At 35.2% G+C, this 238,923-nt stretch overlaps 1 protein-coding gene and 1 pseudogene across 4 annotated transcripts; both read left to right on the top strand.

The window, feature by feature from the left end:
* Positions 1–42,038: 42,038 nt before the first annotated feature.
* LOC148946872 (TOX high mobility group box family member 4-like) lies at positions 42,039–182,365 on the top strand. Of its 4 annotated transcripts, none has more exons than XM_089096684.1 (10): positions 42,039–42,147; positions 140,854–140,951; positions 145,214–145,481; positions 158,514–158,638; positions 168,103–168,238; positions 170,375–170,455; positions 171,414–171,884; positions 173,723–173,782; positions 177,947–178,155; positions 180,276–182,365. In XM_089096684.1, exons 2-10 carry the CDS (start codon positions 140,905–140,907, stop codon positions 180,346–180,348), a joined length of 1,470 nt encoding a protein of 489 aa, XP_088952810.1. In that variant the 5' UTR covers positions 42,039–42,147; positions 140,854–140,904; the 3' UTR covers positions 180,349–182,365. The 4 variants fall into 4 exon arrangements, with proteins under 4 accessions (XP_088952810.1, XP_088952808.1, XP_088952809.1 ...); XM_089096682.1 differs by lacking the exon at positions 42,039–42,147 and adding an exon at positions 77,014–77,139; XM_089096683.1 differs by lacking the exon at positions 42,039–42,147 and adding an exon at positions 133,675–133,753.
* LOC148946873 (protein CFDP2 pseudogene) lies at positions 57,659–58,012 on the top strand (annotated as a pseudogene).
* Positions 182,366–238,923: the final 56,558 nt, after the last annotated feature.

Below are 238,923 nucleotides of genomic sequence, written 5' to 3'. Positions count from 1 at the left end.
TTTATATCACGCGTATCGGCGTTAGTGTATTGTTATTGGGCTTATTCGTATTGCATGTGTGTAGACAGATGTTTAATAGCTCAATAAAATATATTGCTCGTATCTACGTGAGTGGCGTAATTTCAACAAAATCCTACGGTGGGGGGGGGACAAATTTGGATACAAACTTTCCAAATCAAGATAAAATGATGTTGAAAAAGAAAATATGAGCCCTATATTACCTTAGAGGCAAAGGTATACTAAATAAAACTGACCTGTTTTTCTGGATGCTTGAACTATGAAGGCTTATCTTAGTTTTTTTTCAGAAACTAAATTTCAGCCAGAGGGGAAAAGGAGGTCTGGGGGAGGGCAAACCTGGGTGTGAAGTGGGCAGTTGCCTCCCCCTGCCCCTTTTAAAATTATGCCCTTTCTGCGCCCTTCTTATGAATTCCTCTGTTAGCAATTAACTTAAAAACACAGAAAATCGGTAGCATTATTCTACATCTTCTTGGAAAAAAAATTACTGGGTATTTGTGTATTATGCAAACCCACTCAATTAGGGCTATTCGGCTAATTATAACGAAAAATTCCATAAAATTATGAAAATATAATACTTCAGTTTATGTGATAATAAAATCTGAGGTAAATACTTGTACCTTAAGGGGGGGGGGGGTAAACCAAATATCATAAAATGTCTAAAATCTTATATAACTACCCTGTACCCCTACCCACCTAAGTTGTCATGATATATCTATACTTACAAGATTCGAATGTATTCCGTCACCCGCTATTTATCGTTGCCGCTCTGAACCAGTTTTTCTCATATCGAAAACTCAGCAACCTTCTCCACTGTTTGGTATTCTGGTTGCAGTGGCAGCTGCAAGCTAGTGAAGAGAGAATCATGTCCCATTGTAACCAAAAGGTGAAATACTTTAAAATAGTCTTTTTTCTTCTTTTTTTCCAGGCCAAACGCGTTTCTAAAATATTATAGAGATATTTTTAAGAGTGCAATTAAAATCTATTTTTCATGTATGCGTGGCTTATATAAAGTTCACCATGTGCAAGTGCCGTATGATACGAAACAAGGGATTTTCAACCATTTCTCAAGGGTCAGGGCTAGCGGGACACCCGAGGATCGCAGTGAGATTTGCAATGTATCATATAAAAAATATTGCTCATATCTACATTCTTCTTGTAATATCCACTATTTACAAGTTTCAAATGGTACTAAAAATGGCACTTTTTGTGCCGTGTTTGGAGTAGAAAAGCTGGGGCTAGTGGCTACCATAACGTCTTAGAGTGATGTGTAATGGCTCATTTGAAAATTTTTACTCCTATCTATGTGTTTTTATTAATTCTACAATTTATAAGTGAGATATAGCACTGAAAACCAAATTTTTCGTGTCACATCTTAAGTTAAAAATCTCGGAAGTATAAAACGATATAGGCCTAACTGTACTAATTACGGTCCAAAACCTTTTAATCGACGTTTGCGAAAATGCCTTCCGTTTTTTCCTCCTCCAGGCCCCCTTAATAAGCTACGCAATTAAATTCCTATAAACACCAATATATTAGATTAGATTATTAGGGGCGTTGCTCTGTTGGTACAGTATTAGAGTTTAAAGTAGATTACGGTACGGTCGACTCCTGCTTGAATTTTTTTTTTCAATCATGGTTTGTCCCTTCTTATCATTGCTATTTAGATAATCTACCATTTTTGCAAAATTGATGCACTCATTTTTCAAAGCATACCTTAAGAAGACTAATATCAAATCTATTACTCGTATTTATATGCTTCTTACCAGGTCTACTATCCATAGGTACCATATGCCAGTAAAAATGGCACTTTTGCTGCAAGTTCTTGAACGGAAGAGTTTGGAAATATAAAACAGTATCATTGCAATAGTTAAGGTTCAAAGCCTTTAACTGCATGCTTATAAGAAACCTTCACATATACTCTCCTTTCAGACCCCCTGTGTTTGATTAAGAAACTGTCTGCTAATCTCTTAATTGCACGATCATTACAAAAACAAATTTTCCACAACTAAAAACTAGTCAAGTAAAAATCTGTCGAAAGTTAAGCTGGAAATATCAATAGTTTTGAAATGAGCCGTCGGAATTCATTCTGCCATCAAGTCTGTGAGCTGGTTTTTAAGATAGCGATTAAGGGAGAGAGACTTCCTTGCTCCCTAAGTGTCTGTTCAGGCTTAGGTTTCGAGAAGCACCTTTTTTTGGTTCATTCATTGTGAAAGGTACTTTTTTCTATTGAAAAAAAAGGTGCATAAACGGAAAGTGAACTTTGTAGGAATGTTCACTTTATCAAGTCAAATTTATAAAAGTGACTAGGCACAAATATAAGGTTCTAAATGTGCCCTTAAACAGCTTCATAAGTTTTTAACTGAAACTAAGGAATGACATTAAAACTTAAAACGAACAAAAAGATAATATAGGAGTTTCGGTACAGTAAAAGTAAACCAATTAAGGATACTTTTTACAGAATAAAAATATTATCAATCCCTTTTAAGATAAAGCAACAATCCATTTTAGGATTGCTGCTTTATTTTTTTACGTTTAATTTGGTATCACTTCTGCACAATGGCTCAGTTCAATGAAGACTCTCGTTTTGGTTCTGAAAAGGACATATCTCAATAGGGGCCATTCTACTTATAGCCCCCCTCTGATTTTAGGAGGATCCCCAAATCCACAGTCACAATTCATATTGATGATCTTAAGTGTGAAAAAATTGTGTTTTCAATTAAAACAAATCCGTTTCTAATAGAGCTTCACAACAATCTATTGTGAGTTTCATTCCCAAGAACATTTATTTATTATTCCTATTTCATGACACATTCATATTGTCTTGTTGTAAAAGCCACGATGCCTGACTTCCATTACAATAGAACAAAGCGACCCAGGATCTGTAACAAAATTATAAATGTCGGTTAAGTGATTCTGGGGCAGTGATCCCTTTTATATATACGTAATATGTACTCTTTATTTCCTTGAGTATGTTCTTGAATCTGTTCTGAATTGTATTTAATTGTCTTGAAATTTAGCTTTTTGAATTTTGACAAAATCAAGTGAGAATGTCAGACCAGAAATTTTTTTATGATGTCAGGAAAGATAAGAAAAATTATATTATATAAAAGGACAATTCAAAGAATCGATACAAATCTTGAAGGACAGTAATCTTACATACCCAAGATTATAACAAAATGAAAATATGGAAAAAGCACAAGATTTGTTAATAGGGCAGTTTAAAAGAAATTGTACCACCAATCAAAGACCAATATTTTTACTCCACATTTGAAAGGCCTTATCAATGGGGGGGGAGGACTTGACTTGAACCAACTTATAAAAAAGGCAAGAAAAACATGAAAAAAATAAAACAAATAAGAGACCTACCAATTGGTGTCAATTCGAAAATTTTTTGGATGTGGGGGGGGGGTGAATTTACTGTTTTTAATCCAGAAGGGAGGGGGGCAAATTTGTTGTTTTTTCAATTTTTCTGTCAAAATGTCAAGCCAGTGTCATGAGCAGCCACATTCAGGTATGCAAGCTGGTGTTAAAGCAGTTGCACCGCATGCAATTTACATTCACCGCCGTGCTCATAGAATCAACCTTGTGTTGGGTGCTTGTATTTAGAACTTGAGAGGAAAGGCATCTTTCTCCTCCATTCTTCAAGAGCTGTATTTTATTGCGATTAGAAATTTACACTACTAACTGTTTGTTAATGCTCAGAAAGCCGCTGGAATTCCTCAGTTTTAGAAATCATCTGCTACAAGATTGGTATACTAATATATATATTGGTGAACAAAGTACTGAATAGATACAACTGTACCTTGACTGTTTCATCAATTACCAATGATCTTGTGAGAAGATATATTGACTCTTTAGGCAATAGGCCAAAAGATCTCTTAGAACTTCACAATTTTTTGAAGGTGATTATACAAATTTTCATTACTCTGCCTATCACAACGGCTTGTAATGAGAATCTTTTCTAATTTAAGCCTGATTAAAACCTATTTAAGATCAACAATGGGTGACAATAAGCTAAGTGGTCTGATGTTGGTGTTTAGTGAAAAAGCAATTTGTGAAATCATTGGATTTCGAGGCTATGGTTGGTATTTTTGGAAAATATGACATTATTGGTTTCCATTTTGGTTTCCAATTGGTTTCCATTGGTTTCCAATAAACAGTGAATTACTTTCCCACTTAAGTTCTCTGTATTTATTAAAAACTTTTAAATTGCTTCTTGTCTTTGGGCTGAAAAACCTCTTCCTAGCTGATTTATCTACTATGGGCTGCCTCCCCGTAGTAGCGCAATATTTGCTACTTGTCCCAGATAGAAATATGATGTTTTTACTAGGAGATTTTAACGCCAAGGTCGGTAGAAATAGGGATAGATGGTATCCTAGCCTGGGTAAATTTGGTGTAGGAAAAGAAAACAGTAATGGATACAGACTTTTGCAATTTTGTAGGTATAACAATCTAGTTATAACCAGCACGGTGTTTGGTCGTAAAACGGCTCATAAATTAACATGGTATTCACGTGATGGTAAGACAGCAAACCTTATTGATTATGTTATAGTAAACCGAAGACAGGCAGGATCAATACAGAATACAAGGGTATATAGGAGTGCCGTTATTGATTTTAAAAGTAAAGATCACCATCTGGTTGTGTCAAGGGTTAGTTTAAAGCTCAAATTTCGGAAAGGTAGCTACCTTCAGGGAAGTTATGACGTTGGTACACTCCAGGATGAGAATTTGAGAAAAACGTTTCAAGAACAGTTGAACACTAAACTAGAGAGTTTAAAATTTGATAATGTGGAAGATGGTTGGACTAATTTTGGAAAAATAATTTGTGAAGTTGCTGAAGGTGTTGTAGGGAAGAAAGCTAGGACTGCAGCTAAGAATATTAGCGAAAAAGCTTTATGTTTAATAGAAAGGAGAAAGGACTTGTACAAGGATTATCTGAGTGATAGATCATACGAAAACAAAAGGAATGTAAAGAGAGTGGAGAAAGCATTAAAATATGAACTAAGGAGGTGTGAAGTGGAGGCCATGGATAAAATTGCCGAGGATCTGGAAGATGCAGCTAGACGGCATAATAGTAAAATATTGTACTGGCATGTCAATAAATTGAGAGGGAGTAGTCAATCTGGACTTGGTCCAGTTAAAGATAGAAATGGGGCCACAATTAGCGATAAGGAAAGAATTAAAGAGAGTTGGGCAGAACATTTTGAGAATTTGCTAAGCCAAGATTGAGTTGCAGGTAAAGATATAGAGGAAAATGAAAAAGTTTGTGATACCTTAGATGTGAGGGAATTTTTGCGAGGAAGAATTAACGACAGTACTAAAAGGATTAAAAAATAATAAAGCTCCAGGTGCTGATAGGAAAGTAAATTTCTTAAATATGGTGGCTCTGAGGTTAGAAACAAGTTACTGAACATTATAAATATGATTTTTGAAAAAGGGGAAGTACCAAATGATATTAAGAAAACCTTAATTAAGCCACTTTATAAGAAAGGTGATAAGAGTGAGTGTGGTAATTATCAAGGCATTAGTCTGGTCTCTGTAGGTAGCAAATTACTTAGTAATATGATACTTTTTAGACTGAGAGATGCTGTAGACAAAGTTTTAAGAGAAGAACAGTGCGGTTTTAGAAAAGGTAGAGGATGCGTCGATCAAATTTTACCTCTTAGGTTAATAATTGAGAAGTGCCTGACTTGTCAAACACCTTTGGTCCTTAGTTTTATAGATTATGAGCAAGCGTTCGATTCTGTTGATAGAAGAGCTATAGCAAAGATTTTATCCTTGTATGGTATACCAGACAAATACATTAAAGTGATTAGTGCTATGTACGAGAATAACACGGCTGCAGTTAAGGTAGGAAATGAGGTTAGCAGCTGGTTTTGTATTAAATCAGGAGTTAGGAAGGGCTGTGTTCTATCTCCTTTATATGGATTATTTTGATGGATTTTGTATTAAGGAGCACAGGAAAGGCAATGGGAGACAACGGAATCAAATGGGAGAGGAGAAAGTCTCCTGGATTTAGATTATGTTGATGATTTAAGCATCCTAGTGGAAAGTGTGAGCAAAATGAATGAACTTTTGGAGGTTTTGCGAGTTCAGGGTGCTAGAATAGGTTTGAAAATTAATGTTAAGAAGACTAAGTCACTAAGGCTAGGAATAAGTGAAGATGAAAAGGTGACGTTGGGTGATGAAAAGATTGATCAAGTGGGCAGCTTCACTTACCTTGGTAGTATTATTAGTAAAGATGTGGGAACAGTGAAGATGTTGAAAGTAGAATAGCCAAGGCTCAGGGTGTTTTTTCACAATTAAAAAAAGTTTGGAAGAATAGGAAGATAAGTCTGCAAACCAAGAATAGAATATTAGAAGCTAAAGTGATGACAATAGTCAAATATGGCTCTGAAGCATGGGGGCTTCGAAAACCGGATTAAGATTAGCTAGATGTAATCCAGAGAAATTGCTTAAGGATTGTTCTGGGTACCCGGATGACTGACCGTATTTCCAACAATAGGCTGTACGAAAAATGTGGTTCAATACCGCTCTCTAGGGCTATAAAGAAAAAAAGGTTGAGATGGCTAGGGCACGTTGTGCAGATGAAGGATGACAGATTGCCGAAGATTGTTCTTTTCGACCAACCGTCTAGGGCTAAACGGAAAGCAAGTCGTCCTCGTCGGGATGGGAGGATGTCATCAAGAAAGATTTAAAGCAAATGGGAACTTTGTGGGAGGGTGTGAAAAGGGAGGCTGTGAATAGATTGAGATGGAGGAGGAGCGTGCGTAGCTGTGTTGGCCTCAGGCAGCTTGGTGTTGCGGTGAGTTGTTAGTAGTAGTAGTAGTACTATTATTAGCTGATTTTGGGACAGGCCTGTGCCAACCACTCTGAAGGAACGTTGCTCTTAAGCAACTGTGAGCCGGCCACTTTGGGGGCCCACAGAAGTTACTTAACCCCTCCCCCCTCTCTTAGTTCAGAATGATATGACGCCGCTGTCTGGTCTCTTTTGGTTAAGTTTTATAAGGATATTGTCCGCCGTCATCTTATGGAATTACTAATAACATTTCAATCAACTCTATAAAACCCATACAGGCCGAGCGAAACAAAAACGTTCTTGGACAGCAGAGATTGAAAACAAAAATTGCATTTCATATGGTTAATTGGTTATGAAGGAACAACATCAAACAACTATTTGGCTTTACAGGCAATAAAATGAATCGTGAGAAAAATAATTTCTATTGCTTCTTCTCCCTCATTCAGAAACCGGTTTTGCAAGTTGTGAGATTTTAATTCCAAAATTAAAACGTAACCCCTGGGGCCAAGCGGTCATCGGCAATATTAGAGGTAACAAAATTAATTGTCCATTCTTTTTTCCGCCATTGTCTGAATTCTTCCATGATTTAATGCGTTTATTTTGGCCTTCTCAGAACAATGGCTTGAGTCCATGCAATTTGTTGAGAATCAACGTGGTCGGCATTCAAAAGAAAAAAGAAGTAATAAGTACCAAATATCTGAGTAACCATTTTTGGCTACTTACCAAGAAAATTGCAATCAGTAGCACGGATCTGCCACATATTGGATCTTGCCTTAAAAACGTCCCACCAAATTTATAATAAGCGCATCATTTACATTTGCCCCATGAATTAGGTTTTGAATTGTTGTTCTTGTGTCATTACCAAGCATTTCTCTGTTATTCACATGACTAATCATTCCTAAAAAATACCTGACCAATAATACTAAAACAGTGACAATAACAATAATATGTTTGAACATTTTTAATGTGTATTTAATTAACAATTATAGAATTTTGTTTTCGCATGAAAGTAAAGAGTGACATTAAAACTCAAACAGACAGGAATTGTGTTGTATTGGACAGATGCTGTCACCCCTCAGACCCCTCTTCCATGGGCGCCCATATGGGGGGGCAGGGGGCTCCCGCCCCCCTGGCTGAATGATGCTGCGTTATTTTTATATTTTTGTTCTGAGATTTCTATTATATAGCATTAAAAGTGCCAATTAGATGAGGTTTGCCCCCCCCCCTTGGAATTCAGCTTATGGGCGCCCATGCCCTCTTCCCTCTTTATGCTAAAGTTTGGTGTAAGTAAAAAGAGGTATATTTATAAAGTAATGGAAACTCTAAAAAACGAAACTTTGATAGCAATAAGTATCATTATTTTTTAAGGTGATTCCAAATATATGAACTTTGTTAAATTTAAATTAATCATAAGAAGTTAGGAGCCTGAAAAAATGTCTATAATTTAGGAAAAAGGGAGAAGCACCGCTGAAAATGGTCAGTAAAAGGACTGGCTATATTTATTGCACTTTAAAATACTTTCTGTTACCTCACTTTAGACCTTAGTTTCTCCAGTGCTTTCAGAGGCACACAGGGCGTCAGTAAATAACGTTCAATCTTCATTCAAAGGGGGTCGCTGCATAGATTACTCACTCTGAGATGGCACTCGTCTAAAGGGCTTGTTAGGGGCTTAATTTGCTATGGGGCTGGGAAAATCTGCCCCTAGACCCCAGTTTACCCCCCCCCCTATATGAAATTTATAGTATTCAGAAACCGTCATAAATAAGAGAGGTCTATGTAATTCAAGCGTCGACAGAAACAGATTAATTTTTTTAGTATACCTTTGTCTTTATGATACCATATGGCTCATTTTTCATTTTTCACTGTCATTTTCACTTGACTTGGGAAAATTGGCTACAACTTTACCCCTCCCCCCTGGATTTTGACGAAATTAAACCCTTTTGGCTCTTCTATTGCGCTCGTACATCCTACGGTGCGTATTTGCAGGTCCCCCTCGTTGACAGGTGACCTCCGGTTTCCAGTGCAGGACCATTTTTGGAAGTGTCTGATCTGCAATAGGCTACGAAGGATTTCCAAGGTGTCGCCATCTTCGTTGTCCCACAACGGAGACCATGTCTGGTTAGCCTGTGCAGGTACGAATCTTTTCGCTGCTGACACTCTCTCTCCAGCTTATCTTTAGAATCCAGCGAGGACAATTAGCAGAACTCTTTCCCATACCATCCCCGGCCTTTAAGTTGTAGTTTAACTTTTGCATTAAGAATATTACTATTGAAAAAGGTAACACCTTAAGATTTTTTAAGGGGGTGTCTGAAAAACCAAACTGATTTTTCAGGGAAAAAAAACATTGGAAGAACAATCCTCTGATGAGGAATGCCCCTTTCCATCCAACTTTTTGCTTGTAAGAATATAATATAATACGAGAAAAATCTCGTATGAAAAAAAAAGAAAAAAAAACAACTTTTAAATGAATATCTTATCAATGCATATAGACTTACATAAATCTACCCTATAATGTACTATGATTTCCGACATACTCAATGCTTGACTTAAGGAGTCTCTCTAGCTGTTAAATAGTATTAAGGTCTTGTGTTCTCTCAACAAGTTTGGGTTGTGTTAGTTTTCTGTATTCCCATGGTTTTAGCATTTCAACTTAAGACGATAATTTTTCTTTCCTTCAACAGCTTAAATTAATTTTTATCCATCTACCAAATTTGCCTCGAATTTTCTGTTAGATTGAAAAACATATTGGGAAGTTTCCAAAATATAGAACATAATAGATTTTTTTCCGTTTTTCAAGGAAGTTCAGATCATTCTCTAAGAAAACGCCTAAACAATATCATAATTATCGCTCATGGAATGGATAGATTTTAGACTAATGAGTCTATTGATATAGTTATATTGCCCTATCGACGCAACTTACAGCTGTAGGCTTGTCGCAAAATCGCATGCTTCAAAAGAAAAACCTTACCTTAAGTGAAAATCTTTTATTTCACGCTAAAAATCTTTTCGCAATAATCAAGAAACTGTTCTACCCTTAGGGTAGATTACCAAAAACAAAACACATTTAAAAGTTTTCTCTTTAATAATGCTGAAAAATCCAAAAATTGCTTAGACTTTCAGGAATACTACTACTACTACTACTAACAACTCACCGCAGCACCAAGCCGCCTGAGGCCAACTCAGCTACGCACGCTCCTCCTCCATCCCAATCTCTTCAAAGCATCCCTCTTTACACCCGCCCAGGAAGTTCCCATTTCCTTTAAATCTTTCTTTATGACATCCTCACATCCCAGACGAGGACGACCTGCTTTCCGTTTATTCCTAGACGGTTGACCGAAAAGAACAATCTTCGTCAATCTGTCATCCTTCATCCGCACAACGTGCCCTAGCCACCTCAACCTTTCTTTCATTATAGCCCTCGAGTTCATTCCTAGAGGAATGAACTTTTAGGAATGATTATTAATATATATTAAATTGTCAGTCCACGTTCGTTTGTTCTTATCAGTAATCTTGGTTATTATCGTGTTTTTGTATGTTAAGACCAAAGTATAATCACCTACGGAACAAGTACTGACAAAACTCTCCAAAAGTGACCCCGCGTACGTCAGCGCCTCTAGACGCAAAATGTTGTACTACTTAATCGCTCCGAGCCAAAGTACTTTGCTCCGGCCAATAATTATGCTAGAGCGTAATTCAGACGACGAGTGACCGGGATGAATTGTGTAACTACGGTTTTTAGTTCTTGATTTAGTTGCCAGGTTCGCATAGGTATACAAAGGGTCGCTTTTTTTGTGTGGAGAGGATAGGTTTTGTCAGTACTTATTCCGTAGGTGATTATACTTTGGTTAAGAGAAATAAAATATGTAGTTCGAATTCCATGGGCGAATTTCTGATCAGAGATGAAGAATGAAAGCCCCAAAATTTCCAAGTTTTATATTCAAACTATTTGTAAGCAAAACCTCTTTCAATTTTAAACGCTGATCTTATACGAAGTAATAATGTCTCAGTAATTGATAACCTTAGGTTAAAAATAAGAAAAGGTGGACTGGAAATGTTCCCAAATCTTTGCAATACATTACTTAATAGTTAAAGGGGATTGTGAAGCCTTTGACAATTGCAGGCACGAAAGCTTAAAATGATTTACCCCTTTGCATGTCATCCGAAATGACGAAACATTTTAATCCGCACGAGTTGCACCTGGCCCTTTCAAAGCAATAAAATATAGTCTTGTTAAAGAGCTCTTCTTTGTCGCAGGTAGCAGCCTCAAGGGCTTCCTAATTACCTCAATTGCCACCCAAATTCGCGCACGCGACAGATGGCTTGGGTAGGGGACCAGGGGGCGGAAAACTCATCCTAATCGGACTTTAAACGCCAGAGGTTCGAATTGATGGGTTAATATTTAATAAAAGTATAAAGTCCTTCTAGCATAGAGCTTTAATCAATAATAAATATAAATTTCGAATTATACTACATTGTATTTTCATAGTTAAAAAGTATATTACTATTCATTGATAATACGGCTGGTAAGACCAATGAATTGCTTTATAAGTAGGTCTGTCATTTTTGTAGGGTTTTAGTGACTTTTCAATTGCGAGAATAAAACTTCTCTGTTTTTCTGATTGACTTTGAACGGACGATTTAAGTTGTATGTTGGAAAATACCGATAGAGTGACAGGTTTTAAAATTATCGTAAGGCTCACGAATCAGTCTTTTATTTTCTGCAGGCTACTTAAAGATTTTTCTGCTCCTAATACAACATGCTGTTTTATCTTGCTTGTGTTTTGTGTTTTTCAATTAAGCATTAGTTTTTCAAAATTCTTTTTCAAAGGAAGTTTTCCAAATAAACTATTGTTAGTTTATTTGAGCAACTCTTACAGGTAAATTAAATAAAAATACAAGTTACTTCAACTGGAAGTAAGGAGCAACATGGAAACTTAAAACGAAAAGAAGTTATTTCTTATATGAGGGGGGTTGCTCCCTGCTCAGTGCCTTGCTCTTCACTCTAAACTTTCATAGTAATTTTAAAAAAGCTTCTGATTCTTCTTATTAAACGGCCATTGTGTTTTAGGGGTCATTCTTTAAAAAACCGGGAAAACTTCAGCGTTACGCTGAAGTTAAACTTCAGTGCAAAAAATGAAGTATTGAGTAGGGGGCAATCTGCCTCATATACGTAGTAATTTCTGTTCGTTTTAGTTTTAATCTTATTTCTTACTTTCAGTTGAATTTTTTTTTTCAATTTAATTTTCAATTGTTTTTTTTAAATAATGCCGGAGAATCCGGCTCCCCTCCATAGAAAATGTCCTCCCTTCCCGGAAAAATCCATCCGTTGAACGTTCCCTCCACATGCAACCCCTCCCCGCCAGAAAAATTCCCCTGGACAATTCCATTCTAGCTGAAAATATCCCCTGTAAATTTCTTGCGGATGATTCTGCCTGAAAAATTCTTCATAGCACACATATATTTAAAAAAAAACTTGATTTTCTGACTATTTTTTAGATCATACCGGAATCCCCCTGGACATTTCCCTCAGAGTCCCCCCTCCCCTTCAAGTGAAAAGCTGCCCCCTTAGAAAATCCCCGTGGAGAATTTCTCCTGCGAAAAATTTTCCCATGGGAAATTTTTCCCGTAGAAAATCCTCCCCAACGGAAAGATCCTCCAGATATTTCCAACCCAGCAAAAGTTTCCATCAGACAATTCCCATTAACATTTCCACTTGTAAAATTGAGTCAGCAAAAAGAAAGCAACACGAATAATAAGAATCCAGGAGAGCTCATCCCCCCCCCCTCATCCCAAAACTTCCCTCCCAACAGAAAATTCTCCCTGTGGAAAATCTCCCTAATCAGAAATCCCCCCTCCCCCGAAAAATGTCTGTATGCTTCCCAATAACAAATACTGCACGTAAACAATGAGTGAATTCCATAACTTATAGACCTTTCACCAGGGGCTGGGGAGGGGGGAGGGGGTATTTTATCCCCAAAGGTATAGTTACTGGACCTTTCAACTATGTTGAACAAAATGACTATCTCAAAATTGTGATTTGATGAGTTTGGGGAAACAATAGGCATGAGAGAGGGCTAGTTCCCCTCCAATCATTTTGATGACTTAAAAAGGGCACTAGAACTTTTGCTTTCCGTTTGAATAAGCCCTATTCCGATATTCTAAGACCACTGATGCAATACTTTCACCCCTGGGAAAAAACAAAAACAAAAAACAAACAGACAAAACAAAATAAATAAACATAAATCCGTTATCTTTCTTCTGAAAAAAAAAATGCAAAATACCCTCATTTTCGCAGATGAGAGCGTGAAATCTCTACATTATGGTTCTCTATTACGCTAAATCTGATGGCGTGATTCTCATTAAGATTCCTTGACTCTCCCTATCTTGAAAATCAGACAAATTTTCTAAGGCTAGTAGCTTTTGATGGGTAAGCTTAATCAGCGCAATAAGCCTATTCTCTTGACGTACCTGTTGATGTCAAAATTCCGTTTTTTTAGAGATTGGGTTAGTATTGAGCCGAATCGCTCCTTACTTACAGTTTGATGTCGCATATGCTACGAAGAAGTAATTTATGTTCTTTTTATGTTTCATCTCCCTATTCACTTCCATCAGAGGAACGCTGTTATTTTATTTAAATCTAACATTTGCTCCTTTTTTTTAATATAGAAAATGAAAGTTAAGCATGTTAAAAAAAATTACTTTTCAGTTGAATAGAAATTATAATTTACCGGTAAAGTTCGATAAAAAATGTTTTTCACAAGACAGTTTTTCTATAAACCTGCTTTTTTTATAGAGGCTACTGTTCCCGGGACGGGAGAAAACAATGGTGGATATCCTGATACTAGCAAGAAGGCTCTTCTATAAAGAGAAGAGAAAAAAATAGGCACGTCCAATTTAAAACTCTGGTTTTTGTTATGTTTGTTCAGTTTTTGAAGCATTTGTTTTTGCAAAGATGGACAATCACGACACTTGTTCTATCGTTCTATTGTTATTGTTCTTTTTTAAGAAAAAAGGTCACTAGAATTACAGTGTGTTGACACTTCCACGCCACGATAAAGTAACAAGGCGATTTCTTTCTTATGTCACTCTTGAATAAAGTTGTTGAAACGACATTCACTTTTGGCAAGCAATGATGCCTGAAAAGGTGAAGCCGTTTTTCTCAGACTGTTCTAATTCAATTAAGTGTTTAAATCTGGTAAGATTCATCGTCGGGTCGGGTTTTACTAGATATTGACTTACAATAGTACTCACATTTGACAGAGGGACATATATCATATCTGGACGTAAACAACCACAACGTGCGTCAATAATTTCAGGTTGCAGGTTTGGTACTTGTGACCTGTGCATTGTACTTAAGGTGGACATTACTTTTTTGTGTAAGAAACTTGCTTTAACGCTTCAAAGCTTACGGTTTCTTGGGCGACTCCAAACAGAAGTTCCTGTCCGTCAAATTTGATAGGATAGTACCTATTCCACCAACGGACAGCTATTTGAAGCCACTTACATAACTCATGAATTCAAATTTGATAGGATAGTACCTATTCCTTCAACTGGTAGCTATTTGAAGCCACTTACATAACCCATGAATTCATTGACAAGACTTTTATCAACAAAAATAATACTTTGGAGCATTACGTGTTCATCAAATGAAAGCATCAGGTTCATCAGAGAGCCCGCTGTTCTTCTGTTGTTTTAGGGAAAAATTCCCATGTTCCTTGTTTCTTCTTGGTGAATCCGTTTGTCTTTGACATCTGAATGCAGTCAATCAACTGCAAAAAGTGAAATGCAATCTGAGCTATGCAGTGGCGGATCCAGGGGGGGGAGGGGGCACGCGCACCCCTAACGAAGTCTAAAGTAGTCAAATTTACTTAATTGACGCAAGTTTGCGTTAGATTAACTTGCTCCTAACGCAAGTTTATAGGATCAACCTATTTTGCACCCCCCTAAAAAAATCCTGGATCCGCCACTGGGGCTAGGTTTTCAAAGATGAGACTAGTTACCGATCATACGACCTTCATTAACTAGCACCAGAATGGCAGGAGTCTTTCTCTCTTTGGCTAAATTTATGTAGAAATCTACACTTTCGTCAGTTGTACCTCTGCAAGCTCCAGCCTTTCTCTTGTTGACACTATTCAGATTTCCACCTCCACAAAAACCAAGTCAAATTTTAGTAAGATTATCTGAATAAATCATATAGAGTTCTCTCTCATATTTGTCATTAGTTCATCATATCCTAATACTTTCCATTGGTTGAATAGGCCCATTCATCTAATTCTATTTTAGAATGCATGACGTTTCAGAGGTACGCATGAAGAAGATACCAGTCAGAATTGAAGAAAATCTCCAAAGAACAGGTTGTCAGAATTACCCCTTGACAAATCAACCGACATAATTTCAGTCAGCTTCAAGTATGAATTTTTCAAATGAAGTCACGAAAGCATACTTAATTAATAACAGCAAGTCGAGTCCTCCCAAGTGTCTTCCTCGAAGTAAGAAGCTGTTCAGTGGAAAGAGGTGTGGGCTTTGCTGTTGTTTTCTTGCCAACGCAGAATTTTCTTTAATTCTTTGGCACTTTTTTCTTAGGCAACAAATTCCTCATGGGAAGCTATCTAGAGGACTTAAACTTCTGGCGCAGTTTATTACGTAGTTGCTCATTCCACAAACTAATAAAAATTTAGCTTAGAGTCTTAGCTTAGAGTTTTAGTTAGAGCTCTAGTTTAGTTTACTTTTAGTTAAGAGTTTCAGCTTAGAATTTTATTCTAGAGTCTTATCTTAGAGTTTTAGTTAGAGTTGAAGTTTAGTTTAGTTATAGTTCAGAGTTTAGAGTTTTAGCTTAGAGTCATAGCTTAGAGTTTTAGTTAGAGTTTTAGTTTAGTTTAGTTTTAGTTAAGAGTTTTAGCTTAGAGTCTTAGGTTAGAGTTTTAGTTAGAGTTGAAGTATAGTTTAGTTTTAGTTAAGATTTTAGAGTTTTATATTAGAGTGATAGATTAGTGTTTTAGTTAGATTTCAAGTTTATTTTTGGTTAGGAGTTAATATTTTTACATTAGAGTCATAGCTTAGATTTTTAGTTAGATTTAAGTATAGTCTAGTTTTAGTTAGGAATTTATAGTTTTGGCCTATAGTCTTAGCTTAGAGTTTTAGTTAGAGTTCTAGTTTAGTTTAGTTTCAGTTAAGAGTTTTAGCTTGGAGTTTTAGCCTAGAGTCTTAGCTTAGAGTTTTAGTTAGAGCTGAAGTTTAGTTTGGTTATAGTTAGGAGTTTAAAGTTTTAGCTTAGAGTCTTAGTTTAGAGTTTTAGTTATAGTTCTAGTTTAGTTTAGATTTAGTTAAGAGTTTTAGCTTAGAGTTGTAGCCTAGAGTCTTATCTTAGAATCTAACCTAACCTAACCTAACCTATGGTTTTGGTATTTCTATGTAATAATGTGGAATTTGTGGTTATGTTAGTTTAGTATTGTCATCAATATCTATTGTCTCCCTCCTCGACTCTAGGCTAAAATTCTAAGCTGAAACTAAACTAAACTAGAACTCTAACTAAAACTCTAAGCTAAAACTCTAAACTCTCAACTATAACTAAACAAAACTTCAACTCTAACAAAAACAATATACTAAGGCTCTAGTCTGAAAATATAAGCTAAAATTTTTAAATAAAATAACCTAAAATTCAACCCAAACTAAAACTCTAAGTTAAGACTATAAAGCTAAAACATTAAAATATTAAAACTGTAACTAAAATAAACTTCAACTCTAACTAAAACTCTAAGCTAGGACTCTACGCTAAAACTCTAAGCTAACTAAACTAAACTAGAACTCTAACTAAAACTCTAAGCTAAGACTCTAAGCTAAAACTCTAAACTATTAACTATAATTAAATTAAACTTCAACTCTAACTAAAACTCTAAGCTAGGGCTCTAGGCTAAAACTCTAATCTAAAACTCTTAACTAAAACTAAACTATAACTCTAAGTAAAACTCTAAGCTAAGACTCTAAGATAAAACTCTAAACTCTTAACTATAACTAAACTAAACTTCAACTCTAACTAGAACTCTAAGCTAAGACTCTAGGCTAAAACCTAAGCTAAAACTCTTAACTAAAAATAAACAAAACTAGAACCCTAAAAAAAACTCTAAGCTAAAAATCTACGATGAAGCTCTTATACATTCTTGACTATTGCTAAACAAAACTTCAAATCTAACTAAAATTTTAAGCTAAGAAACTAGGCAGAGAATTTAAGTTATATCAAATAACCAGGACTAAACAAAAATATAACTCAAATTAAAACCCTAAGCTAAGACTCTAAGCTAAAACTCTAAACTCTTAACTATAACTAAACTAAACTTCAACTCTAACTAAAACTCTAAGCTAAGACTCTAGGCTAAAACTCTAAGCTAAAACTCTAACTCTAAACTCGTAACTATAACTAAACTAGAACTAAAACTAAAACTCTAAGCTAAGACTCCAAGCTAAAACTCTAAACTCTTAACTATAACTAAACTAAACTTCAACTCTAACTAAAACTCTAAGCTAACACTCTAAGATAAAACTCTAAAATCTTAAATATAACTAAAAAAAAATTCAGCTCTAACTAAAAATCTAAGTTAAGACTCTAGGCTAAAACTCTAAGCTAAAACTCTAACTCTAAACTCTTAACTATAACTAAACTAAACTTCAACTCTAACTAAAACTCTAAGCTATGACTCTAGGCTAAAAATCTAACTCTAAACTCTTAACTATAACTAAACTTCAACTCTAACTAAAACTCTAAGCTAAGACTCTAAGCTAAAACTCTAAACTCTTAACTATAACCAAACTAAGCTAAGACTCTAAGCTAAAACTCTAAACCCATAACTATAACTAAACTAAACTTCAACTCTAACTAAAACTCTAACCTAAAACTCTAAAATCTTAACTATAACTAAACTAAACTTCAACTCTAAGCTAACACTCTAGGCTAAAACTCTAAGCTATAGCTCTTAAATAAAACTAAACTAAACTAGAACTCTAACTAAAACTCTAAGCTAAAACTCTACTCTCTTAGCTATAACCAAACTAAACTTCAACTCTAACTAAAACTCTAAGCTAAGACTCTAAGCTAAAACTCTTAACTAAAACTAAACTAAACTAGAACTCTAACTAAAACTCTAAGCTAAGACTCTAAGCTAAAACTCTCAACTCTTAACTAAAATTAAACTAAACTTTAACTCTAACTAAAACTCGAAGCTAAGACTCTAAGCTAAGACTCTAAACTCATAATTATAACTAAACTAAAATAGAATTTTAACTAAAACTCTAAGTTATGACTCTAAGCTAAAACTCTAAACTCTTAACTTTATCTAAACTAAACTTCAACTCTTAGTTAAAACTCTAAGCTAAAACTCTAAGCTAAAACTCTAAACTAAATCTAAACTAAACTATAACTGCAACAAAAACTCTAAGCTATGACTCTAAGCCAAAAGTTTAGACTCTTAACTATAACTAAAGTTCAACTCTAACTAAAACTCTAAGCTAAGACTCTAGAATAAAACTCTAACATAGAAATCTTAACTAAAACTACTCTAAACTAGAACTCTAACTAAAACTCTAAGCTAAGACTCTAAGCTGAAACTCTAAACTCTTATCTATAACTAAAGTAAAATTCAACTCTAACTAAAACTCTAAGCTATTACTCTAAGCTAAAACTCTAAAATCTTAACTATAAATAAACTAAACTTCAACTCTAAATAAAACTATAATATAAGACTCTAGGCTAAAAATCTAAACGCTTAAATAAAGCTAAACTAAACTTCAACTATAACCAAAACTATAAGATAAGAATATAAGCTAAAAATCTAAAATATTAACTAAACTAAACTACAACTCTAACTAAAACTCTAAGCTAAGACTAAAAAATAAAACTCTAAACTCTTATCGATAACTAAACTAAACTTCAACTCTAGCGAAAACTCAAAGCTAAGACTCTAAGCTAAAACTCTAAACTCTTAACTAAAACTAAACTAAACTAGAACTCTAACTAAAACTCTAAGCTAAGACTCTAGGCTAAAACTCTAAGCTCTTAACTATAACTAACTAAACTTCAACTCTAACTAAAAGTTTAAGCTAAGACTCTAGGCTAAAACTGTAAGCTAAAACTCTTAACTAAAACTAAACTTCAACTCTAACTAAAACTCTAAGCTAAGACTCTACGGTAAAACTCTAAAATCTTAACTAAAACTAAACTAAACTAGAACTCTAACTAAAACTTTAAGCTAAGACTCTAAGCTATAAACTCTAAACTCTTAACTAAAACTAAACTAAACTAGAACTCTAACTAAAACTCCAAGCTAAGAGTCTAACTAAACTAAACTTCAACTCTAACTAAAACTCTAAGCTAAGACTCTAGGCTAAAACTCTGAGCCAATAGCTTAAAGAAAAAAATGGAAAAAAAGTTGGATAATTTCTAAGTCTAAAAAAATTCAGTAAAATGTTTTTTCGTTAAAAGTATAAAAAGGAGGGGGGGGGGGCAAAAGCTGAAGGGGCGGGGGGCACTTGGTGTTTTGGGTAGTGGATCTTACAACACTGTCCAAATGGAACTTGTGTATTATAATGACCACAGACTTTCACCCCAAATCATCCTCTAAAATGTCTCAAACTGTTTCACCCAAAAAATCCCTAAAATGTCTCAAACTGTTGGTAAAAATATGAAGGGTGAATATAATCATCAAACAACCATCCAATAACCAAATGTCGACATCCAATTTGTTGTTGAACTTATGTTGACATCCAAAGAAAACAATAAACAAATTGACCAACACACATAACCATCAAACAACCATCCAATAACCAGATGTCTACATCCAAGTTGTTGTTGAACTTATGTTGACATCCAAAGAAAACAACAAACAAATTGACCAACACACATAACCATCAAACAACCATCCAATAACCAGCTATCTACATCCAAGTTGTTGTTGAACTTATGTTGACATCCAAGAAACATCCAGCAATTTTTGTTGACATCCCAGAAACATCCATCAACAGTGATAAAAACCATGAAAAACATCCACAGTGAGATAAACCATGTCTCTAACTGTTGGAACAAATATGAAGGGTGAAAATAATCATCAAGCAACCATCTAATAACCAGATGTCTAAATCCAATTTGTTGTTGAACTTATGTTGACATCCAAAGAAAACAAATTGACCAACACACATAACCATCAAACAACCATCCAATAACCAGATGTCTACATCCAAGTTGTTGTTGAACTTATGTTGACATCCAAAGAAAACAACAAACAAATTGACCAACACACATAACCATCAAACAACCATCCAATCACCAGATGTCTACATCCAAGTTGCTGTTGAACTTATGTTGACATCCAAGAAAACAACAAACAAATTGACCAACACTCATAACCATCAAACAAACATCCAATGACCAGAACAGATGTCTACATCATATAACCATCAAACAGAACAAAACCATGAAAAACATCAACAGTGAGAAAAACCATGAAAAAGTATCCTCAGTGAGAAAAACCATAAAAACATGTATAAATTATGTACGTTCCAGAATAGTGACCCTCTCCCTACTATTGTCTGCGTCTAGAAGACAAGCGACAGTAAGAATCAACATATGGGCCTGCAGCGTGCCCCATACATTTGTTAAGAAAACAAAGGTTCGGCGATACGTATTTCATAATGACGAAAGATAAGCGGAGGCGTAACGAACCAAACAAATTAAAAATGATAGCAATGATGATGGGGTTTTGAATTTTGACACTGATAATGTCTAAAGGAAGACCCCAAAAACGGAAAATTTGGAGTTACAGTTAATGATGATTCTCTGGAACCAACACCTAAACTATCAAACCTGATAAGATGTGAAAATCGACAACCTGGACCATCAGTTGCGACGAAAATCATACGGAAAGCTAAAGAAAAGGCCATTGCTAAAGTATCTGAAGTAATCAAATCCAAAAACGTGTCAAAAATGAAAATGAACAACAAAGACACGCGCGGTTAGAAGATAAACAAAAATGAGAATTAGAGCGTATGAAAAATAAAAATGTACAGCAAACACACACGCGGTTAGAAGATAAACGAGAAATAGAGCGTATGAAAAATTAACCGCAAAGATACGGTTTCACAGTCGAAAATGATAGTGATGATGATTGGGTTTGGGATTTTGACATGGATAAGGTCATCAATACCTACCTTACCTCTTGAAATGAAAATTATGGACTGGATAAATTGTTGGCAGAAAAAGAAGTTTTTGTCCTGCCACCTAAACAATTAAAAGAAACAAAGGTTCGGTGATATGCCTTTCATAATGACAAAAGACAAGCCGAGGCAAAAGTTAAAGGTTCAATAAAACAAAAAAATGTAATATTACAAAGCCACCACTTGCCACCATGGATAAGGTCATCAATACCTACCATACCTCTTAAAATCAAAAATATGGACTGGATAAATCGTTGGAAGAAAAAGAAGTTTTTGTCCCACAACCTGAACAATTACAAAAAACAAAGGTTTAGCGATAAGTCTTTCATAATGTCAAAGGACAAGCCAAGGAACAGTTAAAGGTTCAATAAAAAAAAAATATGATTTCTAAACATCTATCAAAACTTTCTGAATCTTTCACCCTACCTCCCTCCCTCCTTAATGCCTAGATATAGGCCTATGCTATATTCAAAAGTCTGTTTGTTTTTCTGTGTTGCCTTCTTTATGCTTATTTCGCTGTCCTTAGTATTTATCAGAGATAACACTATAGCGTTGCCTATAGTAAAAGCCATAAGGCTTCAACGTTTTATTTTTTTCCCTAGAGGCACTTCGTATTGGAAGGGATGGGCGTATAAAATTCGGAAGAGGCTACATCGATTAGAAATACGAAGTTCTAGTGCCCTTTTTAAGAGTCAAAAGTGATCGGAGAGCAACTAGGCCCTCCTTTACCCTCTTTTTCTCAAATGCATCCGATCAAACTTTTGAGATAGCCGTTTTGTTCAAAGTAGTCCAAAAATCAGATAACAAAACCTCCAGGGTCGACACACCCCCCGAGAGTAGGAACCTATCAGGAGGTCCGATCAGTACATAATTTATGCATGTTTTTATGGTTTTTCTCGCTGAGAATGTTTTTTCATGGTTTTTCTCATTGAGGATAATTTATTCATGGTTTATTGGTCCACGAAGGGGAGAGAATTTCTGAGAAAATGATTTGCATAATCGAGGGGAACTAGATTTCTGAGAAATTGATTACATAATCGGCGGGGAATTATTGATCAACGAAGGGGAATTAAGAAACAATATGTTGTTTCTAAGCGTATTGATCGAGTCTAACGGGACAAGATCACGTGTCTCTTTCTAAGCTAATCAGGGAGTTGCGTAAGGTTTCTCATTACATCACAAATCGCCCTTGAGATTTTGTATATAACGGACATGCGTTGATGTTAAATTATTTTATAGTCTCAAGCCACCATGGATAGAGCATTGAATATTGATGAGTTGGAAACTTTGGCTACATCGATTTATAATGTGAGGTCTGTTTAGTAAATTTTCTTAGTTTATTTCCAAATAAAATCATTTTACATAGTCCCCCTCCAGTATATTCAAATTCAGTGTATACCCCCTTCTCCCTCCCCCAATACAAACTCCACTATGCGTTGTTTATAGTCAATAGAAACGTAAAATACGCTCTTTTTACCATGTAAACCCCCCCGTTAACGATTTTAATTCTTTCATTGGAAATAATTATCTTTTTCGATAAAATCATGCTTTCTATATCCTAGCTAAAAGTGTCAACCGACTTTTGTCAACCCTTAGCTATTAATATGCCGATTCCATTTAAGCCGTCAACCTAACTTTTATCAGTTCTGCAAAGATTTAAATAGGGGTAATTATCGCATCCTGTCAACGGTCATCCGGTATCTACGAAACCAGGGAATTAAGCATTGCGATGGTTTCACAGGAAGACACTTTTTCCAGTTGAATTAGTGATACAGTAAATCTTATAAATTGCAATGGGGAGAGGTGACAGTTACGATAAATATTTTAATATGGAAAATTTATCTTCCATTTTGAGTACTCAGTGTTTATATGGGGGGAGGGCAATGCCTCGGTTCTAACAGATTCGTTGTAAGGTGAAAACAAACTGTCCCCCCCCCCGTGAATTGCAAAGAGATGGATTCATTGTGCAAACATGTACCCCCTTTTGACAAGAAAACTAGTGTATCATTTCCTATATATATATATATATATATATATATATATATATATATATATATATATATATATATATATATATATATATATATATATATATATATATATATATAACCCTGTATTTTAGTGTTTGGTTAGCTCTTAATTATACCATATTTATGGGTCGCTATTTTGAGATCTAGATTTTAAATCATTGGCCTGGATTTGATGCAGCTTTTGGCCTTAAAGAATAATGATAGTTTTTTTTATTTTGTTCTAAATTGTAAAAATAGGATTTCTATGCTTTTCGGGTTAATTTCTCACAAGTTGTGTATTTAATTTTTTCTCTAAATGGTAAAAATAGGAGCATTTCCAACAGTCGAGAATTTTAATTTTTGCTTTGCTGAAAAGGGGGGTACTAATATCTTTTCTTCCGTAACAGGGAGTCATTATTCTATACTAAATTTTCTCTTATTTTTAAGGACAATTTTGAAAAATGCGCGCCTCCCCCTGAAAAGAGAGCTGAGGGTAATGGCGCTACTCCAATGCAACAACTGGAGATAGCTGGCCCATCCAGAGCCACCCACATCCATTCCGGACCAGCGCTGCCTGCTCAAGTTTCATCTGCACAGGCACCAATACAGCCTGGCCAAAAACTAAAATGAGAGTGGATGACTGCTTTCAATGCCACAGCCCCACCTACGCAAGAAACGGACGTCACCGTCCCATCTATCCGCCATCATGCTTTGCAAGGACCATCCGGCACTCAACTGCAGCCAGAATTTGGAAATATAAGCATTTTTTACCTCTAGTTTCTACCTTGTTATAGAAATATTTACCTATTTCTTCTAACTTTTTTAGGCCTTTCTTTTCGCCATTTTTCAACATTGTAAAAGTATGTCAGAGATATTAAAAGACATTTTCTCCCAAAGGAAATATAATGTTCTCCCTTTGAATCATGTCAAGTGCGTGCATTCACCCTGCTAAATTAGGTTAGTGAAGCCGAAAAAGGCACTATATTCTGGTCATACTAGGGTTATGTAATTTCTATTGCGATATAAACGAAAGGTTAATCTTGCCTCTACAAATTTCTTAAAAAACAACTTTCTATTGGAACGATTTGTGTATCATGGCAGGAGATGGCTATCCATCTTAAATCTTGTTTTTTTTTTCAAAGCAGATAAAGAGTATTAATATGAAAATATTTTCAGGGGGATTGTTTGAACAATATCAAAACCTACCATGTCATGTTTTAGATTGTAAATATCTTATATTAAGGTGGAACTTTCAGGATATATATATAGTAGTGAATTAACTAAATGCTACTAAGCAAATGTAAATAATAATCCAATTTTAAAAATAGGGTGATTTAGACACTTTGAAAATAAGCTATTTTCTTTTATAGATTACATTGGTTCCAAATTCCTTGTCGCCGTCCTCATCATTTAGAAAAGAAGAAGATGCATCTATGGAGTTCCTCAACAATTCACCAATTAGTGAATGGATTGGTGTCGTTAATGAAACACCTGACAATATCGATGATTTTTTAAGTAATTATTTTAATGTAGATAGTAGCACAGTTGAGCAGGGGGACTTGCCTTTGCTAAGTCCGAACACTATGCAACTTTTATAGGATTTTACACGGGTCTTAACGGGGAACCCTTCCCCCACTGATTACACGAACATAGTTCGAACAAATTAAATGAATTTATATAGCCCTATTTTTGAACAAAGTGGGGGAGGGGTGGTGATAATATACAAGGGGGTAACAATAAACAACTTATGACATTTCCCGACTTTCAGCTGTCAAATTCAATATTAAATACAATAGTCGTCTACACTGTGAGTTTTGGGGATCCATTTAATTCGCTTATGGGGGGGAATTTTATATTTGACCCTATAGAAATTGTCCATATGTATTTAGATAAAATTCGTGCACTCCTAGAAAACGAAATTCAGTTGTGGGGGGGGAGGTAGGGAGGCTATTAAGGTTTCAATTGTTTTAAAGGTATTTTATTTAAATGAGGGTAAAAGTGAGGTTTATTTTCATTATGTACATACCGAGATGCTAGTGGTCTACTCGCATTTGAAAAATTACGAAACAGTTTTTATGGAATGGGTAGACCAAATTATTACGCATCTCGAAAATTATAACGAGAATGGGGGTGGATCAGTGGTTCTTTTTGTTGAAAATTTAAGCGTAAATATTTGTAAATTTAAAAAATATTTTATTTTAAGAGGGGGGAGTGGGCCGAGTGGTGTTGAATTAAAATATAATCCATATTTAGAGGGTTGTCAAGTCGTTCAGCGAATCTGTTTTGAAACAGGTCAAAAATGTTTCATATATGCTGTCCTCATATCAGCTTTCGAGCCTCTAGCACGTGACGCTTCAAAGACAAATTTAGAATACTGGGCTGTACATGGGAAGGTGGAATCTGATTTTCCCCCTGTAGATTTCACTTATTTAGAGGGAAAATACCCAGTAACGCTAAGATCCATTGATATTTTCTAACGGGCCAATGACCTTTTAAATATCGGCGTTACTCTGGATCAGTATGAAACTGAATTTGAGGATGGGGTTCTTTCTAATAAAAAGGGAGTTTTGTTCCCCGAAAGGGGCCCGTCAATTGAATTGGTGAAGCACTGGGTTTGGTTGTTGTAAACACCACCTAGTGAAACCAATGCAATTTGCCATTTCAACCCAATTACAGACATCAGTAGACTTTTGGGGGAGGGCAATAATAAGGGGACACGTTTCTGCTCTCCGACATGCCTGTCTAGATTTTGTACTGAATTAACAAAATCATATGAAGCACTGTAGACGGCATGGCTATCAGTCAGTGGAAACAGTTTCAGGTGATAGGGCCATTTTACGTTTTACAAATTTCCAAAATACCCTCCTCCAAAGCAATAAAATCTCTTTGGATTGTGAAGCAAAGCTAGTTGAAGTGAACGATCCTCGATTTCCGAATCGAATCAAAGAACATAAAGTCATTGCAGTCTCTTACGCCCACGCACTAAGAGACAATTCTAACACTATGCAGTTGTTAGAAATAGTCGAAAGGTTGGATGAGGATGAGTGAATGATCAAGTCACTGACCAAATTAACTGGCACTGCAAATGGCGCTATTTCTCGTTTGAGAAACACCCATTACCCAGTGTTGTTGTCTGCAGAGGATCGTCTCGCGATTAAAAATCAAAAAATTTGCGGGGTTTGTAAGGGGTAATTTGAAGTGGGGTCTACGGGGAAAGGGACTAGGGGGAAAAGCGGGGGGAAGGGGAAAGTCAGAGATCATAATCACTTCTGGCAGGAAATATTATCAGGCGGTAGTAATTTAAGAGGGGTAGCACATCAATCGTGCAATGTGAATGTAAGCCAGCAGCTTTTTATACCGGGTTTCATTCACAACACAAATTATGATTTAAAATTTATTTTACCAGCTTTGGCACGTATGCACAGGGAGGGAGGGGGAGTAGTTAATCCATGGGTAAACAATTCATTTACCTATAATATTATCCCCAAATCAGCCGAGAAGTTGGTGCTTCTCGAGTTGAAACGGCAGGTAGTGAATAACGGACATACGTGTTGAAAAAAAATCAAGTTTCTAGATTCATTTTGTTTTTTCCCCAAGGCATTGAGTCAATTGATTCAAGTGTACAAAAGTAAAAATTTTGATAGTTTTCTTCTGCTTAAACAGCACTTTCAAGACAGTGAAATGTATGACCTTTTGACCTGTAAAGGTGTATATGCATACAACTATTACTGTTCCGGCGCTCGGTTAGGCGAGAAGAAACTACCTCCAATTGGAGCTTTCTATAATTCACTCACCAACAGTGAATGCACTGCCGAGGAATACGAGTTTGCCAAGAGGGTCTGGGCTAAGGGTAATTGTAAAAATGGGTGGGATTACTGTAGACTGTACTTGGCCAGTGACGTTTTAACTCTGTTAGATATTGTCTTTAAAAGCAAAGACCAGATTTGTTAAAAGTTTGGATTAGATTTGGGTTATTATTTTTCTACTTAACATTTGGCGATGTACTTTATTTTAAAAATTAGCAGGGAGGAAATTGGGTTAATCGCTTAATTAGATTAAAACCTTTTTGTAGAAAGATCAATGAAGGTGGGGTATATTTTTCATGGAGATCGCGTTTTGACAACAAATCCAAGTGGGCAAGACACTGGTGTAAAGTCAAATGCAGTTTTCCTTGAAATGAACTTGTTATACCCCTTGGCAATGTCTCATTACTCTTTGCCGTGTGGAAACTATAAATGGTTTATGAATCCTTGTGAGATCCCCGACATTCACACAGTCGAGGACAATGAGCAACAAGGATGGTTCTTTGAAATTGACGGTCACATTCCATTGGCGCTTCATGATTCTGTCAAAGATTTTGTTTTCCTCTGTATCAATCGACCAGCAACAAAGGACTCACTGTGCCCATACAATCGATCATTGGTTGATGATGTGGGGATGCACTGGACCCCCTTCAAGCAGAAACTGATTGCAGATTTAGACCCTAAACAGAATATCATTGTTCACCATGTGCTTTTGCGCTGGATGGTGAACAATGGTTTCAAGATCACCAAAATACATAGGGTCCTGCAATTCAGTCAAAAACCTTATTTGAAGACGTTTATCGATACCTTTGTCGATAAACGCTCTCGGGCAAAAAGTAAAGTAGAAAAGGAAATGTACAAGCTCATTTTAAATTGAGCGTTTGGCAAAATGTGTGAAAGCGTACGGAACAGATCTCGTTGTGACGTCGTGACTGACCCCCAAGAATGTGCACGAATTATTGCAGACCCCAATTTTACATCGTTCACAATTTTGCATGGTTCTTCTACACAGGAAAAAGAGAAATGTGGGAACAAGAATATAGCAGGAGGTAGTTCAGTACTTGAAATTTCCAAAAGGCTCACGTTGTCCTTTTTTTACAATGTGTGCAAGGTACAATGGCCAAGGGAAAGGGAGGTTCAAGTTTATTATGGGGATACAGATTCTCTGCTGTTATGAGAAAAAACCGGGGATTTATTGGGAGATTTAGAAAATGGGGAAAACATCAGCTCGCGGATGGATTTCACTAACTGGAATGCATCCCTCTACCCCGAGTTGGTGAAACGTCAGGCCCCCAATCAGCTAATCATTTTAAAATCAGAGACGGGGAGTGATTTAATATCTAATGGGGTGTTCCCCGGTCCTAAAACTTACTGCGTAGAAACTCACAACAAAGATGTAAAACAGGCGTGTAAAGGGGTGCCTACACATTTTGTAAAAAACAATTTCAACATGAGTGTCTACAGAAACTGTGTAGAGAGTAGCCTAGTGCCGAGAGCACAAGTGCTTGCAATTCGCTCTCTGCAGTATAAAAATTATACTGTTAGAGTTGAAAAGAATGTAATATCCGACAAATCTTTGTGCTCGATAATGATGTAAGTGTACTCCCCTACGGCCACTATCGAATTTCAGACCGGGTTGAATGGTAGACTATCGCAACCAACTTGGTCTGGATAAATTAAATTAAACCCAACCCAACCTAACCTCACCTGATAAATTAAATTAAATGCTCAAACCTAACCTAACCTGATAAATTAAATTAACCCAACCTAACCTAACCTCACCTGATAAATTAAATTAACCTAACCCAGCCTAACCTAACCTGATAAATTAACTTAAATGCTCTAACCTAACCTACAGCAGCGGTGGCGGCGACTATTGTATACAGTTTTTCCACAGCGACCCCTGGGGGTCGCGCCCGTGGCCGGCCTTCGGTCCGCGGGTCCCCCCCGCGGCCGGCCTTTGCCCCGTGGCTCCCCGGAGGGTGGGCGGCCCTGAGGACGGAGGGGGGGGGGTGTATCTTTTAAATTCATAGTGTTAAACTGTGCTATTGTTTGTGTTTTTGTTGTTGTATGTCAATATGTTTTTGTACAAAAAAAAATGTGTGTGTGTACAAATAGTGTTGTTCTTGCTGGACAAAAAGTGTTTATTATGACAATAAATGTTGTTGTACAAATAGTGTTGTTCTTTTGGAACAAAAAAAAAGTGTTTTTGATAATAAATATTGTTGTTGTTGTTAATAAATATTGTTGTTCTTGTTGAACAAAAAAAGTGAAAAAATTTTGTTGTACAAATAGATTTGTTGTTCTTGCTGTACAAAAAAGTGTTTATGATAATAAATGTTGTTGTTCTTGTTGAACAAAAAAGTGTTTATGATAATAAATGGTGTTCTTTTTTAACAGAAAAGTGTTTTTTATGTTAATAAATGAATGAAATGTCGTTTTTGTTGTTCTTGTTAACATAGATAGATCTATGGGAAAATTATTATTGCTTATTCATTGGACAATTATGATTTACAGTTAGTTGTAGTCCGACTGTTGGCAACAGCAGCAGTATTTATAACTTTAAAACACCATTCAGGTCGTTTCTGTGTGGCCCATGAATGTCTGGGAAAACGACACTTTTAGCTAAAATATTGCAATATTTTAATAAATTGTTTTTGGAAAAACCAAAGAAGATTTACTATTTCTATATTGTTTGGCAGGAGTCCTAGGATCGAATAAAAGCTATTGCCACATCCATGCCAATACAATTCATAAGGGAACTTGATGTTTTCAATAGTATTGAGCCAAAATCGTGGCTGATTATTGATGATTTGGCTGAATCAATTGAATAGTTCTCTCAGGAAATGCTACAGCTGTTTACCGTTCGCTCTCATCATGAACACATTTCCATAACCCTAGTTCTACACAATCCGTTTCATCAGAGCAAATGTATGAGAACCCTTCCTTTGAATTGCACCATCTATATTATCTACCGAGTTGTTCGTGATTCTAGCTCGCTAATAACTCTCAATAAGCAAATATATCTGGGTGCCCCCAAATTTCTGCTGTCAGCGTACACTCAGGCGACAAATAAGCCCTACGGGTACATTTTTCTAGATCTTAGTCAGACCACACCCGAGGACCTTCGTGTAGTCACAGATATTTTCGACAAAGAAATTACTATATATCTTCCGGTGAACAGTAGAAAAGGCTATTAGTTGCCATCATGACACTGAAGAAACTACACGAACAACGGCATTTATTTTCCATTTTAGGCACTTCAAAACCTCCACTCAGGAAGGCCATACTCAAACATGGTGTTGACAATGATTTCATTAATCTAATATTTGAACTTTGTTTAAATTTAACTGAGGGCAATGTACACTTGTCAGAAGGTGTTAGACAACAGACAAAGCAAAATCGTTCCACTGTACGTGCCTTGGCTTGCAAAAGCAAAGGAAAAATTTTTAAAAGAAAACGTCTCCAGCGGGCGGTTGCTTTTTTACACTTTTACTGCCAATAATTGCAGGACTTGTAAACAGTTTTCTCTAGATGGCTAAACAATATAAATTGACGCCATTCGAACTTGTCCTCTCGCCCGTGGAACATTTTGAAGACAATCTAATCAAATTCGTTAATGATGAGAATATTGCCAAGGATAAGAAGCTAGTTTTACTTCAAGATACATTGCGACGTGTGGACAAACATAGACCTTATCGTGAGACACCCGCCGTTATCACAGATCCCCCTAAACAGGAAACATCTCCTCAAGATTCTGCACAATCAAAGGAGAAGGAATTGAATTCCATAGTGACAACAATTGGAAACCTATTGCCAGTGATCTATCGAGAACAGAGTAAAAGAGTATTAACATATCTCATGTTGGAAACTGGTGGTGATCATCAGGTCGATAGCACAGGGAAACGAATTATAATTCAGGAAAAAAGTTATTATCTAGTTGATTGAATTTGTGATATGGTGACGAATCGTAAAGGACTTTTATCATTTTACAATAATCTTTACACCTTTCTAAGTGTATCAAACTTCCCCAAAAGTCTTATTGGCAATAAGCAAATTCTAAAGAAACGAAGAGAATATAGTCTTCCAACAACACCAACACCCCCATTTAAAAAAGAAGAAGATTCAATCTTGTAAAATACTAGCATCAGCAGCAGCAGCAGCAGCAATGATTTTACAACACCAGTGACCAGACAAAAAAGAAGACGGATTGATTCACCCTCCAGTGTGCAAAAGGGGAGTGAACATTACACTACGTGTTTGTGTTCAAAATGGATGAAGTTTTAAAACATGTCTATGAAAATATTGGTGAAGCGGGTAGTCTAAGTTCCCCCACAACGCTTTCTAAAGTTGCCTCTGACATAGATGGTAGCACATTAAAAAAAGCAAAAGAATATCTAGAAAATGAACCGAATTACACACTGCATCGGAATCGCAGGCTTCGTGGTAAACAATATCGACAAACTAAGGCCTTTTTCCCTCTGCCTATAATGCCAACTGATCTTTTAACTTTAGACGCGATTCAACGACGTCACAATACACCCTACAAATATATTCTAGTGGCAATCAGTGTCTTTAGTCGCCATGCCTATGCCATTCCATTGCAATCAAAGAGAAGTGTTGAAGTTGCTCATGCTTTAGAAAGTATTCTTGAAAAGGATTGCCATAGATAAATTCAATCGGATCGCGGTAGCGAATTTGTTAATCCTCATGTGCGAAAGGTTCTATTGAAATATAATACAACACTTTATCATAGTCACAGCCCGATAAAGGCTGCATTGGCTGAACGATTGATAAGAAAGATTCGTCTATTAATTTCAAGATATTGTACACTGAAAAATACTGCTGCTTTTATTCATGATTTAGATAAAATCATGCAAATATACAACCATTAACCACATCGATCCCTGTCCAATTCAAGCCCTTGGGAATTTCATTGCAGCGAAAATACATTTGATGCTTTTTTAAAGCAATATTCCAGTGAAAAAAAAATGTGAAGAAGAAATCCAATGTTGGTGATACTGTTCGAATTAATCGAGCCACCAATATTTTTGGAAGAGGGGAATTATTTATGGAGCACTGAACTTTTTAAAGTGTCCAAAATCCTAGACACTACACCCACAACATATCGACTGCGAGACACCAAAGATGATGAGATTCTCGGTGGTTTTTATGAATACGAACTACAAAAAGTTGAAACACTAGTGAAATTTATCAAATTGAAAAGATATTAAAGAGTCGTACTCGCAGGGGCAAGAGACAGTTGCTTGTTCGCTGGCCAGGATACAACTCTGATTTTGATTCTTGGGTCAGTGTTGAAGATATTGACAATGCCCAATGATTTCTATGTGACTTACATGTCCAATGTTTCTGATTCTCTCTACAATGACTTGAATAGAACAAGTGATTTTTGGACGAAACTCTCTCCCACCATCAAATTCGACGGCGCGTATGAATTGGCTCTTGTCGACGGTATCTCAAAAATACATATGATATCCTGAGAAAGGATCGCAAATATGATATAAAAATTAGACCTTATGATTGGCCGCCACCCTCAGGTGATCAAGAACAAATTCAAAAGATCAATTGGATGAAATATCCATATATTGAATTAACATACAAAAAACTCACCTGTATGAATGATCTATGTCTTTTTGTCAATAAAAGAATTTTCGCTCGTAAAAAAGGAGCCTTTCACTTCAACTATTCAAAGGAGGAGGGCAAGAACTACATTAATTCACCCATTGCCAATGAAAAGGTTATTCTCAATGATAATCTAAAGGATGTTCTTGGCTTTAAGCTCAATATAATCTATGGTAAAAGTGCTGGAAGCACTAATTTTATTTTTGCTGACTATCCGCCTGCCTTTTCCACGGAAACTTGTGTATTTCTCTACAGTTCATTTGTTGAAACATCCCGGGTCAGCAATAGCAATGTTCCCCTCCTACGAGTTCTTGAACGAAAATCCAATCAAGAACATATTCACCACTACAATATAAATTATCTTCAGTATATCCCCGTAAACACTTCGTATTTGGAACTCTGTCAGTTAACACTAAGAACTGAATTAGGTGATCCTCTAGCAATATCAAAAGGTTTGGCTGTGATTACGTGCCATTTTCGACCCATCGTTCAACAACAAGATGTCTAATAGAAAATTGGTATTCATTTGTCCTGATATTGACTGCTATGTTAATACTCTTGGCCCAAGACAATAGGGCGATGGAATTGACTATTACAAAGGTCGCTCGTCGATGTCTGGCTATGGTCCTGGCAGTTGGTTTGCTAAGCTGTTTCGCTCTGCACTACCTCTGGCTAGAAAATATAGTGTACCGGCTGCAACAGATTTTGCGTCCTCTACACTATACGATCGGGGCTCTTGCAAGGATTTTAAAAAAAGTGCTTCGGAAAATCTTAGGTCCAGTGTACGAACCCTTGGTGAGAGATTAAAACAAAATGGAAAAGGTTTAAAAAGGTCGAGAAACAATGCATTACTCATCAGTGTCTACTTAGGTCAGAAACGTAAGACATTACCCCCGTCAAAGAAAAGAAGGAAAAAGCCGACACGTGTAGTAAATAGAAGAAGAAGCCCCAAGAAGTGAATTGTTATATCGAAACTAGATTTCTTTTCCTAAGATGTCATATCTACCGCATAAGGATTCCCAACATTCAATCACCTCCTGATTGAATCTATTCAATGCAGAAAATGTTGATGTGAGTGTAAAACATGGATACTATCAACAATTGTATCCAAAACAACCCCTGTCCGATAATATCCGCTTTCAAATTTATTCCAATGAAGACTACTTTATGGACATGTCTTTGACATTTATAGATTTACGAATGAAAGTCCGGCAATCCGATAATACATTGCCAATTCTTTCCGATGGAATATCCTATGAAAATTCTATATTACATAATTTATTTCGTCAAAGTAGTATCTACATAAATGGCACACTGGTGAGTACAAGCAGTAATCTCGCAAATTATAGAATGAATCTACAATGCAAATTAATGACACCCAAGTCATATAAAGAATTGGAAGGCACTTGCAACTGATATGAATATATCACTAATACTTATAGTACAGATGCGATTAAAAATACTACAACTATTGAATTACTTCTAGTTGGAAAAATATATTCTAAAATATTTCATAGACCTCAATGGCTACCACCCAATATTAAAGTGGATATAAAATTGACGCTTGCACCATCCAATTTCATTTTACGAAAAGAACTTGCTGTCAATCCAGATGTAACTCTCTCCCTCACCTCGGCAATACTTCATGTACGCAAACAATAGGTTATGAGTTCTGTTGCTTTGGCAGTGGATAAAACTTAGAGCCAGTGGAAATAATATTAAACTACTTGTTCCTCATACAATCACCAATCAGCGTCATCCTATAGGACATTTTCTGAGTTGACCATGCAAACCCTAAATTATGATTCACAACTATTTGAAAATGGTATAATCGATCAAATCTTTGCTAAAACACATGGTATCATTGTATTAGATTTGTCTGGCACCCAGGATATGAGTATAGTACGAACGGTGAGTGTGCGTTTAGAATGTACATTTACCGATACGTTAGCTGAGAGTATCGCACTAATCTCACTAAATCAATGTGAAACCTATTGGGAAACCACTCCCGAAGGCAGTGTTCTATTTGACTTGGCGCCTTGAACACCAGACAAATAATCCATCTATTTAATATGGACCCATATATGTCCCAATATAAATCCTACTGTCTTCCCTCAGATTATCTTAGAAAAATTCAAAGTGTAAATAATACCCTAAATATTGTTAATAACAGTCCATCGACTGTGCAGACGGGTCATTGGTTGTGCATCTTTCAAACAATGAAGACGATTGAACTTTTTGATCCTCTTGGCCTATCCTATATATTCTATACACCACACATCAGCAACTATATTGAGAGGAGCGGAAAAACTATTATTCAAAATCGGAAGAGAGTGCAGGATCTGAAGACTAAAAGCTGTGGTTTCCATGCGCTACTATATTTTGTGTTCAGATGTCGCAGCTATACTTACAAGCAGTTTTTCAACATTTATGTAGATAATCCACGTCTGAACAACTTTATGGTTGAAAACATCCTCTCTGACCTGTATAATATTAATTTTAGTTCCCTACGAGTAAAGTGCTTAAAAAATGTATGTGAATTTGTTTATTAATAAAATGTATATACACAATAACAATGTCTTTGTCCTTCACTTTAGATTTCTTCTTCTTCGATGTATAGGCAACTGTCGTGAACCACTAATGTCGGTAAATCATTTGAAATCACTGAATATTGATCTTGATTGGCTGCAAAGTCAGGGTCACATTTTCTACAGTATAATGTAACTTCACTCTTGTCATATCTCTTTGTATAATCAATGATACTATTTGCATTCATATTATGAAACTCACGAGTTTCAATCTGTCTATTTGAAGCAATATCACATACAGTGTTTTCAAGTAGTGAATCACATTCGGTAACTGCCAAATAAAAATCACAAGGTTTACAGTCATAATAGGCAGTGTCGTCACAGTGATGATGTAGAAACCAAATTGTCTTGTTACCTCAACAGTTGAATCTTAGACCTTATTATTCCTTCTAAAATAATTTAAATCCATGACGATACCAACCTCGTAGAAATAAACTAAAATCACGTTTCTGGTTCTTTCCAATCATACCGGGCTAAGTATTCTCCCACTGATCACATTTGTCATAGTGACAATTGGAGCACAGATGTCCTCTAGGGTGAGAGTCACAAATCTCTTCAAGACAAGAATTACAGCCTTTAATTTGTACTGCATATCATCTATGTAATTTACAAGGATTGCATAATTTGCACTTTTCATAATAGTCATCAATAATTGTACAATTCTCACATGATGACCAGCTGCCAAGAGTGTATATGCATAGTGGACATGTATACAACATTTTTGGTTTCCGATGTCTACTCTCTCACAGCTAAAACGAAACTGATCCTAGTTCGATAAATTCAGAGGGAGGAATGGTGAGAGAAGTAACTCTGTGACGTTACCTGTTTCGAAAGGGTATAGAACATTTTTGGTTTCCGATGTCAACTCTCTCACAGCTAAAACGAAACTGATCCTCGTTCGATAAATTCAGAGGGAGGAATGGTGGGAGAAGTAACTCTGTGGCGTTACCTCTTTCGAAGGGGTAGCCATCTACATTGAATCTATGGCAATGTTTTCAAAAGTATATCCACGATATGAGTTATGAGATATGAGATATGAGATATACATTTATTAAAAAAGAAAACAAACACTATTCGCCTTTCGCCTGCCAAGAAAGGCAATAAGCCTGAAAGGGCAAGCGAGGTTATCACTCTCAGCTAATTAAAATAACATTCATACCTTGCTACTCAACACACAAGAAAATTATCTGATGAAGGAATAAAGGAAAAAAGAGAGAAAGAGGAAAAGACAAGAAGTAGATAGAAAAAAAAAAGAAAAAAGAAAAAAAGCAAGATAAATCGGGGAAATACCTTAAATAGAATGACAACCTGGAGTGGGCATAACACCAAATTCACTCACTAGATAAAAGAAACTTCTTTGCCCGTGACTTGAAAGCCGGAAGACTAGGCGCATTTTTCACACACTCGGGCAATATATTCCAAACATGGGGACCATAATGGCGAATCACAAAAGATACCCGAGTGGTGCTCCTAAACTCATGAGTTAAGTCATCAGCTTTTCTTGCATTATGATCATGAAGGTCTATATTAAAATTAAAAATATTTTCAAAAGCAGGGGTGAGCAGCTGATTCAAATATTTATACGAGAAAATCGCGACTTGGTAATCTCGAATTTGGGATACATCCATTAACTTATTCTTTTTAAAATGCTCATAATCAGGAACCTCCTCAGAATCATCAAATTCAGATAATAATTTTACAGCTCTCTTCTGAAGTTTTTGTACTCTTTTTAAACATGTAACAAAATTTCTTGCCCATATAGAGCATCCGTAGCTAATATATGGGTAAAATATAGAAAAATAAATCATTTTCAGGATATTTTTTGGGACTAGATTTTTAATTCTTCGCATCACCCCACGGCCTCTGCTTAATTTTTCAGCTATTGCACTTGAATGGTTTTTCCACGACAGGTTTTCATCAATTAAAAACCCCAAATACTTCGTTGTTGCTACTCTCTTTATCACATTTTCTTGAACCGTGATATTGTCATTTCCAGCACTAGACGAAAGTCTAGAAAATATCATGAAAAAGGTTTTAGAAAAATTTTAGGGTTAACATATTTTGCTGAGAAAAAGTTAGAAATTCAGAAACTGCATTATGAATTTTATTATATAAAACATCAAGTGAAGGCGCTGCCAGAAAGAGCAAAGTGTCATCTGCAAACAGGATGACACCAGCCTCTGACAGGTAATGTTTCACTCGATCAATGAAAATAATGAAAAGTAGAGGTCCCAAGATTGACCCTTGTGGGACCCCACACTCTACTTTCTTTTTTGAAGATAAAGAGGACCCATTCTGAACTATCTGATACCGATTGTGTAGATACGATGAAAACCACTCCAGACTTGAACCCTTCACCCCAATCGAGTCAAGAGCTTGAATAAGCTCTGAGTGGTCCACCGTATCGAACGCTTTTTTCATATCCGAAAACACAGCTGCAGGTATGAGACCATCTTCAAATGCATCCCTAATCCAATCAACCAATTTCAGAACTGCTATATCCGTAGATAGCCCTTTTCTGAACCCAAATTGATTTTCCATTAGAATTTTATTCTTTTCAATATATTAACTTAACTGGGCATGTACCACTTTCTCATATAACTTAGAGAAAAATGGGAGAATAGATATAGGTCTTCGATTCGATGGGTCATCTTTTTTCCCTCCTTTATGAAGAGGAATCACTCTTGTAATCTTTAGTGCTTGCGGGAAGACTCCAAGATCTCAAGAAAGGTTGATGAGGTGCGTCATTACAGGTAAGACACTCGTTTTTGCGGCCTTTATGAGTTTCAGGGAAAACTCGTCCATCCCGCTAGAGCTTGACTTCATCGTACCCAAGAATCGTGCCACTTCCCGTTCCGAATACCTTACAAACTCAAAGGAATTCTGACTTACAGGCTGTCTTTTAACGACAGATCCAAAACTCGCAGATGTGTGTAGTTTAGCCCGCGCTTGATCGCAAAGTCTTTTTCCTTCATTTGCAAAATAACCGCACAGAAATTCAGATATGTCTTGAGAATCAGTAAGACGACCTCCTGTTGTCTCCATGACTCTCACCTCCTCCTTACTCTGAAATTTACCCAAAAGTTTATTTATTGTTTTCCATGTATTTTTCATATCCCTTTGATTTTCATGAAATTCATTTTGGAAATAAAGTTTCTGAGCATTCCGTTTTACTGAATTTAAAATATTCCGAAATCTTTTGAATTTTATAAGAACTATCATCTAAATGATCCTTTAAATAATTCACATAAAGTTTGTTTTTCTGCTTTATTGAAACTAAAATAGCTTTTGATCTCCATGGTTTCTTAGGAAAATTTCTATTAGGGTTTATTCTTCGCAACGGACATGTTTCATTCATTATACTCGTCACTATCTCACTGAATAGGTTCTATGCAGTATTTGAACACTTTTCCTTTATTACACGCGAGAAAATTGTTTCATCCATCATATTTGCAAAACTCTTACGGTTTTTATTATTCATTTCACGGTAAAACGAAGTCCTTTCATTTCGTTTATTTTCCTTTGACTGATTTACCTTTATTTTACTTATTAAAAGAAGGTGATCCGAGCCGTCGGACACGACCACATCTGCTTGGGATCTTTCAAGCAATCCACCAGTAACGAAAAAATTATCAATTAAAGATGCCGAGAGATGCGAAATCCGAGTTGGAATAGTAACAAGAGGAAAACTATCCTGTGACACCTTCATATTAACAAAATCTGAGCTAATCTCTCTTTTTAGTACATCTATATTACAATTTTCAATCATAGATTTGTTTTTATTTTCATTATTAATTTTATCTAACAATGGTTCAAATTCATCAAAAAAAAAACTAATATCACATATTATTCTGCTTTGTTCCAGTTAATATATCAATAAATTGAGTATAAGCATTTGAGTCACATTGTAAAAGTTTCATACAATAGTCCAATGGGGAAGAATCAGTTTTTATTATATTGTCAAGTGTTCCCTGTGAGAATATCTTTCTTTGAAGGGATAACTCGAGAAAATCATCATCCAAAATCATATGTTTTTCCATAATCATCAGATTCGATCTAAATCTCTCTTTCTCAAATTTATTCATTTTTTAATCCTATCACTCTGACTGCTGACTCTAGACTGACCATGATTCGTTCTACTTAATCTAACAAAAAGAAAGGGAACATTTTCGATTTCGAATCAATTTTATTGTATAACTACAACAATAATACTACACATGTACAATTAGTGATATAGCTTATTATCTTCGATATGCTTCACTAATGCCTTTAAAGCACTTTGAAGTCTATTCACATGTGCTATATCAACTTTTGCAGCGAAGCATAATTGATCCTCCAGTTTAAATTTGCTCAAAGATATCAATTATCTTGCATATACTTCATCCCATTCCAGACAAAGCCGTGATCCTCTCGTGATTTCCACTGCAATGTTTGGCGCTCTTGTATCATTGATACCAACTCGACTATCAACTTCTAATAGTGTAAACTATTCCACTCATTATTACAAATATATCCTAATGAGTAAAGTCAAACTGTTCTCACTCCTTGAATCTATTAACACACTAATAACAAGTATAGCAAAAATCCTTTCCTTATATTCACTGCAATCCTGTCCCGTTAATATTTCCGATTCCCTGATTGGCTTCGAAAGAGACACGTGATCTTGTCCTGTTAGACTCGATCAATACGCTTAGAAACAACATATTGTTTCTTAATTCCCCTTTGTTGATCAATAATTCCCCGCCGATTATGTAAATCAATTTCTCAGAAATCTAGTTCCCCTCGATTATGAAAATCAATTTCTCAGAAATTCTCTCCCCTTCGTGGATCAATAAACCATGAATAAATTATCCTCAGTGAGAAAAACCATGAAAAAACATTCTCAGTGAGAAAAACCATAAAAACATGCATAAATTATGTACTGATCGGACCTCCTGTTGGTTCCTACTCCCGAGCCTGGGGGCAAGTGTTTTAAGTTAATAACTTACAACACTCCAGCCTCTATAACCAACCTCCCCCCACGCCTTTTTTTTCCCAAATGCTTCCGATTAAAATTTTGATATATTCATTGTGGCAGAAATAATCAAGTGTAAAATAATGGTTTTGGGTTTGATAACACCCCAGCCCTAGGGGCAAGGGCTATAAGTTATGCTATTTGCCCATTGGTAACATATATGGTTTTTGATGGAAGGGGTGGTCGTATAAACTTGGGAGGGAGCTCATTTAATTATAAATCGAAAGATCTAGCTCCCTTTTTAAGAGTCAAAAGCGGCCTGGGGTAACCAGCCCCCTCCCCTCGCCCCCTTTTACCTAAATGCATCGGATCAAAATGTTAAAATAGCTATTTTGTTCAAAACAATACAAAAGTCAAATAACTGTAAGTCAGAAATTGAAAATCCCCCACAGCCCCCGAGGCAAGGGCTGTAACTTAGGCAAGTTGCTCATTGTCGACATATAAGTTTTTTTTTGGAAAGGTTGGTTCTATTAACTTTGGAGGGCTCAGTCGACTGGAAATTAAAAGCTGTAGTTCCTTTTTTAAGAGTCAAAAGTCATTAAAAGGAGAACAACCTCAACCCCCCTTTATCTCAATTGCATCCAGTAACAATTTTGAGATAGCCATTTTGTTCAAAATAGTCCAAAGGCCAAAGGCCTGTGCTTCTGGGGGTTGAAACCCAGCCCCCAGGGCAAGGGCTGTAAATTATGCAAGTTGCTTACTATTACTTGATACTTCGTTTACGTTTATACTTTGATTTACTGAATTACGGGGCAAGGGCTATAATTAAAAAAAAAATAATTAAAAAAAAAACTACGAAAAAGAAGTTTTTCAAGATGAGTAAAGGTCCTACTAAACCTAAGGTCAGCAGAAATAAACTCCAAGAATAATTCAAACTTAAAACAACCAGAAATTAAAACAATATATTAAAGAATAAATGAAACCCAAAAGGAACAGAAATTAAATAAGCAATCACAGCAAACAGACATACAACGGTTATAAATACAACGAATATAAATGAATAAATAAATCTTGAAACGAGTAAAAATTAAATTGAATATGCAAATCAAGTTTAAAACGAACCAAGCTTAAATAGTAATTTTTGGTCGTTTTGAGTTTGAATTATCCTAGGAATTTATTTCTGCTGATCTTAAGTTTAGTGTGGCTTTTAATTTTTTTTTAAAAACTTCTTTTTCGGAACGTTTTTTTAATTAATTCTTACAAATAACAGTTTAATAGAGTTTATCTGCTGGTGACGGCCCCATTATATGACCCAAATATTCAGAGATTATTTTGTTGTGGTTCACCGTCTAATAAAGGGATTTTCCCTGTTGAACTGCTATTTATACTTTATGGAAAGGCAGTGCGGTCTTCGAGAATACCTACGTATTTATTCTTGTTTATACCAATTTTTCCTCGATAGTTGATCCACAGTTCAAATTAAAATAAAAACAAAACAGCCAATTTTGATATAGCCTACGGGTATATCCCAACACTTGGGGGAGAGGGCTGCTGGGATGTAGTTGAATTGGGAGTGACTCTAAAAATCTAATTAATGCAAATTTTCTGAATGGGATGAAGTATATTTTTTTTGTCATAGTGTTAAGTTCAAAGTAAGCCATAAACTATTTTCTTACCCGTATTACATATGCGAAGTTTCCGTATTGAACTTATAGAAATTTAACATAAATCATAGATAAATAAATAACCAGAAAGTTATTATTAGTTTTTCTTTATTTATAATGATGGTCTAGATTATTATACTTATAGTTGAAAATTTCATCCCAACCCCTTAATCAAAACTGGAACTTCCCTTGTCAAAGTTTGGGTATAATGGCTCCAAATTAAAACCCTTTTTTCTTCTTTTTTTAATAATCATCAAGCGGATTTCATCCTCATGCCCATTCTACCGACCTTTAGGCCAAAGGTTTCCATGAAGTAAACAGGTATTTTGTAAAAGCTGGTTGTAACTTTTCAGTATTTACCCCGAGGTCTACCCTCTACGTTAAGGTGGTTCGTGTGAATGTTTGATAAGAATTATTCGATTGTTCTAATAAAATTTTAAAACCTGGATATACCCAAATATAGGAATAAGGTATGTCAAGTCATTGTGTTTGACCGTGTTAAATTGCTGGTCATTTCTTATATTGAATTCTGCACCTTTTTTATTTTCTGAAAAGTTAAGTCTAGTATCTTCATGTTTTGAGGACTGTAAACTTGCGTAGATTTGATATATAGGCCTACTTAGTTAAATAAAGGAAGACCAACTCGGTCACTTACGTAGGTGGTAGGGCCTCGTGGAATTTGGGTCCCATCTCCCATAATCTGAATTATTTTCTGGAAACCACAAGCGCGACACAAGGTAGTAGACGTAGTAGTGGTGCGAGATTCCCCATCCAGAGTTTCCAGACTAACAAAAATTACAATAATTCCGGTAAATTTTCTGATACTTGGACTCGTCAGCTAAAAGACAAACACATCATTCGATGCGCCTTTTAATGCTCTCCATATACACTAATCACCTTCGCAAATTCCATTTTAGTCCTAGAAGGAGTTTCAAATTGTGATGTGACACATAGTTCCTTGTGTGTTTTATAAGGAGAACTTAGAAAAAAAGAAGAAATCTATCATTCAGTTACTATTTCCCAATTCAGGGTAAAGTTCTACCAAATCATATTATTGAGTTAGGAATAAAGTGAATACATCATTCGATGCCTTTTTTATGCTGATTACGAATATAGTAATCATTTCTATCGGAAAGGAATTTCAGCCCCCCCCTATATATGCCAATTCAGGGTTAGGTTGGGTTAGGTTATAGAAATATATACCCTGAATTGGCATATAGGGGGGGGGGGTGAAATTCATTTTCGATAGAAATGATTATTATATTCATAATCAGCATGAAAAAAGGCATCGAGTGGTATATTCACTTTATGCGTAAGTCAATAATATGATTTGGTAGAACTTTACCCAATTCAGTATTCTTTGCAAATATAATAATCACTTTCGTCACAATTGCACTCCAGTCCCCCTAATGGGACTAGGCTTAGCCCAGGGCTGTATACTCAATTTAACTGATTTTATTGGTTTGTATTATTTTGTGTTGTTATTTCTCATCAACAGTTGCTTCATAATACCAAATAAAGCCAATTAAAAAAAAAGAACAAAAAAAAAAGAAAAAACAGCAGATTAAGGTAAAGGTAAATTATCAGATAGGAAACCAGAAAGAAAATAGAAATCCAATGAGAAAAAAGAAATACAGAATTAAATTCATAAATTAACAGACGGAAACCCTCAAGCTTTTCTGCATAGCCTAGCGCTATATCTTCAACCCTTTACTGGGCTATATCACGCCCCATTAAGGGGGAGGGGGGAGGGGGAGGTGTAATTTCAATTGTGGTAATTATTACATTTGAAAAGAGCCTTGAGTCTCGCTCTCGCCTTCTATGCGGATTTGAAACAGTGCATTTTTTCTTTCAAACATCTTTGATCTTTTGGCAAAAATAAGAACAATATGTTATTTAAGGGCCCCTTTAAGGGTTCTAAATGGAATTTGTAACGATATCAATTTGTATAGTTTGGGACAGCGTTAAAAAGTGTATCGAGTGGTATGTCCGTCTTGCCAACGAATTAATCCAAACATCGAAAATTTGCCTAGATTCTTTCGTAATTCCCATCAGATGAACTATATTTAATTGATTTTTGTGATTGCTTTCGGTTATTTGCACCCACCCCGTCTAGTTTCTGGATGTAGCCGTAATCTGTTTGCTGATTTTTTTTTTTTTTTTTTTTTTTTTTTTTTTTTTTTTTTTTTGTATTCTTCTACCTACTTATTTCTTGTCAATAGTCGGTTCATATTGTCAATTCAAAAAAAGTAAATCATGAAAACTTTTGGATATGGCCTAGGGTGGCATCCAGGCACTAGGGGGGGGGGGAATTAGGATTGTACTGGTTGTTGTATTTGCAAAAAAAAAAACACTGAATGAGGAATTGAGTGGTACAATTATTTTTTTTTCGGATTTTATATGACAAGAGAGCGTTACCACAAACTTTACTTCTTGGTAGTAAAGGACCGGAATATGTTATTTTAAATCATATGAGAAATTTAATTCGAAATACTGACCATTGATCGTAGGTGGCCACCGGTCTGTGATTCCTAGACCAGGCCATTGATAACCCAGCCATCTTCGTATTTTCCGCTGTTAGAAGCAAAGCAGAAAACTTGTCGCTTTGATCAAACAGTTCGTGGTAACAAACTTGGCTTGTCATGCTGATTCCAAACATATAAGATTCTTTAAGTGTAGTGTTATCCATCAAAAGCTACGAGCCTGAGAAAATTTGATTGATTTTCGAAAAAGGGTGGAAACCCTCCCTAAAATTCAGGAAATTTCAATGAAAATCATACCTTCAGATTCAGCGTATCTGAGAACCCTCTTGTAAAAGTTACAAGCTGCCATCTACAAAAATGTGAAATTTTGTAATTTTTGCCAAAAGAAAGATCACGGATGCATTATTATTATTATTTTTTTTTCTCCCTATGGTGATCTCACAGAACCAACAGTCCTAGAATATCGGTTAAAAGCTCATTCGAACGGACAATTGGAAGTTCTACTGGCCTTTTTAAGCAACCAAGAAAATATTGGAAGGCAACTAGCCCCCCCTCCCCCCTTTTCTCCTCAAAATCGTTCCCCCACATCCCCTGGAGAAAGGTCTGTAAGTCATGCCCATTGTTTACGTATGATCCTAGTATTTGTTATTGGAAAGTATGCAGACATTCTTCGGGGGGAGGGGGATAAATTTTCTGCTGTGGGGAATAATTTTCTATGGGATGAACTTTCCAAGAGAAATTTTACGCTCCAGGAATTTGCCAGAATTCCTATACGAAATTCTTTTTGTTTGTCTTACTTTCTCTTTGCCGAATCAATTTTATATGTTGAATATGTTGAAAATGTTTTATATGTTGAAGGGGAATTGTCCGGGGGGAATTTTTAATGTGTTGGAATTGTCTAGAGTATCTGGGGGGGGGGATTGCTCACGGGAGAAAGTCCCCATGGGAGACCTTTCCACGGGATAAATTCTCCGGAGGGATTTTTTGGCCGGAGCAACTTTCTACTAGGGGTTTAGGGGTAGGGGGTACTTGCGGAAAGAATTTTCCACGGAGGGGGAGGTTTCCAGTATGATTTTTAAAACAATTAGAAATTAAAGTCTTTTTCAAATGAAAGTGTGCTAAGAAAAAAAATTCTGCAAGACATTTTCCGTGGGAATTTTCCTGATGGGGTGGGGGGTTAGTTTAAGTGGGAAGAACTTTCCATGGAGATATCCGTGGGGGGAGGGATTGTCCATGGAGCAAAAGCTGGATTTTCCGGCATTATTTAAAAACTATCAAAACATTTAAAAACTAAAAAAACAAGTTTTTTCAACTGAAAGTAAGGAGCAATATAAAATTGAAAACGAACAAAAACTATTACGTACATGAGGGGGTTGCCCTCTCCTAAACACCTTGCTCTTTACGCTAAAGTTTCTTTCAGATATTTTTGGAAATGCATTATTCTAATTAGACGGCCCTGGCGTTTCAGGAGTCGTTCTTACAGAATTGGGACAACAATTGAAACGTTACCGTATACATCGAGGTATTGAGGAGGGGGCAACCCCCATCATGTACGTAATAATTTCGTTGTAACGAACTGTAAGTAAGGAGTGACCCGGCTCAATAGTAACCAAAACCCTAAAAAACGGAATTTTGATACCAATAGATACATCAAAAGAATCGGATATTTATGCTGATTTCAAATATATAAGTTTCATCCAGTTCATTTCTACCCATCAAAAGTTACGTGCCTGAGAAAATTTGCCTGATTTTCGAAAAAAGTGGGAAACACCCCCTAAAAGTCAAGTGATCTTAATGAAAACCACACCATAAGATTCAGCGTATCAGAGAACCCTATTGTAGTGGTTTCAAGCTCCTATCTGCAAAAATGTGGAATTTTATTTTTTTTGCAAGAAGAAAGATCACGGATGCGTGTTTATTTATTTTTTTTTTTTTCTTTTCCCCACGGATGATCGTATCGACCCAGGGGTCCTAGACTATCTTTTGAGGGCTCATTCGAACGGAAATTAAAAGTTATAGTGCCCTTTTTAAGTGACCAAAAAAATGGAGGGCAACTAGGCCCCCTCCCACGCTCATTTTTTTCCCAAAGTCAACCGATCAAAATTTTTAGATAGCCATTTTGTTCAACATGTTCGAAAAATATAATAACTATGTCTTTGAGGATGACTTAAACCCCAAAGTCCCCGAAGGAAGGGCTTGAAGTTATGAACTTTGGCCAATGTTTTACATATAGTATTTGTTATTGGGAAGCATACATACGTTTTCAGGGGGAATTTTGCTGGTATTCGGGGGGGGGGGGTCGGGGGTTACGTGGGGGATCTTTCCATGGAGGGATTTTTCATGGGGGAAGGGACATTGCTATGAAGGGGGCGCATGATATCCCAGCATTATTTTTAAAAACGATCAGAAATTAAATTTAAAACAAAGCAAGTTTTTCAACTGATAGTAAGGAGCAACATCAAAACTTCAAACGAATAGAAATTATTGCGTATATGTTTGGGTTCGGCACCTAGTCAATACCTCACTCTTTACGCAAATTTTTTTTAGTACATTCATAAGAGCTATTTATCATGCGTTGCCTATGATTGTTATTAAATTTTTTTTCCCAGAAGCACTTCATATGGAAGGGGATGTCGTAGAAACTTCAAAGGGGGCTCATTCGATTGGAAATTGAGAGTTCTAATGCCCCTTTTAAGGGTCAAAAGTGATTGGAAGGCAACTAAAACCCCTTCCACGCCCACCAGTTCACAAAACACATCCAATCAAAATTTTGAGATAGGCATTTTGTTCAGCGTAAGTGATTTCCACACAGAAATTATGTTTTTGAGGAGGACACTCCCCCACAGTTCTCAGGACAAGGGTTGTAAGTTATGCCCTGGGTGTATATAAGGTTTTTATAGACAGCTTTGTCGTAGAAACTTAAAAAAGACAAATTCAATTGGAAATTCAAAGGGCTAGTGCCCTTTTTAATAGTCGAAAGTGATTGGACAGCAACTAGCACCCCTCTCACGCCCACCTTTTCCCCAAACACATCCAATCAAAATTTTGAGATAGCAATTTTGTTCAACGTATTTGAAAATTCAGGAAATTAGGTCTATGAGGATAACAGCCCCCCCCCCCACAGCCCTCATGGCAAGGGTTTTAAGTTATACCCTGGGGGCATGTCTTCGATCCTCCTAATCGTTTTTTGCATAAATCCCTATGGGAATTATAATTTATTCAAGCCTAAATAGTGAAGTAAAAAAACAAACAATAAAACAAACACTTTAATAGTGCCAGGCTATCAAAAAAGTGTTGTTGAAACGGTTCTATGCGAATACCCCCCCCCCCCGGCGAATACCCCCGAAAAGTACCCCCTGGAAAATACCCCCTAGAAAATACCCTCCCGTGGAAAATACCCCCCAGAAAATACCCCCCAGGAAATACACCCCACCCCGCGGAAAATACCCCCGCGGACCCCCCCCCCCCACGGAAAATACCCTCGGGAAAATACCCCCCCCCCCGCGGAAAATACCCCCATGGAAAATACCCCCCCCCCCCGCGGAAAATACTCCCTTGCGGAAAATACCCTCCCCCCCAAAAAAAATACCCCCCCGTGGAAAATAAGGCTTTCCAAATTAACCCGCCGAAAAATGCCCTCCCCATGAAAAATAGCCCTCCCCCTCCTTCGGAAAGTAACCCCGGCGGAAAATACCCCCTCCTTGGAAAATACCCTCGTTGAAGTCAGGGTTGCCACCGGACCAAAAACTTTCGTAACGTCCAGACTCTTAAAAACGTAACTTTTCCGTAACTTTTGATAGGAAAGTCTCTTTTCAAGGCAGGGTGCCTTAATTCCGCTATCAAGATCGGTACTTAAAGAGAGGAGGGGACATTTGTTGCCTATATAATTTGAAAAATATATTTTTACGTAATCTCATTGAAAACCTTCCCTCGAACTTTTAAAAGGTACCTAAAAAATATACAATAATAACAATTCATGCTTCTTTACCTATAGGAAATTCCTATTTATTCAACCGTAAGTACTTCTTCCGGTTTTCCTGCACAACAGAAAGTCACCCCCCCCTCGATGCGTGTATATAACCCCAGTCTAATATTTTGCTTATTTTATTGTTGCTATTTTTAATTGTCATTTTTGGTGTTTTGAACCAAAATTTGATGAGTAATACATACAAAATAAAAGGCAAATCAATAAACATAGGACAATTTAGAGTTTTTCAGAAAAGAAGATAACCAACTAGATTTTTTCTATTGTTAAATTTCAATAAAAACGATCTTAATAAATCCAGCTTCTTAAAAAAAAAATCATCTTAAATCAGCTTCTTAAAAAAATGATCAATCATTTGATCATTTTTTTTTAATAAAAAAAAATCATTAAAAATCAATCAAAAAAAATATTATACGATAAAAATCGTACAATATTTTAGATTGGCCTCCTCCAGCTTCAAATTTGCATCGCTCCAACATGAAGATTGGAGCAATTCCGAGTGACAGAGTTTTTGTTTTGTTTTTATTGTATCGAACAAAAAATATTTCAATCGTTGTCTTCAGTTTCCATAGGAAACAACAGTTATTTTAAATAAAATGCCTTTTTCTGTTTGTAATTTGAATCGTAGCTCCCAACCAAAAGAAAGCAAGAAATAAAAAAGATTTCACACAATTCAACCACAAGAATGTTAGCCTAAAACTGTTTTGATGGGTCTCACAAATCCAGGCACATACAAAGAATTTTTGGTTCTAGGCGAATACCCCCTCGGCAAATGCCCCCCCGAAAAATATCCCCCGCGGAAAATACCCCCCCCCCGAAAAATACCACCCCGCGGAAAATACACCCCCCCCCGAAAAATACCACCCCGCGGAAAATACCCACTCGTGGAAAATACCCCCCCCCCCGGAAAATACCCCCCGCGGAAAATACCCCCCGAAAATACCCCCCCCCTGCGGAAAATACCCCCCCCGCGGGAAAATACCATCCGGGAAATACCCCCTGCGAAAATACCCCCCGAAAAATACCATCCGCGTAAAATAACCCCCCTCCCCTCCAAAAAAAAAAAAACGTGGAAAATAAGAATTTCCAAATTTGAGTTATTTTGCTTGAGTTTTATTTGTTTAATTTCCGTAGGGGGATGGAATTTCGGTACTTGTGTATTATGCACCACTCACTCAAGTTTACGCTGTGTAAAATTCGAGAATACCGTTAGTTTCTTCGTTACTTTAGAAATAAGTTTGCGCTATAGATTTGCACATTAGGGAGGGGGGTAAGCATAGCGGGTCTGCATGCAAAATGTGTTTGGTCCAATTATTCTGCATATTAGATAGATAGACAAATAAGTGTATTTTAAAGCCAAATATACGGCCATGAACACAGTAAAATAACATATATAAATACAGTGAATGGGGGGGGGGGGGTGTTTAACCTCCCGAAAACTGCCCTCCCCACGAAAAATAGCCCCCCCCCCTCATTCGGGAAGTAACCCCCGAGGAAAATACCCTCTAATTGGAAAATACTCCCTTGGATAATACCCTCCCCCCCTGTGGAAAATAAGGTTTCTAAATTTGAAACTTTTATTTGAGTTTTTTAGATTTGTTGAAAAGTGCTAAGTAACGGGAAAAAGAGGAATTTGCACACCAAAAGTGTCTTAAAAACTTCGGAAAAAAAACACAAATTCATTTGTGTTGAAAAGGCTTCCATATGATTTTGTGCAATTTTTGGCAGTAGCGGGTGCCAAATTAAAAAAAAATTGAAGAAGAAAAACAATTTAGGCAAACAATCAAATAAGTGTATTTTAAAGCCAAATATGCGGCCATGAACACAGTAAAATAACATAAATGAATATAGGTAATGGGGGGGGGGTGTTTAACCCCCTAAAAATTCCCTCCCCCGCGAAAAATAGCCCCCCTCCCCCTTCAGAAAGTAACCTCCGCGGAAAATCACCCCTCTTGGGGAAAAACACACACGGAAAATACCCTCCCTCTCTGTAGTAAGTTAATTTTCTAAATTTTACGATAGTATCTCTGTTTTTTATAGTTTCGTTGGTAAGTACCAAGTGAAGGGAAAAAAAGAAAGTTACACATCGGAAAGTATGTTACAAACTAAGAAAAAAAACACAAATCCATTTTTGCTAAAAGGGCTCCCATATTACTCTTTGCCGTTTTTGGCAGTAGCGTGTGCCAAATTAAAAAAAAAACAATTTAGGCAAACAATCATCAAAATTAAGCTAAAACATATGGCACCAAAGAGTTTAAGAAGGTCTGGCTATCCTATGAAAAGATAGTTGGCTTTGAGAAGCAACACATTCTAAATCGTTTAAGTTTTTACAGACAAAAGCGTTGTCAAATTCTACGAGTTTGTTTTTCTTATCTTCCAAGTGTAAAATTACCACAAATCACCATTAACAAATAAATGAAACCCAAAGCTAACAGAAATTACAATAGATAGCCTAGTCAAACTCAAAACGAGCAAAAAGTAAAAGGAGTATGGCTGACAACACCTATGTCTTTTTCAGACCAGAAAATAATTTGCACTTTACTTAAAAAAAAAACAAAAAAACGTGTATTGTCAGTTTGATATACATATTCTGATATCTATTCCTTATAATCTTAATACTTCTTTATTTGTTGAAGTCAAAAAAGTGAAAACATTTAAAATGTATTTGTTTTCAGTAAAGTGCAAATTACTTTCTGGTCTTGAGGAGGTGTGGGGGTTGTCAGCCCTACTCATGCTAATTGTTGCTATTTTGAGTTTGAATAGGTTATTTATTGTTATTTATGTTCGTTTTGGGTTCAATTCATTTATTGAATTTGATTTGTGGTAGTTTTACGCTTGAAACTTATTTGAATTAATTTTTACTCATTTTTGGCTTAACGAGGCCATGGGACCGACAAGGGGGGGCAGGGGGGGGGGGACATGAACCTCACCTGGAAATTTGGGACTATATAGTAATTATAAGGAAACCAAAGGAAAAAAGCAGAATAGGGAAAAACCATGGAAAAAATGTTTGTTGTCCCATTGTTGGCTGCCTACCAAAAGATTTCGACCCACCTCCTCAAGACCAGAAAGTAATTTGCACTTTACTGGAAACAAAATACATTTTAAATCTTTTAACTTTTTTTTGAATTCAACAAATAAATAAGTATTAAGATTATGGGTAATAGATATCAGAATATGTATATCAAACTGACAATACATGTTTTTTTTGTTTTTTTTTCAGTAAAGTGCAATCTATTTTCTGGTATGAATAAGACATGGGTGTTGTCAGCCATACTCCTTTTACTTTTAGCTCGTTTTGAGTTTGACTAGGCTATCTATTGTAATTTCTGTTTGCTTTGGGTTTCATTTATTTGTTAATGGTTATTTGTGGTAATTTTACACTTGGAAGATCAGAAAAACAAACTCGTAGAATTTGACAACGCTTTTGTATGTAAAAACTTAAACAATATAGAATGTATTGGTTCCCAAGGCCAACTATCCTTTCAAAGGATAGCCAAACCTTCTTAAACTTTTTGGTGCCATATGTTTTAGCTTAATTTTGATGATTGTTTGCCTAAATTTTTTTTCTTCTTCATTTGTTTTTAATTTGGCACCCATTACTGCTTGGGTATTTTCCAAGGAGGGGGTATTTTCCGCGGGGGGTACTTTCCGAAGGAGGGGGGGGATTTTTCGGGGGATTAAACATCCCCCATTCACTATATTCATTTATGTTTTTTTACTGTGTTCATGGCCGTATATTTGGCTTTAAAATACACTTATTTGTCTATCTATCTAATATGCAGAATAATTGTACCAAGCATATTTTGCATGCACACCCGTTATGCTTACTCCCTCCCCCCTAATGTTCAAATCTATAGCGCAAATTTAATTCTAAAGTAACGAAGAAACTAACAAAAAAAATGCTGTGTTCTCGAATTTTACACAGCTTAAACTTGAGTGAGTGGCGCATAATACACAAGTACCAAAATTCCATCCCCCTGCGGAAATTAAAAAAAATAAACTCAAATAAAATTCTCAAATTTGTAAAGCCTTATTTTTCACGTTTTTTTTGGGATGGGGTATTTTCCGCGGGGGGGTATTTTCCGGAGGGGGGGTATTTTCTGCAGGGGGTATTTTCCGCGGGGTGTTATTTTCCTGGGGGTATTTTCCGCGGTGGTATTTTCCGGGGGTATTTTTCGCGGGGAGGTATTTTCCGGGGGGTAAACGCCGGCCACCCGTTGAAACATCTCGAGAATGGCTAGTGGAATCAAGTTGAACGTTTTTCTAAGTTATTATATGACTTTATCTTTGCTTGTCTTTGGTTTAATATGGCTCTCTACTTTTCTTTGAAAACTTTTTTTTGAAAAATGTTTTCTTAATTAATACTAAAAAAAATCCCTCCTTGCACTGACGAAGCAAATAAAATATTTTATTTTATTTATCAGCCTGTGTATTAGCTTTTTCAACTCAGGCTCAGAATCAAGCGAATTAGTCGCTTCATCTTTTGACTCGATTTTTTATGACCCTTGTTTTGCAAAAAAAGCAATTATTCACTTTGTGTTGAAGTTACTAACCGGAAATTCTAGTTTCTATTGGACATGATTTAAGCTTACACCTTTGAAACTAGCATGTCCTGCTGATTTTTTCTCTCTCTTCAATTATTGGAAGGAAGGGTGCATTTTTCTCAATATGTTTCAAGGGATTGATTTTGGTACAAAAATGTGTTGTTGAAGGGTTTCATTTTTTTAAGACCTAAAAAAAGCCGGAGGAGAAGAAAAAAAAATGAGAATTTATGTTAAAAGAATTTCCCACAAAACCTTCTGAAATGCCCTATTATACTTGACTTAATTCTCCTGCCGACTTGGCGCCAGCGTTAAGAGAGCAGACACAATCCTCCTCCAGGACTCCTCCAGCTGCCGCGGGTGTATATTCAAATCTAATTAATGCCTTACTCAGAAACCGATGTACACTACCGGATCATTTTCCTCTTGGACAAAAATGTAGTCAATTCCACCCACCGGCCACGGTAATGAAATCATAGGTGATGCAATATATAGTACAATCTTTCCTATTCTCGGCTGTTTCATTTGGTGAGGGGGACCCGTTGGGAGCAACTACGGGGCCAACTGAAGTGCGGTCCTTGAAGGTAACATCATAGAGATGTTTGCACACTGACCCAATAACGCTTTTACCAGTGGCATCTTCCAGCTCCTTGACCTTGTCTTGGACGAATTTTTTCCTTGCACGACGGATGAGTTTATTTCTCATGCCGTTCAGCTTGCGGTATGCTGGCATATTGCCACTGAGGCGAGCTTGACGATATTGTTCAATGACTTTCATAGTTTCAGTGTTTCATCTGACAGCTGACAGCTAATGGTCTTTGTGTGCCTGCCTTCGACGTCGGCCAACAGAGGACTCGTCTGCTTTCAAGACGCTATACTTGAATTTTTCCCATGCTCCCTCAGATTCATATAATACGCCCGCAATATAATAATGATTACAGCTACCGCCTTAACCTAGTAAAGAGAGGACCTCGTTCCATAGAAACCGAAATTTAAAAATGTTTTTTGAACAAAAAAACTGTCTAGTGACTGAAAATGTCTTTTGAAGTAGAGTCAGGAATGTAACTATTACATCGACGAATCTTAATAGTGAAAGTTTATTCCAAAAACAAATTTATGAGAATTTTGAAAAATAGTCTTAAACTCCTCCAAAATGGTTTCGGATTGAAATAAAAAGGGCACCACTGATTCTCCAGGGTTGAAAACCCTTTACAGTAGAATTTCAGTCCCCCATCTTGAACAACGAAGAAAATCGCTTAAGATTTAAGTTTTTCCCCCAGGGGTGATAGCATTGAACCTGTGGTCCTAGAACGTATGGAGGAGGCTTATTTGAACAGAGATTCAAAATACAGTGCCCTTTTAAGTAAAAAAAGATCATACCATAGCAAAGTGGCGTTTCCTGCCATGTTGTTTCACGTAACATTAATTTTTGCCAATAAAGGGTTAAAATGAGGGGAAATGTAAATTCTAAGATTGCCAGGCGAATAGTCACGGACTAAAATCCGTAACTGGAGGTTTTGAGCCCCCATATTGAAAAACGAAGAAAATTTTGCTATTAGCTTACATTGATAACATCCTCTCACTATTTATTTTGAATTACCACAAGATCGCAGATAGATGTTAAATGATTCATTTGGAAGCTAACACATCTTTTTACATGCCTCTTTAAATTTGTATCAATAACCCCTCCGTAGATTGCCATATGACACCGACAATTACACTTTTTGGTAATATTTTGGTGTAAAAAAAAACTTGGAAGGAGATAAGCATACCATTATAACTTCCATGGCGAAAAACTTTAACCAGATATTTGCAAACCCCCCCCCCCCCCCCAACCCCACTCTTATATAATTCCCTCCCAGCTCCCTTGGTAAGTGAAAAATAAAAAATAATGTTTGTGAAAAATGCCAAATAAAGAAATGGCATATATTCATTTTCATTTAAGTTAAAATAAATGTTTTTTTTTAATATCCGAATTCTCAAAGAGGTACTTGTCGGTTATTGGAAACACATTCAAGAATTACGCTTAGGTTACATCTCAGAAAACTGGTTTTATAGTTACAAAAACAAGTGATGGAGGATACAAAGCATTGGACTTAGACAGAATGCATTGAGCTTGAATAATTTGGGCTATATATTTGCACATTTGGGCAGGGGGTGCGGGTTAGGCTAAGTTACGTTACACTGGGTTGGGTTAGGTTTCCATAATTTTATTTCAAAATAATTATTTTATCATCATGTTTTGTTGTTTTCCATTAGGATTAACCTAACTTCACTTTTTGGGTGTGTTTTCATTAACCGATAAGTGCCCTTATAGATTGTGTGACAACATACCCTCAGACTCTTCAGTTATTTGATGAAGTTGCACATCTCTTGGGAAAATTTAACGGAGATAAAAATTAAAACCTATGTTAATGTCCTATTTTAAAACCAAAATTGATAAAAACCAAGCAAACAATTAAATTAAAAAAAAAAGTTCTAACAGAAGTAAGAGTGAAGTTGAAACTTAACAAAAACTATTGCTTCGCAGATTACCTCACCATGGTTTATATATATATATATATATATATATATATATATATATATATATATATATATATATATATATATATATATATATATATATATATATATATATATATATATATATATATATATATATATATATATATATATATATATATATATATATATATATATATATATATATATATATATATATATATATATATATATATATATATAATATATACATAAGATATACTGTATCTACAAAACTAGCTCCAATAAACTGTCTTGTGCTATTTTCCAATAACTTACTTGTAGAATTATAAAGCTAGTAATTCACTGAAAACTCATCTTGCTTGAATTTTTTTTTAGAGAACTATCATTGTAAATTAAAATTTATCATGATCAGAATAAGGCCTTATAAATTAGTCTTTTTTTTCTGCCGGCTACTTATAGAATTTTCTGTCCAAAGAGAGCTTCCTGTTTTTAAGGGTCGGTTTGGTGTTTAGATAAGCGCTAGTTTTCAAGATTACAGGTATTGGGGTATATCACGAAACGGTTTATTTGAGCTAATTTTGTAGTTTCATCTTGCATAATATGTGAAGCAACAGTTTAGTTCGTTTAAGTTTCAACTTCGGTCCTTACTTCCGTTAGGAAAACCTTGATTTTTAAAATTAAGAGAGCAATAGAAGCCCACAATCTTTCGTTGACGACAGAACGTCATCTATTCTTTCTCGATTACGAAAAATCCTGCATTTTAATCCGTATGCCTAGGGCAGTTGTTCTCAAACTCTAGTAAGCGTACCCCTTGGGCATACGCAAGAATTTTTAGGAGGTACGCCGCCGGCCATCAAAAGAATAAAACAACCCTTTAACTCTAGGACTGGCAATTTTATTTATATTTTAGCTATAGTTTACTTAGTAGGTAAGTAAACTACCCGTATTTGAGAATGGGTATCTGAAATGTTTTGTGGGTAAAAAGGGGTACATTGTCTAAATAAGTTTGAGAATCACTGGCGTAGGGTATAGAAATCACGAACTGCTTGGCGAAAGTAGGATTAAAAATAGCCCAAAATTTTTTTTCCCTTTAGAGTAGGATTAGGAGTGAACCCAAAATCGCAACTATTCTCCAGTCTCTAAAAGACTGTAGAAGTGGAAACAGCTTTTTTCTAGTGTTTAGATTTGACGCCTATACTGTAAAACCGAAGAAGATACTTCACCCCATTTGGTCAATTGTATTTAGACAGGAATAATTTCGAGTTGGCAACTCTGCTTTGATTGCTCTGATCTTGAACGAACATCCCATTTTCATTGTTTAGCATTTTTATTTCCAACATTTTCATTTCCAAACAGAGAAAGCATGGGCAATTTACGTCAATGTAGTTTTTGATAAGCCTGATTTAGTACTTGGAAGAACCCTCCTCCATTGATTTTATTCCATGCGCATGTTTAATAAATAGGGCTAGAGCGATTAAATACAAACTTTCAAGAGAGAAATGAAAACAGGCCATTCGTCAACACTAATCAGACGGGTCCCGCTAGGGAAAAGGATCCAAAATGAATGTCCTTTCAGAAAAGATTTTTGAACTTAATTACGAAGAAATCGATGCGACTTGTAAAACAGAAAAAAAAGAAGCTTTTAAACTTAAAACTTCACTTTAAACTGAATAATTAATCAAACAACACACTTTAAACACAAGAAGAAGGCTTTTTGTTTCATTTCCTTCCTGTAATTTAAAGAGTATTGTTTTTTATTTCGAAAGAAGTTTCTATATTAGACGTAATTATGGAGTGATTTAACCATTATTAAAGAATGTAGATCTCTTAATCATATAGTTCCTCGTGAAATTCAAATTTTATGCGTTTTATTTAATTTAACTCAATTTTTTTTTCCGTTGATAAAGGCTTCCTGGCGTGGAGTCAAAATATTCAGATTTTTAATTATTTAAAAATTGTTGCGTGTTATGTTTTTGTTCCAATGTTTTATCTAAATTATACCCGTTTTTCTCTCTCTTAAATTCTGTAAATTTGAAATCATTGAGCATCTGTTTCGTGTGAAATTCTCAAAAGTTATGTCTAGTACATCTCCTCAAAAATATGTTACTTGATTATTTGTAAATGTTTTAATAAAATACTTATATAAGATATTTATAGATATTTGTATAAAACTTTTATATTATAATTTTTTTTTTACAAATTTTCGTTATTTGGAAAACATTAAAAAAAAATATGAAAAGAGATCTAAAAGTTTCAAGTCGATCGGAAGAAAGCGTTTTGACCAAATCAGGACACTCATGGTCCCATCTAAAATATTTTTCACATTCGGTTCCCTTGCCCCAGAAACTTACAAACATGAGTTTAACACCAATGATGGGAAACATCGACATGGTGAACGTTTCCTACTGTCTAATAAGCCAGAAAATCCTTAATCTCCTTAACCCTCCTCACGGAACGGATCATCATGATCCGCCTGAAAGGTTCATCCACCAACCTCACAATTATCCAAGTATACGCTCCAGATTCCAGCAGAGACGACGAAGAGTCTGAAAACTTCTATCTCCAGCTTCAAAATCTGGTTGATTCTATCTCTAAAAAGGACATCATCTTTGGCATTGGTGACTTCAACGCCATCGTTGGAAACAACCACACAGGACACGAAGATGTAATGGGTAAATTTGGACATGGAAAAATGAACAGAAGAGGAGAACACCTTATCGAATTCTGCAGAGACAGCGATTTAATCATTACAAACACACTGTTCAAGCACAGACCCCGCCGTAAGACATCCTGGACCTCACCGGATGGAAAAACTTAAAACTTAATGCACTACATTCTCCTAAACAAAACGTTCCTCCTAAACAGAGTCACGCTTGCTGGTGGCCACTTTGACAGCGACCACACACTAGTCATGTCTAGGTTCAAAATATGACTTAAAACAGCATCAAAGTTGTTTCAGAAAACCCCCAAATTTCGAGTAGATCTCCTGAAAGACGAGAACACACGTATGACCTATATCACCATTCTATCCGAAAAAATTTCGGAGCTCACGTCGGGCTCTTCACCTATCCTGTCTAAGGAAGATATTGACAACCTGGTGACTAGCAGCACAAATATCATATATGATGTCGCTCATTCCACACTGGGTACCCAAAAAAACATTTAGAAACCTTGGATAAGAGACGAAATCATCTCCCTCTGCGACGAAAAGCGCCAACTCACGAACAAGCAAGATAATGAAAGTAGGGACCGATACAAGCAACTCAAACGAGCTGTTGAGAAAACCATCAGAAATGCTCATCGTGCTTTTATTAAAGAAACGTGTGATCAATGTGAATCGGCCTTCAAGAAAGGAGAACCCCACTACCTGTATAGAAGAGTGCGGGAATTGGCCAAAAAGAAGGACATCAAAGCGTGTTCCCTTCTCGACGAACATGGAAACCAAATACAATCCACAGACGGAATCCGCTCTCGATGGAAAAACCATTTTAAAAATAAACTGAATCTGGACATCCACCCAGACCCAACAATTCTCGACGCTTTCCCCATAACCTCTAAAGATCCAAGTCCTCCCCTCTTCACTCTGAAATAGAAGCAGCTATCAGAGACTTGAGAACAAACAAAGCTGCCCGCCCCGATGGAATCCAGCCCGAACTACTGAAAGTAAACTGCAAACCACTCCTTGACCTTTACCACAAAATTGCCACAGCTGCTTGGGAAAAATGTCACTTCCCCTCACCCTGGTGTGAAGCCACGATAATCCCCTTGCATAAGAAAGGCTCTAAAGCTGTCTGTGACAACTACCGCCCAATAAGTCTTACCAGCCAAGCAGCAAAAATCCTCACAAGAGTCATGCTCGGGCGTATACGAGCCATTTCCTCAACGGTCATTCCGGAATACCAAGCCGGCTTCCGACCTAATAGATCAACAATTGATCAGATATTCACTGTTCTGCAGATCATGGAAAAGTATAGCGAACTTGGCCGCAGCATCTACCACCTTTTCATAGACTTTAAACAAGCTTTCGATCGGATATGGAGAGAAGGTCTATGGCACATCCTTCTTCACTTTTGCATCCCATCCAACCTGATCTCGCTGTCGAAAGACATGTATAAGAAGTTCAGAAGCCGAGTCATGACTGGAGAAGGACACATTGAGAGCTTCAAAACCTCTACTGGAGTGCTTCAAGGTTTCCTAATATCCCTATACCTTTTCAATCCCGTACTATCTGCAGCCCTTTCACTCACCGGCAACTAACCTAATATCTGGGGTAGAAGAATGGGGATAGAAAAAGTGGCTTATGTCGAAGGCCCAATCCTAATAGCCAAGGCTCTTCTAGATCTACAGTCCCAGGCTAACACTGTTTATTCGTCTACCAACTTCTTTAGAACGACGAGCAACACCTCAAAAACGAAAGCCATGCTTTGCTCACGCAAGTTCGATTCACAGGTAAATCTCAGCCTTCAGCTTGGTAAAGATAGCATTGAGTGGGTGGAAGGCTTCACCTACCTTGGGAGCCTACTTACTTCTGATAACAACCAACTCAAAGACATCAAGAGACGCCTGACACTTGCGAACTCCAGTTTTAAAGCTCTGATGCCCATCTGGAGGAATAAGAACTTAACAACAACTCTCAAAACGAGACTCTTCCACTCCCTCATTATTCTGATCGCCATCTATGCCTGTGAATCCTGGATGCTTAAAACAGACGATCAATGCCGCCTAGCTGCCTTTGAAACCAAATCCCTACGACTACGACGCATCGCTGGTATCACCTACCACGACAGAATGTCCAACTCCAAGTGTCTCATAATTTGAAAGTCAAATTTGCAATACTAGACAAAATATAACTAAAAAAAGTGAAATGGCTTGGACATACCCAACGCATGGCTAGCACTCGTCTCCCGAAGATAACCTTCGATGGAAGAGTACACGGTTCTCGCCCCAGAGGTCGCCCTCCGAAGAGATGGAAAGAGAACTTCTCACCCTACAACCTGACACAACTCTGCCGCCTGGCCGACAACAGAAGCACCTACAGGAGGCATATTAATGAACTGGTTAAAGAAGAGGCCCCAAAACGACCTTCAAGGACGGATGGGACATAAGTCAAGTAAGTCAAGAAAAATAATATTATTTTGCCCCTTTTTACACAGTATCTATAGACGAACCATTATTGTTCTGATTTCTTTGTTTTGTTTTTGTTTTTCTTGTGGGCACATCTTATTTCTTTGACTTGTTATTTCCAAAAAAAAAACTTCTCATTATCAAACTGTCAATTTTTTTATTATTGTAACACTTGCATACATATACACGAAAATTACAATATTTACAAATAACGAAAATTTGTAAGAATATTTATAATATAAAAGCTTTATAAAAATATCTATAAATATCTTATATGAATATTTTATTAAAATATTTACAAAAATCAACATAACAATAATTGAAACTTACGGCGAATCGAAATTGCTATCGGTGAATAAATGACAACCAAAATGAGTAGTAATTGAAAAGAATAATCGCATCAAATGTAAAAAAATTTTAGATACTGCTTTTGATAAATCCTAAAACGAACAGAAATTAAATGATTAATCAAGTCAAAAGTAAAATGAACAGAAATTGACACAAATAGGAGTAGTGATACCCCCCCCCCCCAAAAAAAAGCCTCCTAGAGGCCAGAGCGTTATTTGTGCTTTACGGGAAACGATTCGTGTTTCAGATTGTGTGTTTTGTTATTTGTCATAACACCAATAACAGAACAACAAAAAATAAACACCACAAGGCTAATCAAGGTCTGAAATAGGAGTGGTGCAACACCCTTATTCCCTCTTGAACCCTCTAAAACCCTCTAAACCTCTTGAACCCCTCGAGCGTCATTTGCGTTTTGTTGAAAACAATGTGTTTTTTGAACACTACGGTTTTATAAGTAAAGAGCAAAGATGAAATTTAAAATAAACAAAAACCGTTTTTTCGCAGCATTTACAACATAAGTCTATAATACTAGCTTAAATAACCCAACTCACAATATTTCCACATATTTCTAGAAACTCCGCTCTCTCATTCCATCAGTAAAACTTTTTTTTAACATAGCCATAATATAGGGCCGGATAAATGGCGATTGAAGCGATTGGGTCCAGTCGGACCCCTCATTTATAAGGCCCCCACATTAGCTTCAAAATGAACAAAAAAAGGCTTTGAAATTTAAGGCAAATTGTTTTATTAATGTGGTTATTATTATATAATATATATTTTATAATATAGAAAATAGATACCCGTAAAAGTTCATGTGTAAATTATTGAGTTTAATTGGGATTGTCCTATATTAGAGACATTTTGCACTACGTACGCGTACTACTATGCAGGTATATTTTATTTAAATATTTGATATATAGAAAGGGGCCCGCCAAAAAAAAATCCAATCGAGCCCCGAACCTATTCAATCCGGTCCGGGCCAGAAAAGAAGCCAAAACATCCTCCTCGTTTTACCTGGTGTTGCAATATCGAGTTCTGAGCCAATTAAAAGAGCATACCTTGATGCGTTCTTCTGCGCAAGATTTTAAGCTAGAAATGACAAAAAGTTTTTGAGTCTTGACGTTTTTTACAAGTAAACTCTCTGATGCTCTGTGGTTACATCCTTACACCCAAAAGGTTTACATTCCGACTGAATAAGAGAATACAAGTAATTTTGTACTTAGTACATATAGGCTATTGCAATCATTTTGTGCATTCAAAATATTAGAAGAAATAAATAGAATCTTCCTCTTTGATTTTTGTTGGCTTAAAACTAGGAATCACACAAATCATTTTCCTGTGAAATGGATTTCTCAAATTGCTTTAGTTCAAAGTTTAAAGCTTTAATCAGTTTACAAAGCAAATTTTCAATATTCTTAGAAGTCTCCTCTTCAAACAAGGCTAAATTTCTAAGAGGATCAAGGAATGAGAAACGAAATTCTCTAGATACGCCCGTAATTAGAGAAATCGATTTCTAAAACTTGATTCACTGGAGAGAACAATAACGAAATGAATTGAATATCTATGTTATTGTTATTAAGGATTTCCATATTTTTGTCTCGCAATACTAATTTCAATTTTGACAACTTAAAATCAAAACGTATTAAATGCATTAATAAAGGCACCTGGGGTGGCTTTATGGTTGTGGGGGGGGGATTAATCTACCTGCTTTTTAAAAGTTGTTATTGACCTTTAGTTTCCTGAAGACTGCAGATTAATTTCAAGGCTTCAGCATCCAAATTTTCTTGATAATAATGGACGAAAATATTTGAGCCTCTTTGCCTATAGAGTGACATAAGCTGCGAGTTTTTTTTTTTTTTTTTTTTTTTTTTTTTTTTTTTTTTTTAGATATGTGTTACTGGATCTCTTGGTTTGCTGGGATATCTTGGTTTGCTCTTTGTGGACGAATAACTTCACTAAAGTAGCCATTGCTGTCGAACTCCTGCGTATCTAATCCTTATGTCACTCTTGCAGCAGTAGCTGCAATCGGTACTATCCCATTATGCGGGCCTCTCTAAAAAGTCAAGTTTGGTTAATGCTAATGAAATAAAATAAAATTGGATGAATATATAATAGTTTAGAAACAAATTTGGGCTATATATTTGCATATTAGGGGGGGGGGTGGTAAAGCATTGTATACATTAAATACGTAACCTAACCTAGGTACCTCCCCCCCAAACCCCCAAAAAACCACATTTTAATATCGTATACGCAATGAAAACCTTGCTATAATTGCCTGCTCTATAACAGTTAGGACGTCAAAAACGGGTTTTATCATTGCCTAGTCTATAGTGATTAACCCGAGAGGCCCGCATAATGGGATAGTACCCTGCAACCCAGTAAAGAACGATCCTAGGCCCATAGTAACCACGATTTAAAAACAGTTTTTAAAAATTAGCTCTAAAAAATACATGACTAAAAGAAATCCAGGAGTGATAACTGTTATTCACTTTTAGCTCAAAATTAGTTTGTAATGTTAAAAATTTTATTCTAGAGTTGAAAAAAAAGGCTGAAATCCCTCGAAAATGGCGTCAGATAGAAAGTACACCACTGGAATCGCCATGTCCAAAAACACGTTATTAGAGGTTTATAGCCCCCGCTTCCAAATGCTCCTTGTTAAAGCATCATACAGCACAAAAAATGGCACTTTTTAGTGCCACCTCTGGAAACGAGGGAAGCTATGATGTCGGGTTAACCCTCTTTACAGAGGTTTCCTTAAGAGGATTCTATGGTATAAATATCAATTTGATATCAATCACTTAGAAGGGTGCCACATGCAGCTGATAGATTGGCTCGTGTCCATCATATTAGTATTGAAACCGATATCATTTGAAACCGGTTATTTAATCAGATTTCTAGGTAGGCACGTACGCGAGAAGATTTTCTGGGAGGAGCAAACAACAATTTTTTTTATATTTTGATGAGAAGTGTCCTGAAGTTCCGTGAAATTAAGGATTTCGGGGTTTTGAGACTTAACCCCCCCCCCTTGCATACGTCCCTGTACCTTAGTCATCCCTGTAATTTTTCATACAGTACCCGTATAATGACAAATTTTTGGACAGCTATGGGAAGGAAAATTCCAACAATTTATCTACATCCCAAATAAGGTAATGTAACCAGGGGCGTAATTTGCTACAGGGCAGGGGGGCCACTTTGCCCTCCCCCCCCCCCCCAGCTGAAGTTTTTTTCTTCAAAAAGCTTGTCAAAACTAAGATAAGGCTGCAAGGCCGTATCCAGGGGGGCGGGGGATTACCCGGTTTGACCCCCCCCCCCGAAATTTTTGACCGAGTCGAAAATTAGTCGAAAATTAGTAAAACCTTAGTAAAAATTAGTAAAATTAGTCGAAAACCGAGTCGAAATTAGTAACCCCCCCTCCCGAACAAAAATCCTGGATCCGCTCTTGTAAGGCTGCATAATTCAGGCATCCAGAGACATGGGGCAGTTTTCTTTAGTATATCTTTGCCTTTGTGGTACTGTATAACCCATTTTTCGGTTTTCACTGTCATTTTCTAGCTTAAAAAAAATCTCACGAAAAAGTTTTTAAAGGAAAGTAAAGAGCTGCATTAAACGAAAGACGAGCAAAAATAAAGTTAAGTAACTATTCACGCTTTAAAAGAACATAAATTACTATCAATAAATAATCGAAACCAAAACAAACAGAATTTATCACAACGAAACCAAACAAAAAAAGAGAACCTAGAATTTCTCACAACATAAACAAATAGACTGAAAATCACCACAATAACCAAGATTACTGAAAAGTACTAATGAATGCAGACGAACAGTTTGATTGAGAATAGTATTCACTTTTCAAAGTCTCAGCAATTTTTAATTAATGAACATTATAAGGATAGAACGTTTAAAATATATTGTGTTTTGCGAAGATTTTAAATGCAATGATTTTAATTCTACCATTGATTTAAATTTGACTTTTTAAGCTCTCTTTACAATTAGAATCATCAGGGGTATTTCTTTTGTCTTCCACTGCGATTTGATTAAAACCGTAGTACCTTACGAATTCGTGTATAACACAGCGAACATGCTTTCTTTGCCCCACATTATTGCTTGTTGTTTGGCACCAAACCATGACTATTGACGACTGCGATTATTTGTGACTGCAAGTACAGTCATCAGTTACTGCTATTGTGACTACTTAGGACTGCAACTACTCGCGACTGCCACTATTTCCCTTTCCAACATCTTATGACTGCGACTACTTGCTGTGCCCATGTTGTTTTTCTGGTCCTGCATTCGGAGTTTTTCATATATTCTGAAGTAGGTTAATTCTATCTTTATTTTACCGTTTGCGCATATATTTCATGTAAGTGACAATATGGACTCGTAGTAGATATATTTAGAGTGGACGGAATGGACTCGTTGGTAGATAGACTTCGAATGTGTCGTGAAAGTATTGTGAATTTTCCGCTTATCGCGTAGTCTAAGTAGTTGAGTCGTGTGGCATCTTTATGAATGTTCCTTTTATAAGTGTTTCCACTTTTCTATTTTTCCTTTGTTTTTACCTGTTGTACTCCTCTTGGTATATTTAATTTTGTACAGAAGGTTGGAATAGATCATTATTGTATGCAAATTTATACTGGCTCATTTTATTCTTAGAAACTGTCAGCCATTTTAGCTTATAATTTTCTCATCCAATTAAGACCGACTTAAAATGCTAATAAGAAAGTCTACTCAATCCATAATAATGTCCATATTGAAACAACCAACATGAGTAATGTGACAAATCCAATCTTTGTATTTTAGCTTTATCTTTGCATTACTTGCTGAAACTAGCCAAAAATGGGTTTACAAATGTTAGGATCAGACCACCATTTTATGTTGATTATTTAAATAGTAAAGTATCTTGATCAAAACATTTTTCATTTACCCCTTAAATCCTAATTTTTGCAAATCCTTATTTGTTTTTTCGGATTTGTTGACCTGTTAAGAGCAACATATTAGTTTTGTAAACAATGATACATTCAAAAAATTTTACAGACCCTTTTTTTGTCTTTACCAAAGAAAATATCATTCTTGTTTCATTGTATTAAGAGATTTTATTCAGATAAGAATATAAGTTTTATTAGAAATAAAAATGTGATAAATACATAAATTACGTAGCACCTGACTACATGTTCGTTATAGAAATGTCTTTTTATGTTGGGGGTCATCTTGAAATTAGATTTCGGGATTGCAAATCCTTGTCAGTTTATACCAGAACAACTAGCTAGTTCTGTGTTTCCGAGAAGCATTTTCTGTTCTCACCTAATGTAATTAAATACAAAAAAACAAGTTTTTTCAACTGAAAGTGAGGAGCAACATTAAAACTTAAAACGAACAGAAATTATTCTCATTGCAAAAAGAAAGGGTCAATTCAAATTTTTAAGTGTATCTTGTTTACAAAACAAGTAAGTTGATCTTTATGGGTCAACAAAGTGGGTTTACGAATATTAGGATCAGACTGCCATTAAACTCAATTATTCGAATGGTAAAAAATCTTGATCACACTATTTTTATTCATGTCTTTAATCCCAGATTTGGGAATCTTCGTCAGTTTATCAGATTTGTTAACTCACAAAAGGTAGCTTACAAGTTTTTTTTTAATTCAGATAAATTCTATAGCTGAAATTTAAATGATATTCCTTTTAGATTATGATTATGTTAAATGATAGATTAGGTTGGTTTCATTACATCAGGTGAGAACAGAAAATATTTTCCACAAACAGAGAAAACGTTCACTTCTGTTAGAAGTTTTTTTCTTAACTAAATTGCTTTTTTAAAAAAGAAGAAGTTTTTCAAAGAATAGTGAAGAGCCATATCAGACAGCTTGTGGTAACGAACTGTAAGTAAGAACTGTCGGGGGTTAATAGTAATCGAAACTCTGAAAAAAAAGAAAATTGATTACAACATACACATAAAAAATCCCTTAATTTGGATTAAGTCTTAAAATAGGTATTCCGGGGTGATGGCTTTGTTCTTATTGCAGAAAATACTTTCTTTGTAACATAAAGATTACATTCATATTCTTACCGACACAAAAGGTGGAGAGGTGGGGGGCATCTTGAGCGTCGCCAGGAAATTCCTCAGGAGGGGGAGGGTAGCGTTTCCTGGTGGAGAGATGGGGGGCATCTTGAGCGTCGTCAGGGAGTTTCTTCGGAGGGGGGAGGGTTCCAGAATAAACCAAAGGGAACTTCTTATTATCCTTGCATAGGGAACATGACCACCTTTACTATTAATTAATTTAAAAAAGATTCAAAAAAGAAGGTTTCAAAGAAAAGTAAAGAGCTACATTATGCCAAAGATGAGAAGAAATAAAATAAATAATTTTTTTAAGCGTAAAACAACCATAAATAAACATCAATAAATGAATGAAACCCAAAACGAACAGAAATTACAATGAATAACCGAGTCAAACTAAAAGCAAGCAGACAGTAAGAAAAGTAGGTCTGATGTCTCCCGTGCCCTCCAAAGACAAGAACATCAATTGCACTTTTATAAAAGCAATACTTATTTTAAGCTATTTATTTGAATTTTTTATGATATCGAAAACAAAAGAAAAAAACATTGCCATCATAACCAAGATTATTGAAAAAAAAAAAAAAAATATGAACGCGGATTGACAATTTAATATTTATATTAATATTCATTACTGAAAGTCTTAATAATTGTGAATTTTTTAAAGTTAAAAAACAGAAAACATTTAAATTTATTCTGTTTTCAGTAGAGTGCAAATTATGTTCTGGTCTTTAGAATTTACGGGGGGGGGGGAGTCCTATTCCTATTAGTTTTTTCTTGTTTTTTTTACTCAGTTACATATTTTTATTTTCTGTTCCTTTTGGCTCTTGTTTTGTTAATTGATGGTAATTTATGGTGGTTTCACGCTTGAAAAATACTTAAATTTATTTATAATTATCTTTGGTTTAATGTAGCTCTTTAATCTTCTTTTAAAACTTCCTGTGGGGAACAGTTTTTTTTATTAATTTCTACCTTTTTTTAATAGGCAGAATATTTGTCATTGTTAAGAAATGAATGTTTTAAATCTTTTCGGTTTTTCTCTGTAGGAATCCAGAGTTCGGCTTGTTATTTATGTGTCGGAGCAGAATTTTCAGCAATAGTCTATACGCCCTTTTGACAACCAGAACACACATAGTATATTTTTATTTAGTTTTACACCTCCTCAACTTTCCCTGCAAAATAGAACTTAACACCCCTTTTCTGGTCCTAAGACATTGTATTCGTGCTATTTTGACAACCTGGATGTACTTGCAATCCCTTAAATTTAGTTTAATAGTAAGAGCAGAAGAAGTAATAGAAGTTGCCCTGAAAAATTTGGCTTAATAATTTCAGTCGGTCTTGAGATATTGCTGAGAGATCTTACTGACAACCGGTATGGAAAGTTTCTACTTTATACCCTATTCCAGTGTTAAGATGTCTCGCCTGGATATCGTGACAACCTGGTTTATTACGGCAACCTGGATGTACTAAACTATTTTGATTTATTTTAATAGTAGTAATAATAGCCCCTACCCCTCTCCAAATGTCTGTTTGACTCTTAAAAGTGTAACAAAAGTGCATGTAAAAAAATTGGCAGTTTCTTAAAGTTTTTTTTTGTAAAGCATGAAAAAAAAAATTCACCGAACAAAATCCTGAACACGGCCCTTATCCCCCTCAACAGTCCCTGTTGACATTCCATATTAAAACCATTAACCATGGTAATAGTAGTACTAATAGAAGTACCAGTAGGTAGTACTACTACTATTGGTAGTAGTAGTATGAATATAATGCCTTTTGTTAGTTCAACATACCCCTGAACATGTCCCAAAAGTTTCAACTTAATACCCTTTTCTTCAGTAGTACTACTTGCACCAGTCGTAGCAGCAGTAGTAGTAGTAGTATTAGTAGCAGTCGTGGTAGTAGATGTAGCAGCAGTAGCAGTAATAGTAGCAGCATGCGCATAATGCCTCTTGGTTAGTTCAACACCCCCTTTAACATGCCCTGAAATTTTCAACTTAATAGCCAAGAGCCTTCCTGGGATATTACTGATACGCCCCTTCGACTGCACAGACTGCAAAGAGTGTTTTGATTTAGTTAAAAATCCCCGTAAACACTCCCTGAGAGATTGATCTTCATACCCCTAGTCTCCGTAGTAGTCGTAGTTGCAGCAGTAGTAGTAGCAGCAGTAGTGATAACAGAAGTGTGCACAGAGTGACTTTTGGCGAGTTCAACATCCCCGTAAACACTCTCTGAAAGTTTCTATATAATTCTCTTAGCCGTTCCTGAAAAATTCCTCGTATATCTTTTTGACAACCTGAATGCACATAGGGAGTTGTGATTTTGCTCAACATCCCGCTAAATGTTCCCTGAAAGCTTCAGCTTAATACCTTTACTCTCAGTAGAAGTAGTAGTCGTAACAGTAGAAATAGTAGCAATAGTGCTAACATACACATAGTACCTTTTTGTTAGTTCAACATCCCCCTCATCATTCCCCGAAAGTTTCAACTTAATATCCTAAGTCATTCCTGTGGCCCGCCCTTTGTACAACCCACATGCACACAGTGTGTTTTGGTTGAGTTCAACGGTTGCATTCCCAGTGGCAGAGCTATTGGGCCTTTCAACTGTGATGAACAAGATTGTTAAGTCAAATTTTGATCGGATGGCTTTCAGTAAAATAAAACGTGCGTGACAGGGAGGATACTTGCCCTCCAATCGCATTCGACTCTTAAAAAGGGCAATTGAACATTTAACTTCATCAATCGAATGAGCCCCTTCCGAAGTTTCTACGACAACTTCCTCCATACAAAGTGCCTTGGTGAAAAGAAAAAAAATAATACATTGTACACACTTCACTGTTTACTTAGGCAGCGCTGTTGCGCTGCCTATTAAACCTATCTATAGACAATGGGTAACTAACCATTTTAGGTCCCTGTTCCTGGGGCTGTGGGGTCGTCGTGGGCCCAAGAGCCATTCTAATTAGATTTTTTGACGTTTCTGAACAAATGACAAACTCCGAATTTTCAAACAGTATCATAGAGTTTCGGAGGGACCATATAGCAGAAAGGGGCTCGGGAGAGAGACTAATTGAGGTCCAATTACTTTCGGCCCTTAAAAAGAGCATTAGAACCTTCAATTTCTAATCAAATGAACCCCCTCCCAAGCTGCTATGATTACCCTTCCACGAGAAAGGGCCAGAATTTAGCTGATTTAGGGGAAATCATTTCACCTTCCCCCCTGCATTGGAACCCCGTTTTCCTAAGTACTTAAGGATGTAATTTTCGAGCCAAAGAGCCGTTTGTTGTGCCCAGTCTTTTTTTTTGGGGGGGGGGGGGTTGGACCCTGGAATTTTTTTTTATAGGCTCGATTTCTCTTGGACCAAGCCAAAATTTTTCTGGCCCATATCATGGCCAATAGGCCCCCCCCCCAAAAAAAAATTGATCCTTCAGCCCCAAAGAATGATTTTTGACAGTTTTCGGCCAATCACATATCCTGCGTTAAAGAAGCCCCCCTTTTCAATTGTAAAACCTCCGAAAACAATTGAGAATTTGCACCATTTGCGGCCTTTGTCGCAATTTTTTTTTTATAATTATTGAGAAGTGCAAAGTTGAAACTAAAACCAAACAAAGATGATTGTTTCGCAGTTTATGCATCTGTATCAGGGAAATTGGTTCAAATAAACTGACTTGTGACATTTCCCTATATTTGAAGAACTGCCAAAAGATTCGCCTATACTGCTAACCACTAATGACACGTTTCTGTAATTTCCAAGTGGCTTACTAACTAGATATGTGTCGGGTCACCATTAAGAATAGACCCCGGCGCTGCGCCATAGAGGGAATACCGGCGGCGGCGGGGCTAAAAACGCGCGCCGCCGCCACGCCGCCGGTAAGATGTCGCCGGCGCGATCAATGTTGACCGCAAACATTAATGTTTTCATCAGTCTTTCTCAAATCACAGCTTAAATTTACAACAGATTCGAGCCTATTCATGAGTTTAAAACTTCACAAGTCGCTGGCTGGAAACTGGTCTTCTACGTTATTTATCAGGAGAAGTAGAAATCTGGTAGAAACGAAATGGCTGTGGCGTTTCAGAACCCTTGCATAAGCTATGTATTATTAACATAAATAATTATCAAAATGAGTAGTTTTTTTTCATCGAGCATTACTGCATATAAAACTTCAAATACCGTATCTCAAAATTCGTCAGTTATCTGGGTAAAAACTTGGAATATAGTTTGAACTTAAAACCTTAATTTTTTCATAATGCCCTTTGCCTATATTTGTTTTGTCACCTTTAAAACGGTTGAAATAGGTGACTTTGATATTTATTGTTTTTTTTTGGCTATTTTGGATTCCTAAAAATCATTCTTGGATTAAAAACCGTTTTTTAATAACAATTTAAAAAAAATACATTTAAAAGTTTTTTTTTGGCTTCTTTATAGAATATATGTCATGTAGGCTAAGGCTGAACTGCTGCTTTTTTGTTGCTTTTGGCTGCTCTTTTGGATATTATTCATTTTTCTATTGGGGATTCATTCCAAATTATAAACTCATAAATACCTAATATCAGCTAAATAATAAACTGCATCTAAAAGTAGTAAATTTATCAAATTGAAAAATACATGATGAACACTTTACATGAGAACACTTCAATTACATTCTAAAGGTAATGAAAAGCTCATCCGTTTTAAATGTAATTAAATGAAATAATATGCAAACTGAAGTAGCTCCAGGAAGATGTTGAGATTTTCATCCTAGTTCGCCACTTTTAATCCTAGCAAAATGTTAGGACACTTAGTATCAGTTATTGAGTTTAAGCTTTGATTTCCAAATGCTCACAAAAATAACAAAATTTAAGAATGTCGCAACAATAATTCACCTGTGGTCAAAATATTCAAAAGCTCCTCTTTGATCCCCACCCAGGCTCAAAGCTTCTGCTATGTTCATATCCATGGAAATCTCCAAAGAGTTTCTTTTTAAAATTAATTAAAAACTGCCACAAATCAGCATCGATAAATAAATTAAACCCAAAACGAACAGAAATTACAATAAATAACCGAGTCAAACTCAAAACGAGCAGATATTAACATAAGTTGGGCGCAAAACCCCTATGCCTTCCCAAGGCCAGAACAAAATTTGTACTTTACTGAAAAAATACAAATGAATGTGCATTGTCAGTTTAATCTACTATACTGATATTTAGCAGTCAAAATGTTAATATTATTTGATTTAATAAATTTACAAAAGTAAAAATATTTATATTTTTTTCAGCAAAGTGCAAATTTTGTTCTGGCCTTGGGAAGGCATAGGGGTTTTGCGCCCAACTTATGTTAATTTCTGCTCGTTTTGAGTTTGACTCGGTTATTTATTGTAATTTCTGTTCGTTTTGGATTTCATTTATTTATCGATGCTGATTTGTGATAGTTTCACGCTTGGCCGATTATTTGATTTTATTTTTGCTCATTTTTCGTTTAATGGAGTTCTTTACTTTTCTTTGAAAAAATTATTTTGTGGAAAAAGTTTTTTTAATTGATTTCTGTTCGTTTTATATTGACATAGTCTATTCAGAGAAAAAGAAAATATCACATTAAATATTTTTGTTTTTTAAGGCTCTATGATTCGGCCTGTTATTTGTATGCTGGAGAAAATGTTGCAGGTGAATGTAACACAACACGCACCTTTATAAATCTGGACACAAAAAGTGTTGTTTAATTTAGCTTCATACCTCCTCTAGTTAACTTGAAATGTAAAACATGATATCATTTGCAAAAAAATATCTATACTTTCTTTGATAGCTTGGATACACTTACGCTATTTTGATTTGGTTAAATTTTAAGAGCAGAAGTAGCCCCGAAAGTTTGAACATAATACCCTCAGTCGTTCTTGGGGTACTGCTGAGATGCCTTATTGAAAATTAGCATTATCACAGTGCATTTTGATTTAATCTTAAGGGAACATTTAATTTTTAAACATAATGGGCAAATGGGTGGGTGGGCGTGGAAGGGGAATTAGCTTCCCTCGAATCACATTTGACTATTGAGAACGGCATCAGTCCTTTCTATTTTCAATCGAATGAGCCCTTTTCGAAGTTCCCACGACAACTCCCTCGATACAAAGTGCCCTGGTCAAAACAACAACAACAACAAAAAAATATCACTAATCACTTTCGACTATTAAAAAGGGTAATAGCCCTTTACATTTCAAATCGAATGAGCCCTTTTTCAAGTTTCTACGACAAAAATTTCAATAAAAACTGTATATTCCCCCAGGGCATAACTTACAACACTTGTCCTGAGGGTTGTGGGGGAGTTTCCTCCTCAAAAACATATTTTCTATCTGGAAATCAACTACGCTGAACAAAATGGCTGTCCCAAAATTTTTATTGGATGTGTTTGGGGGAATGATGGGCGTGAGAGGGGAGTTTGCTGCCCTGAAATCACTTTCGACTATTAAAAAGGGCACTAGTCCTTTGATTTTCAAATCGAATTAGCTTTTTTTGAAGTCTCTACGACAAAGATTTCAATAAAAACCTTATATGCCCCCAGGGCAAAACTTAAAATCCTTGCCCTGAGGGATGTGGGGGAGTATCCTCCTCAAAAACATATTTTCTATCTAGAAATCAACTACGTTGAACAAAATGGCTGTCCCAAAATTTTTATTGAATGTGTTTGGGGGAATGATGGGCGTGGGAGGGAGGGGGGCTATTTGCCCTCCAATCACTTTAGACTATTAAAAAGGCCATTAGCCCTTTAAATTTCCAATCGAATTAGCTTTTTTTGAAGTTTCTACGACAGCGTCTCCTTTTTAAACCTTAGATTACACCAGGGCATAACTTAAAACCCTTGCCCCTAGGGATTTGGGGTAGTGTACTCCTCTAAAACATATTTTCTATCTGGAAATCAACTACGCTGAACAAAATGGCTATCTCAATATTTTGATTGGATGTATTTGGGGGAATGAAGGCTAGTTACCCTCCAATCACTTTTGACTATTAAAATGGGTACTAGCCCTTTGAATTTCCAATCGAATGAGCCTGTTTTGAAGTTTCTACGAAAACGCCTTCTAATAAAAACCTTATTTGCCCCCAGGGCATAACTGAAAACCATTGCCCTGAGGGTTGTGGGGAAGTGTCCTCCTCAAAAACATATTTTATATTTTGAAATCAACTAGGCTGAACAAAATGGCTATCTCAAAATTTTTATTGGATGCATGTTGGAGGAATGCTGGGCGGGGGGGGGGGGCTAGTTGCCATCCAATTACTTTCGACTGTTAAAAAGGGCACTAGCCCTTTGAATTTCCAATCGAATGAGCCTGTTTTGAAGTTTCTACGACAACGCCTTCTATAAAAACCCTTATAGGCCCCCAGGGCATAACTTAAAACCATTGTCCTAAGGGTTGTGAGGGAGTGTCCTCCTCAAAAATATATTTTCTATCTTAAAACAACTACGCTGAACCCAATGGCCCTCTTAAATTTTTGATTGAATGTGTGGTGAGGAAGGAAAGGCATGGGGGGGGGGGGCTAGCTTCCCTTTAATCACTTTCGAATATTAAAAATGGTCCTAGTCACTCCCATTACAAATCGAATGAGCCTTTTTCGAAGTTTCTACAACAACTCCTTCGATACGAAGTGCCTGGGTATGGAGAACCAAAAACAACACATTGTGCCCACATCGTTCTAAGCTTTTATTATGACCTGGCCTTTTAATGTAACTTGGGCACTGGACCAAGGGCGCCATTGTCACTCGAGTGCAACGTTAGGTGGGGATGTCGATATCGCTTTCGTCACACTTAGACCACACTGCTTTTCCATTTACGAACCAGTTCGTTTTAGTGTGAATCTGCCTGGTACTTATGAATGAATGTTTTCAAAGTAAACTCGTTTTATCAATAAGACAAAAAAACGGGTTGGACGCATATGTCCCTTTCCCTTTGGACGATAAAACTATACAAGTGCTGTATCAAGTATAACTCACGAAAATCTTGTGAATTTTTGTCAACTTTTCAACTTTTTGGCATCCCTGCTTCCAATAAAAAAAATCAAGGTACTATCACTTAAATATAATAACTCCCTATGCCCCCCCCCCTCTGGATATCATCCTGATAGGCTACCGTCTCTGCTTTAAATATAAAACAAAAATTAACTTAGTGGCATTCCTGCTTTTAAAAAAATAAAAAATCGAGGTATTATCATTTAAATATGATAGCTCCCTAACCCCCCCTCTGGATACCACCTTTATAGGATGCCATCTCTGCTTTCAATTAAAAAAAAATTATATTTTTGGTATCCCTGCTTCCGATAAAAAATTTCGAGATATTAACGTTTAAATGTAATACCTCTCTACCTCCTCCCCCCTCTGGATACCACCTTGATAGGATATTGTCTGAGCTTTACATTAAAAAAATAATTTACTTAATAATTAACTAGGTCAATATATGGTTCAAACAAACACGCCAAATAACATTAAACAGCTTATTTTTCATTGAAAAAAAATTAAGGGCATGAGTAAAGGGGTACAAAGACAACAACAAAAATTTCGAAATTATTCAGATATACCTCAAATTATTGGAAAAATGAGTCATAGATTTGCCCTGGCATTCAATAAGATCCAAATCTAATTAAAAGGGAGCACACAAAAAAGCCAAATTAGGCCAGTAGCCTATGAGAAATCGCAAAATACCCAAGACAATGAACAAGTCCCAATGGAAGACCCTGGGTATATCAAAATATTTCAATGGTTTCCCGGAGAATTTGATATTATTTTTTTCCGTCTCCACATTAAATGAAAAAAAAACATATCTCTTTGGTATACCTGCTTTCAATAAAAAAAATTGAGGGATTATCATTTAAAAATGATATGCCCCCTATCCCCCCCCCCTATAGGCAATAATCTACAATTTTCTTATGAATCATATTTTTGTGTTAACTTCCGTTTCAATCTTTAATTCCCCAACCTTGTACATAGCTTAGTCTATAGCTAATTTTTTTTCAAAAGAAGACTGTATTTTCTTTAATCTATCAGGCGTTCCAAAATTGAGTATTAAACATTAAGAAAATCTTATCTAAAAACAGCAAAAGAAAAAAAAAACATTCTGCAAACTTACAATTCAGCTGTATAGTAGTGAATGCGTTCTATAATTCTATTCAACTTGAAAATAAAATTCTTGACTACGAATGATGTAAGAAATAGCAATTGGGAAACTGCATTCGAGATTGTTTAAACTCATTTCATAAAGACGATACTTTTTTGTCAACATATGAAGAACTGTGTAGATTGCAATATTTGCAATTTCATATTGCATCTGTCTGGTTTTTATGCAAAGTAACAAAAGAGACAAAAATTAACGAACAAGAGAGTAGTGAAGAATTATGGTATGCAAATTAATATTTGGAAAGAAAAGTCACTGGTGATAAATCGCTAGGGGTGGCACCGTGATTGCGTGATTTTCGGGGATTCGGGGAACCAAATTTTTTTTTCGGGGTGATGCATAGATTTTTGGGGGAATACCCGAAAATTCGGGGATAGTGCAAGCCCTGCTTGATTTCTAATCAGGAAAATCGAAATACTAAACCACACGAGAAAGAAAAGCTCCGACTTTGCGGTTGACGCAATAAACAATTGCCGCAAAATTAATTTAAAGTCAGCCGAACACCGGTGCCTCTGCCAGCGGCGGCGCGCCGGCGGTGCGCTGGCGGCGTAGTGACACTTCGACGGCGGTCGCCTGGCCCCTCATCAGCGGCGTTCGTTCGATCCACCGGCGCGGCGCCAGGGTCAAATTAAGGAAGGGTCTTACTCTCCAAGGCTTGGAGTCCGTAATATGTGCCAAGAGGAAAACATTTCTGGGAAAGTGGTGAAAAAACAGAGACTCTCTGGAATGCTGCCCCTCACTCTAAACTTTTTTTTAGCTCTTTCCACCAGTAATAAAGCTTGAATTGAGTCTCTAAATTGGAGGAATAAAAAGACCGTAATGAAATGCAGCCAAACACTTGAACTTATTTACTCCTATTTATCTTTGAATGACTATTTTATTTATTAAATTATTTCTGACGTTCGAAAATGATAACATAATTCTTTTAACAAGGAGCTCTCTCGTTCTTTTCTATTCAATTTTCCCTGTTCTTAGAGGTAATTGACTTGTATTTATTTTGACATTTCTATTGGTGATATTGCCTACATAAGCTTTCTAATTCCCGAGGAAACAACATTACTATTGCGATACTCTGTCATATCGATAATAACTGCAAATCGATGCATTCTTAGAGCAAGTTAGTGTTCTCGGCGCACGGTTTTGCTTAGAAAATAGACGGAGAAATTTTTTGGATTATGAATATTAGAAACGTTTTGGACGGATTGATGTGAAATACTTAGGCCTATTATGGTGACTAAAAAATATGGATGGTTTTTGTGCTGCATCTTCTGAGGAGTTAAGACAAGGTTATGATAAGGTAAGACTTCCAGACATGGTTTCTGGGTGTAATAATTGGATTTAGAAAACTGGAAGCGTCTCAGATTTAAGAGTACAAGGGCTTTTACTGGATGCAAGAAGCTAGATGGAGCTAGTTAGTGCGTTAAATGTCGTGGAAAGTAAACTTCAGATTGAAGTAGGATGGAAAGAAATCGTTTCTTCAAACGGACCTTTCCAAAATTATCCGTGGTTTCGAACGGAACGTATCCAGTGGAAGTAATTTCATCTTAGATTCGAAAAATACTTCAAGTTCGATTCAGAGTCTCCTCCTCTTGAATAAGAATGATCGGAATCAAAGAACATCGGAATGATTTCGGAATCAAAGAACAGAGCTAAGGTTTAAAGATATAATAAACATAAATCATTCTATGTGTAAGAGGGGATGTCGCCCTTTCATACACAAAATAAAGTTTGGATTATCAAAAGTTTGACTTGTGTTTTCCTGAAAGTATTTTAAAATGCAACTAATTTAGCCGGTTGGTCATTCCTGGCTGTTTTTCTACGGCCTTCCAGGACTTTGAACAGCAAATTTAATTGTTTATTACAAATCAATGACCCCATCTATTCCCGAAGCACTAGCATAAATTAAACTTTTACTCGCATTGTTCTTGTGATAGAGCGATTCTCCAAGTATTAGGATGGAAACATTACGTAAAGAGTGGGTTGAGGGGGATGACGACCCCCCTCATTTAAAAAATAATTTATATGTGTGTTATGTTCGAAGGTCACTTTTTGACTTCATTCGAAAAAAAAAGTTTATATATTTTGACCACAGGGTTACATTAATCATATATAATATATATATATATATATATATATATATATATATATATATATATATATATATATATATATATATATATATATATATATATATATATTCATCCCTGAAAAAAAAAAAAAAAAAAAAAGCAACCGTGACCAGTCTTCTTGGGAAAATAGAAAGTTCTGTTTTGTACATATTCTAAGCCTCGTGTCTATGTCTGTTCACCTTCAATATCATCTTGAGAATAATACTAAGTATGAGGGGCAGGGGGGGGGGCATGGCACTTCAAGCATTTTTTTTTTCAAGACTGCATTATGAATAATTACTAAGTTAGGTCTGAATGCCTTACGTAGTAAAATAGGAATATCCTAAATAATATGAGGTTTTTGCCCCAACTAAATTCCCTCTCTTTAATCTCAAGTTCAAATTTTATCACAATCCTCAAAATTAAAATAAAATGAACACTTCCTGTTACATTGAGAGGGGTTTCACACCCCTCCCCTGCAAAACTATATGGCACGCTTAGTCCGAAGGTATTCCCATAAATGAAGAGGGTCAGGATTAAATTCTTTCATTCTCCAATATGGTGTGAAGTATATCTCGTGGAAAGTTTGAAAATATGTACCTAAGCATGTACAAATGCTCTTTTTAAGAGTTTTACCTCTCTCTCCCCTCCCTAAATAAAAAGATCCACCCAAAATACCTAATGCACAACTATGCATTAGTGTGTATGACAGGGGGACAATGGCGGTTCGGGCCTCTCTAGCACCTGGTGCAAAATCTTGACTAGTACGCCCCCCTCCGTGTCTCCCGAATTTCATTCCAATTTTAACAAAACTTGAAATAGAATAATGAAATTTTTAATTTATTTAAATCTAAGTTTTCTTACTTTAGCCTCAGCATAATTATCAATTATCTCGTCCCAATTGATTGCTTCCTAGCCCATATTTGATCTGACCTTTCTTACTGATTGCCGTAAGTGCTGACCCCCCCCCCTCACCCGCAGCACCAAAGAAGTGATGACAGCTGTGCAAAAGTGGAAAAATGACGTGTATCAAAAGATTTTATGGAAGATTTTGAACTATTATGGATTACCTGATAAACTAGTCGAAATGAAATCGCACTCTATGAGGATAGGGAATGTTGTGTGGCCACGGAAAATTTGGATACCCCTTTCCTCAAAATAATGTCCGGTGTCAAAAAGGGATATGCCCTCTCCCCATTCGTGTTAGTTATTGTTATGTACTACATTATAACGCATCCTTCAGACTCTGGATTGAAGTTTTGCAGCCGTTAGATCTCTGACCTGTACTTCGCTGACGACGTTGTTCTTCTCGAAGAAGTCAAACAGCGATCGCAGCTGCTTTGCGGTGCCATAGATGAAAAGGTTCAAAAGTTGGGGCTAACAGTGAATGTCAGTAAGACAAAAAGCATGGCTACATCTGACTCTCTGTTGACGCTGAAATTCAAAGATAAAGCCATTGAACAGGTCAATGAATTTAAATACCACAGGCATTTGAATGATATAATGGTGAAATAACCAGCGAAATCAAAAAGAGGATAGGACAAGCTACATCGACTTTTAATATGTTGAAGCCAATCTGGTTACTATGTTCTTGAAGCACCGCCTCATGAATGGCAATGTGATATGCATTACCCTCTATGCAAGTAAATGCTGGGATCTGAATGTTCAACTGGAGAAACGCGTCCTAGCTTTTAAAAACATCTGCCTAAAAGGAATACTAAATACATCGTGGCAGGAAAATATCACGAACAGACGAGTTTGCCAGAAAAGTAGTCAACCGTTAGTTACTGACCTTTTGAATCGTAGGAGATGGACGTACCTTTGCCACGTCCTTTGTCTGCCAGAGGATCGACTCATATGTTCATTTTATGAGGGGTGCCCTGAAGGGAGGTGCAAAAGAGGTTGTCCAAGACACACCTTGTGAAGGCAGTATGAACAGAATCTGAGTCAGGGCTGCAGCTCTGCTCCGTGATGTGTGGTGAGGTTTCGTAGACGCCCTATGTGCCATTCCTGGCTCTGGAGGGTCTACGGTCTAAGGTACACGACCTCTTATTTCTGACCATAGACAGTGCAATCGCTAATAATATTTGATAGACAGCTCTTACGTTTCCGAAGACACCTTCATCTCCGTATTGCACAATTAATTCTAACACATACGTAGGTTTCTTTAAGAAAATGTGTCGGTGTTGACTTATTTTCTTCATGTCTTGGAGTTCGTGGAACAATTGTAAGGGATGTAAATCATCGCAATAATTTACTTTTATTGCTATTTACTTTTATTTTCAAGGAATAATGATGAAGATATAGGAAAAATGAAAATGTTGGATTGAATTTGCTTATACTTACTGCCAACTGCGCCCTCGTATTTTAATAAAAATAAAATTTCAAAAATAAGAAAATTTTTATAGCCATTAGATTATATATTTGACATTTTCCGCCCCTATAATTTCTATACCCGGGGAAAGTGCCCCCTTGTCCCTCCTCCTAATTCTCCACTGCAGGGGGACCTCAGTGAATACGAAAAACTATTGAAATAGTTTGTTATATTCATTCGTGACGCCCAAATGAACCATTTTTTTTAATCTGCATGAAACTTTCAGGGTAAGAAGGTTCGACAATGAGGGGCTTAATAATGACAACAACACCTGGAAGAAAAATTTGGTTGTATTGATTTGTAGCGCTTAAAAATTTCAGATACGCTTAAAAATTTCAGGGTGTTTATTCAGGGCTAAGGCAACCTCTGTTAAAGTGACGAATCTGGTTACATAGATTCATGACCTCCGATTGTTAAAGACAAGTCAACAGAACTCTTTTTATTAATGACCTTGACATGGCCGTTACAAGGCTTAGGGGCGTAATAGTCTCGTTTGAGGTAAATTCCGTACGTTTCAAGCATGAATATTATGTGACTTCATTTCTACTTGTTTTAGATTTTAATATGGATTGTTACCTTTCTCTGAAAATTTATTCTAAATATGGTTGATAGTAATGGTAATGTCTAATAACCTTAAAGTGGAAGCTTGACGCCTGTTATCGAGAAATGTAGCAAAGGATGTGTGCTTTTTGTAGAGGGGACCCTAAACTTTCGATTGTAGGTCACCGTGATATGTTCATTCAAACGTAAATTTCAAGTTTTAGTGGCGTTTTTCAGGAGCAAAAGACCTCACATTGTAGTAAATTACCTATTTCCCCAATTTTATACCTAAAAAATTACTGTTGGATCGAATAGAGCCAAAATAGTATAAAAAAATAACCAATCGTCGATTGGTTGTCTCAGAAAACCAATCGTCGATTGGTTGTCTCAGAAAACCAATCGTCTAAAAACTAACAAAAGCTAATTACAATGCGGACAAAAGACCTAACATTGTAGTAAATTGCCTATTTCCCCCATTTTATACCTCAAAAATTGCTGTTGGCTCGAATAGAGCCAAAATAGTATAAAAAAATAACCAATCGTCGATTGGTTGTCTCAGAAAACCAATCGTCTAAAAACTAACAAAAGCTAATTACAATGCGGACAAAAGACCTAACATTGTAGTAAATTGCCTATTTCACCCATTTTATACCTCAAAAATTACTGTTGGCTCGAATAGAGCCAAAATAGTATAAAAAAAATAACCAATAGTTGATTGGTTGTCTCAGAAAACCAATCGTCTAAAAACTAACAAAAGCTAATTACAATGCGGACAAAAGACCTAACATTGTAGTAAATTGCCTATTTCTCCCATTTTATACCTAAAAAATTACTGTTGGCTCGACTAGAGCCAAAATAGTATAAAAAATAACCAATCGTCGATTGGTTGTCTCAGAAAACCAATCGTCTAAAAACTAACAAAAGCTAATTACAATGCGGACAAAAGACCTAACATTGCAGTAAATTGCCTATTTCCCCCATTTTGTACCTAAAAAATTACTGTTGGCTCGAATAGAGCCAAAATATTATAAAAAAATAACCAATCGTCGATTGGTTGTCTCAGAAAACCAATCGTCTAAAAACTAACAACAGCTAATTACAATGCGGACAAAAGACCTAACATTGTAGTAAATTGCCTATTTCCCCCATTTTATACCTCAAAAATTACTGTTGGCTCGAATAGAGCCAAAATAGTATAAAAAAATAACCAATCGTCGATTGGTTGTCTCAGAAAACCAATCGTCTAAAAACTAACAAAAGCTATTTACAATGCGGACAAAAGACCTAACATTGTAGTAAATTGCCTATTTCCCCCATTTTATACCTCAAAAATTACTGTTGGCTCGAATAGAGCCAAAATAGTATAAAAAAATAACCAATCGTCGATTGGTTGTCTCAGAAAACCAATCGTCTAAAAACTAACAAAAGCTAATTACAATGCGGACAAAAGACCTAACATTGTAGTAAATTGCCTATTTCCCCCATTTTATATTTCAAAAATTACTGTTGGCTCGAATAGAGCCAAAATAGTATAAAAAAATAACCAATCGTCGATTGGTTGTCTCAGAAAACCAATCGTCTAAAAACTAACAAAAGCTAATTACAATGCTTACAAAAGACCTAACATTGCAGTAAATTGCCTATTTCCCCCATTTTATACCTCAAAAATTACTGTTGGCTCGAATAGAGCCAAAATAGTATAAAAAAATAACCAATCGTCGATTGGTTGTCTCAGAAAACCAATCGTCTAAAAACTAACAAAAGCTAATTACAATGCGGACAAAAGACCTAACAGTGTAGTAAATTGCCTATTTCCCCCATTTTATACCTAAAAAATTACTGTTGGCTCGAATAGAGCCAAAATAGTATAAAAAAATAACCAATCGTCGATTGGTTGTCTCAGAAAACCAATCGTCTAAAAACTAACAAAAGCTAATTACAATGCGGACAAAAGACCTAACATTGTAGTAAATTTCCTATTTTCCCCATTTTATACCTCAAAAATTGCTGTTGGCTTGAATAGAGCCAAAATAGTATAAAAAAATAACCAATCGTCGATTGGTTGTCTCAGAAAACCAATCGTCTAAAAACTAACAAAAGCTAATTACAATGCGGACAAAAGACCTAACATTGTAGTAAATTGCCTATTTCCCCCATTTTATACCTCAAAAATTACTGTTGGCTCGAATAGAGCCAAAATAGTATAAAAAAAATAACCAATTGTTGATTGGTTGTCTCAGAAAACCAATCGTCTAAAAACTAACAAAAGCTAATTACAATGCGGACAAAAGACCTAATATTGTATTAAATTGCCTATTTCCCCCATTTTATACCTCAAAAATTACTGTTGGCTCGAATAGAGCCAAAATAGTATAAAAAATAACCAATCGTCGATTGGTTGTCTCAGAAAACCAATCGTCTAAAAACTAACAAAAGCTAATTACAATGCGGACAAAAGACCTAACATTGTAGTAAATTGCCTATTTCCCCCATTTTATACCTCAAAAATTACTGTTGGCTCGAATAGAGCCAAAATAGGATAACAAAATAACCAATCGTCGATTGGTTGTCTCAGAAAACCAATCGTCTAAAAACTAACAAAAGCTAATTACAATGCGGACAAAAGACCTAACATTGTAGTAAATTGCCTATTTCCCCCATTTTATACCTCAAAAATTACTGTTGGCTTGAATAGGGCCAAAATAGTATTAAAAATAACCAATCGTCGATTGGTTGTCTCCGAAAACCAATCGTCTAAAAACTAACAAAAGTTTTACAAAGCGGACAAAAGACATCGCATAGTAGTAAATCGTCTATTTCCGCCATTTTGAGCCAAAAATTACCTGTTTTGACTCGAATAGGGCCAAAATAGGATGAAGAGAAATTTCTGAGAGAGCATGATGTCTAAGAATTACCAAAAAACTATTTACAAAGCCTCCCATCTTCAGAGACCATTCGGCCAAACGGAGTCTTTATCGATAAACATGCAGTCCATACAAAAAAGAGTAAAAACGGTTAAAGGGTATAGGCCAATAGTAGGCCAAAAGCGGACAAAAGACATCGCATAGTAGTAAATCGTCTATTTCCGCCATTTTGAGCCAAAAATTACCTCTTTTGACTCGAATAGGGCCAAAATAGGATGAAGAGAAATTTCTGAGAGAGCATGATGTCTAAGAATTACCAAACAACTATTTACAAAGCCTCCCATCTTCAGAGACCATTCGGCCAAACGGAGTCTTTATCGATAAACATGCAGTCCATACAAAAAAGAGTAAAAACGGTTAAAGGGTATAGGCCAATAGTACTGACGGTTATGTCCTGTCCTGTAAGTTTAAGCCAATCATAGAAAACAGAATTTGTGGACCTAGTTTCAGGTGTCACAGGTCGATGCAGCCAAACTTTCAAATTTGAGTTCTGTCTGGCCCTATCTACATGGCGTTCAAATTTGAAAAGAAAAACAAAATTAGGCCCATTTTCGGGCATCACGTACGGATCCAACCGATTTCAAATTTTTGTCTAACGTCCGATAATAAATGGCCCTGCTTTGTGATCTTTCAACACTATGCCTTAAGAAGTAGGAAGCTAAATTAATGTTCAGAACTAATCAAATCCTGAATAGCACAATTAGAAATATTAACATTTTCTAATACACCTTAGGAATGACTTTCTGATTTTCAGCTTCCTTTATTACCGTTTTATAAAACTTCCTTTGGAAAATTTCGCTTCTTTGCTTTATTGATCGCCTCTTTCAATGCGTTTTAACATCATTTTTCATTTAAATTCTGTCAAGGTTTTATTTACATGAGAGAGTGAAATCTAATTATTCCAAAGTTGAGTTCATTTCATATAGACTTTTTCCAGCGATATTGATTTTCACATAACTATTGCACAAAAGGAAAATCTCATAAATTATAATTTCTATAGGAGAGAAAGTAACAATAGAATGTGTTATGATAGGGACATAAATATTGGCAGATTAAATGTCTAGATTTTTTGTCCCGTATTTTTACAAAGCATTTATGAGAGACTAAATATCTGACTTATGAGACAAGAAATCTGTTTTTAAATAAAATTTTATCTTTTTTATCAAAAAACATGATTGCCATTTACAACTTCCAGTGATTTTATTTTTTATGAGACTACCCATCTCATGTTGGATTTTTGGTCAGAGAGCTTAAGATCGCAATTGAAATTTCCTCTCCTCCCATTTAGGTATAATCCCAATCCTACTTCTAGCCTCAGTAGAAAAGAAAATCAAATAACTTTTTTTTCGGCTCTGCTCTGGTCTTTTCTACCTGATAAAAGCTTTTCGATTGCAAACATATCAAAAATCCAGCTTGACAAAATATACTTTAATATTAAACGCCTATATTTTTCTTCTCGTCTTTTATGAAGCATTTATGAAAAAATACGAAAAGACTAGAATGTAATATTATAATAACATAATCTTAATTAAAATTTTGTATAATTTCAGTCTCCTAGGGAAAAAGCTATAGCCTCTTGCTTTACGGGCAAGAGTCCTCGGGTCTATATTTTTCTTCTCGTCTTTTCGTGAAGCATTTATGAAAAAAATATGAAAAGGATTGAAATTAATATTACATTAACATAATCATAATTAAATTATGTATAATTTCGGTCTCCAAGGGGGAAAGCTATATTCTCTTGCCTTACGGCCAAGAGCCCTAGAGAAGAATATTTGTTTCGGTTGTAAAACAAAGCCAAACCAAATAACATCTTATGCAAGTAGCTAAATAAAGCCCTAAATTCCATATCTTGTTTTGAAAATAGTGATGATGCGTTTAAACGTTTAAACGGATTAAACGTTTGCCGAAATATTGAAAAGTTGAAGTCTATATAAAGAGCAACGGTCGTTTTAATTGGCAGCAACGTTGTCAGAACATCATTGATAGTAATATTGCTAATGTCAGAACTACTTAAGTGATACAGGGTATCTGAAGAGCCCAAACAATGTGACCAAATGATAAAATCAGTAACGTTTTGCTCATTTGATATTATCACTTGAAGGGATTTGACAAATTCTAGTATACGCTTTTGAGACAGTTTTTACAAATACTTAATTTCGCGTCTTTTACACCTTATTTAGGCCTGCTTTATTTTATAATTAATTAAATCTAAAATATTTTCGAAAAATAAGTTTTTCAAAGAAGGGTAAAGAGCCCTATGGAAACTTTAGAGGCGCAGCAATAAATTCCTATTGTAATTCAACCTTAAAACGACCAGAAACTATTATCTACGAATACACAAAACCCCAAACGAACAGAAATTGAAATAAATAATACACATCAAATGTAAATATAACAAATGCTGATATACGTAGATGGATACACAAATCCTAAATGGAATAAAATTTAGAATAAATAGTCAAACATAAATGAACAGAAAGTCCTACAAACAGAAGTAGGGCTGTTGCCCCTCCGCCCTAAGCCTTCTAAAGGATATTGCGTCATTTGAGTTTTATTGAGAACTACATATATTTTGAACGTCGTCGTTTAACTTGTCAAAATATCGACGAAAAATAAATTCTAAAATGAAATCATCATAATAATCAAGATGATTGGATAAACTGACTGTTTAATAAATATTGATAATAATTCCTGGACATCTTATAAATTCAAGATTTAAGTTTTTTTAAATAGAAGGTTTTGATTTTACAAGTATTCCTTAACGGTACTTGATTGTTGTAATTAAAAAAGAGAATTTTGGGGGACTTTGGGGAATGATGAAAGGGATGATCCACTGACCAAAAGGCAATATGTACACGCTAATACTAGTAGAAGGCTATCTTATACTCGTGACAGCACACCATATATGGGCATAGCCTCCCTAGGGAGAACACGTGGTTAATGGGGTCAATGACCTAAATTTCCAAGGTCGATGTTGTTGTTGTTGTTGTTTTGGCCATGTGCAGAGAGTCATTAGGGAGACCACGTGGTTAATTAAAATAGATTGGGAATTTGGAACACCTATGTTGTCAGTCATTAATCAAAATTATTTCCGGCCAACATTTAATAATGTCTGACATGTACTGTCAATCACAAATCAAATAGTTTCCAGGCGAAGTTTAATAATGTCTGACAGGTAATGTCAAGGTTGATTGATCTGTCAAGAAATGGGAATTAATTTATTGTTTCTAAGGGGAATTATTGATTCAAGAAATGGGGAATTAATTTGTTGTTTCTAAGGGGAAATATTGATTCACGAAAGGGGAATTAATTTAATGTTTCGAAGGGGAAAGTGGGGAAGATATATGGATTGCGTAATCGAAGGGAGAGAATTCCCGAGAAATGGATTACATAATCGGTAGAACCCTATCAGGAGCTCGTGACCGGAATCCATTTATAGGCATAGAATGACGTAATCAACTATGACAAAAGGATTTCTGAGAAATTTATCACATTATCGATAGAACCATATCAGAAGGTCATGACGGGGATCCATTTATGTGCCTAGAATGACGTAATCAACTAGGACCAATGGATCTCTTAGAAATTGATTACATAATCGGTAGAACCATATCAGAAGATCATGACGGGAATTCATTTATGGGCATAGAATGACGTAATTGACTAAGACAAGCAAGTTAATTTCTTAATGTTCATCCTAAACCCATTTTCTATCTTGAAGTACTTATCTTTTTAACTCGAAACGATACTTTACAGCTTTTAGGATACATCAACACCAAGAAATACTTTTCAAAGACCGTGTCATAGCAAGTTACGTTCTTAATGTTCCTCCTAAACCCATTTTGCAATTTGAAGTACTTATCTTTTTCACCCACAACTATACTTTACAGCTTTTTGGGTGTCCCAACACCAAGCAATACTTTTCAAAGACCATTTCAGAACCAGTTCCTCTCTTAATGTCCCTCCTAAACTCATTTTACAAGTTGAAGTTCCCATCCTTTTCACCCGCAACTTTACTTTACAGCTTTTTGAATGCCCCAACTCCAAGCAATACTTTTCAAAAGGCATTTAAGAACAAATTATTTTCTTAATGTCCTTTCTAAACCTATTTTCCAACTTGAAGTACCCATCTTTCTCACCCACAACTTTAATTTACAGCTTCTGAATGCCCCAACAACAAGAAATACTTTTCAAAAGGCATTTCAGAACAAGTTCTTTTCTTAATATCCCTCCCAAACCCATTTTACAAGTTGAAATACCCATACTTTTCAACCACAACTTTACTTTACAGCTTTTGAATGCTTCAACACCAAGCGATAATTTTCAAATGGCATTTCAGAACAAGTTATTTTCTTAATGTCCATTCTAAACCTATTTTACAAGTTGAAGTTCCCATCCTTCTTACACACAATTTTACTTTACAGCTTTTTGAATGCCCCAACTCCAAGCAATACTTTTCAAAAGGCATTTCAGGACAAGTTATTTTCTTAATGTCCCTTCTAAACCTATTTTCTAACTTGAAGTACCCATCTTTTTCACCCATAACTGTACTTTACAGCATTTGAATGCCCCAACACCAAGGAATACTTTTCCAAAGGCATTTCAGAACCAGTTCCTTTCTTAAAGTCCCTCCCAAACCCAATTTACAAGTTGAACTACCCATACTTTTATCCTAGAGTTTTAGTTTGGTTTAGTTTTAGTTAAAAGTTTAGAGTTTTTAGCTTAGAGTCTTAGCTTAGAGTTTTTGTTAGAGCTTTAGTTTAGTTTAGTTTTAATTAAGAGTTTAGAGTTTTTAGCTTAGAGTATTATCTTAGATTTTTATTTAGAGTTATAGTTTAGTTTAGTTTATTTACAGTTAGGAATTTAGAGTTTTAGCTTATAGTCTTATATTATAATCTTACTTAAAGTTATAGTTTGGTTAAGTTTTAGTTAAGAGTTTAGTGTTTTAGCTTAGAGTCTTAGCTTAGAGTTTTTGTTAGAGTTCTAGTTTATTTTAGTTTTAGTTAAGAGTTTAGAGTTTTTAGCTTAGAGTCTTAGCGTAGAGTTTTAGTTAGAGTTGAAGTTTGAGCTAAGAGTTTCGAGTTTTAGCTTAGAGTCATACCTTAGAGTTTGACTTAAAGTTTTAGTTTGGCTAAGTTTTAGTTAAGAGTTTCGCGTTTTAGCTTAGAGTCTTAACTTAGACTTTTTTTGTTAGAATTCTAGTTTAGTTTAATTTTAGTTAAGAGTTTAGAGTGTTTTAGCTTAGAGTCTTAGCTTAGAGTTTCAGTTAGAGTTCTAGTTTAGTTTAGTTTGTTAAGAGTTTAGAATTTTAGCTTAGAGTCTTAGCTTAGAGTTTTTGTTTGGTTTTAGCTAGTAGTTTAAATTTTAGCTTAGAGTCTTATCTTTGAGTTTTTTCTAGAGTTCTTGTTTATTTTATTTTTAGTTAAGAGTTTAGGGTTTTAGCTTAGAATTTTAGCTTAGAGTTTTTGATAGAGTTATATTATAGTTTAGTTATAGCTAAGAGTTTTGTGTTTCACATTGGAGTTTTAGCTTAGAGTTTTACTTAGAGTTCTGGTTTAGTTTAGTTTTAGTTAAGAGTTTATAATTTTAGCTCATAGTCTTAGCTTAGAGTTTTTTTTAGAGTTCTATTTTATTTTAGTTTTATTTAAGAGTTTAGAGTTTTTATCTTAGAGTCTTATCTTAGAGTTTTTGTTAAAGTTCTAGTTTATTTTAGTCTTAACTTAGAGTTTTTTTTATAGAGGTCTAGTTTAGTTTAATTTTAGTTAAGAGTTTGGTGTTTTACCTTAGAGTTTTAGCTTAGAGTTTTAGTTATAGTTCTAGCTTAGTTTAGTTTTAGGTAAGAGTTAAGAGTTTTAACATAGAGTCTTAGCTTAGAGTTTTTGTTAGATCTCTATTTTATTCTATTTTTATTTCATAGTTTATAATTTTTAGTCCTAGTTTAGTTTAGTTTTAGTTAAGAGTTTGACGTTTTACCTTAGATTAATATTTTAGACTTTTTGTTATAGTTATGGTTTATTTTATTTTTAGTTAATTTTTTCGTGTGTTGGCTTAGTTTTTTATAATATTGTTTTTGTTAGATCTGTGGTTTATCTCACTTATTATTAAGAGTTTAGAGTTTTTAGCTTAGATTAATATCTATGAGTTTTTGTTTAAGTTATAGTGTATTTAAGTTTTGATTAAGATTTAAAGATTTTTATATTAGAGTCTTTGTTGAAGCTCTAGTTTAGTTTAGTTTAGTCTTAACTTAGAGTTTTTGATAGAGTTCTAGTTTACTTTAATTTTATTTAAGAGTTTGGTGTTTTACCTTAGAGTCTTAGCTTAGAGTTTTTGTTAGAGTTCAAGTTTATTTTAGTTTTAGTTAAGAGTTTAGAATCTTATCTTAGAGTTTTTTTTAGATTTTAGTTTTATTTTATTTTTATTTAATATTTAAGATTTTTTAGATCATAGTCTTATCTTAGAGTTTTTGTTAGAGTTCTAGCTTATTTTAGTTTTAGTTGAGAGTTAAGAATTTTATAATAGAGTCTTAGCTTAAAGTTTTTTTTAGAGCTCTAGTTTAGTATAGTGTTATTTAAGTGTGTGGAATTTTTATCTTAGAGTAATAGCTTAGATTTTTTGTTGAAGATCTAGTTCATTTTAGTTATCTTTAAAAGTATAGAGCTCTTAGCTTAGAGTTTTAGCTTATAGTTTTTGTTAGAGTTCTAGTTTAGTCTTAATTTATAATTAATTGATATAGTTATAGTTTAGTTTAATTTTAGTTAATACTCTTATGTTTTAACTTTGAGTTTAAGTTAGAGTTCTAGTTTAGTTTAGTTTTAGTTAAGAGTTTGGTGTTTTAACTTATAGTCTTAGCTTATAGTTTAAGTTAGAGTTCTAGTTTAGTTTAGTTTTAGTTAAGAGTTTAGAATTTTAGCTTAGGGTCTTAACTTATAGTTTTTGTTAGAGTTCTAGTTTATTTTAGTTTTAGTTAAGAGTTTAGAGTTTTTAGCTTAGAGTCTTAGCTTAGAGTTTTTGTTGAAATTCTACTTTAGTTCTAGTTAAAAGTTTAGAGTTTCTAGCTTAGAGTCTTAGCTTAGAGTTTTTGTTAGAGATGAAGTTTAGTTAAGCAATAGTTAAGATTTTAGAGTTTTAGCTTAGAGTCATAGAGTATAGTTTTACTTAAAGTTGTAGTTTAGTTAAGTTTTAGTTAAGAGTTTTGAGTTTTAGCTTAGAGACTTAGCTTAGAGTTATAGTTTCCTTTAGTTTTAGTTAAGAGTTTAGAGTTTTTTAGCTTAGAGTCTTAGCTTAGAGTTTTTGTTAGTGTTCTAGTTTAGTTTAGTTATAGTTAAGAATTTAGAGTTTTAGCTTAGAGTCGAAGCTTAGAGTTTTAGTTAAAGCTATAGTTTAGTAAAGTTATAGTTTAGAACTTAGAGTTTTAGATTAGTATCATGGCGTAGAGTTTTTGTTAGAGTTCTAATTCAGTTTACTTAAAGTTAAGAGTTTCGAGTTTTAGTTTAGAGTCTTAGCTTCGAGTTTTTGTTGGAACTCTAGTTTAGTTTAGTTTTAGTTAATAGTTTTAGCTGATACTTATAGTTTAAATTATAGTTCTAGTTTGGTTTATTTACAGCTATAAACTTATAGTTTTAGATTATTTTCATATCTTAGATTTTTACTTCCAGTTATAGTTTGGTTAAGTTTTAGTTAAGATTTTCGAGTTTTAGCTGAGTCTTAGCTTAGAGTTTTTGTTAGAGTTCTAGTTATGAGAACTAGAATAATAGAGTTATATTATAGATAAATATTATTATATAGAGTTATAGTTATATTAATGATATATAGAATAGAGTTATATTATGATAAAACTCTAAACTCTTAACTAAACTAAACTACAACTAAAACAAAAACTCTAAACTAAGACTCTAAGATAAAACTCTAAATTCTTAATTATAACTAAACTAAAATTAAAATCTAACAAAAACTCTAATCTAAGACTCTAAGGTAAAACTCTAAAATCTTAACTAAAACTAAACTAAACTAGAACTCTAACAAAAACTCTAAGCTAAGACTCAGCTAAAACTCTAAACACTTAACGAAAACATAATCAAACTAAAACTTTTATTAAAAATCTAAGATATGACCCTAAACTAAAACTCTAAATTCTTAACTTAAAATAAACTAAACTTTAACTCTAACTATAACTCTAAGCTAAAATTCTAAACTCTTAACTATTACTAAACTAAACTTCAACTCTAACAAAAACTCTAAACTAAGATTCTAAGCAAAAAACTCTAAACTCTTAACTATTACTAAACTAAACTTCAACTCTAACAAAAACTCTAAGCTAAGACTCTAAACTATTAACTAAAACTAAACTAAAGCTAAACTAAACTAAACTAGAACTTCAACAAAACTCTAAGCTAAGAATCTAAGCTAAAAACTCTAAACTCTTAACTAAAACTAAAATAAACTAGAACTCTAACAAAAACTCTAAGCTAAGACTCTAGGATAAAAATCTAAACTATTAACTAAAACCACACTAGACTAGAAATCTAACTAAAATTCTAAGCTAACAATCTAGTATAAAAAGCTAAACTCTTAAATAAAATTAAACTAAACTAGGACTCTAACTGAAGATCAAATGTAATATATAAAATTATTAAATAAAATTCAACAAAACTAGAACTCTAACTAAAACTATAATCAATTGTACTAAGTAAAAACTATAAGCTCGTAAATAAAACTAAACTAAAGTATAACTCTAACTAAAACTCTAAGCTATGACTCTAATGTAAAACACTAAACACTTAAATAAACGTAAACTAAACTAGGACTATAAATGAAAATCAGATGTAAAACATAAAATTCTAAACCAACATTAAACTAAACTAGAACTCTAACAAAAACTATAAGCTAAGACTCTAAGGTAAAACTCTAAACTCTTAACTAAAAATAAACTAGAAATATAAAAAAAAATCTAAGCTAAGACTCTAAGCTAAAACTCTAAACTTTTAACTAAAACTTAACCAAACTATAAATTTAAGTAAAAATCTAAGCTATGACTATAATCTAAAAATCTAAATTCTTAACTGTAAATAAAGTAAATTTTTAACTCTAACTAAAACTCTAAGCTAAGACTTTATGGTAAAACTATAAACTCTTAACTAAAACTAAACTAAACTAGAACTCTAAATAAAACTAAGCTAAGACTCTAAGCTAAAAACTCTAAACTCTTAAATAAAACTAAACTAAACTAGAACTCTAACAAAAACTCTAAGCTAAGACTCAGCTAAAATTCTAAACTCTTACCTAAAACTAAACTAAACTAGAACTCTAACTAAAACTCTAAGCTAAGACTCTAAGCTAAAAATCTAAATTCTTAACTGTAACTAAAGTAAACTTTTAACTCTAACTAAAACTCTAAGCTAAGACTCTATGGTAAAACTCTAAACTCTTAACTAAAACTAAATTAAACTAGAACTCTAAATAAGACTAAGCTAAGACTCTAAGCTAAAAACTCTAAACTCTTAACTAAAACTAAACCAAACTAGAACTTTAATCTAAACTCTAAGTCTTAGCTAAAACTCTAAACTAAAACTAAACTAAACTAGAACTTCAACAAAAACTCTAAACTAAGACTCTAAGCTAAAACTCTAAACTCTTAACTAAAACTAAACTAAACTAGAACTCTAACAAAAACTCTATCCTATGACTCGGCTAAAACTCTAAACTCTTAAATAAAAATTAACCAAACTAGAAATATAATTAAAAAATCTAATATATGAAACTAATCTAAAACTTTAAATTCATAGAAGCAACTAAACCAAACTATAACTCTAATTGAAACTCTAAGTCTAAGCTAAAACTCTAAACTAAAACTAAACTAAACTAGAACTCTAACAAAAACTCTAAGCTAAGACTCAGCTAAAACTCGAAACTCTTAACTTAAACTAAACTGAATTAGAACTCTAACAAAAACTCTAAGATATTACACTAATTTAAAACTCAAAACTCTTAACTATAACTTTACTAAACTATAACTTTAACTAAAACTCTAAGCTATGACTCTAAGCTAAAACTCTAAATTCTTAACTATAACTAAACTAAACTAGAACACTAACAAAAACTCTAAGCTAAGACTCTAAGCTAAAAAAAACTCTAAACTCTTAACTAAAACTAAACTAAACTATAACTCTAAGTCTCTAAGCTAAAACTCGAAACACTTAACTAAAACTTAACTAAACTACAACTTTAAGTAAAACTCTAAACTCTTAACTATTACTAAACTAAACTTCAAGTCTAACAAAAACTCTAAGCTAAGGCTCTAAGCTAAAACTCTAAACTATTAACTAAAACTAAACTAAACTAGAACTTCAACAAAAACTGTAAGCTAAGACTCTAAACTAAAAACTCCAAACTCTTAACTAAAACTAAAATAAACTAGAACTCTAACAAAAACTCTAAGCTATGACTCTAAGCTAAAACTCTAAACTCTTAACTAAAACTAAACTAAACTAGAAGTCTAACTAAAACTCTAAGCTAAGACTCTAGGTTAAATCATAAAACTCTTAAATAAAACTAAACTAAACTATAAGTCTAACTGAAACTCAAAGGTGAAACATCAAACTCTTAAATAAAATTAAACTCGAACTCAATAAAATCAACTCTAAATTAAGACTAAACTAAAGTAGAACTCTAACAAAAACTCTAAACTATGACTCTAAGATAAAAACTCTACACTCTTAACTAAACTAAACTAGAACTTCAACAAAAACTCTAAACTAAGAATATAATCTAAAAACTCCAAACATTTAAATAAAACTATACTAAAATAGAGCTCTAACAAAAACTCTAAGATAATACTATATGATAAATTTATTAAAGCTTACTTAATACTAACCTAAAATATAACTATAACAAAAAATCAAAACTAAAACGCTAAGCTAAAGACTTTAAACTCTTAACTAAAACTAAACTTAACCTGAACTACAAATAAAACAATAAGCTAAGACGATAAGATAAAACTAAAAGATCTTAAAGAAAACTAAACTTCACTAGAACTATACAAAAGACCCTAAGCAAATACTCTAATGTACAAATCTAAGATAAGAAATACAACTAAAATAAACTAGAACTCTCTAAAAAAACTCTAAGTTAATACTAAACTAAGCTAGACCTTTAAAAAAAACTCTATGCTAAGACTCTAAGCTAAAAACTCTAAACTTTTAACTAAAACTAAACTAAACTAGAACTTTAACAAAAACTCTAAGCTAAGACTCTAAGCTAAAAACTCTAAACTCTTAACTAAAACTAAAATAAACTAGAACTCTAACAAAAACTCTAAGATAAGACTCTAAGCTAAAACTCTATACTCTTAACTAAAACTAAACTAAACTAGAACTCTAACTAAAACTCTAAGCTATGACTCTAAGGTAAAACATAAAACTCTTAACTAAAACTAAACTAAACTAGAACTCTATCATAAACTCTAATCTAAGACTCTAAGCTAGAAACTCTAAACTCTTAACTAAAACTAAAATAAACTATAACTCTAACAAAAACTCTAAGCTATGACTCTAAGGTAAAATTCCAAACTCTTAACTAAAACTAAACTAAACTAGAACTCTAACTAAAACTCTAAGATATGACTCTAAGGTAAAACATCGAAGTCTTAACTAAAACTGAATTATACTAGGGCTAAAAATTCTAAACTCTTAACTAAAACTAAAATAAACTAGAGCTCTAACAAAAAGTCTAATCTAAGACTATATTATAAAATTCTTAACTCTCAAATAAAACTAATCTAAACTATAACTCTAACAAAAACTCTAAGCTAAGACTATGAGATAAAAACTCTTAACTATTAACTAAAAATAAACTAAAACTTAAAGCTAACAAAAACTCTAAGCTAAAACACTAATCCAAAATTCTAAACTCTTAACTAAAACTAAACCTAACTAGAACTCTAACAAAAACTCTAAACTAAGACTCTAAGCTAAAACACCAAACTCTTAACTAAAATTAAACTAAACTAGAACTCTATCAAAAAAACTCTAAGTTAAGACTAAACTAAACTAGAACTCTAACAAAAACTCTAAGCTAAAAACTCTAAACTTTTAACTAAAACTAAACTAAACTAGAACTTTAACAAAAACTCTAAGCTAAGAATCTAAGCTAAAAACTCTAAACTCTTAACTAAAACTAAAATAAACTAGAAATCTAAAAAAAACTCTAAGTTAAGACTCTAAGCTAAAATTCGAAACTCTTAACTAAAACTAAACTAAACTAGAACTCTAAGTAAAAATCCAAGCTATGACTCTAAGGTGAAACATCAAACTCTTAACTAGAACTAAACTAAACTAGAACTCTATCAAAAACTCTAAGCTAAGACTCTAAGCTAAAAACTCTAAAAACTTAACTAAAACTAAAATAAACTATAAATATAAAATAAACTCTAAGCTATTACTCTAATGTAAAACATCTAAACTCTTAACTAAAACTAAACTAAAATATAACTCTAACTAAAACTCTAAGCTATGACTCTAAGTTAAAACATCGAACTCTTATCTAAAAATAAACTAAACTAGAACTCTAACACAAACTCTAAGCTAAGACTCTAAGCTTAAAAACTCTAAGATCTTAACTAAAACTAAACTAAAACTATAACTCTAAGCTAAGTCTCTAAGCTAAAACTCTAAACTATTAACTAAAACTAAACTAAACTATAACTTCAACAAAAACTCTAAGCTAAGACTCTAATCTAAAAACTCTAAAATATTAACTAAAACTAAAATAAAATATAAATCTAAAAAAAACTCTATGCTAAGACTCTAAGCTAAAACACAAAACTCTTAACTAAACTAAACTAGAACTCTAACTGAAACTCAAAGGTAAAACATCAAACTCTTAACTAAAATTAAACTAAACTAGAATTCTAACAAAAAAAGTCTAAGTTAAGACTCTAAGCTAAAATTCGAAACTCTTAACTAAAACTTAGTCAAACTAAAACTTTAATTAAAACTCTAAGGTATGACTCCAAGCTAAAACTCGAAAGTCTTAGATGTAACCAATCTAAATTTCAACTCAGACTTAAACTCTAAGCTAAGACTCTAAGCTAAAAACTCTAAACTCTTAACTAAAACTAAACTAAACTAGAACTCTAAAAAAAACTCTAAGCTAAGACTCTAAGCTAAAACTATAAACTCTTGACTAAAACTTAACCAAAATACAACTTTAAGTAAAATTCTAAGCTAAGACTCTAAGCTAAAACTCTAAGCTAAGACTCTAGGCTAAAAACTCTAAACTCGTAATTAAAACTAAAATAAACTAGAACTCTAACTAAAACTCTAAGCTAAGACTCTAAGCTAAAAACTCTAAGGTAAAACACCAAACTCTTAACTAAAACTAAAATAAACTAGAACTCTAACAAAAACTCTAAGTTATGACTCTAAGCTAAAATTCTAAACTCTTAACTAAAACTAAAATAAACTAGAACCCTAACAAAAACTATAAGCTAAGACTCTAATCTAAAATTTTAAAATCTTAACTAAAACTAAACTAAACTAAAACTCTAACTAAAACTCTAAGCTATGACGCTAAGGTAAAACATCGAACTCTTAGCTAAAACTAAACTAAACTAGGGCTAAAAATTCTAAACTCTTAACTAAAACTAAAATAAACTAGAACTCTAAAAAAAAGTCTAATATAAGACTATATTATAAAATTCTTAACTATTAACTAAAAATAAACTAAACTAGAGCTCTGAAAAAAACTCTAAGCTAATACACTGATATAAAAACTCTTAACTCTCAACTAAAAATAAAATAAACCTTAAAGCCAACAAAAACTCTAAGCTAAAACTCTAATATAAAATTATAGAATCTTAACTAAAACTAAACTAAACTAGAACTCTAACTAAAACTCTAAGCAAAGACTCTAAGGTAAAACACCAAACTCTTAACTACAATTTAACTAAACTAGAACTCTATCAAAAAACTCTAAGTTAAGACTAAAATAAACTAGAACTCTAACAAAAACTCTAAGCTAAGACTCTAAGCTAAAACCTCTAAACTCTTAACTAAAACTAAACTAAACTAGAACTTCAACAAAAACTCTGAAATAAGAATCTAATATAAAAAATCTAAACTCTTAAATAAAACTACAATAAACTCGAACTCTAACAAAAACTCTAAGTTAATACTCTAAGCTAAAACTCTAAACTCTTAACTAAAACTAAACTAAACTAGAACTCTCACTAAAACTCTAAGCTAAGACTCTAAGGTAAAACATCAAACTCTTAACTAAAACTAAACTAAACTAGAACTCTAACAAAAACTCTAAGCTAAGACTCTAAGCTAAAAAATCTAAACTCTTAAATAAAACTAAAAAAAACTAGAACTCTAACAAAAACTCTAATCTAAGACTCTAAGCTAAAATTCTAAACTCTTAACTAAAACTAAACTAAACTAGAGCTCTAACTAAAACTCTAAGCTATGACTCTAAGGTAAAACTTCGAACTCTTAGCTAAAAGTAAAATAAAATAGAACTCTAACGAAAACTCTAATATGATAATCTAATATAAAAAACTCTAAGCTCTTAAATAAAACTAAACTAAAACTCTAAATATAAGCTAAGTCTCTAAGATAAAACTCTAAACTATTAACTAAAACTAAACTAAATTAGAACTTTAACATAAACTCTACGCTAAGACTCTAAGCTAAAAACTCTAAACTCTTAACTAAAATAAACTAGAACTCTAACAAAAACTCTATGCTAAGACTCTATTATAAAACACCAACTCTTAACTAAACTAAACTAGAACTCTAACTGAAACTTAAAGGTAAAACATCAAACTCTTAACTAAAATTAAACTAAACTAGAATTCTAACAAAAAAAAGTCTAAGTTAAGACTCTAAGCTAAAACTCGAAACTCTTAACTTGGGGCATTCAAAAAGCTGTAAAGTAAAGTTGCGGGTGAAAAGGATGGGAACTTCAACTTGTAAAATGAGTTTAGGAGGGACATTAAGAGAGGAACTGGTTCTGAAATGGTCTTTGAAAAGTATTGCTTGGTGTTGGGACACCCAAAAAGCTGTAAAGTATAGTTGTGGGTGAAAAAGATAAGTACTTCAAGTTGCAAAATGGGTTTAGGAGGGACATTAAGAACGTAAATTGCTCCGAAACGGTTTTTGAAAAGTATTTCTTGGTGTTGAGGTATCCTAAAAGCTGTAAAGTATCGTTTTGAGTTAAAAAGATAAGTACTTCAAGATAGAAAATGGGTTTAGGATGAACATTAAGAAAGTATTTTGCTTGTCTTTGTCGATTACGTCATTCTATGCCCATAAATGAATTCCCGTCATGATCTTCTGATATGGTTCTACCGATTATGTAATCAATTTCTAAGAAATCCATTGGTCCTAGTTGATTACGTCATTCTATGCCCATAAATGGATTCCCGTCATGATCTTCTGATAGGGTTCTACCGATTATGTAATCAATTTCTCAGAAATCCATTTGTCATAGTTGATTACGTCATTCTATGCCCATAAATGGATTCGCGTCACGAGCTCCTTAGAGGGTTCTACCGATTATGTAATAAATTTCTCGGGAATTTTCTCCCTTCGATTACGCAATCAATATATCTCTTCCCCACCTTCCCCTTCGAAACATCAAATTAATTCCCCTTTCGTGAATCAATAATTCCCCTTATAAACAACAAATTAATTCCCCATTTCTTGAATCAATAATTCCCCTTAGAAACAACAAATTAATTCCCATTTCATGACATATTAATCAATCTTGACATTACCTGTCAGACATTATTAAACTTCGCCTGGAAACAATTTGATTTATGATTGACAGTACCTGTCAGACATTATTAAACTTTGCCCGGAAACAATTTGATTAATGACTGACAACACAGGTGTTCCACATTCCCAATCGCTTTTAATTAACCACGTGTTCTCCCTAATGACTCTATGCACATGGCCAAAACAACAACAACAACAACATCGACCTTGGAAATTTAGGTCATTGACCCCATTAACCACGTGTTCTCCCTAGGGAGGCTATGCCCATATATGGTGTGCTGTCACGAGTATAAGATAGCCTTCTACTAATACTCCTAATTCTACTACAACTACTACTATTGCTACTAATATACAAACCACAACTAATACTTCTATTGTAGCTATTATTAAGGCTGAAGATATTAAGGTGAAAATATGATAAAATGTTGAGGGGAAAGATGAACCAAATCAAATCACGCTATGTATATAATGGTTGTCAAAAGGGGTTATCGCAATAATCTTATGAACGGCATAGCGTATTAATTTGAAACTTCCAGGGCGTTGTGATGGGTATGTTCAACTACCCAAAAGGCAACATGTGCATGCTGCTACTGCTACTGATACTATGGCTACTATTGCTACTACTACTACTACATCTGTTATTTCTTAGGCTAAGGGTATGAAGGTGAACATTCCAGGGAATATTGAAAAGAAAGTTGAACTAAATTAAAACAAATTTTTTATATGCAGGTTGTCAGAAGGGCGTATCAAAAAGGAATAGCTTAGGGTTCAAATTCTATCTCAACATTTCCTAAAAAATTCACATTAACATTCTAAGCAATAGTAGTAGTCACAATAGAAGTAGGCGTAGTAGTTGTTGTAGAAGTAGTAGCGGAAGTAGTATTATAATAATTATTAGTAGTAGTAGAGCAGAAAGATGCATATATTGGTCTTTTTTTTATCAACAAAATACATTTTAAATGTTTTTTCTTTGTTAACTTGAATAAATCCAATATTATTAAGACTCTCAGGAATGGATGTCAGTATATATACATTAAAGTGTCAATCCACATTATTTTTTTTTCTTCAATATTATGAGAAATAAAAATACATAGCTCGAAATAAGGATTGTTTTGAGTAAAGGGCAAATTATACTTGGTCTTTAGAAGGTAGGAGGGGCGTCAGTCCTGATCCTCTTAGTGTCTGCTCGTTTTGAGTTTGACTCGGTTATTTATGGTAACTTCTGTTGGTTTCGGGTTTCATTTATTTATTGATAGTCATTTGTGGTGATTCTAAGCTTGAAAAATTATTTGACTTTATTTCTGCTCATCTATGTTTAATGCATCTCTTTACTTTTCTTTAAAAAACATTTTTTGTGGTATTTTTTTTTGTAAAATTAGTCATTAAAGAGTCAAGAGTCAATGTCTTGAGTGGCTAAGGCTATATTGTCTAGGGCGGCTAAGGCTATATAAGATTGTGATTCTTACAAATCATTGCATTAGCTTCTTTTCCTAGCTGCCATTAAAAAAAAAAGATTTTAGAAGATAGTAATGCACATAATCCGATTCTTAGGAGTTGTGTTTCACGATGAATGCAAATGGAAAAGTTTACAAATTTCGCCTGTTTATAGAAGTCGGAGATACTTCATCTATAAACGAATTTACCAGCAGAAATCGAAATGCTGGACTTGAGGAAGCCAAGTTTTAGCGTTGTACAGAAAAATTTCTAACTTGTGTGACTAGTCATTTGTCTGGATGTATGTCGTGTTTGTAGTTTGATTTTTGCTCTTATCAAATTTATGTCAGATTTCTAAGAGACTTGCCTAACTTTTTCATTTTGTCATACTTTCAAATCCTGTTGTTTAATGTAACATGAAACTCATTTTGAGAATTCTTGTAGCTCCCTTTCAAACCCTTTTGCTAGGTCCATTGAAGCCAGTTTTACAAAAACATTTATTCACCATTAGCCGGCAGACGGCAGAATCAGTTGGATAACCCTTCTCTGTCCCGATATTTGCACCACAACTATGAGAAACTACATTCTGTAACACATATTATAGACCTAAGACATTGCTTCGCATAATATTTTAATTAAGATACTATTTTAAACTGGATTAGATGCGCCCCTGGACATACTGGATTCACTATTATGATTTCATTATAATGTAACCTTTGTTTTGTGGCTTTTTTTTTATTTTAATTGGTTTTATTTGACTTAATTTCCAAGTAAAATGAAGGATATATCAAAGACAAACGGGGATAACACCTAGAACAGGAATAACGTTGATTTTAGTCTGAAAACTAATCTAAAAACAAAGTTTTATTTTGTGGAAGTAGAGAATAAAGTTGAATCTTGAAACGAACAAAAATTATCGCTTTGCAGACTACGTAATATATGTCTACAAAATTTGCTCAGATAAACTGAGAATAAACTGAATCAAAATTTGCTCAGATAAACTGAGAATAAACTGAATCAAAATTTGCTCAGATAAACTGAATCCTCATATTTTTCAATATGTGCAGATTTTTAAAAATTAGCGCGTTCTTGAAAACATGATAGCCGACGTAAAAAAAAGCACAATGTTCTCTTATGATCAGAAAACTCCATGCAAAAAATAAAAGACTAATTTCTAAGTTTCTTAATAGTCTTTAACGTAGGCTATCATGATATTGCTAACTTGTGGTATATGGTTATAATTCTCTAAAACACTCAAGCAAGCTTAAATTTTCAGTAAAGCGCTAGTTTTTAGAATTTTACAGATATCAGAAAGTAACACGAGCCAGTTTGAAAAGCGTTGCTTTTTTATTAATGTTTGCTCTTTTTTCAGAAAAAACAAAATAAATTCTAGAAAAAGATGTGTCTTTAATTTAGGTGATGAATTAATAAATTCAATAAGGTGTTTTATTTAAATTAATTAAAAAACTTTTTCCATAAAATAAGTTTTTCAAAGAAAAGTAAAGAACTCCTTTAAACAAAAAATGAGCAAAAATAAAATAAAATAATCTACCAAGCATGAAACTACCACAAATCAGCATTGATAAATAAATGAAACCCAAAACGAACAGAAATTACAATAAATAACCGACTCAAACTCAAAACGAGCAGAAATTAACATAAGTTGGACTCAAAACCCCTATGCCTTCCCAAGGCCAGAAGATAATTTGCACTTTACTTAAAAAAATATAATTTTTTTTACTTTTATAGCTTTAATAAATCAAATAATATCAACATTTTGATTACTAAATATCAGTATAGGTGTATTAAACTGACAATGCACCATCATTTCTATTTTTTTCAGTAAAGTGCAACTTATGTTCTGGCCCTGGGAAGGCATAGGGGTTCCCCAAACACATCCAATCAATAAAAACCATATATGCCCCCAGGGCATAACTTACAACCCTTGTCCTGAGGGCTGTGAGGGGGTTGTCATCCTCAAAGACCTAATTTACAGAACTTAAAACTAAGTCGAATAAAATGGCTATCTCAAAATTTTGATTGGATGTGTTTGGGGAAAAGATGGGCGTGAGAGGGGGGTTAGTTGCCCTCCAATCACTTTCGACTATTAAAAAGGGCACTAGCCCTTTGAATTTCCAATCGAATGAGCCTTTTTTGAAGTTTCTATGACAACGCCTTCTATAAAAAGCTTATATGCCCCCAGGGCATAATCTACAACCCTTGCCCTGAGGGCTGTCGAGGAGGATCCCCCTCAAAAACATAATTTTTATGTGGAAATACACTACGTTCAACAAGACGGCCATCTCCCAACTATTATTGGATTTGTTTGGGAAAATGGTGGCCGTGGAAGAGTTGTTTGGTGCCTTCCAATCAACTTCGACTATTAAAAAGGGCACAAGTCGCTCCAATTTCCAATTGAATGAGCTCTTTTCGAAGCTTCTACGACAACTTCTTCGATACGAAGTACCCTGCTCTAAAGGAAAAAAATAATAAATAATACATTGTGCTAACATCGTTCTTATATGCCCTCAGGGCATAACTTAAAACCCTTGCCCCGAGGGTTGTGGGGTAGTTTCCTCCTCAAAAACATATTTCCTATCTGGAAATCAACTACGCTGAACAAAATGGATGTCAAAATTTTGAAATTTTGATTGAATGTGTTAGGGGGAAGGATGGGCTTGGGAGGGGGGGGGGGGCTAGTTGCCCTTCAATCACTTTCGACTATTAAAAAGGGCACTAGCCCTTTGAATTTCCAATCAAATGAGCCGTTTTTGAAGTTTCTATGAACGCCTTCTATAAAAACCTGATATGCCCCCAGGGCATAACTTACAACCCTTGCCCTGAAGGCTTTGGGGGAGTGTCCTCCTCAAAAACATAATTTCTATCAGAAAATCAACTACGCTGAACAAAATTGTTATCTCAAAATCTTGATTGGATGTGTTTCGGGAAATGGTGTGCGTGGAAGGGGTGTTAGTTGCCTTCCAATCACTTTCGACTATTAAAAAGGGCACAAGCCACTCCAATTTATAATTGATTGAGCCCTTTTCGAAGTTTCTACGACAACTTCTTCGATATGAAGTGTCCTGCTCGAAAGGACAAAAATAATAAATAATAAATTGTGCCAACATCGTTCTTGTATGCCCCCAGGGCATTACTTAAAGCCATCGTCCTGAGGGGTTTGGGAGAGTGACCACCTATAAAACATTTTCTATCTGGAAATCAACTACGCTGAACAAAATGGTTATCTCAAAATTTTGATTGGATTTGTTTGGGGAAATTGTGCCGTGGAAGGGGTGTTAGTTGCCTTCCAATCACTTTCGACTATTAAAAAGGGCACAAGTCACTCCAACTATAATTGAATGAGCCCTTTTCGAAGTTTCTACGACAACTTCTACGATACGAAGTGTCCTGCTCGAAAGGAAAAAAATAATAAATAATACATTGTTTCTATCTGGAAATCAACTACGCTGAACAAAATGGCTATCTCAAAATTTTGATTGGATGTGTTTCGGGAAATGGTGGGCGTGGAAGGGGTGTTAGTTGCCTTCCATTCACTTTCGACTATTAAAAAGGGCACTAGCCACTCCAATTTCCAATTGAATGAGCCCTTTTCGAAGTTTCTACGACAACTCCTTTGATACGAAATGCCCAGATATGAAAATAAAAATACATTGTGCCAACATCGTTCTTTACTTAGGCAGCGCTATTGCGCTGCCTATGATACAGGACATTAAATAAAGCTTTTACTTCCCATCTCCCGTAATTTTTCCCAGAAGATATGTGCAACTTTGTCACATAACTAAAGAGTCCGAAAGCTACGTTGTCGTCGGTATCTTTGAGAATTTGGGGATAAGAAATTCAATTATTCACATGAAACTGAAAATAAATAAATGACATTTTTTCATTTGACAGCTTTTTTCATGTTCTTTAGTTTTCACTTACTAATGGGGCTGGGAAGGGAATATAGTAGATAGAGGATAGTAAGAGGGTTTTTGACCTTGTAGTGGATGATGGTATCCCTATTTTGCTTCCCAACCTTTATCATTTGGATAATTTAGCTTTTTCAAAACGCCCTTTTAAACTTTTGGTTACTAAGGGCTGTAGTTTGCTCTTTACTAGGTTGCAGCTATCGCTGCAAACACGGTGTATGTTTAATGAATTCTAGATAGTTGGTTTTTTATGGCTAAGTTACAGTTGAAAGGAATTAGGTGTTTAAAAAATTTTTAAACTAAAATCCAGTCAGTGGCGGATCTAGGGTTTAGGCAAGAATGACGATAACTACATAGAATTCTGATTGGTACTTACATGTTATCCCGACCACACTCAAGTTCTTGATCTGATTAAAACCGATTTTTCCTGTCAGCATTCGGAGATAATTAGCTTAGTCTCAGTGAGTTAAATTACTATGTAGGTATATTTTAAATTAAGTATTTAATATATAGAGTTGTTTAGGTTAGGTATTTAATATAATGCGTTCTGGGCGGCCTGCTTTCCATAATTCTGTGTTGTAGTTTCCATAGTTCTGTTACTACAGAATCAACAAATTTTGGTATATTTCATTATGATTAACCTAACTTTACTTCTTGAGTGCGGTCGGGATAATACATAAGTACCTTTTGATTCACTTGACATTTTGACTGGAAACAAGTAAATTGCACAAAATTGAATGGAACCCGGCGCAAGGAGGCTCCATACCTAGTTTTTTGGGGCTGATGTGCAAAAAGGCTTTGCGGTAAAACCTTCCATTTCTGCATACTTAGAAATAATAGATTTATCCCCCTAAAAGTATGTTAGTAGCCTATTTGTATATTTCTAAAGAAGGGACCGAACCAAGAAAAAAGGTCGATTAGGAAGAACATTATGTCTCGGGTGAATAACTGAAAAGTGTAAACCTTTCTATTTTCTATGTTAGAGACAGTTGAAAGCTTTTTCAGTCTATTTTTTTTTATCCTATATCTTTTCCTCCGCGCTGGTGTTACGATCAGTTTCTCTAACCGTGTCATTTTCTGGTATTTGATGATGGATAGAATATCTGCCCTGCTCTATTTTGGACCGTAAAGCTAGAAGCCTAGAAGTACTTTTGAATTAGAACCTGAACAAGATTTTGCTCTTATATCATTTTGTCCTTTGACTTAAAAATCCGCGTCGAAACGTGTAGTAATTATTACCGAAAAATATAGCAAATGATAAGATATTAAAGATAATTAACACTAGAGAACTAAAACATGAATTTTGACGAAAAGTCTTTGCTGCTAAGTAGGGGTGTAATTTTCTATGGGGCAGGGGGGCAACTACCCCTTCCAGATCTCAGTTTACCCCCCCCAGACCCCAGTTTGCTCCCCAGCTGAGATTTAGTTTTTTCCAAAATCTTGTCAAAACTAAGATAGACTTGCGTAATTCAAGCATCAGCAGAAACAGATCAGTTTTTTAGTACAAATTTACCTTTATAGTACTAATATATGCGGATGAAGCGCTCCGAAAAGCGAATGAAGATTTGTTAGATGTTTTCCAGAGAAATTGCTTAAGGATTGTTCTGGGTACCCGGCTGACTAACCGTATTTCAAACAATTAATTAAAAAAAAACTTTCCGAAAAATAAGTTTTTCAAAGAAAATTACAGGCCATTTTAAACTTAAGCTCAGAAGATACAAATACCTGTTAAAATTTAAAGTCAAAACGGCCAGAAATTACTACTAAAGAATAAATGAAACTCAAAACGAAGAGAAATTGAATAAACAATCAGAGCAAAAAACATAAAACAAGTAATAATAAATGAATAAATAGATCTTAAAGCGAGTAATTCTTAGATTTAATATGAAAATCAATCTTAAAACGAAAACAAATATTTTGCTATTAAAGTATAAATGAAACTTAAACGAACAGAAATTAAATAAACAATCAATGTGAACAAACATACAATATATATTAATGTAAATGAATATATATTGATAATCATATAATCTACCAAGCATACAACTACCCCAAATCAGTATCAATAAATAAATGAAACCCAAAACGAACAAAAATTAAAATAAATGATAGAGTCAAACTCAAAACGAGCATAAAGTAATGTGAGTAGGGTTCAAAATCCCTTTGCTTTCTAAAAGCCAGAATATAATTTTTAATTTACTGAAAAAAAACTTCAAATGAGTTTACTGAAAAAAAAAATGTGCATTGTCAATTTAATAGACATATGCTGACATTTATTCCCTAAAAGCTTAGTTAATTTTTGATTTCTGAAAGTTACATAAATGAAAATATTTCGAAGAATTGTTTTCAGTAAAGCAACAATGACGCAGTAGGTTTTAGGCATTTACAGTGATACAATGCCCAAACTCTTGTTTGTAGTTATTTTTATTGGATTCAAACCTGATTTGCATATTCAATTTAAGTTTCACTCGTTTTAAGATTTATTTATTCATTTACATTAACATATATTGTATGTTTGTTCGCATTGATTGTTTATTTAATTTCTGTTCTTTTTAAGTTTCATTTATACTTCAATAGCCAAATAGTTTTTTCGTTTTAAGCTTGATTTTCATATTCAATCTAAGCATTACTCGCTTTCAGATCTATTTATTCATTTATATTATTACTTGTTGTATGTTTTTTGCTATGATTGTTAATTTAATTTCTGTTCGTTTCGGGTTTCATTTATTCTTTAATAGTAATTTCCGGTCGTGTTGAGTTTTAATTTTATAAGGTTTTTGTATCTCCTGAGCTTAAGTTTAAAATGACCTTTACTTTTCTTTGAAAAACTTATTTTTCGGAGTTTTTTTTAAATAATTTTTGTTCGTTTTCGATTACAAAAAGTTTCGAGTTTTTTTGGCATGGAGGGGGGGGCTGCTTAATGTACGATTATTCTTGACTTTAAAAAATGGATCTAAAACTTTCAAATTAAAGCGAATGAGGTTTTTTTTCAAAGTCTATACGATTACCTCTTTGATAAAAACCCTATATATGAACAATAGACAGCTTGCATAACTTGTGGACAGCGATTGACAACAATGAATGGATTGACAAAATAGCTCCAATAAGGGGGTTTAGACCATTTCACTTGCTGACATAAAGGGATCACGACTGTTTGGAATTGACCTTAATAGGAATTTGTGTGCCAAAGCAATTTTGCATCTATCACAGAGTATTTATTTTAACCTTATAATTGGATAATTATAATAGATTTCCTATGTGTTCTTCCCATACAAAACCCCTTCCCATAAGTTATAAACCCCCCTTAATAAGTTATGCCCTAGGGCATAACTTACAATGCCTACCCCTGGGCCCTGGTGGGCTGTGTCGACACCGGAGTTTTTTGTTATTAGAACTTTGAACTATTTTAGCAAAATGTCTATCTCAAAATTTTTATCTGATGCATTTACGGCGTGGAGGAGGGAGAGGTTCTAGTTGCCCTTCAATCTCTTTTGACTCTTAAAAAGTGAACAAGAACTTTAAATTTTCAATCAAATGAGCCCTCTATAAAGTTTATACGAGCATCCCTTCCATAAGAAATAATATGAAGGATTCGGAGAATTTTGAAATTACAACCCTTGCCCTGAGGGCTTTGGGGGAGTTGTAATCCCCGAAGACCTAATTTTCAGAACTTAAAACTACGTTTAATAAAATGGCTGGCTCAAAAATTTGATTGGCTGTGTTTGGAGAAAAGATGGGCGTGAGAGGGGGGTTAGTTGCCCTCCAATTACTTTCGACTATGAAAAAGGGCACTAGCCATTTGAATTTACAATTAAATTGGCACGTTTTCAGGTTTCTATAACAAAACTTTCTAAAAAAACCTTATATGCCCCCTGGGCATATCTTAAAACCCTTGCCCTGAGGGTTGTGGGGGAGTGTCCTCCTCAAAAACATATTTTCTATCTGAAAATCAAGTACGCTGAACAAAATGGGTATCTCGAAATTTTGATTGGATGTGTTTGGGGGAATGATGGGCGTGGGGGGGGCTAGTTGCCCTCCAATCACTTTCGACTATTAAAAAGGGCACTAGCCCTTTGAATTTCCAATCGAATGAGCCTTTTTTGAAGTTTCTACGACAACGCCTTCTACAAAAACCTTATATGCCCCCAGGGCATAACTGAAAACCCTTGCCCGGAAGGTTATGGGTGAGTGTCCTTCTCAAAAAAATATTTTCTATCTGGAAATCAAATACGCTGAACAAAATGGCTGTCTCAAAATTTTGATTGGATATGTTGGGAGAAATGATGGGCGTGGGGGGGAGGGCTAGTTGCCCTCCAATCCATCTCGAATATAAAAAAGGGCACTAGCCCTTTTAATTTCCAATCTAATGAGTCTGTTTTTAAGTTTTTACGACAACGCCTTCTACCTTATATGCCCCCAGGGCATAACTTAAAACCCTTGCCCTGAGGCTTGTGGGGGAGTGTCCTCCTCAAAAACATATTTTCTATCTGGAAATCAGCTACGCTAAACAAAATGTCTATCTGAAAATTTTGATTGGATGTGTTTGGGGAAATGATGGGCGTGGGGGGGGATGGGGCTAGTTACACTCCAATCACTTTCGACTATTAAAAAGGGCACTAGCTCTTGAATTTCCAATCGAATGAGCATATTTTGAAGTTTCTACGACAACGCCTTCTATAAAAACCTTATATGCCCCCAGGGCATAACTTAAAACCCTTGCCCCGATGGTTTTGGGGGAGTGTCCTCCTCAAAAACATATTTTATATTTGGAAATCAACTACGCTGAACAAAATGGCTATCTCAAAATTTTGATTGGATGTGCTTGGGGGAATAATGGGCGTGGGGGGGGGGCTAGTTGCCCTCCAATCATTTTCGACTATTAAAAAAGGCACTAGCCCTTTAATTTCCAATAGAATGAACCTGTTTTGAAGTTTCTACGACAACGCCTTCTATAAAAGCCTTATATGCCCCCAGGGCATAACTTAAAACCCTTGCCCTGGGGGTTTTGGGGAATATCCTCCTCAAAAATATATTTTCTATCTGGAAATCAACTACGCTGAACAAAATGGCTATCTGAAAATTTTGATTGGATGTGTTTGGGGGAATGATGGGCGTGGGCGGGGGGCGGGGGGCTAGTTGCCCTCCAATCTTTTTTGAATATTAAAAAGGGCACTAGCTCTTTAATTTCCAATCGAATGAGCCCCCTTTGTAGCTTCTACGACGACCCCTTCCATATGAAGTGCCTCTGGGAAAAAACAATAAATAATAAAACATTGGAGCCGTATGGCCTTTACTATAGACAACGTTACAGCGTTGCCTCTCATAGGCTATACGAAAAATGTGGTTCAATACCGTTCTCTAGGGCTATACTGAAAGAAAGGTTGAGGTGGCTAGGGCACGTTGTGCGGATGAAGGATGACAGATTGCCGAAGATTGTTCTTTTAGGCCAACTGTCTAGGGCTAAACGGAAAGCAGGCCGTCCTCGTTTGGGTTGGGAGGATGTCATAAAAAAATATTTAAAAGAAATTGGAACTTCATGGGCGGGTGTAAAGAGGGAGGCTTTGAAAATATTGGGATGGAGGAGGAGCGTGCGTAGCTGTGTTGGCCTTAGGCGGCTTGGTGCTGCGGTGACTTGTTAGTAGTAGTAGTAGTAGTAGTAGTATAGTACTACAAAGGACCTTTATAGTAATATAAAGTACCTTTATATTACTTTTATAGTAATAAATAGTACATTTATGTTACCAAATGGCTTATATTTTAGTTTTTACTGCCATTTTCACTTGATTTTGGAAAATTGGCTGCAACTTTGCCCCCCCCCAAAGATTTTGACGAAATTACTGCACTGCTGTAAAGGTGAATAACTAAGCAAATATCACCTTCTCCTCCCCGTGGAATACCAAAAATGCATAGACAGTGTAGAAATTAAGTCAGAAAAAAAAAATCTTCATAATTTTGTAAATAAATCCTTCTGATAGGACTTGGCTTTTCTTATTGTTTGCAATTTCCATGCTCGTTCCATTTTATCCTAGTTAGGTTAATAAATTTGAATCTTTATTTCTCTAGTTAAAGTGAACTAAAGTTTGCCTCTCTCTTTTATTAGAATGAGTTGAGACAACTTCACTTTTCAGTGTAAAGGGGGAAGTTTCAATCCAATTTAGAAGAGAAAAACAAATTGAATTCAGGATAAGTAACTTTCTAGTTGAATTTTTCGAATTTTCAGGAAATTGAAGAAAGAGAAAATGCCATCTCATCAAAAGTTCCAGAGCAATTTTCTTTAAGTATTGATCTTCTGAAAAAAGACAATTTTTGACAACCTAAACTTTTCGTATTTGAATTTCAATATTGACTGTTTTGGGAACTAACTTGTTCTTCTAAGAATTAAAATGTCTCAAAGAATTAAAAAAAAATTGAAAAGAATTAGTGGTCATTTTTCTCAACGTGCATGAAATATTACCATATCCATTTCAATAATTCTGTAAAATAATTACTTTCTTTTATTTATTATTTTGATAAGGGGTCTCAGACCAAATGAACCCATTTGTGGGACTTTGAGTAACTTCCTATGAGCCTAAAATGTTCAGTTTGGCTTTTACTTCGAAATAAAAAAAAAATTGAAAATATTTGTGGCTAATTAATTAATTTCTATTTATACTCATGCCTATGCTCAAGGTTGGGATTGGAAGAACTTTCCAAAATTACTTTGAAGAACCTTGCCAGGGATAATTAAGGATAATTTATCCTTTCGGATAATTTAAGTTTTTCGGGTATAGGCTAAAGCTTCTTTTTTTTTATTCGATACAGTTGGTAAAAATTTTTTATACCCCTCCGTCTCTATAATTGGGGATGTTGCAACTTGTACATGTGTATTCAGATATGGCAAACTATTTTCCAGTTGTAGGGTTCTCTCCTATAACTGATTGTCAATAATAGTCCAGAAAAACTACGAAAAAATGGCCAAACCTCGACATTTACGCGTATTTCAAAGGCGTAAATATAAGATTACGCGATCCCCCGTCCAGAATTTATATAAATTTGTGCTGCTTTATTTATGAAAATGAATGAAAGAAGAAAACCACGCTTATTTACAAAAGAAACGTATAATCACGTTTCTTTACGATTTGAAACACTATTTTGTACGTCTGAAATTCCCGAATATCTCATTCTCGGCTTGGTGCTCCGGTGAGTTGTTGTTAGTAGTAGTAGTAGTAGTAGAAATTCTCGAACATTTCATTCTCGTACACTAAAATAAAATTGGGAAAAATTTAAATTTTTTGGTAAAATTTATCGAGTTTGTTATATAGACTAGTGGTTGCGACGGCACGCTGTAACCATGGTAAACCAGATTCAAATTCTGGTTATGTCATGATTTTGAACCCTGTAGTAGCACAGTGGATGGATGCACCACATGGCAATACAGGGCCTGGGGCTCCATCCCCGCTACCACAGTTGGGCGAAAGACCTGATACTTTTCTCTGTTAAAAGACTCAGCAACTGAATTGTTGGTTCAACATCATGTGCCTTGTCAATGGCCCTGAAGGATATCTTTCCTTTTTTATTATCTTCAAATTACCATTCGTAATTTCTTTACAGTATAGAAACATACCAAATAGATACCTGGATGTTTTTCTAGTAACTTCATAGTACTCATCTACGTACGAATTCTGTTAGGTCACCCTTTGTGGGATTAGGATGCATGGCACCCTTGACTTCGAAAGAATGTCTCGTAGAAGGTAGTCTTCAGACAGTACTATATTTCTCACTTTCACCTCCCTCTGTGTCTGTTTTAGGAAACTAAGTTCCTGCACTAAATGTGTGCACGCATACTTATGGTTTATTGAACCAAATGGTGTAAATGAAACTACAGGTTGCCAAGTCTATGAAACAAAATTCATCAAAATTATTTTAACATTACACGTCCCTTATTTTGGTGTTGTTTTTCTTATGTTTAAAATCAGCATTTCAAAGGAAAGTGAACTAAGCCTACAATATATAAAATTTTGTTGAATTTCATAATAATAATTGTGCACGCAAACTTTTAGTTCTTGACTACTTAAACTTTTCGTATTTGAATTTTAATATTGACCGTTTTGGGAACTAACTTGTTCTTCTAAGAATTAAAATGTCTCAGGTAAAGAATTAAAAAAAAAAATTGAAAAGAATTAGTGGTTATTTTTCTCAACGTGCATGAAATATTACCATATCCGTTTCAATAATTCAATAGAATAATTACTTTCTTTTATTTATTTTTTTGGGAAGGGGTCTTAGACCGAATAAACCCATTTGTGGGACTTTGAATAACTTCCTATGAGCCTAAAATGTTTATTTTGGCTTTTACTTCGAAATTAAATATAAAAAAAACAATTTTTTTTTTAGCTGAAAGTTAGGAGCGACATTAAAACTTAAAACGAACAGAAATTATTCCGTATATGAAAGGGGCTGTCCCCTCCTCAGCGCCTCGCTCTTTACGCTAAAGTTAGTCTCTTTCTCATAACTCTATTTTTTAAAACAATAAAAAACGTTAGCGTAAAGAGCGAGGCGTTGAGGAGGGGACAGCCCCTTTCATAAACGGTATAATTCCTATTCGTTTTAAGTTTTAATGTCTCCCCTTACTTTCAGTTAAAAAAACTTGTTTTTTTTATTTAATTTCTGAACGTTTTTGAATTAATGCAGCTTTGATTTTGGTTTACCGTTCATGAATAATTAGAATGAAATTTGCATATTAATTTTATGGCTTTCTCGAAATTTTGTTCCGTCGTAACTTAAGAATTAACTTACGTAACGAACTTCTATATTTGTATGTTTTTATTACGTATATTAGGGTGTTTACCCCTAGTCAATATCTCGCTCTTTACGCTAAAGTTCGAATTTTTGTTCAAATCACAAACCGCTGAATCACAAAGGCCGGTTAATTAGAATAGATAGCTCTTTTGAAAGTACTAAAAAAACTTTAGTGTAAAGGGGGAGGTGTTGACTAGGGGGCGAACCCCCTCATATACGCAATAATTTCCGCTTGTTTTAAGTTCTAATGTTGCTCCTTACTTTCAGTTGAAAAAACTTGTTTTTTTTATTTAATTTCTGATCGTTTTTCAAATAATGCTGGGAAATCCGGTGCCCTCTTCACAGAAATGTCCCTTCCCCCAAGGAAACATCCTCGTTGGAAAGATTCTGCCCCGTAACCCCCTCCTCAGACCCCCCTCCCCAACCAGAAAAAATCCCTCTTGGAATGTCTGTATACTTCCCATTAACCAATACTATATGTAAACAATGGGCAAAATTCATAACTTGCAGCCCTTCCCCCGGAAATTCTGGGGGATTAAGTCATCCTCAAAGAAATATTTATTAGATTTTTGACTATGCTGAACAAAATAGCTATCTAAAAATTTTGATTGGGTGACTTCGGGAAAAAATGAGCGTGGGAGAGGGCAAAGTTGCCCTCTAATTTTTTTGGTCACTTAAAAAGGGCACTAGAACTTTTAATTTCCGTTCAGATGGGCCCTCTAACGATATTCTAGGACTACTGGATCGATATAATTACCCCTGGGCAAATAAAAAAAACAAAAAACAAATAAACACGTATCCGTGATCTTTCTTCTGGCAAAAAATACAAAACTCCACATTTTTGCAGATAGGAGCTTGAAACTTCTATGTCGGGTTCTCTGATACGCTGAATCTGATGGTGTGATTTTCATTAAAGTGCTATGACTTTTAGGGGTTGTTTCCCTCTTTTTACAAAAAAAAGGCAAATTTTCTCAGGCGCGTAACTTTTGATGGGAAAACTAAACTTAATGAAACTTATATATTTGAAATCAGCATAGAAGTCTGATTCTATTGATGTATTTATTGGTATCAAAATTCCGGTTTTTAGAGATAATTTATCCTTTCGGATAATTTAAGTTTTTCGGGTATAAAGCTACATTTTCTTTTTTTTTTATCCGATACAGTTGGAAAACATTTTTGATACCCCTCCTTCTCCATAATTGGGGATGTTGCTACTTTTACATGTGTATTCAGATATGGCAAACTATTTTCCAGTTGTAGTGTTCTCTCCTATAACTGACTGTCAATAATAGTCGAGTAAAACTACGAAAAAATGGCCAAACCTCGACATTTGAGCGACCGAATTGTTTTTAGCCCCAAAATGCTCATAAAGATTTTCTTAATAGCATATCCAAAATCGGCCGCGCAGAAGTACCCCTTTATTCAGGAAAAATAAGGGGAATAGGGGGAAATCTCGATTTAGATTTCTGCAATATTTTGTGGAAAATTATGTGGATATTCCACAATATTTTGTGGAAATTTCAATTATGTATTATGTTACTATAATACCACAAATGGTATTTTTACCTCTTCTTACCTTGCCGAGGGTGGAAATGGGGTACTAAATGATGGAATTTTTTTATTTTTTATGTCATTTTTCGTGTTCCCAGACTTCCAATAATAGGAAAGGACCTTTCAATGCACCAATACTGCACAAATTAAGATTCTGATTTGTCGTCCCCCTCCGACATTGCGTGGGTGGAATGGGGTACTAAGCGATGGAATTTTTCATCTCTGATGTCATTTTCGGTATCCCATTATTCGAATTAATAGGAAGCAACGATTCCGTAAGACATTGCACAAATTTAAATTTGATCCCCCCCCTCCCTCTTTTACCTGAAATAAGGGACATTTCTAAACGTCCGATTTTTGCTGATTTTGGATATGTTGTTAAGCGTATTTTGCTGAACATTTTGGGCCCAAAAACATTTCTGTTGCTCAAATGCCGAGTCGAAACCGTATTTTTACTGGACTATAAGCGATCTTCCGTATTTTGTACTCAAAGGGACAAGAAAATGACCTAATGGATCTCGGAAACTTCTTCTTCTTCTTCTGAAAAAGAGCATATGGAAACTATTTTATGATTAAGATAATAACAATCAATCATATAGCATGTAGCTTTGTAAAGTTTATTTGTTTGCCCCTGAAAACTATAGCAAATCTACAGCTTCTTAGTTCAAAATCAGTTGTAGCTTAGCTCCCTGAAAATAAGAAGTAATGAAAAATTTTCAAGCTTTCTTATTTGGGTTTTGTTTCCATACAATAGAGCTATTGTGAGAAAGATGAGATCCTAGATCGGGACTAGTATCACTTAGCAGCACATGTACAGAAGGTGAAGGTAAAGGATACAGCGCGGACGTGTGCTGACCTCCGTTTCTTGGCCTTTTAGCCAGGAAGTGCGATGGGGGCTAGAGGCTAGCCATCCATACGCTTCCTCTTTGCCTATTTTTTTACCTGGATTTTTCTAGGCAGTCATCAGCAGCTAGGTCGATACTGTCTAAACTTACAGTCACACCACTGACCCTCGCCCTGAAGGATATTGGATTGTAAGTTTAGCATGCGTCAAGTCTTACAAATCAGAGACTGCATTACAACAGAATTTTCAGCTTTCTGTATGTGAAAATGAGGACTTTGAATTTTTTATGAAAAAAAATAGTCACAGACGTGTTTTTTCAAGGCATATCAGTCCTATAACTGATTGTCAATAATAGTCCAGAAAAACTACGAAAAAATGGCCAAACCTCGACATTTACGCGTATTTCAAAGGCGTAAATATAAGATTACTCGATCCCCCCTCCAGTATTTATATAAATTTGTGCTGCTGTATTTATGAAAATTAATGAAAGAAGAAAACCACGCTTATCAAACAGTTCGTGGTAACGAACTGTAAGTAAGGAGCGACCCGGCTCAATGGTAACCGAAACTCTAGAAAACGGTATTTTGATACAAATAGATACATCAAAAGAATCAGATTTTAATGCTGATTTCAAACATATAACTTTCATCAATTTTAATCCTCAAAAGTTACGCGCCTGAGAAAATTTGGCTGATTTCCAAAAAAAGGAGAAAAGACCCCATATAAGCTATAAAACCTTAATGAAAATCACACCATCATATTCCTTGTATCAGAGAACCCTACTGTATAGGTTTTAAGCTCCTATCTACAAAAATGTGGAATTTTGCATTTTTTGCCAGAAGAAAGATCACGGGTGCGTGTTTATTTGTTTGTTTGTTTGTTTTTTTTTCCCAGGGGTGATCGTATCGACCCAGTTGTCCTAGAATGTCGTGGGAGGGCTCATTGGAATGGAAATTGAAAGTTCTAGTGCCCTTTTTAAGTGACCAAAAAAAATGGAAGGCAACTAGGCCCCCTCCCACGCTCATTTTTTTCCCAAAGTCACCTGATCAAAATTTTAAGATAGCCATTTTGTTCAGCATGTTCGAAAATATTATAAGCATGTCTTTTAGGATGACTTAATCCCCCGAAGTTCCCGGGGGGAGGGCTGAAAGTTATGAACTTTACCCAATGTTAACATATAGTATTGGTTATTTGGAAGCATACAGACGTTTTCTGAGGAGGTTTTTCCTGGTAGTGGGGGGGTGGTGGGTCAGGGGTTATGTGGGAGGATCTTTCCACGAAGGAAGTTTTCATGGGGGAAGGGACATTGCTATGAAGGGGACGCCGGAGTTTCCAGCATTATCTAAAAAAAGATCATAAATTTAATATAAAAAAACAAGTATTTCAACTGCAACAGCAGCAACATCGAAACTTTAAACGAAAAGAAAATATTACATGTATAATTCGGTTCACCCTGTAGTCAATGCCTCGCTCTTTAAGCCAAAGATTTTTTAGTACTTTCATAAGAGCTATTTATTCTAATTAACGGCCTTTGTGATTAAGCGGTCATTTTTAAAGAATTGGAACAAAATTCGAACTTTCGCATAAAGAGCAAGGTATTGACTAGGGGGCGAACCCCCTAATAAATGTATTAAAAATATATGAATATAGAAGTTCGTTACGTAAGTTAATTCGTAAGTTACGTATATTTATTACTAATAAAAAGTTCGTAAATAAAATTAAACAAGTTTCGAGAAAGCCATTTAACTAAATAAAATTAAATTAATATGAAAATTTTGTTTTAATTATTCATGTACGGTGAGCCAAGATCAAAACCTTCATTTATTCAAAAACGTTCAAAAATTAAATAAAAAACAAAAAGATTTTTTTAGCTGAAAGTAAGGAGCGACATTAAAACTTAAAACGAACATAAATCATTCTGTATTTGAAAGAGACTGTCCCCTCCTCAACGCCTCGCTCTTTACGCTAAAGTTTGACTCTGTCTCACAACTTTATTTTTTAAAACAATAAAAAACTTTAGCGTAAAGAGCGAGGCGTTGAGGAGGGGACAGTCTCTTTCATATACAGAATAATTTCTGTTCGTTTTAAGTTTTAATGTCGCTCCTTACTTTCTGTTTAAAAAACTTGTTTTTTTTATTTAATTTACAATAGAAACGTATAACCACGTTTCTTTACGATTTGAAACACTATTTTGTACGTCTGAAATTCCCGAATATCTCATTCTCGGCTTGGTGCTCCGGTGAGTTGTTAGTAGTAGTAGTAGAAGTAGTAGAAATTACCGAACATTTCATTCTCGTACACTAAAATAAAATTGGGAACAGAAGAAAAACGAGTCAGATAAAAACAGAAACAGGACAAAATAGCTATTATAAAAACAGAAACAGAACAGGAAAACAAAAAACAGGTCATCTTTTTCTGTTCTGTTTTTTGCATGAACAGAACAGAAACAGGTACTTTGAAAACAAAACAGAAACAGTGCCCATACTCAATTCAAACAGTAAAAAATTAATTTCAAATTGAGATAAATAGAATTCCTTACAATATAACTCATAGAAGAGTTATAATAAAGTTACCAGTAACCAAAATTACCAACGAATTTATAAATGAAGGGAGTTTTTTGGTTTCATAAAATATAGTGATATTCTTTTTTCCCTTTTCTTTGTATGGAAGTTAATCAAAAAAAAAAAAAAAAAAAAAAAAATCGATTGCGAAGTTCTTACACAACATGACTGTATATTATCTTTTTTTCATGTTTTTTTCTTTTCCTAAATTATTAGTATAATTTCTGGTGTTTCTGGTATTTCTGGCTAATTAATTAATTTCTGCTTATACTCATGCCTATGCTCAAGGTTGGGATCGGAAGAACTTTCCAAAATTACTTTGAAGAACATTGCCAGGGATAATTAAGGATAATTTATCCTTTCGGATAATTTAAGTTTTTCGGGTATAAAGCTACATTTTCTTTTTTTTTATCCGATACAGATGGAAAAAATTTTTTATACCCCTCCGTCTCTATAATTCTATGACTTTTAGGGGTTGTTTCCCTCTTTTTACAAAAAAGGGCAAATTTTCTCAGGCACCTAACTTTTGATGGGTAAACTAAATTTAATGAAACTTGTATATTTGAAATCAGCATAAAAATCTGATTCTATTGATGTATCTATTGGTATCAAAATTCCGGTATTTGGGGTTTTGGTTACTATTGAGCCGGATCGCTCCTTACTTACAGTTCGTTACCACGAACTGTTTGATAAAAAAAGACTTGAAAATATTTGTGGCTAATTAATTAATTTCTGCTTATACTCATGCCTATGCTCAAGGTTGGGATTGGAAGAACTTTCCAAAATTACTTTGAAGAACCTTGCCAGGGATAATTAAGGATAATTTATCCTTTCGGATAATTTAAGTTTTTGGGTATAAAGCTACATTTTCTTTTTTTTTTATCCGATACAGTTGGAAAACATTTTTGATACCCTCCGTCTCTATAATTGGGGATGTTGCTACTTTTACATGTTTATTCAGATATGGCAAACTATTTTCCAGTTGTAGTGTTCTCTCCTAGAACTGACTGTCAATAATAGTCCAGTAAAACAAAAAGTAAAACGAACAGGAAAACGAAAAACAGATCATCTGTTTCTTTTCTGTTTTGTGCATGAACAGAACAGAAAAAGGTACTTTGAAAACAGAACAGAAACAGTGCCCATACTTAATTCAAACAGTAAAAAATTAATTTTAAAGTCCGGCAAATAGAATCCTTACGATAGGAGGATTTTGAACCTGCCCACTTTCGTCCTATGGACACGCTCTCATCCACTCTGCTATCGTAAGGTATCAGAATGTCAATTTTTTCTAATAATATTCTTTTCATAGAAGAGTTATAATAAAGTTACCAGTAACCAAAATTACCAACGAATTTAGAAATGAAGGGAATTTTTTGGTTTAATAAAAGATAGTGGTATTCTTTTTTCCGTTTTCTTTGTATGGAAGTGAATTAAAAAAAAAAAAATCGATTGCGAAGTTCTTCCACAACATGACTGTATATTATCTTTTTTCATTTTTTTTCTTTTACTAAATTATTAGTATAATTTCTGGTATTATAAGATTTACCAAATTACTAATAAACTAAATTAATAGTAAATTTAGAAATGCGAAGGGTTTTGCAGTCCGATAAAAGCTAGTGCTATTCTTTGTCTCCCTTTTTTTATGTGGAAATTGATCAAATGATATTTTTTCTTTGCAAAGTTCGTCTGCACCATGACTGTGTTAATACTTTTTTCTTCTTCCTTCTTCCCAAAATTACTAATATTATTTTTTTGGTAAAATTTATCGAGTTTGTTATATAGACTAGTGGTTGCGACGGCACGCTGTAACCATGGTAAACCAAATTCAAATTCTGGTTATGTCATGATTTTGAACCCTGTGGTAGCACAGTGGATTGATGCACCACTTGGCAATACAGGGCCTGGGGCTCCATCCCCACTACCACAGTTGGGCGACAGACCTGATACTTTTCTCTGTAAAAAGACTCAGCAACAGAATTGTTGGTTCAAGATCATGTGCGCTGTCAATGGCCCTGAAGGATATCTTTCCCTTTTTATTATCTTCGAATTATCATTTGTAATTACCTTATAGTATAGAAACATGCCAAATAGATACCTGGATGTTTTTCTAGTAACTTCATAGTACTCATCATAGTACCCTTTGTGGGATTAGAATAAATGGCACCCCTGGTTTCGAAAGAAAGTCTCATAGGAGGTAGTCTTCAGACAGTGCTATATTTCTCACTTTCACCTCCCTCTATGTCTGTTTTAGGAGACTATGTTTCTTTATTAAATGTGTGCAGGCATATTTATGGTTTGTTGAACCAAATGGTGTAAATGAAACTACAGGTTGCCAGGTCTTCAAAATAAAATTAATTAAAATTATGTTAATATTACACGTCCCTTATTTTTGTGTTGTTTTTCTTATGTTTAAAATCAGCATTTCGAAGGAAAGTGAACTAAGCCTACAATATATAAAATTTTGTTGAATTTCATAATAATAATTGTGCACGCAAACTTTTAGTTTTTGACTACTTATACTTTTCGTATTTGAATTTTAATATTGACCGTTTTGAGAACTAACTTTTTCTTATAAGAATTAAAATGTCTCTGGTAAAGAATTAAAAAAAAATTAAAAAGAATTAGTGGTTATTTTTCTCAACGTGCATGAAATATTACCATATCCGTTTCAATAATTCAGTAGAATAATTACTTTCTTTTATTTATTTTTTTGGGAAGGGGTCTTAGACCAAATAAACCCATTTGTGGGACTTTGAATAACTTCCTATGAGCCTAAAATGTTTATTTTGGCTTTTACTTCGAAATTAAATAAAAAGTAAGTTTTTTTTAGCTGAAAGTAAGGAGCGACATTAAAACTTAAAACGAACAGAAATTATTCCGTATATGAAAGGGGCTGTCCCCTCCTCAGCGCCTCGCTCTTTACGCTAAAGTTAGTATCTTTCTCACAACTCTATTTTTTAAAACAATAAAAAACTTTAGCGTAAAGAGCGAGGTGGTGAGGAGGGGACAGCCCCTTTCATAAACGGAATAATTTCTGTTCGTTTTAAGTTTTAATGTCGCTCCTTACTTTCAGTTAAAAAAACTTGTTTTTTTATTTAATTTTTGAACGTATTAATGCAGCTTTGATTTTGGCTTACCGTTCATGCATAATTAGAATAAAACTTGCATACTAATTTTATGGCTTTCTCGAAATATTGTTCCGTCGTAACTTACGAATTAACTTACGTGACGAACTTCTATATTTGTATGTTTTTATTATGTATACTAGAGTGTTTACTCCTTGTCAATATCTCGCTCTTTACGCTAAAGTTCGAATTTTTGTTCAAATCACAAACCGCTGAATCACAAAGGCCGGTTAATTAGAATAGACAGCTCTTTTGAAAGTACTAAAAAAACGTTAGTGTAAAGGGTGAGGTGTTGAATAGGGGGCGAACCCCCTCATATACGTAATAATTTCCGCTTTATTTTAAGTTTTAATGTTGCTCCTTACTTTCAGTTGAAAAAACTTTTTTTTTATTTAATTTCTGATCGTTTTTCAAATAATGCTGGGAATTCCGGTGCCCCCTTCACAGAAATGTCCCTTCCCCCAAGGAAACATCCTCGTTAGAAAGATCCTCCCCAGTAACCCCTTCCTCGGACCCCCCTCCCCAACCAGAAAAAAATCCCTCCTGAAACGTCTGTATACTTACCAATAACCAATACTATATGTAAAAAATGGGCAAAGATCATAACTTGCAGTCCTTCCCTCGGGAACTGTGGGGAATTAAGTCATTCTCAAAGACATATTTATTAGATTTTCGACTATGCTGAACAAAATAGCTATCTAAAAATTTGGATTGGGTGACTTCGGGAAAAATGGAGCGTGGGAGGGGGCCAAGTTGCCCTCTAATTTTTTTGGTCACTTAAAAAGGGCACTAAAACTTTTAATTTCCGTTCAGATGGGCCCTCTCACGATATTCTAGGACTAATGGATCGATATAATTACCCCTGGAAAAAAAACAAAAAAAAACAACAAATAAACACGCATCCGTGATCTTTCTTCTGGCAAAAAATACAAAACTCCACATTTTTGCAGATAGGAGCTTGAAACTTCTATGGCAGGGTTCTCTGATACGCTGAATCTGATGGTGTTTGATTTTCATTAAAGTGCTATGACTTTTAGGGGTTGTTTCCCTCTTTTTACAAAAAAAAGGCAAATTTTCTCAGGCGCGTAACTTTTGATTTGGAAACTAAACTTAATAAAGTATTATTTTCTTTTTCAGGGAAAAAGAAAATAATACTTTAAATCTTTTCGTTTTTAAGACTTAACAGTTTGGCCTGCTATTTGTATGCTAGAGAAAAATTTTCAGCAATTTTTAACAACATACACACTTTTAAAAATATGGACACAAATAGTTCTGTTTAATTTGGTTTCATACCTCCTCTAGTTGACCTGAAATGAAAAACTGGATACCATTCGCAAAAAAAATCTGTTTACTTTCTTTGATAGCTTGGATGCACTTACGCTATTTTGATTTGGTTAAATTTTAAGAGCAGAAGTAGCCCCGAAAGTTTGAACATAATACCCTCAGTCGTTCTTAGGATACTGCTGAGATGCCTTATTGGGAATAAGCATTAACACAGCGCATTTTGATTTAATTGTAAAGCAACATTTAGTTTTTAAACATAATGGGCAAATGGGAGGGTGGGAGTGTAAGGGGGACTAGTTGCCCTCCAATCACTTTCGACTATTAAAAAGGGCATCAGCCCTTTTTATTTTCAATTGAATAAGCCCTTTTCGAAGTTCCCACTTTAACTCCTTCGATACGAAGTGCCCTGGTCTAAACAACAACAACGGCAAAAAATAATATATTATACCCACATCGATCTTTACTATAAAAATGTCAAGCCTTCCAATCACTTTTGACTATTAAAAAGGGCACTGGGCCTTTCGATTTCCAATCGAATCTGCCCTTTAGAAAACGACAACGCTTTCTATAAACGCCTTATATACCACCAGGGCATAAATTACAACCCTTAGCCTAAGGTCTGTTAGGATGGTTGTCAGCCTGTAAGACTGAATTTTCAGAACATTCAACTACGTTAAACAAAATGGCTATGTTAAAATTTTGATTGGATGTATTTGGGGAAATGGTGGGCGTAAGAGGGGCGGTAGTCGCTCTCCAATTGCTTTCAACTATTAAAAATGGCCCTAGCCCTTTCAATTTCCAATCAAATGAGCCCCTTTGAAGTTTCTTCGACAAAACTTTCAGTAAAAATCTTATATGCCCCCAGGGAATAACTTACTACACTTGCCCTGAGTGCTGGGGGGAGGGGTGTCATTCTCAAAGCACTAATTTCCAGGACTTTCTACTACGTTGAACAAAATGGCTATCTGAAAATTTTGATTGGATGTGTTTGGATCACTCCAATCATTTTCGACTATTACAAAGGGCACTAGCCCTCCCAATTTCGAATTGAATGAGGCCCTTTTGAAGTTTTACGACAACTCTATCTATAAAAACCTTATATGCCCCCAGGGCAGAACTTATAGCCTTTGCCTTTGGGCCTCTGGGGGATTTATCATCCTTAAATACATAATTTCCAGAACTTTCAACTGCGTTGAACAAAATGGCTATCTCTAAACTTTGATTGAATGTTTTTGGGGAAATGGTGGGCGTAAGAGGGGGGTTAATTACTCTCCCCTCACTTTGACTGTTAGAAAGGGCAATTTCAATTTCCAATCAAATGAGCCCTTTTTGAAATCTCTATAACAACTTTCTATATAAACTTTATATGTCCCCAGGGCATAACTTACAACCCTTGCACTGAGGGATCGGAAGGGGCTATTATCCTAAAAAAAAACTTATTTTCAAGAAATTTCAACTACGTTGAACAAAATAGATATCTCAAAATTTTGATTGGATGTGTGTGGGGAAATAGCGGGTTTGAGAGGGAAGTTAGTCGCTCTCCAATCACTTTCAACTATTAAAAAATGCACTAGCCCTTCCAATTCCAATTGAATGAGCCCTTTTGAAGTTTCTACACTTTCAATAAAAACCTTATACGCCCCCAGGACATAACTTACAACCCTTTCCCTGAGGGCTGTTGGGGGGGGGTTGTCATCCTTAAAAACCTAATGTCCAAAACTTTCAAATACGTTGAATAAAATGGCTATCGAAAATATTGATTGGATGTGTTTGGAGAAAAGATGGGCGTGAGAGGGGGGGTTAGTTGCCCTCAAATCACTTTCGACTATTAAAAAAGGCACTAGCACTTTGAATTTCAAATCGAATCAGCCCTTTTTCAAGTTTCTATGACAAAGATTTCAATAAAAACCTTATATGCCCCCAGGGCATAACTTATAATCCTTGCCCTGAAGACTGTGGGGGAGTGTCCTGCTCAAAGGTATAATTTTCTGAACTTTGAACTGCGTGGAAAAAATGGCTATCTCAAAATCTTTATTGGATGTATTTGGGGACATGGTGGGCGTGGAAGGGTTTTTAGGTGTTTTCTAATCACTTTCGAGTATTCAAAAGGTCACTAGCCATTTCAATTTCTAATCAAATGAGCCCTTTTTGAAGTTTCTACGACAACGCGTTATATACAAACCTTATATACCCTCTGGGCATAATTTACAACCCTTGCCCTGAGGGCTTTGGGGGGTTGCCATCCTCAAAGACCTAATTTCCAGAACTTAAAACTACGTTGACTAAAATGGATATCTCTAAGTTTTGATTAGATGTGTTTGGGGAAAAGGTGGGCGTGAGAGGCGGGTTAGTTGCTCTCTAATCACTTTTGACTATTAAAAAGGGCACTAGCCCTCTGAATATCCAATCGAATGAGACTTTTTTGAAGTTTCTATGACAATACCTTTTATAAAAAACCGTATATGCCCCCAGGGCATAACTTACTACCCTTGCCCTAAGGGTTGTAGGGGACTGTCCTGAAAAACACAATTTATATCAGGAAATCAACTACCCTGAACAAAATGGCTATCTGAAAATTTTGATTGGGTGTGTTTCGGGAAATGGTGGGCGTGGAAGGGCCGTTAGTCACCTTCCAATCACTTTCGACTATTAAAAAGGGAAGAATACACTCCAATTTCCAATTGAATGAGCCCTTTTCGAATTTTCTACAACAACTTCTTGGATACGAAGTGCCCTGCTTTAAAGGTTAAAATTAATAAATAATACATTATGCCAACATCGTTCTTAAGGGCATAACTTAAAACCTGGGGGAGTGTCCTCCTCTTTACTTAGTCCCAGTTTCTTGTCTGGTTCTCGAGTGTCCCCGTTCTTTACTTAGGCAGCGGGATCGCGCTGCCTATGATTTATACAACAATTTTCTATATAAACCTTATATGCCCCCAGGGCATAACTTTCAACCCTTGCACTGAGGGCTCTGAGGGGGTTATCATCCTCAAAGACCTAATTTCCAGAACGTTCAACGATGTTGAACAAACTGAATATATCAAAATTCTGAGTGGACGTGTTTTGGAAAACAGTGGGCTTTAGATGGGTGTCATTCGCTATGCAACTCCTTTCAAATTTTAAAAAACTAGCGTTTTGAATTTCCAATTGATTGAGTTCTTTTGAAATCTATACGACAACGCTTTCAATAAAAACTTTATATGCCCCCAGGGCATAACTTACAACCCTTGCCCTGAGGGCTGTGGGAGGGAGGGGTTGTAATCCTTAAAGATCTAATTTCCAAAACTTTCAACTATGTTGAATAAAACGGCTATCTAAACATTTTGATTGGATGTGTTTGGGGAAACGGTGGGCGTGAAAGGGGGGATAGTTGCCCTCAAATCACTTTCGACTATTAAAAAGGGTACTGGCCCTTTAAATTTCAAATTCAATGTCCATATTTTCTATCTGGAAATCAGCTACACTGAACAAAATGGCTATCTCAAAATTTTTATTGGATGTGTTTGGGGGAATGATTGGCGGGGGGGGCTAGTTGCCCTTCAATCACTTTCGACAATTGAAAAGGTCACCAGCTCTTTGAATTTTCAATCGAATGAGCTTTTTTTGAAGTCTCTACGACAACGCCTTCTTTAAAAAGCTTATATGCCCCCAGGGCATAACTTAAAACCCTTGCACTGAGGGCTGTGGTGGAGTGTCCTCCTAAAAAACATATTTTCTATTTGGAAATCAACTACGCTGAACAAAATGGCTATCTCAAAATTTTGATCGGATGTGTTTGGGGGAATGATGGGCGTGGAGGGGGGGGGGGGCTAGTTGTCCTCCAATCACTTTTGACTGTTAAAAAGGGTACTAGCTCTTTGAATATCCAGTCGAAGGAGCCTTTTTTGAAGTTTCTACGACAACGTTTTCTATAATAACCTCTTATACCCTCAGGGCATAACTTAAAGTCCTAGTCCTGAGGGCTGTGCTGGAGCGTCCACCTCAAAAACATATATTCAATCAGACTAGAAACACTATTGAAAAAACTAACAGTCTCAAAATTTTGTTTGAATGTGTTTGGAGAACTGATGGGCATGGTGGAGGGGGACTATGTGCACTGCAATCACTTTCGACTATTAAAAAGGGCACTAGCCCTTTGAATTTCCAATCGAATGAGCATGTTTTGAAGTTTCTGCGACAACGCCTTCTATAAAAACCTTATATGCCCCCAGGGCATAACTTAAAACCCTCGCCTTGAGGGTTGTGGGGGAGTGTCCTCCTCAAAAACATATCTTCTATCTGGAAATCATCTACGCTGAACAAAATGGCTATCTCAAAATTTTGATTGGATGTGGTTGGGGGAATGATGGGCGTGGGGGGGGGATAGTTGCCCTCCAATCACTTTCGATTATCAAACAGGCACTAACCACTCCAATTTCCAATTGAATCAGCCCTTTTCGAAGTTTCTGCGACAACTCCTTCGATACGAAGTGCCCGGGTATGGAGAAAAAAAAAACACATTGTGCCGCTATCCTTCTTTACTTAGGCAGCGCTAGCGCGCTGCCTATGATGAAGGTACGCCCATCTTGCACTTCCAACTGGACTAATAACTATGCACAATATTCTCAACAACCCTTTCAAAGTTATGCCATTTTACGTGAAAAAATCTGGTTTCTCAGCTTAAAATGAGAGAATTGGCAAAACAGAACGAAATATCAGTTGAAAATTTATACAAAAACTTGATAAGTAAAATTTGCATTGTATTGAAAAAAACTATTTACACTTGGATGGTCGGATAAAATTTATATCATTGAAACCTTGATTTATGTACGTGCCGTAGTACCTTCCATTGATGCCCAATTCACACTATGGAGATACTTATCGATAAGAACAAATTGTGCTCAAATTCATTTCCAATAATATACCTTGTGCTTATTCTGGTGACTTGGGCTGTGTTCCATTTTCAAGCGTAATTTTTATGATTGACCATTTAGAGCGAAGACTGAAGGCACATTTGGAAATTAGAAAGATGGAAACTTGAACCGGGAGTTTCCTTACCTGTATGCTGAATGTCATAAAACATATGAACATATAGTTATATTGGAAAATACTTAGGGACAAATCATAGCTTTTAAAACCATGTTCTTGCCACTTTAAGTTGTCCACTTCGGTAGTAAAGAGGCTATTAAAATAAACCAAAAATACGATCTTTCATACATCTTGGCTTTTTTTGTCGATAGATGTGACTAATGTGCTGGTGCATAAGGTTGCACATGTTTCGCAATATCAGGGTTATCTTACATGATTGTAAGTTCATGTTCCCTGGTTTAACAGCTCCTGGGATGAATTTAGCAAATTAAGTTAAAACCAGGGAACATTCTCTGAAATGTGTTAAATATCTAGCACCAGTTCTATGGGCCATGGAACTTTCGGAAATTCAGTGCAACTGCCATTTCATTTTATTTTACGACTCTACTTGAGTTCAAGATCTGCCACACGTTTCTAATCTCTAACGTAATAAGTGCACGAACTAATGTATTTATCGCTCTGAGAGATGATATGTCTTCATGATACTCCTCATAGTTATGATATATCTAAGTGCTGCTTCACTATTAACAACCGATAACCACTTTAATAATAATTTATTTTTAACCCACATCATATACAAAAATGATAATTATGGAGTATAAAGAAAAAAGGAGATAATACACTACAAACATGAGTACACAAAACTTAAAAACTTCACAAGAGCAGAGTAACTAAAGCAAAGAAAAATGTTCAAGATAAAAAAGACCTATTTATGACAAAAGACAGACCAAGACTTAATACAGCGGACCAGCAAAATGTCAGAGGCTTTTTTTATTTGAAACTTAGATTTTTCAATTCTAGAAAGATTTTAATGTTGTTTTCTTCACTGTTTTTATGACTAAATGCCGTCATAGTTATAGTCTAATTTTTTTATTCACAGAACACGTAAAGCTGATATTATTTCTCGTAAAAACTCCCAGCTTTGCCGGGAAATTGCGAAAGGATTATATCTTTTTTTAATGAGCTTAGTCTAAAAAAAAAAAAAAAACTCAATTAAGGTTTAATCTTAAAAAAAGTGGTAATTGTTTTGGTGAGTTGGAAGTGATTTGTTTTTCAAACAGCTCGTGGTAACGAACTGTAAGTAAGGAGTGACCCGGCTCAATAGCAACCAAAACTCTAAAAAACGGAATTTTGATACCAATAGATACAAGAAAAGAATCAGATTTTTATGCTGATTTCAAATATATACGCTTCATTAAGTTTAGTCTTACCCTTCAAAAGTTACAAGCCTGAAAAAATTTGCCTTACTTTCGAAAAAAGGGGAAACTCCCCCCAAAAGTGATAGAATCTTAATAAAATCCAAACCATCATATTCAGCGTATTAGAGAACCCTACTGTAGAGGTTTCAAGCTCTTACCTGCAAAAATGTGGAATTTTGCATTTTTTGCCAGAAGAAAGATCACGGATGTGTTTTTGTTTTTTTTTCAGGGGTGATCGTATCAATCCAGTGGTCATAAAATTTCGCGAGAGGGATCATTCGAACGGAAATAAAAAGTTCTAGTGACCTTTTTAAATGACCTAAAACATTGGAGGGCAACTAGGCCCCCTCCCACGCTCATTTTTCCCCAAAGTCACCCGATCAAAATTTTGAGATAGCCATTTTGTTCAGCAGAGTCGAAAACCTAATAAATGTGTCTTTGAAGATAACTTAACCCCTCAGAGTTCCCGGGGGAAGGGCTCCAAGTTATGAACTTTGCCCATTGTTTACATATAGTATTTGTTACTTGTAAGTATGCAGACGTTTTCAGGTGGGATTTCTTCTGGTGGGAAGGGAGTCGGAGGAGGAGGCTATGTGGGAGGATCTTTCGATGGAGGATATTGCCATGGGGGAAGGGGCATCTCAATGACGGGAGCCGCCGGATTTCCCATCATTTTTTAAATTAAAAACGATCAGAAATTAAATAAAAGAACAAGTTTTTTCAACTGAAAGTATGGACCAACATTAAAACTTAAAACGAACAGAAACTGTCACGTATATGAGGGGTTCTCCCACTAGTCAATGCCTTGCTTTTTACGCTAAAGTTTTTTTTAGTATTTTCAAAAAAGCTATCTATTCTAGGTAAACGGCCTTTTTGATTCAAGGGTCATTCTTAAAGAATTGGAAAAAATTCTAACTTTAGCGTAAAGAGCCAGGTATTGACTAGGGGGAGAACCCCTCATTATCATAATAAAAATATATTAATATAGAAATTCGTTACGTAAGTTATTTCGTAAGTTACGTCAGATCAAAATTTCGAGAAAGCCATTTAAGTAAAAAAAAAGTAAAATCAATATGCAAATTTCATTTTAATTATTCATGTACGGTGAGCCAAAATCAAAGCTGCATGAATTCAAAAACGTTCAGAAATTAAATAAACAAAGAAAGTTTTTTTTAACTGAAAGTAAGGAGCGACATTTAAACTTAAAACGAACAGAAATTATTCCGTATATGGATTATGGAAGGGGCTGTCCCCTCCTCAAGCCTTGCTCTTTACGCTAAAGTTTTTATTGTTTTAACAAATAGAGTTATGAGAAAGAATCAAACTTTAGCGTAAAGAACAAGGCGTTGAGGAGGGGACAGCCCCTTCCATATATGACAGATTTCTGTTCGTTTTAAGTTTCAATGTTTTTAACTTTCAGTTAAAAAAAACTTGCTTTTTTTTTATTTATCACCATGGTTGCCTCCTTAGGGGCAACCTAGTAAAGAACGAACCCTAGCTCATAGTAACCGAAAATTCAAAATTTAAGTGAAAAGATAAACTTGTCCTAAATATAAATGTTTCTGCTTTTGATATTTTATAATTTCTTTTCAATTATCTTAGTAGGTTTTAAGAAAGGTGATCCTTAATTGCTGGGTTCAAAAACGTCGCGTTTTGATTATAAAGATTAATAAGAAAAATTAAAAAAAAAGTAAAAAAGGTCTGCGTTTGTTTGAATAATACGCAATGGCTGGATGTAAATGGATACTATCTGGACAGTTTGATCGTGTTTTTCTTTTCTTTTTTTCACACAAACCCAATTTTATTTTGTAAGGCAATAGCCGTTTTGAAAAATGGTGTTTGCCTGAGGTATAAATTTAGATTTAAAATTTATATTATTAATGAAAAGGCTTGCAAAAGGTGAAAGCCCACTTTCATTTGGTACTTTATGCACGGCACAAAACGTGTGTTTTCTGAAACCTACCATTGTACTGTGCCATTTCCAGTAATGTTGCAGAAAAAGCAACGTGTTTGGTCACCTTTTCTGCCAATCCGCCCAACTAAGGAAGTAGTCGGTTTCAAAAGAAATTGGAATATTGGCACCTCCTACTTTTTATTGAAATATTCGCAGAAATATTGAAAAAGAAATATTGGCACCTCCTAGTTTTTAGGTCAGCAATACCGAATTCACAATAAATAGATGTTACTGAAGAATATTGGGGGGGGGGTCCAAGACCTCTTCTAACTTTTATATTGAAAGCTATATTTACTCTTGACTCATTCCTCTTTTATATTTTGCCGCACAGAAAGCATCCGAAGCCTAGTTTTTGAACCGCCACTGCTTGAATTAGCTTGGAGAGGCATCCATATGGCGCTTTTCCAGGACTAAGTGACTTTGCACCTACCGGGTTCAGTCTTGAATCCAGGCTACCTAGGCTTCTAAATATTCTCTATGTGTTGACCAAGATAGTTGTGTATCCAGGTGAAAACCAAGGTAACATAACTCTGGTGAAATGTTAACTGGTGTTCTTAATATTGTCACTATGGAGTTGGAGTGGTGCCCATTTTTTTGAAAAAAGAAATAATAACAGCTATAGACTTTTGAGAACACAAAGTCGTATTGATCTGGTAGCACCACTCACCTACTGCATTCCGAGGATTTCCACGTAGTCACTTGGATTGACAGGCTATGCTTAAGAGCAACAAGCAAAGCTACATTATCTGCGTACATTCCAGTGGCGGTTTTATGGAGGCAGAGAGGGTACTTGCCCGGGGTGCGGAAATTTTAGGGGCGAAAATTTTCAAATAAATAGTCTAACGGTTATGATCATTATTCAATTTTTTATTTTTAATAAAAAAAAGTCGAAAGCGCAGTTGATACATAAAACTAATAAATAAATTATTAATTGATTAGTAAACTAAATTAAAATAATTTAATAATAATAATAATTAAATTGAGATAATAATGATTAAAAAATGAATTATCAATTAACTAACAAATTGAAAATAGCTTTGTTGATAAATGACAATTTTGTTAAAATTTCTTCTGAGTTTTTGGAGGACACGGGGAGGGTTTTTTAATCAAGATTTTGCCCCAATCGCAAGATAGGCCAGAACCGCCACTGGTACATTCATAGCCTAGACCCCAAAACACTGGATAAATCTAAATCTCTGCAGTAGGATGCGGACAGCTTGGGAATCTGATCCCCACCTTAAGGCAGCCCAATATCCTTGCTCTTGGTTCTAAGCCCGGAGGCCAATCCTGATACTAATAATATTTTTTTCAAACAAAATTTTTCAATCCAGTTCACGTACTGAACTGGAGCATTAAATTACTTAACTTTTTAATAAGTAAATTTTTGTCAACTCTGCAAAAAGCACTTATCATATCTAAAAATAACACAATTGTTTCCTGCCCTTTTCTAAAACCCTGCTTTATTTAATGTTTGCAGTCTGACTAACTACAAATTGTGCTTTTTCTTGGGAGGAATCCCAGTGGTTCTACTTGTATCTGTGTTTTAACCTTGGGGATTAATCTGTGCTTTAGCATGTGTTCAAATAACTTGCTCAGGTATGATGCTAGAGCAACCAGATGGTATGAATACAGGTTCGCTGGGTCTTTACCAGCTTTCGCCACAGGGAGATACATGATCGTTTCAATCCTTGGGGTAAGATATTCTGACTCAATAAACTATTGAAAAAGATCAATAACCATTGCTTATATTCAGTACCGCCAGATTTAATTTATGCATAGTGGTTTCCAATTCTTCCACTTCAAACTCTTGGATTGTCTCAGTTTTTTTCTGGGTGAGTGCTAGATTTTGGTAAGGTGTTACTGTGTTTTATTTTTGTGAGTTTATCCAGGAATTTCACTATTATATAATTTGATTTAGTTATATTATCTCTTTTAACTGGAAGCACTGGTGAGACTGTCAATTTTCAGTCTGGCCTTTAGACACTTGGAAATCCCTCCGAAGTTCACGTACTCGTGCCGTAGGAGAAAACTTCCTCGATGAGGTTCTTCCAGTCATTTCTGGTTTCCTTAGTAATAGTTTTTCGGAGGATTGCTGTTGTTCTATATACGGTATTTGTAGTTGTAGGGTTGTGTCTAAAAGTATATCTTGTAGATCTTTTTTATCTGATGGCTTTTCACACTTGCTGTTCCAACCAAAGGGTAGAATTTATTTTCCAGTGCTTTGGCTTAAGAAATCCAAAAACATTTTTACTTGATACTATAGCCCAGTTGAACATAGCCTAGCCGACCAAATTACGATTTTGGCTCATTTGGGCACTGTAGTCGTATGCACATGCATGGAATCGTTGGTTAATCTTCACTATTATCAACGGCGTAATATTTGAAATAGTATAATCTAATGTTGCTTGCTTTATAGTAGGCCTATAGAATAGTTTAAGTTACAATTGAAAGTAAGAAGATGTAAGTGGAAGTTCGAAATGACAAACTTTTCATTAGGCCGTCTGGAAAATAGTTATCCTAAGGAATCTTTAGAAAAAATTTACTCAAAATTAGAGTAAATTTTCCTATTTCCCAGAAAGATAGGCTAGGCCTATTTAAAAGCTCTTTTCCTAGGCCTATATGTAAAGATTATCAAGTTGCAGAGGAAACAGCTTTGTACCTGTCTTAGGATAACTTTGGAATAAATATCTTTTCCTTTAATTTTAGTTTGAGTCCTTTTTTATCTGGATTTTGAAAGAAGGCTAGGCTAGCCTATGATTGCATTCCTGGAAAGGGGCTAGTTTAGGAAAATGAAACTTCCAGGGATGGGTCTAAAGGCTAAAGTATGTCCTGGGAAGGTATTTTGAAGTAGCCTACCTATCTCCACTCCTTCTCCCTCTAGAGGGTCCTGACCTTTAAAAATCTGTGTGTTAGGCCTATAAAAGTGAAACCTTGCAAAATAGATCTTCTGCTTAAATGTAGTACAACAAAAGGTAAAATTCTACTCTAGCTAGCCTACTTTTGGCTAGGCCTATCTTGGAAAGGGGTTAGGTTAGGAATATGAAACTTTCAGGGATGAGTCTAAAGGCTGAAGTATGTCCCAGGAGGGTATTTTGAAGTAGTCTCCCTATCTCCATTCCTTCTCCCTCTAGAGGGTCCTGACCTTTAAAAATCCTTGTGTTATAAAAGTGAAACCTTGCAAAATAGATCTTCTGCTTAAATGAAGTATAACAAAATTGTTTTTTGTTTCACAACTTTGATTGGTAAAGTTTTACAAAATCATATTATTGAGTTAGGACTAAAGTGAATACACCATTCGTTGCCTTTTTGTATGCTGATTATGAGTATAATAAGCATTTATAACAGAAATGAAATTAAGCCCCCCCCCCCCCCCGATATATGCCAATTCAGGGTTTGGTTAGGTATAGCCCATATATTTGGGGGGGGGGGCTGAAATTCATTTCCGATAGAAATGCTTATTATATTCGTAATCAGCATAAAAAAGGCATCGAATGGTGTATTCACTTTATTCCTAAATCAATAATATGATTTTGTAGAACTTTACCCTTTGATCAATCCCAATTTATAAAGTTTTAAAGCTATGCAAATACATTTCCTAAATTTTGAAAAAAAAGCATTGATATGGCTTAAAATTCTACTCAAGTAACAGGAATTGCATTTTCAGAACTAAAGCCAGACAAAAAGAAACTGATGACTGAAAATTAAGGTAAAATATAGTTTTGTCAAAATTTCAATAGGTATAGACCTGTCATGTAGGCAAATTTCAGGACCCTCTAGAGGGAGAAAGAGTAGAGGTAGATACTCCAAAATATCTTCTAGGGACATACTTCAGCCTGTAGGCCTATACCCATCCCTGAAAGTTCTATTTTCCTAACCTAACCCCTTTTGAAGATAACCTAAAGTAGTTAAAGTAGAATTTTACCATAAAAACCTTACAAAATCAATCTTCTGCTTAAATTCAGTACATTAAAACTGTTTTCACCTTCACAACTTCCCAATTTATTAGGCTTCAAAACTCTTCTAATACATTTCCTAAATTTAGAAAAAAAAACAATTGATATGGCTTAAAATTCTACTCTAAAGAACAAAAATTGCATTTTTATAACTAAAACCAGAGACAAAGAAACTGATGACTGAAAACTAAGGTAAAATGTTGTTTTGTCAAAATTTCAATAGGTATAGATAGACCTGTCTAGTAGGCAAATTTATAAGGGTTAACATAGAAGCTTGGCAATATATATATATATATATATATATATATATATATATATATATATATATATATATATATATATATATATATATATATACCCCTTTCCAAGACAGCAAAAAGTAGCTAAACTAGAATTTTATTGTGTAGTAAAATTCACATTTTACTAGTTCCACTATAGCCTACTTTATGCTCACCCCCCCCCTAATGCTCAAGTACTTAGTCCAAATAATATATTTCCATTATATTTTAACATGCATCACTCTTTTTTCAGCCTATGTACCCAAAAATTGAGTCAACAGTGGCAAAATCAAGGGATAGAAAAACACATTGGAAACATTTTATTTGGGCTTTGTATTTACACATTAGTGGGGGGGGGGGGGTAAAATACAGTGGAACTTTGGTCAAAATGTGTGAGATGAGTTACATGGTAAAAGACCTCTTTTTGGAAAAGACCATAAGTATCTTTTCTGGGTCTAAGCTCAGTTATTGCCAAACTTCAAGTCACCACACAAGTTATCAATAAAAGTTTTGTGGTCCTTGGGGTTATTCAGCTCTTTAGGTGGATTCTTTAATATAAAAGCAAGAGAGGATTTGGATGATTGTGTAGGGGCTTGAGACAAAGAAGGCAGCAGGTTGTGCTTCAACAGGACATAATTATCAAATAAGACTTAGAAATCAGAAGGCGGTTAACATAGAAGCTTGGCATATATATATATATATATATATATATATATATATATATATATATATATATATATATATATATATATATATATATATATATATATATATATATATATATATACCCCTTTCCAAGACAGCAAAAAGTATCTAAGCTAGAATTTTATTGTGTAGTAAAATTCACATTTTACTAGTTCCACTATAGCCTACTTTATGCTCACCCCCCCCCCTAATGCTCAAGTACTTAGTCCAAATAATATATTTCCATTATATTTTAACATGCATCACTCTTTTTTCAGCCTATGTACCCAAAAATTGAGTCAACAGTGGCAAAATCAAGGGATAGAAAAACACATTGGAAACATTTTATTTGGGCTATGTATTTACACAATAGGGGGGGGGGGGGTGTAAAATACAGTATTACTTTGGTCAAAATGTGTGAGATGAGTTAAATGGTAAAAGACCTCTTTTTGGAAAAGACCATAAGTATCTTTTCTGGGTCTACGCTCAGTTATTGCCAAACTTCAAGTCACCACACAAGTTATCAATAAAAGTTTTGTGGTCCTTGGGATTATTCAGCTCTTTAGGTGGATTCTTTAATATAAAAGCAAAAGAGGACTTAGATGATTGTGTAGGGGCTTGAGACAAAGAAGGCAGCAGGTTGTGCTTCAACAGGACATGATTATCAAATTTGACACATTCATTAACGTTACAAGTAAGCATATCACTTGATTCCCCTACAATAACTGGTATTTTGTCAGGCTTGTACAGCATGAAACATGGTAGTGGTATTTGCTTTTCATCGCACTTCAAAAATTCTAAGCATGTCCAGACAGTTATCTGCAGCTTTCTGTTGGTCACTTGGGCAATTTGTGCAGTTTGCAAAATTCTGCAATATTTTCTTTGCTTCCATTAACAAATCAGTGCTAAAAAAAAGTCCACACTAGTTTTTGCAATATCAGCATGGATATTCCCCATAGCCCAGACATGGTAGAAAAAGACTGAAGACCATACAAGCTGCTGACTCTGCTTTGTATGTAGCAAACAAATATACAACAGGTATCTCACTTAATCAGAAAGAATGCTGAATTGCCATACATAGATGACCAGGAGCAAGGGAAGCATAAAGACCTGCTCACCTGTCCCCTGCAATTTAAGGCTAATTAAAATTGGCAGGTATGTATACAGCACTTCTGGCAGTGATCCATGCAGTACTGTTGACACACCTTAAGAAAAGGTTGAAATTTGCTCCAAATTGACTGAATTCTAGTAATTTAGCTAATTTTTATAAGATTTGCTGGAAAAAATCTTCTATTGGCAACCTCTAATCAGCTACAATGAGCTAAAATAATTTTCCCCAGGGGAAATCATTGTGGTCAAAATAACCAAACAAAAGATAAGCTTATTATAAATAAAATCTTCAAATAAGTGTCCACTGGGAAATCATTCCCAATGTAAAACAGGGTTTAATCCAAAAAAGAGTTCTTTATACCACACGTTCTAGATCAAGACTTGTGCATCCTAAGCTTGAAGCTGGAATGTCTAGCCACCCCTTATTTTAAAAAAGACATAAAAGTGTTGGAAGATGTGCAGAGACATGCCACCAAAGTGATATCTGGAATGTGGGAAGTTTCCTACTCTGCAAGACTAGCAAAGCAGAAACTCAACTCTTGTATACAGGAGAAATAGAGGTGATGCCATTTTAACCTATAAGTTAATGAGGACTAGTACACTCCCATCATTATTTCCCATTAGTGGTCCTACCTCAAGAACTTGAGGTCATCAATTGAAACTTGTTAAGCAGCCTACCCTATCCAGAGTCCATGCTCAATTCTTTTCCTCAAGAATTGTCAACAGTTGGGATAAACTCCCTGAAGAAGCTGTTACTGCTGAATCTATGGACATCTTTAAACAAGGACTGGATGCTGAGTGGTACTCCATGTAGTGTAAACTCAACTGGGAAGCTATGGACCAGCATAGTGAATCCGCTAAAGATTCCTGAAAAGAACTCAAAGTATCAACTCTGGACCTATACAAGGAGTAATCCTTAGATTGCTCCAAGCTTCAATTTAAGGTATAGAATAAATACCAAGCAATAAAAGTTACATTTTTCAAATCAGAAGACAATTAGCTTCCTGTTAATAAGTGAATAAAACTGGAAGATTAAACAGATCAATAATTCATCATCACAAATTCAAAATGTGGTCTCTGTTTTGACAAGAAAAAATTATATTTGATATTTGTGACTATAGAATAAATATCAAGCAATTAAAGTTACATTTTTAGAATCAGAAGACACTCAGGTTTCTGTTAATATGTGAATTAAGCTGAAACACTTAAAGGATACATAGCCTTCATCAAAATAGAATAATTGGAATTTCTGAAAAGAGGTCCTTCTATGCAAGTCAATAAACTAATAATTTCAAGATTTTGATCTTAAATAATTTTAATAGTAACTGTATTGATGCAGAGCTTAGATCTTTAGCTATTCACTGATATATACAATTCTTCCCAATTCCTATTTGGTATCAAGATGTGCAGGTTTGAGTTTTACAAAATTTTTCCCAATTGCATATGGATTTTTCACCCTACTGCATAGCCTATTATAATTGCTTATAGTTTTTTCAGAATAATTAAAACCTTGTAGCCCTAGGCCTAAATCAGGACTTTAGAAAGTAATGAGATAAAGCATTGGTATTATAGGTCTAGTGCAGGTGTCTCTGAACATTTTTGCTGGATGGCTGCATTAACTTTCAAACAGCAGTTTGGGAGCCAACTATGGACTAGAGGTCCAAATCAGAAGGAATCAAAGCATAGTTATTTGTTTTTGATTATATATTTCACATTGTTATATTTATAATATATTATTTAAAATTAAATTTGGTATTATTTAATAATATATTGGTACAATTCACAGGAACACCTGTATTAATGGGAATGATGAAATTGTTTCCTGGATACCAAAATATTAGCTTTAAGATACTTTTGGTTTTAGATTTGATGTTCCTAACATCAACAGAGACTGAGATTATCATCAGACAAGATAGTTCTCAAATTGTTCTTTGTGTATTTCCTCCTCAAAATGTCTGTTCACACAAGTATGTTGTTCCAAAGATTGAAAGGAACCATGCTGCAATAGGTTTGATATTACAAGTCTTTCTTGGGCAAAAACTGGTAAAAACTCAGAAGTCCTTCTTTGAACTTGTCCTTTATAAGGTCATTTGCCTGCAACTCAATGACCTTCAGCTGCAGTTCATCTGAGCAACTGGCCAGATTTGCTTCAAATAGAGCTTGAAATAGCCTTACTTTTTCTGTCTTTAAATTTAAGTCAGAAAACCACTGCTGAAACTACATCTGAAGGTCTTTGATGATCTCAAGTGCAAATGATGGGGAGAACTCAGCTGTTGCATCAGCCATGAAGACCTTCCACTGCTGAAAGTCCACCAAGTTGTTGGCCTGTACTCATTCCATAAAAAAAGTTTAGATCTGAAGACCTTTAGGTGAGTGTAGGTCAAAAACTAGATTTTTCTCTCCTTGTAGTTTTAAGTTCAGAAGTTTTAAATGACCAGTAATGTCTGCAGCAAAGGCCAATTTCTATACTTACTCTTCATCAGACAGAAACAGATGTGACTTGTCTTTACTTTCTAAGAAGTCATGTATTTCCTTTCTTAATTCAAATACTCTATTCAGAACTTTCTCATAATTTAGCCTTCTTACTGTTGTGTATTATGATAAATCTGACAATTCTGTGTTTGTATCTTTCAACATGTCTGTAAACTACCTACAGTTGAGCTCCTGTGACCTTATTAAATTCACCATAGGATCAATACATTCTTAATGTCAATATATTTAGCACACAGAGCTTGCTGGTTAATAATACAGTGCAGGAACATTGGCTGTAGAATGTGTTTCTTGTTACATATTTACTTCACTTGTCAAATCAACCTTTTTTTTATGTCACTTGTGTTCTTTTCTTCATCAACAGTCAAGCAACAGAAGCTAGAGTAGTCCAAGTTATAATCAGCAAATGTTTTTGCAATTCATTTGATATATCCCCTCCAGTAGCTGTGTTATATATGTGTTATATTTGACTTTGAGGGAAAAAGGTGCTTGAGCAGATGGCTGGTTGCCCTCTTTTCACTTTTGACTCTCATAAAGGGCACTAGATCTTTCAGTTTTAAATCAAATTAGCCCTTTCCAAAGTTTCTACATTAACTTCCATTCAAAGTGCCTTAGTAAAAAAAAGTAATGGTGCATTATGCAGTAGGGATGGATTGATCACAGGAACAATTTTTGTATTCATCCCTGTTTCTAGGTGCCAGCATTAGAAATTGATGTGTTCATTGTTGTCAGTGTTCAGTCTTCAGCTAGAACCTTTTTCATTCAAAATCTATCAACACACTTTTATCAAAAGTAATTTTATAAGAAGCTTCAGCAGCTAAAATTGCAAAAGGTAGGCTACTTTTTCAAAGACTATGTAAAAACAAGATAACAAAAATCACTTAAACCATGGGATCTTGGGGGAAGCACTGAATCCTGAGGCCTTTCTTTATACATGTTTGCTTCAAGATTGTTGCTTACAATTCTTGGGTCTTATTTGTAGAAAATAAATGCTTAATTTTGTCTTCATATTTTACAATCCTGCTTTTATAAATTTGTTTTTCAGAGCTTTCATCATACTCCTAGTTTTGGTGACCAACAATTTGAGATTTCAAATATGTATCATCAGCAAATGTTTAGTGTGAATACGCAACAAGGAATGAGGTAGGTTTACCATTTTTTGAACTATAGTAATATATTACTTTTCAGCTTTTACATTCTGGAATCAATTGTACTTATCTGTTGTGCAGATTCTGAACATTGGATTAGATATTCCTGCACATGTGTAGGACTAATCAGCAACATTTGCTGAAAAACAACACCCACCCCTCTCTCCAGAAAACCACGCACCCCATCTCCATCTCCAGATGGGTATTAAACTGCAATATTTCATATTTCTAGTCATTTCCTGTTGGAATAAATAAATTTGAATTCAGAAGTTTATTTTTCAAATGAAAGTAAATCATTGTGTTAGAGCTTAAAATGAGCATAAATTATCCTATATAAGGAGTTTGAGGCCCCAATAAACCCTCATTCATTGTGCTAAACTTAAGTTATGTTTTATTAAGTGTATGGTCAATACCTGCTGTTGTAGAATATGAAAGATCAACTCAATATGAGGAGAGGCCAGAGCTATAAATTCAATACATATATATGTGTTGTAACTTTATCTCAAATAGCTGGATCCTAGGGGGTGAGGAGGTGGGGGTGACACTTTTGCTTGTGTTTTAGTTTAGTTTTAAGCTTAAAAAGCTGCTCTTCATTTTCATCTATCAAAGATGCAACTTTAGTCTACCTCTAAGTTGCCAAAAATGTAACTCTTAACTCAATAAATAAATTTCTCATATTTGGAGTCACTGTGAAAAGTAGATTTTCCTCTGTATACAAAATTACGTTTTTAGAATTTCCGTTTCTATATACAAAAAGTGCTCCCTACTTACCTTTCATTACCATGAGCAGTTTAAAAATCTTCTACCATTCTTGGGGTTTGAACCTTTGCATGTCTCTAACTCAAGGTTTTTCATGCAATTGGGGTAAGGACAACATGGGCAGCTGATTAAGTAAGTTTTAATTGTCAATGGGAAAAATTAATAGGTAGACTGAGGTCTATTCTATTTATAACTGAAGACGTTAGTCCTCAGAGTCCTTTTTTTTCATAAAGGGAGCCAGAGAATTTTCTTTTTTTTTGACAGAGCAAGAAGTGCCACAAAGAGTGTTTTTCAGAAGGTGTGGGGCTGCTCTCCTGTTTGAGGGTACAAATAAACAGTACAGCAGTAACAAAAGGTCCTGTCTGTAAATGTCTGAGTGGGAGGAGCAAGTGCTACCAGAAACATTGGATTTACTAAGATTGTTAAATGAAAATATTTCTTATTTTTCAATGTCTTCTTGTTTTCCAGAGTTTCATTCTTGAAACTCTCTGTCCCTATCATTCACTTTTGATACTTCAGACCCCTCCCTCCTCCTAGGAGATTTTTTTTTATATCATGTCTAAATAAATAAAATTTCATTAATTTCAAAGCTGTTAAAATTTGAGTTGTTTTAGAAAAAGATGTGGAACTCACCCCGCAAAGAATCTTGATGATAACTATACAGTGAAATTTAATGTGTATAGGAATCCTAAAGCCAATCTCTCATAGCTTCACGGCCTATATTAGGATGCGGGCCAATAGATTATCTTGTGGGTAGAGAGTACTTAAGGCCAAGAAAAAATATTTTGGCCCATATTTTTTACTTCAGATAAATTGAATAAGTATTCTGATGAATACAGATTTAACCTCTGACCTCCTTTTTTAGGATGAATATAGGATGAAGCTTGTAGTATGTGTGATGAGACAACTGCTCCCATCTTGCTCTGTAGACAAATATTTTTTTTAGAAAATTAAACTTTTTAAAAAGCAAATAGATTGAGCTCTTTTTCTGAAACTAATTAAAAAAAAACTTTCCAAAAAAGAAGTTTTTCAAAGAAAGAAAGGTCATATTAAACTTAAGATCAGCAGATACAAATACCTTTTAATATTTTAACTCAAAACAACCAGAAATCACTGTTAAAAAATAAATGAAGCCCAAAACAAACAGAAATTAAAAAAACAATCATAGCAAAAAAACATACAACAAGTAATAATATAAATTAATAAATGGAATCTTAAAGCAAGTAATGCTTAAATTGAATATGCAAATCAAGCTTAAAACAAACACAAAATCTTGCTATTGAAGTATAAATGAAACCCAAAACGAACAGAAATTAAATAAACAGTCGATGCAAACAAACATACAGTATATACTAATATAAATGAATAAATATATCTTAAAACGAGTGAAACTTAAATTGAATTTGTTTTGTGAGGAAGAATTGGCGACAGTACTAAAAGGATTAAAAAATTATAAGGACCCAGGTGTTGAAAGTGTGGTAAATGAGTTTCTTAAATATAGTGGCTCTGAGGTTAGAAATAAGTTACTGAAGATTATGAATATAATTTTTGAAAAGGGGGAAGTATCTAGTGATTTTAGGAAAGCCCTAATTAAACCAATGTATAAGAAAGGTGATAAGAGTGAGTGTGGTATTATCACGGCATTAGCCTGGTCTCTTTAGGTAGCAGATTAGTTAGTAATATGATACTTTTTAGACTTAGGGATGCTGTAGACAAAGTTATAAGAGAAGAACAGTGCGGTTTTAGAAAGGGTAGAGGATGTGTTGACCAAATTTTCACTCTTAGTTTATAATTGAAAAGTGCGTGAATTATCAAACACCTTTAGTTCTCAGTTTTATAGATTATGAGGAGGCATTTGATTCTGTTGATAGAAGAACTTTATTGAAGGTCTTATCCTTGTATGGTATACTGGACAAATACATTAATGTTATTTATGTATAATATGTATTTATATAATGTTATGTATATATTAGTGCTATGTACAAGAATAACACTGCTGTGGTTAAGTTAGGAAATGATGTTAGCAGCTGGTTTTGTATTAAATCAGGAGTTAAGCAGGGTTGTGTCCTATCCCCCTTTATATGAGCGATTTTGATGGACTTTTTCTTGAAGAGCACAGGAAAGGCAATGGGAGAACATGGAATCAAATAGTGAAGAAAAACTTTCCTGGACTTAGACTATGCTGATGATTTAAGCATTCTAGATGAAAGTGTGGGCAAAAGAAATGGACTTTTAGAAGTTTTGTGGCTTCAGGGTGCTAAAACAGGTTTGGAAATTCATGTTAAGAAGACATAGTCACTAAGGCTAGGAATAAGTGAAGATGAAAGGTGACACTGAGTAACGAAAACATTGATCAAGTGGTCAGCTTCACTTACCTTGGTAGTATTATTAGTAAAGACGGTGGGAGCAGTGGAGATTTTAAAAATAGAATAGCCAAGACTCAGGGTGTTTTTTTTTTTTACAGTTAAAAAAAGTGTGGAAGAATAAGAAAATAAGTTTACAAACCGAGATTAGAATTTTGGAAGTGATGTACAGTGATGACAGTAGTCAAATATAGTTCTGGAACATGGACGCTCCGAAAAACGGATGAAGATTTGCTAGATGCTTCCCAGAGAAATTACCTGCATATTGTTCTGGGTACCCGGCTGAATGACCATATTTCAAAAAGTAGGCTGTACAAAAAGTGTGGTTCAGTTCTGGTTTCTAGGGCTGTAATGAGAGAAGGTTTGAGATGGCTAGGGCACATTCTGTAGATAAAGGATGACAGATTGCCGAAGATTGTTTTGTCGGCCAACTGTCTAGGGCTGAACTGAAATCAGGTCATCTGCAGTCGGGATGGGAGGATGTCGTAATGAAAGATTTAAGGGAAATGGGAACTTCCTGGGAGGGTGTTAAGAAGGAGGCTTTGAATAGATTAGGATGGAGGAGGAGCGTGCGTAGCTGTGTTTTCCTCAGGGAGCTTGGTTCTGTAATGAGTTGTTAGTAGTAGTAGCGGGAGGGATGTCCTCTCCTCAACCCACGCTCTATATACTAAAGTTTGATTTTTTTCTGTCTTTTTGACCTAAATGCCTTATGAATAGAAGATCTTTTTGATGCAAACTTGCTTCAAACAGTCAAACTTTCAGTTCAAATGTTTAAAAAGAATTAGTAAATACAACACTTGCAATTACTTATTAAGTACATTTGATGCATTCATAAATGCTTTTTATAAAGCACTATAAAGCTTCAGTGTAAAGACCGGGAGGTTGAGGAGGGAGGGAGCAGTTGTCCTCATATACAGAACAACTTGTTTGTTTTACGAATTAATAAGTACTTTTATTCATATGTTTCCCTTCTTGTTTGTACAATATTGAAGTGTTTTATTCTTGTTGGGCATTTTTCTTCTATTTATGATGTTGTAGCGTTTTGTCATGAACAGTTGTACAATAAAACTATTTTACAATTAGATTTTTAAATTTTTTTCAATTATGCTGATACTGGAATTGCCCATTTTTCTAGTGCTCATCATCAACAACAGCATCAGTATGACCAACAGAGGTCGTATCCACAGATGTCTCATGATAATGGAGGCTATACTATACAACAGTTAGGAAACCCAATGGATGTAAATCAGCAGCACATGCAGTCTGTAGCTCAGCAATATGAAATGGCTAATCGAGGTCCAATGGAAGGGTGGACCCAAAAAACGTCTCCACCCCAAGCAGCTCTTGCAGCATCACCAAGTGGGGAAAGTGATGATAGTGACGACAGCGGTGCACAAAATCAGGTAAGTAGAATAGTCAGTTTACTTTCTCTCAGAGAGAGAAAGCACAGCTTTCTCTCTCTTTGTTCTATGTCACTCTAGTAGAGTTGTATTTACAATTTAGTTATACTTCAGTAATGGTATTCAGCTGGTTTGAACGACTTGTTTTAATATAGCAGGCTCAGCAGATTGGTTCTAAACATTTTCGGATAACCCCCGCTATAAACAATTTATTAGTTATATAATATAATTTATAAATATATTACATTTATAAATTATTTAATATTTAATATATTATTATATATTAAAGTATGATTGACCGTCTAGGAAGTGATTGAGTCATTCAAACTTTCTATCAATCACCGTCAACGCTTGAGTCAAGCGTCAAAAAGGTTCCTAGGTGGTCAATTATCAATCAATTGATTGACAGAAGCTTTTGATAAAAATTGATTGACCATCGAGGATGTTCTTAAGTAAAATTTGTATATTTAATAGTTTTACCATAGAGTAATTGCGTTTGTCTAATAAAAGAAATGAACCCCAAGGAAAATCAAGAATTTATAATGGAAAAAACACAAAACATATCGCCTCTCAGAGGGATAAATAGATTAGTTCGTGCGCTCCAAGTTAGTTGTAGTTCTTGAAACGTGTGGTAGATCTTTAACTCAAGTAGAGTCGTAACAAAAATGGAATGGCAGTTGTCCTGAATTTACATAAATTCCATGATCCTTAAAATTGGCATTAGATATTGCTTACATTTCAGAGACTTCTGTTCCCTAATTTTCACTTGATTGACTAAATAGATCTCAGAAGCAATTAAATCAAGGAACGTCAGCTTAAAATCTTGCTAGATATCCCTGAAGTTGTGAAACATGTCTAACCTTGTGCACCAAAATGAAGGTTTAAAACGGGGTAATAGTCCTCCATTATAACAAAATTCACATCATAATTATATATTCTTTGAGGTTCTTTTTTGACATAAAACCCTCATGTTTAAAAGGATCATGAGATCGAATTCATATAGGCTTTATCCAAAACTATAGAACCGTTTGGAGCTTAGTTGACAAGGGTCTGAATTATCATACCTTTTTAGTCCTGAATGTTATAGGTTACAAAAAAATTTAATTGAGCATATTGAAAACCTTTTAGTAAAGGTTCAATCCTTATATTACGTACCAGTTAACTATGTCAAAATAATTAGTGCCATGTGTGAGAGTGATGGTAATCTTCACTCAGAAAAGTCAAGATATTCTTGTATTACTATAAAGTTGTGTCATCAGTGAAAGTTGTTGATTTTCAGTACCTTTGCCGACATTTTTGGGTATACCTATAGTACGAATTTTCAGTATATCATGTTGAAGGATCAAGGTACAAATAATTCACTGGAATTTTATAATTCAAAGGAAAAGCTGGTCTGTATAATAGTAAACACGAGACAAAACAGCTGTCTTCTGTTTTTAACAGAAAAAAAAAACAGAAACGGGTCTCCTGTTTTTGGTGGCCTGTCCTTCCTCATTCAACTAAAGACCCTTTTTTCTTAAAAAAAAAAAAAAAAAAAAAAACACGGCCATGCCCAGTTGTCAGCACTACATCAGTAGTCTTATGAGGTCTATCAGAACTTCAACCGGAGAAAAAAACAAACAAATAGTAATACTTAATGTCAATTTGATTGTTAATGTCATATTATAATTTGAAAATGATATTTAATGCTCAATTCATTTTCGAAAATACTTGGTACTAATATTAGTTAAATTATGGAATCACGACTTCATTGCCAAGGATTTTAATTCTATGAGTTTGAATTGTAGAATCATAAAATACAAGGAACGTCATTATTATAAAAGGAATAAAATTAGGTCCCATACACCATTCTGAGAGTATTAAAATTAACATCAGACAAAGTAAATTAATGAAAAGAACATTGAAGTAAATGTTAATGTGAATAAGAAGTAAAAGAAACATGAAGATTTATCTGGATAGCTTTATATCGATATTATGGAAGTCTTTAATAAAAACTGACCTTCTAAACAAAAGATCATAACTCCTTTTTTTCCTACAGCCAACAGGGCCTGCTAAAGAAATGCAAAATGAATTGTTTCTGTTTATTAGTGCAACAAGTATTACATGTAATGATTGTTACACGTAAAAAGTCTCACATATAATAGATGTAATCGCGTTGAATTTTTTATTCCGGCATGGGATTCACGTTTCCATTGAGATTTAGTCTTTATCCAGATAAATTGATCATTGGAATTCTCCTGGGAAGAAAAAGTGTGTCTGCTAGCCTCTTTATGTATCTAAATTCAAATCTAAGAACAAACCTGGTGTTAGAATGTCATGAATTTTGCAAACCAAATGTTAATGCATCTATGAACTTTGCAAACCAAAGCAGTAGCTGCAACCTAGTAAAGAGCAAACCATAGCCCATAGTAACCAAAAGTTGAAACGCGCATTTTGAAAAAAAACTGCCTAATGAGAAAAAATTTCCATCTGACATTAGAAATTTTTCATCTGAAATTTCCATCTGACATTGGAAGATTAAACATTCTCAGGGATGGTTAATCTTAAAAGTAAAAGTTTATTGAGAAAACAATTTTTTTTGAAAATATTTCCTTTTTTCCTTTTTATAACCAGGGCTGGCGAGTTATCAGAACAACATAAAGAGATGTTTAATGGCTCATTCGAACGGAAATTAAAATTTGCTAGTGTTTTAAGCGACCAAAAAGATTGGAGGGCAGCTTCACTTTTGTTTTACATTTTCTTTTAGTATGTCGAAAAAACTTAAATCAAATTATTCGAATTTGTCGGTTCATTGTTTCTTTTGGTTCCCATAGTCTCCAAAGAAAAGGTTTCACATATAGCCTAGTATTTGTTATTGGGAAATACTTGGACATTTTCTAGGGTGGGATTCTTGCAGGGGTGGGATTCTTCCAGGGGTGGGATTTTCTAAGGGGAGAGTTTTCCATGGGAAGGAAAGTTTCTGGGGGAACTTTCCAGGAGAAGATTTACAGGGGGGGGGGTATTTCCTAGCGCTATGTAAAAACCGCTACAAATTAAATAAAAAAAAATCAACTGGAAGTAAGGAACAGCATTAAAACTTAAAACGAACAGAAAGTATTCTGTATATCAAGGGGGGCTTCTCCCCAGTAAAAAAACAAAACAAAATAGAGCATGGCAGTGTTTGTACTACATTAAATTTAAGTTTTTCTAAGGGAAGTTAAGAGCAAAGTTCAAACTTAAAACGAACATGAATTATTGCTTCACTGACTATCTAGCACGTATTGTTAAAAATAGTACACATAAGTCCACCGATGATACTTCCCTACGTTTCTATGATTTTAGAAATCTAGTGCTTTACTGAAAACACCCAAAGCCCACTATAAAAAAACAAGAATATTGATTTAGGAGTCAAAAGTGAGTCCACAGCCTGACAAGAACCTACTAATCTATAACGGTTTTCATAATCTTACACCAGCTCTGATATCAGTAATTTCCAGTATACATTTAAAATTATCTTAAAACTTAAGCATAAAAATGAACATTATTTTTTCAGGCACAAAGTCATTAAACAGCAAACACAAATAATTTATTGATTTATCAGGTAATATTTTGGTCTCAACGGCTATAACACCAATAGAGAGCAATATACAATTTTAATTTGTAAAAAAACACGCTTTAGTATTACTCGAAATGAAGAAAAAAAACAAACAAAAAAACAATATGAACTCCAGAAATACAATTATTTCTCTCTATACAACGGGGTATTTCAAGTTATGATACAAACTCTAAAGCTAGTCTAAACTATCAAGATGGCTTCACCCCGGACTTGTCTACAAACTAATCATGAAATGTCCTTTTCAGAGCCAAAACGAGATCCATTTATTGGACTGAGATCATTTATTTATTTATTTATTTATCATTCGTCAAAAAAAAGGTATTAAAGACTTGACATCGATAAAAAAGAAAAAACAGACACAAAAAACAAATTCAAGAGAAAAACATATAATCGAACAAATTACTCAAAGGAAGCGAAAACCTACAGTTGTGCGCCGCACAGCCGGTATACAGAACATTTTATACTTTAAACTCCCAAGTATTGAAGAATAATAAGCAATGTGATTGATAACTCCAATTAAATTAACCTGACCTACAGCAACTTACGTGATAACTCCAATTCAAAATCAATGGACTCAATCAACTAGTCTAAATATGACAAGAGACGGTAAAAAGACTATATATGACAAGAAATGAGCAAACAAAATTAAATGGACAGTGATTTACTGCTTTATCAATCGGTATCAATGGTTGGAAGAAACTTTCTCGTTGTACCGTTTAATTTGTTCAATTATAGCTGATGTTGGGTCAACAATTTTAAAATTTTTAACAAGGTGCGAATTTCTTGTCCACGGCGTAACATTGTGCAGAAGTAATACCAAATTACACAAAAAAATAAATAAAATAAAGCAACAATCCTAAAATATATTTTTTTTTTAAGAAGTGTCTTTAATCGGTTTGTTTCTACTGTACCAAACTCCTAAAGTGTTTTGTGTTTTCAGTAAAGCCCTAGTTTTCTATAATCATACAAACATAGGGAAACATTATCAGTTGGTTTAGTTGCACTAGTTCTATCGATATATTTTAGATAGACTCTGAAGCAATAATTTTTGTTCGATTTAGGTTTCAACTCTGCTCTTTACTTCCCTTGGAAAAACTTTGTTTTTTAAATTAATTAACTTATGAGACATTTTATGTCCGTAATTGGACGATTTGAATGCCCTATAGGTAATAAGTGGGTTATTTTGCCCTCAAAGTTGAAGCAGGATCTGGCATAACCACCTCGCCCGGTATCTGAACAAAGCCTCTGAATGATGGTGTCCCACGATGGTCGGTCTTGTGCCATCTCTTCGGTAAACCTCTGCCAGTATGTGTCCCATGTGTGGCTGAATTCGCGAAAACCTCCAACTGGCTTCAGATCTTGTTTAACTAGCGCCCGACTATCTTTAACTGTCCCTTTTGTCTTCTATACCATATTGGTAGGGGTTCAGTAAGTAGTATTTGTTGGGCAGCACTGCTAAGATGCTTATATTGAACAATTTATTTTTTGAGTGGATTAATTTAAAAAAACTTTCCTCAAAACATGTTTTTCAAAGGGAAGTAAAGAGCTCCATTAAGCCAAGAATGAACAAAAATAAAGTCAAATAACCTGCCAAGCGTAAAACTACCGCAAATCACTATCAATAAATAAATGAAACGAACAGAAATTAAAATAAATAGCCGAGTCAAACTCAAAACGATCAAAAATTAACATGAGTAGGGCTGATAACCCCCATGTCCTCTCATGCATCAGCCTTTTTTTTAAATTTTAAGAGCAGAAGTAGTAATAGAAGTATCCCCACAGGTTTCAACTTAATACCCCCAATCGTTCTCGATACATTGCTGAGGTTTCTTCTTGGCAACCTTAAACACAATGCCTTTGGATTTATTTTGAAGCAGCATTTAGTTTTAAGACATAAAGGATCAATTTTATATTAGTGTGAGATTGACATATCCGATATCTATAGAAACTTATTTGCTGAAACATTTTAATATGCTGCACAAAATGGCTGTCTCAAAATCTTGACTGGATGTTTTTGGAAAATTAATGGGCTTTAGAGAAGGGCTGCTTCCCCTCCAATATCTTGTTGCTCTTAAAAAGGGCACCGGAACTTTTAACTTTGAATTGAATTAGCTCCTTTAAAAGTTTTAATGATATTTCTAGCTATTATAGAGTTGTGCTGCCTATGATATTGCTTACATACCCTTTTGAAAACCTGCATGCATACAGTTTTTTCTTTTAATTGAAACTCATAAACGCTCCTGGCTAAGTGAACGTGCGCTGGGTTGAGAGTTCTCTGTCCCAAGGGGAACGGGTTTAATCCCTGGCGAGGCCAGTTATTTGGGTTTGGGACGCGGGTCAGTGGTGTGACTCTGTAAGCTCATCCAAAGTCAACCCAGCTCTAAATGGGTACCTGGAGAAATCTGGGGAAGGTAATCAGGAAGAGTGTACGAAAGAACAGGATAGCTGGCGCCCAGCCCCCCATTGCACTTCCTGGCTGAGGGCCACGAAAGGGAGATCAGCACCGCCGGTGTGGACCATAAGGGTCTAGTGCCGTTATACTTACTTACTACATGAACGCTCCCTAAAAGTTTCATCTTAATACCTTCAGCGTCATTAGTTACATTAACTGTAGTGGTAGTATTAAAAGTATACATATAGTGCCTTCTGGCTAGTTCGAAATCCCCCACAACTTACCCTTAAAGGTCTAAATTAATATTTTAAGTTGTTGTTCGGCTATTGCTTTTGTCACCTTTTTGAAAGTCCACATGCTCATAGTTTTTTTTTTTTTTTTTTTTTTTTTTTTTTTATATATTTAGCTCAACATCCGCCTAAATACTCCTTAAAATCTTCACCTTAATACCCTTAGCTTGCGCAGTTGCAATAATTGTAGCAGCATTAGTAGCAGTATGCGCATAGAACGTTTGGTTTTTTGAATACCCCCCTCAACACATGCTGACATTTTCAGCTTAATACATACCACCAACCACTCCTGAAACATTTCTGTTGCGTCCGCTTGACAACCTGTGTGGGCATAGTGTGTTTCGATTTAGTTCCATACAGTTTCTATATACCCCAAATTTTCGCCTTAATATCCTTAGTTTTAATAGCAGAAATAGTAGTAGCTGTTTAGTTAATTGTAGTAGCCTAAGCTTTAGTGGCAGTAGTAGTAATAATAGTAACAGTAGCAGTGGTATGAGTAGAAGCAGTAGCATTAGGATAGAAATATTTTCTTTTGGTAAATTCCACATCCCTCACAACAAGCCCTGTTAGTTTCAACATCATACACCAAACTGTTCCTAAGATATTGCTGTTACACCCTTTTGAGAACTTGCATACAGAGGGTGTGTTTTGATTCAGTTCATCTTCCCCCCTCAAAATTGCTTGAAAGTTCTGCCTTCATACCCTTAGGCATAGATTTAATAGTAGTCACAGTAGTAATATTGATATTACTAGTAATAGTATTGAATACCAGTAGTACTACTAGCAGCAGCAGTATTAACCTTTTGGCTTTTGGTCAGTTCAACATCCCTCTCATCAAGTCCTGGAAATTTCAACTTAATATAATTAGCCATTGCTATGGCATTGATGATATGTCCTTTTGATAACCTGTATGCTCATATACTTCTTGAAATTTTCATCTCAATGCTCTTAGCTCTACAAGTAGTTGCAATAGAACTAGTAGTAGTAGTATTAAATGTAGCAGTAACAGTAGTGTGCATATATTGCCTTTTGGTGAGATGATTTTCCCCTTTAAGTATTCTCTGGAAGTTCCAACTTAAACCCAAATCAATTCTTGAAATACGCAATTTTGACAACATGTATGAACCTAGCGTCTTTTGATTTAGTTCAAATTTCCCCTTAACGCTGTAAATGGAGTAGAGTGTTAGTAGTAGTGGTGATAGTTGTAGTGGTTGAACTTTAGAAATCAGCCTTTTCTGAAGTGAGGAAACTGACTTCCAATCAAATGAGCCCCCTCCATAAAAACCTTGTATGTCCCTGGGGCGTAACTTACAACTCTTACCCCCAGACACTGAGGGATTCTGTCCACCTCAAAGGCCTTATTATATGGTATTTGGACTATTTTTGAACAAATGGCTATCTCAAAATTTTATCGGATGCATTTTTAGAAAATAAATAGGGGGGGGGGTGGCCGCTCCCGATTACTTTGACTCTTAAAAAAAGAACTAGATCATCTGACTTCCAATCAAATGAGCCCCCTCCGGAGTTTTATACGACCACCCTTTCCATAAGAACCTTATATACCCTTGGGGCATAACTTACAACCCTTGCGCCGAGGGCTTTGTGGGGGGGGGGGGTTGTCATCCTCAAAGACGTAATTTCCAGACCTTTCAACTACGCTGAACAAAATGGCTATCTCAAAATTTTGATTAGATATGTTTTGGGAATTGATGGGCGGGAGGAGGGGGGCTTGTTGCCCTCCAATCACTTTTGACTATTAAAAAAGGCCCTTTCAAATTCCAATCGAATGAGCCTTTTTTTTAAGGTTCTACGACAACAAATGGCCATCTCAGAATTTCTCTCAGATGCATTTTGGTAAAGTACGAGGTGTGTGGGGGGGGGAGGGTATCCGACCTCCGATCACTTTGAATCTTAAAAAGGGTACTAGAACTTCTGATCACCAAAAGTTTATACGACCACCCTTTCTATAAAAACCTTGTATGCTCCCAGGGCATAAATTACAACCCTTACCCTGAAGGCGGGGGGTGGGGTTCATCCTCAAAAACCTAATTTCCGGACCTTTTAACTACGCTGGACAAAATGCCTATCTCAAAATTTTTATTGGATGTGTTTGGGGAAATGGTGGGCGTGTGAGGGGGTTAGTTCCCCTCCAATCACTTTCGACTATTAAAAGGGGTACTCGCCCCTTCAGTTTCCATTTGAATGAGCCTTTTTTGAAGTTTCTATGACAAAAAATGACCATCTAAAAATTTCTTTAAGTTGCGTTTCGAGAAATTACGAGGTGTGGGGAGGGGGTATCCACCCTCCCATCACTCTAAATCTTAAAAAGGGTACTATAACTTCTGATTGCGTAATCCAATGAGCCCCCCTCCAAAGTTTATACAATCACCCTTTCTATATAAACCTTGTATGCCCCCAGGGTATAACTTACAACCCTTACCCTGAAGGCTGTAGGGAGATGTTATCCCCAAAGACATAATTTCCGGACCTTTACAACTACGTTGAACAAAATGGCTATCTCAAAATTTTCATTGGATGTGTTTGGGGAAATGGTGGGCGTGGCAGGGGAGTTAGTTGCCCTCCAATCACTTTTGACTATTAAAAAAGGCACTAGCCCTTTCAATTCCCAATCGAATGAGCCCTTTTTGAAGTTTCTACGACAACTCCTTTGATGCGAAGTGCCCTGGTCATTGGATGTGTTTGGGGAAATGGTGGGCGTGGGAGGGGTGTTAGTTGCCCTCCAATCACTTTTTACTATTAAAAAAGGCACTAGCCCTTTCAATTTCCAATTGAATGGACCATTTTTGAAGTTTCTACGACAACTCCTTTGATGCGAAGTGCCCTGGTCTAAGAAAGGGCATTAGCCCTTTCTATTTTCAATCGAATGAGCCCTTTTCGAAGTTCCTAAGACAAATCGTTCGATACGAAGTACCCTGGTCTAAACAAAAAAAAATAATAATAATACATTGTACCGACATCAATCTTTACTATAAAAATGTCAAGCCTTTCAATCACTTTCGACTACTAAAAAGGGCACTAGCCCTTTCAATTTCCTATTGAATGAGCCCTTTTTGACTTTTTACGACAACGCTTTCTATAAACAACTCATATGCCCCAGGGCATAAATTACAATCCTTGCCGTGAGGGCTGTAAGGGGGTTATCATTCTCAAAGACAAAATTTCCGGAACTTTAAACTACGTTAAACAAAACGTCTATCTCAAAATTTTGATTGGATGTGTTTGGGGAAATGGTGGGAATGGGAGGGGTATTAGTTGCTCTCCAATCACTTTCAACTACTTAAAAAGGTACTAGCCCTTTCAATTTCCAATCGAATGAACCTTTTTGAAGTTTCTACAACAACGCTTTCTATAAAAACCTTTTATGCCCCCAGGGCATAATTTTCAACCCTTCCCCTGAGGGCTGGGTGGGGGGTTGTTGTCATCCTCAAAGACCTAATTTCCAGAACTTTCAACTACGTTGAAGAAATTTGCTATCTAAAAATTTTGATTGGATGTGTGTGGGGAAATGGCGGGTGTGAGAGGGGGGTTAGTTGCCCTCTAATCACTTCTGACTATTAAAAAGGGCACTAGCCCTTTCAATTTCCTATCGAATGAGCCCTTTTTGAAGTTTTTACGACTATCCTTTCTATAAAAACCTTATATGCCCCAGGGCATAACTTACAACCCATGACTTGAGGGCTCTGAGGGGCTCGTCATCCTCAAAGACAAAATTTCCGGACCTTTCAACTACGTTGAACAAAATGGTTATCTAAAAATTTCGATTGGTTGTGTTTGGGGAAAAGGTGGGCATGAGAGGGGGGTTAGTTGCGCTCAAATCATTTTCGATTGTTAAAAAGGGCACTAGCCCTTTGAATTCCCAATCCAATGAGCCCCTTTTCAAGTTTCTACGACAACGCTTTCAATTAAAGTCTTATATGCCCCCAGGGCATAACTTACAACCCTTATCCTGAGGGCTGTGTGGGGAGTGTCATCCTCTGATGTAATTTCTGGAACTTTCAACTACTTTGAACAAAAGGGCTAGCTTAAAATTTTTATTGGATGTGTTTGAATAAGTGGTGGGCGTGGAAGGGGCGTTAGTTGCCTTCCAATCGAATGAGCCCTTTTTGAAGTTTCTACTACAACGCTTTCTATAAAAAAAACTCAAATGCCCCCAGGGCATAACTTGCAACCCTCGCACTGAGGGCTGTGGGAGGTTATCATCCTCAAAGACTTAATTTCCAGAACTTTCAACTACGTTGAACAAAATGCCTATCTCAAAATTTTGATTGGATGTGTTGCCCTCCAATCACTGCCCTACTACCCTGAGGGCTGTGAGGGGAATGTCATCCTCTTAGATATAATTTCCGGACCTTTCAACTACTTTGAACAAAATGGCTATCTTTGATCGGAATTTTGATTGGATTTGTTTGGATAAATGGTGGGCGTGGAAGGGGTGTTAGTTGCCCTCCAATCACTTTCGACTATTAAAAAGGGCACTAGCCCTTTGAATTTCCAATCGAATGAGCCGTTTTTGAAGTTTCTACGACAACGCTTTCTATAAAAACCTTATATGCCCCCAGGGCATAACTTACAACCCTTGCTCTGAGGGCTGTGGGGGAGTGTCCTCCTCAAAAACATAATTTCTATCTGGAAATCAACTACATTGAACAAAATGGCTATCTCTAAATTTTGATCGGATGTGTGGGGAAATGGTGGGCGTGGAGGGGGTGTTAGTTGCCTTCCAATCACTTTCGACTATTAAAAAGGGCACAAGCCACTCTAATTTCCAATCGAATGAGCCCCTTTTGAAGTTTCTATGACAAATTCTCGATATGAAGTGCCCTGGTCTAAAGAAAAATAAATAATACATTGTACCAACATCGTTCTTTACTTAGGCAGCGCTATTGCGCTGCCTATGAAAAACGGTTGTGGTTTTGGAAGGAAGAGGATTTGTTGATCACATATTAATACTTCGGTCATTAATAAGTAAGTTTGTAAACTATCAGAACCTTTTAGTCCTTGTCTTATAGATTATGGTCAGGCATTTGATTCTCACCCTTCTACACTCGGTCGTTAAGGTTATTAGTGCTATGTACGAAAATAATATTGTTAAAATTGAACTAGGAATCGGGTCTTGCAGTTTACGTGGATTCGGTTGGCTCTGCCTATGGCTATGGGGCCATGGGGTAAGATGGTAATAATTGGTAAGGTAGAACTCTTTTAGGCTTATATTCTGCAGATGATCCTAGCCATTAGGAAGTACCTAGCAATTTTATGAAAAATTTAATGAAACCCCTTTATAAGAAAGTTGATGAGAGAGTTAAACCCCTGTGCAGTTAAGAATTTCAATTAACCCTCATTATAAGAAAGGTGATGAGTGAGTGCGGTAATTATAGAGGTCTTACCTTGGTTTCTGTAGGAAACTAATTAATTAGTATGATACTTATTAGACTCAGACATGTTGTAGATAAAGTTTTAAGAGAAGAACAGCGTGGTTTTAGGAGGGGGGGATGCTTCGACCAAACTCCACTCTTAGATTAAGAATTGATAAGTACCTGAATCTTTAGACCCCTGTTTTCCTCAGTTTTATGGATTATTAACAGGCGTTCGATTCAGCTGATAGAAGAACTTCAGTAGTGAAGGTTCTGTCCTTGTAAGGTATACTGGATAAACACATTTAAAGTGATTAGTGCTATGTATGAGAGGGATATTGCTGAGGTTAAGGTAGGAAATGAGGGTAGGAGCTGGTGGGGTATTTAGTCAGGAGGTAAGCAGGGTTGTGTTTTATCCCCTTTTACATGGACCATTTTGATAGACTTTGTCCTAAAAACACGGTAAAGGTTATGAGACAGCACGGAATTTAAAGGGAAGATAAAACCCTCCTAGACTGAAATTATCCAAGTGATTTGAGTGTCTTAGATAAAAAATTAGCAAAGGAATGAATTCTTGGAAGCTTTGAGGGTTCAGGGCGCAAAAAAAGGTTGGAAAATTAATGTTAAGAACGTTAATTCGGTTAGACTAGGGCTAAATGAAGGTGAAGATCAGGTTGGGTAACGAGAAAATTGATCAAGTGACAACTTTACTTATCTGGGTAGTGTTATTAGTAAAGATGATGGATGCAGTGAAGATGCAAAAAGAAGAGTAGTCAACGCCTAGGGTATTTTTTCACCGTTGAAAAAAGGAATGTAAGCCTGTAAAGCAAGATTAGAATATTGGAAGCTACTGGGATGACATTGGTCAGATATGGCTCTGAAGCATGGGTGCTTCGGAAGGCGGAAGAGGATTTATTAAATGTCTTCTAGAGCAACTGTCTATGCATAGTTTTGGGTACCCGCTTGACTAACCCTATGCCAAACAACAGGCCGTAAGAAAAAATTGGATTTATCCCACTTTCTAGGGCTATAATAAGAGGAATTTCGAGATGGCTTGAAAACATTTTTCGGGTAAAGGATGACAGATTGCCACAGTTCGTCCTTTTCGACTGTCTATTTTGGGGCCAAACAAAATTTGTTTCGTCCCCGAATGGGGTGGAAAGAGGTCGTAAGGATGGATTTAAAAGAAATTAGAACTTCTTGGGATGGAGTAAAGAGAGAAGCTTTTAATAGATTGGGATGGAGGAGTAATGTGGGTAACTGTGTTGGTCATGGGTGGGTTGGTTCTGCAGTAACTAGTAGTTGTTGTAGTATTTGTAAAAATGGTGGATGATGTAAAAAGTAGAATAGCCAAGGCTGATTGTTTGTTATTTTTGTGTCTTTTAGAATGGCCAAAAACGCCCATCCCCTGAGGCTGAGGATCCTCTGCGTGGAGTTGTAGCTCCAAAAAAGACAAAAGCTGCAGTTGGTGCAAAAAAAAAGAAGAAGAGAGACCCCAATGAACCTACCAAGTAAGATTTGGATTTATATTTGGGTTTGTGCAATTTTTGTGAAGAATAATGTGGGCAGCACTTTTATTGACCAGTTGTGTTAGTAACACAATACCTTTTACGTGTACGGGCCCTCACTGATTGCCCCCGCCCCCTTCCCGTGAAGAATCCTCCCCCCGCAGACTTTTTTTGAATCGGTCCAAATTCTGAAATTTTGAATTAGTGAAACACCGTGTCCTCTGTGTAACGTGAAAATACAAAACATTTCCACCCAGATGATATATACGACCCTCACTGCCGAAAGGGGATTATGGCCTATTGGCCTATCCTTGGAGATAAGGTTTTTTTCTAGTTTTTTTATTTTTCACCTACAGCTGTAAGCAAGTGCTAAAAAAAAAGAAAACAATATATCAACATTTTCTCGGCCCTCGAAAAAAATTCTTTATCATTGACATTACAAAATTTAACTATGGTGATGCGTCGAAAGAGGGATAGAAGAGAAGTTTCAGAATTGTTCTCATTGTCGATCTATTATGGCGAATCTTTTTCACGTTGATTTTAGGTTAACGTGGTATTGACTGAAGCTAGTGATTTTTTTACGTTCTAGGTTTCTCTATGCAAGTAGAATAAACAAATGACCGAAACTGGTTGGCACTGAGGACAAACCTTATTATTGAATTGAATTTATTTTACACCTATCATAAACACAGAAACTAATGGAAAAAACAGTAGAGAAGAGAAAACAAAAAACATACACTTAATGGTACAAACAAAGCAAATACACATACACATCAATCAAAGTGACGAGAGTAGAGGTAGCCAAGGATGGCTGCTACCCTCCAACTTAGAACAATACTTGTCAAGCAACTGAATAACTGCAGAAAATGGATCAGTTATTGCGTATCGCCAGATCAGATACGAAATACTTATTCTCAGTGGAATTTGCAACAGAATCTTCAAATATCCGAAGAAAACTCTACAGATTTTAAATTTATCTTCCTTACGTAGAAGTTTCAAAAATAGTGTTATATATAATATATTGGCAGCGCGACAGCATTTTAAATTCTAGCCAGTGAAAACCTATTGAGATTACTCTTCGAAGAAATTGTGGCCCCATACGCGGTTCTAATTTTACGCTCTTTATGTGTGATGATTAGCGAACGGGTAGATGATAGTGTGTCACCGATGGGCAGTCCCAAGTATACTAGTGACTCCACAGGCTCGACAGATTGGGATCCTAGTTGAATATGAGGTAGAACAGATTTATTCCAATAAAACAACATTACTTCCGATTTTGACACATTAAAACTAAGGCCAATATCACCATACTGAGATGACAGGATATTAAAATTACTTTCTAGGGATGTTATTTGCCGATAAAAATTCAAGATGTCATCCGCAAAACCAACTATGGTCACATATATTCCTCTTAGAATACAGCTTGTAGGTACTTTGGACTGCGACTCGGAAATACTATTCATAAACAACTCTGGCGAAGAAATCGCACCCTGTTTAATACCTTTTTTTTACGGGGATTTTCCTAGTGGGTTTTGCATTAGGAATGCGTAAACACACATTTAGTTGGTGATACAGATCATAAAGAGGTCGAACAATAGCTGGGTCGACACCATTTTTCCGTAATTCTAGCATTATCTGCGCATGTATGCCCGAGTCATATGCGTGGCGTACGTCGTATTCACCAATAGCCAGTTATTCATTAGAAATGTGCGCATCTAACAGAACGTTTGCAACAACATGTAATGAGTGAGCGCATCCCATTCCTGACTGGAAACCAAATTGGTGGGGAGGTGCCTTGCAACACTTCCTAATGCCTCCTTTCATTAACATTTCAAAAAGCTTGCAAAAAAACAGAGGAAATAGTTATTTGTCTATAAGAAGAATGTTCTGTTGTTTCCTTTTTTCAGTACATGCGTTATGGATCCTAAGCAAAATAAATCTGGTACAACACCATGCGTCATAATAATCTGGTAAGCAATTGCAAGATGTTCAAATAAAAGAGGACTACCATTCAATAGCACATATATTATAGCACAAATATGATGTGCACATATTTTATCAGCACCACTTGACGATTTTTCTTTAATTTTTTGCACACTTCCCGGATTTGAATACTATTCACAACAAAATAATTTAACTCTTTAGTAAGGAGGAGACATAGTTGCTGATAAACCATTTGGTTTTTCGACTCATCTGGGGCTGCAAATTCCGCACTAAAATAATCAACGCATTCTTTTTCACCAATCGCACTGGAAATCGGATTATTGTACTCAGCAGGCTTTGCACGCAGATTCCAAATCAGATTAGTATTATCCATGATTTTCGACACAGTTTCAAGTTTTAAAGCACTACGATATCTATGCAGTTCTTTTGCAAATTTCCGCTTAGTAAAAATACGAATTTGATTGACTGCACCACTTTTAGGCCTGTCACACTCATGCCAAATCTGCAGCCAAAACTTGGCCGCAGCCTTTGCATTAACCAAATCGGAGTTTTGGGCCCATCCCTTTACTCGAGATGTACGGCACAATTCAACACTTGGAACAGCTGAGTTTTCAGCTATTTTTAAAGCATGGCATAATTCAGCAAAGTATAGGTTCATTTGCAGTCTTATTTCACTATCAGGTAAGTCAGCATTCCAGTGGAGCAGATGCAATGGGAACTTAATTTTTCCGAGGACTTCGTCATACTTTTGTTGGAATAAAGGGCGGGAGACCTTTTTACAGTCACTCACGAGTTTGGTTTAGGTTTCGGCGGGTATGCATTCACAGTACATGGGATAGGGACAGACAGGGGCAGATGGTCTGAGTACATTCGTCAAGTCCTACCTGTACGGTAGGTAGCTCAGCATTATAACTAATAGCGTGATCGATGTTAGACACAGACTGAGAGACGCTTATAAAAGAATATTGCTTGTTTTTTGTGGCTAGCTTGAATCCATTAGGAATTGAATTTAGAAGCACTTGGGCACCAGAGTTGCTGCTGTCTTCCATGTTACAGTTAAAGTCCCCCAAAATCACTAATGGTAAGCCGTTCCTTAGTACTGTCTTTATTGATTTTCTGAGTCTCGTGCAAGCGATGGCAAACGTTTGCTCCGAAACTATATTATTGTAATTAGTAGGCAAGTAAACATTGGCTACAATGATATCCCCACACTTAATAAGCTGGAAGTGTTCACTTTGCTGGAGACAGGCTGGGCGGAGGGGACTAGAATTGGAGATTCTAGCAAGCCCTCCTGAAGGACGTCCGTGGTTGCCGGATTTGCGTGCTGGCTGTATAATATAATGATCTGCAGAAAATTTTAGCAAGTTGACACTGGCTTCCGTGGAAAAATGTTCTTGGAGGTAAATAAGGTCATATTTCGTGGATAGATCACTAAGAAATGGCAATTTGTCCAGTACTTTACCATTCATATTCCAACAGTACACCTTGCAACCCATTATGATACAGGACGCATAGACGACTGTGCTTGATTAAATGGGCATGAGGCGTGGTAGCAATTGTGCTTTTTTGAGCTACAATTTGAACTCATTTGGGGCTTTTTACACTGGCTAACTCTTGAAGACATATGATCAGTGCCGCCACAGTGTGAGCACTTTTCTTGTTGGTTGCAGTTGACAGCGATATGACCAACACTGACATTTAAAGCAGCACCGGGGCAGGAAACGGAACTCATCAACCCTGAATTTTTTTAATCTGACTGCCTGAGGCTATAAATTTACGAATACTTCCTCCTCCCCCTCCCTTATTAAAGATTTTAACTGGTAAGTGCTAAATGCAACAATATCCCAAACTCAAACTGTCTGTAGTTACAATAATCGCTGTACACTTAGACCCAACACTTTAAACTTATGAGTCGAGGTGTAATTTAACTCGGGAAGGATGGTTCTCGATCAGGTCGTGGTAACGAACTGTAATTAAGGATCAACTCGGCTTAATAGTAATCGGAATTCTATTAAAAGGAGTTTTGATAGCACAAGATACATTAAAAGAATTGGCTTTTTACAGTGGATTCAGAATACATAAAATTCATCAAGTTTACCTTTCAAAACCTACGAGCCTGAGAAAAAATTAGCCAGGTTTTCGAAAAAGGGCGAAACACTCCCAAAAGCGCAAGTGATCTTCAAGAGAATTACACTGTCAGGTGTATTTCTCCTCTTGTGAATTTTCTGCAAGGGGCGAATTTTCTGCAAGGGGCGAGTTCCTGGGAAAGGGGATCAGCTGTACACCTAGGTTTACACTAGAACGCCTACAGAACTAATGTCGGGAGGAGCGATAATTTTAAAAATTTGTCATAACTTTCGTAATTTCCCTATGTACCCTTATTTAATTTGGAATAGTAATTATAACTCCGATGGAACAACAAATAATTTCCTTAAAAATAAAAGTTCGCGCTAAAAACAAAAGTAAGCGCTGGTACCGAATTGGTAACATCAAGGGCTATTCTCGTAAGAGCTTGGCATGGAAATGAACTGAAAACTTTTAATGACAATTAAATGAAAGCATACACACGACATTACAGATTGATATGTCCATAGTCTTTTCTTAGATGTCAGTAGCTACTGCTCCTCCTGTCCACCCAGTGACTGTTAATACCACTGTATATAAATATTATAACAGTAAGATCATGGCTCAGTAATTTTTGGTTACAACTTCCTCGGCGCGTACAAACGGCTCCTCCCATTTAATCTGCCATCATTGTTCCAGTGTATATTACCCTGGAACGTGTATTTTTGCAGAAACTTTCTCAAAATGCCTTTGAAACCAACTCGAGAATTCGAAACCTGCTTGTAATTCTTAAAAACTTCTAATAATAACATTGCACTACTAATTACCGATTTTTATAAATGTATTGGAAGGAATTAATTTAAAATTAGATTCTTTAAAACTTGGTATTACAAAGGCGAAGCCAAGTTTTCCGTTCAAGGGAAATCTGACTTGTCTACCTTTGAAAAAATCGAATGTCGCTTGTGTTTATACTTGTTTAAATGTTCTCCGGGGCACTTGCGTCTTGGTCCGGCTTTGTATAATGGTTGAGATAGGAAATGATCATACTGTATTATATTTATATACAGTGGGTAATACTTTGTGTGACGAGATAATAACATGACAAAAATTAAGTTCAACTATCTAAACCACTTTAACTATTTAAATAGAATTGGAATGGAACCAATTTTGGCATTCTCGAGAAAAACAAATCTTCTACCGGAATGTTTTTTATAGATCTTTTTTATTTTTCATTTTCAGAGTAAAGAAACTCTCTGTTTGTGTAAAAGTTCTTTTTCATATTTGTTTTTTATGTTTTTTTTCTTGCCGTTTTTCTAGCATTGTTCTTTCTTCTATTATCTTTTTTGCCTCAACTCTAGCAATCGATCAAGCTCTTTGATAGTGTCATTAGCCACTTCTTATAATTCAAAGGAAAAACTGTCTCTGTAATAGCGAAAATTTGTCGTGGACACACAATAAAACAATGTAATACTTAAGCAGAAAAGCTGAGTTTAACTAAATATAACCAAAATAAAATTGCTTTCGAAGAAAACATAAGGCGAGCAAAAATTAAATTGTATGATAACTCAAATTTGAGATGGACAAAAATTACTTTCAATGAATAAATCGGACACAAAACGAACGAAAAATCAATAATAAAGTCAAACATAAAACAGACAAAACGCCATTTTTGTTCTACTGAAACCTAAATATTTTGTAACGGTTTCTTTTTTATAATTATAACATTAAAAATTATGAAATTCCCGAAACTTCCAGGGAATAATATCATTATACATTAAACAGTCTACTTTCAATAGTTTTTTTTTTCAATAAATAATCAGAAGACAGTTTTTGAAGGAAAAAGAACATGTTTTTCGAAGAAAAGTAAAGGGTCATTTTAAAACATTAAGACTAGCGGAACTACTGTCCAATAATAATTCAAACTTAAACATACAGAAATTAAAATCAATAATCGAGTCAAACCTGACCAGAAATTCCAACAAACAGGACCAGGGCTACCCCTCTCAATTTTTCTAAAGGCCATATCGTCATTTGTGTTTTACTGAAATCAAAATGTATTTCAAAAATTTGCTTTTTTATCATTACAATTTCAGAAAAATCCAACGTAGCTGAAATTTCCAGGAATCAAAAACATTATGTGAAAAAGAATCAGTCTACTTTCATTATTTCTTTTCAGTCATCTTGAATATTATACCCATTTATATATTTTTCTTTGTTGATGTTGTAATAAATAGAAACTACAATGTTCAGAATATATATTGTTTCAATAAAACGCAAATGACACTCAAGCCGTTTGGAGGGCTTGGGGAAGACGAAGAATAGCACCATCCTTATTTGTAAAGCTTGATTAGCCCTGTGGTATTATTGTTTTGTTATCTTTTTGCTGATGCTATGACAAAGAAAAGCACACTGCTTGAAATACACATTGTTTTCAGTAAAGTGTAAATGACGCTATGTCCTTTAGAAAGTTTTGGCGGCAGTAGACCATTCCTGTTTGTGGTAATTTCTGTTCGTTTTTAGGATTCATTTATTCGTCCATAGAAGTTTCTGATGTTTGACGTGATCGTTTATTTAATAGCTGTTCGCTCTGGTTTTCATTTATTTATTGATAGTATTTTCCGTTCGTTTTAAGTTTAATTTATTATAGAACTTTATTTCCATTAGTTTTAATATGGCTCTTCACTTCCTTTGAAAAATATTTTTGAAAAGATTTTTTAAACTGATTTTGTTTGTTCTTAATTGACATAGAGTTATGGCTCTTAATATTAGGCATATTTGTAAAAAGTTGTTCCTTAAATGCTTTACCTCAATACTTGGCGTGAATAAATTCTTTACTGTAGGACTTTAAGTGCAAAGATGTTTAGGTGGATCGGAGGCATAACGTTATCAGCTGTCCCTTATCACAAAATTTAAAACCCCCTGGCCCTTCCCCATTTCTTCTCCTACGTAACCAGACTCCACCCCCCCCCCCCAGGCTCTTCCCAAGATATTGCAAATATAGTATTTTGATAAACTAGATGTTAGTGTCGTTTGGTTTAGTTTAACTGTCTTCTTTCAAGTCATAGTTTAACCTTCAGGTGCCCTCCATCCCCCTCCTCACCAAAACTCCCTGAAAGTTTTTACTTGATACCTCAAGCTGTTACCAAGATAGGGCAGATGCACCATTTTGATACTTGGCAATGCATAGGGTCTTTTGATTGGCCTCGATAACAAACTGCATGGATTATTCAGGAGCTTTTAGTGCAAAAATGTCATTCAGGAGCTTTTAGTGCAAAAATCTTTTTCTGGACCAGAGACGAAATTGTTTGGCCCCTTTTCCTCCCTGCAGCTCAAAACATCAAGTCTCCTTACTCCACTCTTCTCTTTTCTTTCCCCAAAAGTACCTGAGCATCAACTTTGGTCCCCAGTCGTTTATAAGATATTGAAGAAATGCTGTTGATAACCTTAAAAATTCAACTTCATCCCCCGATCTTTTCTCAATATTTTGCAGATAATGATTATGATAACCTAGTTGCAGCTAGTGTCTTTCGATTTAGTTGTACCCTCACCCCCACGCCATAGTTTAATGTCCACTGGCCTCATCCCCTCTCTAAACCTTCCCTGAAAGTTTCAACTTAGTACCTAAAACCGTTCCCCAAATATTGCCACTAGACCATTTTGACAAGCTAGAAAAACTTAGTGTCTTTTAATATACCTCACTTATTAACTATACAGAGATTGTAAATCCCAAAGGCGATTACAGTGCAAAAATGTTCTGGTGGATTAGAGACATAAGCTGGATATCCCCAATCCTCTCCCTCCAGCACAAAGATTTGAAATTTTCTCACCCCAACCTCCCCATCCCTTTGCTCAACAGCACCTCGGCTATTACAGAGAATTAGCTTCTCCTTTGAATGATTAAAAGTGGCTGATAGCACTATCAAAGAGCTTTCGGTTCTTAGAGTGGAGAGAAAAAGGAATAGAAAAAAAGACAATGCTAGAAAAAGGGCAAGAAGAGAGAAATATAGAGGAGACAAATACGAAAAAGAACTTTTAAAGAAAGAGAGGGATTCTTTAACGTATTATTTTTTTTAGCTTGGAACTTCCCAAACTTGAAAACAAACGATCTAAGGTAGATCTATGATAAAAAGCATACTTGTAGAAGGTTTAAATCAATACAAAGTCGAATTATGAAGTTTGTAAAGAGGAGAGAGAAGAAAGTAAACACATGCACTTTTACTTATAAACACAGAATCAGACAGTTGGCTTTAGGAATAGAAGAAAAAAATCATAGCAGGAAAAAAGAAAGAAGAAAAAAGAGAAAGAAACAAAGATAGGTTTTTATTTAGAACAATGACCAAAATTTAACGTAACGAATGTTTGCTCCACTAAAAGAGCCACTTGAAAGATATATTTCTGATAACTGAGGACATACTTGAGGAAATTAAGAAACTTGGGGCTACCAATTGGTCCCTGAAGTCTATAAAACTGGAGAAGCTCTAATAAAGTCCCTAAACCAGCTTTTATGTCCCTAAAAATCGCTTTCTGCAAGATTAAGCCGTGTTTTTGCTTCAGCCACGGAATCTTTTTAGTGGGCTAGTGTCCTGGAGACTAAAAAATAATTTTAAAGCTATAGTGTCCGGGTTTTCTGGATAATGATAGACCTGGAATTTTGGCACCAAAAATGTCCAACTATTATTATTGTCATGTAAATAATTATGATTGCAAAGACGACTAAAATTGCAGGCTTGTACTTTTTAACCGCAAAAATAAAACCCTTTGACATATATTAAAAACAGTAGCGGTAGACTTTTGGGGGTTGCAATAATCTACTTCTGAAGACAACAAGGCAATCATCCTTAGTTTTTAAGTAAAGGCACAAAATGTGTAGGCACAATTTACAACAAAAGGCAAAGGGGGGTAAGTAGTTAGGTAGTGTATCAGACAGGTAAATTTTAGACAAAGCCGGAGTTTGTTTCTTTTTTCTCAGAAGGAGGGGGAGGTAAATGTAGACTTTGCCGCCCCCTGCTGCACCATAGATATTGTAAATATTAAAATATTTGCTCCAAAATATTACAATTTAAGCTTGTTTTGTCTCCCCCGGGCGTGCCACCCGAGGCGGATGCCCCCTCTAGCCCCCCCCCTAGATCCGACCCTGATTTTACACTCTAGATACATCTACGTAAAAAAATGTGAGAAAACAGACGTGTTACTAGATCCTATTATCGTTCACAAAAAACTTACGTTTTCTTCAGGAACTTGAAAAAAAATCAAATAATTTACCTTGTATGGACATCATTTAAAACAAACCTGGTTTATATCTTAATAAGAACTTTGCCGAACTCGTGTGCCGGGTAAATTCAACCTCTGGCATCTAAAGAACTGGCTTCTATTCCACACTAAAAGCTACTGAAAAGTGATGTAAGACCCTCCTCCTTTATGTCTTAGTTTATTTTCTTCATTTATATTTACTTTTTCAGGCCTGTCTCTGCATACGCGTTATTTTTCCGAGACACCCAGGCTGCCATCAAAGGTCAGAATCCGAATGCCAGTTTTGGGGAAGTTTCGAAAATAGTTGCCTCTATGTGGGATGCATTGGATGCGGAACACAAGAATGTAAGTGTTTGCCGTCGTTCTTCAACCTATTGCGACAAGGTAGTTCAAATTAACAAAGCTGTTAAGTATCTATGACAGAGATTTAGTACAGTCAGGGATAATATGCGTACAAATCGCAGTTCGTTATTTTCTCTACTGGTTATTACTCTCAAGAAAAAAAATAAATGTTTTTTTTTTTTTTTTTTTTTATGATTTATTAATAACCGTGAGTCGTAATCTCCATTTTTAAATACAATCATATCGTTTGAGATAGCAAAACCGATTGAGATTGAACATATTTTTTTTTTTATTAGCCTATTAATATTTCTACCACTTCATTTTTGTATAATTGTGATAAAAAATGATCATTTCGATGCAATAAGCTGCAGAAACAATGTGAAACTTATTCGGGAAAAAATTGTGTTGCAAAGCATAACCAAACTATCTAAAAAGAAAATATTGGAAGTTATTCATGACGTTCAAAATAAAAAATAACCATTTTACGGAGTCAAGGGAATGAAATCTTGTTGTATATATATATATATATATATATATATATATATATATATATATATATATATATATATATATATATATATATATATATATATATATATATATATATAAAATATATATATATATATATATATATATATATATATATATATATATATATATATATATATATATATATATATATATATATATATTTTGAATAAACACAACACAAAAAAAATTCACTATTTTCATTTTTACCAATCCGAATGGGGAGTTTTCTAAATAAAGAAAAATGTCATTAATAAAGTCATTTTCTGAATAAAGAAAAAGATGTCGAGGCAAAGTAGAGCCAAAGTTAGATTGAATCACTGTTTTGATTGGATAACTTTACTTTTTCGTCATCGACTCATGGCACAAGGCACAATCGACTTTCGTCATTAACCAATCAATTCTCACTTTTTTTCTTGAAAAGTGGTAATTTGTGATTGGAACATAGTTAAATATAATTTTTAAGTTTGGGAATATGGTAGAAATTTTGCAAGGGGTCCACCAGAACCAGCAGAATTCTAAAAGGTGTCTATGAAAAAAAAACTAGTCGATTTTTCAAGGACTTAATCCGTTCAAGGGCGTACCAATTTCTTTTTTTTGGGGGGTGGGGAGGTTTACAAAAAAAAAACGCTTTGTAAATCGCATCAAAATTTTGTTTCCATGCATTTTTGCTTCTATTTTACGAGTCGGGCTGTAATTTCCGTGGGGGAGGGGGTTGAATCAAACTCGGCACCCATCTGGACTCGGTTTTGTCTTCGTTGAATTATTGAATTTTTCGATTGAACTTTTACGTTGAGCTGTATGGTTGTTGCAGTGCTGCAGTGCTGGCCAATTCTTCATGCCTAATTTCGTGTTAATTATTTGATACAGGATTGGGAGTCTAATATAGATGTTCACAGGCCTCACGTGTGAAGATAATCTAGAGTTTTGAATTGATGTTAACGCATGGGGACTTGTAGCCTCATAAACAAAAACTGAACTTTTTTTTTATTTATGATTATTCCTTGCTCAAAATAATGACTAGGATTTCTTCTTAAAAGTAAGAAAAAATATCCACTTACTTTATATTCAACGAGGGCAGAAAAAGTTGGAATTATGTATAAGAAAATAAATCACTAAAAATACAAAGGTTATTCAATCAACCCAGCTGACTAGCACATGTTAATCAAGGTTAGGAGAAACTCTTCACTTTCCCTAGTATTATGTTCAACCCAAATTCGTCCAAGGCTCAAAAACAGTTTTGGTAATAGAATGTCAGGGTTGAGTATGAAATTTCACTTCAAGGTCCTAGAACCTCAAGACTTTATTAGAAGATCCTTGAAGAACATTCCCCCCCAAAAAAAAATTTTCATTGAATTTATCCATCGTTTGAAAAGATTGACAGTCAAATTCGTTCTCTAACCTAACGGTATACGTAAATTTCGATATCTGTAAACTCAGCTACTCTCATCCCTTAAGACCTCCCCCTGTTTAAGTACAGCAAAACTGAGTTGCTTTCTGGATATACATTGGAACAAGCAATGGGTATCAATTTTAGCAACATAAGGTCTTCCTTGTAAAACATGGGCTTTAATTTTTGCTTGCATATATTGACTGTCTATTTATTTCCAGGTATACAAGAAGAAAACAGAAGCTGCAAAGAAAGACTATTTAAAACAGTTAGCTGCCTACCGTGCAACGTTAGTTTCTAAGGTATGTTAACTTACCTCAGAAAAAAAAACAGTATTGACAACGAAAAATGCTTACACAGCTCATACAGGGAGACATTACTATGAGTTAATCAAAAAGGCGTAACAGCAAAACAAGTTGTATTGTTAGACAAATTTTGATCTTTTGGGGAAAATTGTGCTTTTTTTTACTCCAACTGGGGTGAAATGAAAAGTTGGGCATCTCGGGATGGGATGGGAAGAAGTTATAAGTGAAGATTTATTCAAAGGAAATTAGAACTTGATGGGACACGAAGGAAAGAGAATGTAATGAGTAGATGAGAGTTGATTAGGAGCTTATGCAGCTGCTTTAGTAGCCTTAGGGGATTTAGTGATGTGATGAGTTGTTGGTAATAGTAACAGTAGTTAATATGAACTCATAGGATAAATATGGTGAAATGGGGTTTTATTCAGTTATATTGATAGCAAAATTCTCCTTCTACTAATGATCAAAATGTTCCAAAAACTTTTGGAGACTCTTCATTTTAATTGTGAAGATTAAAAACATAGATTAGAAACCAAAGTTAATTTGTATGGGGACAAAGGTTTTAAAAAGGACTGGCTATCAAAGTGGATCAGCTCCATCTCAAGAACTTTTCATTGTAAAAATAAGTTAGTGCGTTTATTTTAACTGTGAACCTTTGTTTTGTGAACCTGTGAACCTTTCATTTGGCTTTGTTTTTTTGTTGTTGTTTTTCGCTTTTTACTGGAATTTCTTTAAATTATCACAACAAATTATTCTTTTTTGTTCAAATTGTGCTCAAATTTAATCTTTTATCACAGTGACTCGAGGCAAATAAAAGCTTTAGTTCGACTGCTTTGAAAGGCAGTAGGTTAATCGCCAGCTGACTATTTTTGTTACATTTTTTTTTTCAGCAAGGTGCAAGTTAAATATATCATTATTGGTGATGTTGCATTTAGCTAATTGTCTCTATTTATTGCAGGGGAATGAACATGAGCAACAACCTCAACAGCAACAGTCTTTCAATAGACCAGGGCCAGGCTATGCCCAGTTCCCGCAATACGGACAATACGGACCTCCAAGCCACAGTCCACCTGGAATGAGTCATGTTCAACGCCAACAAATGATGGCTCATCAAGCTGCAATGAACCGTCATATTATGACTGGCCAGACGATGAACAATCAAATGGTAAATACTGGACAACAAATGGGCAATCCAGGCAATCAAGGATCACCAATGGGGAATCCTGGACAGCCAATGCATAGTGGCCAACAACATATAGGAATGATGCAGCAGCATATGGGAGGACAACAAGTTGGTCAGGGAATGGTTCCCAGTCCTGGTCAGCAAGGTCAAATGATGGGTCATAATTCTCCAGTTCAAGTCCCGAATAGATCTCCGAATAGTAGTAAAATGCAGGAACAACAACAGAACCAGCAACAACATAATCAGGTGATATTCCGTATCTTGCTTACTGCTTTTTATTGCTGAGGATATCAGTTAACGTAATTAAATAAAAACAACGTAATTTCACTTAAATTTAATTACGTGACGTAATTACGTAACATAATTTTAGCTAACAATTGAAAGTATAGATCATCTTATTATACCTTAATGCTCGTCATTTTATAAATCTTCATTTTTGTCGTCACTTTGCTCCCTCTTTCTTTTCTCCGTCTTTTTCCTTTTTTTCTTCTTTCAACTCTCTTGGTGAAACTTTAAAAGGGATGGAACCGTCGAATAAAGGGATCCTCATGCCTCTTCTCAAATTTAACAAAGCTGCTTTGTGGAACAAGCTTTTTCTAAGAGTTTTTTTTTTTTTTTTTTTTTTTTTTTTTTTTTTTTTTTTTTTTGCGCCTATGCTCGCTTTTGGCACTGGGTTATCATGAGTCGATGTCGTTTTTCTTTAGAAATCGTGCATCTAAGAGGTTGGCCTCAAGACGAAATTTAGTTTGAAGATCTCAAGGGCTTAGCATCAAGCAAGGTGGATGGTATAGGGAGTATATGTACTTTGAGTTATCCTCTTCCCTAAACAGTTAACGGCTATTCTCCATGAGAATAGAATGCAACAGGTTGCATTCGTCAACGCATATGCTGGGGATCGTAAATCAATGGATTCCAAAGAATTACTTGGATATAATGCAGTTTCTGAAGACCAAAACCAGATGAATACGTAAAAACAGTGCTCTCATAGTTGCTAAGACGCATTTTATGTATCAGCTAGAAGGTCAATTAGGGCTGGCTCTTTTGGTTGAATGCATTGTTTAGGCCTACAAGTAAAATATGATGAAAAAAAAATGAGAAGCCAAACTTGCTGAAAAAAAAACACAAATAGTGCATAGTAAGAATTCAGGTTTTGTAGGCAGGATCTGAGTCATTTCGTTACTAATTCCAAGGAACACCGACTAATCCAAGGAACACCGATGTTCCTTGGATTGGTTAGGGTCCAGGTTGTGATAGGGCACAGCGGTGACTCTTAGAAGCCAAATGAGTCTTCTTAATGGCCAATGGGGCCTATGATATCGCTGAAAGAGAAATAGCATTTATTTTGTAGTAATTTTTCAAGTTTGTAATTTGTTTGTATAAAAACAAAAATGATTTTTTCTTTAAACTCAATGATTTTTTCTTTTTTGGTTACTTCTTCAAAATTGATCAAAGTTCGCAACCTCTCATTAATATGGAACCTTCTTGAAATTTAGCATAGCCTATATATCTTTTGTACTGTTGAAACTCAAAACTTGAAAATGTGCAAACATTTAATTTTTTTGCGTTACAATGCGTCGCACCCTGAGTACGTAAAAGAACGTGTGTTAGACAGGATGTTAGAATCTATGTGAGTACTCCAAAATACTCACTGGTTGCGCGTTCTTGGAACCAAATATAGGCGGTTATGGTAGCCAAAGAACTATGGGCCCGTTTTAGCCAACAATTTTTACGAACGAATGTGTTTCTGTCAACCTATCTAGAATTGTAATTGAATTTCAGCATGATGTTCAAGTATTTGAAGTACGAATATAAAACTTGGAAATTTTTGTATGTTTGTTTTGAACGTTCAAGTGCTTTTTCACGTCTTTTTTTATGATTAGTGTTATATTTTTAAATACCGCTCCGAAGTATATGAATGGCGATAATGAGCTTTTGTGGCCTAAGTCTCTACTCAGTTTGGTGAATCAGTCTATCATGTTAATGTGAGTATGCGCATTGACAAAAATTGTACTAATGATTAGTATGGCGGAAACACGTCTCATTTTTGCTGCTATGTTTGTTTTATTTCATTTTACCTATTTTAGGCCATGGCAGCAATGCAGCAACAATCCCACCAGCAGCAGCAATATATGCAACATCAGCAGGTAATTAAAAGTTTGGAAGTTAATTTTTAAATAAAAGTGGATTTTCATTAAGTATACCCGTAGGTATTGATTTAATCAAGGTAGTATTCCTGGTTGTAATCATTCTGAAAAAGAAGAGTCCAAAACTAAGGGAATAAATGAAAACGAATTTCAGTCGTACGAAAAAAAACAAGCTTTTGTACGAAAAAAAATGCTTTTTGCTCATATGTTGTTGTATTTGAGGCAAATTTTGCTAATTAAATCACTTCTGAAAAAGTGTAACTTCTAACTGCTTTTCTATTTTTTATAAAGTCTGAAGGTAAAGTAAAACTATAAGGTAAAGTCTGAAATCAATCAATCAATATAAATCAATGTAAAATGAAAAAGTTAAGTAAACTAATGACCACTATTATATAGGCCACTAATATAAAGGTATGAAAGTGAGGAAAAACAACAGCCGCGACAAAAATGGGCGAGTTTAGAATATTTGAAATTAAAAAGGGATTCTAGAAGGAATTTTCTGCTTCTTACATGTCTCTTACCAAGATCTATACTCTTCACACACCTGTGCTATCCTACTCCTCTTCAATGGTCTTCAAAATAAAATTAAGTTGAGCCCTTTCTGGTTTTCCAAGGAAATCGTAAAGTAGTATAAACAGTTGTAGTATATATGAAATGTTCTTGCCCTTGGTGGTCCTGGGATTAAGGGCCAATTTTAGGGCAGATCAAAGGTTTTTCTGTCGACGGTGGAAGGCTCTGACACTTGGTAGAAGTATGTTTTTATACCCGAATATTGAAGCACCTAAATGTTACCATAATGCTTTGATTTTGCTTTTTTCGTTTTTTTTCTTAATCGCCCAATTTGTATATTCGTTTTTTTTTGTTTTTTTTCTCTCTCTTTTTTTTTTTGCAAAAACAAACTTCGCAGTCAATACAGAATAAAAGAAAACATTCAAAACCCGTTAATTACTTTTTAAGATTCCACATATATTTATTTATTATTAGGCCTACCATAACACAGAAAGCTTTCGCTGGTCGCGCAATATTCATTGGAAATAACAAGCGTTGTGAAATTAAAAAAGCGCCGGCTTTTTTAAGCATATATATATATATATATATATATATATATATATATATATATATATATATATATATATATATATATATATAATATAATAAATAATATATATATATATATATATATATATATATATATATATATATATATATATATATATATATATATATATATATATATATATATATATATATATATATATCTTCGCCGCAGACGCTTATACACTTTCTTAATAGATCTAAATCATGGCTACAACAATAGCCCTAACCTAGTTAAGAGCAAACCACAACTAAAAAAAAGTAGTGAGGAAAGTTTTTTTTTTTCAAAACGCGATGCAGGAATAATAAGTATTATATTTGTTTAACTTAATGCGAAAACAATTTATTGTTTATTGCGAAAACAATTTCTTGGGGATTTCCAAAAGGTGCTTGACCCCCACCTCACAAAAATGGCGGCAAATCAAAATGAAAGTGCATGATTGAAATCGCCATTTCGAAAAAAAACAAACTGGAGACTTGCAATCAGGACAGTATCCATGATTTTTTGGAGGGGGGAGGGCGTTAGCAAAGTAATTTTGTTTTGCGGGAGGGGGTAAGGGTCTTTACCTGCATTTTTTAGATTAATTTACGAGTTGATAGGATAGTTTTTAGTTTTTTCGGAGAATTAGTCTTTTTACCTGCATTTTTACACTCAATTTACGAGTCGGAGGATTTTCTTTTTTTTGGGGGGGGGGAACCAGTACCCCCCCTCCTCTCCCCATTGCCACCTCTATATGCCTTTGCTGACAGTCCCCCGCCTTGAAAAACTAGGAAAGCTGCTTTTTTGCTTGGGCGGTACTGATGTGTCTGTTTCTCCCTTGTGGGTGATCATATCAAACCAGTAGTCGTTGAATGGTGGGAGAGGGCTCATTTGAATGGAAATTGCAATACCTAGTGCCCTCTTTCAGTAACAAAAGAGATAACGCCATGGCAAAGTCACTTTTTTGTAATTTTATGCCATAAAACACTAATTTAATTTTTTTTTACTTTTTTTGCCAGGGCTAGCAGACTACCACAAGACTGTAGAAAGGTGTCTGACTGCTCATTTAAAACTTACTGCTCAGATTTAAAAGCTTTTTATAAATGCGTCTTAATAACTTCATTCCAAAGTAACATATGGCACCGAAAAAGGCTCTTTTTGATGCCATTTCCGGAGTGGAAAGGCTGAGAAGAATAACAGGGGTGTTATTGTAATCTCCATGGTCGAATACCCTTCATCGAAGATTCACAATCTGTATACTCCCCTACCAGCCAACTTCGTAAGGGAAAACTAAAAACGAGTTTTGCATAAAAGAACTGCCTAATGCAAAAGACTTCCATGTATTTATTTTTGTTTTTTCGAAAATAATTGAATTTTCGTCTGCAGCATCTCAATGATATTAGTGATTGCCTAATATACCCTTCGGGCTCTTAATGCATGTGTCAATCTTTTATATGTGTCAATCTCTTATGATCTTTTTATAAGGTGTTTGTTCTGCACGTTTAAAAAAAAAACTGAAATGTAACTAAAGAATTTTTAAGAAAAAAGAAAGTTGAAATTTAAAACGAGCAATGATCATTGTGCTGCAGAATAAGCAAGATATATCTTTGAAACTAGCTCAAATAAACTGATCCGTGGTATTTCCCATGTTTTTTTGAATTCTAAAAACTAGTGCTTTACTGAAAATTGAACGTGCTTGAAATTTTTCAGAAATTTATAATTTTACTAAAAGTTATTAATATCATGACCGTTGAAAAATTATTTAGAGCATAATAAATAATTTTTTTTATCTGGGGGCTGCAATTCTGCCCCTAAAAGAAAATCTTGTTTTTAGCGTTGGTTTTGTTGTGTTTTAATAAATTGTTTACTAAGAATAAGGGCGCTTAATTGTAGTGTTCAGCATGTGTTGTCTTTAAAACTGATGGGCTTAAAGCTAATTTAAGATAGTTTTGAAAATCTTGCGTTTTTGATTGGGCATTTGATTCCTTTTGGTTGATAAGTGTATTTTTGCAAAAATACGTCAAGTTATCTACAGATTGACTAAAAACCTCGTTTGGATTAAAAAAAACCTTTGACAGATCTCGGGGTAAATTTCTCCCAACCGTTTCTCCAGGGATGCGTGGAATGAAGGGCTAAATTGAAATTCCTGTCATTGATTTAGATTTACTGTTACGGATAGACAGTTTTGCGTAGGTTTAAGTAGTTTTTCATATTCAAGCTTGGTCACAACTACAGTTCATATTTTGAATGCTCTTAAGATGACAAAAAATTTCGCAAGCCGGCTGCGAATAAATTCAAAAATTTTCAAATTTGATGGAATGCGCAAATCAATAATGCCTACTACGAAGTATTATTAAAATTGTATACAATTTTATAAAGATGACAGTTCAATATGGAAATTAAGCTGTAAGTAGGGATTTCGTATTTCATGAAAGCAATGGAATGTTTAGCTCTTTTCTGTATGAGAATGTATGCAGACTTCATATAAGCCAAACATTTTTATGAATTTCGCTCTGTCCCCCCCCCCCTCTGCTCTCTCTCTCTTTTCTTTCTCTCGGCCACATGGTTAAATCTAAGTTAGTGCTTTCTAATGGCAAGAAAAGGCTAATGAGGTGGTCTTGAGAAGATGGATACTGCAGAAATTCAGAAGAGTAAAGATTAATTTGAAAAATGGATTGCAGTTAGTTTTTATTTTCTCGATGATGAATTGACTAATACAGGTGCCTGAATGACAAGAACGATTATCATGCACATACAATCATTATCTCTCCTATATTTTTTATTGGATCACCTTTTCTGGGGGATGATAGTCTATAATATTTGTAATATCTTAATAATATTTGATAACATCTTGATAATATATAAGAAATAGTTTGTACAATAAAACATTTTAGGTCCATTGAATTAAAAATTAAACAACAATTATGTTTGAATCAGCATTTATAGATAAATGATCTTCACGAGACAGCTGAATCCTTCGGTAACGACAGGTTATTTTGAAAACGATTGCATGTGACAAATATTATCAAGATTAACATTTGAAAGGAGTAATTTTGATTGTTCTATTTATTCGTCTCTGCTTTTTCTAGGCGATAGCTAACCATCAGCAGATGAGTATGCAACAATCAACAGTGAGTCCAAACTCTGCTGGACAAAATGGTCATCAGCACGCTCATCCTCATGGACCAGATGGCCACCCAACCCGTTGTATTCGAGCGGGATGCGTTAATCCGGCAGTTTTCAGCCCTGAATGGGATGACGAATATTGTTCCAATGAGTGCGTTGTTTCTCATTGCCGGTATGCATTTTTCATTTAAGGAAAAAAACAAGAAAGTAATATGTGGCAACCAGTCTCTGTGTATTGGGTTAATTTTCACCTCATTAGGGTATCCCACTTGAAAACCATGGGTACAATAGGAGAGTACCTATTCAACGTGGTATTGGTAATTTAAAGGTGCAATTTTTATATTTTGTCGATAACTCATGACTGTTTGTTTTATACCCTTAGCATTAAACTCCATACAATTCATCAGTTGGTCCGATTTGCTTTCGATTGCCTTATTTGTTGTTTTTATCCTCAATTTATTATGTCTTTTTCTGACTTGTGGTTTTCACTAGTTATTAAATTTTATTTTCTCCCTTTTCTCCTTAATGTTTCTTTGGCTGCTAAGTAGTAGTTGCTCTTTTTTCCTCACAAAGAGCAACAAAAAAAATAATGTGGGGCACAAACGACAACAAAAATGAAAATAGAATATAAAAAAAAACACAAAAAATGATTGCAAACACAACAGAGCAAAAAAGAAAGAGCAACAAAAAAAAATAATGTGGGGCACAAACGACAACAAAAATGTAAATAGAATATAAAACAACAAAAAATTATTGCAAACACTACAGAGCAAAAAAGAAAGAGCAACAAAAAAATGACTGCAAACACTATAGAGCAAAAAAGAGAGAGCAACAAAAAAAAATAATGTGGGGCACAAACGACAACAAAAATGTAAAAAGAATATAAAACAACAACAAAAAAATGACTGCAAACACTATAGAGCAAAAAAGAAACAGCAACAAAAAAAAAATAATGTGGGGCCCAAACGACAACAAAAATGTAAATAGAATATAAAAAAAAAAAAAAAAAAAAGACTGAAAACACTATAGAGCAAAAAAGAAAGAGCAACAAAAAAAATAATGTGGGGCACAAACGACAACAAAAATGAAAATAGAATATAAAACAACAACAAAAAAAATTACTGTAAACACTATAGAGCAAAAAAGAAAGAGCAACAAAAAAAAATAATGTGGGGCACAAACGACAACAAAAATGAAAATAGAATGTAAAACAACAACAAAAAAATGACTGTAAACACTATAGAGCAAAAAAGAAAGATTGGTTGACTTCCTTTGAAATTTATAGTCATAGTGCTCTGTAACTTTGAAAGTATAACAAAAAAAAAAAAATTTAAAATCACTACAAAAAAGGTGAATTTCAACTTTTAAGTAGTGCGTTGATGGGTAAGTTTTAAAAGTTTAACGTTTCAAAAACTGACAAGCTAGCATAAAGATCAATCTGGTATATCTTGTTACCTGGAAACATGTGGTACCGATTGGTACTGCTAAAGGTTTCTTTTTACAAAGTTACGAATACCTGAAAGTAAAAAGAAGGGACCGGGAAGGGTTACGCAGGCATGTACACAGATGACGAGGGCTTCAAACCTGCACCCTTTCCGTTTCTCCCGAAGCATCAATATATTTAAATGATGTTATGACATTCCTCGTATCAAGACCGTATCCAGGGGGGCTAAGGGGTTTGACCCCCCCCCCCCCGAAATGTTTGTCCAACTTATGAAAACTTAACAAAAATAAATAAAAACAAATTTTTGATGCGTTTTGAAAAGTTTTTTTTGTAGCTTCCCCCCCCCCCCGAAAAAAACACTGGATACGGCCCTACTTCATATGCTCCCTATTTTTAGCCTATTTTCGTCTTTTTAATAAGTACTCTCCTCTTTCCAAAAAAAGAACTTGAGCTTATGATTCTATCTGCAAATTAAGTAACTAAATGAGTGTATGTATGTTTGTCCCTTCCGGTTCATTTATTGATACTTTTCCTTCGAAATCCTTTAGTTGAAGCTGCATAATTTGTATTTTGACTCATTTATTTTTGATTAGTATTTTTGATTTATTTGACACCTTATCTCCTCAGGGGGTGGGGATGGGGTATTCCCTTTGAAGTTCAAACCTTAAGGTAAACCTTGAATATTTGTGTCGATGAGAGGCTTCTTTGGGTCCTTTTTTATGAGATGTTTATCGAAGAGGGGGGTGAGGGATGGTTTACTATTTTTTACCTCAGAGCAAAAACGTGTAAGTACTTAAAGCAGGTGTGTAAGAGGAAAATCAAAAATAATATTTTTTTTTTTTTTTTAGGGATGTATTTAACGCGTGGGTTGCATCAAATCAAGCCCAAGGAGGAAACAGTTACCCTGCTCCTGTGAAATAAATTGGTGATGCCTGTTTCTTCAACAAGTTTATATTATTAACTTGATATTATGCCATATAATCAATTTAGCTTAGGATATCGAAGTATTTCCAGGGGCCCCACCAGGATTTCTGAAGGTCAAATGACTAGCATCAGGATGGGTGTCGTTATTTCAAGTTTTACAAATTCTCTTAAAATTGCTCTTAAAAATATGATATTCATTGATAAGTAGTATCAAAAATCAATTCCAAAGTCGAAATATGAAGGTCGATAAAAAAAACAAAGCAAAAGAAACTACTAAATGTCGGGGTTTTAGTTACTCAGTTGTCGTCACTGAAAATTAATATTTTTTAAAGTTTTACGCTTTAAATTATATCTTTAAGTTTTATTTTTTTAACTTTACGGCTTTAACCCGAAAGGAATATTTTTAGATTTCGTTGTTTTTGAAGGAGCTTTCATCCAAATTTGACTTACATCTTGCCGCGCATGAATTTTGGCTTAATTTTTAGGGTATAGTGAGATAAGAACCATTTCAATATTTAACTTGCCTCTCATCGGCGAAACTGCTGAACTTGTGTTTTACGTTCAAGAATGGAACGAAATTAGCCAAAAATAAACATGAGACGCTAAACAGACCAGTAAGTCATTAGACAGAAAAGAAGAAGCGATGATTACTTCATATAAATAGTACTAAAACAAACTACTCAAATAGTTACAAAGCAAAAGAAGAAAAGAGGGAAAATGGTAATGTTTTGAAAATTATACAAAATTAAGCATGCGAGATGTCATAATAAGTTAGATTGTGTAAAGAAAAGGAAAGGACCAGCTAACAAGTAGCTTGATGAGAAAGGGGCAGAATTTTTTTTTAATCGGAAAAAAAAAATTATTTTCTTAATTTCGTGGACGTCATTGAAGGAACATACAAAAACTTAGGAGGAAACTAATCAATGACCTAACACTCTCTCCCTCTCCTCTCTCTCTCTCTCTCTCTCTCTCTCTCTCTCTCTCTCTCTCTCTCTCTCTCTCTCTCTCTCTCTCTCCCTCTCTCCCTTTCTTCTCTCTGAATCTCTCCCTTTCTTTCTCATCCTCTCTCTTTCTCTCGTCACCGAAGTTTTAGCGTTCAGGGAGAATATCTTAGGTCTTAGGTTCGATGATTAGCTAAAGCGGATGTTCAAAGATCTGACCGATTATCACCGCGATTAGTTTTTGTACTCGCGGTCATCTCAGGTGGGGTCAGCTGGAGGAAAGTTTTAGGGTGTTTGAAAAAGTTTACGCTAGGAATGTTAGGATTCTTTGTTCTCACTTCCTCTATTAGAGCTAAGACTGTTTCGAGGGGATGAATCGTAATACCTGTATAGCGGATTGTCAAAATAGATAATTCATTTGTTGAGCTGAATTGAATTTAAACTTATGACCATACTAATACAAGCCTTGCTAGTTACGTATTAATTTGCAATTTGTTTAAAAGCCTACTCATGAAAATATTACTGATTTTATAGGTTAACCAGAAATAATTTTGAACTATACGTTCGGTTTCTCCAGATTTAATAGGGGCGTGTTGATATAACTAATATTATTTGGGATGCCGGGTCATTATTAATTCAGCACCCTTTCCTATATTATGGATGGCAGCAATGCCCCCTCCACCTGGATGGGCCCTTGGCATATAATGTGAATTTATCTGATGTATTCCAAATGGACTTTAATAAAGCCAATTTGTTCTGGGTATGCAAAATCAGTTATGCGGTTCCATTATGGTTTCGATTTATTGTGTTTTATTAGTGAAAGTGAAAAGTGGAGACAATTTATTAATGAGAACTTTACTTCTTGTTAATTGTTTACTTATATTATAACGGTGCTATTGTTTTGATTTGTACTAGACATTTTTCGGGTTATTTTTTTTCTGATTATTGCAAGTGCATAACTATTTAGTATTTGATACTATTTAAGTTAGATAACATTTATTCTATGCGACAATAATTAATTTACTGTTGATACATTTCTTGTACAGTTTTGTCAATAGAAAAAAAAAATACAATCTCAGTGTAATAGTTTTACCGTTTTTATCGTATTTTATTTAGATTATATCTGATCTTATTTTCGAAAAAAATTATTTATCTCGTCTATCCGATGACCGGCGGTTTTAGGCGAGTAAATTTTAGCTCCCGAAAGCCATAGTATGTTGAACCATCTATGATAGGGGGATAACAGCAAAATTTGACTTTTACGGTAGAAAAGACGTTTTGATGTTCGAAGTCGTAGTGGTAAAGGTCGGAATGAACTGCTATAAAGATAATGTAAAAGAAGTAAAATGTAAAAAGAGGTATTATTATGTAACGGTCCTCTTATGGTTTGTGAGTTTGAGAAATGAAACAAAAACTAGGGGGTTGAGTTTTAATTTTTCAACTTTGCGGAGAGAAGTATTTGTGAGTTTGAGAAATGATGACGAGAAATGAAACGAAAACTAGGAGGTTCAGTTTTAATTTTTCAACTTTGCGGAGAGAAGTATTTGTGTATTTGAGAAATGATGACGAGAAATGGAACAAAAACTAGGAGGTTGAATTTTAATTTTTCAACTTTGCGGAGAGAAGTATTTGTGAGTTTGAGAAATGATGACGAGAAATAAAACAAAAACTAGGAAGTTGAATTTTAATTTTTCAACTTTGCGGAGAGAAGTATTTGTGAGTTTGAGAAATGATGACAAGAAATAAAACAAAAACTAGGAGGTTCAGTTTTAATTTTTCAACTTTGCGGAGAGAAGTATCTGTGAGTCTGAGAAATGAAACAAAAACTAGGAGGTTTAGTTTTAATTTTTCAACTTTGCGGAGAGAAGTATTTGTGAATTTGAGAAATAATGACGAGAAATGAAACAAAAACTAGGAGGTTCAATTTTAATTTTTCAACTTTGCGGAGAGAAGTATTTATGAGTTTGAGAAATGATGACGAGAAATAAAACAAAAACTAGGAGGTTCAGTTTTAATTTTTTCGACTTTGCGGAGAGTATTTGTGAGTTTGAGAAAGGATGACGAGAAATGAAACAAGAACTAGGAGGTTCAGTTTTAATTTTTCAACTTTGCGGAGAGAAGTATTTGTGAGTTTGAGAAATGATGACGAGAAATAAAACATAAACTAGGAGGTTGAGTTTTAATTTTTTAACTTTGCGGAGAGCAGTATTTGTGAGTTTGAGAAATGATGACGAGATATGAAACAAAAACTAGGAGGTTGAGTTTTAATTTTTCAACTTTGCGGAGAGAAGTATTTGTGAGTTTTAGAAATGGTGACGAGAAATGAAACAAAAACTAGGAGGTTCAGTTTTAATTTTTCAACTTTGCGGAGAGAAGTATTTGTGAGTTTTAGAAATGGTGACGAGAAATGAAACAAAAACTAGGAGGTTCAGTTTTAATTTTTCAACTTTGCGGAGAGAAGTAGCCTATGTATGAGTTTGGGAAATGATGACGAGAAATGAAACAAAAATTAGGTGGTTCACTTTTAATTTTTCAACTTTGCCTAGAGAAGTATTTGTGAGTTTGAGAAAGGATGACGAGAAATGAAACAAAAACTAGGAGGTTCAGTTTTAATTTTTCAACTTTGCCTAGAGAAGTATTTGTGAGTTTGAGAAAGGATGACGAGAAATGAAACAAAAACTAGGAGGTTCAGTTTTAATTTTTCAACTTTGCCTAGAGAAGTATTTGTGAGTTTGAGATATGATGACGATAAATAAAACAAAAACTAGGAGGTTCAGTTTTAATTTTTAAACATTGCGGAGAGAAGTATTTGTGGATTTGAGAAATGATGACGAGATATGAAACAAAAAATCGGAGGTTGAGTTTTAATTTTTCAACTTTGCGGAGAGAAGTATTTGTAAGTTTGAGAAATGATGACCAGAAATGAAACAAAAACTAGGAGGTTCAGTTTTAATTTTTCAACTTTGCGGAAAGAAGTATTTGTGAGTCTGTGAAATGATGACGAGAAATAAAACAAAAACTAGGAGGTTGAGTTTTAATTTTTCAACTTTGCGGAGAGAAGTATTTGTGAGTTTCAGAAATGATGACGAGAAATGAAACAAAAACTAGGAGGTTAAGTTCTAATTTTTCAACTTTGTGGAGAGGAGTATTTCTGAGTTTGAGAAGTGATGACGAGAAATGAAACAAAAACTAGGAGGTTCAGTTTTAAATTTTCAACTTTGCGGAGAGAAGTATTTGTGAGTTTGAGAAATGATGAAGAGAAATGAATAAAAAACTAGGAGGTCCAGTTTTAATTTTTTCAACTTTGCGGAGAGAAGTATTTGTGAGTTTGAGAAATGATGACGAGATATGAAACAAAAACTAGGAGGTTGAGTTTTAATTTTTTCAACTTTGCGGAGAGAAGTATCTGTGAGTTTGAGAAATGATGACGAGATATGAAACAAAAACTAGGAGGTTGAGTTTAATTTTTCAACTTTGCGGAGAGAAGTATTTGTGAGTTTGAGAAATGATGACGAGAAATGAAACGAAAACTAGGAGGTTCAGTTTTAATTTTTCAACTTTGCGGAGAGGAGTATTTGTGAGTTTGAGAAGTGATGACGAGAAATGAAACAAAAACTAGGAGTGAGTTTTAATTTTCAACTTTTCGGAGAGAAGTATTTGTGAGTTTGAGAAATGATGACGAGAAATGAAACAAATCTACTAGGTTGAGTTTTAATTTTTCAACTTTGCGGAGAGAAGTATTTGTGAGTTTGAGAAATGATGACGAGAAATGAATAAAAAACTAGGAGGTTGATTTTTAATTTTTCAAGTTTGCGGAGAGAAGTATTTGTGAGTTTGAGAAATGATGAGATATGAAACAAAAACTAGGAGGTTGAGTTTTAATTTTTCAACTTTGCGGAGAGAAGTATTTGTGAGTTTGAGAAATGATGACGAGAAATGAAACAAAAACTAGGAGGATCAGTTTTAATTTTTAAACTTTGCGAAGAGGAGTATTTGTGAGTTTGAGAAGTGATGACGAGAAATGAAACAAAAAATAGGAGGTTGAGTTTTAATTTTCAACTTTTCGGAGAGAAGTATTTGTGTGTTTGAGAAATGATGACGAGAAATGAAACAAAAACTAGTAGGTTGAGTTATAATTTTTCAACTTTGCGGAGAGAAGTATTTGTGAGTTTAGAAATGATGACGAGAAATGAATCAAAAACTAGGAGGTTGCGTTTTAATTTTTCAACTTTGCGGAGAGAAGTATTTGTGGGTTCGAGAAATGATGACGAGATATGAAACAAAAACTCGGAGGTTGAGTTTTAATTTTTCAACTTTGCGGAGAGATGACGAGAAATGAAACAAAAACTCGGAGGATCAGTTTTAATTTTTCAACTTTGCGGAGAGGACTATTTGTGAGTTTGAGAAATGATGACGAGATATGAAACAAAAACTAGGAGGTTGAGTTTAATTTTTCAACTTTGCGGAGAGAAGTATTTGTGAGTTTGAGAAATGATGACGAGCAAAAACTAGGAGGTTCAGTTTTAATTTTTCAAATTTGCGGAGAGGAGTATTTGTGAGTTTGAGAAGTGATGACGAGAAATGAAACAAAAACTAGGAGGTTGAGTTTTAATTTTCAACTTTTCGGAGAGAAGTATTTGTGAGTTTGAGAAATGATGACGAGAAATGAATAAAAAACTAGGATGTTGAGTTTTAATTTTTTAAACTTTGCGGAGAGAAGTATTTGTGAGTTTGAGAAATGATGACGAGATATGAAACAAAAACTAGGAGGTTGAGTTTAATTTTTCAACTTTGCGGAGAGAAGTATTTGTGAGTTTGAGAAATGATGACGAGCAAAAACTAGGAGGTTCAGTTTTAATTTTTCAAATTTGCGGAGAGGAGTATTTGTGAGTTTGAGAAGTGATGACGAGAAATGAAACAAAAACTAGGAGGTTGAGTTTTAATTTTCAACTTTTCGGAGAGAAGTATTTGTGAGTTTGAGAAATGATGACGAGAAATGAAACAAAAACTAGTAGGTTGCGTTTTAATTTTTCAACTTTGCGGAGAGAAGTATTTGTGAGTTTGAGAAATGATGACGAGTTATGAAACAAAAACTAGTAGGTTGAGTTTTAATTTTTCAACTTTGCGGAGAGAAGTATTTTTGGGTTTGAGAAATGATGACGAGATATGAAACAAAAACTAGGAGGTTGAGTTTTAATTCTTCAACTTTGGGGAGAGAAGTATTTGTGAGTTTGAGAAATGATATCGAGAAATGAAACAAAAACTAGGAGGTTTCAATTTTTCAACTTTTCAACTTTGTGGAGAGAAGTATTTGTGAGGCTAAGAAATGATGACGAGAAATGAAACAAAAACTAGGAGGTTGAGTATTAATTTTTCAACTTTGCGGAGAGAAGTGTTCGTGAGTTTGAGAAGTGATGACGAGAAATGAAACAAAAACTAAGAGGTTGAGTTTTAATTTTTCAACTTTGCGGAGAGAAGTATTTGTGGGTTTGAGAAATGATGACGAGATATGAAACAAAAACTAGTAGGTTGAGTTTTAATTTTTCAACTTTGCGGAGCCTATGCCTTCATAGTTACTACTCTAGACATGGTCCACTCTAATACTGAACCCTTCACATAGTTATTTTGTTTGCAACCTTTAATCAGTCCCTATTCTATCGGTGCTTCATATCTTTTGAAGCCCCTCTGCTTCTCAAGCTCTTGTTTAAATGTCCGCTTGTGATCTTTTCTCGGGCCGCCAGCACCTCAATTTGAGCGGCTTTTAAATCATTGTATGTCAGTAGATTTGTTATGAAGGCTGATACATTTATTACAATAATCATTCAAGGAGTAAAAGTGATTTACTTGTACCCCTGAATGGCGTCATTGAATGAGATAGAGAGCTAATAATTTAGAAATAAAGTACTTCCCACTTTAATTCGTAATAAAAAGAAAAGTTAAATAATACATTTATTTTCTGAAAACTTTAACAAAAATTATCTCTTATTATAAGGCTAAGCCCCTAATGCTAACACAACTACTACCACTGCTATCACTAAAACTTCTACTTCTGTAGCGAGTATTACCAAGGCTGAGGATATTGAAATAAACATCTGAGGAAAAGTTGAGGGGATAGTTGAACTAAATTAAAACAAATTCTGTGTTTTTAAAATGAATAAATAAATGAAACCCAGAACGAACAGAAATTACAATAAATAACCAAGTCAAACACAAATCGAGCAGATATTGATATGAATAGAGTTCGAAACTCTTATGCTTTCCAAAAGCCTGATTATAATTTGTACTTTACTGAAAAGATTCTTTCAAATATTTTCACTCTTATAACTTTAAGGAATCAAAAATTAATAAAAGTCTTAAGGAATAAATATCACCATATGTATGTTAAACTGACAATGCACATTCATTTGAATTTTTTTCCGTAAATTACAAATTATATTCTAGCTTTTAGAAAACATAGGGGTTTTAAACCCTACTCATAATAATTTCTGCTCGTTTTGAGTTTGACTCTGTTATTTACTTTAATTTCTGTTCGTTTTGGGTTTCATTTATTTATAGATACTGATTTGTGGAAGTTGTATGCTTGGTAGATTATTTTATTATATTTTTGTTCATTTTTGGTTTAATGGAGTTCTTTACTTTTTTTTGAAAACTTATTAATGGAAAGTTTTTTAATTAATTATTAGTAAAGACGATGGGAACAGTGAAGATGCTAGAAATAGAAAAGCCAAGGCTCAGGGTGTTTTTTCACAGTTAAAAAAAGGTTAGAAGAATAGGAAGATAAGTCTGCGAACCATGATTATAATATTGAAAGCTAAAGTGATGACAGTGGTCAAATTTAGGCTTCCCGGCTGACTGACCGTATTTCAATCATGTTTTTTGGCACATCGTCTGGGCTAAACGGAAAGAAGGTTGGACACGGTTTGGGTGAGAGGACGTCTTAAAGAAAGATTTAAGGGAAATAGGAACTTTCTGGGAGTATGTAAAGAGAGGGGCTTTGAATAGATTAAGATAGAGAGGAGTGTGCATAGGTGCGTTGGCCTCAGGCGGGTTGGTGCTGCGGTGAGTTGTTAGTAGTAGTAATGATTGCCGAAAGAAAACGAGATCTTTGTATACATCTTCAACTGTCTTCGAATCGGAAAATCTTCCCTTCCTCAATTGTTTAAATGTGATTACTTGAATACTAAATAAAGAGTTCGTGTCAATTGTTTTGTACTATCGGTCGTATCCTAATTAGCCTGGAGCAGGAGCTGCGTTGCAAGATCGTATGGAATGTCAGATTTGGAACTAGTGACTTATATTCAAAGTAGGAAGAGTCTATTGTCAATTATAGTTTTATGACTTATGTAAGATAAATGTTATAATTTATACAAATTATTTAAATGTTGCTTGTCCCTATGGTTACAAATAATATCAATAACGGTAACAATTTATTTTCAAACACCGCAAACAAAATCAGCCTGTAGCACACCAAAAGCATGGCTTGTGAAGGTGTGCTGCAAAAAAATAACAACAAATATAAGGTAAAAGGAGTTGGACGATGAATCCGTGGACCGAGGAACACCTGCATACGTATTTCACACATATTAAAGCTACATAATGTCGTGGTCCCGGAGCAAAAATATTTGTAACTTTATAATAATCGTCAATATTTCAACAAATACAAAAAATATCAATTACATTATTATTAGTTGTATTTTCAAATCAATCTGTTCTGAAAGTAAACTTACCGAGTAGCCCCAAACGTAGCTCGGATTGAAATTCTTTAACACTTGGGCTAAGTTTCTTCCAAAGCTTAACCCCTCAATATATAACTGGAAAAGCAGTCCTACTTTGAACTATGTGAAAAACCCTAATGTCTGAGCACCGCGATAATGAATATTAGGCCTCTCACGAAATACTCCTCTAAAGTGACGTGGAAGGTGCCAGTTACAATATTTGTACGGAAAAAACAGTCTATTCAAATCACACAATCAAACTGCACACATCATATCAACTTTACTACTTATAATAACAAACACAGTTACACATTATATTAAATTTACTGCGCAACACTGAGAGAAAGATTGTTATCATTAGCATTCAATTTGCCCATTATTAAAAAAAAGTTCCCTGTATGATCTTTCTTTTAACAATTACTTTATTGAAACCTAAATTTTTCGTTGATTAATCGTCATAGTTTTTTTTTAAATAAATCAAACTAGGTATAAAATAAAAATTTTAAGCCTGATTAAGTGAAATTCAAAGCTTAAATCAAGTCAAAACGTATTTCAAGACTTCAGAAAAAAAAATTAAATCCAGCATACGAAAATTCAAATAAAAACATTTAAACATTTACAAAAAATCAAACAAAAATGTCAATTTTAATTCATGCAGAAGGTAGAATTATTTTTTTGGCCCAGTAAAAAGGGAAATGAAAACTTTTCAAAAGTCAAAAATATCAGTCGAGATGATGAACAGGCAGATAACTTTTAATAAAGGCAATGAGTAGTGTTGGGGCGATATCGATATATCGCACCAAAATCCATATTGAAACATAAATATCGATATTGAAAACGATATTATTTGGTTTTTTTTTCCGGTATCTACCAATGAAAGTCTAGCAGAAAAGATCCAACATAGAAAATTGTTTCCCAAATAGCCGAGAAGAATAATCAATTCAATATACTGACTCATATATGAAGATGCACAGCTTGCACAACTGTATCCATAAGATGGCAAAGCCTGTTTTCAAACTACGTTTAGTGAGGGTGGGATTTCATATGTTGCTGAGAACCTCCAAAAGGCTTGGCTAAATAAAATACCTTCTAAGCTTATAGGCCTTGTTTAGATCACACTCTAGACACTGTATATTACCCTTGATGATCTTGTCTAAGTTGAGAGTAAAATAGCAAAATTCATGGATTGGGAATCTGTACAATTGGAAATCTGTATCAGTAAGACACAAGTTCAGAATCAAGCCAGTTTGTGCGGATCACAGGATGAAGTTCAGTAGTCAATGCAAGACAGGCTTCGTCAGCAGCTGCATCTGTCACGGCTAGCTAGATCTTCAGTAGGGAGTCTTTAGTTCCAAGAAAAACTGATCTACTGAAGTCATGGAAGTCTTGTAGTATGGGCTTAGAAATACCTATGCAAAGTTGTCATGAAATTATTGGCCATGTCCGCCACCAATGTCCTTTCTGAGAGTGAATTCCAAGCCTGATTAGCTAATCAAATAGTTCGTGGTACCATTCTGTAAGTAAGGAGCAACTCGGTCAAATAGCAACCGAAACTGTAAAGCACGAAATTTTTATAAAAATAGATATATATATATAAACTGGAATGGATTTTTTATGCCGACTCCATGTATATATAAAATTCATCGAGTTTTATATACCCATCAAAAGCTACGAGCCTGAGAAAATTTATATGATTTTTGAGAAAGGGCGGGAGCGCCCTTGAAAATTTGATTCATCTTAATAAAAATCATAGATTCGGTATATCAGAGAACCATGCTATAGGGGTTTCTAGCTTCCATCTGAAAATATGTGGAATTTTGTAAGTTTTGCCAGAAGAAAGGTCACGAATGTGTTTTTATTTGTTCTGTTTTATTAATTTTTTTTCGCCAAGATCATCGCATCGAACTAAAAGCCACATAAAATCGGAAGAAGGCTCGCTCGAAGGGGAATTACAGTTCTAATTCCCCATTTCGTGACCAAACCGAATGGTGGGCAACTAGATTCTCCCTCACTCCCATGCTCCTTTTTCACTTAAGTCATCCGATCAAAATTTTGGGATAGCCATTTTGGTCAGGATAGTTGAAAGGTCAAGTATCATGCCTCTGAGAATGAAACGACCCTGCAAGTCCCTGGATAAAAGGGTTGTGAGTTATGATATTTATCTAGTGTTTATATATAGTTTTTTTATTGGGAAGTAAACAGACATTTTTTTGGGGGGGGGGGGGTGAATTTTATGTAGGGGAATTTCCTGTGGGGGGATTTTCCATGGGTAGGGAAGTTTCCGAGGAAGAAATTTCAAAGGGAAACTATACACGGGGGAATTTACCAGAATTCTTCACACAAATTCTTTTTATTTGATTTACTTTCTCTTTGCAAATTTCATTTCACATGTGGAGATATTCCGGGAAAATTCCCCAGAGAAAATTTTCAAAGGAGTCGCGATTGTCTGGGAGATTTTTGCTTGGGGGGGGGGAGATTTTCCACGGGATAGATTCTCTACAGGGGAATTTCACGGGACAAACTTTTTCATTGACACATTCGGAGGGGAGAATTTCCAGGGAATATTTTACACGGAGGAAAATTTCCGGCATGTTTTGAAAAACGGTTAGAAATTAGAAGAAAAACGAGTATTTTCAAACAAAAGTAGGCTAAAAATAATTTTCCTGGTGGAATTGTCCACAAGAAGTTTTTGTTTTTGAGTGAATTTTCAGCACGGATGGAATTGTCTGGGGGATGTGGGATCTTACACAAGAGGAATTTTCTTGGGGAGGGTATAATTTACCATGGATAGAAAAGGCTTTTTGTCCCAATTATATAAAAATAACTCCTTGAATACAAGAGCCGTCTAGTTAGAGTAAGGAGATTGTTAAAATACTAGAAAAACTTTGGCTCGAAGAGCAAGATATTGAGGAGGGGTTATACTCCTCATATACAGAATAATTTCTTGTCTTTTAAGTTTTAGTGTTGCTCCTTACTTTTAGTTGAAAACAAAAAAAGATTTTTTATTTATTTAGTCACTGAAAGGCTGAAATAATTCTCAGTGGAAAATATTGACATGTTGCTGATTTGAATAGTCAAAAATAGCTAATAGCCTATTTTTTTTATCCTAAGCCCGAGGAATACCAAATCAGGGTTTATGTAATATTAGTAATAGAAGTTTTTCTGTATTTTATTGAAATTTTGGAAAAATATTTTGCAAAATTTTCTTTTTGTTATTGAATTGCCTTGTTATTGATTTTTGTCAAACCCTAAAGGTAATCTGAGCAACATGGGCGCTCATATGGGGGAGGGCATGGGGGCGCCAGCCCCCCCCCTGGCTGAATGACGGTGTCATATATTTGTATTAATTTAAAAAAAATTCCACAGAATAAGTTTTCAAAGAAAAGTAAAGAGCTATATTAAGCCAAAGATGGGCAGAAATAAAGTCAAATAATCTTCTAAGCGTAAAACTACCACAAATCACTATTAACAATTAAATGAAAGTCGAAAAGAAAAGAAATTTTAATAAAGACCCGAGTCAAACTCAAAACGAGCAAAAATAATTAGGGTTGACAACCCCCATGCCTTATCAAGACCAGAACATAACTTAGGCTTTACTAAAAAAAAATGACCGTGGATTGTCAGTTTTATTTACCTATGCTGATATTTATTCCTTAAAATAAAAAATGGATAAAAAAGTGAGTAAAACAAGTTTTTTACTTATTTAAGTAAAAAAAAGTGAAAACATTTAAACATACTTTGTTTTCATTAAAGCGCAAATTATGTTCCGGTCTTGAGAAAGCTTGGGGGTTATCAGCCCTACTAATGTTAATTTTTGCTCGTTTCAAGTTTGAATCGGCTATTTATTCTAATTTCTGTTCATTTTAAGTTCCATTTATTTATTGATAGTGATTTGTGGTAGTTTTACGCTTGTATGATTACTTGACTTCATTTCTGCCACTTTTTGGCTTAATGGAGCTCTTTACTTTTCTTTGAAAAGCCTGTTTTGTGGAAAAAGTTTTTTTAGATAAATTTCTGTTCGTTTTTTATTGACAAAGTCATTTTCATGGAAAAAAAAATATTTTCTATCTTTTGTTTTTTTTCTATAAGAATCCATAGTTTGGCATAACTGTGGGAGTTTGACATGCCCAATATCCCTACAGACATAGTTGCTGGACCGTTCTACTATGCTGAACAAAATAGTTGTCTCAAAATTTTGTCTAGATATGTTTGGGAAATAAATCGGCTTGAGAGACGGGCTGATCGCCCTCCAATCTCTTTTTACTCTTAGAAAGGACCCTAAAACTTTGATTTTGAATTGCATTAGCTTCTTTAACCGTTTCAATGATATTTCTAGCTATTATAGAGTGGTGCTGCCATGATATTGCTTATATGTCTTTTTGAAAACCTGCATGTATACAGTTTTTTCGTTTAATTGGAACGTCCCCTGAACACTTCCTAGAAGTTTCACCTTAATACTCTAAGCGTCATTAGTTACAGTAACTGTAGTTGTAGCACTAAAAGTATACACATAGTGCCTTCTGGCTAGTTCAAAATCCCCCACAACTTACTCTTAATTATCTAACTTAACAATATAAATTGTTCTTGAAATATTGCTTTGTCACCTTTTTTATAGCTCACATGCTCATAGTTTGTTTTGATTTAGTTAAACGTCTGTCTAAATATTTCTTATATTTTATTACTGAATACATTGCTATATTTTCCTTGGACTACTGGTTACAAAATGGCTGTCTCACAATTTCGATTGAATGTGTTTTGGAAAAAGAGGACATCAGGGAGAGGGGGGGGGCTATTTTGTCTCCATCATGCTTGGCTCTTAAAATGGAACCAAAACTATGCATTTCCAATCAAATGAGGCTCCTCTAAGGTTCACAAGACCACCTCTTCAAAAACAACCTTACATTCCCCCGGGGCATAACCCTTATCCCCATACTTTGGGGGGTTGTGTCAACCCCAAAAGACGTGTTATGAGATCTTTGGACTATCTTTGAACAAATGGCTATCGTAAAATTCCTATCGGATGCATTGGGGAAAATAGGACGTGGGGGTATACCTGCCCTCCAATAAATCTAAATCTTATAATGGGCTCTTCAACTTTCAATTTCCATTCCAATGAGCTTTCTCCGACGTTTGTGCGACCACCATTCCCATAAGAACCTTAAATGACCCCCGGGTAAACCTTACAACCTTTGTCCTGAGGACTGTGAGGGGGTTCTCATCCTCAAATAAATAATTTCTGGACTTTCAAACTACGTCAAACAAAACAACTATCTCGAAATTTTGACTGGAAGTGTTTGGAGAAATGATGGGTGTGTGTGGGTGGGGGGGGGGGTGTGGTTTCCATCCAATCACTTTTGACTATTAAGGAAGGCACTAGCCCTTTGAATTACCAACCGACTGAGCCCTTTTCGAAATTTCTGCGACAACAAATGGCCATCTTAAAATTTCTATCTGATGCGTTTCTGGAAAATACGACATGTGGGTGTGCGGGGGGGGGGGGCTATTTAACTTCTGATTACTTTGACTCTTAAAAAATCATGCTTGGCTCTTAAAATGGAACCAAAACTATACATTTCCAATCAAATGAGGCTCCTCTAAGGTTCATATGACCACTTCTTCATAAAAAACCTTACATTCCCCCGGGGCATAACTTAAAACCCTTATCCCCATACTTTGGGGGGTTGTGTCAGCCCCAAAGGACGTGTTATGAGATCTTTGGACTGTCTTTGAACAAATGTCTACCTTAGAATTCCTATCGGATGCATTGGATGAAAAAATGACGTATGGGGGGGTATAGCTGCCCTCCGATAAATTTGACTCTTAAAAATGGCTCTTCAACTTCCGATTTCCAATCCAATGAGCCCCCTCCGAAGTTTATACGACCACTGTTTCCATAACAACCTTAAATGCCCTCGGGGCATACCTTTCAACCCTTGCCGTGAGGACTTTGAGGGGGTTCTCATCCTCAAATAAATAATTTCTGGACTTTCAAACTACGTCAAACAAAACAACTATCTCGAAATTTTGACTGGAAGTGTTTGGAGAAATGATGGGTGTGGGGGGGGGGGGTGGTTTCCATCCAATCACTTTTGACTATTAAGGAAGGCACTAGCCCTTTGAATTACCAGCCGACTGAGCCCTTTTCAAAATTTCTGCGACAACAAATGGCCATCTTAAAATTTCTATGTGATGCGTTTCTGGAAAATACGACATGTGGGTGTGCGGGGGGGGGGGGGCTATTTAACTTCTGATTACTTTGACTCTTAAAAAGAGCTAGTGTTTGCAAGCCCAAGTGTTCGTCTTTGTTGGTTTTTATCTCGAAAGTGCCTGTCTTTCTCTGTTTGTATGTCTGAATCTATTTGTTTGTAAGTGTGGATTGGTGTTTGCAAGTCCAAGTGTTTGTCATTGTTGATTTGTATGTCTAAAGTACCTGTCTTTCTCTGTTTTTATTTCTGAATCTTTTTGTTTATATGTCTGGGTTGGTGTTTGCAAGTCCAAGTGTTTGTCCTTGTTGGTTTGTATGTCTAAAGTGCCTGTATTTCTCCGTTTGTATGTCTGAATCTATTTGTTTGTTTGTCTGGGTTGGTGTTTGTATGTCCAAGTGTTTGTCTTTGTTGGTTTGTATGTCTAAAGTGTCTGTCTTTCTCTGTTTGCATGTCTGAATCTATTTGTTCTTATGTCTGGGTTGGTGTTTGCAAGTCCAAGTGCATGTCTTTGTTGGTTTGTATGTCTAAAGTGCCTGTCTTTCTTTCTTTGTATTTCTGAATCTATTTATTTGCATGTCTTGGTTGATGTTAGCAAGTCCAAGTGTTTGTCTTTGTTGGTTTGTATGTCTAAAGTGTCTGCCTATCTCTGTTTGTATGTCTGAATATATTTGTTTGTATGTCTGGGTTGGTGTTTGTGAGTCCAAAAAGTTGGGCAAAAAGGGGTTATGATAATACTTCTTGTCTGTGCCCTTTCCCTACTCCCATAGCTGAAAACACTTATTTCTGATATTGCGGCAAAAACTTTTGTTTTCCATATTTGGAGGAAATTTAATAATGTCACGATATAAATTGTATTATTACCAAGTAGCATTTATTCATAAGTTTTGTTTGCCCTGGATTTGTTTGCCCTGGAAGCCCTAGATGAAAATAAAAACCTATTTTAACAAGTGGGGGGCTAGTTGCCCTCCAATCACTTTCGACTATTAAATAGGGCACCAGAACTTTCAATTTACAGTCAAATCCCCTCATTTTTGTGCCCACAATTCAGTGCCCTGGTCTGAAGAAAAAAAAATTGTATATTGTGCTGCTTATGATTCTCATTTTATTTATTAAAAAGTATATTCAAAAACAAACCTGGTCATCCTAATTTTTTGCTAGTTTCGAGCTTTACTGTGCCGTTGATAGCCTATAAAAGGGCTTTTGGGTAGTTTAAAGTAAAAACACATAGGCAAAAAGGAAAAAAACACCCTAATTAAGAAATTTTGAAACATGACTAAATATTGGTTTAATAAGATATCAAAACCACACAAAATTTTTAAAGTAATAATTTTTTAATTCACGAAAAAAATTGTCAAAAAAAAATTGTCGCAGTTGCTCTTTGTTTTATTCGGGAGTTAGGCAGCTCAAGACTTGTGCCCTTTTTTTCAGTACTTGGGGCGCTTTTTAAATACTCCATAGGTGTGGGGCATGTCTCATAGACTCTGCCTGTGTCTTCAACTGGTGTTCTTTTATTAACTGGCCTGGCTCCCGGCTCCGTTTTTAAGTTCGAGCTAAATCAATAAAGGCCTATTATTTTCCCTAAAAAACTGCTCCTACTCATTAGGTACCACTGGTTGGACCTCCGTCATAGAGTATACACTTTGCCTTCTCTTTCTTGCTGCAATTTCACTCAATGAAACCCTCTCGAACGTAACTCCATCGCTTTCTGTTTGCGGAAATCTTCGATCCATATTAATCTTGTTTAATCTCTAAGTTAAGTTTGTTTCACAACTAAAATCTTTTTCAAAAACCAATTGTTTCTTACAAGGCGTTTGCTTTACAACTGATTGACAACTGATGTATCTCTGCTCCATTTACACTCAGGGCTTCCACTCTTGAATATTAAAATTCGGGGACAAGTCTTAAAAATTCGGGGAGTTTTCGGGGATAAAACTTCAAGATTCGGGGATTTTTCGGGGAAAAAACAAAATGGAATTTCGTTGCGAAAATGTGGAAGCAAAATTGGTTTTAGCTTCGTTTTCAGGCTCAAGTAGGGCTTGGATCCGCGTAGTAAATCAAGCAGGTTTTAGAGCCAAGGCAAGGGATTGGAACCCATAGCTGAAAACACTTATTTCTGATATTGCGGCAAAAACTTCAAAATTATTTTCAAATTAAAAAATAAATAAATAGTAAACACATGTGAACTGTAAATACAAGTAGCAATTTTTGATTAAGTCATTAATCTCGGCAATTCATTAATAATCTTTAAAAACAAAAACAAATATTGCAATTTCTAGATAGTTAAATTAAATAGACAAATTTCAACCTATAAGTAGGGCAACATTAAAACTTAAAAAAAAACAAGAACTAAATTAAACAAGTAAATTTAAACTTAAATTTAAAGGATATGTATCCGACTCGCTGATTGGCTGAGAAGGAAACACGTGATCTAACTGTTTCCGGGAAACTCATAACATTGAACAATTTTATCCACAACAACAAATACTATTTCTGGATCATAACATTCGCCTCGAGCAACAACAACAAATACTATTTCTGGATCATAACATTCACGATCGATTACGCAATCAAGTTCTCGGAAATTCACTTCCCCCTCGAGGATGTTTGTATGGTTTGGGGGGGGGGGGGTTGGGGTAAAGGAATATATTTACGTTTTAGCTGAATATAATGGAGGATGTCCAAGGAAAATTCGTTTGAAAATAAAAAATGCACTTACATTGCTAATTGTGGCTGCCAATGCTTCTAAAGAGTTAAATTTATCCATTGTTGTATCAAACAAAGACCAACACTTCAGACATACAAATAGAGAAAGACAGGCACTTGGACTTGCAAACCCCAACCCAGACATACAAACAAATAGATTTAGACATACAAACCAACAAAGACAAACACTTCAAATTGGAAAAACCAACCCATACATACAAACAAATAGATTCAGACATATAAATAGAGAAAGACAGGCACTTGGACTTGTAAATACCAACCCAGACATACAAACAAATAGATTCAGACATACAAACAGAGAATGACAGGCACTTTAGACATACAAACCAACAAAGACAAACACTTGAACTTGCAAAAACCAACCCACACATACAAACAAATAGATTCAGACATACAAACAGAAAAAGACAGGCACTTTACACATACAAACCAACAAAGACAAACACTTGAGACCTACAAACAGAGAAAGACAGGCACCTTAGACATATAAAACAACAAAGACAAACACTTCAGACATACAAACAGAGAAAGACAGGCACTTCAGACATACAAACCAACAAAGACAAACACTTTAGACATACAATAAGAGAAAGAAAAACACTTTAGACATACAAACAGAGAAATACAGACACTTCAGACATACAAACCAACAAAGACAAACACTTCAGACACACAAAAACACAGAAAGACAGACACTTTAGACATACAAACCAACAATGACAGACACTTAAGACATACAAACCAGCAAAGACAAACACTTCAGACATACAATCAGAGAAAGATATACACTTTATACATACAAACCAACAAAGACAGACACTTCAAACATACAAACCAACAAAGACAAACACTTCAGACATACAAACAGAGAAAGACAGGCACTTTAGACATACGAACAAACAAAGACAGACACTTCAGACTCACAAACCAACAAAGAAAACACTTCAGACATACAAACATAGAAAAACAGGCACTTTAGAGATACAAACCAACAAAGACAGGCACTTTAGACATACAAACCAACAAAGACAGACACTTCATACATACAAACCAGTAAAGACAAACACTTCAGACATACAAATAGAGAAAGACAGGCACATGGACTTGCAAACACCAACCCAGACATACAAACAAATAGATTTAGACATACAAACAGAGAATGACAGGCACTTTAGACATACAAACAAACAAATACAAATACTTGGACTTGCAAAAACCAACCCACACATACAAACAAATAGATTCAGACATATAAATAGAGAAAGACAGGCACTTGGACTTGTAAACACCAACCCAGACATACAAACAAATAGATTCAGACATACAAACAGAGAATGAAAGGCACTTTAGACATACAAACCAACAAAGACAAACAGTTGAACTTGCAAAAACCAACCCACACATACAAACAAATAGATTCAAACATATAAACGGAAAAAGACAGGCACTTTAGACATGCGAACCACAAAGACAAACACTTGAGACATACAAACAGAGAAAGGCAGGCACCTTAGACATAAATACCAACAAAGACAGACACTTCAGTAATACAAATCAACAAAGACAAACACTTCAGTCATACAAACAGAAAATGACAGGCACTTTAGACATACAAACCAACAAAGACAGACACTTCAAACATACAAACCAACAAAGACAAACACTTCAGACATACAAATATAGAAAGACAGGCACTTTAGACATACAAACCAACAAAGAGAGACACTTCAGACAATTAAACCAACAAAGACAAACACTTCAGACATAAAAACGGAGAAAGACAGGCACTTTAGACATACAAACCAACAAAGACAGACATTTCAAACATACAAACCAACAAAGACAAACACTTCAGACACATAAATAGAGAAAGACAGGCACTTGGACTTGCAAACCCCAACCCAGACATACAAACAAATAGATTTAGACACACAAACAAAGAAAGACAGGCACTTTAGACATACAAACCAACAAAAACAGACATTTCATACATAAAAACCAACAAAGACAGACACTTCAGACACACAAATAGAGAAAGACAGGCACTTGGACTTGCAAACCCCAACCCAGACATACAAACAAATAGATTTAGAAATACAAACAGAGAATGACAGGCACTTTAGACATACAAACCAACAAAGACAGACATTTTATACATACAAACCAAAAAAGACAAACACTTCAGACATACAAATAGAGAAAGACAGGCACTTGGACTTGCAAACCCCAACACATACATACAAACAAATAGATTCAGAAATACAAATAGAGAAAGACAGGCACTTGGACTTGTAAACACCAACCCAGACATATAAACAAATAGATTCAGACTTACAAACAGAGAATGACAGGCACTTTAGACATACAAACCAACAAAGACAAACACTTGAACTTGCAAAAACCAACCCATACATACAAACAAATAGATTCAGACATACAAACAGAAAAAAACAGGCACTTTATACATACAAACCAACAAAGACAAACACTGCAGACATACAAACAGAGAAAGATAAACACTTTAGACATACAAACAAACAAAGAAAGACACTTCAGACATACAAAACAACAGAGACAAACACTTTAGACATAAAAACAGAGAAAGACAGGCACTTTAGACATACAAACCAACAAAGACAGACACTTCAGACATACAAACTAACAAAGACAAACACTTCAGACATACAAACAGAGAAAGAAAGGCACTTTAGACATACAAACCAATAAAGACAGACACTTCAGACTTATAAACCAACAAAGACAAACACTTCAGACATTCAAACCAACAAAGAAAAAAACTTCAGACATACAAACCAACAAAGACAAACACTTCAGACATACAAACAGAGAAAGACACGCACTTTAGACATACAAACCAACAAAGACAGACACTTCAGACATACAAACAGAGAAAGACAGGTGCTTTAGACATACTAACCAACAAAAACAGACACTTTTGAAATACAAAGCAACAAATAGAAACCCTTTAGACATACAAACAGAGAAAGACAGGCACTTTAGACATATAAACCAACAAAGACAGACATTTCAGTCATACAAACCAACAAAGACAAACACTTCAGACACACAAACAGAGAAATACAGTCACTTCATACATTCGAACCATCAAGTACAATTCCTTTAGACATTACAAACAAACAAAGATAACAACTCAAGATACAAACACAGAGATGGGAGGTTATTTCAGACAAACACCAAAGAGCAGAACAACATTTTGGACATACAAACCAACACAGACAAACCGTGCCGACATACAAACAGAGAAAGACAGGCACTTCAGTCATACAAATTAACAAAGACAAACACTTCAGAAATACAAACCAACAAAGACAGACAGTTTAGACACACAAACAGAGAAAGACATGTCCTATAGACAAACCAACAAATAAAGATAGACCCTTCAGACATACAAACCAACAAAGACAAACACTTCAGACACACAAACAGAGAAATACAGGCACTTTAGACATACAAACCAAAAAAGACAGACACTTCAGACATACAAACTATCAAAGACAAACACTTAGACATACAAACACAGAAAGACAGGCACTTTAGAGATACAAACCAACAAAGACACACACTTCAGACATATAAACCAACAAAGACAAACACTTCAGATATACAAACAGAGAAAGAGAAACACTTTAGACATGCAAATCAAAAATACAAACACTTAAGAAAATCAAACCAACGAAGACAAACCCTTTAGACAAGGAATCATACAAACACAGACGCTTCAGACAAGCGAACCAACAAGGACAGATACTTTAGAAATAAAAAAAGAGAAAGACAAGTGCTTTAGACATACTAACCAACAAAAACAGACACTTCTGACATACAAACCAACAAAGACAGACACTTCAGTCATACAAACAGAGAATGACAGGCTCTTCAGACATATAAACCAACAAAGACAGGCACTTCAGACATACAAACCAACAAAGACAAACACTTCAGACATACAAACAGACAAAGAAAAACACTTAAGAAATACAAACAGACAAATACAGACACTTCAGACAAACAAACCTACAAAGACAAACACTTTAGACATAAAAACAGAGAAAGACAGGCACTTCAGACATACAAACCAATAAAGACAAACACTTCAGACATACAAACAGAGTAAGACAAGCACTTTAGACATACAAACCAACAAATACAGGCACTTCAGACATACAAACCAACATAGACAAACACTTCAAAGTCACACAAACAGAGAATGACAAGCACTTCAGACCCGCAAGCCAACAATGACAAATGCTTTAGATATACTAAAAAATTGATAAAGACACTTCAAAAGTAAAGACATAGAAAGAAAGGCAATTTAGACATGAAAAACAAAAAAGACAAGAATTTCAGACATACAAAAAAATAAAGAAAGACACTTCAGAGATATAAACAGAGAAAGACATGCACTTCAAACATATAAACCAACAAAGACAGACACTTCAGACATACAAACCAGCAAAGACAAACGCTTCAGACATACAAACAGAGAAAGACAGACATCTTAGACATAAAAAACAACAAAGACAGAAAATTCAGACATACAAACCAACAAAGACAAACACTTCAGACATACAAACAGAGAAAGACAAACACTTTAGACATACAAACCAACAAAGACAAACACTTCAGACATACAAACAGTGAAAGACATGCACTTCAAACATATAAACCAACAAAGACAGACACATCAGACATACAAACCAACAAAGACAGACACTTCAGACATACAAACAGAGAAAGACAGGCACTTTAGACATACAAACCAACAAAGACAAACACATCAGATATACAAACAAACAAAAAAAAGCACTTCAGACATACAAACAGAAAGACAGGCACTTTAGACATACAAAACAACAAAGACAGGCACTTAAGAAATACAAACCAACGAAGACAAACATTTTAGACATGCAAACAGAGAAAGACAGGCACTTTAGACATACAAACCAACAAAGACAGACACTTCAGACATACAATCCAACAAAAAGTGGCGCGCCAGTAAGTGATCCTAAATTAACCCAACTGACCGTCTGAATTTACGCATTTGTATGTGTTTCTCACTCTCTTTGCCAGTGTGCAGGCAGGCGTTTGCTTATCCCAGTGCCTGTCTTTGTCGTTTTGTATGTCTGAATTTATGTATTTGTATGTGTTTCTCACTTTCTTTGCTTTTGTGTGTCTGGGTGGGTGTTTGCTTATCCCAGTGTCTGTCTTTTTTCGGTTTGCATGTCTGAATCTTTGTATATGTATGTGTCTCTCACTCTATTTGTCTGTTTGTCAGGGTTGGTTTTTGTAAGTCCCAGTGTTTGTCTTTGATGGTTTGTATATCTGAAGTGTTTGTGTTTCTCCGTTAGTATGTTTGAATCTCGGTTTGTGTGTTTGTATGTGACTCTCACTCTTTTTGCTTGTGTGTCTGGGCGGGGGTTTGCATATCCCACAGTCTGTCTGTCTTTGTTGGTTTGTATGTCTGAAGTGTCTTTCTTTTCACTTGGTTTGTATGTCTGAAGTGTTTGTCTTTGTTTGTTTGTCTGTCTGAAGTGTTTGGCTTTGTTGGTATTTATATCTAAAGTGCCTGTCTTTCTCTGTTTGTATGTCAGAAGTGTTTGTCTGTGTTGGTTTGTATTTCTTAAGAGTCTGTGTTTCTTGTTTTGTACGTCTGAAGTGCCTGTCTTTCTGCGTGTCTGTATGATTTGTTTATCCTTTCCGGTTTGTATGTCTGAAGTGCCTGTCCTTCTTTGTTTGTATATCAAATTTGTCTGTCTTTTTATGTCTATATGTGTGAAGTGTCATTGTTTGGTATTTTTTAATGTAAATTGTGTTTGTTTTTCTTTGTCTAATATCTAAAGTGCGTGTCTTTCTCTGTTTGTATGTCTGAATCTATTTGTTTGTATGTCTGGGTTGGTATTTGCAAGTCGAAGTGTTTGTCTTTGGTGGTTTTTATGTCTGAATTTCCTGTTTTTCTCAGTTTGTATTTCTGAATCTATTTGCTTTTATGTCTGGTCTGGTGTTCTCATGTACAAGTGTTTGTCTTTGTTAGTTTGTATGTCTAACGTGCCTGTCTTTTTCTATTTGTATATCTGAATCTATTTGTTTGTATGTCTGGGTTGGTGTTTGCAAGTCCAAGCGTTTGTCTTTGTTGGTTTGTATGTCTAAAGTGCCTGTCCCTTTCCTGAAGGCCCTGCTGATTCCAGGTGGGAATCAAAGGTCAAGCTAACCTTGTATACCTCCATGGCAGTGATGGTAGTTACAGGTAATGAGGCTCGATCTTCCGTCCCTTGGCAGCAGAGGAAATCCGTCAGCGCACCTCAAAGTGGTGGAAGGGTGTAAACACCAATGAGCTCCACGCCGAGCGATTTGGTGGCCAACGCGCTCCGGGTGACCCGCAAGACTGGGGACTTTGCGGTCAAATCTATTCCCAAGAAACATCGATGGATCTGAGACCTAGAAGAAAAGTTGTAACGGCTACGGCGTCCCCGGCAAATGACGCTGCCCCCGTATTGGCGTGGGTGTCGAGAAGTAAACAAGCCAACCATACTACGGCGTTTACGGCAGGCGATGCGACTTCGAATATGGCGTTGAAGTCGAAAAATCCTTTTCACGCCATAAATCTAGGAAAACCTACTACAGTCATTAAACAGGCAAAATCTAGATGAATGTGGGATGCTGGAATGTAAGATCCGTCAAACAAGAAGCCACGCAAGCTTTTCTTGTTCATGATATGGAGAAGTACAACATAGAGATACTTTTCATATCCGAGACCAGAATTTCCGGTTCTTGCTCCATAGTTATTACGGCTCCTGAAACACTATATCAGTTCCATTTTTTCTACTCCAGAGTAGAGGATAATTCGTGACTCCGCGGAGTTGGTTTCATCATGAACCAAAGAACCAGAAATGCTCTCCTTGAATGGGATCCCGTCTCTTGCAGACTTGCCAGAATAAAACTAAAAGGAAACGTCGCAAATGTGTTGATAATTTCTAACTATGCCCCCACCCATGACGCTGCTGATACGACCAAGGATGATTTCTACTGCGAGCTGCAACAGCTGTCTTCTTCTGTTGCCGCACGTGATTACTTGACTGTTGCTGGAGACTTCAACGCAAGAGTTGGTCCGTCTGACCAAACCACAAGACAAGTCCTGGGAAAATTTGGACAAGGTTTCAGATGCAGGAATGGCCAAAGGTTGGTAAACTACGCCTTGATGAACCACCTTGTTGTCACCAATACCATATTTCAGCAAAAACCTAGCCACCATTTAACTAGGCATTAAAATGACGGTGTCACTAAGGCTCAAATAGACTTCATTCTCGTATGCCAGCGCTGGAGAAGTTCCGTACAGGACTCTCGCTCTTAAAGCGGCGCGGACACAGGCTCGCAGTCTGGGTCGGACCAAAGGCTTGTTGCTGCGAAAATTTTGTACGTCTTGCAACGTACAAGACGTACAAAACCGTCTGGTAAGAAAGCTGCTGTCTCAGAAATAGTCAAAGACAGATCAGGAAAAACCATCAGTTGTCAGAAGGAGCGATCTGTAAGATGGAAGGATCACTTTCAGATCCTCCTAAACCCATCCCAATCCTCTGCTCCTGATGCTTTCCCACCTGCCGTTTCTAAAGGACCCTACGATGTCGAGCTGGATACACCGACCAGAGCCGAAATCAAGACCCTGAAGAACCACAAAGCCCCAGGTGAAGACGGCCTCCCCCGGAAGTGTACAAATAATGCCCTTAGATCACTGCTGAACCGATCCATGGCATTCTCGAAGAAGTGTGGAGGACCAATTCTTTCCCAAAAGATTGGAAGACATCAGTCATTCTCCCTTTCTATAAGAAAGGAGATAAAACCGAATGCAAAAATTACCGCGGAATAAGTCTTATAGACATTGCGGTCAAAATATTCAAGATCATACTCTTGAACCGCTTCAAAGGGGCAAGGGAGGAAAAAACCCGAGGAAATCAAGCCGGCTTTCGGCCAGATAGAGGCTGTACTGATAATATCTTCGTTTTTCGCCTCATTATCCAGCAGTTTGAAAGGTACAATCCTTCTTGATGTTCTTGATGATCTTGATGTTCCTGGACTTCATTGCCGCCTTCGACTCTGTCACTCGCCAGAAACTTTGGAAGATCCTAGAGAATAACGGAATGCCGCTGAAGTTTGTTGAACTGATGAAGGTATACTTAGACGCGTCAGTGAGCTGAGTTTGAATCTGTGGCGAAGAAACTGAAGAACTCCTGGTTGAGTTCAGAGTAAAACAAGGGTGCGTCCTCTCTCCGACTCTGTTCAATTACTGCGTCGATTGGATGCTTGAAAATACACTGTCCTCATAGCCAGGAGTTCAAATCGGACAAAATCTTTCACTGACTGACCTCGATTATGCGGATGATAGTTGGCCTCCTGTCAGACCCCGTATAAGCTCAAAACATGCTTGACAACGTGGTGGCCTGGGCAGACCTGATTGGCTTGAAAGTCAGCACAGAGAAAACAAAATTCATGGTTATTAACCACAACACAGGACCATTCACACTAACTGTCAATCAAGAACAGCTGGAAAAAGTCAACCGTTTCACATACCTAGGCTCACAGATATGTACTGACGGATCTTCTGACGATGATATCCAACAGAGAATACAGAAAGCACAGACAGTCTTTGCCTCCCTTCGGAAACCCTTATGGAATCGCCGCAAAGTCAATGTCCGAACGAAATTTCGAATCTACATGGCACTAGTCCACACCGTTCGCCTTTACGGATGCGAAACATGGTCGGTAAAACTACAGCATGAGAATACACTGAAGGTGTTTGAGCATACCGGTCTGCGAAGAATTCTCAGAATACAGCTACGTGACCGTATCTCCAACGCGGATCTACGTCGAATGTGCAATTACGGAAGCCGCCAGAGTACCTTACTCGCCAAATACTTCTAATCGAGCCTATTAGCACCTGGAAGAGACGCCAAGGAGGACAGAGGAAGAACTGGTGGAACCTGGCCAAGTCAGACCTTGAACCTACCGGGGGTTTCAGAAAGTTCGGACACAGATGGTCAACTCAGTGGCTCGCTTTTGCAGAGCAGCTGGCAGAAGATCGCTCAACATGGTCCAAGAAGGTCTCCAAGATCATCGATGCCGGGCGAGGTGGAAACACCTGATTCCAGCCACAAGTAAAAGTAAGTACGTAAGTCTTTCTCTGTTTGTATGTCTGGGTTGGTTTTTGCAAACCCAAGTGTTTGTCTTTGTTGGTTTGTATGTCTAAAGTATCTGTCTTTCTCTGTTTGTATTTTTGAATCTATTTGTTTGTGTGTCTGGGTTGGTTTTTGCGAGTCGAAGTGTTTGTCTTTGTTGGTTCGTATGTCAAAATTGACTGCTTTTCTCTTTTTGTATGCTTGAATGTGTTTGTTTGTATGTCTGGTCTTGTTTTTTCAAGTCCAAGTTTTAGTGTTTGTTGTTTTGGATGTCTAAATTTCCTGTATTTCTATGTTTTTATGTTTGAATATATTTGTTTGTATGTTTGTGTTGGTGTTTGCAAGTCAAAGTGCTTGTCTTTGTTGGTTTGTATGCCTAAAATGCCTGTTTTTCTCTATTTGTATGTCTGAATCTATTTGTTTTATGTCTGGGCTGGTATTTGCAAGTTTAAGTGTTTGTCTTTGTTGGATTATATGTCTAAAGTACCTGTCTTTCTCTGTTTGTATGTTTGAATCTATTTTTTTGTATGTCGGGGTTGGTGTTTGCATGTCTAAGTGTTTGTCTTTGTTGGTTTGTATGTCTAAAGTGCCTGTGTTTCTCTGTTTGTATGTCTGAATCTATTTGTTTGTATGTTTGGGTTGGTGTTTGCAAGTTCAAGTGTTTGTTTTTGTGGGTTTGTATGTGTAAAGTACATGTCTTTGTCTGTTGGTATGTTTGAATCTATTCGTTTGTTTTTCTGGGCTGGTGTTTGCAAGTCCAAGTGTTTGTCTTTGTTGGTTTGTATGTCTATAGTGTCTGTCTTTCTCTGTTTGTATGTTTGATCTATTTTTTTGTATGTCTTGGTTGGTATTTGCACGTCCAAGTGTTTGTCTTTGTTGGTTTGTATGTCTAAAGTGCCTGTCTTTTTCTGTTTGTATCTCTGGGTTGGTGTTTGCAAGTCTAAGTGTTTGTCTTTGTTGGTTTGTATGTCTAAAGTGCCTGTCTTTCTCTGTTTGTATGTCTGGATCTATTTGTTTGTATGTCGGGGTTGGTGTTTGCAAGTTCAAGTGTTTGTCTTTGTTGGTTTTTATGTCTAAAGTGCCTGTCTTTCTGTGTTTGTATGTCTGAATCTATTTGTTTGTATGTCTTGGTTGGTGTTTGCAAGTCCAAGTGTTTGTTTTTGTTGTTGTGTATGTCTAAAGTGCTTGTCTTTCTCTGTTTGCATGTCTGAATCTATTTGTTTGTATGTCTGGGCTAGTGTTTGCAAGCCCAAGTGTTCGTCTTTGTTGGTTTGTATCTCGAAAGTGCCTGTCTTTCTCTGTTTGTATGTCTGAATCTATTTGTTTGTAAGTGTGGATTGGTGTTTGCAAGTCCAAGTGTTTGTCATTGTTGATTTGTATGTCTAAAGTACCTGTCTTTCTCTGTTTTTATTTCTGAATCTTTTTGTTTATATGTCTGGGTTGGTGTTTGCAAGTCCAAGTGTTTGTCCTTGTTGGTTTGTATGTCTAAAGTGCCTGTATTTCTCCGTTTGTATGTCTGAATCTATTTGTTTGTTTGTCTGGGTTGGTGTTTGTATGTCCAAGTGTTTGTCTTTGTTGGTTTGTATGTCTAAAGTGTCTGTCTTTCTCTGTTTGCATGTCTGAATCTATTTGTTCTTATGTCTGGGTTGGTGTTTGCAAGTCCAAGTGCATGTCTTTGTTGGTTTGTATGTCTAAAGTGCCTGTCTTTCTTTCTTTGTATTTCTGAATCTATTTATTTGAATGTCTTGGTTGATGTTAGCAAGTCCAAGTGTTTGTCTTTGTTGGTTTGTATGTCTAAAGTGTCTGCCTATCTCTGTTTGTATGTCTGAATATATTTGTTTGTATGTCTGGGTTGGTGTTTGTGAGTCCAAAAAGTTGGGCAAAAAGGGGTTATGATAATACTTCTTGTCTGTGCCCTTTCCCTACTCCCATAGCTGAAAACACTTATTTCTGATATTGCGGCAAAAACTTTTGTTTTCCATATTTGGAGGAAATTTAATAATGTCACGATATAAATTGTATTATTACCAAGTAGCATTTATTCATAAGTTTTGTTTGCCCTGGATTTGTTTGCCCTGGAAGCCCTAGATGAAAATAAAAACCTATTTTAACAAGTGGGGGGCTAGTTGCCCTCCAATCACTTTCGACTATTAAATAGGGCACCAGAACTTTCAATTTACAGTCAAATCCCCTCATTTTTGTGCCCACAATTCAGTGCCCTGGTCTGAAGAAAAAAAATTTGTATATTGTGCTGCTTATGATTCTCATTTTATTTATTAAAAAGTATATTCAAAAACAAACCTGGTCATCCTAATTTTTTGCTAGTTTCGAGCTTTACTGTGCCGTTGATAGCCTATAAAAGGGCTTTTGGGTAGTTTAAAGTAAAAACACATAGGCAAAAAGGAAAAAAACACCCTAATTAAGAAATTTTGAAACATGACTAAATATTGGTTTAATAAGATATCAAAACCACACAAAATTTTTAAAGTAATAATTTTTTAATTCACGAAAAAAATTGTCAAAAAAAAATTGTCGCAGTTGCTCTTTGTTTTATTCGGGAGTTAGGCAGCTCAAGACTTGTGCCCTTTTTTTCAGTACTTGGGGCGCTTTTTAAATACTCCATAGGTGTGGGGCATGTCTCATAGACTCTGCCTGTGTCTTCAACTGGTGTTCTTTTATTAACTGGCCTGGCTCCCGGCTCCGTTTTTAAGTTCGAGCTAAATCAATAAAGGCCTATTATTTTCCCTAAAAAACTGCTCCTACTCATTAGGTACCACTGGTTGGACCTCCGTCATAGAGTATACACTTTGCCTTCTCTTTCTTGCTGCAATTTCACTCAATGAAACCCTCTCGAACGTAACTCCATCGCTTTCTGTTTGCGGAAATCTTCGATCCATATTAATCTTGTTTAATCTCTAAGTTAAGTTTGTTTCACAACTAAAATCTTTTTCAAAAACCAATTGTTTCTTACAAGGCGTTTGCTTTACAACTGATTGACAACTGATGTATCTCTGCTCCATTTACACTCAGGGCTTCCACTCTTGAATATTAAAATTCGGGGACAAGTCTTAAAAATTCGGGGAGTTTTCGGGGATAAAACTTCAAGATTCGGGGATTTTTCGGGGAAAAAACAAAATGGAATTTCGTTGCGAAAATGTGGAAGCAAAATTGGTTTTAGCTTCGTTTTCAGGCTCAAGTAGGGCTTGGATCCGCGTAGTAAATCAAGCAGGTTTTAGAGCCAAGGCAAGGGATTGGAACCCATAGCTGAAAACACTTATTTCTGATATTGCGGCAAAAACTTCAAAATTATTTTCAAATTAAAAAATAAATAAATAGTAAACACATGTGAACTGTAAATACAAGTAGCAATTTTTGATTAAGTCATTAATCTCGGCAATTCATTAATAATCTTTAAAAACAAAAACAAATATTGCAATTTCTAGATAGTTAAATTAAATAGACAAATTTCAACCTATAAGTAGGGCAACATTAAAACTTAAAAAAAAACAAGAACTAAATTAAACAAGTAAATTTAAACTTAAATTAAAAAGGGAATTTTGACGACAATTGATAACTTGTTGGTTTTTCATGCTACTTCTAAGGTCTTAGGTGTTTACCCCCCCCGCCCAGAAAATCTCCCCGTGAAAAAACAAACAAAAATACCCCCCCCCCCACACACACACACAAAACACCCCCGCAGAAAATACTCCTCGCGAAAAAGAACCCTTCAGAAAGTACCTCCGGGGAAAATACCCACACCCTCCCCCACCCCCTGCAGGAAATACACCCTCGGAACATACATTTTTTTCATTGGTTGTTTCTACTAAGCTTTCCTTTCTTTGGGTTACCTCATAATTACTATATAGTCACCAAATAACCCCCAACCCTCCCACCCACCCTGTGGCCATCCATGTTGCAAATATAGTACTTATTGCAGTCTCATTTTTATATCAGCCCATCTAATGCCTGGACATAATACCTGCAGGCTACAAATCATATAAAAGTTGTTTATTCCTTTTCTTCGCACTAACAATATTTGGCATTATTAACCAACAGTTCATGATAAATAAGTTCAAAAATAACATAAAACTTGACAAGAAAACAATATGAGCCTAATAACCAAATTTTTACTTTAAGCTGTAACGTAAATTTTCTTATGAATAATATTTTTGGGGTCACTTCCGTTTAAATCCCCTATTTCCCGTCCTTGTATATAGTCTATAGCTAAATTTTACATCATTAGGAGGGTGAGGGGGTGGTGCATTTTTTATAGTAAGAAGATCGTATTTAGGCATAGTTCTTAAGAAAAAAAAATTATACTACAATTTCTTTAAATTCTTTTGTTTCTATCTCAGAATTAGCCTTCACACGTGATTACTGATTGTTCAAGCATTAGAAGTTGTAAAGGTAGGCCTAGATATTTACACAAATTTACTTGGCTTTCCAAAATTTAAGCAGAAAATATTTTCCGTAAAATTTGCTTCGCCTAACTAACAGCTTTGCAAGACCGTAAAAAGATCCTAAAACTTCAGTTTAAAATATTACGCCAACTGAAAATATTACACGGGTGAAGGGACCAGAATAATAAATGTGAGGGGAGTGATGGGTGAATACGTTTGAGGATAATGGGTGGTATGACAAATACAATTCTCAGATAAAAAAGAAAAGAACTTAAATTTTATTCACCGAGTGAAACAAAAATTTAAATGGTAGGAACTCCTGGCAGAAAGGTCAATTCCTTCAATATATTATACGTTCAATCATTAAGTATTAAACATTAATACAGTATGACCACCACCAAAAACAGCAAAGAAAACAAAAAAAATTTAAACTTACGATTCGGCTTTCAAAACAATTATCCTTCTTTAGAAGTTTAATTTCAAAACCCAAAACTCAACTGAGCGTTCCGTTAAACAACTTAAAATATAATTCTTGGCTAATTTTGTCAGGATTCATGCAGATATATGATCGTGGATATTTTTTGTGTGCTGACTGTTTTTTTTTGTTCGTGAAAATTGTTGCATGTTGATTTTTTTTCTCTTTGCAAAACTCGTACACTGATTTTGCTCCTCGTGAAACTGATTTTGTTCAAGGACCTTGTTGCCTGATGATTTTTTTAATGGAACTTGTTACCTATTTTTTTGGTTCGTGTAACTTGTTGCATGTTGACTTTTCTCATCGAGAAACCTGCACATTGATTCTCTCCTCTTGAAGCTGAATTTCTCCATGGAACTGGTTGCGCGCTGATTTTTTTGGTATATGTAACTTGTTGCATGCTGGTTTTTCTTCGTGAACCTTGTTACATGTTGATTTTAATCTTTGTGAAACCTATACATGAATTTTTATCACAATGAAACTGGATTTGTTCATGGAACTTGTTGCATGTTAATTTTTTTTTATTCGTGAAACTTTTTGCATGTTGTTTTTTTTCTTCGTGAATTTTATGCATTGATTTTTTTATTTTTTCCTCGTGAAAACAATTTGTAGATGGAATATGTTGAGTGCGGATTTTTAGTCATGTAAAAAAAAGTTGAAAAAACTGTCAAAAAACTGTCGAAAAAAAGTGGTCACTGCAAACATTATTTTTCTATTAGTAAAATTCACGACTAACATCTCTATATGATTTTCTTTTTGAGTTCGGAAAATATTAAATGTAATTTTTTCTTATGTAGTAAGTATGTTATATGTCATTCTAAGAGATGTAGAAAAAAGTTAAAAAAATATATCATGTTAAAAAAAAGTTGGGACTGGGGGGGGGAGGGTTTTGAGGGAGGGGGAGTTAGGGGCAGGAGTTGGGGGGGGGGGGGGCAAAAAGTTGGAGGGGGCAAAAAGTTGGGGGGAGGGGGTCCTTGAGCTTGGGGTAGGGGAACTAACAACACTGTTCAAATGGTAGTTGTGTATTATACCGAACACAGTTGAGAATCGCCCAAATAAAAAAAAAACTATCTATCTCTGAATAGGAGTTAGCATTCCCTCAGATCTTTTACCATTTTCATTTCTGTCAACGCCTATAATCATACATTAATGAAGAATCATGTTTAACATTAGATATGTGAACGGCCATGACCCGAAACCATGGTTTCGTGAACAGCACGAATTTTCATGGTAGGTTGAATCCGGTCATTGTACTGTAGTAGTTTCCTACCTGTCTTCTCTCTTTAATTGTACACAGTAATTACCTACCTGCCCCGTACCTTAGATTGACACAGTAATTTCCTATTAACCCTCTTCCTTAGATTGACACAGTAATTTCCTATTACCCCTCTTCCTTAGATTGTACCAATACTACTCCCCCCCCTAAATTACCGTGAATTAACGCAATGTATCAATAGTAGTTTTGAAAAATGTTAGCCAAAGGGATAAAATCAAATATTTCTGATTTAAGGTCACAATTTTGTCCAAGTCTCGATTAGAAAATTTTGTGTTTATTATCAAAATTTTAAAATGATCTTTGATATATGAGAAATGTCTTATACTTTGAAGAAAAATCTAAAAACAAACCGATAAGTTAATTAAATGTTATTTGAGAATTGCAACGGAAATTAAATTTTTGACAAACTTTGTCACAGTTTGTGACCCTCTATTACAGGCCTAGGAGCCTTTGGGGGATTAGCACAAAGTATTTTCTTGTATGATTAATTGATTATGAATAAATCTTATCTTATCTTATCACTCGTATTTTTCAAAGTCTTTGAAAATCCTGACATCTGTTTCATTGATTGGAATTATTAAGCAGCATTTAAAACAGCCGGATTTATTTCGAAAGATATTAGTAAAATATTTGACTTTTAGCTAATCAATTTTTCTTTGCTGCAAGCTGCCTCAATCATGAAGAAGGCGCTAAAATGGTAGGTCTTTCCTTTCCACTTCGTATTCGTATTCGTTTAATCAAATAGCTTTCGTAGCAAACAAAACTGAACGCTAAATTATACTATTTTTACAGTCATTTAAGAAAAAAAATCACTTATTTTATACACTAACAAAATATGGTACGAAGGAATTTGCAAATCCGTTTGTTCGGCACTTGACGGGTTGTAGTCTGTTCTGATGTCTGGTGAGTCGGTGAGGTTTCAATACAACAGTTTCAATACTGACAAAGATTTCAATAAGAAACTTATACAACCCCAGGGCATAACTTATAACCCTTGCCCTGAAGACTGTGGGGGGAGTGTCCTGCTCAAAGGTATAATTTTCTGAACTTTTAACTGCGTGGAACACAATGGCTATCTTAAAATCTTTATTGTATGTGTTTGGGGAAATGTTGGACGTGGAAGGGGTGTTAGCTGCTTTCCAATCACTTTTGTCTATGAAACAGCGCACTAACCATTTGAATTTCCAATCAAATGAGACCTTTTTGATGTCTCTACGACAATGCGTACTATAAAGCCCGTATATGCTCCCAGGGCATAATTTACAACCCTTGCCCTGAGGGCTGTAGGGTGGTTGTCATCCTCAAAAACCTCATTTCCAGAGCTTAAAACTACGTTGAGTAAAATGGCTATCTCAAAATTTTGATTAGATGTGTTTGGGGAAAAGGTGTGCATGAGAGGCGGGTTAGTTGGCCTACACTTTCGACTATTTAAAAGGGCACTAACCCTTTGAATTTTCAATCGAATGAGCCTTTTTGAAAGTTTCTACGACAACACATTCTATAAGAAATCTTATATGCCCCCAGGGCATAACTTACAACCCTTACCCTAAGGGCTTGCCCTAAGGGGGACTGTCCTCAAAAATATAATTTCTATCTGGAAATCAACTACGCTGAACAAAAGGGCTATCTCAAATTTTGATTGGACGGGTTTCGGGAAATGGTGGACGTGGAAGGGGTGTTAGTCAACTTCCAATCACTTTCGACTATTAAAAAGGACACAAGCCACTCCAATTTCCAATTAAATGAGCGGTTTTCGAAGCTTCCACGACAACTTCTTCGATACGAAGTGCCCTGCTCTAAAGGAAAAAATTAATAAATAATACATTGTGCGAACATCGTTCTTATATGCCCCCAGGGCATAACATAAAACCCTTGCCCTGAGGACTGTAGGGGAGTGTCCTCCTCTTTGCTTAGTCCCCGTTTCTTTTCTCGTTCTCGAGTGTCCCCGTTCCTTACTTAGGCAGTGCGATCGCGTTGCCGATGATTTATGCAATAACTTTCTATATAAACCTTATATGCCCCCAGGGCATAACTTACTATACTTACACTGAGGGCTCTGAGGGGGTTATCATCCTAAAAGACCTAATTTCCAGAACGCTCAACTACGTTGAACAAAATGGATATCTCAAAATTTTGATTAGATGTGTTTTGGAAAATGGCGGCCGTGAGAGGGGCGTTAGTGACTATCCAATCACTTTCATCTATTAAAAAAGGTACTAGCCCTTTCAATTTTCAATTGAATGAGCCCTTTTGAAGTTTCTACGACAGCGCTTTCAATAAAAACTTTATATACCCCAGGGCATAACTTACAACCCTTTCATTGAGGGCTCTGAGGGGATTATCATCTTAAAAGACCTAATTTCCAGAACTTTCAACTACGTTGAACAAAATGGATATCTCAAAATTTTAATTCGATGTGTTTAGGAAAATGGTGGGCGCGAGAGGGGCGTTTGTCGCTATCCAATCACTTTCAACTATTAAAAAAGGCACTAGCCCTTTCAATTTCCAATTGAATGAGCCCTTTTCAAGTTTCTACGACAACGCTTTCAATAAAAACTTTATATGCCCCCAGGGCATAACTTACAGCCCTTGCCCTGATCGCTGGGGTGGGGGGATGGTCATCCTTAAAGACCTAATTTCCGAAACTTTCAACTACATTGAATAATGTGGTTATCTAAATAATTTTAGTGGTCGTGATTTGGAAAAGTGTGAGTGTTAGAGGGGGACTAGTTGTCCTCAAATCACTTTTGAATTTTGCAAAGAGCACTAGCCCTTTGAATTTCAAATCTAATTAGCCCTTTTTCACGTTTCTACTACAAAGATTTCAATAAAAACCCTATATGCCCCCTTGGCATAACCTAAAACCCTTGCCCTGAGGGTTGTGGGGGAGTGTCCTCCTCAAAAACATATTTTCTATCCGGAAATCACTACGCTGAACAAAATGGCTATCACAAAAGTTTGATGGGATGGGTTGGGGGGAATGTTGGGGGTGGGGGGGGGGGCTAGTTGCCCTCCAATCACTTTCGACTGTTAAAAAGGGCACTAGCCACTCCAATTTCCAATCGAATGAGCCTGTTTTGAAGTTTCTACGACAACGCTTTCTATAAAAAACCTTATATGCCCCCAGGGCATAACTTAAAACCCTTGCCCTGAGGGTTGTGGGGGAGTGTCCTCTTCAAAAGCATATTTTCTATCTAGAAGTCAACTACACTGAACAAAATGGCTATATCAAAATTTTGATTGGATGTATTTGGGGGAATGATAGGCGGGGGGGGGCTAGTTGCCCTCCAATCACTTTCGACTATTGAAAGGGCACTATCCACTCCAATCTCCAATCGAATGAGCCCTTTTCGAACTTTCTACGACAACTCCTTCGATATGAAGTGCATGGGTATGGAGAAAAACCAAAAAAAAAAACATATTGTGCCCACATCGTTCATTACCTAGGCAGCGCTAGTGCGCTGCCTATGATCTAAAGACAAGATAATTTTTTCGTGGCATTTTCATGCTATTTAAGCATGTGTTCTTGGATATTTTTGTTAAAGAAATTGAACGCACCACCAAATTCTTCTCTCTAGATTTTGAAAAATACTGTTATGTACCCCCCCCCTAAATTACCGTGAATTAACGCCATTTATCAATACTAGTTCTGACAAACGTCAGCTAAAGGGATAAGATCATGTATTTCTTATTTAAGGTCACAATTTTGTCCAAGTCTCGATTAGAAAATTTTGTGTTTATTATCAAAATTTTGAAATGATCTTTGATGTGTGGGGAAAGGTTTTATACTTTAAAGAAAAATCTAAAAATAGACCCATAAGTTAAATAAATGTTATTTGAGAGTTGCAACCGAAATTACATTTTGACAAACCTTGTCAGTCGTATTTTTCAAAATCTGAAATTCCTCCCATTTGTTTCATTGATTTCAGCTACTGAGTGGCATTTAAAACAACCAGATTTATTTCGAAACATAGAAATAAATCCGTAGTTCAAGTAAATCCAGCCCCAGATTTTGCATACAAGTCCAATGGACATTGTCCATCACGCGTCAACCCAAAATCAATCCAATATTTCATTTCTTGATTCTATGACTATCTACCTAAGTTCTGCCCTAGGAATGACATATGGACGAATGATAGATAGACTTATCTATCAACAAATGAAATGACATCATTTTTATACAATCATAAAAAGAGCTTATCCCATATTTGAAATTCAATCCCTCGGACTATCTGTCTTGGCTTTTTCTATAATTAGTCATATCTTAATGCCTGGAAAATATTTCATTTTAAATTCAAAAAAAAATTAAAGCTTGTGAATACATACCATCAAATTCCTTGCGACACATGGGGGTGAATCTGCCAACCTTCGATCAGAAGGTGCAGCTTTATCCACAACGTGATCGCAAGGTATTATTGACAATAATTCTTCTATAAATTTATTAATTTACTTTAATCGGTAAAACGTAAGTGGCTAATGTAAGTTCAATAAACTCCGTTTAATAAACAGAAAATTTGGTGTTGCTAAACGCTGTTACTGATTATCATATAAAACAACCGGATTTGTTTCGAAAGATCAGAAAAACCTGAAAATTCCATCAGAAAAACCTGACATTAATACATTTTAAAACCATGCTGGCAAAACATGACGAATGACGAGCAAGAAAAAGTTACATAATTAAATAACCGAGCGAAAGTGGGTAATATCAGGGTAAGATCTTTATTTTAAATTATAGAAATTCTAACATTGCATAGAGGGCATAAGGTAAAAAAAGGTTCCACGATTCTGAAAAGCATCATATAGCCCATTCGAAAGCAATCTTTGTTCCAAAAGCATAGATTGAAAGATTTGTGTGTATGAGTTACATCTTTTTTCTTTTTTTCGTATATGAAGAAAAGCTTTTATGATGGGGGAGGATACAATGTTTTCACAGTCGACCACTTCTGGAAGAAAGATAACTTGCAATAAAATTGTTTTTATTCTATATTTAGTTATTCTGTTTTTAGTTTTACCTTCCGTTGCTTATATTTTGCTTTTGCTTCCTTAGTGAGTTAGAAATACAGTAATATTATTAGCAGAATATATTTTATTCAGAACCTTTATGAACATAAGACAGAGTTGGACTTGTCTTTTATTTGAAAAATAGCAACGTACAACTGATTAACCTGTTCGTGAATTCGGGAAAAATAACAAAAAGTATGGCATAATTCTGTGCAGATAAGCATAATTTTGGGCTCAAGAAAGCACAATCCTCTCTTTCCGATCTGGCAACACTGCTACTGAGTAGCATTTAAAACAACCGGATTTATTTCGAAAGATATTGGTAAAATGTTAGATTTTTAGCTAATCAATTTTTCCTGGCCGAAAAGCTGCCTCATGAAGGATCATGAAGGAGGCGCTCTCATGGCGAGCCTTTCCATTGCACTTAGGCTTCACTTCTATGCTGCCTGTGAGTCCAAGCAAATCCAGTCCCAGATTTTGCATTCAAGTCCAGTGGACATTGTCCATCACACGTCAACCCAAAATCAATCCTATCTTTCATCTGTTCATTCTAAAACTATCTACCTTCGTTGTGTCCTAGGAATGATATATGGACGGATGATGATAAGACTTATCTATCAACAAATTAAATGACGTCATTTTTATACGATCCTAAAAAGGGCTTATCCCAGATTTGCCTCTGAATCACTCGAACTGTCTGTCTTGGCCCTTTTCTACAATTAGCCATGTCTTGATATCTGCCAAATAATTGATTTAAATTCAAAAAAATTAAAGCTTGTGCATAAATACTATCAAATAAATTGCGACGTGTGGGGTTGATCAGAAGGTGCAGCTGTATCCACGACGTCATCGTAAAGTATCATTGACAATAATTTTTCTATGACATTATTAATTTACTTTAATCAGTAAAAAGCAAATGACAAATGTAAATTTACTAAGCTCCGTTTAATAAACGGAAAATTTGGTGTTGCTACTCAGTAGCAATACTGGTACTGAGTAGCAAATTCAAATTCATTTAATTCAAAAACAAGACATAGCTCTCGTGGGCAAAGCCCAAATATGATGTCTCTTAGTCATAATTAGCAAAATAAAGTTTTCTGATAAAACTTCGTCAGGATAAATAAACCGAAGGATAAAAACACTTGAGATTGACAATAAAATTGCTTGATAAAACTCCGTCAGCATAAAATAAGCTAAACAATACAAAGACTACAAATCTTTATAACATTTCACAAAGCTTGGCACAAAGTTTTTACTGTAGTACAATATGTTATAGTGAACTGTGGTCAGTTTCGGAGGCTTCTCAGTCACTTCCATGGAGGAAAGAGTTCTTATATGGGCAAATGGTAGGGGAAGGACTGATCGGTAGATGGGATGTTGAAGGAGGGAGGAGCCAAATTTTTGGAATAATTTTTCTCGGCGGGAAGAAAGGGATTCAAGTTCAAATTCCTTGAGGTAAAAGGAGTAAGGTAGATGGGAACCGCCATAAATGATTAAAAATAACCGGATTTATTTAGAAAGATCAGAAAAACCGGAAAATTACATAAGAAAAACCTAACATTAATGCATTCTAAGACCATGCTCGCAAACATGGGCACCCATAAGCTGAATTCCAGGGGGAGGGGGCAAACCTCGTCTTATTGGCACTTTTAATGCTATAAAATAGAAATCTTAGAACAAAAATATAAAAATAAGGGCGCTCATGCTGGCAAAACATGAGGAATGACAAACAAGAAAAAAATTACATAATTAAGTAACCGAGTGAAAGAGGGTAATATCAGGGTAAGGTCTTTAATTCAAATTATGACAATGCATATAGAGCATATGGGAAAAAAAGGTTCCAAGATTGTAAAAACCATCATGTAGCCCTTCCTAAAGCAATATTTGTTCCAAAAGCAAAGATTGAAAGATTCGTGTGTATGAGTTGCATTTTTTAAAACTTTGATGATGGGGGAGGACACTATGTTTTCAAAGTCGACCACTTCTGAAAGAAAGATAAATCCTAATACAACTGTTTTCATCCTATATTTAGTTATTTTGTTTATAGTTTTACTTTCCGTTGCTTATACTGTGCTTTTGCTTCCTCAGTGAGTTAGAAATAGATTAATATTATTGCCAGATTACACTTATATTTCAGTCACACTTATATTTCATTAGAAAAATACCAACATACAACTGATTGACTTGTTCATGAATTCGAGGAATATAACAAAAATGTAGCATAATTCTTTCCAGAAAAGCATAATTGTGGAGTCAAGAAAGCACAATCCTCTCTTTCCGATTTGGCAACACTGAGGTTAATATTTCCCTCTATAGATCAATTTGATTACCTTTCATTGTTTTCATCACATATAAATAAACAAAGTTTCGGTTCCATAGAATATAATTTAAAGAAAATCACTAGGTGTTTCTGGTAAGATTTTGAAAGTGAAGATTATTAGGACTAATAATAGTCGGTTTAATTCTGGAGCTATCACAACTGGAGAGCGGTTGTTCTGAAGTAAATGAAGCAAACAAAGTAAATGGCCTAAAAGATAGGGCTAGGATGGTAGCCTAATTATCACAGTTTCAACCATTATAATCATAATAATGATTTATTGGTAAAGTTCTTCGAAATCATATTATTGAGTTAGGACTAAAGTGAATACACCATTTGATGCCTTTTTTATGCTGATTATGAATAGGCTATAATAAGCATTTCTATTGGAAATGAATTTCAGCCCCCCTATATATGCCAATTAATGGTTAGGTTAGGTATATATAGTGGGGGGGGGGTCTGAAATTCATTTCCAATAGAAATGATTATTATATTCCTAATGGGAAGGTGCCCAATGGATATTCCCAAAAAAATTACATTCTATAGAATGTAAAAATAATATCCAACTACACTTAGTATCAAGATAAAATATCATGCTAGACAGATAATAACATTTTTAAGACTCTTACATCTTTACCTACCTAGCTGAATATTTGACTGTCTATGCAATATACAGAATATCTACCTAGTTGGATAATAACATAGCTTAGTGTTTTTGATATATATCCAAATAGGCAGATAAGAAGATTCTCTAAGCAGTTTTGGGTTAATATCCAACTAGCCAGATAAATTGTTTCTGTTAGGCACAGCAAGAATATCCAACTAGTTGGATAATAATGTAGCTTAGTGTTTCTGATATATATATCCAACTAGGCAGATAAGAAGATTCTCTAAGCAGTTTTGGGTTAATATCCAACTAGCCAGATAAATCATTTCTCTTAGGTTCAGCAAGAACATGTAACTAGGTGGATAATACCAAGTCTTAACACTCCTGAAATATATCCAACCAGGAGGATAAGTTAATTCCATTATACAGTTTTGGGATAATATCCAACTAGCTAGATAAATTGTTTTTCTTAGGCACAGCAAGAATATCTAACTAGGTGGATAATAATGTAGCTTAGTGTTTCTGATATATATCCAACTAGGCAGATAAGAAGATTCTCTAAGCAGTTTGGGGTTAATATCCAACTAGCCAGATAAATTGTTTCTCTTAGGTTGAGAGAATATCTACTTAGTTGGATAATAATGTTGCTTAGTGTTTCTGATATATATCCAACTAGGCAGATAAGAAGATTCTCTAAGCAGTTTGGGGTTAATATCCAACTAGCCAGATAAATTGTTTCTCTTAAGCACAGCAAGAATATCCACCTAGTTGGATAATAATGTAGCTTAGTGTTTCTGATACATATATCCAACTAGGCAGATAAGAAGATTCTCTAAGCAGTTTAGGATTAATATCCAACTAGCCAGATAATTTATTTCTCTTAGGCACAGCATGTACATCTAACTAGCTGGATAATACCAAGTCTTAACATTCCGGATATACATCCAACTAGGAAGATAAGTAAATTCCATTAGGCTATGCAGGTTTGGGATAGTATCCTACTTGCCAGATAAACTGTTTTTCTTAGGGTGAGAGAATATCTAATTAGTTGGATAATAATGTTGCTTAGAGTTTCAGATATATATCCAACTATGAAGATAAGAAGATTCTCTAAGCTGTTTGGGGTTAATATCCAACTAGCCAGATAAATTGTTTCTCTTAGGCTGAGAGAATATCTATATATTTTGATAATTTTGTAGCTTAGTTTTTCTGATATATATCCAACTAGGAAGATCAGAAGATTCTCTAAGCTGTTTGGGGTTAATATCCAACTAGCCAGATAAATTGTTTCTCTTAGGCAGAGATAATATATACCTATTTGTATAATAATGTAGATAAGTGTTTATGATATATATCCAACAAGGCAGATAAGAAGATTCTCTAAGCAGTTTAGTATTAATATCCAACAAGCCTGATAATTTTTTTCTCTCAGGTACAGCCTGTACATCTAACTAGCTGGATACTACCAAGTCTTAAGACTTCTGATATATATCCAACAGGGAGGATAAGTAAATTCCATTAGGCTATGCAGGTTTGGGATAATATCCAACTAGCCAGATAAATTGTTTCTCTTAGGCACAGCAAGAATATCTAACTAGGTGGATAATGCTGAGTCTTAGATCTTCTGATAGGCTATATATTTAACTAGGCAGGAAGTTACTTAACTAGCCTACCTAGTTTGATTTATAGGCTATCAGAAGGGCAATGATAAAGTGTCCACCAAGTTAGATGTTTATGCTATGTCTAAGAGACAAAATTGTCTGACTAGTTGGATATAATCACTAATTTGCATGAAGAATTGGCTTATCTGTCTAGTTAGATATATAACACAAGCATTAAGTTAAAGTATTATCCACCTAGTTAGAGATACTAAGTTGGTTCTTACGCTTTATTGTATTTGGCTATCAAGATAAAACTATTTTTCTTTTAAATTTTAATTATTTTCCTAGTTGTATAATTTCTTATTTGCTTAAAAGGATTTTTCAGATAGCTAACTATTTGGATAATTTTGGCAATAACTAAGTATGGTTGGATATTATTTTTACATTCTATAGAATAGAATTTTTTAGATAGCCTAATATCCATTGGGTATACTCCCTATTCCTAATCAGCATAAAAAAAGGCATCAAATGGTGTATTCACTTTATTCCTAACTCAATAATATGATTTCATAGGACTTTACCAATTTATTTACCCACCATGAGGAAAATATTAACATAGACTATTGCTGTCATCCTTGCACTAACTTGCCAATATATTGCTGGTAAGTGTGTTTCAAGGTAATTTTAAGGTAATGCTACAGTAAAACCAAAAAAAATTCAAAGTTGAAGTAACTAAACTCATCAAGAAACACTTAAATTATCTCTAGAGAGAAATTTTACTTATTCATGGTTGCTTTTATCACTGACTTCTCACAAGTTCTTGGTCACTATAATTGATCAATTGATCATCTCCCTCATCATTTCCTGAAAGTTCCAAATTTATATACTCAGTCATTCCTGAGTTATACTCTTGTGACAACCCACTTGCACATAGTATGTTTTGATTTAGTTCTTCACTCCCCTCAGCATTCTCTGAAAGGCTCAACTGAATAATCCTTGTCTTTTTAGAAAGTAAAGGTCACACATGCCCACCTTTCTCAGTAACATTTACTATATATAAACAATGAACAAATTGCCTAACTTACAGAACTTGCCCTGAAGGCTGTTGGAGAGCTGGAATCCCTAAAGGCATAATTGCTGGACCTTTCAACAATGCTGAACAAAATAGCTGTCTCAAAATTATGATTGGGAGTGTTTGGTTGCCCTCCAATCACTTGACTCTTAAAAGGGACACTAGAACTTCTGATTTCCAATCAAATGAGCCCCATCCAAAGTTTATGTGACCACCTGTTCCATGTCAAAACCTTGTAAGCCCCCAGGGCATAACTAACATTGGGCTCTGAGGGGGTTATTGCAACCCTAAAGGCATTATTATATCTTCTTTGGACTATTTTGAGAAAAATGTCTCTCTCACTGTTTTATATCAGATGCATATGGGGTTAAATTTCTACCAAATCATATTATTGAGTTAGGAATAAAGTGAATATATCACTTGATGCCTTTTTTATGCTGATTACGAATATAGTAATCATTTCTGTTGCAAATGAATTTCAGCCCCCCCCCCTATATATGCCAATTCAGGGTATATATTTCTACAACCTTACCTAACCCTATATTCACATATATAGGGGGGGGCTGAAATTCATTTCTGATAGAAATGATTATTATATTTGTAATCAACATAAAAAAAAGGCATTGAATGGTGTATTCACTTTATTCCTAACTCAGCAATATGATTCGGTAGAAATTTACCCATTTGGGAGAAAGAGGGTGTTGGTGGGGGTGGCTAGTTGCCCTTCATCACTTTTGACTCTAAAAAGTCAACTAGAACTTCTGATTTCCATTCAAATGAGCCTCCTCTAAAGTTCATGCAACCACCCTTTCTATGAATACCTTATATGCCCCTGAGGCATAACTTACAACCCCTGCCCCCAGGCTCTGGGGACTGTTTCAACCATAAAGGAATGGTTTTTGGACTATTTTGAACAAAATAGTTATCTCAAGCCCCCTCTCCCTCCCCATTCCTTTTCCCCCAAATGTATCAGATAAAAATTTTGAGATAGCCATTTTGTTATAAGTTGTTCAAAGGTCAAATAACTATGCCTAGAGGATTGGCACATCTCCAAGCCTCTGGGCAAGGGCTATATAACATGTAACTTGCCAGTTATTAATTTATAAGGATTTTTATTGGAAAAGAGGGCATGTTTGATTGTGGGTCTCCAAAAAGGCTTAGGGTATGAAGGTGAAACTTAAGGAAGTGTTGAGAGGTATGCCAAACACAATCAAAACACTATGTGCTTGCTGATTTTGAAAAAGAAATATCAGCAATATCTAAAGAATGAGGAGGAGGGGGTATTAAGTTTAATATTTCAAGGTATGTTGAGGAGATGTTGAATAGGGATTTTCTGGTAGCCACCCCCTATAACCATAAAAATGTGGAATTTTGTAATTTTTGTCAGGAGAAAGATCATGGATGTGTGTTTATTATTGTTTTCCTTCAGGGGTGATTGTATTGAACCAATGGTCCTTGAACATTTGGAGAGGACTCATTTGAACTGAAATTAAAAGTTCTAGCCTAGTGCCTTTTCTAAGTGACCAAAAAGATTGGAGGGCAACTGGTCCCCCTCCCATGCCCCTTTTTATTCAAAATCGTCTGATCAAAATTTGAGACAGTCATTTTATTTAGCTCATTGAAAAAGTCCAAAAAAATATGCCTTTGGAGATAACATGACCCTCCCCCCAGTTCCTGAGATAGGTCTTTAAGTTATAAAATTAGCCCATTGGAATTCCTATTGAAATTCTTTTCATTTGTCTTACTTTGTCTTTACCTATTCACTTTGCCCTTGAAGATGTTCAGAAGGAATTGTCAGAGGGAAATTTTCTGCATGTTTGGATTTCCAGGGAATAATTTTCATGGAAGGACAGATTTCTGGAGTGATTGGAAAAACAATTAGAACTGAAAGTCTTTTTCAAATGATTAATTAAAAAAACTTTTTCAACAAAACAAGTTTTTTTTTTCAAATTAAAGAACTCCATTAAACCAAAAATGAACAAAAATAGAATCAAATAATCTACCAAGCATACAACTACCACAAATCAGTATCAATAAATAAATGAAACCCAAAACAAACAGAAATTACAATAAATAACCAAGTCAAACTCAAAACAAGCAGAAATTAATATAAATTGGGTTCAAAACCCCTATGCTTTCTAAAAACCAAAATATAATTCGTACTTTACTGAAAAAAAAAATCAAATGAATGTGCTTTGTCAGTTTAATATACATATGCTGATATTTATTCCTTAAAATCTTAATTACTTTTTGATTTCTTAAAGTTATAAAAGTAAAAACATTTAAAACATTTTTTTCAGTAAAGTACAAAGTATATTCTGGATTTTAGAAAGCATATGGGTTTTGAACCCTACTCATATTGATTTCTGCTTGTTTTGAGTTTGACTCTGTTATTTATTTTAATTTCTGTTCATTTTGCATTTCATTTATTTATTGATACTGGTTTGTGGTAGTTGTATGCTTGGTAGATTATTTGATTCTGTTTTTGTTCATTTTTGGTTTAATGGAGTTCCTTATTTTTTTTTGAAGAACTTATTTTGTGGAAAAAGAATTCTTTTAACTAATTTCTGTTTGTTTTATATTGACATAGTCTTTTTCAGAGAGCAAGAAAATAATAGTTTGATTCTTTCCGGTTTTCCTTTAAGAATTTATAGTTTGGCCTGCCATTTATATGCTGGAGAAATTTTTCAGCAATTTTTAAGAACATTAACCCTTTTGAAAATCATGACACAAATAGTAGTGTTTAATTTAGTCATATACATCCTCTGGTTGACCTGATAAATAAAATTTAATACCATTCCCAAAATATTATATCTATGCTCTTTCACGTCCTGGATACAATTACACTTTTGATTTTGTAAAATTTTAAGAGCAGAAGTAGTAATAGAAGTAGCCCCAAAAATTTGACCTTACCCTTAGTCATTCTTGGTATATTGCTAAAATGTTTTATTGGCAACCAGTATACAAACAGTGTTTTTTGATTTAATTTTAAAGTAACATTTAGTTTTTAAGCCTAATGGGCAAATTACATAACCGTGGGGGGGGGGGGGTTTACCTACCATATAACCCTTAGAGATATAGTTTCTAGACCATTCAGCTATGCTGAACAAAATGGCTGTCCTAAAATTTTGATTGGAAGTGTCTGGAAAATTATGAACTAAAGAGGAGGACTGATTGCCCTCCAATTATTTTTTACTCTTAAGCGGACACTATAATTTTTAATTTTCAATCAAATTAGCTCCTTTAAAATATCAATGATAATGCTAGCTTTGGTAGAGCATTGCTGCCTGTATCCTTATATGCCCTATAGTGCTTATATGCCCTTTTTAATATCTGCATGCATATACGTTTTTTGTTTAATTGGAACTCCTTTTAAAGGTTCCCTAAAAGTTTCAACTTAATGCCATTAGTATCATTAGTTACAGTAACCGTAGAAGCAGCATTAAATGAATACACACAGTGTCTTCTGGCTAGCTCAAAATCCACAACCTATGAAGGTGAAATTTTCAGAGAATATTTTTGTTGTATGGATGACAACCTGCCATCATTTTGCAGGTGTCAAAAGGGCATATCAGCAATATCTTAGGGACGGTTTTGTGTGTGAATTACAATGCTTGTTGTGGGGGATGTTGAACCAACCAAAAGACAATATTTGCATCATGATACTAAAGCTTCTACTCCTACAACTACTGCTACTGGTACTAAAGCTAAAACTATTACTATTAACTGTACCCCTACTGCTACTACTATACTTACTGGTGCTACTACTCCAACTAATAAATCTAGGGGTATTAAGGCGAAAATTTTGGGCAATATTGTAACTGTATTGAAATAAATCTAAGCACACTATGCCCATATAGGTTGTCAAGAGGAAATATCAGCAATGCTTCAGGACTGGTGGATGGAATTAAGTAAAAAATTTCATTGTGTGTTGAAGGGGATGTTAAAAATGGTGATATTTGCATACTGCTACTAATGCTACTACAACTGCTACAACTATTGGGAAATGATGGGTGTGGAGGGGAGGGAGGTTTCTCTCAAATTGCTTTGACTCTTAAAAAGGACACTATAACTTCCAATTGAAAATCAAATTAGATGCATCTGAATTTAATATGAGCACATATTCCATAAAAACCTTATATGCCCCCATGGCATAACTTAAAGCCCTTGCCCCAGGGCTTTGGGGAGTTGTGCTAACCCTGGAAGCATTGTTATACGTTCTTTGGACTATTTTAAACAAAATTGCCATCGCACAATTTCAATCAGATGCATTTGGTGAAAAGAGGGGTAGTTGGAAGGGGGGGTGCTACTTGACCTCCATCACTATAAACTCTTAAAAAGGAACCAGTACTTCCTGTTTCAATCAAATGAGCCACCTCTAAAGCTTATACCGCCATCTTTTTCATAAGAGCCGTAAATATCCCAGGGGGAGAACTTATAACCCTCGCCCTCAGGATTTGTTGGTTTATATCGACATCAAAAGCCTTGTTACACGATCTTTGGACTACCTTGAATAAAAGAACTTCTCAAATATCTATTGGATACATCTCACGAAAAGACAACGTGTTTTGTGTGTGTGTGTGTGGGGGGGGGGGGTAGCTGTGCTCTGATCACTTTGACTCTTAAAAAGGGCACTAGAACTTATGATTACAATCCAATGAGTCCAATCCAAAGCATATACAACCGCCTTTTTTATAAGAACCTTGTATGCCTTATAGAACCCATGGCAGAACTTACAACCCTTCCCTGAGAGCTGTAGGGGGGGGGGGTGTCTTCCTCAGACATAATTTCCAGAACATTCAACTACAATGAATAAAATTATCATCTGCAAATTTTGATTGGAGGTTTTAAGGCAAATGCTGAGCATGGAGGGGGGGCTGTTTGCTCTCAAATCACTTTGACTCTTAAACAGGGCACTGTAACTTCCAATTTCAAATCAAATAAGCCCCATCTGATGTTTCTACAACCACCCATTCAATAAAAACCTTATATGCCCTCATAAAATAACTTACAACCCTATCCCCAGGGCGCTGGGTGGTTGTGTCATCCCTAGAGACATTACTATATGTTCTTTGGACTATTTTGAAAAAAAAATTGCTATCTCATTTTCAATCAGATATGTTTGGTGAAAGGAGTTGTAGAAGAGGGGGGGACTAAAAACCATCCATCACTTTTGACACTTAAAAAGGAACTAAAACTTCCAATTTTCAAACAAATGGGCCTCTTCTAAAGTTAAACAACCATCCCTTTCATAAAAACCTTAAATACCCCCTGGGCATAACTTACAACCCTTGCCCCTAATCTTTGGGGTTTGTTCCAACGCCAAAAGGGGGGGCGCTGTTAAATGATATTTAGACTATTTTGAATAGAATGGCTATCTCAAAATTTGTATCAGATGCATTTCAAGACAATACAACATGTGTATGTGGGGGGGGGGAGATAGCTGCCCTCTGATCACTTTGATTCTTGAAAAGAGCATTGGAACATCTGATTACTAATCCAATGAACCCACTTCAAAGTATATATGACAATGCTTTCTATAAGAACCTTATATGCCCCCAGGGCATAACTTACAACCCTTGCCCTGAGGGCTGGGGCGATTTTTTATCCTCAAAGACATAATTTCCAGACCTTTCAAATACATTGAACAAAATCGCTATCAAAATTTTGATTGGTAATGTTCGGGGAAATAATGTTTGGGGGCATAGGAAGTGCAGGTCATTTGCAATGTGATAACTTTTGACCAATAAAAAAGGCACTAGTCCTCTCAATTTCCAATCAAATGAGCTCTTTTTGAAGCTTCTATGACAAAGCTTTCTATAAAAACCTTATATGCCCCAAACACATACCTTACAACCCTTGTCTTGAGGGCTATGGGGGTGGTATCATCCTCAAAGACATAATTTCAAGACCTTTCAACTATGGTGAACAAAATGGCTACATCAAAATATTGATTGGGAATGTTTGGGGAAATGATGGGCATGTGGGCGGGGATGATTCTCCCTCTGATTACTTTTGACTTAAAAAGGGCAATAGCCCTCTCAGTTTCCAATCAAGTGAGCCCTTTCTGAAGTTTCTACAGCAACACTTTCTATAAAAACCTTACATGCCCCCAGGGCATAACTTACAAACTTTGGACTGGGGGCTGTGGGGGGTTCATCATCCTCAAAGACATAATTTCCAAGCCTTTGAACTACATTGAACGAAATGGCTATTTCGAAATTTTGATTGAATGTGTTCAGGGAAATCGTGGGCTTCAGAGGGGGGTTAGTTTCCCTCCATTCACTTTAGACTATTAAAAAGGGCACTAGCTCTTTCAATTTCCAATCAAATGAGCCCTTTTTGAAGTTTCTACAACAACGCTTTTTATAAAATTTGTATATGCCCCCAGGGCATAACTAACAACCCTCGCCCTGAGGGCTTTGGGGGGATTGTCATCCTCAACAACATAATTTTTGGACTTTTCAACTATGTTGAACAAAATGGCTATCTTAAAATTTTTATTGGATGTGTTTGGGGAAATGGTGGGTGTGAGAGTGGGGTTAGTTGCTCTCCAATCACTTTGGACCAATTTTCAATTAAATGAGTCCTTTTTGGAGTTCCTACAACAATGCTTTCTATAAAAACCTTATATGCCCCCAGGGAATAACCTACAACCCTTGCCCTGAGGGTTGTGTGTGTGTGTGTGAGGGGGGGGGGGGTTCATCCTCAAAGACCTAATTTCCAGAACTTGCAACTAGGTTAAACAAAATTTTCAAATTTTTGATTGGATGTGTTTGTGAAAATGGTGGGTGTAAGACTGGGTTAGTTGCCCTCCAATAACTTTTGACTATTAATAAGGGCACTAGCCCATTCAATTTCCAATCAAATGAGTCCTTTTTGAAGTTTATATGATAATGCTTTCTATAAAACCTTATATGCCCCCAGGGTATAACTTACAACCCTTGCCCTGAGGGCTGTGGGGGGAGTGTCATCCTCAAAGACATAATTTCCGGACCTTTGAACTAAGTTGAACAAAATGGCTATCTCAAAATGTTAATTGGACGTGTTTGGTGAAATGGTGGGTGTGGGAGGGGTGTTAGTTCCGTTCCAATCACTTTCCAACTATTCAAAAGGGCACAAGCCTTTCTGATTTCCAATTGAATGAGCCCTTTTCGAAATTTCTACAACAACTCCTTTGATATGATGTGCCCTGGTCTAAAGAAACCAAAAATAACACATTGTGCCAACATTGTGCTTTACTTTGAGGCAGCGCTATTGCGCTGCCTCTGAAAAGTATGCTAAGGAGAATATTTCAGGCTGAATCCTCTACAAAAAATTTTTACAGAGGGAGAAATTTCCAGCAATGTTGGAATTGTTTGGAAGACATTTTAAGGGTGGGGGTTTGTATTTTATGTGGGACATATTTTCCAAGGAGGAGTTTACTGAGAGGGGATGGAATTTTTCATGGAGGGTGAGCCAGATTTACCGGCATTATTTGAAACACAATCAGAAAATAAATAAAAAACAAAGTTTTTCAACTCAAAGTAAGGAGAAGATTAAAACTCAAAATGAACAGAAATTATTTCGTATATGGAGGGATTGCCCCTCCTCAATACCTTGCTCTAGAGTTTGACTGTTTGTTTGAATTTTTTAAGAGCGACTTCTGTAACACAAGGCTGTTTAATTAAAATAGGAATCTTGTTTAAAAGTGCTAAAAACTTTAGCGTGAAGAGCAAGGTTTGTATTTTAACTGTGACTACTTCCACCTGTGACAGCTTGCAACTGTGATTGCGACTGCTTGCAACTGCTACTACATCTATTTGTGACAACTTTTGGGGAATGTTGAAAGGGATGTTGAACTTTGAAACTTTAATTTTGAAAAAAAAAAAAAAAAAAATACTGTAATTTTTTGATGCTTCTTTTTAACTTTGATGATTTTGAAATGGGGAATTTAAAAAAATTGAAACTTTGGCAATAAAAAAACGAACCGAAATTAATTAGAAAAAAAAACTTTCCAAAAAAGAAATTTTTCAAAGGAAAGTAAAAGCCATATTAAATTCAAGATCAGCAGAAATAAATTCCTGTAAGAATTCAAACTGAAAACGACCAGAAATTACCATTAAAGAATAAATGAAACCCAAAACTAACAAAATTAAATAAACAATCATAGCAAACAAACAAACAATGGGTACTAATATAAATGAATTAGTAAATCTTCAAACAAGTAAAACTTAAACTTGAATATTGAAATCAAACTTAAAATGAACAAAAATCAATAAAAACAAGAGTTTGCCTACTGCCCGCCTTCTCTAACTGTAAAAGTATAAAGCCTACCTTCCAAGAAGGAGTTTACTGAGAGGGGAGGGAATTTATCATAGAGGGTGAGCCAGATTTACCGGCATTATTTGAAAAACGATCAGAAAATAAATAAAAAACAAGGTTTTTCTACTGAAAGTAATTAGCAACATTGAAACTTAAAACGAACAGAAATTATTTTGTATATGAAGGTGTTGCCCCTCCTCAATACCTTGCTCTAGAGTTTGACTGTTTGTTCCAATTTTTTAAGAACGACTTCTGAAACACAAGGACCGTTTAATTAAAATAGGAATCTTGTTTAAAAGTGCTAAAAACTTCAACGTGAAGAGCAAGGTATTGAGGAGGGGGAAACTCCTACATATACGGAATAATCTCTGTTCGTTTTGTGTTTAATGTTGCTCCTTACTTTCAGTTGAAAAAACAACATATTTTTTAATATTAAATCTAAAGCCACTATATGCACCCAGTTTATCTTAGCAATCATAGCAAACAAACAAACAATGGGTACTAATATAAATGAATTAGTAAATCTTCAAACAAGTAAAACTTAAACTTGAATATTCAAATCAAACTTAAAATGAACAAAAATCAATACAAACAATAGTTTGACTACTGCCCGCCTTCTCTAACTGTAAAAGTATAAAGCCTACCTTCCAGGGAATTTTTCATGGAGGGTGAGCCAGATTTACCGGCATTTTTTGAAAAACGATCAGAAAATAAATAAAAAACAAGGTTTTTCAACTGAAAGTAAAGAGCAACATTGAAACTTAAAACGAACAGAACTTATTTCGTATATGGAGGTGTTGCCCCTCCTCAATACCTTGCTCTAGAGTTTGACTTTTTGTTCCAATTTTTTAAGAACGACTTCTGAAACACAAGGACCGTTTAATTAAAATAGGAATCTTGTTTAAAAGTGCTAAAAACTTCAACGTGAAGAGCAAGGTATTGAGGAGGGGGAAACTCCTACATATACGGAATAATCTCTGTTCGTTTTGTGTTTAATGTTGCTCCTTACTTTCAGTTGAAAAAAACAAAATATTTTTTAATATTAAATCTAAAGCCACTATATGCACCCAGTTTATCATAGCAATCATAGCAAACAAACAAGCAACGGGTACTAATATAAATGAATTAGTAAATCTTCAAAGAGTAAAACTTAAACTTGAATATGCAAATCAAGCTTAAAATGAACAAAAATCAATACAAACAATAGTTTGACTACTGCCCGCCTTCCCTAACTGTAAAAGTCTAAAGCCTACTTTCCAGGGAATTTTTCATGGAGGGTGAGCCAGATTTACCGGTATTTTTTGAAAAACGATCAGAAAATAAATGAAAAACAAGGTTTTTCAACTGAAAGCTGAAATCTATACAAACAATACAAACTAACTGTAAAGTCTAAAGCCTTGTGCGTCATTGGCGCTTTACTGAAAATTATATGTCTTGCTCAGTCTTTGGAAAGAAGAATAAAATAAAACTGAATATTTGATGTATAATGATATTAATTTCTGAAAGCTCAAAACTTCAAGATTTTATTTCTCTGTAATTTTATTTCAATGTTGTAATGAGTACAAAATTAAATATTTGAATCCCGCTTTGTTGTTTGGTGAAGTCTGAAACGGGCCTTGGAATCCCTTATTGATTTTTTTTTTACATATTCAAAAGAATATACCGTCATTTCCAATATCATTTATTTGCTTCACAGTGTAAGTGCTGTAAAAAAAATTTTTGTGTATGTATATTATGTTTTGATTTCAGACTGCTGTGGTATGCCCATGAAACCAATTTCCAGATTGTAAATATGGGCGGAGAAAGCTTTGTGTTCCCTGTCTCTTTGATATAAGCGTCATTTCTAAATTCCTCTGCTCATCTACTAGGAGAAATTACTGAGCTTATCCATGTTCGTGCTTCCACCGTTTTAAAACGCTAGTAGTATAGATTTGGCTTTTGGTCGACTAAAATAAGTGCTTGTCTTGCCTTTTGGAAATTATTATTAAAAAAATTTAATGAGATAATTCTTTGGATTGGCTGAAAGAGAGGTAGACATTCGTCTGTAAACTAAGTTCTTCGGACTCCTATTTCAAGATTTTTCATTGTACTCTTATCTCTCCATGCCTGCATATAAGCAAGGGTGTTGTCACAAATTGGAACATTGTCATTCAGAACAATTAATATAAATCTGTGATGTTCTCAGGGGCTTCGTTTGGGGGGGGGGCCGTTGGCCCCCAAATAATTTGAAGAAAAAAATATATTATATAACCCATGCCCCTTGACTATCCGGATATGGACCCCTCTTGCCCCCCCCCCATATCAAAAATTCGGGAGATTCGCCCCTAGATGTTCTCCTCTTAAAGTTGAAACTCGAGGCATCAAAGACCGCTTCTCCATACCAGTAACATAGCTAGGATTTTTTTTGAGGAGCGTGGTTTGTTTCGGGTGGAATGGAGGTGGGCTTGACAATGATAGTAAATGTCTCGTCGTAGTATTGAAATGGTCAAAAAGTGCGTATTTTCAATCGTTTTTCACGTGTGAGGGTGAGGAACTAAACCTCCCAAGCCCCTATACCGTTTACACCAAACCGTACTGGAAAAAATTCTTTGGTGAGTTTGATGCACAGTATAATGATATAGCAGTAAGTTTACTGCAGATAATTTCTGGCTCTTCATTCTCGGTGCGAACAAACAGCTCCTCTCATTTGATCTGCCATCAGCAGTCCAATTACCCTGGAACATGTATTTTGGCAGAAACTTTCTCAAAATGCCTTTGAAACCAACTTGAGGCTTCGAAACTTACTTTTAATTCGTAAAAACATCTAATAATAACATTGCACTACTAATTACCGATTTTCATATATGTATTGGAATAAATTAATTTTAGGATTAGTTTCTTCAAAACTTAGTGTTCCAACGTTGAAGCCAAGTTTCGCGTTCAAGAGAAATCTGACTTGTCTACCGGTGAAAAGATCTAATTTCGCTTATGTTTCTACGTTCTCTGGAGCACTCGCACCTCGGTCCGGGTTTTTATAATGGGTGACACAGAGAAAGGTCATACTGCCTTTAATGTATATACTGTGGTTTTATGCATATTCAAGGATTAATATTATGCCAGTTTAAAGTAAACAATTCTATCCATATTAGGTGGTAGGAATTAGGAATGAAACTGTGACCCAAAGCCACTCTGTATGAGGGGGTAGGCAGAGATTTTATGTTTCGTAACGGCTGTCAGATTTGGCTTTTTACATTGATTAGTTTGATAGGTTCACTTTTATCCCACTCCGATTAAATAATTTGTAAAATCAGGCTCTACAACACTTGTGATAAGACCATTTCGTTATCTTTTTTTGCTTGTTGCTAAATATTTTGCTCCAAAATGTGTCCCCGTTTTATTTCTTTTGTGTTGTGGAATAGAGCGTCCTTGTTTTGTTATTATTCTTTTTTCTTTGCTTCTATATGCTATTTAATGGTTTTTCAGCTCCTAAGAAAACGTTCTGTTTTTGCGTCAGTTTTATGTTTTCAGTGAAGCATTAGTTTTTCAGATATATACAAATTTAGGGAAATATCATTAGTCAGTTTATTTGAGCTAGTTTTGCAGATACATATTACATAAACTGCAAAACAATAATTTTTGTTCATTTTAAGATTCTGCTTCACCCTTGTTTTCACCAGAAGAAGACTTTATTTTGCGAAAATGTAAATAAATAAATATAATAAAAGTGTCAGTGTTTTTTTTTTTTTAATTAATGGTACTTGTGTATTATATGCCACTCAAGTGCTTCATTTGACTAGAACCTGTTTCTTTGACGCTCAATCCTAATGAAATATCACAAAATATGATGAAAATATAATACTTTAGAAACAAATTTGGGCTACATATTTCCACATTAGGGGTGGGGGTAAAGTATAATGAGTCTGCAGGCAAAATGTGTTAGGTACAATTATTCTGCATATTATGAAGTTCTTTTTATCTAAATAAACAGAAAAAACCGGAAATGAATTTAGCTTTGCCCTGAATGTAATTTAGATAGACGCATAAGTGCTTTAAAATTGTAAGCTTTTGCCTTCTGTGAACCTACCCATTGAATATGAACTCAGCTTTAATGCATACATTCACTTGCACAGGAAAATAAGAATAGGCAGAATCTTCCCAAGGATCGTCCAGTGACACCCGATACTAGGGAACCTGTATAAAGAACTCGCTAAAATACAAAAAATAAATATGGATACACGGAACCAATGAAAAACAACTATGTTTTGGGCTATGAGCCTTCTTTTCCTTGGAAAATCTTCTAACTTCCATCCCATAAAGGTGCGAATATTCAGACCGGTACTTTAATGAATTTCTGTCACATTCTTTTGCAGTGGAAACTGATATGGGTCTAGTCTTGATGTTCCTTCAGGTTAAGAAATTTAATCCTGAAAGTGATCTAATATTAAGCATTTTTGAGACTGATGAATAAAAGATGCGGTTTCTTAAAAGATGCTGCTGTAATCACAGAGTTAACATTGGCTTAGATAACGAAATACTTTAAATGTTCTGCACAAGTAGCCTAGTGTGTTGCGACTTTATAGATATGTCAATAAGTAAGAGGTCTTCATAAAAAAAAGGAATCCAGCGTATTTGCTCGTAAGCTCGCCTTTCAGCTGCCACATCAATAAGTACCGCATTTTTTTTACTATTTCAGGCGAATTCTGGCTTCGACTACTACAAACTCATCGCAGCGTTAACCGCTTAAGGCTGACCGACTGGTGACCGACTTTCTCTTAATTCCTTTAGAAAAGCAATTTTAAGAATTCGTTCTTTGTTCATCCTGAGGAATTTAAACTATAAATAACGCGAGATCAGTACCAAAATAACAAAAAAAACACATTGACTACTATATAACTCTTTTTTTGTTTGTGTAGAAGCCCATTTGGCTTCTATCCAAACTGAACTACACATGTGGCTCATTCACACATGCCTAGCAATACCCTGCATTTTCCACGTCCAGATGACAGGTATAAAACAAGCTCTACAGTTCCTTTGTTGAATTTCTACTGCTTTTGTTTTCTTCCGCAGTCCTGAGGTAATAATGTTCCATTGTCGGGCAACACTCATAACGTCTTTCGATAGCTAAGGAAACTATATTTACAAAAAGGAGGAAAAAACGGCCGATAAGTTACAGAAATAGGGAAGTTACAGAATAGGGAAAATGCTTTCTTCTGTCGATTTTTGTTTGAGCATAAGCAAAAATCTTGCAAAGTATGGGGCAAAGGAAACTACTGAACATTTGTTTCCAGAGTTAAATAATGAAATAGAATGTGCATGTTTTCTAATGACAGTTTTTCTGTGTTATTAAGCTGTGCTTAGAACTTACTTGATATCAAATTTGTCACTATCATGGTTTTTTTTACACCTATTATCATATTTTTGTCTCTTGAATGTGTTTCTAAATTAGAGAATTTTTTTAACCAGAAAGTATATATACTCTGTAAAAATAGTTTGTTGTCAAATTAAAGCTTAAAATAATACCTGCATAATTACAAGTTTGTTCAGAAATTGGAATAAAGGGGGAACAGGTGCCCATTTCCCTACATATGTCAGTAAGGTAAGAGGTACCATTTCTGTACCCTGTATAGCAATTCCTATGTTATTTGCGTACGGCACGTTCCATGGTAGCTTTCCAAGGCAGAGTCTACAGCCAGCGGTTATTTGGCAGTGTATAATGTGCTCAAACAGGTTTTTTTCTGTTTTTGTTGTCAATTACACAATGAATGTAGGCCATGAGTTCACATACACATTCTTAAAACTACACGTGATTAAACACGTTATAAAACTACGTGCTATTTGCTTAAGTCCTGTTGGTACCATTCCAAAAGAGTGGGGAATCCCCCTGTTATACCTTTTAAAATAGCTTTAAGGGGTTTGAGGGACTCTGGCGTTTTATTCCGTGTGATTTTTTCTTTAAATGGTGTTCGTTCAAAAAGAGAGGATTTCTGTTAAATAAATAATTCTTATACCTTTTAAAATAGCTTTACGGGGTTTGAGGGTCTCTGTTGTTTTATTCCGTGTGATTTTTTATTTACATTGTGTTCTTTCATAAACCGCTGATTTCTGTTTTATAAATAATTTTTATACCTTTTAAAATAGCTTTACGGGTTTTGAGGGACTCTGTCGTTTTATTCCGTGTGATTTTTTCTTTACATGGTGTTCGTTCAAAAAGCGAGGATTTCTGTTAAATAAATAATTCTTATATTTTTTTCATTTCAATTGAAAGCGAGATTTCTGATAAATAAATAATTGTTATACCTTTTAAAATAGCTTTACGGGGTTTGAGAGACTCTGTTGTTTTATTCCGTGTGATTTTTTCTTTACACGGTGTTCGTTCAAATAGCGAGGATTTCTGTTAAATAAATAATTCTTGTATTTTTTACGTTCAATTGAAAGCAAGAATTTCTGTTAAATAAATAATTGTTATACCACTTAATATAGCTTTACGGAGTTTGAAATGCTCTGATGTATCTTTAAATTTTATTTTTTCTTTACATGAGTTTAGTTAATAAATAGAGTAATTATCTTAAAAATTTAACTGCAAAACCTATTAATTATTAATTAATGGGTTAGTGTGACACTGTTTGTATATTAAGTTTTATTTTTCTTTACATGATGTTTTTTCAAAGAGCGAGGATTTCTGTTAAATAAATAATTCTTATATTTTTTCCGTTCAATTGAAAGCGAGGATTTCTGTTAAATAACTAAT

Source organism: Artemia sp. Qi Xiang Cuo, chromosome 11 (genome assembly GCF_049724085.1).
Source record: "Artemia sp. Qi Xiang Cuo chromosome 11, ASM4972408v1, whole genome shotgun sequence".
NCBI lineage: Eukaryota > Metazoa > Arthropoda > Branchiopoda > Anostraca > Artemiidae > Artemia > Artemia sp. Qi Xiang Cuo.
Note: the sequence above shows the minus strand (reverse complement) of the source record. Positions and strands in the feature narration are given on the sequence as shown.

Excerpts from the sequence above, each read along its gene's own strand:
- LOC148946872 (XM_089096682.1), top strand. The coding sequence starts at position 77,086 with ATGGATGGTTTTTGTGCTGCATCTTCTGAGGAGTTAAGACAAGGTTAT. Across the intron at positions 145,482-158,513 it reads ACAGCGGTGCACAAAATCAG|AATGGCCAAAAACGCCCATC; the intron begins GTAAGTAGAATA and ends TGTGTCTTTTAG. Across the intron at positions 170,456-171,413 it reads GTGCAACGTTAGTTTCTAAG|GGGAATGAACATGAGCAACA; the intron begins GTATGTTAACTT and ends TATTTATTGCAG.